We start from the raw sequence: 288,358 nt of genomic DNA, 5'->3' as shown, positions 1-288,358 counted from the left end.
TTTAAGAACATATCTTTTAAAGCATTTTTGATTCAAGCCTGCTCTAAATGCAAAAATAATAAATAGGTCAGATTTTAATGAGCTTCTACAAAGTGAATACCATCGCCAGCACCTGCATCACCATGATAACCAGCATCCAGATCAAGAGAAAGGATGACATTGTTCTCCCGGGACCCCCCATTCTGCTTCCCTTTAGTCCCCACTCCTTGAATAACCAGCACCCTGAGAAGGAGCAGTATTACAGTGAAATTAATTGTGGAGATCTAGGCAAGATCTAGTGTTGAGGGCGGCTGTGATCAGAAAGCTTCTGCATAGACTGTGTAACACAGGGGGATCCTGGCACTAATCATCCTAGAAGGCAGTCTTCGCCTAAGCTGGTGACATGGGATCCACTGAATTCCTGCCTAAAGACACAGGTCATTTGCACCTGTGATATTCGTAGATATTGTAAGCTGCAAAAAGTCCAAGGCGAATAGAACCTGGTGTATGTCGAGTTGTATGTTGTGATGGTCCCTGACCTGTGTCAGTCCTATCATCAATCCTGAACTGCCACCCAAGACTAGTCACCTGTGGAAATGTAGACCATTTCATATCACAGAGTAGCATGTTCAGCTTCTACCGTGGGAAGTATTTAACTTGAGCAGAGACAGAATCAATGTTGGAAATTAAGTTTTCTGAATAAACGACAAAATTAAGATTAGTGAAGAATCTGGAAACAATGGAGAGAAATTTTTAGGAAACCATAGAGTATTCTCACAAGAGACAATACTGAAGGAAAAATATCAGTCTGATGTGTGTCTCTTTCCTCTGCAATTTTTTTTTTTTTGCTTTTATTTGCCAAGCTGCACTCCATTTATAAGTGCTTTGCTTTGATTCAATTAGATTTGACAAGATTGTTATCTTAGGGGTACAGAGAGAGCTGGTTTTGACTCTATAGTGCTGTTGCAGTACAAAGTATAAAGCTTGCTAATAAAAAATATTGGATACAGAGAAAAATGTTATTCCATGTCAGTGCTTCCAGGTTCAGTTGGAAAACAACGTTGATCTTGTTTACATGACTTTGTGTCTGTGTTCACAGTGATAGCATGAGAAAGAGGTATGTGGGGGAAGGGGAATGCAACACACAGGAAGAGATGTTGTGGGGCTCAGGTGAATAAATTTTTATTTTTTTAATTTAATTTTTATTAAAATATAGCTGATTTATAATGTTTCTTCAATTTCTGTTGTACAGCAAAGTGACCCAATCACACACAGTTCCCTATGCTGTAAAGTAGGGCCCCATTGCCCATCCATTCCAAATATAACAGTTTGCATCCACCCAACCCAAACTCCCTTTCCATTCCACCCCCTCCCCCTTCCCCCCTGGCAACCACAAGTCTGCTTTCCTTGGCCATGATCTGTTTCTGCTTTGTACACAGGATCCTCTGTGCCATATTTTAGATTCCATGAGTAAGTGATATCACATGGTATTTGTCTTTTTCTTTCTGGCTTACTTCACTTAGTATGAGAAACCCTAGTTGCATCCATGTTGTGAATTGCATTAGTTTGTCTTTTTTATGGCTGATTAATATCCCATTGTGTGTATGTACTACATCTTCTTAATCCATTCATCTGTCAATGGGTATTTAGGTTGCCTTGGCTATTGTGAATAGTGCTATGATGAACATAGGGGGGCATGTATCTTTTTGAATGAATGTTTTGTCTGGATATATGCCCAGGAATGGGATTGCTGGATCACAGAATAGCTCTATATTTAGTTTTCTGAGGTATGTCCATACTGTTTTCCATGGTGGTCATAAAAATTTACATTCCCACCAACAGTGTGGGAGCATTCTCCTTTCTCCATATCCTCTCCAGCATTAGTTGTTTGTTTACTTGTTAATGATGGCCACACTCTAACTGGTGTGAGGTGGCACCTCATAGTAGTTTTGATTCGCATTTCTCAAATAATTCATGATGTTGAGCATTTTTTCATGTGCCTGTTGGTCATCTGTATGTCTTCTTTGGAGAAATGCCTATTTAGGTCTTCTGCCCATTTTTCAATTGGGTTGTTTTTTTGTTGTTGTTGTGTTGCATGACTTGTTTGAATATTTTGGAGATTAGGTCTTTGTTGCATTGTTTGCAAAGATATTTTCCTATTCCGTGGGTTGTCTTTTCATTGTTTTAATGGTTTCCTTTGCTATACAAAAACCTTTGAGTTTAATTAGATCCCATTGATTTATTTTTGTCTTTATTGTCATTATTCTAGGAGGTGGATCAAATTGTTGCTGTGATTTAGGTCAAAGAGTGTCTGCCTATGTTATCCTCCAGAAGTTTTATACTATTTGGCCTTATATTTAAGTCTTTAGTCCATCATGAGTTTGTTTTTGCCTATGGTGTTAGTGTTCTGATTTTGTTCTTTTACATGTAGTTTTCCAGTTTTCCCAGCACTACTTATTGAAGAGGCCACCTTTCTTCCACTCTATGTTCTTGCTTCCTTTGTCATAGATTAGTTGACCATAGGTGCTTTGGTTTATTTGTGGGCTTTCTATGCTGTTCCATTGATCTATAGTTCTGCTTTCATGCAAATGCCATATTGTTTTGATAACTATTGTCTGAAGTCAAAGAACCTGATTCTTCCATTTCCATTTTTCTTTTTCAATATTACATTGTCTATTCAGGGTCTTTTGTGTTTCATCCAAATTGAAAATGTGATTTAAAAACTTCCAAAAAACAAAAGTTCAGTGCCTGATGGCTATACAGGCAAATTCTATGGAATACTCAGAGAAGAGTTAATGCCTATTCTTCTGAAACCCATCCAAAAAAATGACAGAATATGGAACACTTCCAGACTCATTCTATGAGGCCACCATCACGCTGATAACAAAATCAGGAAAGGATACCACAAAAAAAGAAGAAAATACAGGCCACAATCACTGAAGAACATAGAATAAAAAATCATTAGCAAAATTTTAGCAAACCAAATATAAATATATATTAAAAGGATCATACACGCATGATCAAGTGGGATTTATCCCAGGGATGCAAGGATTCTTCAATCTGCAAATCAATCACTGTGATAAACTAAATCAACAAACTGAAAAATAAAAACCATTTGATCATCTCAATAGATGCAGAAAAATTTTTTCACGAAGTTCAATATCCATTTGTGATAAAACACTGCAGAGCGTGGGCATAGAGGCAATCTACTTTAACATAATAAAGACTATCTATGACAAAATAATTGTTAACATCATTCTCAATGGTGAAAAAACTGAAAACATTTCTACTAAGATCAGGAATAAGAGAAAGATGTACATTTTCACCACTACTATTCGGCATAGTCTGGAAGTCTTAGCCATGGCAAGCAGAGAAGAAAAAATAAATAAATAAAAGGAATCTAAATTGGAAAAGAAGAAGTAGAACTATCACTGTTTGAAGATTAAATGATACTATGCCTAGAAAACACAAAAGACACTACCTGAAAACTGCTAGAACTCATCAGTGAAATTGGCAAATTTGCAGGATACAAAATTAATCACAGAAATCAATTGTATTTCTATATACTAACAATGAAAGATCAGAAAGAGAAATAAGGGAAAATATTCAATACCATGGCATAAAAAAGATGAAAATACCTAGGAAAAACCTACCTAAAGATACAAAAGACTTGTACTCTGAAAACTATAAGATGCTGATGAGAGAAATCAAAGATTACGCAAACAGATGGAAAGATACGCCATGCTCTTGGATTGGAAAAATCAATATTTTCAAAATGACTGTACTATCCAAAGCAATCTGCAGATTCAATACAATCCCTATCAAATTACCAAAGACATTCTTCACAGAACTAGAACAGAGCATTTTAAAATTTGTATGGAAACACAAAAGACCCAGAATAGCCAAAACAGTACTGAAAATGAATAAATTTTTAAACTGTGCATTCTTTACTCTAGGCCATATGCCATAACTTGCATTAAAAAGGTCCTTTCAAATTATTGGAAAAAGTAGTAGGGCATACATTTTTGTACAATATAGTACATGTTATGAGAGTTGACTTTACAGGGTGCAAAAAGGAAGTGTACCTAAAATAGCAGTCAGCCTGAGGTTTTCCTAGAGGAGACAACTCCTGAATTATCAGTCAGGTGAAGAAGAGGTAAAAAGCAGTTCTAGGGGCATGGAGCAGCTGAAGCAAGGGCTCAGACTAATATTATTATTTAAATAATAATAATAATATTTTTTAAATTAAAAATAAATGAATTGATGCAGTCAAGAAACTCTCCGTAAAGTAGTCAGTGCACCAGAAGTTTGGGGGAGTTGAGTTGACCACACAAAGATCTTTAAAACTCTTCACTCCAAGCTGAGGAACATGAATTTTATTCCAGGGCCCCTGTGGAGACTCTTACTGCCACATTGCAGAGATTTCAGGACTTTTCCTTTAATGAGATATCTCCAAAATATATGTGGAGATAGAAATTAAGGAAATTAAGATTTGAGGCAAAGGGAGGAAGGTGACTACCTCTTATCCACTGGTAAGGCAATGGTTTGAGGTTTTATGGTGAAGAGAATAGTTTGATTTTTTTTAAAGAAAAATTTTGGCTGTGCCTCTGGCTTACAGAAGTTCCCGGGGCGAGGGATGGAACCCATGCCACATCAATGACAATACTGGGTTTCTAATCTGCTGAGCCATGCGGGAATTCCAAAAATTTTTAAATATTAATTTAAAGCCTAATTAGGTTTACTTTCTCCAGCAAGTGTTTGCTAAACGTGTTGACCAAAGAAATATGTGTTTATCTTCAATTTCTCTCTCTGTCATTCTGTGTGTTTTCCAAGAACCTCCTATTAGCACAGTTCTTCAGAAAATCTTTGGGCACAACATTAACTCAAAGTTTGTTAATGGCTTAAGTGTAGAAAATATAGGGAAAATCTCCCTGACATTATTAATCTTGGCAATGATTTTCTGGAATTTGATGCCAAAAGCACCCATAACAAAAGCAAAAACAAAGAAGTGGGACTAAAGCACACTGTGCAAATTTCCATACAGCAAAGGAAACAGTCAACAAAATGAAAAGGAAACCCACAGAATGGGCAGAAATATTTGTAACCCATAAAGCTATTAAAGGATTAATATTAAAAATATATAAGGAACTCCTATGACTCAGTAGCAAAAACAAACAAATAAACAAACAAAAACCTCATAAAAAATGGGCTAAAGACCTAAACAGACAAACCCATTTCCAAAGAACACATGCTGATGGCCAATAGGTGTAAGAACAGCTATGTCACATCACCAACAGTCAGGGAAATGCTAACCAAAACCACAATGAGATGTCACATCACACCTATTAGGCTGACTAGTAACCAAAAGACAAGAGATAATAAAGATTGGTAAGGGTGTGGAAAAAAAGGAGCACTGGAATGCTGTAGGTGGAAATGTAATTGGTAAGGCATTGTTGTAAACAGTATAGAAGTTCCTCAGAAAATAAAATTAAATTAAAATAGAACTACTATACACTATCTGGCAACCCCACTTTGGGATATATATCCAAGGGAAATAAAACCAGTATCTCAAAGAGATATCTGTACCCCTACGTTAACTGAAGTATTATCCACTATAGCCAAGATTTGGAAACAAGGTAAATGTATGCTGATGGATGAATTGCTTTTTTTAAAAGGTGGTATACACACACAATGAAATATTCAGTCACATAAAAGGAAATCCTTCCATTTCTTTCATTTGCAACAGCTTGGTTGGACCTTGAGAACATCATTCTAAGTAAAATAAGTTGAAGACAAATACTCTTTGATATCACTTGTATACAGAATCTAAAAAAGCCAAGCCTTCAAAAGCAGAGAGTAGAATGGTGGTTTTCAGGGACTGGAACAAGGGAAGATGCTGGTCAAAGAGTGAAGACCTTCAGTTATAAGATGAGTAAGTTCTGGGGATGCCATGTACAGCATCGTAACTATAGTGAATAGTATTGTATAAGAGTAGATCTTGTGTTCTCACCACACACACAAAAATATACCTATGAGAAATAATGAATGTGCAAATTATCTTGATTGTGGGGATCTTTTTATAGGGTACAAGTGTATCAAATCATGGTATGCCTAAAACATATATAATTTTTATTTGTCAAGTAGACTTCAAGAAAGCTGGGGAAAAAAAAAAAAAAACTTCAGGGATGCTGATACACTAGGGAACCCATGGAATACTAGGGAGTTGAACTTCTAGGCAGAAGGGAATTCATGTGACATCAAACCATGATCACAAAGTGCATGCCCTTGTGGAAAGATCCTGAGTCAGAACCAGACAAGCATTATTTATTAGTACAGCTCAATCACCACCAGCCCTGAGATCTGGGGTGACTCTCTCAAATTCTCTGCTCAAAATTATGGAAAGTGATAGAGAAAATGAAATCTGCATCATTGAGATCCTTTGTATAAGCCTCTAGAAGAGGACTTGGAGCTCTTCCATTATTATGCCTAAATAAAGTAGTAAATGAAGAGCCAGAGATTTGATCTTTCCATTCAAAGTAGGACCTGACTTAAGCCAACACTAGCAATAATTATGAATCTTGCACCAAATGTTTGGAAAGGATATCTGAGAACTGTGAATGATCATGACAGTGTATTTTAAAGTATGTCAAGTCCCCTAATCCAGGGACTTTCTTTTTTGCTGCTTCTGAAAGCAAAGAATCCCTTTGTTTACATGGTGTGATTTGAAGGGCAAAAAGAGCAGCCTGGTTATACAGTGATCTCTACCAATACCAAACTTTTCAACAGGAAACACAACTCTCCTAAATTGGAGATGAGAAAAACAGCTAAAGTTTGTGGAGTATTTATTATGTACTTGAATGGCATCTTCAAACTCTCAACAACTTTATGAGTTGCAGACCACTATCTCCATTAATAAATAAATCCTGAGGAGGTTAAATAAATGACCTATGGCCAACTCATTGGTAAGTAGTGGAATCAGAATTAGAATGGGATTTGATTTACACCCAAAGATAATTCAGACCCAAAGAATTTACACAGGAAAAAAAAAAGGACTAATAATTGCAAAACAAAACAAAACAAAACAAAACAAAACAAAAAACTACTTTAAAATGAAACTAAAAGGTAAAATTAAATGAAATTTAAAAAATGAAATTCCAGACCTTATTCCATTGCTCTGGCACAGAACCCAGTAATCTGAATTTATTAGAAATTCAACAAGCAGGGGACTCAATTAAACCCCCCGACCTCTAAGCCTAAATTGACTAGCAAAGAAATAACCAAGGAAATTTAATATTGTATTTATTTCAGTCATGTTGAGACTGTTGAAGAAATTTCCTTAAGGTATCAGAGTAAGATTTCAAGTAGTCAAGCTTTCAAATAGTTTTTTTCATAGGTATTGTATCTATAGTTTAACTTTTACTTTGAAAAGTCAAGACAAGGTTTTTGACTCTGAGGACATACTATGTTAAAATCTCTCCTGACCCCATTCTAATTTTCTTTCCCTTTTGTTCTTTATATCTTTCTTCACTGATCTTAACACAATTGTTTGTGTGTGTGTAACATATTATATGCATGAAGTATGCTGCTATACTTATATACTTACATATTTGTCATGTACATATAAAACTTCATTTAACTTTTGATCATAAAAAGAATATAAATACATGCAACATGCATCATATAACTCATGAAGACCTCATTAATGTGAAAGCGCAATAGAATCAGATCTATTCCTTTGAGAGTAGTATCGTTTTCATTGAGTAGATGAAGTAAACTACCAGAAGAGGGAAAGACTGAGAAGGTGGGATGGGGAACTGGGAGAGCCTGAATGAAAACTTCTCTCTGTCATACTTTCTCAGAATCAACTTAGCTGATAAGATAGACATTCTCTGTTTAAATGGAATAATTTGTCAACAGCATTCATTCTAATGCATAACTAGAAGCAATACTCTCCAGAGTAGATTGTGTTCTGAAACAATTGGTTCATGTCAGCTGTAGGCAACTCATCTCTATGTCACTCTTATTATTTTTTGCCAAAAGAAGAAAAGAATGGGTAATGTAATCAGCATTCACTTTCCTTGAACTCTTCTTTATTGTCAAGAAATTCCTCTTGCTTGAAGAAATTTTGATTAAAGTATAACAATGTCTCCTTCCCTGTGGTGTTCATGAGCTAGTAAATACTTGTTTTAAATTATGTTTTCTTACAAGTAATTGTTTCTGTGGTACACGTGAGGATACAGGGGTTTGGTTCTTAAGTTCGGATTAATGAAATCTGATTGAATAGGCTTTTTTGTTTTCCAGATAAAGATCAGTACTTGAGTAGGTTTTTTAAATTTCCCCAGTGGTAAAAAATAAAAGAGAATAAATTGTATAAGAATAAAGTCATTATAATTAAAGTATAGAGTCTACCTTTTGTTTTAAAGGCCTTTTGCATGAATAAGAAAGGATTAAGTGACATTACCCATCTGTAAACTCTGCAGATGTTTTGAGCCAGCAAGGGGAAAGGAAAAGATAAATGTTACTTCAATGTGCCAATGCCCTTTGAGTAAGTTCTTGGGTCTTTGATGAAAGATATGGTCTTTTAGCTGGTGGTTTAGGACTTCAGGAGTTTCTCTTAAGGTTATTAGAACAATTATTATGAGGAGAGAAGATAAGAGTTGAAGAAATTTACCTAGAAAACAAAAATGATAGTTATTTGTAAAGGACCAATATGAAAGCCATCAACTAGACATGTTTATTATATATATATATATAAACATATATATATATATGTAGTCTTTTTGTGTTTTTAGGGCAGCACTTGAGGCATATGGAGGTTCCCAGGCTAGGGGTCTAGTCAAAGCTATAGATGCCAGTCACAGCCACAGCCACAGCCACGCCAGATCCAAGCCACATCAGCGACCTATACCACAGCTCTCAGTAATGCTGGATCCTTAACCCACTGAGCAAGGCTAGGGATCAAACCTGTAGCTTCATGGTTCCTAGTCAGATTCATTTCCACTGTACCACGACTGGAACTCCCTAGACATGTTTATCATAAAGTGTAACATTTGTAAAGGAAACAGAAAATTCCTTTGTTGCTTTGAGTTCATTGTGTATCAAATTTACTGTACGCAGATTGGTTAAATACACATACCCAGAATATTTACCAATGACACAGACCTGACTAATTTACATAAAGAAAAAAATGAACATTTATTGAGTGCTTACAATGGGTCATGTATTGTATTAGATGATTTTTAAATACTTTGTTTTATTTACAGTACTCTTGAGTTACAAGTACTATTAATCATACTACCAAGAGATTTTAAGGGACTCAATGCTAACAAGCTAGAAGGTATGAGAACTGAAATTTTGCCCCTTCTCCTTCAGTCTGCTCCCAAAGCCTCATCCCCATTCTGTCAGGCTGGCTGTCACTGAATGAAATCTATATCTTTGCAGTTGTTAAGAAAAAGCATTTACAAGTTTTAAAATAATTATAACTTTACACCATTCAATAAAAACTATTTTTCATTGGTTCAAAATTAACAGAATGCATAAAATTGCTGTCTACAAAATGTTTGACAACATGCGACTTCTGTGATCCTTTACATATTATTAATTTGTTTAGCATTATTTTAATAGTGAATATTTTATAGTAAATTCACTAAATTTTCTTATTAAACGGTTCAGCAATTGTGGAACACGAAGTAGTTTTTTCTTCTTCTCTCAAGATTTATGTCCGGTTCTAGCAAATACCGTGTGAGTCACTGTTTCTTCTGGCCCCCAACACACTAATTGCATTAGTCTCCTAACAGTTTTCAAAATTATAATCAAAGGCATCCAGTCTCTTGTCATGTGGGCTAAGGTTCAGAGCTTCATAGCTCCCCCCTTGATTAGTGACCATTTCTTTTCCACATACTTCTCAGTACAGTTAAAGAAGAGGCCAATCCTGTTTACATTTCTAATGTAATTTAAGCAACTTAAAAAATGAAACATCAAAAACATAAAAATTTATTTCACACAGTTCAATCTTTTTTTCTCCATTTTTAAAAGTTTCATTGAGTGTAGTTGATTGACAATGTTGTAATAATTGTTGCTCCACAACAAAGTGATTCAGTTATACACATACACATCCATTCTTTTTCGGGTTCTTTTCCCATATAGGTTATCACAGAATATTGGGTAGATTTCCTTGCGCTATCAAGCAGGTCCCTGTTGACCAGCCATTCCATATATGGTAGTGTGCATTTGTCAATCCGAAACTCCCAACCCATCAATCTTACCTAGTCACCTTACCAGTTTGTTTAGATGGATGCCACCATTGTATCCCTTCCTTTGTGGAACAAAAAGTAAACATATAGTGGATTTTCCAGAACCACTAATGCAGAGACATATGGAATTCTGAGAGATAAAAGGAGTATGTGTCCCTAAAGCAGAGATCAAAACCAAAACCAGTACACTTATGACATTTCTCAACAGAATTGGAGCTGACAGTAACTAGAAATCTTGGATTTTCAGGGTTCACATTTTTGGGTCCATTATAAAGTGGCTGCTGACACAAATTGAATTCATTCACTCCTTGGGTGGAAGTCATCGGAAAACCTCAGCCCAGAGCTGTGGTGGTTGAAAGGGCTTTTGTAGGTCCTGCTACCAATCCTGAAAATAACTATTGGTGATCACACTAGACTCAGGGAAGTTGAATTTTGAAACTGGTCCTATTCACCTGCACCATCCTTAGCTGGCTAATTGACTCAGTGTTTATTAAGAATCTAGTTTCTGATTTTAATGTATTTCTATGTTTCTTATTTTTTTTTGTATGATGGCTATTGTTAGTTTTTGACACATAGTATTTGTCATTTTTGAAGATGAACACAAAATGCTGGAGTGAGGGCAAATTAGACACACGTCTCAGCCACCATTTTTGCTTACATTTGCTTTTGTTCTGACTCAAGATAACTTCAAAAAGGAGTTGATTGTTCTGAGCTCCTGTGTTGATATGGGTATTAGAACAACTCCAACAATTGAGTTTGGTTCTAAATATGCAGAGCGCCTCAGCAACTCAGATCAGTTGGGTTAGTTTATCCCCCAACCCCTCAAAAAAAATCCTAATTATAAGTTTTTATGAAAAAACCTATTTAAAAGTGACATTTGTAAGCCAACCAAACTAGGATGATTTCCTCCATTAAATACACCCACCCCCCACATATATATATACACATATATATGGAATAATACACTTTATATAGTAAAATGTAAAAAAGTATTTTAACAAAGGAAGGTAGTTCTACAATACAATTACATTATTTTACCACAGTAGAATCACTGAGTATTACAAGGTGGCAATCAGTGAAAAATCAAATACATAAATATATTTAAAAATCATAACCAGTTGTATTGCATACTTGGAATTTACATTGAAATTAGAATGAAATTACTTGGCTAGCTCTTTTATAATGAAGTGGAATGTGGAACACTCAAGTTGTAAATATGCTTATATACAAACATCTATAAAACAATTTTGCAAGTAATATTAGAATGAGGAGTAAAATTGTAGAAACATGGAAAGGAAGTGTTTCTCCATTTTTTATGTCAATTCCCTTAATTGTTGTCATTGCAGTGCTTTTTTTTATCAGGCCTATGTCATCAAAATAGCTTCAATGGGAAATGAATAAATGATATTTAAACTCCAGTGTCAGTTGTTGTTCATGCTGACCAACCCAAGAGTGACTTTCAATTCAGAGAAAGAGTCCATGATCCAAAGAGCATGTACCTGGGAAAGAGCAGACCTTGGTTCCAATCCCATTTTCAACTCTCATTAACTGTGTAACCCAGCACTGAGACATTTAGCTCCCTGACCTGAGGGTCTTCAGCTCCAAAATGACTGCAACAGTGACTTCATAGGATTATTACAAGACTGTAAAGGGGAAAAACTTACCTAAAACAAGCCAAGTCAGAGCCAAACATAAAATTTAAGGCTCAGACTGAACTTGACAATAGGAAGAGGTGGCCATGAAGTGTTGACAGCAAGGGGATATAACCATGGTGGGATCCACAGCCTGAGTGCCCCATACCCGGGCATCAAAAGGGATTTTTTTTGTGTGTTTAATTCATAAAGTTCTTCAGCTTTAAATTTCCATCTCCTATGGGAAATGATATAATCGCTAATCACCAAACATGTTGGCAAAACGCAATTTTTCATCTCTCTCTTTAGGCAAGAAATCTTTCTTTCTTTCCTGTTCCTCCTTCGTGATTAATATGACGTTATTTATTTCTTCCTGTCTTGTAAGATTAGTATATTGTTTATATATAAAATATATTTTATATAATACATATTGTTTATGTACATTATATATATAGTTTTATATATAATTTATATTGTAATTGTATATATTATTTTATATATAACTTATATTGCAATATATAACATATAAATATATAATACCTATATATGCATTTATATATAAATAAATATACAAAGTATAAATATAATACATATTGCTATATATACATAAAATATATTTATTGCAGTCATATCTTAGATGCTTAAGAGATAGGGTTTATATACATCTGCACTGTATCTCTAAAATGCTACACAACAAACCCACACCCTAAACCACTCTAACCCACTCTCATAACAGGCAGTAAAGTCAGTCAGTCCCCAAATATCCAATATATGCTGTCAAAAAAATTGAAACCATTATTTCTTGGTAAAAATATAAGACCAATATATTACTTTCATGAAACCAAGGAGACAGCCTTTCAAACTAGTAATCTATTAGGAAGGATTCACTATTTGGGAGATTTTCCCAATATCTAAGGCCTTCTACCCCTCTGTGTTGGCTCATGTTGTGTCAAAATGTGATAAATGGATCCAGTCCTCAAGAGTAGATTAGTTTCAACAAATTTCATCCAGATAGAAAAAAGAAGCAGAATGTTAATTAATTCACTTATAATAAGACATATTATCATGAAGAACTGTTATCTTTAGTCCTCCTCATCAGTATGTGTTTTCTTCTTTTCTTTCACTACAAGGAATGACTCCCATGTGCAAACTAAGAATAGAGGTTCCCATTATTAATGTTATTGTCTCCCATTATCCCACATCCTTCTGAATCACACAGGACAGGAAAGCAGAACTGCCACCCAGAGTGTTTTGTTGTTCAATTTTTTGTTGAATTATTGCTTTAAGAAGCAAGACCACTCCCTCCCCATTTTTTTTTAAAATCATTTTTGGAGTTGATCTTTATGAACTGTAGCTATTGTGCTTTTTCTTTAAATCACTTGTAAACATCGTTACTGATTGAAGCTACTTTCTTTGCTCATGTAAAAGGAATTCTGTAGGCTTTGGGACCTTGGACTTGACTGCAATAGTAGTGGGAAAGACTTCCCAACCAAGGACTTGGGTACCATGAGGCTGTGGTCTGCTTTTAATTATGTGTTTATGTGTCCCTTCACAACAGGATCTAAAAGTACATACATGTAAACACACACACACATATATGCAACAATGCCTTTGCCATATAGCTGAGAAAATAAAAACTATCAAACATGTAGCATATATTGCAGCAATTTCTAACTCTAGCTAACACCTACCATTTCGAGCATTATGTGATCACACCCATCACTCACCTTGATTCTCAGAATGTCTGTATAGCACGTGCTGATGTTTTCATGTCACAGGTTATATTTCTCTAAATAGTAAAAGAACAGATATCAACTGGGAGGAGAAAGCAATTAGCAATGAACTAAATAAAAGATGACATGTATTGGGCTTCTATTGGCATTCTGCTCTGTGTTCAGGATTCATGGAAAATCTTTATTATAGAGTAGCTTCACTACCTAGGTCAGAGTCAGACACAAGAATGGTAGGCATCCATTCTATAAAGTTCTTACAGATGGGAACTGCAGCCAGGGCATATGGATTTTTTTTTAAATTTTATTGGAGTATAGTTGACTTACAAAATTGTGTTAGTTTCAGGTGTACAGCAAAGTAAATCAGTTATTTTTATATATATATATATATATATATATATATATATATATATATATCTCCATTCTTTTTCAGGTTCTTTTCCCTTATAGGTTGTTCCACAGCATTGAGTATGTTACCCTGTGCTATATAGTAGGTCCTTGCTACCTATCCATTTTATATACCATAGTGTGTATATGTCAATTCCAACCCCCTAATTTATCCCTCCCCCACCACATTTCCCCTTTGGTAAACATAAATTTGGTTTCAAAATCTTTGCATCTGTTTCTGTTTTGTAAGTTTCTTTCTTTCTTTCTTTCTTTCTTTCTTTCTTTCTTTCTTTCTTTCTTTCTTTTTTTTTTCTTTTTTTTTTTTTTTTTGTCTTTTTAGGGCCTCACCCATCACATATGGTAGGCGTTGAATCAGAGCTATAGCCGCTGGCCTACACCACAGCCACAGCAATACCAGATCTGGGCTGAGTCTGAAGACTACACCGCAGCTCACGGTAGTGCTGGATCCTTAACCCACTGAGCAAGGCCAGGGATCAAACCTGCATCCTCATGGGTACTAGACAGGTTCATTTCCACTGAGCCATGATAGGAACTTCTTGTAAGTTCTTTTGTATTATTTATCATTAGATTCCACATATTAGCGATTTCATATGATATTGTCTTTCTCTTTCTGACTTCACTTAATATGATAATTTCTAGGTCTATCCACATCACTGCAAATGGCATATTGCATTATTTTTAAGGCTGGATAATATTCCCTTGAATATGTGTACCATATCTTTATCCTCTGTCAATGGACATTTAGGTTGCTTACATGTCTTGGCTATTGTAAATACTGCTGCAATGAACATTGGGGTGCATATATTTTTTGAATTATAATTTTCTCCAGATGCCTAGGTGTGCAATTCCTAGATCATATAGTAGTTCTATATTTAGTTTTTTAAGGAACCTCCATACTGTTCTGCATAGTGGCTACACCAACTTATATGCCCTAAAGATGTTTCCATTTTGATTGCGATGTGCTCGCTGATTGCATTGAAAGACTGTGTTAGGAGGAGGTAATGGCCTGGGTGTTTTGATGAGTATTTGCATTCAAATCAAATGCTCAGAAAGGAGTTAGGATGATGAAGATGAAATATTTGTGAAGATCTGAGGCCTCTTCCCCATATTCTCCCCTACTGTTGTTCAGTGGATTATTATGGCATCTAAGGATAAATATTGCAAACAAGGACATTCTGAATATGCACTGACTCTAAGCCATGGAGGTAACTCAGAATAACTGGCAGTGTCCAGTTTCTATAGGCAGGGTGGCGCCAGAGCTCCAGATTCTAGAGGGTATACTAGTGGTGTCATCTCTCTTCCTGCTGTTGTGATTTATGGAGCTACCTCTTCAATATCAGGAAACTCTCCTAGGATGAAACTCCTTCTGTATCCCAAATTTTTCTCCCAGTCATGATGTCCAAGTCTTGGCTTAGTTATACTGTGCTTGTCCCCGTCTCTGTCTAATGCATTCTTCTTGCTTGCTTACTCAGAACTTCCCTGAGTTTCCCCCTGGTTGTGGTTCAAACAAGACAGTCATTAATGCCATCATGTAACCATGTGAGAGGGATGCTGTTTCCCCAGGGCTTGTTTTAAGAAATGACAAATGATCTTAAGCAGATGAGCTATAGAAACCCCCCTTTTTTTTCCCCTCACTGAAGAGTCTGGAGATAAACTTCCATTTCAGCAGATTTATTGTTATGGTAGTTTTTCAAACTTCCAAAATGCCCTGACATTTTTCCAGGTTAAACATATTCCTAGGAGAAAATTCTGAACATTCTAGTAAAATTATTAGTACAGCATCTCTAGCAAGCTGATCCCAAGAAACCCTCTATGAAGAGTGTAGTTCTCTATCCAAAACATCGCCTCAACTTTCTGCCTAATTAACAAGTGGACTGTGCCTGTGATTAACATAGAAATTTTCTTAATAGACCTGTTTTCCGGCCTTTGAACATCTCACATTCTATAAAACATCATTCCCTAACTGCAGAAGGGAGTACCAGTGGGAATAGAGAGGAAAAGAAAGGGATTCCTTTATTCTATTTCAGGTATCTTATTCACATTCAAAGCACTTTCTAAAACATTTACTTTCAGAAATCTCCACTTTTTCCTGAGGGGCAGGTAGGTGTTTTTATCCCAATTTTACAGATGAAAAACTTGAAACCCAAGGTTAAGTGACTTGCTTGCGGCAGCACTGGGAGCCAGTGTCAAGATCAGACTCTAACATCAATGTTTGATTGTTCAGACCACTGGACCACGACTCTTTCTAAGTATAACACAAATGTTTGGAAAATGGTTTTAACTGCTCTTAGGAATATAAACATTTAGAACTGTGCTCTGTGTCAGAATAGACTTTCCAAATGCCTGAAAAACATGGAAACAGTGAAGGCAGAATGACGGCTTCTATCTTTAATAGACTCGGTTACTATGATAAAAGATTTTGTAGGTTAAGTCATTCATCATTTATATTTTCATTTGTATTTTAAATTTAAATTATGTTTAATTCAACAAATAGTTAATAACCAATAGCACAAGTATCTGTTAAATTATATGTATACACATACATGTAAATGCTATACATGTATAACACACTTTTGCTGCTATTATTTATGGAAATTATCCAGTGACAGGTTGTCAAGTACATTATTCACTATATTATCAAATATAGTCAGATCTATATTATCTCATTTAAGCATTAAACTACCTTGCATGATACTGTTCCAATTTTATAGTTAAAAGTTTACGAATTACACAGTAAGCCACTTAGTAAGGCAATATTCAGACCAAAGTTGGTGTTGGAAAGAAAAATGGGCTTTTGTATCAGACAAACTTGAGATGCAATTATAGTTCCACAACTTATTAAGTTGCGATGATATTATTTAAACTCTATAAGTTTAAGTTTCCTTGCTTTGAAAATTGAAGTATTAATAAATAACATTGTCCAACAATATAGAGTACTTCTGAGAATTAAGGAAACAAATTTATTTTTAGTCCTAATACTTTTTTTCTAGAAAATTAAGGATTCTCCTCCTAAAAATACCTCCATAGTACTCTAGAAAAGCTTTATTTTTTTTTGCCAAGCCTGTGGCACATGGTTCCCAGGCCAGGGGTCAAATCCACACCACAGTAGCAACCCAACCCACTGCAATGACAACACCAGATACTTAACCCGCTGAGCCACAAGGGAACTCCAGGAGAAGCCATTTAAAAAAAAATCTTAAAATTCAGATGAACAGAGATTAAGCAAGAAGATTTCAGAACAAAGACCTAGTGAAGGCAGAAATCCAGAACAGTAAGTTGAATTCAGCAGTTGTCTTTCACTTTAAGGCATAGAGTTACCAGGTAGACTTGAGTTTTGGCCATCATAGACTCACAGGGAGAAAGATAACAGATGACAAAGTCTAGATCTTATACCAGGTGCCATGTGTAATGGGAAATCCTCTCACATAAAATGGAGATACCCAAGAGTTTTGTCTCATTGAAATAAGGAGCCAAATATATTCCCAGGTGCAAGCGAGCAACGTAGAAAATATAATCTTTTGACAAAGAATGAGGGCTAGAATATGCCTGAAAATTTGAAATATCAACCTGCAGTCTATATTCACAACTTGCATGGCTCAAAAGCTTCCAGGCTAAGAATTTAATTTAATGTAACCTAAGTTAGCAGTGCTTTTTGTGGCTGCTATTCAAAAGGCACATCACTTCATAGCCTGCTCTGATGGCCAGTGGGGGTTGCGTTCACGCATTCACTGAGACAGTAGCAAGAAAAGAAAATATTCTTAATTGATTATCCCTTCATGACTCAGTGTACAGGGTGCAGACAGAAATGCCTATCTCCCTGCTTTCCCCTGATAGAGGTAAATTTGCATCCTTTAAATGATACTGCCTAGTAGTCTGGCTTCCAATGATCCTGAATCCAGGCATTTATTGAGATCCTCCCCTTGGGTATACTGACAGATCTGGGCACACCCTCAACCCTGGGGAACCACTTAAAGTAAAATAGGCCAATAAGACAATCACAAAACCTTGAACGACAATCAAGAGCTGGGGCATAGTTAAATAATAAGTTTCATCTCCTACCTATGGCCACTCTTTATGACTGGAAGAGGTGGCTATTTTATCTAAGGCACAGAAACCAACACACAAAGTCAAGGAAAGTGAAGAAAGAGAGGACTATTTCCAAACAAAAGACTAAGCTAAAACCTCAGAGAAAAAGTTAATGAAGTGGAGATAAGTAATTTGCCAAATAAAGAGTTCAAATAATGTTCCTGCGTTCAGGGGCACAGTGGATGAACCCAGTGAGCGTTTTAATAAAAAGAAAGGAAATATAAGGAAGTACCAAATATAAATCACAGAGCTGAAGAATACAATAACAAAACTGGAAAAATAATAGAGGGATGCAAAACAAAATATATGAAGAGAAAGCAGGAATCAGTGAACTCAAGACAGGGCAACGGAATTTACCCCATCAGAGCAGCAAAAAAGAAAATACATATATATTTTAAAAGATAGTGAAAGTAGCTTAAGGGACTTATGGGAAAACCTCAAGCAGACAAACACATTATAATAGGGTTCCCAGAAAGAAAAGAAAGGGAAAAAGGAGTAGAAAATTAATCAAAGAATAATGGCTAGGAGTTCCTGTCGTGGCTCAGTGGTTAACGAATCTGACTAGGAACCATGAGGTTGCAGGTTCGATTCCTGGCTTTGCTCAATGGGTTAAGGATCCAGCGTTGCCATGAGCTGTGGTGTAGGTTACAGATGCAGCTCGGATCCCACATTGCTGTGGCTGTGGCATAGGCTGGTGGCTGCAGCTCCAATTCGACCCCTAGCCTGGGAACCTCCATATGTCGAAGGAAGCGGCCCTAGAAAAGGCAAAAAGACAAAAAAAAAAAAAAGAAAGAAAGAAAGAAAAAGAATAATGGCTAAAAATGTTCCTATCCTGGGGGGGAGGGCAGAAATCATAATTCTTATCCAGGAAGTCAAGACAATTTCAAACAAGATAAACTCAAACTCAAAGACTCCCACACTAAGACATATTATAATTAAAATGTCAAAAGTTAAATCAAGGAGAGAATCTTAAAAGTAGCAAGAGAAAAGTCATTTGTGTGTACAAAGGAACACCCATAATATTATCAAAATTTTTTCAGCAGAAAGTTTGCAGGTCAAAAGTGAGTAGAACTACATACTCAAAGTGCTGACAGGAAAAAAAATTCCACCCCAAAATACTCCACACAGCAAAAGCGCCCCTCAGAATTGAAAAAGAGGTAGAAAGTTGAGCAGATATGAAAAAAATAAGAGTTCATCAATGTTAAATGGGGCTCCTTAAGTTGAAATGAAACGACATTAATTAGTAACGAGAAAACATATAAAAGTAAAAATCTAAAAAAAATTACTGGTAAAGGTAATTATAAAGTAAAATTCAGCATATTGCAGTTGTGAAGTTGGTGAGTTAATCACTTATAAATACAGTATGAAGTTTAAAAGACAAAAGTAGTAAAAATAACTATAAGTAAAATAATTTTTGATAGGCACACAGATAAAAAATATATAAACTATCAAATCACAGACATAAAACGTGATGAGGAAATAAAATTTTAGGGATATAGAATGCACTCAAACTTAAGTTATTATACATTTAAAATAGACTATTATAAATATATGTTGTTTTATGTAAGCTTTATAGTAAACACAAAGCAAAAGCCTATGACAGCTGCAAAAAGATGAAAAAAAAAAAAGGAATATAAGCATACCATTACAGAAAATCATTAAATCACAAAGAAGGGGAGCAAGAGAGTAAGAAAGAAACAAAGAAATTATAAAATAGCCAGGAACAATTAACAAAACAGCAATAAGTGCATATCTATCAATAATTAATTTAAATATAAATGTACTAAATTCTCTATAGACATGGAGTGGCTCAATGGATAAAAAATACATGATCCATCTCTATGCTGCCTATAAGAGTGTCACCTCAGATGTAAGGACACACACAAACTGAACATAAAGGAATAGAAATAGATATTACATGCAATTGGAAACCAAAGGAAAATTGAGGTAGCCATATTTGTTTCAGATGAAATAGACTTTAAAATAAATACTGTACAAGAGACTAGGAGAGTTATCATATTATTTTAATGGTCAATCCAACAATAGGAGGTGACATTTGTAACTACTTACGTACTCAACATAGAAGTTCTTAAATATATTTTAAAAAAATTAACAGAACTAAAAATAAAAAAAAGACAGCAATATAATAAAACCAGAGAACTTTAGTACCCCACTTTTATCAATGGATAGACCATTCACAAAGAAAATCAAGAAAGAAACATATGTCTTAAACAACACATTAGACCAGGTCTAATTAACAGACATATAGGACTGTCTGTCCCAAAGTAATGGAACACATATTCTTTTTGAGAGCACATGGAACATTTTCCAGGATAGATAATTTATTAGGCCACAAAACAAGTCAATACATTTAAGAAGCTTTTCTTTTCTGGAACCCTCCTGCACTGTTGGTGGGAATGTAAACTGGTACAGCCACTATGGAGAACAGTTTGGAGATACCTTAGAAATCTATACATAGAACTTCCATATGACCCTGCAATCCCACTCTTGGGCATCTATCCGGACAAAACCCTACTTAAAAGAGACACATGCACCCGCATGTTCATTGCAGCACTATTCACAATAGCCAGGACATGGAAACAATCCAAATGTCCATCGACAGATGATTGGATTCGGAAGAGGTGGTATGTATACACAATGGAATACTACTCAGCCATAAAAAAGAATGACATAATGCCATTTGCAGCAACATGGATGGAACTAGAGAATCTCATACGAGTGAAATGAGCCAGAAAGACAAAGACAAATACCATATGATATCACTTATAACTGGAATCTAATATCCAGCACGAATGAACATCTCCTCAGAAAAGAAAATCATGGACTTGGAGAAGAGACTTGTGGCTGCCTGATGGGAGGGGGAGGGAGTGGGAGGGATCGGGAGCTTGGGCTTATCAGACACAACTTAGAATAGATTTACAAGGAGATCCTGCTGAATAGCATTGAGAACTTTGTCTAGATACTCATGTTGCAGCAGAAGAAAGGGTGGGGGAAAAAATGTAATTGTAATGTATACATGTAAGGATAACCTGACCCCCTTGCTGTACAGTGGGAAAATAAAAAAATATATTAAAAAAAGAAGCTTTTCTTTTCTGAAATACAATGATATGAAACTAAATACTAATTGTAAGAAGAAAAGTTGGAAAATTCACAAATATGTGGAAATTAAACAACATGCTAGTGAATAATTAATAAAAAAATTGAAAGAGAAATAAAAAATCTTGAGACAAGTGAAAATGGAAATACTTAATACCAAAACTTAAGGGATGTAGGAAAAGCAGTCCTAAGAGGAAAGTTTATAGTAAAAAATGCATACAACAAAAAAAAGAAAGATCTCAAAAACCTAACTTTACAGTAACCTCAAGAAACTCAAAAGAGGATAAAATAAGCCCAAAGTTATATGACAAAGGCAATAACAAAAATCAAAACAAAAAAGAAAATTAGAGATTAAAATGAAAGTAGAAAAGATCAATAAAAATGAGCTATATTTTTAAATAGACAAAATTCAATATTCTTTAACAATTAAAAACTCTCATAAAAATATGATAAAGGGAATTTACAAAACATCCACAGCTAACAACATACTCAATGGTGAATAATCAAAACTATATTGAAGAGTAAATAAACCTTCATATTTATGGTCAATTAATTTTTGACGAGGATGCCAAGCACATTCAATGAGGAAAGAATAATCTCTTCTTTTAATGGTGCTAGAACAACTGGACATTAATATGAAAAATGATGGAGCTGGACACCCCATTATATAAAACTAAGTCAAAATCAATCAAGAATCTCAATAAAAGAGGTAAAGTTTTAAAACTGTTTGAATTATCCATGGGGTAAAATTTCAAAATGGTTCAAATATTGAAAAACAGTTTGGTGATTCCTTAAAAAGTTAAAATTGGGGTCGAAAGAGAGATTAGCAAGAGCCTGGAGGATTTTTAGGACAATGGATTATTCTGTATGATATTATGACTTGTCATATATTTGTCAAAACCATAGGAAAATGTACAATACCAAGAGTGAACCCTAATTTAAACTGCAGACAAGGAGTGGTAATGAGGTGTCAGAGAGTGTTTATCAGTTCTAGAAATGCATCACTCTAGTGCAGAATACTGATAGTGATGGAAGTTCTGCACATGTGAGTTTATATGGACATTCTCAATTCTTTCTGCTCAATTTTGCTATTCACCTAAAACTGCTATAAAAAGAAAAGTCTATTTTAAAAAGATTGTACATAGAATTACATATGACCCAGTAATCTGCTCCCAGACATATATATCCAAAAGAAATAAAAGCAGGTACTCAAATACCTATACAGAAATATTCACAGTAGCATTATTACCAAGAGCCAAAAGCTGAAAACTTCCAAATTTAGATCAAAACAGGAAATGATAAACAAATTGTGATATGGGAATACAATAAAATATTCAGTTGAAAATGAAGTACTATATATGTTACAAAATGATTGAAATTCAAAAACATTGTGCTAAGTGAAAGAAGGCAGATAGAAAATGTCGTATCATGTATGATTCCAGTTACATGGAATATCTAGGATAAGTTCGTAGAGACAGAAAACAAACTGCTGATTGCCAAGGGCTGGGAAGAGGGTGGAACTGCAGTGAACTTCATACCTATGAAGTTTTTTTAATTTGAGGAGGGGGGTGATGAAAAATATTAGAATGATAAGCAGGTAGTAGTAGCACAACATTGTGAATTTACTTGATGCTGCCAAATTGTACACTATAAAATGGTTAGTTACGTAGATTTTTTACATTAAAAAATAATTCACCATAGGGGTTTCCATGGTAGCTCAATGGTAACGAACCTGACTAGTATCCATGTGGTCTTGGGTTTGATCCCTGGTCTTGCTCAGTGGGCTAAGGATCTGGCATTGCCATGAGCTGTGGTGTAGGTTGCAGATGAACCTCGGATCTGGCATTGCTGTGGCTATAGCATAAGCCGGCTACTGCAGATGCAATTTGACCACTAGCCTGGGAACTTCCATATGCCAAGGTGTTGTGCTAAAAAGACAAATAATAATAGTAATAAATAACTGATTGTAGATGAGTTAGACAAAAAAGCCATGCAGAATGTGAGACGTCTACTAAAGATTAAACTATAGCTTGTAAAATCAGGGCCCTATAAAGGTGGTTTTGTGAATATGTTAGGCATCTAATGATATCTTCTTGTATAGTATATTGTTAACAGTGGCTTATTTAAAGGAAATATTGAAAGCATGGCCTTGTTCTGCTATATTCATGGGTAAAGTCATTGAAAATCATCAAAATGAGGTTCACCTAGAAGTCATTTGCAAATAATTGCTGTGAAACTTAATTCATTTGAAGATAGCCTGATGTCTGAATTAAGTTAAGTATTTCCCTTATAACTTTATGTAAAGTAGACATTTTATAAGTAAAATCCTAATAGCTAATATTAAGATGAATTCTAGTCCAGCTCCATTCAAAACCCTGTGTCATCCACATCATTTTCAAATCATTAAACAGAGGGTCTACAGGCATAGAGATAACAATAATTGTGTGAAATTCAGAAAAATGGTTTTCAATTCCCTCTTTGCTTTTCAAAGTGCAACTAAGGGTCTGGGGATATAACTGAGGAAATTATGGGATTGTTACAGGATTTCATTTAGCACCAAATTCCTTCTTTTTTTCATCTGTAAAAACCCCTTAGGCAATGGTACGATATACCTGTAAAGTTCCTGTATCAATATATTTATCTCTAATAATATTTAGATAATTAAATCAGAAAACTTTTCTTCTTATCTTACAGGTCTGATAGAAAATTAATTCCAAACATTTTCTTGCCTTTCTGGTTCATGTTGAAATTTCAAAAGGAAGAGCAAAACCTATTTTAATTTCCATGGTAGAATATTTGAGTCTAAGTTTAATAAAATTGGGAATGATTTGACATTCACTTGACATTTTCAACTCTCTGTCATTTGTAAAATAGCCCTGATTTGCTTTATATTTTCTATATTGCTAGGTATTCTTAATTTTATGTATTATTTTTGCATTAAATCAGGGAAAATGGTATTATTATTCCCCATTTTATTGATAAGAAAATTAAAGTCTGAAGAAGTTGTGTCCATGATCATACAGGAGGGTTTGCAGGACTGAAAATTCATGCTTTTTAGCCCTGCATCACATAGCCTAATCTGTTGCTAACGTGTATTTTTGAAGATTAAAAAAAAAACATTACTCTGCTGTTGATAAATTTTGTACAGTTGGGAATATAATATTGTTGATATCCATGTAATAGATTATGGATAACGCTTTTCATCTACGAGCCTTATGAAGCAGGCAAGATATGTATATGACTTACTAGTAAAATGGATATGCATAACTCCCCTGCTTCATGTACAGGTCTATAAAATTGTTTGCAAGTTTATCATATGCTGCAAAAATTAATGGTATTGATTATTAATTCAATAAACACCAGAAGGCCATTCAATTTAATTGATAAGTGATAAAATTATTTATTAAACATCCAGTGCCAGCTGAAATGCTAACATTAGTATCAATCTTCAAAGTAATCTTAGAAGGTAAGTATTAGAATATTAATTTTATAGAAACAACAGCTACGAAGAGTTGTTAAGTGCTTTGTTCTAAACAGAGAAATAAACGGAGTAACTGCTAAGAATTCTGTCCATCTGGTCAAAACTCCCAAGCTCCTTCCACAGGCTCCTCTGAAATCAGAACAAATGTTTTTGACTCTATGTCTGTTATAATGTTTCTCTGTGTGACTTATGGAAACTCTTGAAGCCTCAGTTCCCATATCTCTTGGTTTTGGCTAATTCTAAGGCTATTTTTCCATTAATTACCTGTTCAACACAATGTCTAAGTTGCTTGTCTTCCACTGGTAGCAAACCATGCATTAGAGAGGGAGATTCTTGAGACAGAGAAGTTATATACTATACCATTCATTATGCAAATGTGAGATGATCAGGGTCCCTACCAGGACATGACATGTGGAATACGAAAAAGAAATAAATAGAAAATATACTTAGGAAGAAGATAAGAAGAATCAATAAGGTAAGAATTATGTAGGGGATAGAATAAAAATGTTTTCAAGTTAATCACAAGCCATCTTACTGAAGGAACTAAACTTTTTGTTTTTGGCTGCCCGACTGCATATACAGTTCCTCCGGCCAGGGATCAGATCCAAGCTGCAGTTGCAATCGATGCCGTAGCTGTAGCAATGCTGGATACTGGAACCAATTCCGTCAGGCTAAGGATTGAACCTGCAATCCTGGTGCTGCAGAGAGGACACCAATACCATTGCACCACAGCGGGAACTCCAGGAGCTAAGCTTATAGGTGGCAGATCTGAAAGAGCGTGTTAGGATGAGAAGAAACCCCACTTTGAAACATGAAATCTGTCATTTCTAACTTCACAAAACACAAGTTTGTGGGAAAGACATATAAATAGGCAGTTAATGGAATGTGATAATGCTATTTTTTCATAAATGTTGGTTAAAACACTACTGTGTCCCCCTGCATGCCACCTGTCCTTACCTGAGTCTCAGCACAGTCCCTACTCAGTGGCTCACAGGGTCTGTGACCCACATACATCTCTGTTTACAGATGACTGAGCATTCAACCAGACTAGGCCAATCAGATGCTCTTTCCTGGGAGTTTGGCTCTGTTTAAAAACAAAATTCAACCGAGTAAGTTTTGAAGATCTAATTGGCTTTATTTAACAAGTAATGAATTAGGCAGCATCTCTCCTAGCAAGTGAAGTTCCAGAGGGCTTCATAAAGGGAAATACTCTCTGTGGCAGGACAAAGAAGTCATAAACAGAAAGGATTATTTCAAATTAGTTTTCCTCCTTTTTGGGAAAAAAGTGGATCTTATTAGATGGGTAATCTCATCTTACTTTGGGGGATAGGGCCCATGTGACAGATGGCCATATTGGTGCTCAGCAGAAATTTTCACATGTTAGGTTAAGATGACATTCCTAAACAGTGTGGAGGTCCTTCAGAAAACTGACTATAGAACTATCATATGATCCAGCAATCCCACTCCTGGGCATATATCCAAACAAAACTACAATTCAAAAAGATACCTACACCCCTATGTTCATAGCAGCACTATTCACAATAGCCAAGACATGGAAACAAACTAAATATTCACCAAGGGAGGAATGGATGAAGAAGATGTGAAATGTGCTTACAATGGAATACTATTCAGCCACAAAAAAGAACAAAATAATTCCATTTGCACCACCACAGAGGGACCTAGAAATTATCATACTGAGTGAAGTAAGTTAGAAAGAGAAAGACAAATACCACACGATATCACTTGTTTGGGAATCTAAAGTATGGTATGAATGAATTTATCTACAAGACAGAAACAGACTCACAGACATAGATAACAGACTTGTGGTTGCCAAGGAGGAGAGGGGAAGAAGTGGGATGGACTTGGAGTTTAGGGTTCATAGATGCAAACTATTATATTTAGAATAGGTAAACAATGAGGTTCTATTGCATAGCACGGGGACTATATCCATTCACCTGGGATAGACCATGATGGAAAATAATATTAAAAAAGAATGTATATATTTAAAAAATGGAGTTCCTGTCATGGCTCAGTGGTTAACGAATCCAACTAGGAACCATGAGTTTGCGGGTTTGATCCCTGGCCTTGCACAGTGGGTTAAGGATTTGGCGTTGCTGTGAGGCTGTGGTGTATGTAGGTCGGCAGCTGTGGCTCCAATCAGATCCCCTAAACTGGGAACCTCCATGTGCCATGGGTGAGGCCCTAAAAAAGACAAAAAGAAAAAAAGAATATATATATATAATCTGTGTATGACTGAGTCACTTTGCTCTATAGCAGAAATTGGTACAACACAGTAAATCAATTGTACTTTAATAAAAATTTTTTTTTAAATGTTACATTCCTAAGGAAAGTTTTAACTACAGTTAAGTTAGATAGCAAGTCTTGGCTTTGGTACCAGTGACTCCATTTGGGGCCTGTTTTTACTTTCTTTGCAGCATGCAAGACTGCAGAAATCATAGACTAGATATTTACATAACCTGGGGCTGGGGCAGCCTTGTTGGACTGGGGTGTAGAGGTATCTGATTTTCCATGAAGGAAAAAGATGTACAGGGAGAATCAGAGGCAAGAGATTATTTGAATCAGGTCAGGAGGGGAAGATTCAGAGAATGAGAGAAAGAAGTCCTGGTTTCTTCGATCTTTTCTTCTTCTGGGTTTTTGTAGACTCCATTAATCACTCTGCTCTTGATGATCTGTGATAACCCTACTGCTGTCCAATCAATTGTCCCTTCTTGCTTAAACGACATTGAGTGGCTTTCTATTCTTTGCACATGAAGACCTTAAACCAAGACAGTTTTGGAAGGAAAAGTGTTAGGAGGGGTGCTAACAAGAGAAACCAAGGAGTGATAAAAATTCAGCAAAGACAGTCTCTATATAAAGCAACCCGAGTCTAAAACGAGGAGTAACCACTGGGTAACACATTGCCCTATCCATCTTTGATCTCTAGAATCCTGCTTTCTAGAGTGCTGAAAACTTTCATTACATTCAAGGACATCTTGAAGAAAATATTTTACTTTTTCCTCAGACCCTCAATCCCATAAGAATGGGACCCTAATGATGTAAGTTCAATTTAGTAATAAGAGCTCTATGTAAAGTAGAAATATCGATTGTAAATATAAATTATCTTGGAACTGTGATATGTATGGGCAGGTAATATTAAAAGGAAATAGACCATACAGAAAATTGGTTTCCTGATTTAGCATGGACAAGATAGCCAGCATCTGCATGTTCTTACTGGGGCCTCAACAAATCACTGGGAGATTCTGTGGGACCTGCTGAAAATGCTCTGGTCCTGGGTGGCTGCCTGGCTTCCTATAGGAAATTTGTCCTTATGTAATAACATGTTTGGTCATGTGTAGCTATGTGTCTTTTCTACTCAGACACAGCCCAAGCACAGCACCTTCAAACACTTCACAACTCTCACCTCTGTGAGTCATACATGTTCAAATTTCCAGGCTTAGCAGAAATGTTCAGTCAATGCTACAAAAATAAAGTTTAGGGAAAATTGACACTCAGGCAGTGTGAAAAAATATGAATCAAAATAATTAATGGAATATTGTAAATCAAATTTAATTAAATTAAAAAAAATCAATGGAGGGAAAGTCAGCAAATACACATATTGGATCTTACTTTTGCCTCTTCTATTGACATGTGTGGGGGAGAGGGAGGGGAGGTCCCTTGAAGTAACTCCATTGAACAGGATGATACTTTCTTTTTAATTGAAATATAGTTGCTGTACAATTGTATAAGTTACAGGTGTATAGTATAGTGGTTCACGATTTTTTAAAGTTTATGCTCCATTTACAGTTATAAAATACTAGCTATATTCCCCATGTTGTATAATATATCCTTGTAGTTCATCTTATACCTACTAGTTTGTACCTTTTACTCCCCACCCCTATATTGACTCTCCCCTTCTCCCTCTCCCCACTGGTAAACACTAGTTTGTTCTCTATATCTGCGTCTACTTCTTTTTTTTAAAATACACTAGGTTGTTGTATTTTCAGATTCTACTTGTATGTGATATCATACAGTATACGTCTTTCTCTACCTGGCTTATTTCACTTAGTTTAATGCCCACCAAGTCTATCTGTGGTGCTGAAAATGGCAAAACGCCATTTTTTATGGCTGAGTAGTATTCCATTGTGTGTATGTACTACAACTTCTTTATTCATTCATCTGTAGATGGGCACCTAGATATGTGCCCAGATCTTGGCAGTTGTCAACAATGCTGCTATGAACATCGGGGTGCATGTATCTTTTCAAAGTAGTGTTTTTGCTTCTTTTGGATATATATTCATGAGTGGAATTACTGGGTCATATGGTAGTTCTATTTTTGGTTTTTGAGAAAGCTTCCTACTGTTTTCCACAATGGCTGCACCAATTTACATTCCCACCAACAGTATATGGGGGTTCCCTTTTCTCCATGTCTTTGCCAATATTCATTTATGTTCTTTTTAATGATAATGATTCTGACAGGTATGAAGTGATATCTTACTGAGGTTTTGAGGATGATTCTTAACTACAATTTATTTTGCTAATTGGAAATATAATATCAGTCCCTTCTTTCAAGTCAACATCTAAATTCCACTTGGCAACCTGAATTTCTTCAAATTATTACCCAGCTCATCTGTCCCTCAGATGTAAAATGCTTCTCTTACTTAACAACAGTGTATTAGGTCCTCATGGACTTATGGAAGCTCTTTCCCCTTGGACAGTAATTGAGATTGTACAATTTTTTGTATATTCATTTTATGAACTAAAAGATCAAAAGATGCTAGTGGAGAGGTCATTATTATTACTATTATTATTATTATCATTATCATTATTTTGTCTTTTGTCTTTTTAGGGTTGCACCCATGGCATATTGAGTTTCCCAGGCCAGGGGTCGAATCAGATCTGTAGCTGCCAGCCTTCACCACAGCCACAACAAGGCAGGTTCTGAGCCAAGTCTGCGATCTATGCCACAGCTCACCACAAGGTTTTCAGATCTTTAACCTAGTGAGTGAGGCTGAGGATCGAACATCTGTTTTTATGGTTGCTAGCTGAGTTCGTTAAAAACTGAGCCAGGATAGGAACTCCAGAGAGTTCAAAGTTTTACAGCAAACACTTCACTTTAAAATTACTTCAAACTAAACAGTAATGGCAATGTATATTTATCCCATTATTTTCCTAAAGCACATAATATTTTCTTACTTTCCATAAAAACAAAGAAAATAAATATTACCTATGACTCATGATTCTGGCAAGATTCAAAGCTATCAGGTCATCTTGAATGACTATTAAGTCAGTTTTTATCCACTCTACTACTCAAGATGACTTATGCTGAGCTGTGAAGTAAATAAGTCACAGTATGAAATTGTGTGTTGATACGTGCTTGCTCAGCTCTCTTTGATTTAGCTCAAATTCTTATTCATTCTGAGAAGATAGTATGGAGTACAACTTTAAGTTTACTACTCATCTGATTTGAACTAATCTTGAAAATATTATGATGGTTAAAGTTTCAAAGCCAAGGGAGTTGGAGGCTGCTGGCTGCTACCTCCCAAGCCTCCAGGATGCCGCCTGCAAAGTCTGCCGCCAGCGTCCTGCGTGAGGAGTCCTCCGGCCTCCTCCACCACCCACTCTGGTGCCACCCCCTGTGCCCCTAGCGTGCCGCTGAATCCATGCCTGGCCCCGAGAGCCCTTTCCCATGAGGGTGGTGGGCCATGTGTGGTGCATCTGAGCTGGAACCAGAGCGTGTCCTTCTTCAGCTGGTGGGCCTGCTCTGAGGAGCCCTTCACCTTTTATGGGGACATCATCGCTTTCCCTTTGCAGCATTACTGTGGGATCATGTCTGGGCTAGGCTCCCATCCCTGGTGGAAGAAAACCCTTTATTTGACCCAGAACGCTTTGCTGGCCGAAGCTGCATATCTGCTCCACGAACTCCTGGTCATTAAGAAACATCAAGAGATTGACTCCAAAGATGCTATTATTTTGCATCTTTTATAAGACCTAACAATGGTGTCCCCAGTTTATCTCCATGCTGCCTGAAAATGGAAACTTATTTAAGGATGGCTGACTTACCCTATCAGAACTATTTTGGTGGAAAACTCTCTGCTAAAGGGAAAATGCCTTGGATTGAATATTATCATGAAAAATTTCTGGAACAGAATTCATAATTGACTTTCTGGAAGAGAAACTAGGAATGCATTTAAACAAAAGCCTTGGTCCTCATGAAAGAGCCATCTTCAGGGCTGTGACCAAGATGGTGGAAGAGCATTTCTACTGGTGATAAGAAGTGAATCATGGGTCCTAAGCTTTCCACTCTCGAGGCCACTGTTTTTGGACACTTGGCCAAGAAATGTGAACCTTACCTGTGATGAGACCTGAAGGGCTGATAAAGGTTGAGCTGATCAATCTGGCCATGTGCTATGAGAGGATAAGGAGGAAATTTTGGCCTGAGTGGCACCATGATGATAACACCATCTATGAGTCCAGGAGAGAAGCGAAGGCAGCAAAATGCTAACTTCTGAATTTCAGCTTTTATTCAAGGGCCGGAACCTTTGAAGATGAGGGAGCAGAGAACAGTTTTCCAGAACCCCAGATACAGATTTCACTGGATGCTCTCTCTTTGAATCTTACGTGGACTTGGATAACTACACAGACCATGAACAGTGCAAGCGATGTTTGTCCTCGCTGACCCTCTTCCGCTGGAGCTGCCACTCCTTGGGGTCGGTCCAGCTTCCCAGGTAGAAATCCATCTGGGAGGAGATTGTCTTGCTTGGCATAGTTCTCCCAAGCTAGCTAGACTAGAGCAGCCTTATTTCTTTTGTTTTTGTACAAACAAAATGCAGAACCATTCTGATGGCTCCATTGAAAACAAACATGCCAAAAAAAAAAAAAGAAAGAAAGGAAAGAAAATCAGCATGGTTTCTGAAGTCCATTTTTGTGTTCATTAGAAAACTAACATTGTGTTGTAGAGCAGGTGCAAGAGCGGGTCACCCACAGATTGTGGTGACATTGATCCCCTTCAACCTCAGGGTTTAGTTGTGAGATGGATTCTTGAAAATCCTTCCTCCAGCAGGGTTCAAAGTCGAGAGAGGTCATCGGAAGAAATGTAGCACATAAGTGTTCTAAGGTGGCTGCTTGTATTTTATGTGTCTATTGTATGTTGAGATACAAGTCAAATAAAATCCATAGGTATTTAGTGAACACCTGCTATGTGTAAAGAAGTGTGCTAGGTGCAAACCAGTATCAGTTTTATTCTAAGCCCTGCCAGTGACTAGCTGTGTGATTTCAGGCAAGTCCCTTAATTCTTGTGTGCCTCATTTCTCCCACCGGTAAAGTGGGGGTGACAATAGTCTCCACCTACCTCACAGGGGTGTTGTAAGGATTCATATGGTAACATTCAGTGCTTTAAAACCTCTGGGAAGAGGTGTGACATAAACACATTTTACTCTTTAACATGCTCTATGCGTGTGAAGATTGGAGGGCAAAGGAATTCCATCTCCAGTGGCCACGGTCACTCGTCAAAACCAAGCCAATGGAACATACACCATGACACAGTTAGGATTCTGTCGTCATCTTTGTGATCTCCTTGAATGAAAATCTTTTGTTGAAAGAACCTTGGAAATATTTTTACAGATCATCGACAGCTGCAAGCAGTTGTCAGTTCCACTGTATATTTGCAGAGAACTCTTTCTTTCATTGTCTGAACACATGCCAGGACATTGTTCTTTGTTGACTCCAGACTCTTAAGTTGCCTACATTGGCTTTACTAAGGATCCTAGAGTTTTTTTTTTTTTTTAAACCATCATCAAAGACTGTGATTTGCTCGTATACTGAGTTTTCTATATTATTGTGTATACTGCTATTGCTATAACTTTACAAATACAATACTTAAAAAATAACATTTCTATCCATAGTCTTCTTTTTAAAAAATTTTTAAAATCGAAGTAGAGTTGATTTACAATGTTAATCTCTGCTGTACCACAAAGCAATTCAAACATATATATATATGTATATATATTCATATACCCCCCCACACAAGTATTTTGTATATTACTTTTGATTAGAGTTTAACATAGAACATTGAATATAGTTCTCTGTGCTGTATACTAGGACCTTGTTTCCAGTGTTGTTGACCACCGTTATCCTTAATTCCAGAAAAGGTATGGCTCCCCCATCCTAAATCCATCTCTACTTACTTCTGAAAGCCCTTGAATTCAAGGGTATTGATTCATCTCTGTGTTGTAAGTGTTCAACATAGGTTTAACAAAAGTATGATGACAAATAAACATGTGAATGATGGGTTCCCTGGCAGCCCAGTGGGTTAAGGATCCAGCATTGTCACTGTAGCAGCTCGGGTTGCTGCTGTGGTACAGGTTCCATCCCTGGCCCAGGAACTTCCACATGCTGTGGATGTGGCCTAAATAAATAAATGTGTGATTTAAAAGGCATATTTAGGAGGAAAGTCAGAATATTTAAAGGAGAAGTAAAAACTCTGAAAAGAATATAGTGCTGATTTTCAAGGGACAATTATGAGGAAGATAAATGTTTATTATTTGAGTCAGCTATTAGAAAATGGACAATACAACTGTGTTTTTGAAACTGCACAGTTTTTCTTCCTGCCTAGGATGATGGAGAAACAAAAAAGGATTAATATTGGTGGGTGGCTTTCCCGAGCTAAAGAGAATCATGACAATTTTTAAAGATTGTAATCCTAACAAATCAATTAATCAAGCAATCTATTGAATTGTACTGTAGAATAAGATAAACACTAGGTTAAGCATCCATTCCTCGTTTTCAAGATTGTGTATTAGGTAATTGGTAGGTGATGAATGAGGAGGTGGTAATTAATTAGAGGCAGCTTTACCAGATAAGTATGACCAGCTTATGATCGCCACAGGAACCCCATTGCCGATGGCTTTTCTAGCATGAGGTGACTTGTACACAAACAGTCAGCTTTCTCTCTCATGATGTGTGAATCCCAGAGAGGACCACTCACTCTGCTGCACTTATCATGAGCACATTAGCCTTCTGAGGCCAAGACCGTTGCTGCTGGTTAAAGGAAAATAGGCATTGCAGAAGCTTCTAACAGGTTTAATGAAGAGCCATTATTGAGGACAGAGTTATTCTTCATGATTAAAACCACAAATAGTCTTATTGCACTTAATTATACTCCATGAATTGCCATCCATTCATCTAAATCATCTTGCAATTTTTGATTAATTCATTTTCAAAGGGTGGGGTGTAAAATTTGCTCTGCGAATTAACCGAGTGTGGTGTCTGAATTAGGCTAGAGGATTTTCATTTTGCAAACTGTCAGTCTCACATTCAAGGGAGATCACCTCTCAGATCTTCAATTCCTTTGTCTATAGAATATAAATGATAAAAATAACTATCCTTAAAATGTGTTGTGTAGATTAAATGAGATAACATTTGTCAATGCCTAACATTATGACTAGAATATAATAGGCTTTTGATTAATCCATTTTCTGCCCATCCTTTTTCCCACAGCTACCTAGTTATGTCATAATCTCCTCCTTTTGAAACATTCCTTCTATCTTCTGATAATTTTCCTGCTGAAATTCTAGTATTTCTTATTTAAGGTGCATAAATAAAGAACTACAAACTTTTGTATAGCTGAAAACAATTAAAGAGAGCAGCAGGTGAATAATCTGCATTGGAGGTCCAGCTCCGACACTGCATTTATATTCATGTTTAAGTCAATATACTGCCCTACATGGAGATCGAAAATACCTTCTCTTGGTAGCTCTCATTGTGGGTCAGTGGGTTGAGAATTCGACTAGTATCCATAAGGATGTGGGTTCAATCCCTGGCCTTGCTTAGTGGGTTAAGCATCCGGCCTTGCCTTGTAGGTCCTAGATGTGGCTTGGATCCCAGGTTTCTGTGGCTGTGGTGTACGCCAGCAGCTACAGCTCTTATTTGACCCCTAGCCTGGGAATTTCCATGTACCATACGTGCAGCCCTAAAAAGCAAAAGAAAAACAAAAAACAAAAAACAAAAAACCAAAAAAACCTCATCTTCACAAATGTTATTTCATACATGAAATAATATTGTTACCTCCAAACTCTGCAAACTTTAGCAAATGGAAGAAGAGAAGCATGCTTTTTCTGATTCTTAAAACACTCTGTCTCCATTTCCCTCATGTAAATATGTTTGGTTGTGTAACGTAGTAACAATGTCCTTAAAAGTCACCTCACTTGATTTCCTTCATTTTGCAAAGAAGGAAAACCGTAGGAGTAAAATTATTTGCTTAAAGTAATATAATGCCTTTGCTTCAGTGTCTCTGACAACTCCAGAACTCACCTGTCCTGATTCCCAATGCAGTGTTTGTTCCCCACATCAGGCCAGCTCTGCTTTCAGAGTGAAGGACAACGTTCTCAATATTTACAACCCAGAAATCAAGTCTATATTGTTGGAGATTTCAGGCACAAGGATGTTTATTTTACTTTTCTCTCTTTAAAACCATTGTTAAATATTTCATAAGTACAAAGAAGTGTATATAACCTGAATATAAAATTTAAAATATAACAAAACAAATCCATGTAAACATTACCCAGGGTAAGGAATAGCATGTTTCCAACGTATTTAAAACTCCAGCCTCCACATGACTTTAACATCCATTGCATACATAACCACTATCCTGAATTTTATGAATTTTCTTGCTTTCAGGAATTGAATTTTTTTGGCATATTCCTAAATGACATGTTATCTAGTTTTATTTGTATTTTTTTAATTTATGCATAAATGGAATAATACTGTATATGTCTTATTTCAGATTGAATTTTCTACTCAGAGTTGCATTTTAGAAATGTATTCACATTGATACTAGTCACTAAAGTCATTGTTTTTCATATCAGCATTGTAGTCAATTGTTTGAATGTACCATAATTTGTTCAGCTATTTTCTGTAGGTATATGTTTGAGTAGTTTCCAAATTGTGCTATAATAAATAGTGTTGCTGGAAACATTCCTTTGTATATCTCCTTGTTTATTTGCATAATATTTTATATATCAATAGAAAAATTAAAAATTTTAATATACTCTTGAATCATTTGGTCCTTGATATTTTTCTATGAATATATCCATTTCTCCTAGTTTTTATTTTTAATTTTTTTACACATAGTTGTTATTTCTATTTTCCTTCTCCCTCTCAACATTGCCATTCTAAGACTGCTAATATTGTTTATCTATTTTCTGGGTTTTTTTAACTTTCCTTTTCTTAATGTGTTTTTTCCCCATTTATTTACAATAAAATTTTCCTGCATTGATTTCAATCTTTGTTTTATCTCTTCATAAGCTCTGACATGGCAAAATCCCTTAAAGTTAAAAAGTATATTTTCAATATTACTCAGTTCTAATAATTTTCAGGTATCTGTAATAGGTTATATTTAAATGAGTTTTGAACTTTACAAATACGTGGGGAAAATGTAATTTACGTTTAATTATCTTTTACATTGATTGCTTCATTAAATGCATGTGTCTGAGCATATAATCCATTAGATTAAAATATTTTAAAGTTATCAGAATTGCATGTCTTGGAGAGATGTTAATTCTCATCAATTTTATATATTTTATTAAAAAGAACATATATTCTTCATTTGTGGTGACTGTAATATATAATATTTGTTAGATCACGCATGTTAATTGTCTTACTTAAATATTTTGTTTACTAACAGAGGTTTATTGATGTCTTCATCTTTGATTATATGTATGTTTACTTCTGTCTTTTTTGTCTCATATTTGAGGCTATAATACTAAGTGCAGAAAAGTTTAGAATTGCAAAAATTTCCCTTTATCGCTATAAAGTGATGACCCTCTTTTATCTCTTAGTGATTTTTGGTTGACTTATTTTTTATTAATAAACATCTATAGCTACACTATGTTTAAGTGGTTAATACTTCTATAGTATCCAATTTCCCATATTTTTACTCTTAACTTTTGTGGTTCTTTTACATATGTTGCTGTAATCAGCATTGATTTGATCTGCCTTTTTAATTAAGGCTCACAAATTTCTATTTTTGCTTAAAACATTTAACACGCTTACTAAAACGTTGCAAGATAAAAATCACAAATTTTGTCCTACTTTTACCATGTGCTTTTTATTTCTCTTCCTTTTCATTGCATATTTTCATAATTCTATTTTTATTCTGTTAACTTACAAATTATAAACTCAATTTCATTTTAGAAATTAGATATGGTTCACAAAATTCTAAAGTTAATCACCACCTTTTTTTCTCAAACAGTGAAGCATTTTTTTTGTTGTTGTTGTTTCTTTTTTTTGGTCACATCCACAGCATGCAGAAATTCCCCAGCCAGGAATCAAACCTTTGTTACAGCCAGGAATCAAACCTGAGCTGCTGTATTGACCACTGCTGTATCCTTAACCCACTGAGCCACCAGGGAACTCCAAGAGAAGCTTTTATAAATATATTAAATCAAGTTATTCCCTTCTAAATCATATGCCATCATTATATATCTTGATTCTATCAGTTCTTTTCTAATATGTCATTAAATAATTGTATTTGTTCTTTTGTTTATTATTTTTAAACTCATATTTGGAACTCTTTTCTGCTTTTGTTACTTCTTGCACTAAAGATACTTCATTTGGAACATATTCCTTTCCCAAGAGATAAATCTTTTAAACTATACTCATTGTAGCTAATGTCGTGTCATACACCAATTTTAAATTTTCTCAACATGTGTTCTTTTCATATTCATTCTCAAAGTATATCCCCACCATCCTATAGAATTTTAAATTAACAAATTCCTCTATGTTGAATTAAGAGATTATTTTATTCTCTTCTGAGCCCCATGGTTGCCGCTGCTGTTTCTATCATCTTAACCTTAAGTTCCAATTTCTCTTTGTTCTGCTGGTCGCTTTCAATATATTTTTGTCTTTAATGCACTCTGCAGAAATTGGACTTCTAACACTCGAAGATCAGTATTTTATCAGTTTTAGGTATTTCTTAGTTTTCCTTTTTAATTCTAGCGGTTCCTTTTTTTTTTCCCAAGTCAGAATGGAAAATTTTCTTTCTTACTCCTTTGTCATGTACTATCATTATTCTATATTTAATCATTTTATTCAATGTGACACACATAATTTTCTGTGGATCTGAATCTGTAGTTGATTATTTTTGTTAATCCACAATTATAAATTTTTATCTTCCAATTAAATAATTTAATTTTTTTCTCATTTTCTTTGGAATCATGTCCGTGTTTAAAGATAATTCCTTTAAACAAGGTTTAAGTTTGTTTCTCTCAGTTGCCAGGGCTTGACAAATTCATGTCCAGAAGATATTTGGGGTAAAAAAAATAGTGTAAGTATAGCCCTATGCCTCTATACGTCTGTAAATGCAGCTCATAATGAAAACATTCTCAGGGAAGAGTTTTATTTTCTAATATTCCATAAATAACCAAGGCTGAGACAGGCAAGTCATGCTTTGTCCTGTACTTTCTTGTTTCCTATGATTTCCATTGCCTTACTGTATCTCAATCCTACTTCAGAAATATTTTAGTCCAATACATCGAACTATTTTATACCAGAAGTGTGTATCTCTACTTAGCTGTACCATCAGAAACATAAGCCATGTGTAATAGTATTCATCTGCTAGGGTTACAATGACAAAATACTGTGGATTGAGTAGCTTAATCATATAAATTTATTTTCTTACAGTTTTGAGGCTGAAAGTCCAAGATTAAGGTGTCAGGTCTGGTTTCTTATTTTTCTTTCTTTCTTTTTTTTCTTTTTAGGGTTTTATCTGTGGCAAGTGGAAGTTCCCAGCAAGGGCTTGAATAGGAGCTGCAGCTGCCAGCTTATGCCTCAGCCAGTCTGTGACCTATACCACAGCTCACGGCAACACTGGATCCTTAACCCACTGAGCGAGGCTCAGGATTGAACTTGCATCCTCATGGATACTAGTCAGGTTCATTTCTGCTAAGCCACAAGGGAAATTCCAGGTCTTGTTTATTATAAGGCCTCTCTCCTTGCTTGTAGTTGCCACCATCTCACCATGTTCCCACATGTTCTCATGAACGATTCCTCACATGTTCTCACATGTCCTCACAAACTCTCACATGGCCTTTCATCTGTGTCCATGCATCCCTGGTCTCTTCCTCTTCTTGTAAGGACACCATCCCTATTGGATGAGGATCCCACCCTTATGACCTCGTTTAACCTTAATTATTGCTTTAAAGTTCCTATCCCCAAACAAATACAGTTAAATTGGGAGTTACGGTTTAAACAAAATGAATTTTGGCCAAGAAGACACAATACAGTCCATAATTGTAACTAAAATGCTTTTATTGGAGTTCCCTTCATGGCTTAACAGAAACAAATGGTACCCATTAGAATGCAAGTTCGATCCCTGACCTCTATCAGTGGGTTAAGGATCCACTGCTACTGTGAGCTGTGGTGTAGGCTGCAGATGCGGTTCAGATCTGGTGTTGCTGTGGCTGTGGCATAGGCTGGCAACTATAGCTCCAATTAGATCCCTAGCCTGGGAACCTCCATATACCTCGGGTATAGCCCTAAAAAGACAAAATAAATAAATAAAATAAAATGCTTTTATTGGAGTTCTCTTATGGTTAGCAGGTTCAGGATCTGGCATCATCACTGCAGCAGCTCAGATTACTGCATGGTATGGGTGTGATCCTGGACCCAGGAAGTTCTGTATGCCACAGACAGACTCAGCCAAAAAAAAAGGAGATGAGAAAGTCTCTGAAGACAAGGAGAGCCTTTTGCCATTTAATCTGAATCTAATCTTTTGATCAGACTCTCTTGGTTTACCTCTTTCCTAAGCAGCTAATTTTACTTGTGCTTCTGTTACAGGTTGTTTAAATATCAGATACATATTAAAACCAACTTTATCCCTCCCCTCCCCCATCACTAGTCCTGATCTCTCACTAATCCATTAGCAGGCTTGATGGGGCAAGAATCTGCCAATGAAGAAACACTACACAAGCTCTCCTAACACTGAATCAATGATTCTTTTATGTAGCATCAAATAAGTCAACTGTCCCTCACATCAGCTGAAGCATTTGTTTTCTCTTTTTTACTCTCCTTTTGGAAAACTTTGTTCTATATATTCACTCTCATTAACCCTGTGATTTCCAAAAATCTAAAGAATCAAATAGCATATACTCATTTATATCTCATAGCTAATTTCAATTACTATTCGATTTTCAGGTCTGCCTTTTATTACCAAGAAAACAGGAACACAGCTCCATAGCTTCAACTTAACCGTCATGCCCCCCACCACTTACAAGTGGCCACGGATAGATTATTTACTATGTTTAATTTTTTTTTTTTTTTTTTTTTGGCCATGCCTGTGGTATGTGGAAGTTCTGGGGCCCTGGGGCCAAGGAACTGAACCCACATCACAGTAGTGACCAGAGTCACAGGAGTGACAGTGCTGGATCCTTAACCTACTGAGCCACCAGGGAATTCTGGTGTAACTTTGTTTGTACTCATTTAATAAAATACCATATTTGCAATGTAATTTGTAATAGTCAATATACAAAATATCTTACACCAGCTTTACATACATTAATTCTGCGATATATTCTATTATTTTGTTTTATCCATGAGTTTTGTTTTGTTCACAATTGCATCCTCCGTGCCTCCAGGAGTAATTGACACATAGTGTGCATGAAGTGTTTATTTTTAAATAAAAGAATAAATTAGAATGATTTTTAAGCCAGTAATACTCTTTGTTTCTTTTTAAAGCCAAATATGAAGGCTCGCTCCTTCATAAAGACTGCCTCATCAGTTTCATTCTTCATACAACTTAGCATGTCATTGTAGATGCTGTTAGATTGCCCTCTGGTTGATTTTTATCTATAATTCATTTCTACATCCTCAAAATAATTAACTTCTTTAAGGGCAGGGGATATCTATTATATTATACATTTTTTTTTTTTTTTACGGTATATAACATTTAACCAAGGACTGGGTGTGTGGTAGATTCCCAAAAATACCTTGGAAAGCCTTGGCTTTGGTATGAGAATTAAGGGTCATTATGCTGAACATCTGCCTAATGCAAGCATATCATATCAAACTGAATGTCTTTAATCCCAGTCCCATATTCTAGCTGCTTAAATAAATTTGTAAGCAAGAATGATATTTGTCTCCTTAGTTAGGGCTTAAATAGGCATTTCCTTGTTCAGTGATGGTCAGATAAAATTAGGCTCTGGTGACATTGACAGATAAGTTGAAGGATGTCTGGACTGACTATGCATTAACTTGATTTCTTAAAGACCATATATCCTCTCATATCTAGCCTCCATGAGTGGAACTGTAAAAAATAAGAAAGACACAGGATCACCTAAAAGACAAAAGACAGTATATAACATCTTTATTTCAAAATTATCTGAAACCCTCATGTGAACCAGTGTAAGACAGATAGTTTGTTGTTGTCATTGTTTGTTTGTTTGTTTGTTTTTAGGGCCACACCTGCCACATATGGAAGTTCCCAGGCTAGGGGTCAGATCTGAGCAGCAGCTGCCAGCCTACCCCACAGCCACAGCAATGCCAGATCTGGGCCACATCTGTGACCTACCCTGCAGCTCATCATGGCAATGTCAGATCTTTAACCCACTGAGCAAAGCCAGGGATCAAACCCACATCTTCATGGATACTAGTCGAGTTTTCAACCTGCTGAGCCACAGTGGGAAATCCAAGACAGATAGTTTTATCCTTTAAACTGGACATATTATTAATATCACCTGCTCATCTTCCACTCCACTATCTGAACATTTTTGATTTTTCCGAAATCTTTCATCTTAAACATGCAAAGATATGATATGGAGGTTAACACTGCTCCACTCCTGATTGCAAGTAGCCCTTGATCTTTGGAAAAATGGTTTCTCATTGCCCTGGGGAAATGTCTGACATTTCAGGAGATTTTAGAATCCTATTCTGCTATGACATCTCAAAGGCTTACAACTACATATATATTTATCTTATTCTCTGGGAACTTGAACCAAATTCAATATCTCTTTTTACAGATACAAGATATTATTATTACTATTATTGTTATTATTATTATTATTATTATTGGCCACACCCATGGCATATGGAAGTTCCCAGGCTGGGGATTGAATCTGAGTCACAGTTATGACCTGTGCTGCAGCTATAGCAACTCAAGATCCTTTTTTTTTTTTTTTTTTTTTGTCTTTTTGCCTTTTGTAGGGCCACTCCATGGCATATGGAGGTTCCCAGGTTAGGGGTTGGTCCAATAGGAGCTATAGCTGCTGGCCTATGCCACAGTCACAGCAACGCAGGATCCGAGCTGCGTCTGCGACCTACACCACAGCTCACAGCAACAACGGATCCTTAAACTACTGACCAAGGCCAGGGATCGAACCCGCAACCTTACGGTTCCTAACCAGACTCCTTTCCACTGCGCCACGACGGGAACTCCAAAACTTGTGGTTTTAAACAACAGTAATTAATGTATTCTCTCTCACAATTTCTTTGGTAAAAAGCTTGAGAGTGGCTTGGTTAGATAGTTATGGAGTAGCACTTTCTCCTGAAGTTGCAGAGAGATGTCCCCTGCAGCTTCAGTCATCTGAGGTCTGCCTGCGGTTGGTGGATCCACTTCTCAGGTGGTTCATTCACAGGCCTGGCAAGCAATGCTGATTGTTGGCAGGAGGCCGCAGCAGCTCACCCTGTAGGCCGCTTCACGGGGCTGTTTGAGTGTGTTCATGGCATGCAGCTGGCCTCCCTCAGAGTGAGAAACCCAAGAATGCACAGAAAGCCACAGTGCCTGTTGCACCCACCATCACATCCACCAATTCAACAAGGGTGTGAACACAAAGAGCCAAGCATCACCAGAGACTCTTGTGAAGGCTGGTGACCATGAAAAACTGGGTTGAAGAAACTTAATTAGAAACAAGTCAATAAAAACAACAACAACCTGATTCAAATGCCAGTGCATGTTCCTTTATATCATGCTGTCTCACAAAGTTTAGGCATTTAGGCACATTTACATACTTTATAAATATCTTGGATCCCAGAAAATCTTGTGTCAATAGAAGTAAATTTCAGGGGCTGGTTAGTCATGTTAGCTAACATGCAGTGCTCTTGACAATAACATGTTATAAAACGATACTAAAAGAAATTTGAATTTCTTTATCACTTCCAAGATCTGATCCAGAATTAAAAAAAAAATAATTGCTTGCTGGGTCTGGCAGGTTAATGTCTTTACTCCCTCAGATAGCAGCACATGTCACAACTATAGAAAAACTTAGAATTCAGGAAGAGGAGTTCCCACTGTGGCACAACAGAAATGAATCCAACTAGGAACCATGAGGTTGCGGGTTCAATCCCTGGCCTCTCTCAGTAGGTTAAGGATCTGGCGTTGCCGTGAGCTACGGTGTAGGTCACAGACGCGGCTCAGATCTGGTGTTGCTGTGGCTCTGGCATAGGCTGGCAGCTACAGCTCCGATTAGACCCCTACCCTGGGAACCTCCATATGCTGTGAGTGCGGCCCTAAAAAGACAAAAAGACAAAAAAAAAAAAAAAAAAAAAGAATTCAGGAAGAAACACTCTTTTACAAAGCTTATTTTAGCTTGCTTCTCTATTCCAACAGGGTCAGATCTCTTGCTCCTGTGCTCCTTTCTGTAATTTCCTTATGGTAACAGGACAATATGGCAGGATTGAAACCAGGGAAATTGAGGGCAAATAAATTAGATCTCTTTATATTTTTTCTGGCTCATCTAAAAGCGTATTTATAATCATTGGAAATTGTATTATGAAGAGGATAAATGATATGAACACCACCACCACCATTTAATGAGAGTTTAAAAAGTGCTAAGTGCATCGTATGTTTCAATAATTTATCCTCTTGTAAAATATATCTTCTGAATTAGTATTATTACTTTCATAATATGGATGAAGGTCTGCAATCTTAAGGAATTTGGCCAATGCTAGATTCTTGAAATGCCAAGACCAGGATTTCAAAAGCCAGAAACACTCCATAATCTCCAAACGTTTCTCTTAACCATTGTTCATGCCCATAAGGTCAGAGTAATTTTCTAAAGCAATTAACTCATTCTTCTTCATCAGGTAAGCAAAATTCGACCTGGTTCATACAGCCTTCCCAAAGACTAAGATAGTTGACATAAAGGGATTTTCCAGATGGCTGAAACTTGAAGAGTACAAAATTTAAAACATTTTGAATAGAAATCTTTCTCAGACATACTTCACACCTTTCTGCTTCTCGAATGAGTATTTGAAACCCACATAACCTTTTCTTGATAAAGTAGAGATCATTGCAATTTCTATTCTTGCTGTGGGTTGTCATGCATAGCTTTAAGAATAACTAAGCTATTTAAGCTTGCTTATCCCAGTGTTGAGGGGCTCCAGATAACAGTGGCTTGTATATTCTACAGCTGGATACGAACATAGAAAAAAATGTTTGTCTTCCTCTCTTTTTGAATGGCAGCCATCCCTCTTAGCCTCTCCTGTGCAGTACACAGATACCACATAATGAACCAGAGATAATTAATACAAAGGCAACAAAGTTGCTAGTACTGTGCTACTGGCAAGCTGGGTTAGTGCTAGTACATGAATTGATTAACTCTTATTTAATGTCTCAGAGGCCATTCACATTTCCTCCATTGTTCACTGCAGTGTTTTCAACTGTGTTTGAGGCTTAAGCAATCACTGAATAATTTGGCTTATATTGTAGTTAATAATATCACTGTTGGATACCGAAAATACTGAACATGAGACAAATATTAAACATGTTCTGGGCCTTAAAGGGCCTGATTAATTTATCCTCTGAAGAAAGGGAAGTGGAATCATGGTGCCTGCAGGCATCATCTTTCAGGGCTCCACACAAAGCTCTGAATTAGCTAACTAGTATCACAGTCTACATAAGGATTCTCAGGAAGGTGTATAGGACATAGAATCTGGATTCCACCAATGTGATCCCTGATTCCAAAACCTGTGTCCTCATTAATTCACTACTATTCTTTCCATCAGTATGATGGAGTGAGATGTATCAAACAAAAGAAGCAAAAGAAGTACTAAATAGTCTTGATCCCAAAGTGTTATCAGTCATAAAACTCATCAATAATTTAGCAACATTTTAGTGGGAGATAAATGAGTCAGCAAACGTAGGAGAGGCAGCAGATTTAAAAACATAAAAGTGTATATGCAGAGCTGAATCACTTTGCTGTACGCTTGAAACTAATGCAAGGTTGTAAGTTAACTATACTTCAATTTTAAATTCCACTTCTGGTTATTCCAGGATAAAAACGGTAAATCAAGCCACGTATGCAATGTTATGCAATATAATACTGCATATGTGGCTTGAGATAAATATATATACACACACACACACACACACACACACACATATGTATGTGACAAGTACATCTTAGAACAGGAAATTTCACTATATAAAAATGTCACTGACCTATGAGTATTTGTTAAAAAAAAATGTACCAGAGTAAAATATATGTTTTCTATGACTCTGGAGAAGAGGAATTAAGGAATAAAGATGCTCAGAGATGAGGTTAATTAGGAATGGAGTTATGTTACGTCAGGACCAGAACTTTGTAAATGTGTCTAATAAAAGGTTGTCAAGATGAAATAGCTAATGCTGTTATTAATCACAAAGCAAGCATTCACCTACACATTTTGCCTCCTAATCCTTGTCTCAAAGTAAAGAGCAGGGTCAAAGAAGCTCTAGAAAACATGTTTAGATTTCCATGCCCCTATTTTCAAACTAGTGTGAATTAAAAGTAGTCTGTGGAATAGGTTCCTGGTCCTCATCACTTGATGGATTCGAGTTGAGGATGTGGCTGCTGGGAATCTTTTGAGGAGTCAGTGGAGCATGGGCACACATAAGCATTCCCACCCACCCACCCCCCAGCATCTCAGGGCACTATCAGCAGTATTTCTTATTTGCTCTACAGACAGTAGACGCTCTAAACTAGCTAAGATCAAAATGTTAGATGTTACATGGGTGGGATCATTTAGACAAGTCATACTAACCCCTACAAAGATCTTTATTTTTTATGATTTTTATTTTTTTCCTTTATAATTGGTTTAGAGCGTTCTGTCCATTTCTACTGTACAGTCAAAATGATAGTCATTCTAGATGAACGGATTAAGAAGATGTGGTATATATACACAATGGAATACTACTAGCCATAAAAAAGAACAAAACGATCCCATTTGCAGCAACATGGATGGAACTAGAGACTCTCATACTAAGTGAGGCAAGTCAGAAAGAAAAAGAAAAATACCATATGATATCACTTATACCTGGAATATAATACAGGGCACAAATAAACCTTTCCACAGAAAGGAAACTCATGTTCTTGTAGAACAGATTTGTGGTTGCCAAGGGGGAGGTGGAAGGACTGGGAGTCTGGGATTAAAACTATTGCAGTTGGAGTGGATAAGCAATGAGATCCTTCTGTAAAGCACATGGAACATATATCTAGTCACTTGTGATTGAACATGACGGAGGATAAAGTGAGAAAAACATTTTTAGATCCCCTCCAAAGAGACCCCGATTTGTGAATATAGGAAGAAAGTGTTTACAAAAATGGAAAAATTTTCCAGCGAACTGAAACGTAGAGGAACAGAGCCAGTTAAAGCAAATTGTAACTTTTAACTATCTGTTCCTTTTCAACAGCTCAAAACTGGAAATTTACCATTCTCCTTGACGACTTTTTGAAAACCAATCCTTTTTGGGGGAGAGGGGGGCATTTTTCTCTCTTTTTAGGAAAGATTTAGCAGCCAGGATTTTTGGACATTCATATTTGAACATGCGTGAAGTCCATCCTTTAGGAAGTTAGAGCAAATTTTCCTGTTCTGGAAAGAGGAGATTTAACTATTCACCTGACAACAGATCAGATATTGTTGTTTGTTTCAACTGGCTGATCAGGAACAACTGATGAAGAAAAAAAAAAAAAGAAGAAAAAATTCAAGACGATGAGCTCTTCTATAGTTGAATCACGCTATGAAAACTGTTGCCAAAAAAAAAAAAAAGGCATTACGGCAAACAGTAAACTTTTTATTCCAAGGGAGGAAAAGTCTGCCAAAGTCAGGGCATCCACTTATAAAGGCCAAAAAAATCTGACTCATTTTATGGAAGTTTTAAGTCTTTTATTGTGTGTAGGGGGGAAAAGTTAATATTTTAATTTAGAATCACTTTTACAGCTACTGCTAGCATAGATAAAAATTTATAGTTTCACAGCTGTAGAGTTTTTAGATTTAATTAGAGGAACTGTTCCCTTTATGCAACAACTTTCTCATGGAGGTAGGCTGTGCTGATTTGAATTAATGTGCTTTAAATAATTTTTACTGAGTTTCCTGCTGTGAATAGCTAAATAGAAGTTTTGTGGTGCGTGATTTTAAAAGGGGAACTTTTTCTACCCTTGTAACCAAGTTTGGGCTTTTTTTTTTTTTTTTTTCTTTCTGTCCTTAACCACAACAGCTTATAAACAAACACTTTTATAAGGAGAAGTGAGGTCAATTTGACCGTGTTTATTAGTCAGTTCTAGGTTTATTGGAGAAATCTGCTCAGTAACTTGGAAGCTAAAAGAGAAATGTCTTATAAGGCCTTTCCTTTCTAAATTTCATAAATTAACTATTTAAAAAAATTGAAGACACAATTTAGGCTAAATATTGTGAAAGAATCTGGAATTGCATAAGCTTTGTGAAAGAATCTGGAATTGCATAAATTAGAGTCAGAAGAGCATCACGTGAGGTCGTAAAGAATTTAGAATCATATTTGAAAATTCCACTAGCCAAAGAGAAAGTCACTTGAGCCATGGCAGACTTGGAGGGTGACCCCAGATGGTCTGTATTTGAAAACTGGTTAGGGGCAACTTGGACTTCATAGAACAATTAGAATTCACATTTTTCTTTTTGTATTTTTCTTTTTTTTTTTTTAAATTGTATTGCAGTATAGTTGACGTGTAATGTGCTAGTTTCAGGTGTATAGCAAAGTGAATCAACTAATTATACATGTACACATATTCATTCCTTTTCAGATTCTTTTCCTGTATAGGTTATTACACCTTCTTGAGCAGGCTTCCCTGTGCTATATAGTAGGTCTTTTTACTTATTTATTTTATATATTGTGGTGTATATATGTTAATCCCAACCTCCACTGTAATCTTTTGGGAAGGTTTAGTTTCAAAATCATTGCCTGTTTCTGTTTTGTGAATAAGTTCTTTCGTATCATTTTTTGTTAGATTCCACATATTAGTGATCTCACATGATATTTGTCTTTCTCTGTCTGACTTACTTCACATAGTATGATAATCTCTAGGCCTATCCAGTTTGCTGCAAATGCCATTACTTCAGTTTTTTATGGCTAATAATCCATTGTATGCATGTATCACATCTTTTTTTTTTTTCTTTTTTTTTTTTAGGGCTGTGCCTGCAGCATATGGACGTTCCCTGGCAGGGGTCGAATCAAAGCTGCATCTGGGGACTACGCCACAGCCACAGCAACATTGGATCCAAGCCGCATTTGCAATGTATGCTGCAGCTTATAGCAATGCTGGATCTTAAACCCACTGAGCAAGGCCAGGGATCAGACCCACATACTCCCTGAGACAACGTCGGGTCCTTGACCTGCTGAGCCACAACAGGAATTTCTGTACCACATCTACTTCATCCATTCCTCTGTCAACGGACATTCAGGTTGCTCCCATGTCTTGGCTATTGTAAATAGTTTCACAAGGTCAAATTCACGTCTTTCACTGTGAAGGGCATTTAGACAACCATTTGTGTGCAGTTTCTTTTGGTCAAACACTTTACATGTAAGATTGAATTTCAGGCAAACAGTATATTCAGTATATATTTCCATTATGGTTTATCACAGGATATTGAATGTAGTTCCTTGTACTATACAATAGGACCTTGTTGTTTATCTCTTTTATATACAGTAGTTATCTACTAATCCCAAACATGAAATGTATCCCTTTCTCACCCCCCTTTCCCCTTTGGTAAACTTAAGTTTGTTTTCTATGCCTCTGAGTCAGTTTCTGTTTTGTAAATATTTTCATTTATGTCATATTCTATTTTTTTCCATTTTTAAAAGTTTTATTGTAGTATAGTTGATTTATAATGATGTTTTAATTTCTGCTGTACAGCCAAGTGATTCAGTTATGCACATGTACACATCCTTTTTCATATTCTTTTCTATCATGGTTTATCATAGAATATTGAAGATAGCTCCCTGTGCTATAGAGTAGGACCTTATTTTATATATTCTATATATAGTAATTTGCCTCTGCTAATCCCAAACTCTCAATCTATCTCTCCCCAATGGCAACCACAAGTCTGTTCTCTATCTCTATGAGTCTATTTCTGTTTTATAGATAATTTCGTTTGTGTCATATTTTTAGATTCCACATATAAGGGATGTCATAAGGCATTAAATTTTTGGATAATAATTCTCAATAACTTTCTTAAAAAAGAGTGCATTGGAGGTAATTTTGTTATTATTGTTTTAGTTCTTACATGTCAAACTTATGTTTACTGGAATCTCATACTTGATTAACTCTTTACCTGTTCAATACAAACAATTTCCCATGTCCTCTTTCCCCAGAACCTTGAAACCCTTCTACTCTGTCTCTATGAATTTCCCTACTCTAAGTACCTTTTATCAATCATGCAATATTTGTCCTTTTCTAACTGGGTTATTTCACTTAGCAGACTGTCTTCAAGGGTCATCTATACTGTAACGTGTGTCAAATTTTTTTTTTTATTCATTCATCTGTCAATTAGTGCTTAGGTTGGTGATTATAAAAAATACTGTTATAAATATGGCTGTACAAATACCTGTTGAGTCTACTCTTTTAGTCCTTTGGGGGTATATATCCAGAAATGGAGTTGCTGGATTACAGAGTACTCATATATCTAATTTTTTGAAAAACAGCATCCATTTTCCACCATCCAGATTATTCTCCTGAAAGTTATCACAGACATTCACCTTGCCCAAACCAAGAGTTAATACAATGTTCTTCCAGAAATAGTAATGTGCTAGACTAACCTCTAAATTTTGTTTTCTCCATATTTAATGCAACTTTGGACCTTAACCTTAAGAAAATGATACAAGAACACCTGTTGGGGAGTTGATGTTAACTATGAACATACAAAACTGCAAGCATCATGTCTGTGATTAGCGTTGGGCCATAAAAAGAAAATGGGGGAGTTCCCGTCGTGGTGCAGTGGTTAACGAATCCGACTAGGAACCATGAGGTTGTGGGTTCGGTCCCTGCCCTTGCTCAGTGGGTTAACGATCTGGCGTTGCCGTGAGCTGCGGTGTAGGTTGCAGATGCGGCTTGGATCCTGTGTTGCTGTGGCTCTGGCGTAGGCCGGCAGCTACAGCTCCGATTCGACCCCTAGCCTGGGAACCTCCATATGCCGCGGGAGTGGCCCAAGAAATGGCCAAAAAGACAAAAAAAAAAAAAGAAAAAGAAAAAGAAAATGGCAAGTCTATTCATTTGTGTAAATATTACACAAGAACCCATTATTCCAGATAATCTATGTGTTAATGGATACACAGATAAACATTTCTGGAATTTATAGCCCCGAGAAGAAACACATCTAAAAACATCCTCTAATATGGACTTGGGTATTATGTCAAAAGATTATAATTCAGGAAGTATTTAGCACTATCTGGAAGTGAGAGAAAACTTGCTCAAGGTGGTTTTGGACATGGGTCTTGAAGGAAGAGAAATCATTTCCTGGATAGACCAGATGGAAAGAAATCACACATGCATCGGCATAAACTCCAAGTACAGAGAGCTCTTGCTGCACTCAAGTGTGAGACCATACAAATTACCCTGCAAGCTGACACAGGGCAAAGTGACCTTAATCCTCAAGGAGGATTTTTATGATTGTTTTGTGATCTTTAAAAACACTTCATCAAAACCTTGTAAACTCTTTTACTGGTGGTTATAATTGCAGAGGTAAAACTTGTATTTATTTAATACATTAAAATATTGGAAAGATTGAGAACCAAAGTGTTTTATTTCTTTATAAATAGTTCTTGTCTTCTTCTAATCCTACAGTTTAGGATATGGAATAAGAATCTCTACTATGCCTGTGCAAATACTTACTTACTTTCTCTGTTTGTTTAAGCTTCCAGCATTTTATTGTTTGTTCTTTCATTTTGCGGAATAACTGCGAGTGCTTTCAACGTGAAGGTTTGGGGCCCATCACTTTCTTTGCGACATCGTCATTCTTTTTGTCATGACCACTTTCCTCATTTATGTTGATAAGGGCACCTTCACCAAAGTTCTTTAGCTGTATCTATGAAGTCGCAGAAGTGACAGCAGTGTCAACATTTCTGTGGTTTCTATTTCTTCTATAATAAATTTTATGTTTGATTTGGAACCCACTTCCTGCATTCTCTCATTTTGCTTTTTTCATTGGCAGCACTTTCATCGCCCTGGTCAAATTTTCAATGATTTAGTTTTGTAAAACATCATATGAAGTTATCATTGATGGATAAGCAGATTATACAATGACATACTTTTTGGTTCATACGGGCACTGAATAGTACATGGGCAATGACCAATCTCCAAAGACTAGAAGACATGATATGATTAGTCACATCATTGATTGTTATGTGAGGCTGTTATTCACACAGTCATTTCTGGAGTTAAGTGTTACCTGCATAGTTTATACTTCAGGTAATTGCTTCCTGTTAATGTGTTAGGGTGACTGGAATTTGAATTATGTAGCTGTTCTTTAGCTAAACCATGGTTGCTGGAATTTACACACACCAGTGCTATGCAAAGCACGTCTGTAAGAGGAAAGTAATAGATAGGAGGCTAGCGGAGAAGGAAGCAGATGAGGGAGGTGGGGTCAAGGAAGTGCCAGCCCTCCCCTTAGATCTCAGGGTACTGTTATAACCACACTTAGTTATTCTCAGTAACTCTTATTCTTACAAACGGATACTCATCCTCTCATGGACCTCAGAATATCCATTTTACACAATATTTTGAATAGATATTATTTATGCTATGTTGTAACATTTTGTCTGCTGTTAAACTAGCTCCTTTTGGGTTTTTTGTTTGTTTCTTTGTTTGTTTGTTTGTTTTAGGGGCCCTACCTGCAGCATATGAAGGTTCCCAAGCTAGGGGTCCAACCAGCTACAGCTGCCGGCCTACAATACAGCCACACCAACACAAGATCCAAGCTGTGTCTGCGATCTATATCACAGCTCACAGCACTGATGAGGCCAGGGTTCAAACCCACATCCTCATGGATATTAGTTGGGTTCTTAACCTGCTGAGCCACAATGGGAACTCCTCACTTACATTGTTTAGAAATATCTAAAAAGGAAGAAAACTGAAAATAAAGAACACCAAAAAGTAATGGTAAAGTGAATGATACACTATTCACAAACAAGTGTACATTTTGGTTCTTCTTTAGTCATACTTTCTATTTTTCGTATCATTTTTGCTGTGTCTTGATATTTAATAGCTGTGGGGGAGTTTAATTTTATTTATTTTATTTTATTTTTTTTTTGGACTATGGAAGTTCCTGAGCCAGGGGTCAAATCAGAGCTGCAGCTGAGGTTTATGCCACAGCCATGACTACACGAGATCTGAGCCACATCTGTGACCCATGCTGCAGCTTGCAACAATGATGAATCCTTAATCCACTGAGCAAGACTAGGAATTGAACCTATATCCTCACAGAGACAATGTCTGCTTCTTAACATGCTGAGCCACAACAGGAACCCCTAGAGTTGTGTATTCTCAATCTGAATCTTCAGACACATATAGAAAAGGAAAGGATTAAAATGATAACATTTGCCTATCCAATGGCCTAGAAACATTTGCTTCAGCCAGATCATTAAAATTATGAAACAAATGGTGTGTTTTATATTCCCATTCATACCTGTAGTGTCCTGTCATATTTTCTCATCTTAGATTCTTTACTTAACTACTTTTTTCTATTCTCTATATCTGCTTATCTAATGAACATTCATCTTTTGGCATCACTTGAAAGAAGGTGACATCAGCATTTCTCTCTAAATAAATTATAACTGAGAATGGTAAGCAGTATCTTTTTTTTTCCTTTTCCATTTCCTCATCGTGATAGCACTTAAAAGCTATGACTCTGCAAAAACTTTTCAGTGTTGTTTTTTAAGAGTATTTTTCTATTTTTAATAAAATTTTTCTATGGCTATCAAAGACTTTGTTATATGCATTAGTGTATTACTGAAATAGGAACTCACTCTTATAGTTTACAAACTTTTATACAAACGTATCTTTTATTTAAAAAATTTAAATCTTCTTTCCAAGGCTATGTGGTTAGGTAGGGAAATTACTAGGTGATCAAGTGTTTTGGCATTTCCCAGTCCTGAATTTTGTAATTTTTCTCCATTTATTGAAGTAATTACATGACGGGTATTTTGTGTTATTTCCTTTTTCAACCAGCTAGAAAGTTGGTGACATGGATATGACCTCTGTGATGATTCCAAATGCACAACAGACATTAATGGAGAATAACATGGATTCCAAGCACAATGATTTCTCAAGACCTCTGTACTATTTGCTAAGGGAAGCAAGAAGGAGAAATTGGGAATTCTGCCCTGGAAATACTACCATCAAATTAGTATTAGTTTGGTCAGGGTTTTAGTTTGGTCCCATAAACACCAATTTGTCCATAACCCTGCACTAGGGCTTGAGAAAATTCCTGGAGGCTGAAAAGTGAGACCCAAGGAGCTCACAGGGGAGGCAGGACAGCAGACAGAGTGAGAAGTGTAACAAATGGAAGACCAGCTGACTTGTCACACAAAAAAATACCTTTTCCATTTGCAGAGAAACTAGTTTTCTGATTTAGGTGTTTTTCATTACCTTTTTTTTTTTTTTTCTTCAGCTATTCAGGTAAATAGAAACACACAGGGTGAGCTGTTTTGTAGAACATTAGGTTTTGTGGTTTAACTATGTTGTCCTGTGAATTAAAGATTCAGAAGTTCCCACTGTGTCTAAAGCATGTTAAGAACCTGACATAGTGTCCATGAGGATGTGGGTTTGATCCCTGGTTTCGTCCAGTGGGTTAAGGGTCTGGTGTTGCTGTGGCTGCAGTGTAGACCAAAGTTGTATCCCCATTTGACCCCTAACCTTGGAACGTCCACATGCCACAGGTGTTGCTATTTAAAACGAACAAACACACACAAAAAAAAATTGATTCTTTTTTTATTGCTAAGTTTATGTATCCATTCCCCTATTGCTGGATATTTAGGTTGCTTCCAGTTTGGGGCTGAGAACTGCACATAATGACCCTTGACACATAATGATTCTGTCCAAACATCTGCACTAATTGATGAACTGGCTCCAACACAGCTTCTCACAGCATGAGGCAGTGTCCCTAGATCACCCGAGGACCCTCTAAACACCCACCTGGAGAAGTTCAAACCGATGGAGAATTTACCATTGGTTTACTGTTTTCCAACAACCAGTGAGAAAGCCCCCAGACTTCCCTTTCTTAGAGCATTTCTTTTTTTTTTTTTTTTTTTTTTTTTTTTGCTATTTCTTGTGCCGCTCCCACGGCATATGGAGATTCCCAGGCTAGGGGTCTAATCGGAGCTGTAGCCACCGGCCTACATCAGAGCCACAGCAAGGCGGGATCCGAGCCGCGTCTGCAACCTACACCACAACTATAGGCAACGCCGGATCCTTAACCCACTGAGCAAGCACAGGGACTGAACCCGCAACCTCATGGTTCCTAGTCGGATTCGTTAACCACTGCGCCACGATGGGAACTCCTCTTAGAGCATTTCTTAAAAGTCCGAATGCAAATTCTTTTTCTAATTTGCTCTGGCAAGTTCTCTAATTTCCCAGCATAATGGTGAAGAAATGATTTTGGTCCTTCCTCACATGTGACCCAAATCATGCTCTCTACAATTTCAATGACAGTCTTATTTTTCCTAATTAGTGGAATGAATGGACCCTGTCCCTTGTCTTATATCCAATCTCATGGTCAGATAGGAAATTCCTTTCTAGCTCACCTGCTTTCATTTTGTGCTTGGAAAGTTTCATTCCAATAAACAGGCAGCAGACACATCTTAAGTTGTAAATGTTTTAGGTATTTGCTAATTAGAATCCAGGTCATTTTTCCAAGTCATGATTCTTCCAAGGTACCAGAAATCCATGAATAGCAGAGAAAATGACAGAATTTAATTCACCTTTCTTGAGAATTCTTAGTGCCAAAATGCTCAAATTGTTTTTCATGCTGCAATTAAAAAAAAAAAATACTAAGTGATTACTTTTCAGAGTAAAACTGTAAACTGTCCATCCTCAAAAAAATGACTATAAATCTAAAGTTTATCATTGGTAATGTTTTTGCACTAGTTCATATTCATATATTATTTTGAATCTGACTTTTCAGAACTCATTCTGAAAAAAAAGAGAAAATAGAGCAATATTTGAGGGACTTTAAAATTATATTTATCTGAGTGCAGTTTTTATGTTTACTTTTACCACTGTCTGCTTTGTTGGTTCAAGAGAAAACTATGAGTATGAAACCCCATCCCATAGACTGAATAACATACAGAATAAAAGAGGAAATTTGTGGTCAAACATTTAATGTTTCAGAATCACCTGGGATCTTGTTAAAACACAGCAGTTCACCAAGCCCCACCTCTAGAGTTTTTGAAGTTTGGGAACAGACCTAAGAATCTGTGTTTCTAACAGGTTTCCATCTGATGATGCTGGTCTGGGTATGACCCTCTGAGAACTCCTGACAATGACATACTTAGGATGGGTATTCCTAAGTAGGTCTGAGATGCTAAGATATGAAGCTACTGGTGTACTCTGACTTTGGTGTGGTACCCAAAATGTAAAGTAAGTGAAGTCTTACCCATCTGGAAGGGAGACCTATGCTTGTTGGTAACTCCCTTTCTCAGTCAAGAACTATGTAAGAAACTGGAATTGGACTGAGTCTATAAGTAAGTAGTGGGCAGAGGGATATTGGCTTGAAGTTCAGCTGGAGATCTTGGGGGAGGAAGAGGTGTTTGAAGCAAGCCCTGAGACTTGAAATATGACACTCCTTTAGAGTGGGGGTGATAGTAACACATAATCCTTTAAAAATACAGAAAACACTGCCAACACATAAATTTGAGAACTCACTGCCGCAAGAAAATTGACTTGCTAAAGCATAACTTTCCTACATGAATGGCATTTGCAAGAAGGCTTCACTTTCATGGGTGTGTCCTGATTTCTCTTGTGAAGAAGCTATGGTTTGGGGACAGAAGGCAAGTTCCCAAGTCAATATTTCCACTCCTTATTGATTGAGTGGTTTGGGGCAATTTGCTTGATGTCTCCAGTCTTATAATGATAAATGAAAACTCTTTGCACCATATAATGTATAGATTATGGGAATGATCAACCATAGTAAAGGACAGTCATATAGTTTTTAAAGTTCAGATGGAGTTACTAAAACTTGATCCTCTTATCTAGTTGTTTGGTATGGTATGTAGGTATTTTGAAATGCCAGGAGTTACGGTGAGTAGCCATAGCTGCACCCACAGTGTGGGTATTAATTTTTTTCTTACTTCTTAACACTGAGAAGAGAGAAGATTAAGGACAGACATTTTGTAGTTATTTCTCCACATGCCCAATTTTCATAAGGAGTCAATACTACCCTTTAGTTGAGTCATAAAAAGAAAATCAACATGACATTCACAATTTACTAGGCAAGTCAAACTACCTTCCTAGGGGGTTTCTGTAATGAAATACTGTCATTCACTTCATCCCTTTCAAAATCAGATTGAAGTCCTAAGGGAGAATTTCCCTGAAGAATTAGCATTTTTCATGTTGTATGTATGCAAAAAGCAATAATTCTTAACGGGCCAGCAATTTTTTCTTGAGTGTCATAAAAAAGGGAAGAGGGTAAAACTACCATGTTATCAATTGAAATAAACCTGAAGAGTCCCATGTTCAGCATTTTATAATTTACTTTTTCCAAGGTCTATTTACAGTGGTATTCACCTCTCACTGCAAGAAAACTGTTTTTTTCTTTTACTTGTATGGCAGTTACTGCTGCTTCTAATGATTCTCATCTTGTTAATCATGGTTGAAAATATGTGCTTTTTTATTTCCTTTATTTGAGTGAGTTCTATGGTGTCCTGCACATAGTAGGCATTTCACACACACACACACACGCTTAGGATGGGTATATAGGAATACCCATCCTAAGCAAGTCTCGCAACAATATCAAACAGATGAACATTCTTTACTATTTCATTCAGTCTCTTTTGCGAAAGATTCTGATCAAATAAGTTCCCTTCATAGTCTTTAGAGAAGGGAAAACCCTTCAGTTTTTAAAAATCATTGTAATGGATGCTGGGTGTTTCATGTTAACGTGGAGAGGAAGGAAAACAGCTATTTTCTTCTTTTCTGGATTTGTTCACAAATGAGTTTTGAAGAAAATTTGCATTTTTAAAATTTTAGTTAAAGAAAAAAGATATGGCCCCTGCCCTTGAGATGCTTTTAGATATTACAGAATTTCTTGCTTATCCTGAGGCTACACTATTACATTGATAATGTGCCTAGGACAAAAGATACACACACACACACACACACACACACACACACACACACACATGCGCAGAATCCTGGCATTCTGCTGAATGCTACTTTCTATTTTCTGTATGGAAAGGGAACAAAACATGCCTAAAATTCAAATTATGGTTTTCAGGTTTTTTGCAGTTAATTTTTTATGGGGTTTTCTAAACTGAATGGCCATTACTGTTCCTTCACATGCATTCACTCTAACCTTCCCCCCAAACAAGTTCCCAGTCAAAAGCATTACCTCACCTCTGTCCACGTATTCTCATTCCTGCAGTGCCCATTTAAATGCCTTTTCATCTCTAGAATGAGAATTCTCTTCTCCATTTAAATTCCTGCTCATATTTTAGTGGTAAAAATTAAGCCATATAAAAGACTACTCTTTCTCACCCTTCTGCTCTTCCAGACCTGCTCCCCAAAGGCAGCCAGTTTTTTCATTTTTGAACACACAATGAATACCTACTAAGTGCACTGTGTTGGAGGCATTTCTTCCTTCATTTATTCATTTATTCTCAAGTCACAACTACAAGTGAGCCATTGCACAAGGCACTAGTGATTTGAACTTGAAATAAACAAAAGACAGATGTGAGCTAAATTCTGCAGAGCAGTGATTTTCTAGCTGCCTAGGGTGAAGGATGAGATGTCTTCCAGTCAATTTATTATAGGCTGATATCATTATACAATGTACAACTAGAAAATTGAAATTAAAAACAAAAACTACAACCACCTGTGTCATGTGGAAGTTCCCCAGGCCAGGGATTGAATCCATGCCATAGCAGGGACAATGTTGGATCCTTAACTCACTGAGGCATCAGGAATGTCTCATTGCGATTTTTAGATTATAAGGATGACATTTATATTATGCTCTATAATCATAATTAAATTTTCTACACTTTTTTTGTTTGTTACATAAAAAAATCACCATGTGATGATATATTGTTAATTTTATAGAAATCAATTTCGTGATTATGCCAGGTAGATTCTTAAGTTGCACCTTCTCTTTTATAAATCCAATGCACAACCCCTGTGACAATCAGTGCAGACAACTGCAAGTATATTGGACTATCAGGGTCATGGGGAGGGGGGGTTGTTGGTTTGTTTGGTTTTGGCCACACTCTTGACTTATGGAAAATTCCCAGAGGGGTATTGAATCCAAGCTGTAGCTGTGACCTACACTGCAGCTGTGACCTACACTGCAGCTGCAGCAATGCGGATCCTTAACTCACTGCATTGGGCTGCAGATCAAACCTGAACCTCAGCAGGGACCCAGACCACTGCAGAGACAAAGCCAGATCCTTAACTCACTGCACCACAGTGCACAAACTGCTGGACCATCTTTTCACTCAATCAAATACTCAAAATATGATACTACTTGTTTTACTTTATTCAAGCAATAACTTTCTTGTGCCTTTCTTTTGCTCATTTGTTCATTTCCCTTTGGGAATTTTTTGTTTGTTTAACATATTATTTTTCTTTATTCATCATATCACAGATATCTTACAACATTACTTGTTACCTACTGTATTGAAATCATTCCATTTTTTGTCTTGGAAAAATCTTTCATGCAGGCCTCTGAATTTGTATCCTAATTCAGACCAAATAAAGTACTTGCCAGGATTATTGACTTTGGCCATCCTGAGACTCCCTCACAAAATTCTGTGATTATAACCTACTTTTGTGATACTTACTCTTGGTTACCTACATCTTCAGTTATCCTCCTAAAAAAGTATATGAAACAGAAATGTACTGATTCTTTGCAAAGGCAACATTTTGAATAATTTTGCCTCAGAATTTTGTTGGACCCTTTTTGTTGGTGGTTATAGACCGTGGTGGAAGGAATTTTTCACTTACTCTAAATATGATCTTTATACCTTTATTTTTTACTCATAAACTTTAGTAATCACTTATGGATGTTCTTACAAAAGTTAGCTCCAATGTTATCCATAAGACATTTTATAACAAAGTAGTTCTACCATTTTAGAAATGAATTAGGACACTATTGTACTAAAGTTCAGAGCAATATGCCTAACTGTGCATCACTGAAAAATAATTCATTCTCAGAGGTATTCAGCCTTTGTGACCTGTAGGATCATATCACTTCCCAGTTGAGAAAAACTTACTCATATTGATATATGTAGTTGTATATCTATCTATGAATTACTTAAATACATAGTAATTATTATTACTATAAACAATTATTTTCCCTGTATTTTTTGTTATCTACTCCCCCTTTAAATTCATATGCTGGAGTCATTCCCAATCCTAGAATTTCTTTTCTTTTCTCTCATATTCTGCCCTTTTTTTAAAAAACGATTTTTGCAAAGACTATTCCTTGTTGTGTGTGCATTCAAAATCTCTGCTTTTCAATCTCACATTCAGCTAATGTTTTTTGTTTGTTTGAATTTTTTTTTGACTGTGTGACCTCCTGTCTAGGGTTTTTGGTTTTGTTTTGTTTGTTTTTTTTTTTTTTTGTCGTTGTGTTTTTTAATTTTATTGGAGTATAGTTGACATAGAAAGTTGTGTTAAAGATGTATAGCAAGGTAAATCAGTAATACATATGCATATATCCATTCGTTTTCAGATTCTTATCCCATATAGGTTATTACAGGTTTTTGAGTTTAGTTCCCTGTGCTATACATTAGGTCCTTGTTACTTTTTTATTTTATATATAGTAGTATATATATATGTTAATCCCTATCTCCTAATTTATCTCTCCACTCCTGTCCCCTTTGGCAACCATAAATTTGGTTTCCAATATCTTTGCAACTCTTTGTTTTCTAAGTTCTTTTCTTTCATTTTTCATTAGATTCTACATATTAGTGATCTCATATGATATTTATTTATTTTATTTTATTTTATTTTTTCTTTTTGCCTTTTCTTGAGCTGCTCCCGTGGCATATGGAGGTTCCCAGGCTAGGGGTCAAATCAGAGCTGTAGCCACCAGCCTACACCACAGCCACAGCAATGCCGGATGCTTAACCCACTGAGCAAGGCCAGGGATCTAACCCACAACCTCATGGTTCCTAGTTGGATTCATTAACTACTGCGCCGTGACGGGAACTCCTCCTAAGATATTTGTCTTTCTTCAGCAACATGAATGGACCTAGAAATTATCACACTAACTGAAATAAGTCAGTCAGCTAACGTTTTGACAGAGATTTTACTCTGTGCCATGCAGTTCAATGGGTATGGATAAACACATAATATCAGATGTCCACGATGGAATCAGACAGAAAGAACATTTTCACCTCACTAAATCTCCCTTGCAAAGACATGTATTTTAAACTCTTATACTCTCTCAATTTTATCTCTACCCTCTGATACAAGTTTTGTGTCCTGTCTTAGCCTTTTCTCATCAATGACTTCTCTCAAATATAAGTTGAACTTTATCCACTTACATTTTATTTTATTTAATTTTTTTATTGAGGTTGAGTCGACATGAAATATTATATGCTATAGGTGTAAAATATAATGATTCGCAATTTTAAGGTTATACTCCACTTATAGTTATTATAAAATATTTACTATACTCCCCATGTTGTATAATATATCCTTTTAGCTTTATACCGAATATTTCGTATCCTTTAAATATGTCCACTTATACTTTAGAGTGAGAGAATAGACGTCTTAAACCTAGAAATTGTGGATATGGCAGAACACATTGACCTTATGGGCTGACTAACTTTGCATTTGTAGGTATGTATGCAGGGATCATGGAATTGTCAGATAAAGGATGTATCTATTTTGGGATTCTAAAACCCACAGCACCTACTTCAGTTTAGGTAGGATGGATCAGTTACCTCCTCAGATGTAGTGCATTAACAAGCTGGGGCTATTGCTTCAAAACTTTGTTGAAATCTCTCATCTAATGAGAGATGACTTTCTCATTAAATTTCACATACGTGAATTTATAAACTTTCCATTATTGTTCTGTTATTTCAATAGCATCTTGGTATCTATGATATAGTTTTGCCTACAAGGTCTGCCTCGAAATAAGCAAACTAATATTATCTATAGCAATTCATACGATACATAGAGCTCACCATATGTGATCCTGCATTATATATGTCTTTGCTACCTTCTATTTTCTCCATGAATTCAGGAATAAAAGCACTTATAAATTAAGATCCATTGCTGACATATTAAAATACATTAAAATATTATATGTGTGTCATGTAGTGAAGGTAAAAAACACTGTGGGGTTTGTTATCAAGCAACTCTGTGCTATCATCTAGAAGTATACATTTTAATGTGGCATTGCCTTTTAGTTTCAAATAAATAATTTATTTTTAGAATTATCCATCCACATTTTTATATGAGAGTATAATTATGATGAAATGTCAGTTATTAGTCTTATCAGAGTTCCTAGGTACATGATGAGTGATTTTTTTAATGTTTAATTTCTTTTTTATTAAAATATAGTTGATTTACAATGTTCTTCAATTCTTGTTGTGCAGTAAAGTGACCCACTCATACACAGTTCCCTGTGCTGTATGGTAGGACTCACACCTTGTGGTTGCTATGGGGAGGAGCATGGGATGGCCGGGGAATTTGAGGATGAGGGGTTGCAAACTGTTACATTTGGAATGGAGTGATTTGGCGGGGGGGCACACCCAAGGCACATGGAAGTTCCCAGACTAAGGATCGAATCAGAGCTGTGGGATCCAAGCTGTGTCTGCAACCTACACCACAGCTCACAGCAATGCCAGCTCCTTAACCCACTGAGAGAGGTCAGGGATGGAACCCGCATCCTCATGGTTACTAGTCAGATTTTTTTCTCATGTGCCACAAATAGAACTCCAAAGTGATTATTTTTTAATTTATTTTACTGAAGCAGAGTTGGCTTACAGTGTTGTGTTAGTTTCTGGTATACAGCAAAGTGATTCAGTTACACACACACACACACACACACACACACACATATATATATTTTCAAATTCTTTACCATTATGGTTTATTACAGGATATGGAATATAGTTCCCTGTGATGGACAGTAGGACCTTGTTTACATAATGAGTAAATGTAAACTCAAGACTTTCTGTCTGTCCTTCAGTGCTTTTACTATCGTGTCTAAATGTAGATCTCTTTAGAGTTCAGAGAGCTCCTTGGATGTACAGATTGGTTTCTTTTATAAAATGTCAGAATTTTTGGCCATTATAAGGTCAAATACATTCTTGACTTCTTTGCCTTTCTCCTCTCTTTCTGTGCCCTCATTATGCCTATGTGGGTGCACCTGGTGGCTTTTACATTTCTCTGAGGCTCTGTTCATTTTTTAATTTGATTTTCTGTCTGTTCTTCAGATTGCATATTCTCTACCCATCTTCAAATTTGCAGACTCTCCTTCTCCAGCTCAAATCTGCTAGAGACCCCTAGTGAATTTCCCAATTTGGTTATTCTACTTTTCAACTCCAGAATTTCCACTGGGTTCCCTTTGTGATTTCTCTCTCTGTTGCTAGTCGCCTTTTTATGAGACATTGTCACCACTTCATTTAATTCCTCAAATACGGTTTCCTTTAATTCTTTGAATATAGTTGTAAAAGCTGCTTTGACATCCTTGCTAAGTCCTACATTTGACACAATCTAAGGATGTTTCAATTGCACGCATTTTTTTTTCCTGTATATGAATCACACTTTGCTGTTTTTTGCATGTCTCTTTATTTTTGATGAAAACTGGCCATTTTAGATAATGGATTATAGCCATTCTGTATTCTGTATACCACATCCCAGCCCTCACTACCACCCTGCCCCCTTCCCCAAGGGCCTGTTGTTAGTGTTTGCTTAGGAATTTGGCTGGAGCAGTTCAGTGAAGTCCATTTCCCCTACACTGTGTAACTTCGATGTCCCTTCATAGAAGGTACTGTTTGGGCCTGGGCACAGCTCTCTGACCATCAAGGACAGCTATGGTCTTAGTCAAGCTCTCTCTAAGCTCCCAGTTAAGCTATTAGCTGGTATGCTTCTTTTGGTATCACACCCAGCTCTTCCCATTGATAAATAAGAGCTGATTCTTCTCCTGTTTCACACAATAAGCTGGGGGCATAAACTGCCCTGTGACCTAATCCAATTAAAGTGGCAGTTTTGCAGAAGCAAGATGTTGCCAGTATCTGAGACTTTCCTGTAGTCTCAGCAGGGGACTTCTTAGCTGTCTCTTTTCCTAGATCTCTTTTCCTAAGTTTGAGCCTGTTTACTGTATTTTGCTTGTCGCTAATGCTATCGTGGAGCTACTAACTTCCTTTTCTTTGCTTACTGTCAAGATGTTCCTTGCGCATAAACTTTGCAAGCTCTTTTCCAAGTAAAACCTTTTTCCAAGTAAAGCAGTTCTCCCTATAGGCCTCATCCCTAGACAGAATATTTATGCCGTTGACCTTGGTTTGGTCCTTTCATCATGGAACTAACAACATACAAGCAAGCTGAGCAAAGTAAATGGATTCCAAGTATTCTCTACCTGCCATGCCCAGGATATGGCTTCTGCCTCATGAATGGGCTTTGGTAGACAAGAAACTCAGAGCCTCCCGGCACCTCCTACCTGAAATAGGATTATCGTGATGTAGCATATGCCGAGGAGAAGGATGAGAGGCTCTTACTGCTAGGGCCTCCTGGAGTTAAACTGTTTCTTTAAACGAGGTGCTGGGAGAAGAGGGTGCCCATGGTCTTGGCCATGGTCACCTAGAATAGAATTTCCTTCACAGTGAGTTGGGTGCGAGGGTGAGTACAAGAGCAGGTCATGGCTTAACTCTCTCTCTCACACACACACACACACACACACACACACACTCACACACTCACATACATATATTGTTCTTACAAATATTTAGTAGATTTTCTTGACGAAACATTTCTTCATTTTCTATGTGCTCTTAAGAAAGCTTTCAGACTTTTTTATTTTGTACTATCATTTTTAACCAAACAGTTGTTTCACTGAGGAGAGAGTTTTCTGAACTCCTCACATGGCCATTCTGGAGTGAAAAAGTGCTTTTTTTTTTTAATGACCATACCTGTGGCATATGGGAGTTCCTGGGCCAGGGATTGAATGCCAGATCCTTTAACCCACTGTGCTGGGCTGGGGATTGAACTGGCTCCACCTCAGGGACAAGCTGGATCATTAACCTACTGCGCCACAGCAGAAACTCCAAAAAGCACATTTTTGACTGTAGACTTTATTCTAAGGGCAATGAGATTTGGAGGAAAATAAATAAAATAGATGTCTGCAGGTCTTAACAGCCACAAAATGCTTTATAAAGGGCTCAGGACTAGAGCAGGTCTTTGAAGTGCAAGTGAGAGCATGATATACAGACCTGTATGGAGTCCATACATATGAAGCATCATTAAAGCATGGACCGCTGAGCTCCTAAATATTTGTTTTATTGGAAACCTTTTATTTAGTTTATATAAAACATCTGGAATATACCTGGAAGTTATACATGAATATCCTTAGAAATTCCAGGAAGTAATTAGCTATTATTATTTTTCTAGAGTGTGAGCAAAAAGGACATGCCATACTTAAGCAATTAGGAATGAGTAGGGTACATATTTTATTCACATTTGCTGGTTGAAGATGGTTCATTTAAATGAAAAAAACACGTTCACATCTACCCACAGTTATGAGTTTGTGCACCACATGGAGGGCACAAAAGACAGTGGGTCTCTTGGCTGAAAATGAATGCAGATTAATTCATTAACATTTCATGATGAAAGGTCTGAAAGGGGCCCGTAATATTTGCTTTCATTTTGATTGAGGCTCTTAGGGTATAATCACCTATTATTTCAGTTACACAGGTGCCTTCTTGATAGTTTTGTAGTTTGAGTTTCCTATGCTTCCATTTGGCATTATCATCCTCTTTCTCAATTTGATAGACTATCTAGTAGAGATTTCTTTTCTTTGATTATTACCATTAACTTAACACAAGAAAAACGGATTTTTCCTCCTGTCATGGTTTTTCATACATTTCTCTGATAGCTCAGCCATTGACTGTGTGACAGCTGAAGCTGGAAACCTCAGGTGACAATTATCCAGTGATTTGGATTTGGTTTATGTGGCTGAGTCATGGCATCGTCAGAACACTCACTGTGCTTCTCTGAAACCCCTCCCTTAGGCAACCACAGTTATTGATTCCAAAATACTTGCTTCTATGGCTTGAAATCAATAGCTGATTCTTCATCTCAAACTCTGCCTCTGGAATAACTCCTATTGACTATGTTACTGCCTTCACTTGCCTCTATCTTGACAGCCGTAACAATCTTGTCTCATGTAGCTACTTTTGAACACACTGAAAATGGGATAAATAAATGCATTCTTTTTGTAGTCTCTTTGCCTCCTCTCAATAGAATTCTCTATCATGTTCTAACTATTACTTGTCTGAATTGATTGAAACTGTGAGATGGGGCAATTATAACCTCCCAAAGAAAATTGTCTCTAGATACATGACAATTGGAGAAAATGCTTCTTTCCATACTGTAAGACACTGGTGACAGATGGGGCTTTAGGTCCCCATAAATCCCTAATTGATCAGAAGAAAGCTTTAAAACCCAGTGGGTCTTGGAATAGGGCTTGGCCCTGAAAAGAATGAAATAGCACCATACCATACTAAGTGAAGTAAGTCAGACAGAAAAAGACAAATATCATATGAGATCACTTATATGTAGAATCTAATAAAAATGATACAAAGGAATTTATTCACAAAACAGGGGTAGACGCAAAGATTTCAAAACCAAACATGGTGAGCAAAGGTGAAGTTTTGGGGGGAGGAATAAGTTAGGGGGTTGAGACTAACATATGCACACTACTGTATATAAAAAAATAGATAAGTGCAAGACCAACTGTATAGCACAGGGACGTCTACTCAACACTGTAATAACCTATACAGGAAAAGAATAAGAGAGGGTGTGGATGGATGTATATGTATAAGTGATTCATTTTGCTGTACACCTGGAATTATATAACATTGTAAGTCAACTATATTCTAAATAAATAAATAAATCTTCTAATAGGAAACAACAACAACAACCAAAAAAACCCAAAAAACAAACAAACAAAAAAACCCCAAGATGGTCTGAAATATACATTCTGCAATTCCATATTAAAATTCTTTTATATGTCTTGGTGAACTTTTGTCATACCTCAGACAGTGAGGTAAAGGAAATTACTAGATGGGTTATCTCTGTATAGAAACCATATTACTATAAATTAAATTGTCTTCAGGTAATGCTCTTCAATAACTACTTGTCTTTCTACTTCCTACCCTTTCTCTGCCTGCATTTGTACATGGTACCATGATTTCTTCATGTTAGAATGCATGTAACTCCTGCTCAGAGCTTCCCTGGAAAAACCCCACCTAGTTTTTCCAATTTTATGTATGCATTTCCTGATAAAAGGCTCATTATTTCTAGATAACTTGGCAGACTCAGTCTAAAGCTCAGTTCATAGCAACTCTAGAGGACTCCCAAACATAAAGATGTTATGAATATGGAACCAAACCAAGATCACTCTCTTCCTGCAAGCAAGTAAATTTATTTTCCAGTCACTGAAATGGGTTCACTGGTGGAGGGGGATATGTATAAATCTGCAGATGGCCCAGTGAGGCGCTGACTTCCAAAATTTAACCCTAATCCGACAAGCTTCAGGCAACATTTGAGACTGTCAGAAAACAAACCACTAGACTAGACTCTAACAGAATTCCTGAGATTAGCAGACTAGGAGGCCTAGTTTAGGTTGGTTAATAGCCTTTCTATATCAGAGAGGCTTTCAGTCTCCTGCTGGAATCATTCACAATGTGATATAGAAAGGCAGATCTTCTGTCAGACGTAAAATTCATAACCCCCCTTCCCCTACACCCCACCCCTCACATGCAAGAGGAGACAAGCCTCACAGTTAAAGCTCTTCTGTGCTGATGTTTCCTCCTTCTAAAGACTGGTACCTGGAATCATGTCTAATCTCTCTTCTTGGGAACTATCTTAGTCCACTCAGGCTATTATAACAATAATAGAAAACCAAGCAGTTGGTGGCTTAAACAAAGAAATGTATTTCTCCAGTTCAGGAGGCTGGAAGTTCAATATCAAGATACCATCAGTCTTGTTTCTGGTGATATCTTCCTGGCTTGTCGATGACCACTTTGTAGCAAGTCCTCACATGCCCTTTCCTCTGTGCTTGAGTGGAAAGGGGTGTCTCTGGTGTCCCTTCCTCTTCCTATAAGGACACCCATCCCAACGGATAGGACCCCACCCTTAGGACTTTATTTAACCATTTAAAAAATATATTGGAGTAGAATTGGCTTATGATGTTGTATTAGTTTCAAGTGTATAGGAAATTGATTCGGTTATACATATACATATACCAATTTTTTTTCTCAGATTCTTTTCCCATATAGGTTATTACAGAGTACTAAGTAGAGTTCCCTGTGCTATACAATAGGTCCTTGTTGTTTATCTATTTTATGTATAATAGTGTGTATATGTTAATCCCAAACTCTTAATTCATCCCTCCTGACAATGACAATGATTCCATATTTGTTAACCAAAGATTGGTTTTGGAAACTTTGAATCTGTTTCTGTTTTGTGAATGAGATCTTTTGTATCCTTTTTTATTAGATTCAACATATTAGTGATAGCACATGATATTTGTCTTTTTCTGTCTCACTTCACTTAGTATAATAATCTCTAAGTCCATCCATGTTGCTGCAAATGGCATTATTTCATTCTTTTTTACGGCCAAGTAATATTCCATTGTGTGTATGTACCACATCTTCTTTATCCATTCCTCAGTCAATGGATATTTAGGTTGTGTACATGTCTTGGCTACTGTGAATAGTGCTTGACCTCATTTAACCTTAATTAACTCTCTCAAGGCCCTATCTTCAAACATAGTCACATTGGGGTTGGGGCTTCAATATATGGATTTGGGGAGTACAAAATTCCATCTGTAACATGCTCCTTGGCTGCATTTGGAGGATGGCTCACTTCCTAACTTTTCTAGTTTCTAGTCAGGCAGAAAACCACTTAAACCCACTTCCTTTGATTAATCAATGCATTAAATGATCTCTCAAGCCTGTCTTATTTCCCTTCCCCAACTTGTATCTGAGTTATTGCTAGTGCTGAGTAAGCAGATAGAAAAGGACTGGGGGGAGGGGCTCACCAATGAAAAGGACTGGGGGGAGGGGCTCACCAATGAAAAACAATACACATGCTGGGGGGAGGGGCTCACCAATGAAAAATACACATCTGATGAAAGACCATGAACTTCAGACACGTGCAAAAACCTGTTTAGAATCTATAGCTAAACTCAGTTCCACAATTATATTTTAAATCTCTATGTACCAAAATGTCAACTTATTACAAACACATTGCATCAATCACCATTACCTACAGGACCTCTAGGCTTCAACAATGTTATAGAAAGGTCTGCTGACTGAAGGAAGACAGTGTGACGTGACGTGACGCTGCACTTTTTGCTCTGGAGCTACCCAGAGAGCACTACCACACACATCAGTAAGTGCTCAAAAATGGGTATTGATGAGATTGAAGCCTGGTATTAATACACATCTGATGAAAGACCATGAACTTCAGACATGCGCAATGGAAGCAATTACACTGGGACATGTATATTGTACACCTTGATATCTGTTTTTTTCTATCTTCTACTTGTTCTTTTATATTATTATAGAGTTGGTAACAGAGTTTATCACTTGGGATCTTTTTTTATTCTATAATTTTGTTTTTAATCTTCAGTTTTTCATTTGCCTTTAAAATCCTCTAGAGTTCAGTGGTTAGAGATGGAAAATGTTAGTAATAAAAATGCACAATGTTAAAGATGAGAGCAAGTTGATAATTATGCAAATTTGCCTCAAGATATTCTAAAAGAACACTAGACTCATTTATTTGATCAAAGCAATTTTCTATCTCAGGATTACTCCAGTACTACAAAACCTGTGTTGGATAGTGAACATATGGAGATGATTATATCTATTTCTTTAGTGAAAACACAATTATCCAACCTATAATGTGTTATTTTAAAACAAATGCTTATAAATGTTAATCAGAAAATATATACTTTTATGATTTATAAAAAGAATTCAAAAAGTTAAAAAGGAACTTAAAAAACTGAATGCAGTGTTTGCTTGTTGTATTAAAACAATATATAGTTTAACATGACTTTAGGCCTACACAGCAAAATAGCAGCTTATGCTTAAATTTATTTCCAGACAATACACGTGCTTAGAAAAATAACTCAAAGTGTACCTATAATTAAACAGCGTATTTCTTACTTTGCCTTAAAAATATTGAGAATTTAATATAAGCAATTTTTTCAAAAAACTATTAGTAATACATTAAGCTTAAATGTTATTTATTTATTCCTATAGCTCTATGTGACAGACAATATTTCAAATGCTTTAAAATTTAATAAAATGAACCCACTTAATATCATGAGACAGGTACAATTTTATTCCCATGTTACAGATTTAAAAAAGAAAATAAAGTTTATAAAACTTATCCAATTATTTCTGTATCAAGCAGCAGTAGTGATACTGTTAAATCCTTAAGATATTTATAAATATCAATAAAATCAATTTTTAAAAAATATTTATAAATAGAATATACTACAGTGAGGGGTATTGGATTCAAAATTATTAGGAAAAACTGGATTGAAATGATCTCAAATACCCACTTATGCCCAAAAATTTCACTATTTGGGGATTCTCTGAACTTCTCAGCTCCAAGTAAAAAAGTATGGAAAAAAGCCCTCAGATAGGAATCTCTGCTTTCTTCTAGAATGTTAAATTCCAGATGTCAGGCACCCTGCTTGCAAGAATATATTTCTGCCCTTTATTTTCAATAGGCATATATTAAATGTACAAGTACTGTATTTAACTAGAAGGAAGTTTTGAGAATTTCCTATGAGGATAAGGAATAACTGCCACGCTATAGGGAAGTTTAATATAATTTGTGGGCATACAGCATCCATTTCTAAGGAAAGTCCTCACAGCGTAGGTCCAAGAAATTAATAACAATAATAACATGCAAGCACAAAAACACCCATACACAAAAAAATAGAGATAGTACCTACCACTAGAGGACAAAAATTCAAAGTTTAATTTCTCCACTGTCCAGGGAGAGATGATTTTTTCCCAATCTATCATCTAAAATCAAAATGATTCAAAAAATAACAAAATAATGCCATTTGCCACGACATGGATGAACAAGAGATTCTCATGCTAAGTGAAGTCAGTCAGAAAGACAAACACCATATGATATCACTTATATGTGGATTCTAAAATATGGCTTAAATGACCCTATCTACAGAACAGAAACAGAGTCACAGACATAGAGACAGACTTGTGATTGCTAGGAGGGTGGTGGGGGGGAGGGAGTGGGATGGATGGGGAGTTTGGGGTTAATAAATGCAAACTACCACAATTAGAATGGATAAGCAATGAGGTCCTACTGTATAGCGCAGGGAACTATATGCAATCTCTTGGAACGGATATATATATAGTGGATACACACACACACATATATATATATATATTCACACACACACACATTATATATATACTGGGTCATTATGAACAGCAGAAATTGACACAACACTGTCAATCAATCATACTCTAATACCAAAAATAAGTCATTGTTTCTCGAAGAAAAAAAATCATTACCATCATTAGGGTATAACACACTTTTTGTTAGAAGTGGCAAGAATGTACAAGATCAGTGATTAGAGTCTATATTAAATAATTAATATTTACTTATTTTAATGCCATAGCTTTTTTTTTTTTTTGGTGCTTTTTTTTTTCTTTTTTAAGGGCTGCACCCATGGCATATGGAAGTTCCCAGGCTAGGGGTCGAATCAGAGCTACAGCTGCCAAGCTACACCACAGCCACAGCAACATGGGATCCAAGCTGCGCCTGCGACCAACACCACGGCTCACAGTAATGCCAGATCCTTGACCCACTGAGTGAGGCCAGGGATTGAATCCACGTCCTCACAGATCCTAGTTGCGTTTCTTAATGCTGAGCCACAATGGGAACTCCTGCTATACCTTATTTTTTATATAAAAATATTCTAGCAACTAGCTTAGTATTTTTAATAATTTAGTTCTTACTCCTTCCAATTCGCAGGAATGTAGCTGTTGGAAACCATAGAGCTTCACAGTCCTTTGCCAACATACATGAATTTATTTTTTGGTAAATGATGCCATTAGTAATATAAGTTATTATTTAGGAGTTGCTCATAATATGTGAAAGAGAAATTCTAGAAGTCTGATGTTTCTCTAAGGAGTTCAAAGTTAATAACATGGATTTGGCAAAGATAAAACTGACTATAAATTTTTGTTCTGATAAATTCTAGCTGGGTGACATCGGGTAACTTTATTTTACTTATCTCAGTTTCCACACTGAATTCCCATCTGAAATGAGAATTTTTGTGAGATTTTAAAAGAGGTGTATAAAAGTATAAAACCTTTGGCTTAAAATCTGTATGCAGTATGGAGCTCAAGGCTGTGGGCTCTGTGTATATATGGGTCATTTGTGTGTGTGTTCTTATAATAGGTTATGAACAGAAAAAAGAAAAAAATGAGGAAAAACTATGGAGAAGATGACATAGAGCCTGAAAAAGAGATCAACAGATTTCTTTCTATACATAATACATGAAAAATGAGTGTAAATCTACAAATTAAATACAGTTTTAAAAAGAAATAAATGAATTAATGTCCCATAAAGAGAAACAGCAAGAATCTCATCTGTTGTAATTTATGTGTCCTATTCCTTTTTTTATCCTTTCCTTCATCAAAACTCCACAAGTGACATATTATCATTCATGCAAGGAAGGTCTCATTAAAATTTGCAATCAAGAGTAAGGGGCATGTGAGGGATGGGAAGGGGAATGTCAGCATCATAAACACTAAGTCCATAAAAATTATTCAGCTTTGAGTTGTCTGTGGTTTCTTAGTTGGCAGTTGTATTATTATTATTATCATCATCACCATTTTATTCAGTTAGTCAGAATATTTAAGTATGTCTGAGGAATCTATGTTTTTAACAACCCCTCCAATGGATTCACTACAAGTCACCGAAGTGCTACATTTTGAAAAATGATGTAACTCTCATCCAGAAAATAGACCTAAATATCTCTTACGGTATTAGGAAAAACTATTACACAGAGTGTATGTACTTGTTTGGATGGCAGACTCTTTGGGTCACCAGACAGCTTCAAGATGTAATGAAATAAATTCACTGACATGTAAGCTGATTTTATACAACAGAAGACAGTTTAGAAATCCTGAAGCTGAGGGGAAAGGGAGTCCTTGAGGCAGACACAGTAAGATCACCCAGTGACAGAAAATTTTAAGTATTGTAAGTATCTAGTTAAGTGGGAATACTCAGTGCAGGAGCAAACCATCCTGTATAAATTTGGAGTCCTTGAATGTCTTATTCACTATAGAATTGTATAAGAATCCTTTATTTACAAAAAAAATTTATTAACTTTCCAATTTACTGTATTTGCTAAAACTTTCTTGGAAGGACAAAAACTTAAAGGCTGCCTCTACTCTCAAGGTGCTTACAAATTAACAGGTAGAGAAAGTCATCAACAGTTAATTTGAAAATCAAGCTGCTGATTAGCAATACAAGACAACAAGAGAGGGATGTCATAAGGTAGTAAGTGATTAATTGCCCCTTGAATTACATTGACAGTAATTAATAGAGGACTTCAAAGAAGGGAGAAGTTATCTAGTGACCCTGAGCTGTTCCAAGGTGAACCTCTGCCAAGAGTGTCTTGGTTTTCAAAGTAGCCAGAAGGGTAAAGCACTGCAAACCCCTTTTATAAGAGTAAAGAATACCGATACTTTCTTTTTTTGATTTTTTTAAAGTTTTATTGAGGTATAGTTGATTTACAAATTTTTGATAATTTCTACTATATGACAAAGTGATTCAGTTTTACATGTACATTCTCCTTTAGATTCTTTTCCCACATAGATTATCACAGATATTGGGTAGAGTTCCTGTGCTATATAGCATGTCCCCACTGGCCAGTCTTTCCATATACCTGTGCATATGTGCATATGCTAATCCCACACTACCCAATCCACCCCTCCCACACCACCACCTGTTCCCTTTAATAACCATAAGTTTTTCAGAGTCTGAGTTTGTTTCTGTTTTGCAAGTAAGTTCACTTGTATCCTCTTTTTAGTTTATATTTTATCATATATAAGTGATTTAATATGACATTTTTCAATGCCTAACTTCATTTAATATGATAATTTCTAGGTCTATTCATGTTGCTGCAAATGGCATTATTTCATGATTTTTATGGCTGAATAATGTTTATACACACACACACACACACACACACACACACACACACAACGTCTTCTTTATCCATTCACCTGTTGATGGACATTTAGGTTGCTACCACATCTTGGCTATTTTAAATAGTGCTGCCCTGAACATTGAGGTGCATGTGTCTTTTGGAATGATGATTTTCCCTGGATAGATGCCAGGAGTGGGACTGTTGGATCTTATAACTACCATATGTTGATACTTTCTATGTGATTGAAACTGTACTGTGCTATACACATTACCTTATTCATCTATGTACATTTCTTTAATCTTTACACCTTGAGGATTAGATACTAATACCTACTTTATGAATGAGAAAACCAAGATTAATGAAGTGAGTGACTAAGTGATCCAAAGTCGTATAACAACGGAGTACAAGATTTCAATCATGGTTGATGACTACATATCTTGTTCATGTGACATTGCATCAAACTAATATTGGGTATACATGCTTATTTGGGAAAAAACAATCAGGTGAAAGAGGGATTTTACCATACCCATGAGTTTTAACTATAATTGCTTCTAATAACGATGCATTTTGATGCTACTGATTTCAGGAGTTTAAAAGTTTGGATTTTTCTGTCTCTGTATTCTACCCTCTGACTGACTCAAGTGTTTTTGGCCACCAGTTTCACTATTGTAGCAGTTGCCTACGGGCTCTATCTGGTTTTAGCCTTCTTGAGATGCTTGAGAACTACATTCAATTGAGTTAATTTCCCTATGGTGGCATTGTAAACTACATTGTTAAGAGTCCTTGATATGAGAAGCAATAGGGAGATTTACTTAAAAACAGTAGCAAAGACTGGACTGAAGAAAGAAGACATGTTTTTTCTTATTTTCCTTTGTGATTTTATTTAACTCTTAATAATGTAAGAAATATTTAGTTTCTTTATTACTCAAATAAATTTATCACATCTGTAGTTGTATAATGATCATAACAATCTGATTTCACAGGATTTCCATCCCACAGACAAAGCACATCCCCCACCCCAAAAACTGTCTCCTTCACAGACCATGAGTTTTTCAATGTCTGTGAGTCAGCATCTGTCCTGCAAAGAAGTTCACTCTGTCCTTTTTTCAAATTCCACATGTCAGTGAAAGCATTTGATGTTGGTGTCTCTTTGTATGGCTGACTTCACTTACCATGATAATTTCTAGGTCCATCCATGTTGCTAAAAATTCTGGTATTTTGTTACTTTTAATGTCTGAGTAATATTCCATTGTGTATATGTACCACCTCTTCTTGATCCACTCCTCTGTCGATGGACATTTAGGTTGTTTCCATGTCTTAGCTATTGCAAATAGTGTTGCAATGAACATCAGAGTACATGTGTCTTTGCGAGTCATGGTTTTCTCTGGATAGATGCCCAGGAGTGGGATTGCTGGATCAAATGGTAGTTCTATTTTTAGTTTTCTGAGGAATCTCCATACTGTTTTCCACAGTGGTTGCACCAATTTACAATTCCACCAGCAGTGTAATAGGGTTCATTTTTCTCCACACCCTCTCCAGCACTTATTGTTTGTAGACTTTTGGATGATGGCCATTCTGGCTGGTGTAAGGTGATACCTCATCATGGTTTTGATTTGCATTTCTCTAATAATGAGTGACGCTGAACATCTTTTCATATTCCTATTGCCATCTGTATGTCTTCTTTGGAGAACTGTCTGTTTAGATCTTCTTCCCATTTTTGGATGGGGTTGTTTGTTTTTTTGGTATGGAACTGCAGAACGTGTTTATAAATTTTGGAGATTAATCCCTGATCAGTTGATTCATTTGCAAAGATTTTCTCCCATTCTGTGGGTTGTCTTTTCATTTTGTTTAGGGTTTCCTTTGCTGTGCAGAAACTTTGAAGTTTAATTAGGTCCCATTTGTTTATTTTTGTTTTTATTGTCAGTACTCTAAGAGGTGGATCTGAGAAGATGTTGCTATTGTTTATGTCAGAGAGTGTTTGGCCTACGTTTTCCTCTAAGAGTTTTATAGTGTCTGGTCTTATATCTAGGTCCTTAATCCATTTGGAGTTTATTTCTGTGTATGGTGTTAGGGAGTGTTCTGATTTCATTCTTTTCCATGTGGCTGTCCAGTTTTCCCAGCACCACTTATTGAAAAAGCTGTCCTTTCTCCATTGTATAGTCTTGCCTCCTTTGTCATATATGAGTTGGCTGTAGGTGTGTGGGTGAATTCTGGGCTTTCTATCCTGTTCCACTGATCTATATGTCTGTCTTTGTGCCAGTACCATACGGTTTTGATGATTGTTGCTTTGTAGTATAGTCTGAAGTCCAAGAGTCTGATTCATCCAGCTCCATTTTTCTTTTTCAGGATGTCTTTGACTATTCATGGTCTTTTGTGCTTCCAAACAAACTTTAAAATGTTTTCTTCAAGTTCTGTGGAAAATGTCCTTGGTAGTTTGATAGGGATTGCATTGAATCCGTAGATTGCCTTAGGTAGTATAGTCATTTTTATCATATTGACACTTCCAATCCATGAACATGTTATATCTTTCCATCTATTTGTGTCATCTTTGATTTCTTTCATCAGTGTCTTATAGTTTTCAGAGTACAGGTCTTTTGTCTCTTTAGGCAGGTTTACTCCTAGGTATTTTATTCTTTTGGATGCAATGGTAAAAGGGATGGCTTCCCTAATTTCTATTAATTTTGTATCCTGCGACTTTGCCAAATTCATGGATGAGCTCTAACAGTTTTCTGTTAGGGTCTTGAGGATTCTCTAGGTATAGTATCATGTCATCTGCAAATAGTGATAGTTTGACTTCTTCCTTTCCAGTGTGGATTCCTTTTATTTCTTTTGCTTCTCTGATTGCCATGGCTAGGACTTCCAAAACTATGTTGAAGAGTAGTGGCGAGAGTGGACATCCTTGTCTTAGTCCTGATCTCAGCGGGAACTCTTTCAGCTTTTCACCATTGAGAATGATGTTCACCGTGGGTTTGTCATATATGCCTTTATTATGTTGAGGTACGTTCCCACTATGCCCACTTTCTGAAGGGTTTTTATCAGAAATGCGTGTTGGATTTTGTCAAAGGCTGTTTCCGCATCTATTGAGAGGATCATATGGTTTTTATCCTTCCATTTGTTGATGTGGTGTATCACACTGATGGATTTGCAGATATCAAAAAATCCTTGGATGCCTGGGATAAATCCCACTTGATCATGATGTACAATCCTTTTAATGTATTGTTGGATGCGGTTTGCTAGAATTTTGTTGAGGATTTTTGCATTGATGTTCATCAGTGAAATTGGCCTGTAGTTTTCTTTTTTTGTGGTGTCTTTGTCTGGATTTGGTATCAGGTTGATGGTGGCCTCATAGAATGAGTGTGGGAGTATCCCTTCCTCTGCAATTTTTTGCAATAATTTCAGAAGGAGAGGTGTTAGCTCTTCTCTAAATGTTTGATAGAATTTGCCTGTGAAGCCATCTGGTCCTGCACTTTTGATTGTTGGACGTTTTTTAATTACAGTTTCAATTTCAGGTCTTGTGATGGGTCCATTCATCTTTTCTATTTCATCTTGGTTTAGTCTTGGAAGATTGTACTTTTCTAAGAATTTGTCCTTTTCTTCTAGGTTTTCCATTTTATTGGTGTATAGCTGCATACAGTAGTCTCTTAAGATCCTTTGTATTTCTGTGGTGCCCATTATTATTTCTCCTTTTTCATTTCTAATTTTACTGATTTGAGTCCTCTCTCTTTTTTACTTGATAATTCTAGCTAAGGTTTTATCAACTTTGTCGATCTTTTCAAAGAACCAGCTTTTCGTTTCATTGATCTTTTCTTTGGTTTTCTTGGTTTCTATTTCATTTATTTCTGCTCTGATCTTTATGATTTCTTTCCTTCTACTAACTTAGGTCTTGTCTGTTCTTCTCTCTCGAGCTGTTGTCAATGTAAAGTTAACTTGTTTATTTGAGTTTTTTCTTGTTTCCTGAGGTGGGCTTGTATTGCTATAAACTTTCCTCTTAGCATGGCTTTTGCTGCATCCCTTTGGTTTTGGAGTGTCATATCTTTTTTGTCATTTGCTGTTAGGTATTTTTTAAGTTTCTCTTTGATTTCTTCAGTGATCCCTTGGTTGTTTAGTAGCATGTTGTTTAGTCTCCACATGTTTGTGTTTTTTGCAGTTTTTTCTTGTTGTTGATTTCCAGTCATATAGCATTATGGTTGGAAAAGATGCTTAATATGATTTCAATTTTCTTAAAGTTACTGAGGTTGGATTTGTAGCCCAGGATATAATCCATCTTAGGGAATGTTCCATGTGCACTTGAGAAGAACATGTATTCTGTTGCTTTTGGATGGAATGTCCTATACATATCTACTAAGTTCATCTGGTTTAATGCTTCATTCAGGGCCTGTGTTTCCTTATTGATTTTCTGTTTGGTTGATCTGTCCATTGCTATAAATGGGGTGTTAAAGTCCCCCACTATGATTGGGTTATTGTTGATTTCTCCTTTTAAGGTTGTTAGCAGTGGCCTTATATATGGTGGTGAACCTGTGTTGGGTGCGTAGGTATTTAAAATTGATATATCATCTTCTTGGATTGATCCTTTGATCATTATGTAGTGTCCTTCTTTGTCCCTTAAGATATTCTTCAATTTAAAGTCTATTGTGTATGATATGAATATTGCTACTCCAGCTTCCTTTTGATTCCCGTTTGCATGAAATATTTTCTTCCATCCTCTCACTTTCAATTTGTATGTGTCCCTAGAAGTGAAGTGGGTCTCTTTAAGACAGTATATATATGTGTCTTGTTTTTGTATCCATTCAGCCAGTCTATGTCTTTTGGTTGGGGCGTTTAGTCCATTAACATTTAAGGTAATTATTGATATGTATGTTCTTACTGCCATTTTGTTAATTGCTTTGGATTTGTTTTTGTCACTCTTTTTTCTTTCATTCTTCTCTTGTTCTCTCCTCTTCTGGGTTGATGACTATCTTTAGTGTTGTATTTGAGTTTATTTTCTTTGTTTGTATATCAATTGTAGATTTTTGGTTTGCAGTTATTCTGAAGTTTTGATATAAAAGTCTATATGTATATGAGATTGCTTTAAGTTGTTAGTCTCAATTTTGCAAGTTCATCTCCAGTGTCCTGCATTTGTACCAACCTCTTCTCATGGTTTCTGATTTTGATGGTATAATTGTGCATGGATGATTTCATATCTTCACTGTATATATGCCTTTACTTGTGAGCCTTGTCATTTGTGGTATTTTTGTTTCCTGTTGCTGTCTTTTCTTTTCTGCCTAGAGAAGTTCCTTTAGTATTTGTCGTATGGCTGGTTTAGTGTTGCTGAATTTTCTCAGCTTTTGCTTATCTGTGAAGATTTTTATTTCTCCTTCAAATCTGAATGAGAGCCTTGCTAGGTAAAGTAATGTTGGTTGGAGTTTTTTTTCTTTCATCACGTTAAGTATATCATGCCACTCCCTCTGGTCTACAGAGACTCTGCTGAAAAATCTGCTGATAACCTTACTGGGGTTCCCTTTTATGTTACTTGTTTCTTTTCCCTAGCTGCTTTCAAGATTTTCTCTTTATCTTTAATTTTGGCCAGTTTGATTAATATGTGTCTCAGTTTCCTCCTTGGGTTTATTTTATATGGTACTCATTGTTCTTCCTGGATTTGAGTGAGTGATTCCTTCCCCATGTTAGGGAAGTTATCTGCTATTATCTCTTGGAATATTTTTTCTGTCCCCTTCTCTCTCTCTTCTCCTTCTGGCAACCCTTTAATATGGATGTTGTTGCGTTTCACATTGTCCCAGAGTTCTCTGAGACTCTCTTTGTTTGTTTTCAATCTTTTTTCTCTTTTCTGTTTTGCATCTGTAACTTCCACTAATCTGTCTTCCACCTCGCTTATTCGTTCTTCTGCCTCCTGTATTCTGCTGTTAGCTGCTTCTAGTGAATTTTTTATTTCAGTGATTGTATTTTGCACCTCTTCTTGTTTAAGTTTTATATCTTGTATCTCTTTGGCCAGTGTTTCCTGTGAGTTATCCATCTTTGCCTCCAGTTTCTTTCCAATGTCTTGCATCATCTTCAGTACCAACAATCTCAAGTCTTTTTCCTGGAGGCTAAGAATCTCCTCATGGCTTAGCTGTTTTTCTGGGGTTTTTCCTTTCTCCCTTATCTGAGTTATAGTTCTCGGTCTTTTCATTTTTATAGGTTTTTGGTGTGGTGACCTTCTTACAGATAATAGCGTTGGAGCCTCTCTTACTTCTGGTGTCTGCTCCCCTTGTGGCTGAGGTTGGTATGGAGGCTTGCTGTCGGCTTCCTGATGAGAGGGGCTGATTCCTGCCCACTGGTAGGTGGAGCTGATTCTAATCCCTCTGGTGGGTGGGGCTTTGTCTCTGGATGGGATTAGAGGCAGCTGTGTGTCTAAGGGGTCTTTAGGTAGCCTGTTTACTGAGGGGTGGGGCTGTGATCCCACCTGGATTGTTGTTTGCCCTGGGGCTTCTCAGCAGCTGACTGAGGGTTGGGGCCAGATTTCCCCAAAATGGCCCCCTTCAGAGAAAGGCACTGCTGTTGAATATTCCCGAGAGCTTTGCTTTCATTGTCCTTCCCTCACGACAAGCCACATTCACCCCTGTTTTCCCAGGATGTCCTCCAAGAACTGCAGTCAGGTTTGGCCTAGAGTCCTATGGAGACTATGCTTTGCCCTGGGACCCAGTGCATGTGAAAGTCTGTGTGTGCCTTTTAAGAATGGGGTCTCCGTTTCCCCCAGCCCAATGGAGTTCCTGCACACAAGCCCCCCTGGCCTTCAATGCCAGATGCTCCAGGGGATCTTTCTCCTAGTGCCAGATCACCACACATGAGAGTTTGATGTGAGGCTCAGAACTCACACTCCTGTGGGTTAGTCTCTGTGAACCAATTAGTTTCCAGTCTGTGGGGCTTCCCACCTGGAAGGTATGGGGTTTTTTATATCATAAAATTGCCCCTCCTACCTCTTGATGTGTCCTCTTTTTCTTCTGGAGTAGGATACCTCTTTTAAGGTTTCCAGTCCATTTGGTTGAAGAATGCTCAGCCTTTAGTTGTGAATTTTGTTGTTTTTAGGAGAGAAGTTGAGCTTCAGTCCTTCTATTCCTCCATCTTAATCCCATCTCCCCAATTTGGAGTTGGGTCATTCTGGGGTTGAATCATCCCTCTGCAATTATCTTGTTTTGGACTCAAGATAAATTATTTCTCTGAATCTCGGCTTCCTCATCTTTCCATCTTTGTTTTTTGCCATTTCTCCCCTTGCTCACTATGCTATACCACTTTGGTCATCTTTGAGGTTCTTGGAATAGGCCAGTAATTCTCACACTTTAGATCAGAACCCTCTGAAGTGCTTTTGAAAGCACAGGTGGCTCAATAATATTTACTTTTAACAATTCATTTTCCTTAGTGTAAGATATATGAGTATTTTGGTATTGCTAGGAAAACATATTGTGATCAAAAGTTAAAAAAAGTCCTCAAGTTTCATTCATGTTGAAGACATTATGCTAAGTGAAATAAGCAAGTCAGAGGAGGGTAAACACTGCATAATTCAATTATATGAAATTTCTAAAATAGAATCATTACAACAGAAAATAAAATGGTGGGGGGAAGAAAAGGGGAGGTGCTGTTCATTGGCTGGGGTATTTCAGGCATGCAACCTGAAAAGGTTTTTGAGATCTGCAGTATGACATTTATGTATTGTGAAAAATAATGTGCTGTACATCTGAAATTGTATTAAATGGGTAAATCTCGGCCGAAGTACTTTCACCACATTAAGAAAAAGTTAAAAATACATATTCACATCAGAAATGTATTCCCTTCAAGAACATATAAAAGAAATTATGGACAGGATGAGTATTTGAAAACAATACAAGGAGATGAACAGTATTCAAGCTGCTCAATTTATTTTACTTAGACAAATGTTTGTGCCAGTCATGTTTGTGCCCATGATGTCTCTGATTGGAAAAGGGATCAGCTAATCTGAAACACTGATCCAAAAATAAATAAGTAACATAGATAGTTTAGAAATTTAAGGTTTACCTATTTTCTGAAATTTATAGTAAAACACTTCACTACAGACTTCCATTTATAATGTAGAAATCCAGAAGAGAATATTGCTCCTATCCTATCCATTAAAAAAAAATCATCATATTCCTTAAGCCCATTAGAGAATTGAGTTTTCAGGGCAAACCAATTGCACTGAATTCTAAAGAGCTCTAGGTCTATACAAGAAGATATGGGATACCCAACAGTTTCCCATTGATGGAGCACAAGAGAAAGAGATGGTCAGTGCAAAAGCAGGAAAAATAAATCAGCTACAATGTTAATGATTTCCTACAGGTTGAGTAGGGACTGGCATAATAATATAGAATAGCTGAGGACTCCAAATCCAAGGGGTGTCTATACTCACATTTGAACTCTTTTACATAGACCTCCACTGACTATTCAGAAGAAAGTTTGGGGGGGGCAGAGAGATGACTGCTGAGAGACCTCTTTGGTGATTCCTGGAATCCAAATCAAACTACTCCCTGTGTCCTTTTCTTATAGTAAGCAAAAGACTTAAGTTGGTGGAAAGGGGGCAGGACCTTCCAGTCCCCAAGACCCAGGCCAAAATAGATTACTGAAGGAGGAGAAAAAAATCTTTCTGCCACTAGAAGTGGACATGATAAACCCTAATGAGTACATGATTCTACATGAAACAGAGATAAAGTCAACCACCAGTCACTACTGAGTGAATGTCAGGAAACTTTAACTTTAAAATCACTCCTCTCCCTCCAAACTAAGAAGACTTTGGCTGTAACATAGGGGAAGAAACTCTGAAAAATTCTTGCTCCTGCAGTTCAAGATCACAAGACCTCTCCAAGACTTGAAACTGGACCCGTAGAACCAAACAAGAACACTCCCTCTGTACAACTTGAGCAAATTCGTATGCAAACATACATTTGTGCTAGTGCAGGGACAATAATGTGAAGGGAACACCCAGGTGGTGGGCATACAAGGGCAGTCAATAACTGAGGGTGGTACTACAGATCTCAAAAAAAAAAAAAAAAAAAGGTGTGGTATATATATACAAACTGGAATACTACTTAGCCACAATAAAGAATGGAATAATGCCATCTGCAGCAACATGGATGGACCTAGAGATTATCATACTAAGTGAAGTAAATCAGACAAAGAAAGACAAATGCTGTATGATATCACTTATATGTGGAATCTAAACTATAACACCTATCTACAAAACAGAAACAGATTCATGGATAAGGAGAATAGACTTGTGGTTGTCAAGGTGAGGTGGGGGAGAGTAGGAGGTTGGTGTTAGCAGATGTAAGTTATTACATACAGAGGGAATAAACAACAAAGTCCTACTGTATAGCACAGGGAACTATACTCAATGTCCTATGATAAATCATAATAGAAAAGAATATATAAAAAGACTATATATATAACTGAATCACTTTTCTGTACAGCAGAAATTAACACAACAATGTAAATCAACTATACTTTAACAAAAAGAAATTTTTTTAAAAGAAGATATAGGTCCCACTCTAAGCATCAATACCTGCAGCCCAACCCTGGAGATGTTTGCAATCTGTGGTACCATGAAGGTAAACACAGCAACAAATCCCAAAGCCAGCTAAAATACCAACTAAAGAGATTCAATTCCCTACATAGAGAGAAGATGGATGATAAAATTATCTACATCAGTCTTTACTATTCTTTGAAACACAATATCCAGAATTCCATAAATGTGATAAGAAAAAAAAGAAGAGGAAACAAAACAGACTCAGAGAAACCATAATAAGATCTTGAAAACACATATGATAGGAGTTCCAGCTGTGGTGCAATGGGTTAAGAATCCAACTGCAGTAGCTCAGGTCTCTGTGGAGGTGGTGGTTCAATCCCCAACCCATTGCAGTGGGTTAAAGGATCAGGCATTGTCACAGCTGTAGCTCAGATTCAATCCCCGGACCAGAAACTTCCGCAAGCCATGGGTGCAGTCATAAAAAGACACACACACACACACACACACACACAAACGCACACACATATGACAAGTGTTAAAGGATCTAACATGAGGAGAGATCAGCAAACATGGAGACAGATCGTGTCTGTCACTGAACTTGCAGTATACAAAACCAATGGCTGCGTTTTTGAAAATAAGTGCTGGATTGCGCCATCCTAGATGTTCAGTGGCAGAGACCTTGGAGAAGGTCTCTGAGAGGATGGGGTAGAGGGTAGTAGAGGACAGAGATGAGCACACAGATAGGGCTATCTGGTGTTACTGTATTATTGCAAGAACAGCAACAATGAAACAGGAGGTGTCAGATGGCCTGAGTACAGCACTTTGCTGTGGCCTTTTTTTTTGCACTCCTGGCAAATGGAAGTTCCCTGGCCAGAGATTGATTCTCAATGGCAACTGTGACCTATGCTGCAGATGTGGCAACACTGTATCCTTTTTTTTTTTTTAAACACTGTATCCTCTAATGCTTGGATTGAACCTGCACCTCTGCTACTGCAGTTGTCAGGGTTTTACTCTCTGAGCCACAGAAGGAACTCCTGTTGCTGTGTTTTTGAAGGAATTCTCTTGGTTTTCTCTCTTGTGGAAAATTGTGATATCTTTGACTAAACAAATACCCAGATGGATTTTGGTTTATTGTCTTCCTGGGAGCTCAAATGCACAGTCTGTTTCTTCTGATCTTCAGCTGCCTGTTTATTTGTTTGTTTAAAGTCACATACAACTTAATGAAAATAAAAATACACAACTTCAGAACCTTGGAAAACTGTTGCCAGGATGTTCAGTTCTTTTGCTATTCTGTTTTTGTTTTTCTATGGCCAGATGCCTGGCATATAGAAATTCCCCTTTGACTAGGGGTGGAATCCGAACTACATCTGCAGACCTATGCCACAGCCACAGCAATGCCAGATCCAAGTTGCAACTGTAACCTGTGCCACAGCTTGCAGCAAGGCTGGATCCTTAACCCACTGAGTGAGGCCAGGGATCAAACCTGCATCCTCATGGATACTATGTCAGGTTCTTTACCCAGGGAGCCACAACGAGAACTCCAAGGTATTTAATTTAAAATGTAAAATCTACATGCTCATTACAATAAAGAGAAAGGCTGATACTTGCTTTACTTTTCAAAAATTTCCCATCTCTCTTTTCAGGGCTAACATTAACCCTGAGAAGCCATAAGGTAGCGTGGCTTGCCATGAAGGATGATTAGAGTTTTCAGCTGGGATAGTCTCAGAATGGGTCTGTAAACCCATTTCATATTTATTTCACAGCTCTTTTTAAATTTTTTTTATTACTCAAATGAATTTATCACATCTGTAGTTGTATAATGATCATAACAATCTGATTTCACAAGATTTCCATCCCACAGCCCAAGCACATCCCCCCACCCCCCAAACTGTCTCCTCTGGAGACCATAAGTTTTTCAATGTCTGTGAGCTCTTAAGCATATAGTTGGAATAAATACAGCCAGCACCTAGCAGAATCCTTACATTGGCTTAACTCATAAGGAAGGTGTACCTAAATTCATGTGAGCTAAGCATAAGCCTATAGATCTCTGGCAACCTACAGAGGAATGAAATGAAAGCAAAATTACATCATTGGGGAAATTAGGGGGGGGGGGGAGATTGATGTGAAGAGAGTGGTAATTTCCAAAGACTAACTATGGATGGTCTTATAACTAGAAACTTCAGGGATCTATGTATAACATAATTTCATAGTGCAGTAAAGTACTATGGAAAAGGATTTTCTAGCCCAATCCCCAGACTGTTAATTATAAGAAACTCAATGGAAAATTTTCGCAGAGACTGGACCCAAATTCATAGTTACTGATTTTACGTCACTGAGACATGAATTAGAGCAAAGTATTTTATGGTGCAGTCCTCACTAGCTCCATTTTACAGACCAGCATAGTAGACTCAGATCACAGGTCTAGTAAGGCAGGCAGGCAGGTGGGATTCAAGATCTGCGCTTTACCCTTATGTCATATAGGCAGCTCTTGGCAATATGAGACAAAACAAAACATTTGCCCTTTTTTCCTCTCAATCTTGTATTCTTACAGTCAGGGTAGAGGGGGAAATGACAGTCTACTTCTCTTCAGATTCAGTGTTATAAGTTAACCCTCTTGTGAGTGGGTCTGCGTGGAATCTTTTAGCTGGATTTCTCCAAGTGTAAATGTGAATGGGTGGACTCTTGTTTTGCCAGTATGTCTGCGTGTGTGTTTGGGTGGTGGCATCAGGACGGCTGACAGGTCTTAAGGGAGGAAGGAGAGGGCAAACAATAACAAGCATTCATAATAGCCACCATGACAGCTGACATTTATTGAACACTTCCCATGCGCAAGAGGAGACAACATCACTTCCTCTTCATTCTCTTTAGTCCTAGGTTTCAGTACTTAGAAACTCACAGAAGAGAAGAGCTATAAGAAAATTTGCAACTCTAATGGTGTTTTAACAGTACTCAGAGAAAGTAATTGTTGCATTAATTCAGAGTAAATGTAAAAGGAGGCTTTCCACAAGACCAGAGTAGAGGATTCACATTTGTAGTTATCTTTACCTAATAAAGTCCCACTTGTCCTGGCTGAATGTTTCTATTAAATAATTGCAGAGAATAAAATGACAGCAATGCCTCTCTTTCCTTCACCTGTGCTAGAGAAAGGGGATTAGTAGGAAACAATGCCTGGAATCATTCAGCTCCTGTTTGATGTAGCAATTTGCCCCCTGCAATGGATTGCTATGTAGAGTTAGCTATGATAATCTTTTTTTTTTTTTTCCTCCTTTGTATTGTTAAATGCTGAAGGCATCTCTGCCTCATTTCCCTAGAGCTAAAGAAAGCCCTCCTTCCTTGTATCTCCTCTTTGAAACCAGTGAGAGTTCTGTGAAAAAGAAAAAGAACATGAGTTTGGGCTCAGGGAAAAACTGTCCTCTCAGTGGTTTAGTAATAAAGTCGATGGTTTGGCCGGGGCGGGGGGGGGAATCCCATGAGGCAGATCCATATGTGAAAAAGTCCTCCCAGAATGAATGTAAACCATTCTGGAAATGTTCCACGTGTTGATTTAGAGGGACCTCATTTTGTCTTTATTTTAATGTAAAATATATATTTAGCATTATCTAGTAGATAAGCAAAATAAAATATGACAGAAATAAAATTCTCAACACTTGAAGATAGAAAAATTATTATTGATAAAAAAGAATATATTTTATTTTTTTATTAAAAATTAGTTTCTTTTTATGGGCATACTTGTGGCATCTGAAAGTTCCTGGCCTAGGAATTGAATCAGATCTTCAGCTGCAGGCCTACAACACAGCCACAGCAACACTGTACCTGCAAATTACCCCACACCTTACAGCAATTGCCAGATCTTTAACCCACTGAGCAAGGCCAGGGAATGAACCTGCATCCTCACACAGACAACTTTAGGGCCTTAACTCACTGAGTCACAGTGGGAACTCAAATAAAAAATGAATTTAGCAAAAAACTCAAATTCATTCCAGTTGTAGAACTTGCTTTTGTTGGTGGATGTTGGTTGATCATAGACATTGATCAACCCATTTTTAACTGTGTTTACCCTTAGAAGCCTTTCTGGTTTTCTAGTACCCGCTTCCAGAATCTTTTCCTCAATTTTCAATAAAGAGAAAATTTTACACAGCTTGGCCCATAAACAGGAGTTGGAGGATCTTCTTCTCTAGAATGTAGGTAGATTTGTAGTTCAAATGGTAATATCCACTTATAAAGACTTACTTAAAATAAGTAAGGTAATGATATTCTTGGTGAATATTCAAATTAAAAGATTAATCGCATTTAATTCCATGTCATGATGGCTAATTTTATATTTTATACTTCAGGGTGCCCAAATATTTGTTCGAGCATTATTCTGGATGTTTCTGGATGAGACCACCATTCCACTCAATGCACGGAGAAAGGAGACTGCCCACCCTACTGTTAGCGAGCCTTCTCCAAAATAGGAAGCCCTGAGTAGAACGAGAAGGCTGAGTAAGGAAAACCTCTACACCTGAATACCTTCTCTGGGAAGTCAGTCATTTCATGGCTTTGCACTGGAAATGAAACACAGGGTCAGTCCTGTTAGGTTGGGTCTCCACCTGCTGGCTTTGGACTGGAGCCGTGCTCTAAGCCCTCCCCATGCTCGACCTTGGGACTGCAAATCCTAGGATGTCTCAGTTTCCAGAATCATGAGAGTCAAATTTATATTATATATATATATACATACATATATACACACACACACATAATATAAATTGTTTAGTATTTACAACATAGTATGGCACATGTGCAGTGTATTTTATACACATATGTATGTGAGCTGCTGTGGCTCAGCAATAATGAACCCAACTAATAATGATAAGGCTGCGGGTTCAATCTCTGGCCTGCTCAGTGGGTTCAGGATCCAGCATTGAGTCAGCTGTGATGTAGGTCACAGACGTGGTTCAGATCCTGCATTTCTGTGGCTGAGGCATGGGCTGGAAGCTTCAGCTACAATTCGACCCCTAGCCTGGGGACTTCCATATGCCATGGGTGCAGCTCTAAAAAGAAAACAATAAATAAATAAATACACCAGTGCATATTATGTAACTATGTTTTGCATAAGTGTATTACAATATTCTTTTGACTTGTACTCACACTGAAAAACATTTTTTTCTCCCACATGAACATCCACTCTACGCTGGCTATTTGTTTTGGAGTAGCTGATGGCCATTCTCCTGTCTCCCACTGACCCACTTTCCCTCTGATACTTCTCAATGTGCCCACAACCCCAAATGACTTTTGGTTACGTTCTGAAAGTAAAGGGCCTGATTTTGAAAAATATATACATGTGAATAATTATATATAATTGATACTGTTTCTCAGGAGAACCTTCATATCTGTGTTGATTTGCTGAAAAAATAAAATACAGGTGTTTAAGGGTATACTGATATTTATTTACACACATTCATATATGCCATCTATTATGCACACTGCAATAAATATTTAAAATCATATCATATATTATCTATAGAGGACACAGCAGTAGAGAAGTGAAAAGGTATTAAAAGGTGATGACTCAAAAGTCATCAGAAGTTACAACAAAAGTAGAGAAGGAACACGTGCTTTGGAAAGTCATGGTTGTGGACTCCATTTTCATTGAAGATTTGCTGGTGATTAGAACCTAAGTATATTGTTGGAAGGCTGGGCAGGATGTGCAGTCATTTCTTACAATCCTATGTCAGAGTAGGCAATTTAAAGGAATCCAAGCTGTTGGATGATGCCAGCATTGGGAAACTGAAGAGTGGAAAGTCTTGGGTGATCAACATTGGCCACCATTTTCCTTAGGTGATAGGATCAAGGTGGGAACCCACAGAAGGAAGAAGTTATGCACAAGAGAAGCACCCACTGAGGTCAGAATAAGGCTTTGATTCCAGAGGAAACCAAGATAACCTGAGAGGTTTTCATAACCTAATTATGCTGCCTGGCAAGAAGGCCAGTCCCAATGCCTGGAGTCCATGCTTGATTAATTGGGAGAATATTCAACAACTGCATATTCACTAGATTCCTGATGTGGCCAATTCCAGGTCGTGATTTGGCTCCTAATTATTATCTTTTTCAGAAGAAATCTTCTTTCCTTCGAGTTAGAATTGACCGTTTATTCTTATTTTCATTTAACACGAATTAAAATTTTATTTATGATATATATCTTAAATTCACATTTATAGATGTTATAATGTATAATACTATATGTTGTAACAGCATGTATTTATTCTATTACATGTCTCATGACTCTCACTCTAGAAATGTTTTATTTATTTATTTTTGTGGGGGCCACACACACCCACAACATATAGAAGTTGCTGGGCCTGGAATCAAATCTGAGCCACAGCTGCAATCTATGTTACAGCTGTGGCAATGCTGGACCCTTAACCCACAGGCATGGGATTGATCCCATGCCACCTGTGAGCATTTTTAACCACCTCCAGATGCAATGCTGGATCTGGAAATATTTTATTTTTATTTTGCCTTTTTTTCCTTAATCTTTCCTATAGTTTACTCTAAGTCACAAAAAAACTAAAGTTATTTTATATATATATATATATACACATTATATATGTGTGTGTGTATATAAATATATATATAATCTTTACCCTAGCAATATGCTTCTACTATTTTATTTCACCCAAGAGGTTCATGAATGATTTAATAAAATATAGGTTGATGGACCCTACCTCTAGAGTTTCTGATCCCATAGGTCTAGGATGAAGGGGCTGTGAAATACACATTTCTGACAATTTCCCATGACATCTCAATGACCACTCATTGAGAATTGCTGACCTATCATGATACCTAACAATCGGTAAAGCCAAATTTAAATTCCTTATAAATGAGTAGAGAAAAGATAATCCCCCAAAAAACATTCTTTGGAGCTAAGCTAAAAAACCAAGGTCAGCTGTATTCTTGAGTCGAGAGCCTTTGAACATTATTTGGAGAAGCTTGATTAGAACAGGGTGAGGAAGGGAAAAGTGGTTAAGGGGTAAAGCAGTCACTGATAATATTTTTGTATGATTTGATTATTTATTACAGTAACACCTCAGATTTGTGCTGCACGCTTTTACCAGTGAATAAGCAACTATTTTTTTTTGCAGCATCCACTCTAAGTGACTAGCAATGCACCTGCTGCAGGTAATGGCTAATTTTCTACTAGTCAGATAGCTTTGGCGTTGTTTGTTTTGCCTAACTCCCCCTGCACCTTCTAACATTGCATCCTCTGATTCTATACCATTGCAAATAAGAATGATCATATTGTTTACATCTTGATTAATACAGTGGTTGTAATGTATAAGAAATTAAGAGTATTTTTAACAGACTCTGATTTATGCATTTAGCTAGAGCATTAAACAGGAAAAAAAAAAAGGAATTCACATGGTAAGGCATCACTGTGGAAATAGCAAGAGAAAAAAATAAAATAGCTAGGTAAGAGAAATTGCTTCTGAGAGTGAGATTAACATAGTGAGATGGGGTAAGGAATGTGACAGCTCATCAGAAGACATTTTACAGGTGTGTTTTGTAAACAGGTGCATGCATTGTTTCGAATATACAAGTACAAAAAGATACAACCAACACTTTGGACATATATAAATATTTATGCCAGTTTTCATCTACTTGAGAGGATTCCATGATCACTTTTTTGATGGAAAAATTGATTGATGTTTTACTTACCACATATTTAACATTTAATCTCTTTATGTCATCATTTTATTTCCAATGATGGAAATCTTTTAAGATTTCTATCTTGCAAACTTTTTGGAAATATTTATTAATACCAAAAGTCTAAACAATAGAACAATGAATATCTATTTACCTTTAACCTAGATTCATGATTTTAAATCTGTCACCACCACATTTAATTTTCTCCCCCCTCTATTCACACATAATTTTCATGCAAGCATGTGCGTGCATATGTGTGTGAAGTGTTTCCTTGTTTCAGATATTACATTTTACCTTTTATACTTCTGCATATGCCTTTTAAGATTAACTTCCGATGTAACCACACTAACTTCATCATTCCGTTAACATTTCAATTAAATTCTATTATCACCAAATATAAATTTCACATTCACATTTCCTCATCTACTCTGAAAGTGGCTTTCATTGTCTTCTTTTTTAAATTCAGGATTCAATAAAGGATTATATATGATATTTGATTATTGCCTCTAATCTCTTTAGATCTAGAATATTCCCCTGGCTTCTTCTCATAATAGAACTGTTTTGAGGTTTCAAAGCCCATTTTTCTGTGTAATCACTCATATTCAGCATTTGTCAGACTATTTACTCATGATCATTTTCACATTAAACATCTCTTGGGAAGAAAACTATATAGAATATACAGAGGACACTTTTTTTTGCATGGTGTCAGGAGACATGATTTAGCTTTTCCCAAGATTGGCAATGCTAAATTTGATCAATTAGTTAAGCTGGTAAACATCAGACACTTCCATTTTAAAGGCATGTTTTACTTTCAGAAGTATAATTTGCAAGCGGTTTATGGGATGATATTTTGAGATAATACAATTGTCTTATTCCCCGACTAGTTTCACCAAATGATTTTGCATGCATAATGACTTTTGCCTCAGTCTTACTTCAAAGGTCACAAAATGATGGTTTTCTTATTACAACATATTTTCCTTTTTAGGCATGAGCTCATTGGTCTCTGAACACCCATTTGCTTTCTAGCCACATGAGATGCTTCAACCTGATATTATATTTTTTCCTGCCCTAGACTGAAAATAAGCTACTTTTGTAATGCAATGATTCAGTTAACTTTTAGAAGGAAATTGTATTTAGAACAAATATTTGTGTTAGATGAAAATGCTAATGTTTCTTTAGATAGAGTTAGGAAAAATATGTATTTATTTTCATAGTTATAAATATTTGAGTTCATGTAGGCACTTCTAATTCAGATTTTTCTATTGAAAGATTTTTCCTTTTTGCACTTTTTAATTTCCTCTTACAGAGGAAATCTTGGTTCCTACTAACCTTAATATATTTACCTATTTATTTCATATTACAATGTTCATAAAATAATTTCAAAATTATAATACCAGTATCACTTCTAGAAACAAATCCATTAATTAAACTTTAGATTTAATTGTTGTTATGTTTGTTCTTAGCATATATCTCACCAGTGATAGGAAATCATTTTGCCATTTCAAAAATTTAGTTGAGAGGAAGTTTTCACCTCAAAGAGGTAGAGAGAGTGAGCAAAAGTATCGCTCTCACCTTTACAATAAGAAAAAAGCTGGGCCAAATGTAAATCAATTCTCTTTCTGAAATCTATCTGAAAAGAAGTTTGAAGGGTAAACAACTCAAATGAAATCTGAAGAGAGAAAGCAAACTGCAGAAAGATACAGTACCCAAGGATTTGCTTGATTGGGCAGATGATGCCAGATTATGCAAACTAATAAGGAGATTCAGCTAGAATTTTTTTTTTGAGAAGTTCCTGGGCCAGGGATCGAACAAGTACCAGAGCAGTGACCTGAACCACAGCAGTGAAAACACCAGATCCTTAACCCATGGAATTCCTAAACTAGAGTTTTTTAATAATTTACTAAAGTCCAATTATTGGCACACATTGAGCCTATGGATGTAGAGGAATCTGACTCTCTTGTAGGCTTTCCTCACAGGGAAAATTGGTAAGAATTTTGAGAAAGATTCTTTCACGATGATGACTCAGAGTGGACTCCAGCCCAGATCAATCTTGTTTCTTATCTGTGAAATGAAAACCTTACACTTCAGAGGAAAGGAAACATGAAAATTTCAGCTTTGGGATATGGTAGAAACCCACTGGTGTTGAGGGATAGTGAATAAGGAAAGAAAAAATTAACAAAACCTCTATCCCTAAAGGAGAAGCTGGAATATAAGCTGTCCAACTGAGGGGGGTAGGGGTAGGAGCATGGTTGAATGCCACAACTCTATAGTGTCCCATTGCCAGCCTCATTTTAAGACTTAGTCAAAATAGTGAAAACTGATTCCCTGTGCCACACCACCAGGCTGGCAAGAAGTAAAGGGAATAGCAAGAAAACTTGAAGAAGAGCAATAGGCTGACTCTATTGAAGAATCAATACAAGAGAAAAAACCAAGCAAAGCACAGATGCTCAAAGGCAAGAAGGAAGAAAACTGATAAATAATTATCTGAATTCTCTGACAAAATAGTCTGAAAACTAACACAAGATATCATGAGCATAAAACACAAGCAGACTGTGAAGCTTGTGGAGCTCTTTGGATGTTATCAACATCAAATTTTATACTCAGCTGAATTGATTATATTAATCTAAATCCCATACCAAAAGCCTGGGAGAAAGGAAGGCTTGCTTAACTTCAACTACAGTGGTATTTAGTGTTCTGTACGGCATGCCTAGCTTTTTAATACTTTTTAAACATAGGTGAAAAAGCAAGAGGATAAAACAGAGTATGAAGAAATAATGCCATCATCAGAACAAAATGAAAATATAAATTTATAATACGGATAGAAATTTTAAGAAAGAATTTTTTAAAAATCTAAGATGTGATGGTCCCTGATGGAGCTATCAGTAGAATCAATATAGCTACGAAAAGTTATTGAACTTAAAGGACAGCCTGTAGAAAGCACCCAACCCCAAAAGGGAAGTAGCAGAGGTGGCAAGCAGCATACAAGAGCTATATAAACCATTATAAAATCCACATAGTCAGAATCTCCCCTAAAAGAAAAGAAAATGGAACAGAAGAAATTTTTAAGAAATTATTCTTCAAAATTTTCCAAAATTAATGCAGATTCTAAACCATAAATTGAAACCATTAATAGAACACAAGCAAGATAAACTTGCTTTTTTTTTTTCTGCATGGATATATCATGTTCAAATTTCTAAGAAACGAAAAATTCTTGAAATACGATGAAGTTGGATTCATTCTCTACAATGGAATGGAATAAGAATTACAAGTGAGGAGTTCCTGTCTTGGCTCAGTAGTAACAAACCTGACTGGTGGACGTGAGGACATGGGTTCAATCCCTGGCCTCTTGCAGTGGGTTAAGTATCCAGCATTGCAGTGAACTGCGGTGTAGGTCACAGACATGGCTCAAATCTGGCATGGCTGTGGCAGACGTGGCTCAAATCTGGCATGGCTGTGGCAGACATGGCTCAAATCTGGCATGGCTCAAATCTGGCATGGCTGTGGCATTGGGTGGCAGCTACAGCTCCAATTAGACCCCTAGCATGGGAACTTCTATATGATGTGGGTGTAGCCTTAAAAAAAAAGTTATAATTGATTTTCAGTCATAATTCATGCAAGCAAGAAGAAAGTCTTAAAGAATTAAGTGCTGAAGAAAAAACATAGTGTCACTCCAGAATCATATATTCAAGGAAGATAGTCTTTAAAAAAATAAATGAAATGGATTTCCCTTTGTTTTGTCTTTAGCTCTTTTTTTTTTTAAGGGCTGCATCCATGGCATATGGAGGTTCTCAGGCTAGGGGTCCAATTGGAACTATAGCCACCAGCCTACACCAGGGCCACAGCAACGCAGGATTCAAGCTGTGTCTGTGACCTACACCACAGCTCACGGCAACACTGAATCCTTAACCTGCAGAGCAGGGCCAGGGATTGAACCTACGTCTTCATGGATGCCAGTCAGGTTCGTTAACCGCTGAACTCCTGGAATTCCCTTTGTGACTCAACAGGTTAAGAACCCAGCATGATGTCTGTGAGAATGCTGGTTTGATCCGTGACCTCGCTCAGTGAGTTAAGGATCCCACATTGCCCCAAGTTGTGGCATAGGTCACAGAAGTGGCTCAGATCTGGTGTTTCTGTAGTTGTGGTGTAGCCAGCAGCTGCAGCTCCAGTTTGACTCATGGCCTGGGACCAAAATAGGAAAAAAAAGGTTTTATAGGACCAAAAAAAATCTGAGGAAACCCGCTGCCACCAGACTATTCTACAAAGAATACTTAAGGAAGCTGAACAAGGAGAAGGAATATAGACCAGAAATATGGATGCATACAGTGGAATGGAATGAAGAGAACATACTGATAAAGAGGTCAGTTCTTCAAGAGTATATGACAACACTAGGTTGTTGTCCATACCTAACAATAGAGCTTCATATGTGAGACCTGTGATAGATCTGAAAGGTGAAGTAGACATGTGCACAGCACAGGTGGAGGTTTCTATACCCTCCCACTATAGCTAATAGAACAAATAGGGAGAAATGAGGTAGGTTATAGAGACCTAGGCAAAACCATCAGTGAATTGGACCAACTGTCATAGATAGAACACTCAACAAGTAACAGAAAAACATACAGTCTTCTTACATGTAATATTGACCCAAATAGCTGACATTGTGAGCCAGAAAACAAATTTCAGCAAACTTGAAAGGAATTAAATCATTCAAATTAATTTAAAGTCCATAACAGAATTAAAATATAAACCATAACAGAAACATTTCTGGAAAATCCCCAAATAGTTGGAAATTAACTTCATTTCAAAATATCTCATAGGTCAAAGAGAATCTCTTAAGGGAAATAGAATTTAGTTTGAACTAAACAACATTTAAATTTTTAAATGATTTTTATTTTTTCCATTATAGTTGGTTTACAGTGTTCTGTCAATTTCTGCTGTATAGCATAGTGACCCAGACACACATACATATATACATTCTTTAATAAGAAATGTACCATATTTATGGGATAGAAGATACCATATTGTTAAAATGTCTTTTATCCTCAATTTGATCTAGAGGAATAGTAGACTACTATTCAAATTCCTACTTTTGTGGATTTTAACAACTAACTTTAAAATATACACAGAGACAGAGAAACTAGAATAGTCAAATAATTCTATAGAAAAAACAAATGTTTTGGACTCATACTACCTTCCATAAATCTTAATATGAAGCTACCATAATTAAGACTATGGTTTTGGTGAAATATTAGATCCATAGATAAACTAGAATAGAATTATGAACACAAAATTCAACTCACAAAAATAGTGAACAGATTTATGACAAAGGTACAAAGATGATAGAGAAAATATTCTATTTTTAACAACAATTACCAGAATAATTGAACATCTATATGCAACAAGTGAATAAATAAAACAAAAATCTTTGTCTTATATCTCATCTCTTATACAACACTTAACTCATAATTAATCATAGACATAAATGCAAAACATGCAGCTATAAAAAGTCTAAAGAAATTATGAGATAAATGACCTTGAATTTAACAAGTTATTACAACAAAACTTTATCCATATGTGAAAAAAATGATAAGCTGGATGAATCAAACTTAGGAATTTTTCTCTTTAAAATATATTGTTATGATTGAAAATCCACAGCCTAGGAGAAAATATTTGCAAATTATATACCTTAAATGAGATATTATCTAGAATATTTTTTAAAATACCTAAATCCCAACAATAAAAAAGTAAATAACCTGCTAAAAAATGGTAAAATTTTCTGAACAAACACATCTACACAATTAAATTTTGTAGAAAATAGCTATGTTAATTGATTCTCAGCATTATTTGTCATTAGGGAAATGCAAATTTAAACCACAACAGAATGTCATAGATACCTATTAAAGTGGCAAAAACAAAGGAAAATAACAACAAACACCGACAACCTCAAATGCTGCTGAGGATGCAGAGCAACATAAACTCTTATTCATTTCTGGGTCCAGTGAAAAATGTCATGTTCATTTTAGAAAATAATTTGGCAATTATTTATAAAGTTATATTTACACTTATCATAGAACCTATCAATACCACCTCTACATTTTTATCCATAAAGCCATCTGCACACCAAGACCTATACAAACACATTTATAACATTATTTATTCATAATGACCCGAAACAGGAAACAGCCTAGATGATTTTCAACAGCCAAGTCTATAAACAAGCTGTAGTATATCCATGCAATGAAGGACCGGTCAGCAATATAAAAAGAACACAGTACTCATTTTTATTAATCTACATGGATATGTCATAAATATATTTGATAAGTGAAAGAACAAGCCCTAAAGGCTATTTATTGAGAGATTCCTTTTATCTGATGTTCTGGAAAGGTACGGAAACATGGATCAGTAACAGAAACATGGATCCATTGCTGCCAAGGGTCAGGGAACTGGAAAGAGATTTTAACAAAGAGACCACAGAAAGATATTTAGTATGACTAAACGATTTGTATGATAGCATGGTGGTAGATAGAGGACTCTGTGCATTTTTAAAACTCACAAAAGGGTGGACTTTACTGTATGTAAGTTTTAGGGGATCAGTCAGGATGTTGCAGAACCCCAGGATGAAGTGCAAACTGTGGCAAACGAATCTTTTCTTCGGATGTGTGTGGCACACCCACTCCCAAGGAGGTAAGTAAAAGGAAGCTGTCTTGGTAACTTAGAAAAGTGTGTTTTGACTGTATTCTGGAAAATCAACAAGAAACACAGCTTATAGAAACTCCTTGCTTAGCTGATAACTGTTTCTCACAGGAATATGGGTTAGCAATTTTGAAAACTCTTTGCATGTTCATTAGAACTGATCAAAGCAGCAAAGCAATGATGGTAAAGGGAGCGAGGTACATTACTATGTAGATAGTATAAATAAACAAGGGAGGAGGAGGCTAGAATAAATCCTTGGTACTGGATTAGAATAATATGGCACAAATGAACCTATTTATAGAAGAGAAGCAGACTCACAGACATAGAAAACAGACTTGTGGTTGTCAAGGGCTCAGGGTGGGGAGGAAGGGGGATGCATGGGGAGTTTGGGGTTAGTAGATGCAAACTATTAATTTTAAATGGATAGACAGCAAGATCCTATTGTATAGAACAGGGAACTCTATCCACTCTCTTGGGATAGAACATGATGGAAAAGAATATAAAAAAGAATATGTATGTGGGTTTGACTGGGTCACTATTCTATACAGCAGAAATTGGCACAACATTGTAAGTCAACTATGCTCTAATTTAAAAAAAAATTAAAGAAATCCGTATGCACACATATAGAGAGAGAAATAGGTATAGATGTGTCTACATACATACTGTATGTAGGCACAATGACCCATGATCTTTCTGCTGAGATGGTCTAGAAACAGAGACAACACAGTAACAGTGAGCAAAACCTGGGGCAAGGATTTGGTTTCTCAACACTATTTACCAATAAGGAACTGAACTTATCAGAGAAATGGCTAACTCTAGCAACAGAGCAAGGAAAATATGAGTCTGACACATCATCTAGTTCTAGAATGCAACGAGGGAAAAAAATAGAGGCATGCCCGACAGTGGAACAATTTGAGTTACAATATAAATAATGATAGAATTATAATGAATTATAATTGAAATAACAAGTATCAGGGAGTTCATCCTGATATAAATGGTAGCATAAATAAATCAATGAATGGGGAGAAGGAATGCATCCCCTGCAGAAAATGTCCAATTTATAAATGTGAAAGGAGTGAGGGAAATGGAAATTCATGTGATTACTGCTGCAGGCCAAATGCACTGATGGATGCTGTAAAAAGTGTGGAAAACTTTATGCTGAAGAAAAAAGCTATTTTAATAGAATCCAAATATCCCCTCACATTATCTATTAATTGATGTGTGGATTTTAATGGGCATCCTGTTTGGTGCCATCCCTCTAAAAGGTGCAGTTTAATTCCCCCACCTTGAATATGGGCTGGAGTGTATCTCACTTGTAACTGCCTTTGCAATAGAAAAATGATAATAATTTTCAATAGAAAAACTTGGCGGTATCCACATTAATTGAATGGTCGATGTTAACATCAACAGAATTAATTCATACCGAGATCAAATACCCAACTGATATAGTGAGATGGGCACTTCATACATGTGAAGCTCTTCCTCCAAATCCATATTACCAGTTTAATCATGACCTTAGACAAATCAAACTGAGGGATAATGTAAAAAATGGCTGACCAGCACCTTTCAAAACTAACAAGAATCTGAAAAAGAGTGGATGTGTGTACATGTATAGCTTAATCACTTTGCAGCAGAAATTATCACAACATTGTAGATCAACTCTGCTACAATAAACTTCAAAAAATGAAAAGAAAAAAAAAAAAAAACCTGGCAAGGTCATGCATGAAAGACAGAGAAAAACCAAGAAACTGGCATGCATTAACCTTGTAATATAGAGTCGTGGAGACCAGCTGAGAGGAATATCATTAATAGGATGCTATGGAAATGTGGCCTAAGTAGAAAAACCTGTTAAAATTAAATAAATGTTCATACTGTCCTGACAATGTTACTGTCACAGTTTTTGTAAGTATAGCATCCTTATATGAGTTAACCCTGGTGAAAGGGGGTGGGGAGGAAGAATAAGTATGATCTTTGTAACTTTTCTGTAAATCTAAAATGATTTGAAAATTAAATGTTCAAAACAATCGGCAAGAATGGTCGGATTACTTTTTGTAGTTATCTTTTTCATATACCTAGGTGTTCCATTTTTATCTTCATAATTTTTTTATTTTCAAAATTGTAAGTGTGTATATGCTTCAAAACTCAAAACTACAGGAGTTCCCATCGTGACTCAGTGGTTAACGAGTCCAACTAGGAATCATGAGGTTGTGGGTTCCATCCCTAGCCTTGCTCAGTTGGATTAAGGATCTGGTGTTGCTGTGAGCTTCTGTGGTGTAGGTCGCAGAAGTGGCTCGGATCCCCACTTTGCTGTGGCTCTGGTGTAGGCCGGTGGCTATGGCTCGAATTGGACCACTAGCCTGGGAACCTCCATATACTGCGGGAGCAGCCCAAGAAATGGCAAAAAGAAAAAAAAAAAAACTCAAAACTATAAAAATGATATAAATCTTATGTCTAGTTCTCTTTTCTTTACCCTATTCCTCTCTGTCCCTCCGTGTAATAATTTTTAATTTATGGTTGATCCTTCAAGTGTTACTTATTTTTCCTTTTTTTTTTTTTTGTCTTTTTGCATTTCTTGGGTCACTACCACGGCATATGGAGGTTCCCAGGCCAGGGTTTGAACTGGAGCTGTAGCCGCCGACTTATGCCAGAGCTACAGCAATGCCAGATCTGAGCCGCATTTGCAACCTACACCACAGCTCAGGGCAATGCCGGATGCTTAACCCACTAAGCAAGACCAGAGATCAAACCTGCAACCTCATGGTTCCTAGTCGGATTCGTTAACCACCAAGCCACGACAGGAACTCCTTATTTTTCTTTTAATTACTGTTTAGTTTTCTGGTATTTTGGTATTTAGAAAAATCTAATTTCATCATTTAATTTTTAATTTTATATGACAAACTTTTATAAAAAAAGTTTCCCTTGGTCTTAAGATGGGTTAAAAATATAATATTCCATGAATTCTTGCATGTTTAAAATTGTTTTTGCAACTTGGATGATTTAAATCAGTTTGCCTGGATATGACATGTATTTTTAATTAACTTCATTTCTTATTCATCTTTTCACCCCCTTTTTTAGTGTCCCTCCTACAGGCATATCACAACATGGCACAATGCAGAACAGGCACTTTCTTCTTGAAAATCATTGAACTAATTGCCTTTTTTTTTTTTTTCATTTTGTTGTAGTTAATCATGTCCTGCAGGATGAATCTCATGTTGTTGCATAAAAGCTTTTCATTATGCCAGAGTTATTATGGATGACCAGGATGGGGGTGGGCACTGTACCATGTGTCCATCGTTCTGCCTCTTGCATTTTGATTTTTGTTTCCTTCTTCCTTCCCATTTTGCTACATTCTTGCTTTCTAAACGTATATAGTCCCTTTGTTCCATCCTTACTTTTTCCTCCCAAATTCCCAGTTTAGAAGTTTATCTCACCATTATTTTTCTTGTGAATTATAATGTTCAAAATACATTCCTGTTTGATTAAACAATATAAGTTGTCCTATAAATATTTACTGTAGAAATCAAGTGAAGTGCAATGAATTATCTAATCAATCAAAAGATTCTTTAATAAAATAAAGTGAACAACATGGTAAATCAACTATACTTGAATAAAAAAATTTAAAAAATAATCAAGTTAAGAAAAGGTGATGGTGAAGCCACTGACTTCTGCTTTTAATGCCAATATGTCTTCCAGAAATCCACTATAGAGCATCTTACACTTGTTAGCAGGAATCAAAATTTTAATTTTTAATTAGTTGACGCATATGTATTTATCTAGTCATTGAGAATTTTATTTTGATCTCTTAATATGTTTCAGAGCCAAGGGATATGGCAGTGAACAAAAGTAAAACAAAAACAAAAAACAAAAAACAAAATAATAAACCTAACTTTGTAGAGGGAAACAACACAGGTCAAGAATGGTACCAGGTAAAGTCAGCATTAAGCAGAACATTTTAGAAATACAAATGATGTATTAGCTTCCCAATGAAAACTCCTACTAAAAAAAAAAAAAGAAAAAAAGAAAAAAAGAGAAGTTCCTGTTGTAGCTGAGTAGTATTGAACCCCACTAATATCCAGGAAGACACGGGTTATATCCCTGGCTTCTCTCCGTGGGTTAAGGATCCAGCATTGCTGTGAGCTCTGGTACAGGTCACAGATGCAGCTTGGATCCTGTGTTGTTGTGGCTGTGGTGTAGACCAGCAGGTGCAGCTACGATTCGACCCCTAGCCTGGGAACTTCCATATGCTGTGGGTGCGGCCCTAAAAAGCAAAGGAAGGAAGGAAGGAAAGAAGAAAGGAGCAGAGGAGAAAGCTCTGAAGTGAACTGGGTCCTTCAGCAAGGGTGTGTGTGAAGAAAATGGATACTCGATATTACCAGCCCTCAAGCAGGGCTGTGCATCATGAAACTTCACACGCACTGTCTGGACAATAAAAGTATATAAGAACCTCTCTTTGGAGTTCCCGTCCTGGTGCAGTGGTTAACAAATCCGACTGGGAACCATGAGGTTGCGGGTTCGGTCCCTGCCTTTGCTCAGTGGGTTAATGATCAGGCGTTGCTGTGAGCTGTGGTGTAGGTTGCAGACGCGGCTCGGATCCCACATTGCTGTGGCTCTGGCGTAGGCCGGTGGCTGCAGCTCCGATTTGACCCCTAGCCTGGGAACTCCATATACCACGGAAGCGGCCCAAGAAATAGCAAAAAAAAGACCAAAAAAAAAAAAAAACCTCTCTTTGCACATTGTCTCATATCTTAATTGGTAAGTCAACATACTTTATAAGAAAGAGCCCCTTAAATCTAATATCCATATATATAACATGTGTTGTATATATATTCTTTATAACACATTGTATATGAATATAATGCATGTACATAAAATATGTATGTATGAAATGTCTATATATTTTTTTTATTTTTAAATAATAGCAGTTTCATAGAAAGTTACAAAGATAGTACAGAGTAGTTTCCTGACCCTCCATCTCATTCCTCCCAAGGGTTACATCTTGCCTAATTGTAGTACAGTATCAAATCCAGGATTGATTTTGATGGATTATATGTTTGTCTTTTTTTTTTTTTTTTTTTTTGTCTTTTTGCTATTTCTTGGGCCGCTCCCATGGCATATGGAGGTTCCCAGGCTAGGGGTCTAATCGGAGCTGTAGCTACTGGCCTACGTCAGAGCCACAGCAACGTGGGATCCGAGCCGCGTCTGCAACCTACACCACAGCTCACGGCAACGCCGGATCCTTAACCCACTGAGCAAGGGCAGGGACCGAACCCGCAACCTCATGGTTCCTAGTCGGATTCGTTAACCACTGCGCCACGAAGGGAACTCCTGTTTGTCTTTTTATTACAGGTGTCTATTCATGTACAACCACCTCACTATGTCAGGGTATATAACATTCCATTAACACAAGTTTCCCTCACACTGTCTTTTGATTGTCATACACATAGCCCTTCCCCAACATCTCATAAATCTTGGCAACTACTAATCTCTTTTCTATTTCTGTCATTTTGTTGTTTCAAGAACCTTATGTAAATGGAATCATACAGTGTATGACCATGTTGAGACTGACTTTGCTTCACTCAACACTAAGCCTTTGGAGATTCTTTCAAGTTGACTGACAGGTCAACAGTTAAGTCCATTTCATTTCTAAGTAGAATTCCATGGTATCCCAGTTGTTTAACCATTCACTTGCTGGTTGTTTCCAGCTTTGGCTACTCCAAACAAACCTGCTATGTACAATCATGTATAGGTTTTGAGTGGACATAAGATCTCATTTCTCTGGGATAATTTTCCAGTAAAACAATTGCTAAGTCACATGTTATGAATAAGTTGAATTTTTTTTAAGGAAATGCCAAACTCTTTTCCAGAATGGAGGTACTATTTCACATGTCCACCAACACTGTATAAGAAATCCAGTTTCTCTGCATCCTTTCCAGCATTTGGTATATACACTGTTTCCAATTTTATGTGTTCTACTAGGGGTACAGTTGTATTGTGGTGTAAACTTGCCATTCTCTAACAGTGATGAGCATCTTTTCTTGTGCTTATTGACCATCTATAAATCCTCTTCAATGAAATGTCATTGAATGGTTTTTCCCATTTCTAATTGGATTATGTTTTTAATTTTGATGAAGTCAGATGTCTATGTTTTCATTAATGGATTGTGGTTTCCATGCAATTTCTAGAAACTCTTCATCAGGTCCTAAGTTCAGAATATTTTCTCCTATGTTATCTCCTGAAAGTTTTATACTTTTACAATTTTACATTTAAATCTACAGTCCACCCTGAGGGGTTTTTTATTATTAATTTTGAGATTTACATTGAAGTTGAATTCTTTACTATGAATCTTCATTGCTCTAGAAAAATTTGTTGAGAAATCTTTTCCTCTTTGTCAAAAATCAATTGGTCATATGTGTGTGGATCTGTTTCTTAATTCTCTATTCTCCTCAATCAATCTATCTGCCTATCCCATTGTGAATACCACATAGTCTTCACTTCTGAAGCTGTGAAATAATCTTCAAATAACTGTTATTCTACTTTTTCAGAATGTTGGCTATTCTTACTCCTTTGACTTTCCATAAAAATTTTAGAACAAACTGTCCTATACCCCCCCAAAAAAAAACCTTGCTCAGATTTTGATAGTAATTGTGTTAAACCTGCATAACAATTTGCCGAGTTGATATCCTTACAAAGCTGAGCCCTTCAATCCATGGTACATCTCAGTATTTATTTAGGTCCATTTGGAGACGTAGTGTATCTTATCATTTAGATCCTTTTTACTTCCTTCATCAGCATGTTATTTTTATTTTACAAGTCCTGTACCTATTTCATTGGCTTTAAACCTCTAGGTTTTTTTTTTTTTTTTTTTTTTTTTGGTCTTTGGGGATTTGGGGTTTGTTGTTATTGTTTGGCTTTTTGTTTTTGGAAAGGAAAGTTTGCTTTATTTCTGAGGCCAGCAACTGGGGATGGGGACATGGCATACTCATGTCCAAAGGCCAGCTTCCCCAACTGACAACCAATGGGCAAGAGCTTTAAAAGGGTAGTGTTGGGGGTGTACTGGTAAAGAGAGGGGGCTACTTGCAGGAAAAGCATGGTCAGTTCTGACATCACTGTGATCAGTCATGAGGTGGTCTGATCAGTGTCATCGTTATTGCTGTTGTTTGTTGGTTGTACAACTATAAATATAATAAAATTCATTGAATTATTTTTTAAAATCTGCTTTGTTTTTGTTTTTCAGTGGTTGTAAATGAATTCATTTTTATTTTTGGATCCCATATATTTATTGCTAGCATGTAGAAATGCAATTAATTTGTGTGTGTCTTGCTGGACTCCATTATTAACAGTTGAGATTTTGTGGGAGGTGGGGGTTGAAATTGATTTCTTAGGGATTTCTTTTTTTTTCTTTTTTTCTTTTTTGCTTAGGGCTGCACCTTCTGCATATGGAAATTTCCAGGCTAGGGGATGAAACAGAGCTGTAGCTGCAGCTGCCAGCCTATACCAACAGCCACAGCAAAACTGGGTCCGAGCCACATCTATGTCCTAAGCTGCACCAGCAATACTGAATCCTTAACACACTGAGTGGGGTCAGGGATAGAATTCACATCCTCATGGTTTCTAGTCAGGCACTTAACCCTCTGAGACACAGTGGGAACTCCCTTTAGGGATTCTCAGGTAGATTAAATTTCCATCTAGGTAGCCTCAGCCCAGTGAGGAGGGGCAGAGATGCTTCTTTTCTCTTCTGCATGTGGCCTCCACTAAGACCATGGAGAAGGTAGCATTGGTCTCACTAAGACTGAAAAGAAATAAACACGTGAGGCTCCATAGGACCTCCTCTGACATCCCCCCAGATAGATAGTCAGGGAAGAGGCTTCTTGTTCCCTGGGTGGAGGGAACAAGAAGGGTTCCCTTATGGCATCTGAGCAGAACTTCCTCTGACAACTCCTGGGTGATGAGAGTGCTCTTATGACATCACCCTGATGACATCACCCTGACCCTGAGTTCTGGACAACTTATGCAATGTTGGGTTTCCCCTTAGGTTTTGCTGGTGTCATTGAGAGTAGGGCCTCTGCTTTATTCTGTGGAGTTTGGCTGGAATAGAGTTAGTCAGAAATAACTCCAAATGTTTCTGTTCTGCAAGGCTGCCCTTTTCTTGGTCTTTTAGCAGAGAAAGTAGGCTTTTCTTGTTGTTTGTTTTTAATTTATTTTTTATAAATCTGTGCCCTTTGATATTTCTGGGTTGCTGGCTTCACGGTCTGGGATTTATGAGACAGAAAGAAAACCCAGGAAACTTACTACCTTGCCTTCCCCTCAGTTACCAATATCCTTAGCCAGGCTGTCTGTTTTCTTTATGATTTAGCATCATTTTATTTTACACACACACACACATATATATATATATATATATATATCTCCACATCTATGGCATGTGGGAGTTCCTGGGCCAGGGATTGAACCAGAGCCACAGCTATGACTTCAGCCACTGCAGTAATAGCACTGCGCCACAGGAGAACTCCTAGCATCTTTATATGTTTGTTTTATATATAATAGCCAAGATTTTCAGTTGCATTCATTAAGAGAAATAGCCCCAAAAAAGTCTAAAACATCTTACCAGAATAGAAGTCTTTCTAATATATCTTTAACCAAACTCTCTCTATATATAGAGAGAGGTCCACAAAAATATTTGCCTGGAGCCCCAAATGACTGAAGGATGGGCCCCTCCAGAACTGTGTAACATCGCTGTATCCAGCAGCCAGATGGGCCAGAAGAAACTGTGTTTTTCACAAAGTATAATGCTACCCCAATTAGAACCAGAGCTCTCTTAGTAAGCACTGAGAGAAAATGGGTATTTAATAGGCAACATGCTGTGTCTACTACAAATTCCTATTGTTTAACAACTTACTTGAAAATAGTTAAGTACTCTAGGAAGCCCCAGTGAGCTTTCAGTTAAAATTTTTTAAATGTATATATATTTGTGGGAACATACACATATATAAAACTGGTTAATGCCATGTTGTGATGTGGAAGAAACCAAACTAAAATGTTGGAAAAGTCCAGAGACCAAATGTATTTGTCTTATAACGGAAAGAATGACAGGGATGATCTGAGTTTCAGAGTCTAGGTGACCTCAAGGGAGAGTTCATGCGTTCTGTGCAAAGATAACAGATGACTTTGCTATGCAGCAGAAACTATCGCAGCCTTGTAAATTAACTACACTTCAATAAAACAACAACAACAACAAAAATCAATGAAATCCTGCTGTATAGCACTGGGAACTATGTCCAGTCACTTATGATGGAGCATGATAATGTGAGATAAAAGAATGTATACATGTATGTGTAACTGGGTCACTTTGCTGTATGGTAGAAAATTGACAGAACACTGTAAACCAGCTATAATGGAAAAAATAAAAATCATTATAAATGAAAAAAAAAAGTAACAGATGCAGATCCCTGGGGTTTATGGGCCTAAGAAATCCCCTCTTCCCTTAGGTGTAGAATAGTCATAAAGGAAGCAGCGAATGCCATTCTGGGACAGCAAACTAAGGGGGAAATTAAAGGAATGTTAGAAAATACTGGAAAATTGGAAGACATTTGATAAACATTTTTGGTATGTGTGTGGATCAATGCATATATCTGACACCTTAGGAAGTTTCAGAAATTCACCAAGGGTTTTGGAAGGGTGACAGTAATAAATTGAAAGTTTTGCTGACCGATGGATCTTTAAAAGGAGTTCCTTCACTAAATGATACTAACCACTAATCAGGTTGCTTTAAAATTAATTAGGCTTTATTGAATGACTCTATACATTTTAAATAAAAATACTCTGTTTATAACCTTTTTCAATATTATGCTTTCACTGTTATTAAATTTCTAAATAGACGTAACATTAAAAGTTGAAAGTATTTTAAAGATTTACATTGAAAATCTTTTATTTCTGTACCCCAGTATCTCAGTGCCTTTCCTCGAGGGTAAATATTGTTTATGCTTTTTTAATATATCTTTCCAATAATAACCATACAAGTGTCCATGAGTGTAGTTCATTTTACTCCAGTGGCAGCATAATCAGCATACAATCATTTGTATTGCTAAAGCTTCGTGGCAATATATCTTGGAAATTTTTCTTGCCACCACATCAATGAGGCCTCATTTTTTAAAACTTATTTTATATATTTTTTTCATATTCAAGTAAAACTTTATGAAGGTAGTATGAGACAACATACATAAGGACATGACCTTTCTTTTCTACTTTCACATTCAGTTGCATATGTTATATTAATGTCTCTACAACTATTGTATTATAATTCAATATCCTGATTATAATGTGGTTAGATCACATTTTTTCACTAGAATGTCTTCCCACTTGGTTTTTTGAAACTTGGTATTGTGTTTTCATCACAATTCATTTCCCTAGCATCTGATATAATATTGGAATAAAATAATGACATCAACTGTCACTTATTGAATATCATGCATGAAACATGGAGATGTTTCAAACATGACTTTCTAAGTGTTATTTTATATAAATACCAAGCAAAGCTAATAAAGAGGAAATTTATCATCCTATTTTTACAGGTGATGAAAACAAGGTAAACAGAAGTCAAATCACTCTTTTACAAGTGATGAGAATTTATGTCTGTTGTACCTCTTTCCTTTGAAATTAAATCCTAAATCCTGATCTCTCTGGAATTTCACTGTTTGAATTTTTACATTATTTAAAAAACAAGTTAATAAAATGTTGAAGGGCCAGAAACAATTTCTATAAAATCATGAAAACTCCATGTAAACATGTCCTTTTCTCATCTGCATTTTTAGTAAATATAATTTTCTTTTCTTTCTTTCTTTCTTTCTTTCTTTTTTTTTTGTTTTTTTTTTGTTTGTTTGTTTGTTTTTAGGGCCACACCCACAGCACATGGACGTTCCCAGGCTAGGGGTCAAATTGGAGCTATAGCTGTCGGCCTACACCACAGCCACAGCAACACAGGATCCAAGCCATGTCTGCAACCTACATCATGGCTCACAGCAAAGCCAGATTTCCAACCCACTGAGTGAGGCCAAGGATCAAATCTGCCTCCTTATGGATACTAGTCTGATTCATTTCTCCTGTACCACAATGGGAACTCCAGTGAATATAATTTTAAAAATAACTGTTCTAAATATAATAGTGGTAAAATTTGCTCAGGAAATGCAAGGAGGAATTTTTTTCTATAGATTCACATAATATCCAGTTTAATCTGGTTCCTAGTAGTTCACAAAAGATGTTCCCTTTCCCCACATAGTACATTTCAATTAAAATTTGATATTTTTCACTAAATTTACATAAAGCTTGTATATTTCATTTACTGCACAAATCCAAATCCTTGTACATAATCAAATATATCATATACCCTATTTTACAGTTTTTCATATTGTCATCACTCACCTTATCATCACAGAAAAAATACATGAAATTATGTTCCTTTTAGCCAATTATGCCCTCTCTAGCCTAGCTCTCCTGCTAAGCAACTGGACAAGATTCAAAAAATAAACTATCTGAAGATGGTGGAAGAGTAGGGGGACACGCTCACCCTCTCCCACAAACACAACAACAACAAAAAACATATCTACAGGTTAAACGACTCACACAGAACATCAATCAATCACTGGCAGAAGAATCTAAACTCCAATAACGGCAAGAATCTTGTGACATAACTGGGTAAAACAAGAGAGAAGAGGAGAGTGAGAGAAGGTGAATCCGAACTGGACCAGCGCTCCCGAAAGGGAACTGTGGAGGAGAAAGGGATCCTGCACCCTGGAAAGTCACCTACTTGATGGAAAGATCAACTGAATCAGAGGAATCTCCATATGCAGAGAAGAGTGCAGCAGTAAGTCAGAGTTCTGAAAAGCACAGCAAGAACCGAACAGATCATCTGAACTACTGGCACAGTCACCAAAAATTGAGACGCTTGGGTGGGGGCTGGGCACCGAGACCTTGGCTCCAGAGTTTAGTCCCTGGGACTGGGCTGGGATGGGCAGTGCAGAGACTGCTTGGGGGGTCTGTCAGGTTTGACGGGGCAGAGACTGCCTGGGAGACTAGAAAGCAGAGCATCGTTGGGGGAGGGAGCAATATGCTAAGGGCTGGGAAGTGGAAAGCCACATCAGAGGGAACCTGGGAGAAAAGCTGGACAAGGCACCAGTGTTGGGGAGGGGAGAGAAGAAGGGGTGGGCCCTCATAGATTACTCCCCACACCACAGCGAGATCACTGGCCTGCCAGCTATCAGAAAGCTGTGCTTCCCAGTGCATCCCCCCTCCCCTACCCCTCATGCACACGCTGGACCTGGGGCTGCCTGCATCCCAGAGGGCTGGCTTCAACAATTGACAGAAGCCTATCACCACAGGGGCTTTCCCTGCCCTGGTCTGCTTGCCCTCTGGAGGAGCTACACCCCCACAGAGCAGCACCAAACACCGCCAGCCCCCAGGAAAAGGCCTGCAGCCTAGAAAAGCTAGAACAAGCTCAGCCTGGGCGTGAAAAATCTGCCTACATTCTCAGGCAGTCCTTCCAAGTCATGCTGCCCTGGGGAAGAGCCTCTTGGGTTCTCAGCAGCCCAGCTAACTGCTCCAGCCCTCGAGGGGTGCTGCACTCCTGAGGAACAGCTGCCCAGCACCACCAGCCCCCTGCAAGAGCCCCACAGCCCAAAAACACCAGAGCAAGCTCTGCCTGGCCGAGTGAAATCTGCCTCCATCTCAGTGCAGACCTCCCAGTCCTGTCTTCCCTCAGGAAGTCCTCCTGTGCTTCAGAGAGACCCTGTCAGCCCCGTCCACCCTCTGGAAAAGCCATGCTGCCTCAAAGAAGACTGACCAACAACACCAACTCTCGGGAAACATTCCACAGCAGTGCCAAGGCAAACGCTGCCTGGCCACGGAGAGTACAACTCCACCAGGAAAAAGAAAACAACAAGCAAGATGAAGAAGCTGAGAAACCACCCCCAGTTAAATCAACAGGAGAACTCACCTAAAGCAGTCAACAATGAAACAGATCTCTGCAGTCTGACAGACCTGGAGTTCAAAAGAGAAATAGTGAAGATACTTAAGGAATTAAGAGAAGATATGAACAGTAATGCAGACCCCTCAGAAAAGAACTAGAAAATATAAGGAGGAGCCAAGAAAAACTAGAAAATTCATTCGCAGAGATACAAACTGAACTAAGGACAGTAAAAACAAGAATGAATAATGCAGAAGAATGAATCAGTGATGTGGAAGATAGAATAATGAAAATCACCCAATCAGGTCAGCAGACAGAAAACCAAATGAAAAAACATGAAAGCAATATAAGACACCTATGGGATAATATAAAGCAGGCCAATATGCACATAATAGGAATTCCAGAAGGATTAGAAAAAGATAAGGGGATGGAAAATATATTTGAAGAAATTGTCACTGGAAACTTTCCAAATCTAAAGGATACTGAGTTCAAGACACAGGAAGCACAGAGGGCCCCAAACAAGTTGAACCCAAATAGACCTACACTAAGACATATTATAATAAAAATGGCAAAAGTTAGTGATAAAGAGAGAATCCTAAAGGCAGCAAGATAAAAGCAGAATTTTACCTATAAGGGAACCCCAGAAGGTTATCAGCTGATTTCTCTACAGAAACTCTACAGGCCAGGAGGAAATGGCAAGAGATATTTAAAGTGCTCAAAGGAAAAAATATGCAACCTAGAATACTCTATCCAGCAAGAATATCATTTAAAATAGAAGGGGAAATAAAATTTTTTTCCAACAAACAAAAGCTAAAAGAATACACCAATACAAAACCCAGGCTAAAAGAAACATTGAAAGGGCTTCTCTAAACCAAAAAGAAAAGAAGGAAAGAAAGGGAGGAAAAAGAAAGAAAAAAAGAGAGAGGAAGAACCAGGATTGAGGAAACCCCAATCAGAGAGCAGTCACTCCAATAAGCCAGTATATAGATTTAATCATGAACACGTTTCAAACAAAATAAAATTAAAAAGAAAATAAAAAGTCATCAAAATCATAAAATGCGGGCAAGAGAAGTAAGGAAGTAAATAGACCCTTTTTGTTTGTTTGTTTGTTTCTCTTCTTAATTTTAATATAGCAATGAAGTGTTTGAACGTACATGACCATCAGGCTAAAACACACAATTATAGGAAGGGGTTAGCATAATTAAAAAACAGGGCAACCACAAGCCAAAACCAAACATTGCATTTGCAAAAAATGAAAAAAAAAAAAAAAAAAAAAAAAAACACTCAAGCAGGAAAAAAAAAAAAAAAAAACAGACAAGGGCTTAATCTCCAGAATATATAAGCAACTTATACAACTTGACAGCAAAAAAACCAATCAACCAATGGAAAAATGGGCAAAAGACCTGAATAGACTCTTCTCCAAGGAAGATATATGGATGGCCAACAAACACATGAAAAAATGCTCAACATCAAATCAAAACTACCACGTGATACCACCTCACACCAGTCAGAATGGCCATCATTAATAAGTCCACAAATAACAAGTGCTGGAGGGGCTGTGGAGAAAAGGGAACCCTTCTGCACTGTTGGTGGGAATGTAAACTGGTACAGCCACTATGGAGAACAGTTTGGAGGTACCTTAGAAACCTATGCATAGAACTTCCATATGACCCCTCAATCCCACTCTTGAGCATCTATCTGGACAAAACTCTACTTAAAAGAGACACATGCACCTGCATGTTCATTGCAGCACTATTCACAATAGCCAGGACGTGGAAACAACCCAAATGTCCATCACCAGAAGAGTGGATTAGGAAGGTGTGGTATATATACACAATGGAATACTACTCAGCCATAAAAAAGAATGACATAATGCCATTTGCAGCAACATGGATGGAACTAGAGAATCTCATACTGAGTGAAATGAGTTAGAAAGACAAATACCATATGATATAACTTATAACTGGAATCTAATATCCAGCACAAATGAACATCTCCACAGAAAAGTAAATCATGGACTTGGAGAATAGTCTTGTGGCTGCCCGACGGGAGAGGGAGGGAGTGGGAGGAATCGGGAGCTTGGGGTTATCAGATACAACTTGGATTAGATTTACAAGGAGATCCTGCTGAGTAGCATTGAGAACTATGTCTAGATACTCATATTGCAACAGAACAAAGGGTGGGGAAAAAATGTATACATGTAAGAATAACTTGATCCCCATGCTGTACAGCGGGAAAAAAATTAAATTAAATTAAATTAAAAAAATAAAATAAAATAAACTATCTGAGGATTCTTAAAAGTAAGTTGTAGGTAAGAATTGGAAATCAGAGAATCAACCTGAATATGGGTAAAGACCTCATCTTTTTTGTTTGTTTCTTTTGCAACATTGCTTTGAGGGTAATCTCTAGCCATGAGGTTACATAGCAGTGGACATGCTGTCAGCTCAGGCTCCAATTGAAATCCCATCTTTATATCCACAGGAATAAGGAAAAGGAGACTGCCTGTTCCAAAGAGGGCAGGCGGTATCCATATTTGTTTTCTATCTTTACTCTTATGCCATTTCCAAGGGAGAGGCTCAACCAAGAAGCTCCATGATTTAGATGTGAAATATTTGGGTAACTATAAAGACTGTTCATTTCTTAAGTTCATTAAATATATGCATAAATATTTTTAAAAATTACCACATTGTCAGTATGTTTTTGCTATATAGAGATGCAATGTTATTTGACAACTGAAAAATAAGGGAGTGTGGTGCTGGTGAAGAGTCTTAGATGTTTTTGAGACCTCTAAATTTAATGTGAAGTACTAAAATATTACATCGAGTAGAATGTAAAAGACTAGGTGTATGTATGTTGTAATCCCTAAAGCAACTACTGAAGAAGCAATACAAAGAAATATTGTACAAAACTAGTATATAAATTAACATGAACTGCTAAAACTTATGTAGATAATCAAATATAAAGAGGGAACAGAGGAACAAAAAAAAGAGCGCACAGATAGAAAATGTATAATAAAATGGTAGATCTAAAGACAATGATATAAATAATTGCTTAAAAGTAAATGATCTAGGGAGTTTCCTTGTAGCACAGTGGGTTAAGGATTTGGATTTGGAATTGTCACAGCTGCAACTTGTAATGGTATATAAATGTAATGATATATAAAAATATATACCATATAAACAATAATTGAAAGAAAAATGGAATGACTATGTTAATATTAGAAATAGTGGGCTTCAAAACAATAAATATTACCAAGGATAACAAGAGACATTAAATGATGATAAAGAGAGTTCCCATTGTGGCTCAGTGGTAAAGAATCTGACCAACATCCATGAGGTTGCAGGTTTGAACTCTGGACTCACTCAGTTGGTTAAGGATCTGACGTTGCTGTGAGCTGTGGTGCAGGTTGCTAATGCAGCTCAGATCTGGCATTCCTGCGGCTGTGGCTGTGGCTGTGGCCAGCAGCTGTAGCTCCTATTTGACCCCAAGAATGGGAACTGCCATATGCTGCAGGTGCAGCCATAAAAAGAAAAAAAAAAAAAAGACTCTTGAAAAATAGCCATACCACCAAAATAATATATAAAAAGAAGTCATGACTTTGGGCCAGATGACTTACTAAGTATACACAGAGGTCTTTCCAACACTACCACACTGAGATGCTGAATAAATAAAAATGATGAAAATGATTACATCATCAAGCTTGAAAGATAAGCAGGAAAAATCTTCCCAAACTGGAGAATAAAAGAGAATTAATGACTGCAAAAGTATCACTTGATACTGACCATGCTCAAGATATTGCCAGGCTACATACTAAACCCAGGGAAGGAGGGTGGTGCCCAAGTGCTGGGACAGGAGGCTCTGGTGGACCACACAAAATGAGGCAGCTATACCTAGGTGCTTCTTAGAATCAGAAGCCTCAAAAGGATATTCATTTCTCATAGAATAGAAAATCCTCAGGAGTTCCCATTGTGGTGCAGTGGAAATGAATCCAGCTAGTATCCATGAGGATGTGGGTTCAATCCCTGGACTCACTCACTTGGTTAAGGATCCAGCATTGCTTTGAGCTGTGGTGTAGATCACAGATGTGGCTCGGATCCCATGTTGCTGTGGCTATGGCGTAAGTGGGCAGCTGAAGCTATCATTTGACCCTAGCCAGGGAACTTCCATCTTGCCACAGGTGCAGCCCTAAAAAGAAAAAGAAAAAAAAAAGGAAATCCTCAATTCAATGCCAGGGAAATGTGAGAAATCTTGACACTTTTTTTCTTTCTTTTTTTTTTTTTCTTTTGGTCTTTTTGTCTTTTTGAGGGCCACACCCGTGGCATATACAGGTTCCCAGGCTAGGGGTCTAATTGGAACTGTAGCTGCCAGCCTATACCACAGGCACAGCAACGCCAGATCCGAGCTATGTCTGCAACCTATACCACAGCTCAAGGCAACACCAGATCCTTAACCCACTGGGAGAGGCCAGGGATCAAACCCGCAACCTCATGGTTCCCAGTCAGATTCATTTCCGATGTGCCACGACAGGAAATCCTTGACACTTTTCTACACATTGTGTAGAAAAATAAAATGTTACCAATGAGTAACTGGAAACCCAAGCATTTCTTCATTAAGGTTTGTAAGTTAAATAGAGAATGATTTTATTATGCAAGAATCTCCAAGCCTCCAAATTAAATGCAAACTAATCCTGGATTGTTACAATCTCTGGAGGTTTGAGTTGGTATAAACTTAAAACTGCTTTATAATAAGATGTTCATTCTCCAGGATTTGCAAGGCTCCACAGAATGATCAAATTCCAGTGAAGTAAGTTAGCAATAAAAATAAAATTATAAATGAAAATGTAATTTATTTGAAAGAATTAGTAGTCACGATAAACAGAATTAATGCACCAAGAATGGGAAATAATGAAATCATTTGGAGGAGGATAAAAAGTCATTGCTTAAATGATTAAATAGGTAAAAGAATAAAATAGCGTGCGTAATGAGGAATGGGATGATATAAGAAAGAAAAGTTTAATTGAAAATGAATCAACTAGAACAATTTCAAAATGAAAATTTATCCTTTGAATATATAAAACTTGCTTTAAATGGGATAATCACTGATTACACTCAGCTGAAGAGAGAATTCAAGAATTGACTAATTGATTCAAAGAAACTTGCAGATAGCTAAAGAAATGAAAATTATGAGAAAGTGGGTTAAGAGACATGAAGAATGGAAGCAGCAGGGCCAACATAATCAGAGTTTCAGAGAGAGTTTAATGAGAATGAAATAAAATAAATGCAATATTAAAGAGTTCAAGCCTAGGGATAACCCAGAATTTTTAAAAAAGAGATAAACATTCACATTAAAGATATACACCATATCCAAGGCAAAATAAATGAAATTAAATGCATACCTAAACATATCCCACTAAAATTACAGAGCATTGTAGACAAAGACAAAATATTAAAATAAAATTGTCAGATTCCACATTCTGGTCTAACACATAAAGTCTTTAGAAGACCATAATTTCCATACTCAAACAAGAAAAAAAAATCTGAAAAACTTAATATCAACATTGCTGAAATTTTTCAGAGAATTGAGGTAACAGGGCAAACCCCCACCCCATCCCTAAGCCTGGAAAGACAGAACAGAGAATCACGGCTTTCTGGAAGCAGAACCTGTTGCTGGCACATGGTAGGAACACCTAAATGGTAATTTACTAATTTCTGGAGATTAAGCATGGACTACTTGGAAAGATTAAAAACTCCTGGAAGGCAGTCTTAAAAGGACCCCTACACAATTCTGAATTTTACCTTCAGCAGCCCTGTCAGGTCCTCAGGTAGAAGATCAGAGAAAAATCCTTTCCTGCTTCCAGCTGTAGGAGGGAGATATAGATATAAATATAGATATAGATATAGATACAGATACAGATATAGATAGATATAACTACATACAAAACACTCAGTTCTTAACAAATGCCTTACTTCAGAGGAAATTATTTTCCCAGAGCCTACCTGACTTGAAAGAATGGACATACCCAACTGCGTCACTTCTACCTTTCCTCTCTCAGTTGAGGATGGAGGGAAGGAATCTAAGAACCATCTGTGCAAGTCACAGCCCGTGGATCAAAGTCTAGGAGTAAAAAATACTTCTCCATGCATGAATTATGTTCACATCAAAAGGACACCTATATAATAACATGGCATCAACTACAAGCCTCAGATCTTACTTTCAAGAATCTCTAGAGATGCCCAAAGACAGCAGTAGAGACACAAAAAAGGACATAAGGAAGAACATTAGAGAAGAAATAATAGTAAAATAAAATCTCTTACTTTTCTTATCCTTTATTAAAGATAAGCTTTGTTCAACTAGTAAAGCAACAATGTATTTGAAGATTATAGCCTGCAGATAAATTAAGTGATTGACAGCAATGTAAAGGATGGGGGCGGGGATTGAGAATACCATAAGGTGGATGGATGCTCCATCTGCAGAGTGACATGGTGTTATTTGAAACTGATTTTAGATGATTAGTTGTAAATGTACAATGTCAAATCCAGGCCAACCACTAAATATATTTTCTAAAAGAGTAATTTATGTAGAGGAAAGGGGGGAATATCGAATTATATAAAATCATCAGTGTGTCCCAGGGGGACCTGGGTTGGGTGTCAGCCCACTGGAGAGTAAAGCCAGAAGCCCACAGGGATGTCTGTGTGACCTAAGGTGGCCCAGACCTGGTGACAGTCCACTGATAGGCAGGCGAGCCCAAGTTCTAATACCCTAGGTGGGGTCGGGGGGGGGGTCCAGAATGCCTCCTGCCAGTACTGGTGTCATCACAGTAGAACAAGCTCCCCCACATGGCTGCCTCCAGCATCTCTACTCCAGGGAGTACAGTTTCCTCCTTCTTCTTTAGAAGACTCTCCAGGGCCAGCAGGTGGATCTGAATCAGTCTCCTTTCAAATGACTGCTTGTGCCCTGAGTCCTGGAGCATCTGTGTGTGCCCTTGAGGAATAAAGTATTTCCCAGACTCGCAGACATAGAGGACAGACTTGTGGTTGCCAAGGGGGAGAGGGAGGGAGTGGGATGGATAGGGAGTTTGGGATTAGGAATTATATCCAATCTCTTGGGATAGAACATCATGGGAGAAATATAAGGAAGGGAATGTATATATATATATGCATAACTGGGTTACTTTGCTACATAGCAGAAATTGACAGAACATTGTAAATCAACTACACTTATTTTAAAAAAAAATTTTTAAACATTTCATGAGAACAATAGGAAAAAAAGAATGAAATGTTTCCTATCACCCTCCTGTTCTCCCATACACAAGTCTCACTGGCCTTTAAACCAGATGTTCCAGGGGCTTGTCATCTTTGTGCCAGACCCCCAGGGTTTGGAAGCCCGATGTTGGGCTTGGACAATTTATTCCTTGGGGAGGACTCTGAGATTGTAATGTTCCTTCTGTTTGTGGTTCGCCAATCCAGTATGGTGGGTCCTGAGTAGACCATGTCTCCACCCCTTTTACATGGCTCGTTTTGGTTCCTTCTTTATGTCTTTAGCTGTGGAAAATGTTTTTAGTTCTCTGCTGGTCTAGGTTGTTTAGTTCTCTGCTGGTCTGGGTAGTTGCTCTGTACAGGGTTGTAATTTTTTGTGTTTGAAGGAGGAGGTGAGCATTGAGACTTCTGACTGCCATTTAGGTGACCTCTCGCCAAAATTCTACATTTTTTCTTTTTGTCTTTTTTAGGGCTTTATGTAATTATGGCATATGGAAGTTCCCAGGCTAGGGATTGAATTGGAGCTGGAGCTGAAGCTGCAGGCCTACACCACAGCCACAGTAACACTGGATCCAAGCCACATCTGTGACCTACACCACAGCTCAAAGCAATGCCGGATCCTTAACACTCTGACCAAGGCCAGGGATTGAACCTTCATCCTCATGGATACTAGTTGGTTCTTAAACCACTGAGCCACAACTGAAATACTATATTTTACTAAAGTATACTTCAAGAGCAAGTCTAAACAAAGGTGTATTCTGACAAGACCTTTCCAGTTTTCCACACGTAAACCGTTCTTGAGAGAATTGCTAGAGTATATTTTAATCAGAAATAACATTAAACTCAGAAATCAGAAGCAAGGTTCAAGCAGTAATGTTTCAGAATATTAGAAACTTTCTAAATAAAAAATTTCATTGTCTCCAGCTTATTTTATCAATATAATAGCAAAAGTCATTCTTGTTTTGTCCTTTCAGAGTAACAAAAACCAATTTAATTACCTAAAAAATAACAACCCAAAATTTCATACTTCTAGAATAAGGTAGACTTTGTATATGTGAATATAAAAAACTGGACAAAGTAGTTTTCAATTTCCTATATCATTAGATACTACCAAGTTTATATTAAACTCCTGTGCAGTATAGAAAGTATTCAGGGGATTTTATTTGAGGCATTTTATAAATACCAGCAATGGTGTCTCCCCTTGAGATAAATTCCAGTCGCATTTGATTTAATCCATAACAGGAAGATAGTTAAAGGGCAGAATATCATTCAAACATGTGTGTTCTTTCATTTATAGTGTCGTATCACACCTGCATTTTTGTCCCTATTGGATAAAGATGACAGACTCGACAAGGGCCGCCATTGTCCAGGCAAGCTAACAATAGCAGTCTAATAAAGCCAATTGGGCAGTGTGATGATGCATTTCCTTTGGCACAACAGAAGGTTTTTCAGGGATAAACAGAAGACAAATGTAAAGAGGCTTCCTTACAGATGTGCTTGCATATGGATTAAGCAACACTTATTTAAAATACTTTCATTTTTGGGAGTTCCCGTCGTGGCGCAGTGGTTAACGAATCCGACTAGGAACCATGAGGTTGCAGGTTCAGTCCCTGCCCTTGCTCAGTGGGTCAACGATCCGGCGTTGCGGTGAGCTGTGGTGTAGGTCGCAGACGCGGCTCGGATCCCGTGTTGCTGTGGCTCTGGCATAGGCTGGCAGCTACAGCTCCGATTAGACCCCTAGCCTGGGAAACTCCATATGCCGCGGGAGCGGGCCAAGATATAGCAAAAAGACAACAACAACAAAAAAAAATACTTTCATTACTGGAGTTCCTGTCGTGGCGTAGCAGAAACAAGTCTGACTAGGAGCCATGAGATTGCAGGTTTGATTCCTGACCTTACTCAGTGGGTTAAGGATCCGGCATTGACATGAGCTGTGGTGTAAGTCGCAGATGCAGTTCAGATCTGGCATTGCTGTGGCTGTGGCGTAGGCCGGCGGCTACAGTTCCAATTAGACCCCTAGCCTGGTAACCTTCATACGCTGTGGTGTGGCCCTCAGAAGACAAAAAGACAAAAAAATTTTTTTTTCATTATTATCTAGAACAACAATTTCATTGCTCTGCAGCCATGAGGATATCTTGGAAGGGGAAAAAACGTGAAAGTCTCTAACACAGTTTGCAATCCCCTCCTTCACTTCCCTAATGAAGATACAATCGCAGGTACCCTGATAAATATCTATTTTTTAGGGATTACTTCAAAATCAATTGTGGTCTGAAATTGTCATATGCTCATGGACCAGAGGTTTTTTTTTTTTTATTTTGTTTTTATTTTAACTTATTTTATTTTTTAACTTATTTTAAGCCAATTTGGCCACTATTCAGACAAATTAAAAAATTTATCTCCAACTTTTGAATGAGGCCATTATATATTATCTTTTAAAGGACTGGGGGCAAAAAATCAGAAACAAAGACATGAAGGGGAAAAAGTAAGAAGGAAAAAGTGCAAGGGTAGGTTCAAAAGGCAATTGTTTGGGGACAAGTTTAGTTCTGGCTCCACTGTGAACTCAGTAAGGGTCTCAGGCAATTTATTTTAAAATGTTCCTCTTCAGTCTTCTTATGCTTCATGAATGACTAGTTAAAGCTTTGTTAGCCATTTCATAGGATAGGTTGAGAGTCCAATTAGTAATCAAAAAAAAAAAAAAGCTAGATGTCATAATCTAACCTTTTGTCAAGGATTCTTGTGTTTTATTTTAAATATTTTGAAGAAGGCTAGAAAACAGGAAATCACAGCCGTGAATCTAGTAATCTGGAGGGAATTCACAAACACTTTAAAAAGAGCTTCTAGCTATGTTTATATCATCTTCTCAATTTAGAGATTGGCTTCCCAAATATTTTTTGAAACAAATTCTTCCATGGCTCTCTTAGACATTTTAACACCTCATATATATTGGAATATAAAATTTCCTCTTCTTAGACCTTCCCCTTAAATTATAGGTAAGTTGTAGAAATCTTCCCTAGTCTTGCTGATTCTTCTCAACATCTTCCGAACCCACCACCTTTTGGAAGCCCAGGGCCATAGCATGCAACAATCTCACTCTAGGGACAGTTGCAACAAGCAGAATCTAGATTACAGAAATTCTGAGCTTGTTTCCATGAGAATGTCCTTGCCTCTTACTCAATTATGCAGAACCAGTCCTTTTAGTTCATCATAATATATTCTAGGAGTTCCCGTTGTGGCACAGAAGAAACGAATCCAGTAGGAATCATGAGGTTTTGGGTTCGATCCCTGGCCTCACTCAGTGGGTTAAGGACCTGACATTTACGTGAGCTGTAGTGTAGGTCACAGACGAGGCTCAGATCTTGCACTGCTGTGGCTGTGGCATAGGTGAGCAGCTATAGCTCCGACTGGACCCCTAGCCTGAGAACCTCCATTTGCCACAGGTGCAGCCCTAAAAAGCAGAAAAAAAAAAATATATATATATATGTATACATATATGTGTGTGTATATATATACACACTTTAAACACATGCAAATAAATATATTAATTAGTGTTAAAGGTCTAATGCAGTCTTACTTCTCTTCCACACCACCGTCCCACACACACTCTCACTCTTTCTTGAATAGGATTTATACAATCCTACAATTGCAATGCATGAAAGGATACCAAACAAATATCATTAAGTTTTAATCCTTCATTAACAAATGAGGCTTGGAGATGTTCCCTGACTTTTAAAAGTTACCCAGCTAATAAGTAGAACTACCAGAAAAGTACACTGAACTAAAACCATAATTTCCCTGAAATATTTCATAGTTTTAAACTTTTTTCCAGCCTTATTGAGGTATAATTGACTAATAAAAGAAAATATTACTGTTATGATCCATCAGAAAGACATGGAATGTTTTTCTTCTACATTTAGTTTTGCCTAAAAAGAATTCCTTTAGACTGAATAATGAACATTCTAGACCTCCTAGAAGACTCCTTCAGTCTTGAAATGGCCTATTTCAATATTTTGACTGGTCTGATGCTAAGAAGATTGCTAGATCTCCAAAGAGCAGTGAAGAATTTATCTCATTCTCTTGTTTTCCAGACATATCCCTCTCTCTGATTTCTTAGATGCTTAGATGACAGCCACTCAATGAACACACAGATAGATGAGTGATTAATTAGTTATAGAAACTGTTCCCCAGGGTGAATTAGGCAGCTATGGAAACTGAACTAGACAGAAACCATGATGAATGCCAGACATTACAAATAAACATCATTTCTTTTTCCTAGCTGATAAACCTTAAAATTTTCCACAGGGAAAAGAGAAAGTACAAAAATTAAACATAATAAAATCCTTAAGAATGTAAATTTATAAGAAGACAAGTGTTATCTTAAAATTATGCTTATTAACTCCATCTTTTTTCTCTCATATCTATTTACATGTCTTTAGAGAGATGACAAAATCCTATAGCTGCTGGGTATTATGTGGTCTTCACATGGAAGGGTTTAGTTTGTTAAATATCAGTTTTAATTCACTGATGGAAACAAAGATTCAGGCATTAACAGGTCAAATGAGATCCATCCAGACCCGCTTGAAGCTGTGGTTGACCAGATAAGTGGATCTTTTATAAAATCATCATTTGGGGAGATTTTTAAATCACTATTCATTGCATTTCAAAGATACATCCACACCAGTGTGTGGCAATTAAGGCCCACCCCTCAAATCATATTGGTTCATATTTGACCTGATTATATCACCCAAGATCTACTTGGGGAAAAGGTGCTAAAATCAATGTCAACTTGGTGGGATGATTACAAAACTCCATTATTTATTCTAAAGACATATATTGCAGTTATGACTTACATATTTGTTATAAGTCTGCCAGCCAAGGAGTTAATAAAACCCAGGACTACTATGTACCAGTTCTAAACCCTCTCCATACTAGCCAAAAGACAAATACATGTTGTACCTAAAAGGTGAGTTTCAGAAAATATTGGATTTATAGGAGAATATTATCAAAAATCTCACCTGAGTAAATTTTTCAATGTTTTACAAGTGCTTATTTATTCATTCAAATTAAGACCCCATTAATAGATAATATTTATGAGATCTTTAAGGATAAATGTGATAGATCTGAAACCAGAAACACATGTGATATTTTTTCTATGGATCATCATTACTAAGCCAATATTTGCACTGAAGAAAAATTTGTTGAAATAAACAGGGCCTAGATTTTCTAAATAATTTTACTTTAGTGAAGAACCATAATACATTGTAGTTAAGAAATATACACTTTATCCATTCTAAATGTAATAGTTTGCATCTACAAAGGCCCTACTGTATAATACAGGGAACTATATTCAGTCTTCTGGGATAAATCATAATATGAGAAGAGGAATATATACATATAATTGGGTCACTTTGCTGTAGAGCAAAAATTGACTTTAACATTGTAAATCAACTATACTTTGACAAAAAATAAATTTAAATAAAAAATAGTAAAAACGAAACCCCCAAAACAAGCAAACAAAAAGAAATATAGTCTTTAAAAACCTGACCTCATTAATAGACATGTTTTTCATAAATCCTTCATAGTAGGCAGATGGGTGCATACTTTTAAATGTTTATATATATATATATATATATATATATATATATATATATGACAGTCTTTACTTTCAAGCCTTATGCAATGGGGTCAGGAGATATGTTTTGCAAGCTAGATAAGATATTTGCCAAATGAGGAAGAAATAAAATAATTAACTTTAAAAAGCAGCAATGAGCGTGCACTCCTGGCTGGAACCCTCAGGTTACAATTGAAATGAGTATTAAGAAATGAAGGGAAATCAGAGACTATTCTGTAAACAAAATTCCCAACTCTATTTCAAACTTATTCATTTATAAATATGAATGCTTAAAAATAACTATTCAATTAAAAATGGTGCATAGAAATTCACACACTGCTCTGTATATACAAACACATTCAATTACACCTGTGAAGTGTGGAAAAGTAATAACATTCCATAGCTTTCCTCCGAATACACACTTGTTTTTCTGTGAAGAATTCTCCGAATGAATGTAAATAAATGAAACTTTCCTCCATCTGTTAATCTGACCATTCATGATAAAAGGGGAAGAACAGAAAATTAAGTTCTATAAAACTAGTTCCACAGAATTTCTGTTGTATTTCCCATTTCAGTGAGCGGCTGACAGTATCCTCAGCCAGCTTCTCTATGAGCTATGACATTAATCTAAACACCTGCATTTTTCATACTTAAGTTAAATGACAGACCTAATTTTGAAAATAATTATTAATGAACAGAGAAAAATTCATTTATCTATTTCAAAAGCTAACAATTTTTAAAAAGGTAAAGTGTATGGATGCTGTCTTTTCTACTGCCCTTATATTTGATTCTTACCCTGTATTTACCTAATAAGGAAGAGGTACTGATTTAGCACATGAACTCCTGGCTCCTAGATCGTGGAGAAGGTGGCTGATAACAAACGTGCAGACACCACCAATGGTCCAGCCTCAATTAGAGCACCAGATGGGGCTGAACTGCAGATAAAGCATCTTGGATGTAGAAGCTCTAACAGCCCCTAATAAGACACACTAACACATTCAATTTGGTGTCCCTATTATTCATACATACCACATGAGTTAGCTATGCATGTTCTGGGAATAAGGTAAGGTCAACACATGAGCCCTGTGGACTTTGCTTTTACCAAAAATGTGTAAACTTTAGAGGGAAATGTGTGTGTTCCACTGTTCTGTCTTTACCACACTCATAACAACTAAGAGGATAAATTGTACTTGTCACATTCATGCAAAATAATATACACGAATATATACTTATACAAATACATGTGTGTGTACATAGGTAGATGTAGATACAGTCAGATATATAGATATACGGGGGAGGGGGAAGGAGGGAGGACGGAGAGAGGGAGAGGAAGAGGAAGGGAGAAAGTGGGGAAGGAGGAAAAGAGTGAGGGGGGACAGAGGGAGGCACAGGGAGGGAGAGAGAAAAGGAGGGAGAGAAGGAGAGCAAGCAGGAGCCTCAGCCCAAAGTAGCATCGCAGCATCACCAGCTATTGTGATGCAGTGTCTAATGCAGTTTCACCATCTCACCTGTGAATGATGACAGTCTCATTCCCTGGCCCCAGCTGCCCTCAAACCTAGGCTTCAAACAAACTGAATAGCAAACAGTTTCTGAAAGTGAGAAGCTTTGCACGTATTCTTGTTTTGGTACAGAATAGCTTTTATAGGAAGAGTAGTCAGAGCAGAAGGAGGAGGAGAGTTCATAAACCTTTCCACACCCTCCCTGCTTCTCTTGAATCACTGCGGCTCTAATCCCTTTTTTGTTGTTGTTGTTTGTTTTATTTTGTCTTTTATGTCCAAGGCATATGAAGGTTCCCAGTCTAGGGATCCAACCGGAGCTACAGCCACCGGCCTACACCACAGCTACAGCAATGCCGGATCCTTAACCCGCTAATCAAGGCCAGGGATCGAACATGCATCCTCATGAGGAAACTAGTCAGATTTGTTTCCTCTGAAGTACTGCTCTAATCTTTAGATTACACTAAGATATAGGTTTTAATTTTGCTAACTGTTATTCTCAACCAGAAGTAGTTCAACATCCCTAAAGAAGCATTTGAAAACTCAAAGATATCTTATTGACTGAGCCAATAAGTGAGAAATGCTCCTGCCATTTGGTTAAAAAAAAAAAAAAAAAAAAAAAAAAGCCAAGTTGCTAAATTCAGTGCAGTGTCCTGCATAATGGAGAACTGCCCCACCCAGAATGTGGATGCTATGTCTCTGAAAACCCCTAAAGAATTGAGAGAGGCCATTCCTTACAGAAGGACCAGAATCTATCAGACCTCTCTGGGGCTAATACATCAAACTTGTGATTTTTCCTGGTAAACTTTAGCTCCTGGCATACAGGAGACATTCAAAAAATGCTTGCAGAATGGAGTAAATGAGGGAATTTTCTGGCTACTTTCTCTTCCCCTTCCCTGACCCCTTCATTGTATTAGGTGTCCCTACACTGTTCTCTGCAGGGGCTAAGTGCTTACCCCGAAATACTATATTTTTTAGGGAATTCCTGCCATGGCTCAGCAGAAACAAATCTGATGAGCATCAGTGAGGATGTAGGTCCCATCCCTGGCCTCACTCAGTGGGTTAAATATCTGGCACTGCTGTGGCTGTGGTGTAAGGCCAGCAGCTCCAGCTCTGATTCAACCCCTAGCCTGGGAACTTTCACATGCCATGGGTGCAGATATATATATATATGTGTGTGTGTGTGTGTGTGTGTGTGTGTATTTGGTAGGTACACCTAGCATTTTAAGGTGGTGCAAAGAGTCATGTCAGAAATATCAATCAATCAATCATTCATTTCCACATCAAAGGAAGATCTATTTAGGAAGGTATTTACTTTGTATCTTACACTCATAAGTGTTTATTCAGCACTAATTGTGAGACAGGCATTTTTTTTGTAGGTATCCTAGAAAAATCAATGAGAAAACAGACACCATGTGAGATTGGTTTGTAGGTGTGTTTTTTTGACTCCTGGGCACCTTGATGAGCCAAAATCACCTCCAAACACATCAGAGCTTCACCACACAATGAAATCTCTATTTTCCAGGCTTGGGGTAGATGCTCACATCATCTTGTGCTCCTCCTCTCACAGGATTTGATATTAAGCCATTTTCAGTGGAACTTCATCACTAGATTTCTGCATCTGGTAAAATTCATCTCTGCTTCTTTTTGTGCTAAACCACTACTTCAAACAGTGGGAGAATCATGAGATTTTTAACCATCTGCCTGGGCCAAGGGGAGAGCTAGACTTGGTTCCATCTTGGGTAATTGACTGCTACTGTGTTGAAGAAAACTTCCCATCTGTGAGGTCAATATATACTTAGTATCCCATTAACGACTTAACTAAACTGGATTTTGCTCAACAGACTTTTCAGAACTTTCCCTAGTTTTGAAAGGAATAATTGGATGCCACGGGGATTTTGAGATTTTTGGATTAGTAGACATTCGAGCTTGCAACCTCGTTTTCTGATGTTGTCTTTAAAACACAGAATTTCAAGCCAGACTTAGTTGTGTATTGATTCTGATGTTGGCCTTGTGACCTTGCACATGCAATTCAATGAGTCTCTGCTTTTTATGTATAAAAAGGAAAATGACCACTTTGTCAAATGAATAAGGCTGGAGAGAGTTCCCAGCTTTGTGTCGTATTAATCTCTGATATGCCTCTTTACTCTTTTCTATTGGGACAAAATTAATAGGTAGCATTATTTATATAACTTTCAGGTGTACAATATTATAAACTGACATTTGTATACACTATAAATTGCAACTTTACTCTTAAGACTGATTGAGTCACAGCAATAGCTATGATATCCCTTGAAACACTAAAATACGTATCATTAGTACTTACTGCTATGGCTCAGAGGGTTAAAGACCCAACTCGTATCCATGAGGATGTGGGTTAGATCCCTGGCCTCACTCAGTGGGTTAGGGATTGGGTGCTGCCGACAGCAGCAACATAGATCACAGATGTAGCTTGGATCCTGCATGGCTGTGGCTATGGCATTGGCCAGCAGCTGCAGCTCTGATTTGATCTCTAGCCTGGGAACTTACATATGCTGCAGGTGTGGCCCTAAAAAAATAAATAAAATACATATCATTAGAAAGCTGTATCTATATTACATTTAGGCTACTGTGGAATAAGTTATGATTAACCACCTAAGAATCAAATCTCTTTCTATAACTTTGCTTTTATGAAATACTGTACTATCAGTTTCTTATACACCATTAAAATAGAATATGGCCATTAAGTGGTTATTTTCCTGACCATTAGAAATCGTACCTACTAGGATATGACTGTTAAAGTATCCTAGTATCTGAGTTAACATCTCCTTCACGAAAAGTGTTGGTGACCATGATTTCTACAAAGGGTTTGCAGATTCTGGTAGAGTGACTAGGCTTGAAGTATGGTCCTTTTTACTAGTAGCCCTGTGATGCTGACCAAGGCACTAATCTTTCCGTGTCTAAACTAAGTAATGACAGTAAGTAGCTACATCACAGTTTGTTGTTAAGAACTAAACATAGAGTGTTTAGAAGAGTATCTGACATGGAGAGAATGTTCGTTTCCAAGAACACCTCAATTTGCAGTCCTTCTGCAAAGGTTTCAGAATGACCCACAAATGAATCTTGGAAATCTATAATCCTACAGCCTTTACTCTGCCCTACTGTGATTTAATTTGAACGAGGTGCAAGCAACCATCAGCGAAAGTAAAGAACGTATGTTTCATCCATGTGTTTCACAATCTAATGAAAGCATGGTATTTTAGGCACATAACACAGTGCTTTATCAATAAGAACTACACATTAAAAAAGAAAAGAAAAGAAAAAGAATAGAAAACCAATTTCCTCGTTTTCTTCCCATAGTTTCCCACAAGACTGGCATGGCTTCATTTTTTGGTCCATTTTCTATTACTCATTTTTTACCAAGTCTGAAGTAGATATTGATATATACCCAGCTTGTTTAAGCAATCAAGCAGAGTTAAGAAATGAAGAAAATGCCTTTGTGCAACAGCGTTGGTAGATTGCGCTGACGGCCCGCCAACACCCAGCTGTTTCCAGGAGATAGAATTTCCTCCACCTACTTGCTCATTCTCAGTCTTCCCAACAACATCAACAAAAAAGGGAGGGGCATGGACTCTGGGGAATAAACAGCCTGAACAGATGTGGAGGGATTCCTCCAGCAATAGATCCTGTTTTAACTCTGTTTTTGCCTTGGTTGCATTTCAGGATTCAAGATCCGGAAGTTCTTAGGACATACTTTTTTTTTTTTAATTTAGCTCATTAAGAAATTGATACTGTATAACTTCTCCTTCTCACAACGCCTGGCTGATGAGTAGTGGAGTGGGCTGAGCACAAAACTCTCTGACAAGACTATCTGGTATATATTCAAGCTCAGAATAGAAGAGCTGCATGATTGATTTCCACCAGAAATTGATATGGTGGAGCAGTGGGTTGATTTGCTGTAATGAAGTCAAATAAAACATTTGTGATTTAGGTAGGCAGGCCTGGTGAGGGAGAAAACTAGTTTGGAGAGATTTAATTGCTGTGGGGGTTGAGCGAGAGAAAAGACATAAACAGGTGTCCCACTGGCTTAAAGAAAGTTTTAAGTGATGCTGTGTTTACTGCCTGGTTTGGAGGAATAAAAAAGAGTGGATCTCATAGGTTAATATATCAGCTGCCTATCCTACCCCTTTCATCATCGCCTTTTGTGCATAAGTTCCGTGTTAGAGATCATTGAAATGGGCAAGGAGAACATCAAGTTCACTAGTGGAGACTGCTCTAGTTTGCAAATGATAGCACCCCAACTTGAACTAGCATAAGCCAAAGGGAGATTTACCAGCTCATTGGCTCCATGCTCAACATCTTACTGTGGCCCTTCTTAATCCATTTCTGCCTTTTTCTATCTGCTTTGTTCTCAGAATTCTAACCCATATGAATTAGACCAATGGGATCCCTTGTTCTTTGGCATCTTGTTTTGGCACAGGCAGATTACAAAGATGAGGAGATGAGGCAAGGGTAGTCTTTCTTGTTGCATCACCTGGTTTTGGCTACAGTTCTCAATCAAAGGTTAGAGTTATTGTCATAAAACCTTCTCTATAAAAATGGAGTTCCCGTCGTGGCCCAGCGGAAATGAATCTGACTAGGAACCATGAGGTTGCAGGTTCGACCCCTGGCCTTGCTCAGTGGATTAAGGATCTGGTGTTGCTGTGAGCTGTGGTGTAGGTCGCAGACACAGCTCGGATCTGGGGTTGCTGTGGCTGTGGTGTAGACCGGCAGCTGTAGCTCTGATTCAAACCCTAGCTTGGGAACCTCCATATGCCACAGGTGTGGCCCTGAAAAGACAAAAGACAAAATAAATAAATAAATAAATAAATAAATAAATAAATAAATAAAAATGTCCCTTTACCTTCTGACTTCTGTTCATCTTTCCCTCCTCTTGCTCCTGGAGGCTTAGGGGAGGTGACAGTAGTCCACTCTTACTGTTATGCCGTGTGTTTTCCCTGCTCTCATCTTGGTAAATAGCCTCTGGATTAAAATTTCCTCAATGACCCAGCTTGAAGGAAGCATGCCTCACTCACCTGTTTGGATTTGGTTTGATCAGCATCATCTTGATTGTTGTAAATACAGTGTTTTTTGGGTTTTTTGGGGGTTTTTTTTTTGTTTTTTTTTACTGTAGTTCATTTACAATACTGTGTCAATTTCTGCTGTACGGCAAGGTAACCTAGCCAAATATGTGTGTGTGTGTGTGTGTGTGTGTAATATATTATTTTTCTCATATTATCTCCCATCATGTTCTATCACAAGAGATTGGATATAGTTCTCTGTGCTATACAGTGTTTTAAGTGCAGTTAATCTTCAGTTCCAAGGTTAGTTTGCTCTAATTTCCTTGAGGCTACTTCTTGGGACAGTGCAGGATGGAGCAGCTTATATCATGGCCACAGCATGATCATTGTATAGTTTTTTCCCAAATGGTGGGCATTTCAGTATCTGCAAAACATCTCAAAGTCTATGTCTCAGAATATTATCTATAGACCTTGAGAAGGAACTAAAGGTCCTTGACTTTGTTTAAAAGCTAATTTTTTATTATTTTGTCTTGCTTGATTCTTTTCCTTTGCATAGGCATTGTCTCATTCTCTGATTAAATTTATTCTTTGGAACCAGGGGAAGGCCTAGGAGGCTAAATTTTTTCTATAAACAAGAAGCAGGTGGAGGACATGGGGGTTCTTTCCCAGGAAGTCCCCATAGGGTCCTGCTCGGTTACAATCTCATTAGCCATATCTATTTATAAGATTTCAGAAATACCTGGTATCCTCCTCATAGCCTCAGTTTTTTCTATGCCTTTGTCCAGGCCTCTGTGCCCCTGTTTCTGGCATCATTGCTTATTAAGTCTTAGCTATCTTCTCTGGGCTGGATCAAGTCCAAACTTTTCCCCGTAACTCAACATTATAGTGTTTTCTCTTGCTAAAGCCTTTACCTGCTATCTGGGTTAGCAAATTTCCACAAATATTAGGCTTTGAACTTGGTATCTTTTTATTTAGGGGTATACCTCAAGCAGATGGAAGTTCCCAGGCTAGGGGTCAAATTGGAGCTGTAGGTGCCAGCCTGCACAACAGCCAGAGCAACACCAGATCCAAGTCACATCTGCGACCTACACCACAGCTCCCGGCAACGCTGGATCCTTAACCCATTGAGTGAGGCCAGAGATTGAACCTGAATCCTCATGGATACATGTCAGGATACTAACCCACTGTGCCACAATGGGAACTCCAGAACTTTTTATATATTTATTTTTATCCCTCAACCTAGATTTTTAGATCTTTGAGTAGAAAACTAATCATTTGTATTTTTCTCATATTGTACTTTCTCAGTATGTATCATGTATACATATCCATGATCAATCAGTATTTACTGATGTGACTTGGAGAATGGCTGCATGGGACACAAAACAAGCAGACAAAAATTCTGCACAGGAGCCTAGTCTGTGCACAGCCTCAGAGTGCCTTGTTTTTTTGAACCTCAGATCCATGTTTAGTGAAAAGCCTTGGCCAGGGCTTCTGTTGCCGGCTCTGCTGAGACTGTCATGTTACTACACCATAAGAATCACCCACTCCCCCTTTCCTCCAGAGGATGGTTTCTCCTGCTCCCTTCTTCTGCAAGCATCTGATGCAAGCACTTCCATTCTCATCCTCAGCTGGCGACCTCATTCCTATTTCCAATCAGAAGCAACCTGAAGAAATTCCACAAGCCCTCACAAGCCCACATCCCTGATTTCCCCGAGGAAATTTCCCAAAGCTACACCCTAGGATGACTTCTCCTGACCCCAGCAAGGCAGCAGCCTCAGCAGTTGCAGAAATAGGGCAGCTCTGGCTTCTCTCTCCTCTGTAGTCAGATGAATCAGGGGACTCCCATAAAACTGTGGCCTCGGAATTTGACTTTTTGGAACCTCTGGAGGGGCTGATAACGCAGCCTAAAAGGATGGGAAAATCAGTCATTTGGACACAAACCTTGTCAGGTGGAACACAGGAGGTGTGTAGACCCAGTAGACACATCCTTACGGCTTGCTTTCCTTAAAGGGCTGTTTCTAGTCACAGTCTGGAAGCTGCACCATGGAATCAAGCAAAGCTTTGTTTTCTCTGGAGACTGCACACCCAAATGATTTGCAAACCACTTTGTGGTTGCCATCTTCCCTTGCCCTGACCTGCTTCCCCGCTTTTCCTCCTCTTGCCTTCCTGGGACTGCAGTGCTCTCAAAACCATCAGTGTGAAGGACACGCCTCAAGCTCTGTTTTCCAGGAATCCTTGCTCTACAACTTTCTAGCTGATTAGCAGCATTAGTGAGACATGAAACGGAAGAACTGAAAGACATAACTTTAAGAAAGAATTAACAGCACCTCGGGTTGTTTCATGCCTTTATAGAATTTAATATTTGCAGGACCTCCCTAAGAGGCTATTTTCTTTCACAGATGAAGAGAATAGGTCTCTGAGAATTAAAGGGATTTCCTTGGCATGTGCCCACTATTGTATATGGAATCGTTGGTTCTCAAGGACCTGCTATAGAGCACAGGGAACTTTACCCAATATTCCAATAACCTGTACATGAAAAAAAAAATCTAAAAAATAATGGAGGTGTGTTTAGGTATAGACGAGTCACTTTGCTGTACAGCAGAAACAATGCCAATGTTGTCAATCAACTATACTTCAATAAAACTTTATAAATGTGGGGGAAAGGGGAGCCAGCATTAACTGGTTACATAGTAAATAAATAAAAAATCATAATCATCTCTATCACCTCAGAACTATCTAATCTGACTCTCTGGGCTGGGATCAGGCATCTGCATTCCTCCAGGGTCCCCAGCTGACTCTGTGCACAACACAACTCGAGACCCTCTGGACTTGAGATTCTCATCTCCACAAAGCCAATAAGAGAGAAAATTGGAAGTCAGTCATTGGTCACTAGGTTTAACCAGGGGATCCAATTGTCTTTACTTACTCTGTATTCAAAAAATGCTCACCTAAGGAGTTCCCATTGTAGTGCAGCGGAAATGAAACTGACTAGTATCATGAGGATTTGGGTTCAATCCCTGGCCTCATTCAGTGGGTTGGGGATCCCGAGTTGCTGCGGCTGTGGTATAGGCTGGAAGCTCCAATTTGACCCCTAGCCCGGGAACCTCCATATGCATCAAGTGCGGCCCTAAAAAGCAAAAAAATATAAAATAAAACCTCACCTAAGTACCTAAGTGATCCTCTAAATACCTCACCTAAGTAACTTCTCAGCCTAAGTACTTCAAGACCCTCCACCCAATAAACACCATTCTCTTAAAAAAACAAAGTACCAAGATTTGACTCCAAAACTCACTAATGCTTGACAATGCTTCCAAGACTGAATAGACGAAACTTTATCTGATCACTCACATATCACAGGTGGCATTTGGGAGCATGTGGCTCTCACATTCTCCAGTGATGCAGGGCTCCCAGGTGAATGTCTTTGCTAGAAGATTATGGAGCAGCTCAGGCCACTCTACACAGCCTTATGTGCTCAAGGACCTTTCAGCAGTTGGGGTGGGTAGCCTGACATTCTCCTCATGCCCCTATAGCCCTCTCAATTTGGGTCCCAGTCTCACAAGCTGGCTAATTTTGTGCTTTGTACATGGCTTAAAGGCTTGAAACAATCAGGATCTAAGCAGGTATACAACACAAGCATCATCTTCCTCTTCTCCAGATAGTTAAAAAATCTCTAAATTGTCACAGGCACATTTAGCCCTTTATGACAGCCCTCTGGGGAAGGTTACTTGAGAGGCTTCCCAGCAGCTACTTCAGAGGCTAAAACCCTTTCCCGTCAGTTTTTTCCTACAGTTGAAACTGAATTTCTGTGACAATCAAAACTCATTTCTCCTCGGCATCTCTGCTGGGACACAACGTCAACTCGCGAAGGATGCTAATAGATTATCTGGCAGATGCATTTCAAAGACACCAATAGTAATAGACTTATAATTTAATAATCAGACCAAGAAGAGATAAGTACTTGAAGCAATAGCTTGTGAAAAGCTGCTAATTGGAACTAGTGCCCCAGAAGGCATTCAGCAAAATGGAAAATATGCCATATTGAGTATTGGGAGAGAAAGGGGAGAGACAAGGGAAATATGGCTACAAATAACAAGGGTTCATAACTGGCCTGTACTCTCTGGGGCTGACACAGACCACAGAGGACAAATAAACTATGCAAAATCCCTGTATTATGTAGACACAGAAATAACATGAGAAAAGCCTCTTCCCGTCAAGCCCCCTGTAAAGCACTTCATAACGATTGCTCTCAGTGATCCGTAATGGAGAAAGAACAAGGGAAATTAGCTCCATGGCAAATTTGGGGTCAATCTGTCCCTTCTGTGACATATCCCACTCCATCCATGAGATGACTATGGAAGGCACTGCTGTCTTCTTGGGCAGGTAGTGTTTTGTTTTCTTCCTTTAAAGCAGAGCCTTAATTGTTTTCAAGCACTGGGGGGAGAAGGTATATGTTTCAGGTGAGGCTGTATCCATCTTCAGCCCAGGAGCCAAGTTTGGATTCCTCTAATATAACCATGGCCATTCTACCTTCCCAGATAGTGAAAGGATTCAGGATGGACTTGAGGTGAAGTCTGGGCCAATAAGACAAATAATTAAGTCCTGGGAGTTCCCATTGATGCTCAGTGGGTTAAGAACCTGACTAGTATCCATGAGGATGCGAATTCGATCCCTGGCCACACTCAGGGTCCAGCACTACAGCAAGCTGCCGTATAGGTCATAGATGGCTGTGGTGTAGGCCAGCAGCTGTAGGTCCAATACACCCCCTAGCCTGGGAACTTCCATATGCCACAGGGGTGGCTCTAAAAATTAAAAAAAGTCAGGTCCCCTAGAAATCTTTCTATCCCTCTTAAAAGCCAGTTGTGGTTGAGGAAGACATTTTTTTCCTTATCTTGTCCCTGGACTTGGTTTCATGAGTCTGTGATGCCATCATACAACCATGGGAACCTAAAACTGACAACCACACCACCAACCTGAGTAGGCAGGGTGAAACTATAGGACCACACTCGCCAGTGTATGAGTTAACTACCCTGGAAACCACCAGACCTCCAAATTGAAATGAGAACTGCATTAAATATTGAGTCTCTGAAACGTGGTGTGGCAAAGAGAGTGAATGGAAAAAAGTAGCTATTTTTTTCTTTCCCTATTTCTTTCCTTCTTGCCTGCCTTCCTGCTTCCCTACCTTCTTTCTGTTCATCCTTTTAGTGGTGGGGAAGTGGCAGAGCAAGGAATACAAGTATTCTGCATCAGCTCATTCAGTCCAGAATATGTTTCATAAGAAAAGGGTAAGAAAGAAATATGATGATAATATCTGAAGCAGAAAAAAAAAAAAAAGAGGGGTTTATGTAGAAGTTTCCACTGCGGCGCAATGGATTGGTGGTGTCTCTTGCAGCACTGGGAGGGAGGCAGGTTCAATCCCCAGCTGGGTAGAGTGGGTTAAAGTATACAGCATTTCTGCAGCTGTGGTATAGGATGCAACTGTGGCTCAGATCTGATCCCTGGCCCTAGAACTCCACATGCCAAGAAGCAGCCAAAAAGGAAGAAAAAAATTTTTGGCATTCTCATTGTAGCACAGTGGAAACTAGTATCCAACTAGTATCGATGATGATGCGAGTTTGACCCCTGACCTTGCTCAGTGGGTTGAGGATCCAGCATTGCGGTGAGCTGTGGTGTAGGTCGCAGATCAGGCTAGGATCACATGTTGCTGTGGCTGTGGTGTAGGCTGGAAGCTGCTGCTCCAATTGGACCCCTAGCCTGGGAACTTCCATATGCCTCAGGTGTGGCCCTGAAACACACACACACACACACACAAAAAAAAAAAAAAAAAAAAAAAAAACAAGAAAAGTTAGACATAGCTGAGTAGCAATGAAGTAGAAATAAGCATCTTGCTGAAGAGAGCTCCTTTTACGAGGGGTTTATGTTTGCTGACACGGGGAACATGAGGAGCTGTGAAGAACACATGGAAGCACACTCAAAGAGATGGAAATATGATGCACTTACGAATCAATTTATTAGAAGGAGAAAACATGAGGGAGAAAAAGAACCAACCTAGGAGAAAGGAGTGGTGGACCTTTGTCCTATTTCTCTCATAAAAATCATAAACCCTGACAGAGCTCTGCCCTGCACATGGTAATAATAAGCCATGTTCTGTTCATCCTCTAAATATCATTGTTAAAATAAAAGAATGGGAAAATGCTTTGAAAACATGAAAAAAATTCTCATCTCAATTATAACATGAAAAAATATATTATGACAAAATAGATTCCATTTATAGGATTCATCACATTTGATATATTCTTTTTTTTTTTTTTTTTTTTTGTCTTTTTGTTGTTGTTGTTGTTGCTATTTCTTGGGCCGCTCCCGCGGCATATGGAGATTCCCAGGCTAGGGGTTGAATCGGAGCTGTAGCCACCAGCCTACGCCAGAGACACAGCAACGCGGGATCCGAGCCGCGTCTGCAACCTACACCACAGCTCAGGGCAACGCCGGATCGTTAACCCACTGAGCAAGGGCAGGGACCCAACCGGCAACCTCATGGTTCCTATTCGGATTCGTTAACTACTGCGCCACGACGGGAACTCCTGGTATATTCTTCAAAGAAACTATGTAGATGTCATTTTCTGAGGAATCTGAGGCTCAAAGAAATTCTAACTTGCCTAAACGTACACAGCTTATCAATGGGAGAACTATTTCCAACACACAATATCATATACGCACAAACTTAGTAGAGATATCTTTTTTCTTTTATCTCTTCCTTCCATTTACATTGGGCTTGTCCTAAATTGCTATCTATTGTTTCCATTCACAGTAGGGTAGAGACTGACCCGAAGAGTTTAGGTCAAACCATCCTCAATAAATTCAAGAGTGGTGGACCCGATGGAAGTTAATCAGAGCCAACAAGTGTTTTACTCCTTTATTGCTTCAGAGCAGTGAGAGAGTACACCATTCAAACCCACTGAGCACGTTACTGTGCTCAGCTAGATGAGTGTGGTCTTATGGCTGAGCTCCTCCCTACTTTGCAGGAGTGCAAGTCTCTTCCTTGTTAATCTTATGATATGGAAAGCAGTTCATTTGTATGGAAATAGCTGCATTGGGAAGATGTGTTCGTCATTCAGAATGAAACACAGATTTCTGATTAAAAGCCAAATCATTCTTTGAAAAGGTCGAAAATGATGACTTCCAATGAAATTATTTCAGCTCTATTTTATGTGGGTCACTGATGAAGTGCCCTGCCAAAATATGATCTGGTTCTCTGGTGTGTCTATGCGATTGCAAATTTTAAAGTCTCCTTGCACTTAAAAGTTTTAAAAGTAGTTACACATTGAATGCCCAGATATGTTTTGCATGCACATATTTTGTGTTTTATGAGGAAAAAGAAATTGCATATTAAATTATGATCACAAACTATCCATGCTATAAATCAGGGTCTGGTGGGCATTACATAATTACCTAGCAGAGCTGAAAGTCAGCTATTTTACAATCCAGCATTTCTTCTCAAAATAGATGGGTACATATCTATGAAAATGAGTATATACAATCCTAAAAAATATGTGTATAAGAGGTGTATGGAAATAACATTCATAACTAAGAAATAGAAACAACCAAACATTAATAGTAAATAAGGATGAGTCTGACAGTTATGATAATATGCAAATAAGTTAAACATAAAAGAGGGTGTATGATTTTATTTACATAAAGTTTAAGGACAGACAAACTTTAGCTATAAGGATAGAAGTTAGAAAGTGTTTGTCGGAGTCTTTGGAAATACTCAATGGTCGGGGTTATGAGAGAACGTGTGCTGCCAGAAATCTTCCATTTATCCATCTCTGTACTACATATATCTGTAAAAATTCACCACACTGTACACTCAGCATCAGTTCATGTCACTGTATTAACTGGATACCTAATAAAAATAATTCAATCAAGCTCCTGGTTTCTTTTCTTTCTTTCTTTCTTTTTTCTTTCTCTTTCTTTCTTTCTCTCTCTCTTTTTCTTTCTTTCTTTTTTTTTCTTTCTCTCTTCCTTCTTTCTTTATTTCTTTATTCACTTGAGGCTATAGAAGTTCCTGGGCCAGAGAATGAATCAGAGCTGGCAACTGCCATCCTATGCCACAGCCACGGCAACACCAGATCCAAGCCATGTCCACAACCTATGCTGCAGTTTAGAACAATGCCAAATCCTTAACTCTCTGAGTGAAGCCAGGGATGGAAGCCATATCCTTTCAAAGACGACCCTATGTTCTTAACTGCTGAGCCACAATGGGAACTCCACAATTTTATATTTAAAAGAAAAAATTTCACAGGTGTTTTAGATCTTTTAAAAAGCTTGTGAATAGGTAATCCTCAATGGTCTAGTTTGTTTCCCAGGACTAGTTCTGCAGTGTCTAGTTCTGCAGTGACTAGTTCTGCAGGAACTATTAGAACAGGAGTTTCCAGCTTCCTAAAAAATTACACTAGATGGCCAGCAGTAAATGTGAATCCAATTTTTATGCAGATTTATAATAATGAGCTCTTTTTACATTTCACACCAATAGTTGCCCCATTAAAAGAAAATATACATTTCACCATTCTCTTTATTAGAAAAATACCATCAAGATTTTGTTTGTTTGTTTGTTTAGTTAATATAGGTCTCCTTTATCTGGAATAGGTTTATAATCTAAAATTATCCTCCAACAGTAATGATGATTAAAATAAGACTATTTAGGTATAATGAATGTTGTTTTGTGGGTCTTATTTTCTTAATTTCACAGAAAGAAAAACATGCATACATTATGACTTCACTTATGGAAACACTGACTTTTATTTTGTTCTTTATTTTGTATTCTTGGTTGTCATGCACAGAGTGCAAGGAGATCTATGAATCAAACTCTGTTTCACAGTTTTTGTTTTTTTCCCCTCCCCCCTTGGGGTAATGTGCTATGCTTTGAGGGATAATGGTTTTATTTAGGAAGCTATTTTTAAATTACTGCATTCCTTTAATTTTTTACTAATGTCTTTAACTGTATTTTAATGATTTCTGATTTCCAGATAACGATACTCATTCTCCCAGATGAGAAAACTCCAGTTTTAGCCAAATATTTTATTCATTCATCCTTTCTTATTGCATTATCTTTTAATTTAGAAAATTTTCCTCTTTAAGGGCACTGGCTCTTGATTGTGTAAGGACTGTTCTAGTCAAGTTAGCTTACTTGAGGGAGTGTGTGCAAATCAGGTCAAGTTTTGAGGTTCCATACCTGAAGAAGAAATAGACATTACCATAAGTCAGGTGAGCTGTCCTGTAAACACTTCGAAGAAACCCAAGGACTTAGGCGTCTGCATCTTTCATCTATAAATGAATGGAGAGATAGATAGATAGATAGATAGATAGATAGATAGATAGATGATAGATAAATGATAGATAGATAGATAGATAGATAGGCAGATAGATAAAATTAAATGACTTAGTTGGCCTGACTGTAAATACAATATTTTTCAGAATTTCCACAGCATCGATACCATGGCATTCATTGAAATATGTATGTATTATACACTCTTCATCTCACCATTCCAAAGCAAAATCTCAAATTAAGAGCCTAAAATATGAAAGGCACCATATACAGGGCTTAACATGTAGGAACAAATCTGACACAGTAATATATATGTAATTTATAGCTAATTGAGGGAGGGGGCTGTGTATGACGATGCTTGAATCAAGAATTAGCATTTAGAGCGCAGAGAAAAAAGTGTGTGCAAGAGATGACAGAAAGAAGAAAGTGAATAACTTTATAGGAATACTTATGTGGAAATGAGGGGAAGCTTTTTGGGAAAATCAAAGTCTTGATAACAGAAGACCTTCCCATTTCTCTACTTATCCTTCTCTTCCTTCTTTGCCTTCTATCCTCGTAGAATAAGCATCTTGTCTTCTCCCCACATTCTAAAGAATGTCTCTTCCTTCCTAAATCCATGCATTCTTTCTACATCCACTGTCTGTCTTTACATATGCTGTTTTTTGATTCATTCAGAAAATCTCCATTCTTTCATACCTTTGAAGGAAAAACTGTAGTGAAACACTTTCTTGTTTCCATCTTGACTCTATTCCTTTTATCAAATTTTATTGAGGTATAGTTGATTTATAATGTTGTGTTAATTTCTGCGACATGACAAAGTAATTCTGTTTTATATATATATATTATTTTATTATATATACATATATATTTTTTATCATATTATTTTCCATTATGGTTTATCACATGATATTGAATGTAGTTCCCTGTGCTATGCATTAAAACTTTGTTGTTTATCTGACCTACACATATAGTTCATTTCTTCTAATCCTCTAGTCCTTCCTCTAATCCTTCCTCTAATCCCTCCCTCCCTGCACCCACATCCCCCTTGGCAACCACAGGTCTATTTTCTGTATATCTTTGAGTCTCTTTCTGTTATGTTGATATGTTCATTTGTGTCTTATTTTAGATTCCACATATAAATGATAGCATATGATATTTTTCTTTGTCTTTATGACTTCATTTAATACGACAATCTCTAGGCCCATCCATGTTATTGCAAATGACATTATTTCATTCATTTTTATGGCTGAATAATATTCCGTATCACATCTTTATCCATTTATCTGTCATTGGACATTTGATTGCTTCCAGTCTTGCCTATGGTAAACAGTGCTGCTATGAACATAGAGGAGCATGCATATTTTAGAATTATAATTTTGTCTGGATATATGCTTAGGAGTGAAATTGCTGGATCATATGTCAACTCTATTTTTAGTTTTTTGAGGAACCTCAATAATAATTCCTTCCTTACTCAAGATGCTGAAATGTGCCTGTCTACTCAATTTATTTGTCTTCACCTTCTCCTTACTTATTCATTCACAGTAGTACAGAAGTGGCTTTTACTAAGGTCACCAATAAGTTTTATTTTCTTTTTTTAATAATGGTTTCAATTTTTTCCATTATAGCTGGTTTACAGTGTTCTGTCAATTTTCTACTATACAGCAAGGTGACCAAGTTACACATACATGTATACATTCTTTTTTTCACATTATCATGCTCCATCATAAGTAACTAGACATAGTTCCCAAAATTATTATAAGCAGGATCTCATAATAAGTTTTATTTTCAAAATATTTTGAGACATTTCTGCATTTTCCAACCTCTCTGGTGCTTTGCCAATGCTGAATCATCTCTGTTCCTTAAGCTTTTGTGCCAAGACCCACTCTTGGATTTTCTCCCAAGTCACAGAGAAATTTCTCTCATTTTCTCCTAATGGTTTTTCTTTTTGTTTCTTCCTAAACATGAATGAAACACTTTATTTTTAACCTTCTCAATCTGTACATTCTCAACCTAAACTACTATCCCTTTAATTAACAAAACTTGTCTTCATCCTAAATCTTGCCACTGATTTCAAGACTTAACTTTGAAAAAAAGAAAAGAAAAGGAAAAAAAAGGAGTAGGTAAATCCCAAATTCTAGCCACCTCTCCAAACCACATTTCTTTGTGAGCATCTGCATATAGGTATATGTAATTAAATGTTTTTTTTTCAGGTTAAAAAAAAGAGACAACTTTGGAAAATGCTTTTGAAACACATACACACCACACATTTGATGGAGGGATGTTGTTAGGTTTTAAAAGATAAGAACCTGGCAAATGGACCAGCAACAGACATATAGATAAGCATATACTTACAAGTATAATATACTTAGCAGAGGAACAGCATATAGAAATGGAGTCAGGCCCTGAAACATGAAATAACATACCACATTTTGGGGTGGAGAACCAGTTTGATTCTTAATGTAAAAAAAATAATAATAATGGAAAGAAAAAAATCATGAAGATAAGGAGAATAAAATTAAAATTAAAACAAAATGATACAAAACAAAATGTGTATGGCATCCTCAGGGGTTGTTTAGTTTTATTTCTTTTTGTCCTGTAGTAGACAGAGCATATAAATGCAGAGCATGGGAAAGAAAATAACTCTAATCTGCTCTGGTAGTTATGTGGACTGCTAGGTGAGGTGTGTAATAGATGGGATTAAGACAAGTGTGAGGGAGCCCAGAAACAGGTGGGAGGTGCTTTGCCTCCAGTGCCATTATTTCTGTCTTCTCCCCTGTGAGGACCATGGTGTGTCTTCTTTTATATCTCTCCACCCAAGGCTCACCCCGTATCAGGTTTCAATCTCAGGAGTAGAGAAAGGGTCTCTGAACTTATGGATAGTATACCCTGTCAGTAAAGCAAATCAGAAAACACAACTTTAGAGTATCGTGATGGAGTCATATTTATTAATGTATTATATGCATGTCCTATTGCATTAACATGCAATAAACCTTGCAAAACATGCACAAGAGAAATTCTAAAAATTATGAAATAAAGCTGAAATTCAATGTTTTAAACTGATTAATGTCTTTTATTTCAAACATCCTTTTAGCTTGAATAGATGTGTGTGTATATACATTCTTTTCACGTAGATAAGATCACTTCATGTATATGTGACACATATATACACATATATATGATGGTTTATTTTTAGTTTTTGTTTTTGTCTTTTTGTCTTTTTAGGGCCGCACCCATGGCATATGGAGGTTCCAGGGCTAGGAGTCTAATCAGAGCTGTAGCCGCTGGCCTACACCACAGCCACAGCACAGCTCACGGCAACACCAGATCCTTAACCCACTGAGTGAGGCCAGGGATAGAACCCACAACCTCATCGTTCCTAGTTGGAATCATTTCCCCTGCACCATTATGGGAACTCCAGTTATTTTTTAAAATATTAGTCTAACATCTTTGATATGGCATTTAAAAAGCTGTTTGTTGTTGTTATTGTTGTTGTTGTTTTAGCCCTCAGCAGTACCTGCGGTATATGTAAGTTCCCAAGCTAGGGGTCAAATCAGAGCTGAAGCTGTTAGTCTATACCACAGCCACAGCAACACTGGTCTGAGCCATGTCTGTGACCTATGCCACAGTTTGTGGCAATGCTGGATCTTTAACCCACTGAGCAAGGCCAGAGATCAAACCCATATCATCAGGGTTTGACATCAAACTATGTCATGTTCTCAACCTGCTGAGCCAAAATTGGAACTCCAAAGGGCTGGTTATAAGTTGAATTTATATTGATACTGTTATTAATGATTGTTAGACATTTAAAAAAAAATGTCTATCAAGAAACGATTTGTACAATACCCACTTAGGTGAAGTTCTTACTAACAGTGCTTATGGATTCATATCCATAATTCAAGTAGATTTTATGACTTTAAATATTTTTGCTGATGTTATTCTTATATGTGAATAGATCCTCATTTTTCGAATCTCTGTTCCAGGTGAAGAATTCACATTAGAATTGAAAGTGTCAGCCCTGCCAATTTTCATTTTTAGTTTAGTGTGTTGGTTTAGTTCATTAATATTATTTTTAATTTATAGTTTCCTTGCAAGTGTCTTTTGAAATTACATGTCTGTTTTGTAAGAGTTATTTTAGTTGAAATTAGATTCTATTCTTTGTAAATTCATTTAGCCACACAAAAGCTGCAATAAGTTGCAATATTCTAGAAGTAGATACCTGAATGAGGACACCATTCTGAATCCTTTTGGTCTTCTGACCAATAGACCCCAGACAAAATGAGGGGTTTAAAAGTATGATTTCAAAGAAGCTTAAAAGTTCTCCTACACATACAAAATAAACATTTGTGAAAGATGTTATTCAAGTCTAATTAATGACAAAAACAGGAGAAGGGAACTGTGACTCAAGGAAGAGTTAAGGAGGTTTTTATAGGCAATTGAATCAAGAATGTTAGAATAAAAGGTCTGTTGGCTACAGGTTCTACAGCATGATAAACCATACCCTTTAGGATTATTTTCTGGCCTGAGATTTGTATTTCCATTAGAAAGAAAAGTTGGCAAATTAACATGCAATTTCACTAAGTCTGAGACCTCGAATAAAAAACATAGTGATTTGAACAAAGTGCATTACAGTAGATGGTAATTTTTAGGAACTTGTACCTTAGGTTGATCACCTTTAGTCCAATTTTTAAGTTATAAATTCTTTTTCTTAACACTTTGTAATATGTTATTTTCAACACTGTTTACAGCAAGGAGAAAAATGCATGAACAAAGCTGCCCTAACCCAAGAGAGCAATGCACAGTTTGGCATAATCAGAGCCACTGAGGATAAGTATTCTATTTCCCTCAGGGCTATTATCTGAAACAGCATGATCACAAAAGATATCTTATAGCATGTATTATTGAGATGGCAGAGAATGAAATGCAATGAACAACTTTTTTTATCATATACATCATAAGATTTGACTGTGTGCCCACTGAGAGCAAAGAGCTGTCTTATGTACAGAAATCTAAGGACAAAGGACAAAAAAAAAAAATCATAGCTCCCTGGAAGATACTGTGGGAAGCATAGGAAAGAAAATTTGAGGCAATGTACAGAATTATGATGTTCAGATTTCTACTGTTTTATCAACAATTTATTGTGAATCATTTTTGTGTTTGGAAATCAGATATTAATCTGTGTCCTTAACATGTATCCTTACTAATGTTATTTATATTGAGAGAGAGAGAGATGCTATAAGGGATAGATGTAAGATCACAGTGGTCTGCAATAAGGATACATCTCCCTGGGCTTGTGTTAAGCTGTAAATGCTGTAAATGCTGAAAAATTAGAAAACATTTTCCAGGTGGATAAGCTGAAGAAAGGCATGTCAATCAAACCTGGTGGCATAGACAGGTGGGACTGTAAAAAGCATTGTGAGTTTGGGGAGATGGATGTGGTTCCAAGTGTAAGACGGAGCACGAGGGAAAAGGCAGCTGGAAATCACAGAGAACAGACTAAAAAGGGCCTTCTGAATCATACAAACTATGTTGTACTTTATCAATGACAAACCTACCCTACACACTGCAGGCCTTGGTCAGGAAGAATGGAAAAGCAAAACCACCACTTCCATTGGAATTGCTGGTAGATTTCTATTACCATGGCCCGACTGATCTTTGAAGTATAGGTTCCTGCCAATGTTATTAACTTGGCTCTTTCTACATTCCCATCAATTATTTTCAGTAATGACCTTCATCACTGTTATAAATGAATGGGCAGGTTATACGCTGAGCTCAAGATTTATTCATTTTGTACCCGTAATAGTTGAAAATAGGGGTTACATGCTACTAAGGGGTTGCTGTGGGACAAGGTGGAACAGTGGTTTTAAAAAGGTGGTTCATACTTCTCTTCTAGCAGTCAGTTTCTTCAATAATGAAGTGTAGGTTGGGAAGGGTAAGAGAGAACACCATTCCAAGCCATCCAATTTTCCCTTAAGAGTTAAGCTCTATGGAGCTCCTTGGTGGGTCAGCAGGTTAAGGATTCTTCATTGTCACTGCTGTGGCCTGAGTTGTTGCTGTGGCTCAGATTTGATCCGTGGCCCGGCCAATAAATAAATAAATAAAAGAGTTAAGATCTAACAAAGGGAAAGTGCTAGCTCAGAGTAATAACAGGCCCTAACCTAATGGATAACAGCACTATAGCTAAAAGCAAAACCATTAAGAAAGGGAAACAGGGAGTTCTCTTGTGGCTCAGTAGTAATGAACACACTAGTATTCAAGAGGATGTGGGTTCAATCCCTGGCCTTGTTCAGTGGTTAAGGATCCAGTGTTGCCATGAGCTGTGTTTTAGGTTGCAGACACAGCTCAGATCCCTAGTTGCTATGGCTGTGGTGTAGGCCAGCAGCTGTAACCCCAATTCAGCCCTAGACTGGGAACCTCTATATATTGTGGGTGTGGCCAGAAAGAAGCAACAAGCAAGCAAGCAAGCAAGCAAGAAGAGAGAAAGAAAGAAAGAAAGAAAGAAAGAAAGAAAGAAAGAAAGAAAGAAAGAAAGAAAGAAAGAGAGAGAGAAAGAAAGAAAGAGAGAAAGAAAGAGAGGAAGAGAGAAAGAAAGAAAGAAAGAAGAGAGAAAGAAAGAAAGAGAGAGAAAGAAAGAAAGAGGAAGAGAGAAAGAAAGAGAAAGAAAGACAGAAAGAGAGGAAGAAAGAGAGGAAGAGAGAAAGAAAGAGAAAGAAAGAAAGAGAAAGAAAGAAAAGAGAGAGAAAGAGAAAGAAAGAAAGAGAGAAAGAAAGAGAGAAAGAAAGAGAGAAAGAAAGAAAGAAAGAACGAAAGAAAGAACGAAAGAAAGGAAAAGAAAGAAAGAAGAAGGAAGGAAGGAAGAAAGGGAGAAGGGAAGAAAGAAAAGAGCAAAAAGAAAGCGGTACGGGGGAAGTAAATCTTTAATAACCAAGTTCTTCTCCAAGGATTTTCCAGGAGAGGTGAGATTCCCCACTGTGAGTAGAAGTGTCAGGGCTTCAGAACCAAAAGGAGGCACACATTTTAAACATATATCCATTAGCTTTCATCCTGAAGCCTGTTACCCATCCATCACCTTTGCGTTATGATGGGATTTCTCAACTCTTTCTTCACCTGGAAAGGGAAAGAATGATCCCAAAGAGAGACTCTTTAATTCCCACAACAGCTACATTTCTAATGTAAAAGGGACAGAAGTGGTAGACTGAGCTTAAACCTCAAGCCCCATGAATCCACCATAGTGAAACTGACTCCCTCTTGCTACATCAACACAGCCATGTCTTGCTCCTTAGTGAAAACTAGACTCCTCTTGGCGAATGAACCACATGAAATTTGTGGTGAATGGTCTTGGTAGCAGGCTTTACCTCAAAGACTATATATACGTTTCCCTCGCATTTCAGGAGCAATTAATTATGTCTGTGTTCATTGTGTCACATGTTTGATTTGAGGAACAAGTATATTGAAAAGTAACACAGAAATGAAGTATCACTCCCACTGGTTTTCCTTTTTTTTCCCCCCTCTTATTTTTATGGCTATACCCACAGGGTATAGAAGCTCCTGGGCTAGGGGTAGAATCAGAGCTATAGCTGAGGCCTACACCACAGCCATGGCAAAGCGGATCTGAGCCACATCTGTGACCTATACTAACACCAGATCCTTAACCCACTGAGCACGGCCAGGAATAGAACCTGCATCCTCATGGACACTAGGTCTGCTTCTTAATCCACTGAGCCACAATGGGAACTCCCCCACTAGTTTTAAAATTTCACTTAAGATGTTATAATTAGTGCATGCCAACATCTAAACCATTATTATTCACAATTTAAAGGAATTAATGATTAATTCTATTACTCTAATAAATATTTGCCCATTAAAGAAGTTTTCTACAAACCTAAATACTAAAATATAAAAGAAATACATCTATTCTGCAGTTTTAATCACCATATTAGAGGGTTGATGTGAGAAAAGTACATTACATGATCAGATATGAATATGGTTTATTTAAGTTTAATCCACCAGGTTCCATGAAATATTGGGAATCCTTCAATTTTACCAAAAAAATATGCCTTTTAGAAAACTTTGTAAATAGCAGAAACACATTCCATTATTATTACTTTTGAAATTCTTAAGAAAAATTTAAAAATAAGATAGTGATGAATAGAAGGACGCTCTTTAAGTATTATATGGCAGTACTGCCTAGTAAGCTGAATAAAAAATTCTTTCTTTAGGAGAATATCCTTGGGTTTGATTGTGTAATTTACTATATGATTAGAGCTCAGGGTTGTGAAGTTGCAGGTTAACTAACAAATTTTTTTCCGTAGTAAAGGTAAGATCCAAATTATAATTTTATTGCTTTTTATGGGATTAACCAGTTTTACTGTAACATTCTTTTTCTTTTTGTCATTTTTTTAATACTACAAATCTTCAGTTCCTCCTCAAATGCTCTTGAAAATAGCTCTATCCTTTTTCACTTCACAGATGATTTAAGTAAATCTTTGACCTGTACATTTTTTGGTGTTGTTAAAAATCATATTTCTAATTTTTTTTAGGGCCATACCCGTGGCATATGGAAATTCCTGGGCTAAGGGTCCAATCAGAGCTGCGGCTGCAGGCCTATACCACAGCTACAGCAACACTGGATCCAAGCCATATCTGTGACCTCTGCCACAGCTTGCAGCAAGGCCAGATCCTTAACCCACTGAACGAGGCCAGGGATCAAACCCACATCCTCTTGAACACTATGTGAGGTCCAGAGAAGCCACAACAAAAACTCCTAAATTTTTTAAAATTGTGAATTAATGTATGTAAAAGAGTCATCACAGTGTTTGGAACTCAAAAATGTCAGCTATTAATATCACTCTTTTGGCAGTATAATTTGGTAGTTAAAGATGTAGATTTTGGGGTGAGCAATATTAGATTAAACAAAAAATTTGTATCATATTAATTATATGAACTTAGACAGATCTCTTATCCTCTCCAAATACCCATGACTATTTATGACACACCATGTTAATAACTACATTCTTTGCTCTAATCTAAGGACTAAATCACATAAAGCATTTTAAAGTTCATGGCAAAAGTCTGACGTCGACCCACCAGTACTCAATAATCATTGGCTACTCTTATTCAAATAAAAGAAACTTGTTCTTGGAATGTGGATTCAAAAAACAATGCCCAAGATGTACTGTGCAGTCCCAGGTTTGCAAGAGGGTGAAAGAGCCCAAAGCACCCACTTATACATCTATTGCTGTAACAACTAAAGCAAAATTGCTTGTGTTTTACTGGAGGATTCTCCCATCAACTCTCAGGGAAATTGGTAAAGAAACATTTCCCATTTCCTTAATGTGTGAATTGCTGAAATGGATTTTCTTAAGTGAAAGATTTCAACTCCTAAATCCTTTTAAGTGTGTCCTAGTTCCCAGAAGACAAGTTGGAAATTGCTGCCAGGCACCAGACACACATTTCAGAGTGCAATATTCAGTGAACCCTTCAGAATCTGCTTAATAATGAACCCTTGTGTGTTGACATGAGGCTAATATAGGTTAAATATTGATTATAGTCTTGCTGAAATATGAACTTTTTCTGTATAACCAAGTGTCCTCAAGTAAGAAATGTGGACTGCCTGCCTGGACCAATTAGCAGGTGCATGAATTTCACTTGTCCTATTAACTCCCAGAGTTAAAGTTAATATTAATAAAAGGATTGGAGATGCTCATTGAAGTCTCTCTCTCTCTCTCTTTTTTTCTCTGCCCTTGTGGCCCTTGTGAAAAGCAAGAAAAGAATGAGAAGCCAAGGGCCAATAGCCAGGCCTATGATTAACTGGTGACAAACATTTACAAGAGCCATGCTAATTAAGGAGGCTCAAATAAATAGTGTTTGACCCACACTACAAAAAGTCAGAGCCACGAAGAGGGCAGGGTGAAGAGAGGAAGAGCAACCTCATCATGATGCCATTGCCATGCTTGGAGAATTCTTAAACCTCAAATGATTTTCATTTACCACCCAGCAGGTTCCCAGGCTTCCTTCTCTCACTGGCGGCTGGCGTGTGTGCAAGAAATGCTAACTCTACTGTTACCCTTACACAAGAGCAGTGAGGGAGGTAGCCTGCCACCAAACATGTGTACATGTGTGGGAGGGAAATCACGTGATATTGAAGATGTTTCAGTGAAGACAGTGCTATGATAGAATTTTTTTTAAGTGAATGAGAAGTTGAAGGAAACAGGCTTCGTTTTACACTGCTGCACTGTCACATATGCTCATTGTAACCTTGGCTAACTCTTTAAACTCTCCAGGCTCAGTCTTCTCATGTGTAAAATATGAATAAAACTATCAAAACTTACAGGGATGCTGTGAAGTCTAAGCAAGAGTAAGAGTATTGAGATGATCCTGCAAAATAATGGATGTGAAAGCAGTTTCTTACGCTTAGTATACAGCTAATTGATGTTAGTTTCCTTCATTATAATCTGTGTCACTTCCCCCGACCATTAATCTTAATTAATGCACATTGCTGGTCCTTAGTGATTAGTATAAACCTTACTGCAGTCTTTTGTTGAATATGTTCTCCTTGAAAGAGGTTTTCCAAGATATTTGGTAATCTAAGATATCTAATTTCACCCTCCTTGAGAGACTCTCAACAAGGATATATTTCAGAAGGCACTATATGTTGATGACAATCTTGACTTGTCTAGAACAGAAATGTTTCTAGAAGCATCACCATCAAGTCTTCTTTATAACAGTTGTAGTTTCCCAAACCTGTAGCCTCAGATGCATATATTTTTGCACTTAAGGATAATTTGTAAGCTGAGTGTTATAGAAAGAATTTGGAATCTAAGTGGAGAACACAGGTGGAGAATTCCACATCATGCAAATTGCCTGGTTCTAGGTGAACACAAAGAGAGTTTGGCTGAACCTTCTAGTGGATTTCTGCTTGGTAATTCAATAAAGGAAGGTTTGTGGCCAAATTTGGGGAAGAATTTTTCTACCACCCTCGAATGTCCTTCATCTCCTTTGGTTGCGCCACCAATGAATCCTGGTGCATTTATCTTGAATCAGTTCTGAAAGTGTCATTCTCTATTATTTCCAAAACTCTCTGTCCTAAACTAGATGTCTTTGTCTGCTAAATTCAGGATGAGCCCCTAATCCTGCCTCTGACATTTTAGTAGTCATCATCTGCAAAGATGCATTCTTTCCAATTTAGCACTACTTATTATATGCATTGACTAGGTTTGAGGAAATATTCTGGGTGAAATAAACCATAGAGAAAAAGACAAATACTTTACAATCTCACTTATATTGCTGATCATATGGCAGTACTATTTTTAATTTTTTTTTTTTTGGTCTTTTTGCCTTTTCTAGGGCTGCTCTCGTGGCATATGGAGGTTCCCAAGCTAGGGGTCAAATCGGAGCTACAGCTGCACCACTATGCCAGAGCCACAGCCACGCAGGATCTGAGCCACATCTGCGACCGGATCCTTAACCCACTGAGCAAGGCCAGGAATTGAACCCAAAACCTCATCGTTCCTAGTCAGATTCATTAACCACTGAGCCACAATGGGAACTCCTATTTTTAAATTTTTGAAGAACCTCCATACTGTTTTCCACACTGGCTGAACCAATGCGTATTGAAACAACAGTGAACAAGAGTTTCTTTGACAACACATCCTTGCTGAAACTTATTATAGCTAGCGTTTTTGATAATAGACAATCTAAAAAATGTGGGCGATATCTTGTGGTTTTGATTTGAATTTTCCTGATGATGAGTGACGTTATATTGAGCATATTTTTATGTGTGGTGGTCATCCTTACGTCTTTCTTAGAAAAAAAAGTCTATTCAGATCTTTTGCCCATTTTTTAAATGGATTTTTTGGTTTGTGTGTTTTCTTCGCTGTTAAGTTGTAAGTTTTTTTTTTTTTTGCTGTTGAGTTCTTTATATAATTTGGATATTAACACCTTAACAGATATATGACTTGCAAATATTTTCTGCCACTCACTAGGTTGCCTTTTCATTTCATTGATGGTTTTATTTAAGGTGAGGAAGCTTTTTAGCTTGATGTGATCTTGCTTGTTTATTTTTGTTTTGTTGCCTTTGTTTTTGGTGTCAAATTCACACACAAATCATCATGGAGACCAGTGTCAAGGAACTTATTGCATATGTTTTCTTCTAGGAGTTTTAGTATTCCAAGTCTTACATTTAGCTATTTTTTTAATTGTTATTTCCCCAATACAATTTTTTTTCTACTGTACAGCATGGTGACTCAGTTACACATACATGTATACGTTTTTTTTTCTCACGTTTTCATGCTCCATCATAAGTGACTAGACATAGTTCCCACAGCAGGATCTTACTGCTAATCCATTCCAAAAGCAATAGTTTGCATCTATTAACCCCAAGCTCCCAATCCACCCTACTCCCTCCCCCTCCCCCTTGGCAACCACAAGTCTATTCTTAAATTATTTTGAATTATTTTTTGTGTATAGTATAAGATAGTGGTCCAGCCTCATCATTTTGCATGTGGCTATCCAGTTTTTTCAATAGCATTTTCTGAAGAGAGTGTTTTTTTCCCACTGTATAATCTTGGCTTCTTTGTCATAAATTAAGTGACTGTTTATATGTGGGTTTATTTCTGGAGTTAGTGTTTCGTTCCACTAACCTATGTCATGCCAAAAACGAACTGCTTTGATCATGGATAGTTTCGTAAGAGTTGGAAATCAGGGACCATGATGCCTCCAGCTCTGTTCTTTCTCAAGATTGCTTTGGCTGTTTGGGGTCTTTTGAGGTTCCACACAAATTTTAAATTTCTTTGTTTTAGTTCTGTGAAAAATGTCACTGGAATTTTTATAGAGATTGCACTGAATCTATAGATTGCTTTTGATAGTGTGGACATTTTAACAATGTTAATAATTCCAATGAATGAGCACATAATGTTTTTCCACACATCTGCCATTATCACTGCAGAAGCACTGGTCATAGCTGTGGCTCAGGTTCAGTCACTGGCCTAGGAACTTCCACATGCTGTGGATGTAGCTGAAAAAAAGAAAAAAGAATGAGAATCTTGATTTTTCTGTTGGTCACTGTTGTAAGGACTGAGGAAAATTCTATTTCAAGTCACTCACATTTAAAGAAAAGGAAATTCCCCCCTACTTGTCCATTTTCCTAAATTAGAGTCTTGGGTTACTCTCAATTGTTAAGCCCATATTGACATGTCTGCATTTCTGTGTTCACACTACTGAACTGAGCAATGCTACTGGCAATACAGAGTAGGGCAGCATGTTCCCTCTCAAGTTCTTGGGAAGAGGAAAATACACATAGAAGGAAGATACACTTAGGTGAGGGTTTCTAAAAGAGACAGAGGCTTTACATGGGCAAAGAATGTATTTTCCCACTAGAGGACTTATGTCATCAAAGATGTCTTGGCAGCATCTAAGAAACATCGTGAAAGTGAATGATGTAAGAAGGACTCTGGGAGAGAGAAGGGCAAACAGAAGCTCAGAGGATGGAAAGAGCAACAGTGAAGAACCCCTAATATGGAGCCAGAGTGAATGTGTGGAGTTGGGTAGAGAAGACAAGTAACTATAGGTCTTGGCAAAATCTGTTTATTCAAAACAATGGTTCTGGATCTTAGAGCGGAAAAGACAGAATAAAAGCAATAATAGAAATATGAGGTCGTCTAAGTATGGTAAAATAGTGCACAGCCTCCTTTCCATTGGTTTCCTTTAACAATGCATGTACTGTAATAAGTAGCTACTTCTCCACTCATGCAATTGGTTATTGACATCCAACCAGGGAAAACACAATTATCTTTTCTTCTATGAACACAAATTCACAAAGAGAGATATTTACTAACACCTGCATTCTGAAATTCAACTGTTCAAGAACAATTATAATTATTATTGTTATTTTGCATTTATATGGCTGTATTTTATTTACAAGAGTTTTGTAATTGTGTTTGCATGTGTGTTTTTATTTGGTTTCTCTTTCTGCAGCCCTGTGAAGTGTGTCAAGGTTATTGGCCTTATTGTGGAGATTAAACATCTGAGACAATTAAGATTTGAAGGGAGTTTCAATTTATTTTTGGCTTTGGAAGAACAGTTCACAGGTAACAAGAGGTCCATTTAAGGTGCAAAGGATGGGTTTACAGAAGATAGCAATAAAAGAAAAACAAATACATTTTGCTTCCAGTAAATTAAGATAAGCCCCATTTCATATTAAAAGCATTTTTAGACTCTGAAGCTTCTTTTTTCATTAATCACTAGAATATAATGCACCTGCTTAGACCCAAGGCTTTTGATTCTAGGATCCTAGAATTCTAATATTTCTGTTTATTAGCTGTGTGGTTCTGGTAAATTCCTTAATCTTATTGAGTTTCCAAGTATAAAGCATAAATAACAATGTGTTCTTAATTGGCTTTTCATGAATATTAATATCTTGTTTAGGCACAATATCTAACAGGTGTAGAAATATTATAAGGAAAGAATGAATAACATTCATCTTTAACACAATTGTCATCATTATCAAATACTTATTAAGTATTCAGCTTTAGTGTCTTCATAAGAATAACATAATAGCATAGCAATTATGCACTAAAATACAGAATTTTTTAAAGATTGTATGATATTATCTTATCTAAATAGTTGTCTTAGCAATGTCTATCTATATAATTGCCTCACTTTTAAAACCTAATTTATCAAAATTTTAGACCACGATTCAATACTATTCACCAAATTACACAAATATGTGCAAAAAACACAAGAAAATTTACTGAACTATGATATCTGAAAATGAGTTTTTAAAAATGTCAGATATTCAGAGTTTCCACTGTGACACAGTGGGTCAAGGATCCGGCATTGTTTCTATGGCAGCACAGGTTCAATCCCTGGCCCAGGGCACTGGGTTAAGGATCCAGGATTGTTACAGCTGTGGTATGGATTGTGGTTTGCAGCTGCTGCTCAGATTTGATTCCTAGTCCAGAAACTTCCATATGCCAAGGGTGTGGCCATTAAAAAAAAAAAAAGTCAAATATCCCAATTTTAGGAAAATGATACTGTTAAATAGCTAATTCCCAGAAGAAATGAAATTATCAATCATCTGTATGGTTCATGGAAAATAAGACTACAGATTGAGGGTTTAAGCATAAGATTTTGTCATGGGTATGAACTGTACTATAAGGGGAAGCGGATGATGATCAGTTACTATGTTATCCCATGATGACATCAAAAGGTTTCTTTGATACCTGGAGACAATCTCCATTATTTACCCAAACTGTAATGGTCAGCATGAGAAGAGCATTTCAGACCACTTGGAGGAAATGATACCTCAGTGTACTACAGAAGGTTTAACAGACCTCACTCCTGGTCGGCCACCTAGATCCATATCTCTAAACACATTCTGTACAGCCAAACATTCAGAGGACAGAAAACAACACTGCCCATAACCATGCCTGAAGCAAAACTAGAAGACACAGAAGCCTACAAACTTTAATTCACTTAAAAATCTGAAATGTCTAGAGTCAGGGCTGGAATTTTCCAGAGGAAAGCTGAGATGAGCCTACCCTGAAAAAGGAAGGTGCCGTGGGGTCTGGGAGGTGGTCCTGATCTCGATAACCTCTGACAAAGTCCTTTGAGTGGGAAGATAATTGAAAATAGCTCTGAGAACTGATGGGTCAGAGCACCATCTACTGTGGCTTCGAAAGTTGAGGACGGACAAGGGCCTCTGGGAGGCAGAACTTCTGGGGAAAGGGGTGCAAACTAAATGAGAAAGCTGTGTCTATGGGCTTGGCAGGATAGAGAAAGAAGGAAGCAAAGAAGTACAAATGAAAGAATCTACAAAAAATAAAAAGTAAAATATCTGAGCCTATATCCATTAAAAAGAAGAAGAAAAATCCACAAGCCACTTATTTCTCAAAAAAAAAAAAAAATCAAGTAAACTATACTTCACAGTTTCAACAAAGAGGATGGAAAATACTAAGAAAAATCATGTCAACTCATGTTTACAAATTCTTATAAATACATTGAATGTGGCTAATCCAAAACACTGATGAAGGTAAACCAAAAAAGACAAGGAAAATAAAGACCAAAGTTTTCAGTGATGAAAATACTACCTCCAAATACCAACCACAAACTGTCCAAGAACATAATAAAATAGAAATCACATGCTATTAAACAGGTAATTGAAGATATTAAAGAATTCCAAATTTGTAAATTAAAAAATCAGAATAGAAGGTAATGTAAAAAGAAGGAAGGAATGTAAAATAAAATAGAAGAAAATGTAAAATAAAAGTTGATGGAACTAAGGAAAATTAAAGAGAAGGACTAAGTCATCTGAGACATGAAGGCTGAATTACAAGTGCTAAACAGAAAATAGTTTTGACTGAAAGTAGAGAGAGGATAAAAGAAAATCAATTACAGGGAGTAATAAAAGGAAAGTAAAAGAGAAAAATAGGCACACACACATATATACATACAAAGAAAGAAAAAAAACAGCAAAACAGCAAATATGTGGAACTATCATTACAAATTATTTTATAAAAATAAACTCTTTGGAAACAGAGAGGGGAATGCAGATTTACCTATTAAAGGGGTTTGCATGAAAGACTGGACCTAGACTGGTCAACTATAAAACATGTCTTAGTAGAATTAATAGTTGTCAAGTATATTTAAATATGGAGAACTCCACACAAAAAGAACAAGTTACATGCAAATAAAAAAAAAAATGTAATAGCAGATTTTGCAAGAGTATCGTAGAAAGCAAGAAAGCAGCAGAAATACCTTCAGTGTTCCATTGTGGTGCACTGGGATCAGGATCTGGGGTTCTCACTGCCATGGCATGGGTTGGATCCCCAGCCCAGGAACTTCCACATGCCATAGGCATGGCCAAAAAATTGTTTTTAAAGATTTTTAAAAAGAAACTCAAAGAAATGTGTGAGGCAAAGAGATCATGGATCTAGAGACAGAATAATATGTCACAAATTCTTTCCCTAGTCATTATTCCTACAAAAAAATTAACTATTCTGTTGATATCTAGCCCCAGAGATTAATTTTGCTTTTTCAAATTTTACATAAATGCAAACATATAGAATGTGACTTTTCATTTCTGGCTTCTTTTGCTCAACCCCTTGTTTGTGGGATTCATTCATGGTTTTTTTTGGTAGCAATGACTTATTTAGTTTAATTTGCTGTAAAATCACAGTTGTGTGATAACATGATAATTGATTGTTCATGCTATTGTTTATGAATATTTAGGTAGTTCCAAGTTTGGGGATATTATAAACAGAGCTATCTTTCTGATGAAAATGAGTAACCATTTTTTTTCCGGGCTATACTTAAGGTGGAAATGCTGAGTCACAGGAGATCCTGCCAAAGCATTTTCAGCAGGAGTTTGATAAATGTGTACTTCCACCAGGGGTGCATGAGAGTCCTGCTTGCCATCACTCTGCATCTTTCATCTTTCCTTTGGGCTCATTTTGGAATTGTACCAGAGATACCTCCTCCAAGTGCTAGTCTCCTTTAAGACTAAGGACACTGAGCATCTTTTCATGTGTTTGTTATTTTGAGTTCCTCCTTTTGAAGTAGCTCTTTGCAACTTTTACTCACTTTCTTTTTTTATTAAATTTATTTTTATTAGAATATAGTTGACTTACAGTACAATTTCTAATGTACAGCATAATGACACAGTCATACACACATATATACCATAATAAAAAATAAATTTATTCTCCAAGTCCATAGGGGAGGGAGTGGGATGGATTGGGAGTTTGGGGGTGGTAGATGCAGACTATTGCATTTGGAATGGATTAGCAATGAGATCCTGCTGTGTAGCACTGAGAATTATGTCTAGTCACTTATGATGGAACATGATAATGTGAGAAAAAAGAATGTATACATGTATGTGTAACTGGGTCTCCCTACCGTATAGTAGAAAATTGACAGAACACTGTAAACCAGCTATAATGGAAAAAAAAAAAAAAAAAAAAAAAAAAAAACACTATATAAAAAATAAATAAATAAATTTAATTTAAAAATTCTTTATATATTTTGAATATTAATCCCTTGTTACCTAAATTATTTCAAGAATTTTTTCCCATTCCATAAAATGCCTTTTTAATATTTCTATTTTTGGCCATACCTGTGGCATGTGGAAGTTCCCAGGAAAGGAATCAAACCTGCACCACAGCAGAGACAACACAGGATTCTTAACACACTACACCACCAGGGACTTCCCCATAAGATGCCTTTTCACTTTGCTGATGGTTTCCATTTCTATGAAGAATGCTTTGAGTTTGATGCAGTCATGCTTACTATTTTTTGCTTGTGTTGCCTTTACTTTTGTTGTAAAATCCAAAAAAATCATTGCCAAGAACAATATTAGGAAACTTACCCCCTGTTTTTTCTTCTAGGAGATTTATGGTTTCAGATTTTAAATTTAAGTTTTTAATTGATCTTGAGTTGATCTGTGTGTGTTGTGTAAGATAGGAGTGCAGTTTCATCCTTTTGCATGAGCTGTCCAGTTTTCCTAATACTGTATTTTGAAGAGACTATTGATTCTCCGGTGTACATTCTTGGCTCCGTTGCCATAAATTAATTGACCATATATACCAAATAAATAAGATTATAAATGGTGAAGGAGACACAACTACTGATAGCATAAATACAAAGGACTGTAAGGGATTAATCTGAAAACTTGTATACCAATGAATTAGACAACATAGAAGAAATGGATAAATTCCTAGAAACATACAACCTACCAAGACTGACTCATGAAGAATGAAAATATTCTTAAAAATCAATTACTAGTAAGGAAATCAAATCAGTGATCAAAAGCCACTCAATGTTCTTCCCAAAGGAAGTCTAGGCTGAGAAGGCATCAGTGGTGAATTCCACCAAACAGTTAAAGAGGAACTAATACCTATTCTTATACTCTTTCAACAAAGAGAAGAGAAGAAATTCTTCCAAACTCATTTTACAAGGCCAGTATTACCATGATACCAAAGCCAGACACCACAAGAAAAGAAAATTACCAGGTGAATATCCCTGATAAACAAAGATAAAACAATCGATAACAAACATTAGCAAACTAAATTCAATAATACAGTCAACAGATTGTACATCTTGATAGAGTGAGGTTTATTCTAAGGAATGCAAGGAGATTTCAACATCCACAAACCAATCAGTGTGATGTAGCTGGTTAAACAAAGGAAGGATGAACATTAAATGATCAACTCAATAGATGCAGAAAAATCATTTATCTTCTTGTGATAAACAAGCTCAACAAATTAGGTATAGGAGAAACGTACTGCAACATAATCAAAGCCACAGATGACAAACCCACACCTAGTATCATACTCAATAGTGAAAACCTAAAAGTTGTTCCTCCAAGATTAGGAACAAGTTGAAGGTTTTCCCTCTCATCAACTGTATTCAATATAACACTAGTAATCTCAGCCAGAGAAATTAGGGGAAAAAAAAAAAAAGACATGCAAATGGGAAAAAAAAAAGAGGTAATATTGTTTCTTTTTGCACATGATATGATAGTATATAGAGAAAACATGAAAGACTCCACCAAAAAGCTGTTAGAACTAATCAGTGAGTTGAATAAAGTTGCAGGGTACAATGTCAATGTACAGAATTCTGTTACATCTCTACACTCTAACGATCAACTATCAGAAAGAGAAATTAAGAAAGTAATCTCATTTACAAGTGCATCAAAAAGAATAGTATGCCTACGAATAAGCTTAACCAAGGTGTTGAAAGCCTTGCCACCAAAAACCATTAGGACGTTGATGAACAAAATTAAGGAAGACACAAATAAGTGGAAAGATAGTCTGTGTTTATAGATTTGAAGAAATAATGTTGTTAAAATGTCCATACTACTCCAAGCGATGTACAAATTCAGTGCCATCCCTATCAAAATTTTATTGATGTTTTTCACAGAAACAAAACAAGTGCTTTTAAATGTGTACATAATCCCAAAGACCCTGAACAACTACACAAATTCTGAGAAAGAAGAGCAAATCTGAAGGCCATTACTCTTCCTAATTTCAAACTGTAATTCTTAAAGGAATTCTGATATTACACCTACTTGTAATGTGTAGGCTTCCAGATCCTCTGATTAAAATGTTTATTGGAGTTCCCGTCATGGCTCAGTGGTTAACAAATCCGACTAAGAACCATGAGGTTGCAGGTTCGATCCCTGGCGTTGCTCAGTGGGTTAAGGATCCGGCATTGCAGAGAGCTGTGGTGTAGGTTGCAGACACTGAAGGATCCCGGGTTGCTGTGGCTCTGGTGCAGGCTTGGCAGCTACAGCTCTGATTCGACCCCTAGCCTGGGAACCTCCATATGCCACAGGTGCAGCCCTAGAAAAAGGAAAAAAAAAAAAGTTTATTATTTCTTCCAAGAGACAGAAACATGAAATTACATATGGGAAGCACATAATAGTATGCTTGTAAAGAAGATGTTAAATACATGTTAGTTTATTCATATTTCTCTTCACATGTTACTGTGTAAAATATGCACCCATGACTGAATGATGCATTTTGAATCACCTTATAAAGTATATGTCTTTTTGACATAGTTTCATCTTTACAAAAATGTTATTTTAAGTAATGAATTCAATGGGTTGGAAATTCAGCTGGGTTTCTAAAATCATTTAAGGAAAAAGTTCAAACATTAGCATGGATAATGGAAAACTGCTTTTCCTAGTTAGGATTTTGTCAGTGTAATACATTTCTGTTTGCTGACCACAGTCTACAGAAAGTCAATATTCCACCTCGAAGTAAATTATAGCATTTAAGACTCATCAGGAGTTCCCGTCGTGGCGCAGTGGTTAACGAATCCGACTAGGAACCATGAGGTTGCGGGTTCGGTCCCTGCCCTTGCTCAGTGGGTTAACGATCCGGCGTTGCCGTGAGCTGTGGTGTAGGTTGCAGACGCGGCTCGGATCCTGCGTTGCTGTGGCTCTGGCGTAGGCCAGTGGCTACAGCTCCGATTAGACCCCTAGCCTGGGGACCTCCATATGCCGCGGGAGCGGCCCAAAGAAATAGCAAAAAGACAAAAAAAAAAAAAAAAAAAAAAAAAAAAAAGACTCATCAAAGATACTCAGTTGGGGCATATATTAGTAAATACAATTAAAAACATAGATAAAATAATAACTGTACTTTTGATTCTTTGAACCACTAAAAGGATTAATTAATTGAATCATGCTACTTTTAAAAATAGAGAATAAGATCAGTTTAGGTATGGTGATGACAGGAATCAACAGAAACACATAATCACCAATATTATACAGAAAAAATATTCAAAAAATAAAAAAGAGAAAGCTATTCTATTTTGGGAGAAATGATGGGCTGTCTGTTAATTTTGATGTCAAATTTGATATTACGGAAATTACTATGAGATAAGCAAGTAGTACTATATGCCAGTTCTGTCACATAGGATCACTGCAATATTGAACATAATATTAGAAGGCACATATTTTTACAATCATTTTATTTATAAGGAAACTAAAACTTAAGGAAGTTAATTAACTTGCCAAGTTCACACAGATTGGAAGTGACAGAGAAAAATTGCAGCAGCATTTGACTGTCTCCAGTGTTTTCTCCATTCTCCCTCACTATCATTTATTCCTGAAATTCTGAAAAGAGAGAAAATCTTTGTCTTTCAATCTGAAAATGAATTGTGCTTACATGAAATTATTATTTTAAAAAATAAATAGAATGGTTGTTTACACTAAGGGTGAGTAGACACACCTTTTCTTATCCTCCCCATGAAGTAATTAAAAACCTCAACACTGCATAAAACAATTACAAGATTGTGAAATCAGAGATGAGAAAACACATGGAGAGTGCAGGAAAAGCCTGGAATTCCACCCCTCCTTCTCTCATGTATGGGGGATGGGGTGCTCTCAGAGGAGGTCTATCCAGGTCTAGACAGGCTGTGTTTCTTTTGTGAAGATGTTAAGTAATCGAAGGAAATAATTATCATATTTGCACCTGAACCCATTTTATTCGATATCACTATGACAATTGAGAGCAAATTGCGATGGCAGGCCCTTCTTAAACATAATTACATAAAAAAGTTCCATCCAAAATCAATTAATGTTGGCTATCATATTCAATTTTACAGAAACCCAGGGCTCAGAAAAACATGTATCCAAACTACACAGAGGGTAAATTTAGTGGAAGGGACAGGCAATGTCTTCTTGCATACTCATATTTATGGTTAGAGTGTAGAAAGGTTGTAAAGATTTTAAGATTGCTCATGGAATATTAGAACAATGCAATCATTAATTATCACTATGTATATAGGTTTGTGTGTTTGTGTGTGATTGATTAATAATTGCAGCAAGGTATTTTAGCCAAGATTTACATTGATGCATGGATATGTGTTCATGCATTTACATTGTTGCCATATATACTTGTTGGTTGGCATATTAACATTAAATTGAGAGATGCATGGTTACATATTTGTGATATGAAGAATTTTTTTAACATAGTAATGCCTAAATATAGCATGTGTATTTTGAGAAATTGATATTCTTTCTCTCAGTACCAAATTGAATGCTGACAAAACAAGGAATAATTTTCCATTGGTAACACAAGCACAGAAAATAAAGAAATCGTGTTAACAATATCAGATAAAAAAAAAGACATGGCATGAAAATGCAAAAGAAAGAAATAATATATGCACCAAAGACCAAATCTAAATGCATATACAGTGTTTATACATGTATGTGTGTTAATTAGATCAGAGATGAAAAGACATAATTCTAGGATTTCAAATTCCTCTTCACTAAATTAAAGCTTTTTTTTTTTCTTTTTTTTTTTTTTTTTTGTCTTTTTTAGGAAGCAGCCAAGGTTTATGGAAGTTCCCAGGCTAGGGGTTGAATCGGAGCTAGAGCTGCTGGCCTACACTACAACCACAGCAATGCTAGGTCCAAGCCACAGCTCATGCAACGCCAGATCCTTAACCCACTGAGCAAGGCCAGGGATCAAATCCGTGTCCTCATGGATATGAGTCAGATTCGTTTCCACTCAGCCATGATGGGACTCCAACTTTTCTAATAGTCTAATTCTTTGCCATTTACTGTAACACCACGACAACTTTTTTCTATTTACATTTTGAATGGTTGAATCTATACCATTAATTATTATTTCTCTGAATCTAATCATCTGTTTCTAGTTAGTTGAAAAGTTATGTATTCTTAATATAAATAATAAGTTTTTGCTGATAAAATCAGCAAATGAAGACTTCCGCCTTTATACTCTAACTCTTTAAATGGAAATTTGGGAGGCTAAGATAATTGTTTAATTGGGGTTTTGTTGTAATGTTTCTTATAACAATATCAAATCAAATATTATTTGATTGAGGAGAATGAGGCATGGCATATATATTATCTTTCTTTCTGAGTTTTAAAAGCCACAGAGGGCATTTTTCTTCCATCTTCATTGATTTTTAGTTTAGCACACATCTCTGTATCCAGTCTCTTAGAGTTTTCAGCCATGGTACATAGTTATGGGGTCATCATCCTTAAACCTTGTCTTCAGATTGACAGTCTCATGCCTAAAGGTCCCCAGTGTTTCTACTGCCAAATAAATAAATAAATAAATAAATGTTAACCTAGAAAAGAGTAAAGAATTCCATTTACCTGACACTTCATTAGCTAATGTGAAGGAAACTTTTCTTAAACCATAGTTTCACATTATGTTTTTAAAAATACTCATTGCCAAAACTGAAAGTAGAAATTTTTCCTAACATTACTATGGTTCTAAATTTTACTTGGACTGGAATTCAAGCTTTAATTCATTCAAACAAGAAATCTTCCATAAGACTTTTGTCTCAATTTTTAATAGTCTTTGCCTTACCCATTCTGTCATTTCTCTTTGCATATTTATTGCAGTAATAGTTGAAACCTACATTGAATTATGTCTATTAGTATATATCATTTCTCTCTTTTATGTTATTCAACATTGGGAGGCAGGGATAATGTAGGAGCCATTGAGATAATTTTTCAAAGATGTGGTAGGCAAGGCAAACATCTTTCATTCTGCCTTATCTGGCTCAATTCCAAGCCCAAAGCATACCACAGAGACCTCAGATAATTCTAGCTCATTCCTTCTCAGGAAAAGTAAGGAATTCCTATTTGGCAGGAAGTTTATTACATTAACTCTAGTGAAAGAAAAGCAAGCAAAATAACACAAATCTTCCAACAAAAGAAATGTAGGTTGGAAAGAGACCAGGCTAAGAAAACCTGGTTGTTGTAACTTGTAAGTGGTAGGACACCACTGGCCTCAATGGCAGACAAAAAGATTTGTCCAAAAGGTGGTTATCAAATTCATTGTCCTTTCTTCAGCTTGCTCAGACACACTTCAAGCAAATTAAAGTGGCTGCAGATTCTGTGCAACTTGGAGTCAAGTAAAACCATCTAATCGTGATTGAGAGACATTAAATAGCAATATATCACCTAAGGAGTAGTTTTCTGTGAAATCTTGTTGATAATTTGAAATGCTGGTTTGAATACTATTGTGTTGAACATTGTGATGGTTAAGATCTTGTGTGACTAGATGATCTGCCCCAAAACATCTCACTGAGTAAGGATTCTATTGCTTCTCAAAAAATTTAAATGGTGAGTTATTTTGTGGTGCAGTGGGTTAAAGATCCAGCATTGTCACTTCAGCGGCTTGGGTTGCTGCTATGGCATGGGTTCGATCCTTGGCCCAGGAATTTCTGCATGCCACCAACCGGGCCAAAAAAAAAAAAAAAAAAAAAAAACTAATTGGAATTAATACTTAAATTTCCAGTTTATCCGGCCAAGTATCTTTTTCTCCCAACTTGCCATTTAAAACTATGAAAATATTTATGCACTGCTACAGAAATTGTACAAACATAAGGATTTTTCATCTATTAGCTGTATGTCCCAAATTAGTATATCACTTTTTGCTTTTTGAACTGCTTTTAATCCCTACAGTTTCTTTTTTTTATTTATATAATTTTTTAAATTTTCCCACTGTACAGCAAGGGGGTCAGGTTATCCTTACATGTATACATTACAATTACATTTTTTCCCCCCACCCTTTCTTCAGTTGCAACCTGAGTATCTAGACAAAGTTCTCAATGCTAATCCCTATAGTTTCTCATGATGGACACAGAAATTTTGAGCTAATTATTTTAGGAATGCAAGTTACTATCTTTTTACAAATAAAAAAAATAAATGTCAGTCTATTGCCAATAACAAGTATCGATAAATCTATTTTCTCATTTCTACATTAAATCTTTCATTCAGCCATTTTAAAATAAAATTTTGAAATAAAAAACTTTAATAATATTCCTAAATCTTACACCATTCTTTTGAAAATTTGTGTTTATTTAAATTTTCTTTATATGTTGAAAAGGCAGAATCGAGTGTTATATAAAATCATGTCACTTTTTATTACACCATAATATAATGACAAAAGTTTCTAACTCTCAAAATAAAAAAAAAAGCACCAAGAATTCAAATTAAGAATAAGATAGAATAAAGCATTCATGCTCTAATGCATTTATCTCCAATGAATCAAAACACTTACCAGCATCTTGGGAAATAGCAAAGTTCTTATCAAGTAAGGGGCTGTATTTTCAGGATTCTTTATCACTAATCCAAGATAAGTAAATGTCTTTGAAATTCTCCCATATGAGACTGTCCTGATGGACTGATTTTATGAACACTAAACGAAAATGAAATATTTGTAGGTTTACTGCTGACCAGTAACCATTCCACACTTTATTTTATAAAACTTTTCTCATTTGCTAAATGAACATAATAAGTACCCTTTAAGTTATAATAGCACACTTTCAAAATGGTAGAAAGTGCGCTATTATACTGGAGAAAACAAGAAAAGCTTTGCAAAATGGCACTCACAGTTTGGCAACATATTTAAGTGGTTTTTGCTGATAATTTTATAATTCACCAAGATCTCCACCATCAACTAAAAAAAAAATACTTGCTTTGGAACCATGTCAGTTAGAAGTGACTTGCCTTTCAAGGTTTTGTGGCAGGTTTGTTGGTTTAGATTTCAATATTTTCCTATTTTTAAATTCATCTGTAAAAACTAACAAAAACTAAAATTAAGAAAATAATTCCAAGTTATAATGCTGAATATTTTATAATAAAAATATTGTGATAATGAAAATAAAAGTTGCTATACTTATCGTATCTGTACAGTTAACAACCCTTATCACGGTATTTGTTTGGTGTGTCTTAATTTACCCTGACAGCTCAGCATAAATGACATTTTCTCTGAGTAAAGGATCTTATTGTTATGCTGAGGGCTAAATATCAGAACAGCTGACATGAGGCATTTGAAATCTGCTCTGAAAGGTAAATGACTCATGAAAGCAACAAAATAAAGAGAGCACTAAACTCTGCCTAAGTAACTTTGACCACCCATCAAATACAAAATTAGTCCTAGTATATTCATTATGTAAAAAGCCTGTTTTTCTCAATTTATGCCAGCCTGGAGTAAAACTAGTGTCACAAGAACAGATTTTTGAAAAGTAGTTTTATAACCAAAATAAGAACTTTGGAACAAACAACTCTTAAGAAGTAATAGGAAAAGGAAGATCTCTAAAAACTGGACAGAAGTTATAAGCAATTCATTCATAAAAGAGTAATGTAAGTGGCCCATAAACATATGTAAATCATTTTTTAATTTAATTGATAATTATATAAATAACAATAAAGTGAAATGTGCTCATAATGCAAGGATGTCATCAGAATTTCACTGAGAGTTCTGGAAAATAACAAATGTTATCTAGGGTGGCATTTAGAAAACATGAATCGAAAGTTTGAAATGTGTACAATCTGTGACTTAATAATTACATTTGTATATTTATTATAAGGAAAAATCATAGATGTGCAGAAAGACATTTAACATCATAAATATACTTTCCTAAGATAATGACTATTTGAAAAAGCAGAGAATTGGTTATATAAATTATGGTGTATACATATTATTAGATTGTTAAGCTTGCATGCAAGGAATATTTATTGACATGTTGAAATGTATTGCTAACATGTATTAGAACAAAAGACCACTGATATCATATACAGTATAGTTTATGATAATGGAGTTAATGAGGTTTGTGGGAGGGGCTATAGGATAAGTCAGTTCTAGGTTTGAAAAGCAAAACATTATATTGTCCTAAAAATTTCAGAGACTTAAGTATACACTTCTTATTTTAGAACAGTTATAAATTTATAAGAAAATTACAAAGATAGTAATTACAAATACAGATCATACCCAGTTTCTCATATTTACTAACAAAATAGTAAGATGTATTAGTTACAACTAACTAATTAATATTGATATATTATTATTGACTTAAGTCCAGACTTTATTCAGATTTTGTAGTCTTTATCTAAAGTTATTTTTTTTTTTTGTCCCTGTGCCAAGATCCCATCCTGGATACCAACTTACATTTAATTGTCATGTCTCCTTAAGCTCCCCTTCTATAGCAGATTTTTAAATATTCCTTTTTTGTGGGGGGGGGTGAGCTTTTTTTTTTTTGGCTATGTCTGTGGCATGTGAAAGTTTTCCTGGTCCAGGGACTGCTGAACCTGTGAAGAAGCAACCTGAGCCACAGCAGCAAAGATGCCATATCCTTAACTGCTAGGCCACCAGGGAACTCTGGGCATGACAGTTTTAAGGCATTTTTGTCAGGTATTTTGTAGAACGTACTTGAATTTGGATTTGTTTGATGTTTTTCTCATGATTAGACTGGGATTATGGGTGTGAGCAGGAAGGTCACAGAGGTAAAGTGCCATTTTCATCACATCCCATCAAGGGTACCATCTATGTGATTTATGAGGGTTCATGCTGACCTTGACATCTGGCTAAGGCAGTACCTGTCAAGCCCTATAAAGCCCTTGTTTTCTCCCTTTCCTCTCCATGCTCTGGAAGGAAGTCACTATATGAAGCCTGTGCTCAAAGAGTGAGGGCTATGTCTCGTCTCCCCTATTTATTCATTTAATCACTTACATTAGTATGTACTCCTGTATTTATCTTATACTTTGAATTATTACATAATAAAACATTATTTATTATATTGTTCAAACTGATCCAGGTTTGGCTTTAGTTATCTCCTGTGGACTTTGACATGTCCCTAGGAACACAGCCCTTTATTTTCACTTCTTTGCTTTATCCCAAGAACTTGAAGCTGTGATCATCAATGTGTTTCCTATCTCAGTCTTGGAATCAAGCATTTCCCATTACCCCAAGGAGGCTTGGTTCTTGGTTCTTTTCATTGGAGAATGGTATTTGACACCAAGACCTGGGTGCAAGGAGTGTTTCTTACCACTGAAGTTTCCTTGCTTCTAGCTTAGAGCTGACAGAACAAAGAAATATGTGTTTGTGTGTCCTAACTCATCAATATAGTCTATAAGTATATATATTCATCTTTATTTTATGAGCCATAATTTCATTTGATAGTTCCAATGCTAATCCATTACCATATTTATCATTCTAGCTTCTTCTCCTTGCTTACCTGTATGCTTCAATTCCAACAGTGAGAAACCTGTCTCCCTCCATTGTGTCCATGTACCTACCCGCTCAGTCCCAGTTTACAGGTACAGTGGTACCACAATACTGGCCTGCATCTTCATGACAAATGGCTTCATCAACCAGGTTAAGGAGCTAGGTACAGTTTTGTTTGATTTTAGGCTTACAAACCCCTTTCCTCTCTAGTCATTTAGGTGCCTAATTACTTAGTGACTACCGCCCCTACAGTGAGGTTGTTTCAACACCTGTGGTATGGTTAGAATGTTTTGTCAAATTCTGCATTTCATCCTGGAGACCTCCTAGAGATGTATATTTAAATTTGTTTACATTAAGATTCTCTGTGCTGTAAAGTTCTATGAATTTTGAATAACGCGTAGTGTCATGGATCTACAACTACCATAGTATATAGAATACTTTTGCCACCCAACAAAATCACCTATCTTTCATCTGTTCAATCTTCCACCCAAAGGCATAGAAACAAGTGAGTTTTTTTATCATCTCTATAGTTTTGCCTTTTCCAGAATATCATAACCATATGGGATTTCTGAAAATCAAATTGATCAAAGTATTGGTCCCTCCCAAGACTGCAGACCCCAGAGGTTTCTTAATCTTGATGTGGTCCTTGTGCAATCCCCAACAACTTGCCAAAAATGCCATTAAAATATTCTTATTAGTTTATGAATCCAGCAGCTTCTTTCCTGGTAAGGAGAGCTCCATTCTGACACTCTGGATTTGCCTTGCCTTCCAGATTTGCCCTAAAACTTCAGTTTTCTCATGGTTACAAGCATCATTACTGATTTTTAATTTGTTCAACTTTACCATGTTGTGAGGATGGGAGTGGAGACCTTCAAGTTTTTACATGTTGGAATTAAAACCAGAGTTTTCAGGAACTTTTTCAACATTTAAGTAATACTGTCAAGTGAGCGATATAGATTTGGAACTCTATGATGAGATCTGGATTATTGACGTTTGGGTACCCTTGGTCTTGGGTGGTAATTAAAACTAGTGGCATGGATAAGATTGCCCAGGGGGAGGAATATTAAAATAGGAACCAGGACCAAGTCTGACAAGTGTCAACATTTAGTGGCAAGTAGAAGATGAACCAGCAGAGGTTCTGGAATATCTAGAGTGTTAAGAGCAAACACAGGACAGTGTGGTAACAACAAAGAGTGTTTCCACCTGAGACCAATCAGATGAGGAATAAAGAATACTGATTAGTATCATAGTGGGTTGTTGATACATTGTAATCATTTTAGTAATGTGTGATGCTGGCTAGTTATAAATGGTTAGTGGATCACTGAGGAAGAGTAAATTATGAAAATATTGAAATAGAATGCATTTTAAAGATTGGAGTTAATTTATATATTTAAATTTGTCAGAAAGGACATAGTTGAGAAATAAAGATTTAATAAAATGGAAGAGAAAAATTGTAATTAGTCATTTAGATTCTGCCGATCAAAGTATTTATGAGATTAGACCTGTGACATCACAGTCGATAAAGGACAAATACATATAGCAAGAATAGCCCAAGAGAAATTCCTGTCATAGCTCAGCAGTAATGAACCAACTAGTATCCATGAGGATGCAGGTTCGATCCCAGGACTTCAGTGGGTTAAGGACCTGGAGTTGCTGTGGCTGTGGTGTAGGTTGCAGACACGGCTTGGATCCTACATTGCTGTGGCTGTGGTGTAGGTGGGCAGCTACAAGCTCCAATTAGACCCCATGCCTGGGAACTTCCAAATGTTGAGGGTGTGGCCCTAAAAAGACAAAAAAATTTAAAAAAAGAATAGCCTAAGATATTAGTGAAGATTATTTCCGGTTGTTGGGATTACCTGATTTTTATCTTGAGCTCTTTTCCCCCAAATCATCTTGCACTGATCATATGTTAGTTCATAGGTAGAAGGAAAACATTGACAAAAACAACAACAAAATTTGTAACAACAACCAAGGCTCATGTCTAGCTTTTCTGACTTGAATTCACATGAATAATAGACACAGTTCCGACTTTCATGTAGTTTGCCCCCTAGGAGAGGAAATAAGTGAAGAATATATAAAATCTTAATGTAGGGAAATAGGTATTTATTGAGGTTTGAATTTGTAGCTATGATAAGAGCCTGGTTATTCAAATAAAAGAGCTTTTAGCATAAAATGAGTGTCTTACCCTTAACAAAAATATTAGAATGACTTATTTTGAGAGTTGTTATGCTGGTGAAACTGCTTCTTTTTATGGATGTCCAAGGAATGAGGCTGTCCTTGCCCTTCCATTTTATATTGTTTGGCTCCTCTGCCGTTTCAAGGTTGATATTGCCTAACAAGAGGGCCAACAAGAATCTAAGCACTCTGAAGAAACTCTTATGTTTATTCATTATTTAATGAGTTGATGGCTGCAGAATCCAGGTCTTATTCAATGTCCCATATTCACATAGTCATTCACTCATAAGCTCTGACTGCCTACTCTTTTTTCTCTATCAATTCAAGTTTTGGTATTTATAGCTTACTCCAAAGAAAAAACAATGAGATCCTGAGGTGTGATTTTTCTTTTATTGACAGACATGAATAAATGCATTCTTGTCATAGACAATGCTTTTAGTGAACACAGTTTTAACTGAAAACAAAACAAATTTTAAAAAAATAATGACAACTTTGGGGAGTTCCCGTCATCGTGGAGCAGCAGAAACGAATCCAACTGGGAACCATGAGGTTGCAGATTTGACCCCTGGCCTCGCTCAGTGGGTTAAGGATCCAGCGCTGCCGTGAGCTGTGGTGTAGGTCACAGATGCAGCTCTGATCCCACATTGCTATGGCTGTGGCATAGGCAGGCAGCAACAGCTCCTATTAGACCCCTAGCCTGGGAACCACCATATGCCACAGGTGTGGCCCTGAAAAGACAAAAATAAAATAAAATAAAATAACTTTGGCAGTCTTCCTTTCATTCTTTTTTTTTTTTTTTTATTTTCCCACTGTACAGCAAGGGGGTCAGGTTATACTTACATGTATACATTGCCGTTACAGTTTTTCCCCCACCCTTTCTTCTGTTGCAACATGAGTATCTAGACAAAGTTCTCAATGCTACTCAGCAGGATCTCCTTGTAAATCTATTCTAAGTTGTATCTGATAAGCCCAAGTTCCCTATCCCGATCCCTCCCACTCCCTCCCCCTCCCATCAGGCAACCACAAGTCTCTTCTCCAAGTCCATGATTTTCTTTTCTGAGGAGATGTTCATTTGTGCTGGATATTAGATTCCAGTTATAAGTGATATCATATGGTATTTGTCTTTGTCTTTCTGGCTCATTTCACTCAGGATGAGATTCTCTAGTTCCATCCATGTTGCTGCAAATGGCATTATGTCATTCTTTTTTATGGCTGAGTAGTATTCCATTGTGTATATATACCACATATTCCGAATCCAATCATCTGTCGATGGACATTTGGATTGTTTCCATGTCCTGGCTATTGTGAATAGTGCTGCAATGAACATGCGGGTGCATGTGTCTCTTTTAAGTAGAGCTTTGTCCGGATAGATGCCCAAGAGTGGGATTGCAGGGTCATATGGAAGTTCTATGTATAGATTTCTAAGGTACCTCCAAACTGTTCTCCATAGTGGCTGTACCAGTTTACATTCCCACCAGCAGTGCAGGAGGGTTCCCTTTTCTCCACAGCCCCTCCAGCACTTGTTATTTGTGGATTTACTAATGATGGCCATTCTGACTGGTGTGAGGTGGTATCTCATGGTAGTTTTGATTTGCATTTCTCTACTAATCAGCGATGTTGAGCATTTTTTCATGTGTTTGTTGGCCATCTGTATATGTTCTTTGGAGAAATGTCTATTCAGGTCTTTTGCCCATTTTTCCATTGATTGATTGGTTTTTTTGCTGTTGAGTTGTATAAGTTGCTTATATATTCTAGAGATTAAGCCCTTGTCGGTTGCATCATTTGAAACTATTTTCTCCCATTCTGTAAGTTGTCTTTTTGTTTTCTTTTGGGTTTCCTTTGCTGTGCAAAAGCTTTTCAGTTTGATGAGGTCCCATGGGTTTATTTTTGCTCTAATTTCTCTTGCTTTGGGAGACTGACCTGAGAAAATATTCATGATGTTGATGTCAGAGAGTGTTTTGCCTATGTTTTCTTCTAGGAGTTTGATGGTGTCCTGTCGTATATTTAAGTCTTTCAGCCATTTTGAGTTTTATTTTTGTGCATGGTGTGAGGGTGTGTTCTAGTTTCATTGCTTTGCATGCAGCTGTCCAGGTTTCCCAGCACTGCTTGCTGAATAGACTTTCTTTTTCCCATTTGATGTTCTTGCCTCCCTTGTCAAAGATTAATTGACCATAGGTGTCAGGGTTTATTTCCGGGTTCTCTATTCTGTTCCATTGGTCTGTCTGTCTGTTTTGATACCAGTACCACACTGTTTTGATGACTGTGGCCTTGTAGTATTTCTTGAAGTCTGGGAGAGTGATGCCTCCTGCTTGGTTTTTGTTTCTCAGGATTGCTTTGGCGATTCTGGGTCTTTTGTTGTTCCATATAAATGTTTGGATTGTTTGTTCTAGTTCTGTGAAAAATGTCATGGGTAATTTGATAGGGATTGCATTGAATCTGTAGATTGCTTTGGGTAGTATGGCCATTTTCACAATATTGATTTTCCCAATCCAGGAACATGGAATATCTTTCCATTTCTTTACATCTTCTTTGATTTCTTTGATTAAAGTTTTATAGTTCTCGGCATATAGGTCCTTTACCTCCTTGGTCAGGTGTATTCCGAGGTATTTGATTTTGTGAGGTGCAATTTTAAAAGGTATTGTATTTTTGTATTCCTTTTCTAATGTTTCATTGCTGGTATACAGAAATGCAACTGACTTCTGAATGTTAATCTTAGTTTGCTTAATTTGAATATTTACTAAGATAGTAAATTATACATAATAGCCCAACAAAGATGTCTTATATTTCCCTCATTTTTGGACTTAGTTATGCTTATAATAACTGCATTTTTTTCACTTTCTTATTTACATACATGTTCCAGCTACACTTTAATTGGTAGTAATGAGTACTGGAATGTAGACAGATATTTTTCAAGCATGACTATGTTGCATCGGCAGCAAAAAAAAGGGTACTTCCACGTGACTTTGTTGACAGGACCTATGTGAAAATTTGAAAAGACTTATGATTTGATCAAAATCCTTTCAATATGACCTCTCCTTTGCAAAATTACCAACTTCCTGACCTGGTATGGAGATTCTCTGTAATTTGAAAAGAAATTTCCACCTTAACCCTATTTATCACCATTCCCTTTCATATGATACTAACACCAAATGGAACTCAATCTCAGGCGCAGTAGGAATTATCACACATATTGTGATAATATGTTACAACTGATCCAATTTTACTGCTTTAATCAAAGAAGGCTTGAATCTCAAGACTCAAGTCATGGCAGTCTCCTCTGCAAAATAACATGTACACAGAATGACGCTGCAGTGGGAAGCTCAAACCACTTTAATAATCAGTCCCATCTTCATTTAATTCACTGTTAAGTGTCTCTGTTAAATAACATTGCCTCTCTGGTGCTCATCAAGATCTTGGATGATTAAAAAGCATTTGGATAATATCTATAATAAAATTAAGCTCACTGAATGATGTCTATACCACTGAGTGCTGGGGACCAAATGAGACAAAAGTTCCAACTGCCAAATTAAGTAGAGTCAGTTAAAAGAAATTAAAAATGTGTTTCCCCAGAGATGCAGAAGATACACTTTATTGTCTTTTTCTTTTTCTTTGTCATCTCTGAAGATGGATGCTGACAGCTGTTTGTGAACAAGCATTGAAAGGTGTCTTTGGAGCAGAAAAGTAGAGAACAAATCCGAATACAATATATATTCCTTTTTGTCTTATTAAGAATCAACCCCCAAGATGTCTGAACTAAAGTTGACTAAATAATTTTTTTGTTTGTATGCTTCACTTAGCTGCAAAAAAAGAAAAAATAGATTTTTTTAACCATGAGGGCATTCATATTATTGAAATAAAAATATTGAATAAATACATTTAATTACACTAGGTCCTCTATTTCAAAAAGATAGACATTAATTTTACCTGGAATGACTCTAGAAGGCAAAATAAACCTTTAGCCTAATAATTTACAAAATTCAACCAAGGACTTTTTGGTGGGATCAGAGTTTAAATCAAGTCAAGCATATTGTGCTTCCTCAGGAATCCAGTTCCTCTTCAGAAATCCTGCAGTCCCACTCCCAGGTATATATCTGGAGAAAATTCGAATTGGGAAAGACATATGCACCCCAATGTTTGTAGCAGCACTCTTTACAATAGACAAGACATGGAAGCCACCTAAATGTTCATCAGCAGATGAATGGATAAAGATATGCTACATGGGAATTCCCATTGTGGCTCAGCAGGTTAAGAACCCAACTAGCATGCATGAGGATTCAGGTTAGATCCCTGGCCTTGCTCAGTGGGTCAAAGGATCAGGTGTTGCTATGAACTCGGTGTAAGTCACAGATACAGTTCGGATCTGGCATTCCCGTGGCTGTGGCTGTGGTGTGGGCTGGCAGCTTCAGCTCTAATTCCACCCCTAGCCAGGGATCTAAAAAGGAAAACATAAAGAAAAAAAAATGTGGTACATATATATATACAATAGAATATTACTCAGCCATAAAAAAGAATGAAATAATACCATTTGCAGCAAAATGGATTATCATATGAAGTGAAGTAAGTTAGACAAAGACAAATACCATATGAGATCACTTACATGTGGAATCTATTACAAATGATACAAAAGAACCTATAAAACAGAAAAAACTCACAGATTTCAAAATCTAACTTATGATTTTCAAACGGGAAGCTGTGGGGCACAAGGGTGGGGTGCAGTAAATTAGGAGGTTTTGGATTAACACAAACATACTATTATATATAAAATAGATAACTAACAAGGACCTATTGTATAGCATAGGGAAATCTACTCAATATTCTATAATAACCATATGGAAAATAATCTGAAAAACGATGAATATATGTATATGTACACCTCTAACTAATACAACATTATAATTCAGTTATACTCCATAATATTTTTAAAAAAGTAATGCAATAAAAAGATGACATCTAAATCATAAAAAAAAAACCTGATAATAATGCAAGTCTCGAAGAGATGCCAGGAAATTCTTCATTGATTAATAATATAGTGCCCCGGGATCTGGAAGTGGGGAGAGCAGAATTCTGAAGCAAGGCATCTTAAAGTTTATGAGGACATTCATTTTAGAGAGGGTCACTTGCATGGTGACTGGTCATGGAAGTGTCACACAACAAACGTATTTGACATCCTCGCAAGAGCACAAACTTGAAGTTCACCATGTGCCTATTTTTCTGTAGGTTTAATGTTACATATTGGTTAATACCGAAGGCAATCAAATCCCAGCATGACCATAGACTATCTTTCTACACACAGTGTCACCTGTAGAATGCCTAAACTCTCTGAACTTCACTATTTTCATTTATGGGGGGATAAAAAGGAGAAGAAAGCCTCCCCCATGGAGCTATTGTGTAAATGAGCTAAGATCCTAATGTATCCAGGATGCTCCCTGAGTAGGCTCTTGACAGGACTGCTTTTTCCATCCCCTTCTTTTGTTTTCCCTTTCATTTGCTTTTTATCTTCCCCATTATGATTTAAATGAAGATAAAATTATCCTCTTCACAGAATTTCTATGATCATGAAAAAAAGTCAAAGATTGCACATGATACTGCTTTCTAGTGTAAGTTATACTCTAAAAAAATAGTGAACCAACCCTATTATTAAACAGTCAGTGCATGTGGATAAGAGAACTAAATCAACTCAAATATTCTATTTCAAGCCTTGGAGCAGAATTGTTTAAAACACTTCATGAGTGTGTATTTAGTAAATATCCACATATTTCATTTTTATTAATCTCCACTCAATCTCTTGTCATCCAAACCAAAGTCCATCTGCCCCCAATTGTTGAGGAAACTAAAGCAATAGCTATTGCAATTTCCTCTGGCCTCTTCATTGCCTCCTGCAACTGAGCTTGTGAGATAAATTTCACTTTAGCATATCTGCTTACCAGGACTTGCCCAAAATATTTTCCACACTGGCATTCCACAGTATCAATATTTTTATTTTTAGCATTTTTTAAATGCCAGTATTTCTGAAGGAAATAGGAATTTAAAGGATAGAAATTTTTTTCTTGATATGAATTCATTTATTCCAAACAGGGAGGTTCATTTGAAATAGATGCTTTTAATGCAGAGAAGAGAGGTTTGTAACATAGTCCCTGACATGTATGTGCAACTCGAACTTATATACAATGTGATATATGCATGTATGTAAATACTGTTAATTGGCACTTGCCATCTGCCTCTACATGGATTGAATCATGAGCCACTGCAGCTGCGAACACTCGACATCCTCTGAAAGGCCAGGGTGGAGACTAGGAGTGAGGCACTCTGTGCTCTGGGAAAACTGGAAGAACAAGTCTTCAGCTAGTTAGATATTTTCAGGAGAAGATTTTATGAGCCCAATTCTTACATCTCCTCATATCTTGGAAAGCAGTAAAACCCTTCATGGTGATGTATTCTCCTCATGACTAGCAGAAAAATTCTGCTAACTCTTGGTTGCATGGACCTACCCCTTCACCAAAATCACATATATTCTTCCCTATTTCTTTGAAATGGTTTCTCAGAGCTCTCTGAAATGTTGCCTCCTGGGCTATGGTCCTGATTTTGCCCCAAATAAAACTTAACTCACTTGGAGTTCCCATTGTGGCCCAGCAGGTTAAGATCCCAACATTGTCTCTGTGAGGATGCAGGTTTCAAACCCTAGCCTCACTCAGTGGGTTAAGGATCCAGCATTGCCAAAAGCTGTGGTATAGGTGGCAGACACAGCTTGGAATCTGGTGTTGCTGTGGCTGTGGCATAGGCCTGCAACTGCAGCTCTGATTGGACTCCTAGCCTAAGAACTTCCATATACTGTAGGTATGGATGTAAAAAGAAAAAAAAAATTAACTCACAACTCTCACCTTGTGAAAACATATATATTTGACTAAAAATAAATGAAATATACAGACATACACATATATATGTATATTATATATGTGTATTATTATATAATGTATATAATACATACATTATATATTAAGCACAATATCTGTTTATTATCATAAGTATGTGGGAGATCATTTGTCTAAGGACACACAATAAGTGATAAGCAAACAGACGGTAGTTTCCATCTCAGTTCTATTTGGCTACAAAACTTGGGCTTGGCATATAAAAAAATTTTTTTTTAAGAAATCTCTCCATAGTTTTGATTCTTGATACATGTAACTTTTGGTTTTTTTTGAGAAAGTGAAAGATCAGGTATTTAAAAACACTCCTCCCGAGTTTTAAAGCAAGAGGAAGGGAGCAGGTCACAGAAGTATATTATTTCCAGATGCTGTTAGTAATCTCACAACTTGAAGATGTTTGCTTTGAAATGCCTCGGCACTGCATGATAAGCTACATAAGACCAACAAAATATTTTTATTGAATGTTTCCTTTAAGTGAAACTTTATGTTCACACATCCAAGCTGTCTCTCTTTGTGGATCTTCAAATATTTATGAGCCACACAGTATCTTCTTTTATTTTAAAAAAAGAAGAGAAAATTCAAGTGGTACTCAGTACACAGCTGGACAGATACAGCCAAGGAGATCCCAAGTAGGCCCAAGAAGATGATGATTCCAGCTAATGCATGTTGTCAATAAAAAGGTTTATGATAGTCACTAAGTCTAGTGTTTTCCTAATAGGTCTTATTAAATTTTAACTACATGTTGGTAAACATTTTTTACCTAAACATAAAAAGCATTGAGACAATGGAACAGAAAAGAAATGAGCCAATTTACTAGCATTATTTTCTAAAAAATGCTAACTGGGTCAGTTCTGTGATTTTTTTTTATTTTAGTTCTAGATTTAGACTTTGATGTGCAGTGCAAGGTATATGGAGATGCAACGAAACAGAAACCCCCAAAATCCAGACTTGGGTTTTATACAGGCCTTAGTTTAAATCCAGTCTCCTGCATTTAAGTGAGTATTCTCTAAGTTTCGGTTTCCCCATCAGCAACTCCATATAGCATTGCAGTTAAAATTAAATGGAGGAGTTCCCTTTGTGGCTCAATGGGTTAAAAACCTGACATAGTGTCCGTAAAGAAGTGGGTTCTATCCCTGGACTTTGTTTCCTTTAAGATGATTTTATAGGAGTGACAAACTTAGCCTTCCCAGGGATTCCCTCACCCCAGACCTGTGAATCTATAAGGTTTTCAATTTCTGGGGAAAAAATTGGGGCTGGATTGAAGTGGGTTGCTAATATATTCTCCCCTTCGAAAGTTTTTGGATCCACATTTGTATAATTTCTGAGAGCATCTACCTATGAGGACTGAAATCGGGCTGGATTTTCATCTTGGCCTTAAGTGATCTCTTTAACCTTATCATAGTTAACAGGTTTAACTATGCATCATTTCATTCCTCCATTAAGGCAAAGGACCATGTAATCCCTGCTAATGATGCCAGGCTGACCTGGCTGACAGTTCCGACTGGGATCCATCAGAGGCCCTCCTGTCTTGTCCGCAGTGTGCTAATGAGTGGGGCCACGTGTATTCCATCAGCATATGTTTGAGCCTGTGCCCTATTATGGGTCTTATTCCCAGTGATGAAGCAATGGGAAAGGAAAATATTTAGGTCCTTCTATGTAAAATCAAAGGCGAGAGTTCCTGGAATTCTTCAGTGAACCAGCAAGGGTCCTCTGAAAATCTGCCTAAGTGGGTGAGGCACTTGTTGAGGTTGGACAAAGGAAAAGGGCTATGGACTCTAGTGTTTCCCTGAGGCTCACCAACTACTTGTTGAAGGGAGCAGAAAAGCTCTGGCTTCACTTTTGGTAGGAAGGGTAAGGAAATTTATAGGATGGGAGAGGCTGAAGGTGGTGAAGGAGTGAAGGGGCTTAGGTCTTCTGTCTTGGGCTCCTGTTCCTCCAGGGGTGCCACTCTAGCAGGATTTTTTTTTCTTTCCTTTTTTTTTTTGTCTTCTTGTCTCTTTAGGGCCTCACCTACAGCATATGGAGGTTCCCAGGCTAGGGGGCGAACTGGAGCTGTAGCCGCAGGCCTACGCAGCAGCCACAGCAACACACGATCCGAGCCCTGTCTGTGACCTAAATTACAGTTGATGGCAACGCCGGATCCTTAACCCACTGAGCGAGGCCAGGGGTCAAACCCACATCCCTATGGATGCTAGTTGAGTTCATTAACTGCTGAGCCACGACGGAAACTCCGGATTTTATATAGCCTGAATGGGTCCCAGCCGGCAAGGTTCCCTAACATAGGACTTGCATAGGTCCAGGTTCTTCCTTAGGGCCATAAAAGCCAGAACCGAAGGAATTTCTGTCCATTTTCCTTGCCTTTTGCAAAAAATATCTAGCTGTAGGATGGCATTATAGTTGAAGCTTCCATATTCTGGGCAGACCTCATCATCCTCAAGTTTATATCAGGGTCAGGCTGTGTTACAAAAGATAAAAAGCTTTTCTCTCATTTTAAAGAATCTAGAGGAAGCTTGTCCCAGTGACTAAGAATGCACCCGAGGAGTGAGTCCTTGGGGATGGCATTGTTCCTTCAGGGAGAGGCTACTCCTGTGACAGAGAGGAGCACTAGCTTTAGGAGGTCTGGTGAGGGCTTCCTGAGACAGGACTGGTTCCAGGTGCCCTGTCCACCTAGTCTGGTCCATCCTAGCCACAGTGGGGGTCAGCTACTTCCCCATGTGGCAGCCCTTGGGGTCTGTGTCCTATCCTGGCATCCATGGAACCTAGGGTGTGTGACCTTCCTGACAGCTCCTCTATGGATTCTATGGCCAGTGATTAACCCCTGTGTTCTGGGGTATATTCCCTGGAATATGCATCCTCATAATTCTAGGACCAATTTAGGTTCCAGGGTGTTTGTTTTTTTTTTTCTCCTTTCATTTTTTTCAAAGTTTTATTAAAGTACAGTTGCTTTACAAGGTTGTGATACTTTCTGCTGTACAACAAAGTGATTCAGTTATACATGTACACACATTCGTTCTTTTTCAGATTCTTTTCCCACATACACCATCACAGAATATTGGGTAGAGTTCTCTGTGCCATACAGTAGGTGTCCCCCCATCCCCCACCCCAGGCCAATCAGTTATTTTCTTTACATGGTGTTAAGTTGCTGAAAATAGGTACCAGACATTAAGGGCGTTGGTTTGTGAAAGGCCCCTCTTTTCCCCTCCCTTCCTCCGTGCCTCTCCCTCCATCTCTTCCCATCCCTCCCCCCAACCAGCAGGCACTGGTGCTCCACACAGGGAGCAGTGAGGGCTGCGGTGATCCAAGGCAGAGGCACCTTACTGCACTTAGAGGGATGGACCGCCCAGGAGGCCCTGGGGGGGGGGGGGTCGCTGCCAATCATGTCGTCCCAGGAGAGCAGGCAGACGCTGGTCAAAGCTGGGGGCGGGTGTTGGGGCGTGGCCACGTGCGTGACCCCACGCAAGTCGGCAGCAGGCTACCGCCCGGGGAGGAAAGGACAGTGGAAACGGTAGTGAACCTTGAGGGGCCAGGCCAGGTACCGGGCAGCACATACGCAGTCCCCCAGCACCCTGGGTCCGAACTGCTTGGCGCAGGACCATTCACCCTCCTGAAACTCATACGCTGCAGGGATCCATGCCCAGGAGCTTCAGAAGGAACCAGGCCATTGCTAAGTAAGCCTGCATTTTGTATTTCCACACAATAGAACCTGATGGCAGTTACCTAAATGGCAGGTAAGGCCAGGCAGGAGGCACAGCTCCTGTGTTTGGTCCAGAGCAGGCAGTGAGGATGCCTGAAAACTTTCCGTGACTTTTTCTGTACAGGTATAACAGTGAGAAGTGCCGGACTTAGTGGTGAGGTTGGAAATGCTTGGCAGATTTCTTTTGTCTACTGCAGGTGGAGTAAGGCAAAGAAGGTAAGAGTGGAAAGATAGAGTGAGATAGGGATGGATAAAGAAAGCCAAAGAGAGAGACAATAATGGCGGCAGTCAGGCAGCGCCTCTCAAAGGCAAGGGAGGTGAAAACCTGAGGTTTATTGAATTGCCCAGGTGACTCCCGTAAAGATGGTACTGAGGCAGAATAATAATTGAGGTAGTTAAGTAACAGAGACTCAGTTATTATCTTCTTGCAGACAGGATTCAGAGAAAAGACAGGGAGGAGGTTAAGAAAGCAAAGTGAGGACTGATTTAAGCTCTAAGAACCCTCTCCAGGTACTGCTCTGGCAAGTGGGTTGTGTGGGGTGTAGAAATGAAGGAGAGGAGGATTCATTGGGAAAGGAGAGGTTTGGGGATTGTATTTCCTGATTTTCGTCCCAACTCCACCTTCCCAACGGTAGGAGGGATTTTTGTCCTTCTTTAGGGGAGTGTCCTGGCCTTGGTGCATAATGGGAAATTCTTATCTACGAGGCTAATTTTTTTGTAATGAGGGCATAATGAGCAACAGGTTACATTCTGATGCTGGAGATCCATGCCTTTTTCTACCTTTCTTTGCCTCTAGGACGCTTAACACCCTAAGATGTGTGGTTTCCTGCCACCTGGCCCCTCTCTCCTCACCCCTTCTCTGCTCATACCTAGCTATCTGTCTGCTGTAACACTTTTATAGTGTCATCTTTGATGGTTAATATGACTGAAAACCTATGATTTGATTATTGTTGGGTAACCGTACCTTTTAGAGCTGGTTTATATTTACATTCTGACAACAGTTCATAAGCAGGCTTTAAGTTGTTACTACTCTTATCTAAGTATTCATCATGAGAATATATATTTTACTTAATCTTGAGTCTATTAATACATTCTCCATCCATTCCAACTTTAGAGAACTGTGTTTTTATAAAATCTGTTGATTAATTTAAGGTGACGTGCTCTTTGATGTTAAAGGTGCTTCTTCACAATGAATTTTGAAAGATTGAGTTAACTGCCTACAGTATGTCAAGTATTATTTTAACTCTGAGAACTGTGGAAATCTTGGTGCATAAAGACTATATCCAGACTTCTGCACTGATTGATGATCAAACTCTAGCCTGCCTTCTAGAAGCATAAGGTTGTGTCCCTCCCCCTCCAACCTGCTTATACGTGTCTGCTCAAGAAAGTTCACCACTGCCAGGACAATTTGCTCTCTGTTCTAGCTAATGCTGGATGATAGGCCCCTGACCTCTCTTTTTTAGAGTAATTGGTAAAAAGGGCTTACAATTATGAATACACATACGTATCTCTTACAATTCAGGAGTATCTCTTTCCAGGTCCTAAAATTCATTCTTTTGAAAAATAATCATCAGAAAAGAAAGGGCCTTCTGTCCCCCAGTCTCTGTAGGGGTAGGATTTTAACTTCCAGGACTGCCAGCTGGCAGACAACAGCTGACCTAAACACATTTACTCTAACTAACCATTTGCAGTTTTTCATTTCCCTGATTTCACCTCTCCTGCTTTCCCTTCCTCCTATTTCTTCATTTTTTTGTATGGAAATGCTCAGTCATCTCTGAGCCAATCAGAATGGTGCTCAGTTCTTTCCTGGACTGTTCCCAGGTACTGAATAGAACCTATTTTTAACCGCCTTAATTAATGAATGGCTTTCTTTATATTTGACAACTCAGCATTCAAAATGATTTCTGATGGAAGTTATCCCCATTCCACAGATGAACAAGCAGAGGCTCAAAGGAATTAACTACCCCAAGATCACTCTATCTAGATTTTGGCAGACCTGAGGTTTGAACCTAGATTCGTTTGGTTCTAAATTATGTCTTTTTAAAATATTTTTTATCTGCAATAATAGTCATTAATGTGTATCTTAAAGTGGCAGTGGAAAAGATTTATCTTCATTCCACCTATGCCCTTGCTTAGTAACTGTCTGAAATACCTAAGATATATAAGACCTCCTCTCAGACATGATAAATGCAAACTAAAATAAACAGTCATTGACTTTAAATAAGAGTCTGGATTCTGTCTAGGAGTAAACAAGCCAACAGTTACCAGGAAGTGTTTTCAATTATTTCAACTGAGGAAATTTAAAAATTAGATTTGACAAATCTTGGAATTAAAAGTAAGAAACATCAGAAAAGAGCCATTAGAAATTTGGACTTGCTTTACAAATTAAAATTTATTCGGAACTTAGGGCATTTATCATTTCTAGTCAAACTGAGTTTACTGGCTCTAGTCAATCTGTGACTTTGACCTCGTAGCCTAAACCAGTTTTCATTCCTTGTTCTGTGCTGGTCTCAGACTATCGGTAACCAGTGTCGTGGTTCTTGTAATTGGAAGATGTGCTTTAGAAATAACCACTAGGAAACACTGAAAAAAAAAATTAGGTTTATTATTTTCAAGACCTGAAACTTCTACAGCATGACGGGGGCCTGTAGACTTAGAAAAACTGCATGTTGTAAAAGCTATGAGTTGAGTTTATTCACTGTCTTCCTGAGGACCGTAGCCCTGGAGACAGCCTCTCAGGCAGCCCTGAGAAACTGTTCTATAGACAGAAGGGAAGAAGAGGTCAGTATATAAGTGATTTTGGTGAAGGGGGTACCTGAAGCTAAGCACACATCTTGGTAGAAGGTTACTGCTGGTGACAAGAAACAGCTTAGTTAATGCTTTTAGTGCTTTTCTAAGCATGGGAAGATGCAAGAATCCAGGTTCATAAAAACATTCTCCTAAAAATAGCTAACTATCTGAAGGTCTGTTCTGCCATCTTTCTCAGAGCACTGAGTGTGTGCCTCCTGATCTCCACCTTGAACTCCTTTCAGGGTAAGTTAAAGGCCAGGGACTATAGTGGCTAATGACTCAGTCCCTGTAGAGCAAGTGACATCTTCAGTTGTCAGGCTACACAGCAAGGTTGCTGGTAGAGAAAGAGTGCAGAGCCTGGGGTTCGGTTTTTATTGGAGTTGAGACCTAGGGCTTCCAGGGTTCATTTGCCTTGATTTTAAAACATAAGAGCAGCAGTTTAAAGCTTTGGGGGGGGGGAAGTAGCCCAAATGGTGTGTTATTGAAATCAACCAAGATCTTAAACAAAGGAGCCTCACTGGGGGGAGGTGCTCTCACTGTTTATCTAGTTGTTTGGGGGCAATGTCTTAATGGAGATCACCATCACGAAAGTGACACCTCTTTGAAATGGATACTAAGGCAATCAAAGCTCAAGTCAGGCACTTGCATACAAAACTCACACACACACACACACAGAGCTTACACTACACTTTTGTCATCTTCCAACTGTTTAAATAGGCTTAGCACATTTTTCATCAATCAAAAATAATCTTAGAAAAGTGTCACTCATTTATTCCTTAAGGTGACTAAATCACCTTACTTATCTGAGCTTCTCTTCCCTGTAAAATCTTACTCTAAACGTTTCCTGCAATTTATAAGAAAGGGTGGGTAACACCTATCCTCAGAATTTCATCCATCATTAGAAGTAGGAGAGAATGGGGTAGGTAAAGGGTGAGAGATTAAAAAGAAACAACAAGGTATAGCCTAGAGACTCTGGGAGCAATAGGCATGTTTCTGTCTTAATGTTCTTGAAATCAAATCCAAGTCTTGCATAATCCCATCCGCCTCTCAGTGGTATAGAACTGTCAGTTGAAATTATAGGGGTGGAGCTGTATTTGCCATTTGAAAGCAACCTCAAATCAGAATATCTAGAACCCTCCTTCAAGAGTCCACTGTTTCCATCCTGTGATGCCAATGAAACATCACCCCAATATTAAATAATGCAATAGGGACAGCCAGCTCTGATGGTTTTGGCATTCATCACAAATCTGTCACCATGAACTGCCTCAGACTTAGGAACAGATAACTCAGTCCCATCTGGCTCCATTTTCCTTCACTGCAGAAAAAATACAATTAACCTCATTCTGATTGTTTTACCTGTAATGATAAAAGCACTCTACACATTATGATTCTGAAACATGTGTTTAATTACTTAATTAGAGGATGGAAAACTGCAGTAGTTAGTTAACAGCAAGGCAAAGAGAGAAAAAAACAGGAAAGACAAGGATGTTTAGTGAAATAGCCCCACGTTTGAATGAGATGGTTTAGTGTGATCATTTAATGTCAAGCAATTAGCTTACTTACATGAGAGAGAACTGAAAAATTAATTCTAGTTCAAATAGTGGCTAAAAAAACCTTCCTGGAATTTTAAAGAATGGACAAATGATGTATGGCTTATCTGAAATATCAGGTGCAATGTCAGGCACTCTAACCCTTTAGGAAGAAAGTATCCAAGATAAATAAACGTAATGTACGATATGAGAAGGAAGTAATAATCTAACACAGAAATACAAAATACTTTACAATTTAGTGATAGTTAATTTACAGAGGTATTTTGTGTCATGTATGAAACTTGTAAATAAGTGTTACTCCCTCTAGAAGGTATGGAAACATTTGCCACTCTGAGCACGGCTGGGACAACAAATAATCATATTACCTAGAGCTGGAAGGAGATACAAGCTCTTAAGCTCTACCTTAAGTACTCAATCAAGTCTGAATTTTAACAAGATGCGTTATATACATATTGACATATAAGCAGCATGTGGGCTTATCCCCTCTGCACACTTTTTTCTTGCAAAAAGATGTAAATATTGCAAAATAGTTAAATTATTAACACTTCTGCACTATGACATGACATATATCACATAGCATGGCATTCATGACTTTTCTTCTCAGTGGGATCTATCTTTACCATCAAAACAACACTTACTCATTTTTTTCACTATAGAGGAAAAGCAAATGCTATTGCATAAAAATCGCTATAATTGAATGTTTATAGACCAGATAGCTCAAATTAGATGAAAAGATATGAGAAAGAAAAAAAGTGTTCTCTTAAAGTAACTCATTTAACAACTTCTTTCTTAACATGATTTTGGATTTAATTTTTTCCAGTTCATATGAGTCTTTTAGTAACTCTTCATCATGGGCTTGAGTAATAATAAGCTCTTGGGCTTTATTTTTCAAGGAATCATTCCCATTCTTGAATGATAGCTTAGCTGGGTATATTTTCCTCAGCAGTTTAGAGATATTTTCTTATTATCTATGGAGTACACTAGAGCTGTGGAAGTAGTAACATATTTATTGTACTTGGTATGGAAATACATCTTTCCCCCTTTTTAAACAATGTAAAAACTTTTCAGCATTATTTTTTAAACAGTGTATTCAGTTTCACAGTTAGCTTTTTAATTAATCCTGAAGAATTCTGTTGTTTTTTGATCAAATATTACTTTTAGTATGTAATAATATGTAATCTTCCCTTTTTTCTGCTAGGATTTATTTTAAAGTTGAAAATTTCATGCTGTCTTCCACATGTTTTAACTTATTTATGACGGTTTGCATCCCTTTAATTCTTAGAATTGCATTTTGGGCTTTAATTTTTTCCAGCTTATATGAGTCTTTTAGTAACTCTTTCAGCATGGGCTTGATTAATCAGATCCCTTTAATTCTTAGAATTATATTTGGGGCTAATTTTCTCATATTTAGTTTAAAGTTTACTAATTCAGGGTTCTAGCTGTGACAGTTTCCCTCATAGCTTCAATAATACTCATCAGTTATTCAATAAGAGACAGTTAATGATGCACAATTTATATTGTAGACCCTGTGCTAGGTACTGGAGACAACACAAAAAATAAATAAAATGCTTACCTCTTGAAACTAGAGTCTAATGGGAAATAGAAATGAGGTCAATAAATTTATGATTTCAAAAAATCATAGTTTCCATGAAGACCATATGACACCATGATAGAATAATGGGATGTGTTGGAGGTAGGGATGATCCTACTTATTATTTAGTTAGAAAGTTAGTGAAACTGTTCTTTGGTGTGAAGTATACAATGAGAACAGTGAAGAAAAGAGAGCTAGATAGTAGAAAGTAAAGAAATGTTATTGTATGTATATTAACAAGTATGCCTCTCTGATAATATTTAGTCAGTGTGCGTGACCCTGAATCATGTGTTCTTTGTCTTGCCCTTAGTGATAACATAGAGGTAGTTCAGTGCTCTAGCCATCATTGTGCAGCTGCGTTAGGCAGAAACCGAGGAGCTTTCTCCGGCTGTCACTCTTTGAGAGGATGGCGGATAAGTGACTGATCTTGAGTTTCATCATGACTGGAAGCCCAACTCCAGACCATGAATTGTCACAGATCAAAATGTTCAGATGGGCCACAAGCAGTAAAAAGTGGGGTACAATAGAAACAGCCTAAAGGAAGGTTTTTCCTAAATTCTTGGTATAGTGTATAGAGCTTCTAACAAAGATTCCTGCACAAAGTATCAATACTTAGATTAATATAAATTGACAAAATATTTATGAAAAGAAGACACAAAACTGAAGTGTGATTATTCACCTAGAGGTCTCTGGAAAAATTAGTTCAACATCACCTACATAACAAGCCATTGGGTTTTCACATGGATGCTGGGGTATCAAGGAATTTGCAAAGTTAGGGGAAGAAAAGTGCAAATAGAATGACTGATTTTGTGCAAGAAGAAGTTACTACTTTTCTAATAGCAGCCTTAACTCTGTTTCTGTTATTAACTAGTGATATTTTGTTATTGAGCCACCATAGGAAACATGGTCCTTAATTATTCAGCAGTCCTAGGGGATAGCTCTAATGCTAGGATAAAAATAAACTTCTATACTGAATCCAGCAGAAAAGAGAAACATATCATACCTTTATTTCATTTGTGTGTTGCAAAATATGCCTGGGAAATGATCTAAAGAAAGAGTATAATAATCAAAACCTTGCTGCAGGGTGACTTTCCATGAAGTGACAAATTAACTTTAATGTATCACAGGCCATTGTACTAAGGTTTAAAAGTGAGAGTGCCACAGAGGACTGGATTCTATTTTTTTGGTTTGTCAGAAGGGTATTTCTTAGCATAGGTTCTAAATGAGAATTCAATGTTAAGTGACACATGTGCAGATTCTACCCCCCAGAATCCCAAGGAGAATCACATTTCCACTTATTGCCTGTTGCTGTCTTTCATCATAAGGAAGTCAGTGTGTCAAATTATTCAAGGCAGAAAGTGGTGACTCTACTATAAAACCTTTGCAGTAAAGATAGACTGTGTAGTCACATAATTGCCCTGAATCGTGTTTCTTCTCCAGCCAAGATGTACAGAACTGGACAACATGGACCTCAAGTCAGAGAAATTAAGTTCTAGTTTTCTTTCTTTCTTTTTCAAGTTTTATTGAAGTATAGTTAATTTACAAGGCTGTGATGATTTCTGTTGTACAACAAAGTGACCCAGTCATACATATACACATATCCATTCTTTCTGATTCTTTTCCCACATAAATGATCAAGAAATACTGGTTAGAGTTCCATGTGCTATACAGCAGGTTCCCTTTGGCCAGTCATTCCATTTACCTCAGTGTGCATATGCCAATCCCAAAGCCCCAGTCCATCCTCCCACCCTCATCCCCTTTGGTAACCATGAGTTTTTCAAAGTCTGTGAGTCTGTTTCTGTTCTGCAAATAAGTTCATTTGTATCCTTTAGTTTTAGATTCTACATATAGATGATATCACATGATGTTTGTTTTTCACTGTCTAACTTAGTGTGATAATTTCTAGATCTATCCATGTTGCTGCAAATGGCATTATTTCATTCTTCTTATGGCTGAGTAATATTCCATTGGATATATGTACCACATCTTCTTTATCTATTGCTCTGTTGACAGACATTTAGGTTGTTTCCATGTCTTGGTTATTATGCATCATGCTGCAATACATTGGGGGGCGCATATCTTTTTGAATTATGGTTTTCTCTGGATAGATGCCTAGGAGTGGGATTGCTGGATCATATGGTAGTTTTTTTTTTTTTTTTGTCTTTTTGCCTATTCTTGAGCCGCTCCTGCGGCATATGGAGGTTCCCAGGCTAGGGGGCCAATTGGAGCTGTAGCCACCGGCCTACACCAGAGCCACAGCAATGCCAGATCCAAGCTGCGTCTGTGACCCACACCACAGCTCACGGCAACGCTGGATCTTTAACCACTGAGCAAGGCCAGGGATGGAACCCGCAACCTCATGGTTCCTAGTCGGATTCGTTAACCACTGTGCCATGACGGGAACTCCTACTGAGATATTTTGTATTTTTTAAAGTAATTTTTGAAATTCAGTGTATATTTCACACTTAACAGTACATCTTGCTTCAGACTAGCCACATTTCAGGTGGTTCTTAACCACCTATACCTCCCAGCCACTATATTAGATAGCCTAGCTTTGGAGAGGTCTTCAGTTCTCCATGTCTTAGTCATAAATGACATGGAAAAACCTAACAGTGCAGAAACTTCCAGAGATGAATTGGCTGAATAATCAGAACACCAGTAAAATAAAACATAGAGCTAGAGTTATTTGATGAGCAAACTTATTTATGGAATAAACCTCACATTGTAACATGGGAATGGGAACAGACAGATTGGGATTGGCAGTTGACATTGAGACAAATTAAGAAAATGAAAAATTTCAGTAGAAAGCGCAAGCCTCATTTTGCGGAGCACAATGGAAGGCGGTAGGGGCATTTAACATTTAGAGAAAAAATAATTATGAAAAATAACACCTATCTTCCAATAATGGTTGGGAGGACTGCTGCAGAGAAAAGTTAAGCTTTTCCTAGATTACCTAAAGAGACAGATTTAAGCCCCAAATGTGGCCATTTATTTGTACATTAAGTAACTCAACATGCATACTCTATTGAGCATCTGCTATATGATCTCAATATGCTGACTGCTGGGATGCAGAGCTATGAATAATAAAAAGTAGACAGTTTTGAAAAATGGAATAGCTAAAGTAGGTAATTTTCATTGTACAAGTTGCTTCAAAATGGACTGAAGGGTGACTTGGTAAGTAGGACTGCAGAATTTTCAGTATCATGTAAAACTGTCATACAAGAGCATCCTTACTGCTGGTAACAGTGGATTGGTTCATTTCCAACCAATTATGCAGGCTGGTGGTTGGGGCCAGGTCCGGGCCCTAGTGGTCTAAAGGGAGGACACCAAATGGCCCAGGCCAGCACCAGTGTCCTCCTGGGGTAGAACAGGCTCCCTCAAAAGGTTGCTGCCAGCAGCTCTGACCCCAAGGGGAAAATCCTCTGGGTCTCCTGCCTCTCCAGGATGCCACACAAGATCCGTAGGTGGGTCTGACCCAGGCTTCTTTGAAATCACAGCCTCTGCTTTACATTTCGGAGTGTGAGATTTTGTGTGTGCCCTTTAAGAAGGCAGCCTCTGTTATCTCCAGCCCTCTGGCTGTCCCATAGGCAAGCCCTGCTGGTTCTGCAGCTTGCCCCTGACCCTGTGCAGGGCCCCTGGGCTGGAGAGCTCCATGTGGGACTTGACCCCCTCGTTCCTTGGGGAGAACTTCTACGACTGTGAGACCCTCCTGTTCGTGGGTCCCCACCTGGTAGTGCAATTTTAACATTTCTGCTCCTCCTACTTGTTTCCTTGTGGTTCCTTCTTTATGTCATTAGTTGTGGAAAACCTTTCCCACTTGCCCTCAGATCCTTTTTCTCCATAGTTCCTCTTTAATAGTAATTCTGTTGAGCCCATGGGAGGAGGTGAGGTCAGGGTCTTCCTACTCCGCCATCTTCCCCGCTCTTTCAACACTGTGATTATTTATTTATTTCGGTAGAATTTAGTTGATTTAGTGTTGTGTCAATTTCTGCTCTGCAGCATAGTGACCCAGTCATATATATATATTTATATATACACACACATATTCCAGTACTTTAAATATTTCATTCAACTCTGCTCATGTATGCATGATTTTTCTTGGAAGTGTACTGTAATTTTTATCCTTGATCCTTTACTAGAAATATTTGATTTTTTTTTTTTGTTTTTACCTTTCAGAGCTTATTCTTTTGTATTACTTTCCAGTCATTTGAATAAGTTCGGCCTAAATGTGTATAAGGTTTTCTAGTCTTTCTCTGTGCTTTTGTTGCTTGTGTTCTCTGAGCTTTCTTGTAGCTGATTCTGGAAAATTTTTGACCATTTTTACTTCAGACATTCTTTCTAGTCCCTCTGTCTGTTTCCCTTCTGATATTCTACATCCCATATGTTACACCTTTTGAAATTTGTTATTCGGTTGATTTGGCTTTCATTTTTTTTTTCCCCTTTGTATTTTAGGATAGGAAATCTCTGTTGATTGTCTTTGTGCTCACTGATTCCATCCTCAGTTGCATTAAGTTTTCTATTGAGCCCATTGCGAGCATTGTCAGTGTGGGCTTGTGTGAGTGTGTCTGTTTAACTTCTAGCATTTTCACAATCCTTCTTGGAGTTTCTGTATCTCTGCTTCCATGTCCATCTGTTTTTGTACATCATTTCCATTAAAGCCCTTAGCACATTAACTATAGTTATTTTAAATACCCTAGCTCATAATTTCATCACCTGTGTCATATCCTAGTCCGGATCTTCTGCTTTTTTTTTTTTCCCTCTACAGACTATATTTATTGCCTTTTTGCATGCCTTATAATTTTTTTTCTTTTTTTTTCTTTTTTTTTTTTTTTTTTTTTTTGCCATTTCTTGGGCCGCTCCTGCAGCATATGGAGGTTCCCAGGCTAGGGGTCAAATTGGAGCTGTAGCCACCAGCCTACGCCAGAGCCACAGCAACACAGGATCCGAGCTGCGTCTGCAACCTGCATCACAGCTCACAGCAACGCCTGATCCTTAACCCACTGAGCAAAGCCAGGGATCGAACCTGCAACCTCGTGGTTCCTAGTCAGATTTGTTAACCACTGAGCCACAGTGGGAACACCAGTGCCTTATAATTTTTGTTGTTGTTGAAAGTGAACAACTTTTATTAGGTTCTTAGAATTGACATAGATAAGGTTTTAGTGTGAAGATTCATGTGAACTGGCTAAAGCTGGGCTATATTTTCTGTTTTATTTAGCTCTGAACATAAGAGGCTTTCGATTTCCCTCGTAGACTTGATTATGTCTCCCGTCTTAACTTGGGGCTTTCCCAAGTATTTCTCAGAGTATGAGTCTTAAGCTTTTTTTTTCCCTAGCTGCACCCCATCTTTATGGAGGGCACCTGAACCTTGTAGCTGTGGTGATGTGGAAGGCTGCCACGCTATACTCCTTGATTAAGTATCAGTCCTAGACCTTGATGACGATGTCCCTCCCTCCTTAAGTGAAACAGGCAGGCTAAAAAAGGATGGAGAAGAAAGAATGTTCTCCTTCTGGCTGACTTAAAGCTTGCAGTCTTTTGCCTTAGAGTATAGACTTTTGTTATGTAGAAAGCTCTGGGTGTCTTTCACAGTGAGTATTTTACCTCTGCCCTGTAATGGAGCCATAGAAGGTCTTCAGATCTTCATCAAGAGAACCAGGTTCCTGGAGTTTCCATTGTGGCTCAACAGGTTATGAATCTGACTAGTACCTATGAGGATGTGGGTTCGATCCCTGGCCTCACTCAGTGAGTTAAAGATCCAGTGCTGCCATGAGCTGTGGTGTAGATCACAGACACAGCTTAGATCCCGCTTTGCTGTGGCTGTGATGTAGGCTGGCAGCTGCATCTCTGATTTGACCCCTAGCCTGGGAACTTCCATAAGCCACAGGTGTAGCCCTAAAAAAAAAAATAAAATAAAATAAAAAGAGTGAGAGAGAAAGAGAGAACAGGTTCCTGGAGATAAAGCCATGAAATATAGTGATTGCACTTGCAAATCAACCCCCACCTCCACCCCAGTTGTTTCTCTCTCTCATGCTCACACTCTCTCAGTTTCCAGCAATTCATCAAAATTGCCATTTAAATCTTGCTACTAAATTAGGCCCCCAGTGACTTCTATTCCAGGTAAGCAGATCTCAGTGTTTGTGTCCCTCTGGATGTGCCTGTCTTTTTAGATTTGGGTAGTAGTTTTCTTTTTGGGTTGATGGTTTTCCTGGCGACAGTAGTTCTCCTGTGGGCCAAAGAGAAATCATTCATTTCCAGCTGGACCAGCTTTTCCTTGTTATGAGAATGACAACTCCTAAGCTCTTTCCATGTTGCAAATAAATTTAGAGGTCCTAACCAAACTTTTAAAATACTAGTGTTTTACATTCTACCCTACCTCACCCTCTTCCATCCATCATCTGCAACAGATAATATTTATTGGTTTTATGAGTAATAGACCCAAATTTTTCCAAGGGCGCAACTAGTCTCTTTTACTTTCTTTTCCATTTCTGGTTCTTTAAAAGAACTATGATTATCCCTCAAATATTCTTGCAGCTTTTGGCATTTTGAAGTCACTCTTATTAAACAGTGGTGCCTTTTTCAAGACATTGTATAGACCACAGTATGTTTATACCACACTGGACTTTCTCATTAATTCTTCCTTATTTCACCTATATGAACTGTTTTGAATACCTTGGAGTACATTTTCCCTCAAAACATTTATGTTTTGAATTGACTGATGTGTACTGTTTAATAGATTTTAATAATCTGATGACATTAGGCAATACTTTTTGTCTTTCTATTTTTTTTTTTTTTTTTTTTGCCACCCTGGTGCATATGGAATCAGATCTGAGCTACAGTTGCGACCCAGCTGTGGCAACACTGGATCCTTTAACCCACTGTCCCAGGCCGGGGGTCAAACCCTTATCCTGGTGCTGCAGAAATGTTGCCGATTCCATTGCACCACAGCAGGAACACCAAAAGGCAATATTCTTCAACACTCTAGTTATAGAATAAGATTCATGAGTTATCCCTGGGTCCAACTAGGGAAGGGACTTATATATTCCTTAATTTTATAGAATTATAAAATTACTTTCCAGAGAGTCTCCAAATAGTTAATGAATAGCTATGTTGTTTACACCCTTGAGTAAAGAGTTATTCTTTCTCGTTTGGAGGCTGCCTTCTTCAGTCATGTCTACAAACTTGAGAAGGATAGGCCCAAAGTCCAAATACATACACAAGGGAGATAAAGGCAGGGAGAAGCTCTCTACCTAGATATGAGGTTAGTCTAATTAGTACCGGTCCTCAAGGGGTGGGGAATGTGGTGGCCTGGTCATCCTTCCATCCCCTAGCCAGTAATTGGCAGCCCTCCGTAAAAATTTACATTTTTATCCTCTCTGGTATCTTTTCATCCGAAGCAGGTCCTATTTGGAATATCTGCCATGAGCAGGATGAGCCCTTTTTTCTGAGATCTTTGCTTTTATCTCTGAAACGGACCAAGAGGTTCAAAATATTCTAAAAGGACCAAGCCTTTTGGAAATTGATTAGACTCAAAACTGGGCCAATAAATTTTCTATTGCCTAGAACCCTGAACTGGAAATTTACCCATCTTATTTTTTTTTAAATTAATGACTAATATGATGGTAATATAAGTGTTTCCAAGTTTGGCGATGCAGGGACACAGAAATAACAAGGATAGGTGTTCAGCAGGCAGAAATTGAAGGATGGATCAGACACTCAGAGGTAGAAATGAGAGATAAGAGAAAGACTACAGTTAGACAGAGACAGAGACAGAGCAGGACAGACAGGTTGTGATTGCTACCAGAAACTGGGTCCTAGTTTGAGTTTCCAGCAAGGCCCTGATGTACTTAGTCTTTACAGTCCAGGGGGCCACCTTCTCTGTATAATGCAACTCCCTTTTTCCTTAAGCTCATTGCCTGTTATTGCCTATTATTCGTGATCAAGGAAATCTTGATTAAGAATCTGCCTCCTGGTGTTCACGTTAGGGCTCAGTGGGTTATGAACCTGACTAGCATCCATGAGGATATGGGTTCAATCCCTGGCCTTACTCAGTGGGTTAAGGATCCGGCATTGCTGTTAGTTGTGGTGTAGGTCACAGACATGGTTTAGTTATGGCATTGCTGTGGCTGTGGTGTAGGCTGGCAACTGCAGCAGCAATTCAACTCCTATGTTGGGAATCTCTGTGTGCTGCAGGTTCAGCCCTAAAAGAAAAATCAAAACCAAAAAAACAAACTACCTCCTCATGTATCCTCTACATTATCCTCTGTGACATGTACCCTGTTGATATTCATGCATGTGCCCAGGTAGGGCCAGTGGAGGAACAAGTAGCTGTCCCAGAATGAGGCATCCCAACCATGTTGATGTGTAAAAAAGTTCTTCACTCAAAATGACATTTATGATTTCAGGGCTGACAGTTTCTGCTTTGCTCCTGAAATAGTTAGACCGTAAATATTTGATACAGTTCCTAGGCAGTGAGCTTTTAAGGACTCCTTCTCCCCCATTTTAGAAGAGCTAGACTTCTAACCCAGCAAACTAATTATTCATAGCAAATGTTAGATGTATAATCTATACTCTCCCAGAGGACATATTTCTTTAACAGAAGGAGAATATAAAATATATCTTTGACTCATATTATTCAAACAGAATAACAAGATAGGTGCCATAGGACGGTATCGGGAGATTTTTCCAATCTGTGTAAGATTTGTTAAGTTCACCATGAACCATGCTCTGTTCACACCAATGAGTCTGTGAGCTCCTTTCGTTTCGGAGAGGATCTTCACATTTTCCTTGCAAAATGAATCTCTTCGAAGGACTTTTTTTAGGCAGTCAAAGATGGCAGAGTTCTAAAAATGTATGTCATTCAACATGGCCTCCTGTCTGATGCTTCTCTGGCCTTATTCCTCTGAGACGCCACCTTTTCTCCATTAGATTTTAAGTGTCTTTTCTTTTTCTCCTTGATAACTAGTTTCAGCAATTTTAGCATGTAAGTACCTAAATGCATAGATTTTGTTTTCTCCCTCAAAGCTAGGTAATTGTTCTAAGCATTGATATCTTCTTAGGGATTTAGATCTGAAAGCTTAGTATTTCTCCTGACAGTTTTCCATAGAAGTCTAGAGTAACAGTTGAAGGAAGATTCCATTAGGCTTGGAGGTGCTTTCTTTTCTATCCTGATTTTTCTTTCTTTCCATATTTATGGAGATGTTTTTAAAATCTATTTCTAAGAGGGGAGTTCCCATCGTGGCTCAGGGGAAACAAATCTGACCAGCATCCATGAGGATACAGGTTCGATCCCTGGCCTTGTTCAGTGGGTTAAGGATCCGGCATTGCTTTGAGCTCTGGTGTAGGTCACCGATGCAGCTCGGATCTGGCATTGCTGTGGCTGTGGTGTAGGCCAGAGGCTACAGCTCTGAATCGACCCCTAGCCTGGAAACTTCCATATGCCGCACTGTGGCCCTAAAAAGGCAAAAAAAAAAAAGAAAAAAATCTATTTCCAAGAAAGAAAGTCAGAAGACTTTGAGGTCTTTGTACTTGAAGAGATTTTTTTATGTAACATTTTAAAAATTTTTTGGAGGGTGTTTCAAATTGTAAGGACTTTCACATATACTTTAGCGCTAACTAGGAGGGAATGTGATTTTACCCTTAGGAAAAGAGGTATTTCTTTCTTTCTTTTTTTTTTTTTTTTTTTTTTTTTTTTTTTTGTCTTTTTGCCTTTTCTAGGGCCGCTTCCTCGGCATATGGAGGTTCCCAGGCTAGGGGTCAAATCGAAGCTGTAGCCACTGGCCTATGCCAGGGCCACAGCAACGCGGGATCTGAGCCGCGTCTGTGACCTCCACCACAGCTCATAGCAGTGCTGGATCCTTAACCCACTGAGCAAGGGCAGGGATCAAACCCGCAACCTCATGGTTCCTAGTCGGATTCGTTAACTGCTGCGCCACGACGGGAACTCCAAGTGGTATTTCTGAATAAATGTATTTTCTGGCATTCTGGGAGAGGCATGCCATAAATTTCTAATAATAGGTTCTTTGACACCTGAACTTCCTAACTACATATTTATTTTTTGGAGGTAAATACATTGAGGAGTCTTTTATTCAAATAAAAAAATCATTATCTCCTGAGGGAGATAGCACCTAATCTCTCAATAGAGGTTAAAAACTAATCATGTAGAGCAAGGTTCCGGTGGGGGGGGGGGGGTGGGAGGCACAGTGCCTGGAGAAACATCATGGTAAAACCTAGGAGAGCACCAAGGACAAGGTGATAAGGTCTTCCTAACTCATACCTGGCTGATAGCACGTCAAGGCTCAAGCCAGCTAAGCATTTCAGCATCTCCACCTTTGAGGAGAAGGTGGTCCTGACTGTCCACATGCTAACCACTCAGTCATTTCCTCAGTTCAACACACGGACATTTTCTAGATCCAGATATATTGAAGGGGTTCATGTCATGTCACTTTGGCATATTGAATATTTTGGCTTAAGGGCACTTGAGAAGGGGCAGATGCAAGAAGGGCACCCTGATCTTCCTTTATATTCCTGGAAGCAGGAGATAGAATTCCTGTATGAAAAGTGTCCTCCCTGACCCAGAAGGAAAGCAGCATTCATTCATTGTCAAGGACACGTGGAGTTGGCAACATTCATTGTCAAGGATGGGAAGTGGACAACATTCATCTTCAAGTACAGGAAGTTGAGACCAAAGGAATTCTATACAAGGAGACCTTGTTACAATAATATGTATCTTTTACCTCTTCACATAGTTGCCTTACTTTTCCATAGTATCTTTTCTCTGTTCAACCCACTGCAAAACTGTATAGGTTTCATTATTTTCTTGAGTCTTCATTTCCTTATGAGGGCTCCTGAGTCAGGTAAATAATATATATTTGTATGTTTTCCCTCCTCTTACATTGTCTTGAATCAGTTTAATTCTCAGTCCTAGCCAAAAAATTCTAAGAGGACAAAGGTTAAAATTTCACCTCTCCAATATGAGTGCATTTAGGTTGGATACATGGATTTACCTGTTTTGCTCTTAAATGATGCTGTTCTAAATAAACATAATAAATATGAATTTATGACTATTAAATAAAATTTAACATATAAAATAGATTGAAGAAAGTTCGTTTTCAAACTCACCTATAATCTTATGGCTCAAAATCAGAATAGAACAATTCCTTCTGGACTGTTTCTGCTAGCTAATGTCCTGTTACATGTATAAGCAAAGTCCTGATTTTTCATGTGTAATTATATTCAGGCAGTGCCCAATGACCAGATAATTGCAAGAATAACATTTGTTTTCCTTTTTTTTTTTCTTTTTGACTTTTGTATTTTTATGGCCGCACCAACAGCGAATGGAGGTTCCCAGGCTAGGGGTCGAATTGGAGCTACAGCTGCCAGCCTACGCCACAGCCACAGCAACACCAGATCTGAGCCACATCTGCGACCTATACCACAGCTCATGGCAACTCTGGATAATTAACCCACTGAGCGAGGCCAGGGATTGAACCTGCAACCTCATGTTCCTAGTTGGATTCATTTCGTTTCCGCTGCGCCATGATGGGAACTCCCCAGGGATAACATTTCTAATACATGTGTATGGTTTTATTAAGTGAAATCACCATAGTTTCCGATGGCCCTCTTGCTAAAATTTTAGATTATTTCCAGTAATTTTGTCTTAAAAGAAAATTGACCTTATATGAATATTATACTTTTCATGAAATTTCCGCTTGACATATTCCTTCAAATAGAATTACTGTGTAAAAAAGAAAGAACATATATATAGCATTTGGTAAATTTTGTCTAATTGCCTTCCCCAAATTGTGGACAATTTTATCCTTTGTCCCCTATTAACAGATATTATGCCAAAGAAACTTTGGGTAACTATGATTTTTTGAGAGTCTTTTAAAAAACATGGATGGACAAAGTTTTATTTTCATTTGCATCTTTCTATTTGTATATTTTCTTTATGAATCATCAGTTTCTGTCTTTGCTCCTTTAGCACTCTCTAAACTAGAATTTAGAGGTTTTATTAAAATCCCTGATATGAATATTAAAGTATCTACCATGCAGAATAGTGAGACCTTTACCAAGGAACACAGTCAAGAGACATAGGGGGAAACTTGCAGAGCAAAATGCGGTCATATGTATGTTGGTACAGTGGCCCACTGCATCCTAGAGCACTGACCAGAGTTCTAGAAAGATTTCAAAGCAGAATTTAGGGGAGAAACCACAAACATTGGGAAGCAAAGCTTCTAGTATATACGGTAATGTATGATGGGACATCAGTCATTTCTAAGCTGTGATCAGTACTGACATGGCTGTAGCCCTTCATCCCAGCTTCATTGTCGATTTAAGGCCATAATTGTTTTCTGTGTATTTTTGTGCAAGACCAGCTTCTTTTTTTTTTGTCTTTTGTCTTTTTGTTGTTGTTGTTGTTGTTGTTGCTATTTCTTGGGCCGCTCCCGCGGCATATGGAGGTTCCCAGGCCAGGGGTTGAATCGGAGCTGTAGCCACCGGCCTACGCCAGAGCCACAGCAACGCGGGATCTGAGCCGAGTCTGCAACCTACACCACAGCTCACGGCAACGCCAGATCGTTGACCCACTGAGCAAGGGCAGGGACCGAACCCACAACCTCATGGTTCCTAGTCGGATTCATTAACCACTGCGCCACGACGGGAACTCCCAGGCCAGCTTCTTTGCAGAAGATACATTATGCAAGATATAATGAAGAGTTAATCATATCTCCCCGTAATCCAATTGTACCTTTATTATTACTATTATTTGTACCTTTATCATTGACTGTTCAAATTGCTTGTGGTAGGTAGTTTATCCTTTGTTCCTCAGTTTATCTTGGTGATATTGACATGAGAACTTCCTAAATACTTAGTACACAAAATTTTTTATGCAGCTTCATTAGAAAATGTGTATGAAGTTAGCCACGTTTTTTAGAAAAATATGGTATCTTTCTTCAGACCATAATGAAATGCATTCTAGAGTGATTCTATTTCTGATGGTTTAACATGCATATCATCTCTGTCAGTGAATTCCAATATATAAGGGTGGGCACCTGAAGACCATGACCAAAACTTGGTTACCTGTGGGAATATGGGTGATTGATTGAGGCTGACCCAATTAGATGCTTTCGTCTTAGAATTTGGAATGCAGGGTGAGGGGAGATGGAGTCTGTGAATCCCTGGTGGTGTTATATCATGGGTTTAGTCTAAAGGGATTAGGACCAAGGACTCCGATACCTTTCTTTATTCCTTTCTTCCTAGTTTTGTTTGTTCATCTCCTCCTTTGAGACCTATACTCACCCACCTTGTTACTCATTATATTTTCCTTTTCTCTTAAAGCTGGCTTTGTAAGTCAACTATACTCCAATAAAATTAAAAGAAAAATCAAAACATTAAGGACAACCAATCATAAACAGCCAGGTAATTTTTAAGCTATAGCTAGTCCATGATTTCCTGATTTTGCTTCTGCCTTTTCTCTATAAAAGTCTCTTCCCAGCTTCTGTTGGTGGAGCACTTCTAACCACCTCAGGATTGGTGCTGCCTGATTCAAATCAGTGTTGCTCAAATAAAATCTTAGAATTAAAAAATAAATAAAAGCTGGCCTGAGTCAGAGCCAGAATCATTTGCATATAAAAGGAGGATAATTATTGTGTATATTGCTACTCATTTCGTTAATAATACCAGGCTCCTTAAAGGACATAGGAAAGCGAATATGTCTACATTGTTCACTTTTGATGTCTCCTTTGAAAAATTTACTTCATTTATTGAATTCTTACTTAGAAGACCCTGTGCTGAATATTTTCCTTTATCTTTTTCCATTTTTAAAACTTTTTTTAATCTAAGAATTATTTGTGCCTTAGATGAGGGAACTGAGACTTGAAGATTTTAAATGTGGAGTTACTGTTCAAACACATATGAAATTATAGTCCAGGCTGCTTAATACCTAAATCAACTTTTTTTTTTTCATGGCATCACTACACTTTCACTTTTCAGGCTTCAATAGAAATAAAAATAGATAGAGTAACCTTGTCAAAGCCCTTAGATTATAGATATTTTATGTTGTATACCCAGAAAGCAGACACCAAGGTAGAGAATAGCCTGCAGACATTTCTTAGGAATTGCTTTTAGAAGATATACCTGAGTGAATTGAAGGATATAGGACTGAGCAGAAGGAAGAGTAGAAGAACATTACAGACAAAATCAAAACATCAGCAGATTCTAGCTGGGAGCCCAGATGCGGGCATGGCCTTTTGTATCTGTCCCAGCTTGAGGCCAGGAGGAGGAGGGCTTCATAACCCTATATCAACCTGACACTGGGTACAGGTTGTTGATGGGGGAGGGCATGGTCTTAGCTGAGGAAGCTTTTGTAAACTGAGGAAAACCCTGTCTGGGAGGCATACTGTGGGATTCACTGTCATTCATGGCTTGTGCCTTTTGGATTCATTTCTTCAAATAATAAACTTGGGGAACAACTGCAGAACTCTGGCTGGGGCCTTTTTGTTGAGGATACAAAAAAGCAAAATTAACTGGATGGATTATATACTTTGTCATGGGTGGAAATATGTTCCACCAAAATTCATACATTGAAGCCCTAGTGTCTCTTAATGTAATCCTGTTAATAGATAAGGACTTTATTTTTAATATATCTTGAATTTAATAGTACTTTTACTTTTGTCCCACATAATATACATATATTAGAATGTGATTCAGTTTTATTTTCTTCAGATGGGCAGCCCCAGGCATATTGAAATATCAATACATGGTTGAGTCAGCCTTAAAAAGGAGTAAATAGTCCTCGTGGGTTAGTCCTTGACCTCATATGTTGCAAATTATTTGTTCGCTTGAGTAATTTGTCATATCTTCTCATACATTATTATATGTCACCATCACATATTTAGAACTCTTCATAATGCACAAAGAACTCTGTATCCCTGGTATCAGCTGGTCATTACAATAAATTTTGGAAGCTAGGCACAGCAAGTGTTTTTAATCCCAGCTGTGTCTTGACTTCCTATGTAACTTGGGGAAGTTATTATTATTTTTTTTATTACTCCAATGAATTTATCACATCTGTAGTTGTATAATGATCATAACAATCTGATTTCACAGGATTTCCATCCCACAGCCCAAGCACATCTCCCCACCCCCCCCGAACTGTCTCCTCCGGAGACCATAAGTTTTTCAATGTCTGTGAGTCAGCATCTGTTCTGCAAAGAAGTTCATGGAAACAACCTAAATGTCCATCAACAGAGGAGTGGATCAAGAAGATGTGGTACATATACACAATGGAATATTATTCAGCCATTAAAAAGAACGAAATACTGGCATTTTTAGCAACATGGATGGACCTAGAAACTATCATGCTAAGTGAAGTCAGCCATACAATGAGACACCAACATCAAATGCTTTCACTGACATGTGGAATCTGAAAGGCAAGAGATAAGGACTTTAAAGATGTGATTAAGTTAAGATGGGGCCTTAACCCAATGTGATTGGTCCCTTATAAGAAGAGAGAAGCACCAGTGATGTATACACACATAGGAAAAAGACCACGTGCGGACACAAAGAGAAGGTAGCTATCTGCAGGCAAGGAGTCATCAAGAGAAACCAAATCAACTGACACTTTTACCATGGACTTAAAGCTTCCAGAACTATGAGAACATTAACTTCTATTGTTTAAGCTACCCATTCTTTGATATTTTATTGCATCCCTAATACACTAATACAGACCACTTAGTTGAAGCTTTTATTACAGTCACACTTGATATTCACTGTCTGCAGATATACTGCAGATTCTAGTTGCTTTTCATGTTTGGCTGGTCACACTGCTGAGGTGAGGGGCTGACTTGGTAGGGTAATTAGCATGCCCTGACCAATATAATCTCTTTTAACTACTAAACCCTGGTAACTTAGAGTGTTAACAAGAATTGTAAAAGTCCAGGTTTAATGTCACACATACAGTTCAAGAAGTATCTGCATTTCCTCAGAGTTGTATGATCATTTTTTTTTTTCTTTTTAGGGCCACACCTACGGCATATGGAGGTTCCTAGGCTAGGGGTCTAATTGGAACTACAGCTGCCAGCCTGCACCACAACCACACCAATGCTAGATCTGAGCTGCATCTGCAACCTACTCAACAGCTCACGACAATGCTGGATCCTTAACCCACTGAGTGAGACCAGGGTTCGAACGCACAACCTCATGGTTCCTAGTTGGATTCATTAACCACAGAGCCACGATGGGAACTCCTGATCATGGTTTTTAAAAGCAAAACTGAAAAGTCATAATGTAACTGCTAATTCCCATGAATGAATCTAGGGGTATATATGTTATTTTTAAATGAAATAACAAAAATAGGATATATAATCCATTGGCTCCCATTATAACTAGTTATTTAGCCATTAAATGGTGAGTTGACAATTCATTGAGAGAGAGAGAGATGGATGTTGGGTGTGGAATATTTTTAATTTTATTAAAAGGTGGCTAATGGATAAAAACATAATTACATGATTGCCCTTTCTATACAAGGTCATTGAACATGTATGTTGAACATTCTACTTTTGAGTTGGGTAATTGTGAATAACTCACTTTAGCTTTGTTGAACCTAAGTTCTATATGATTGTATTGTTTCACAAAGAGAAGCAGTAATAGTGTATATCCTAAAAGAGGAAAGAACTTTGATTAATATACAAGTAATTTTCTTTGTGAAGTTAAAATTAATATAAGATATTTAAGCAGCTCATGTAAAATACCAATTAAAATGAGAGAAAAAAATGAAAGAGAAGAGCAGGACCTAGAACAGTTTTGACAAAGATTCATTACAAAGAGTATCAACCTCTGTACACGGAACAAATACTCTGCAGGTATATAGTAATAAGGAACATGTAGGATGGGGTCATTGGTTAATACTAAAAGTGAGTAACTAGATCATACAATTGGGCAAAATATCTCTAGTAGTAGCTAAATGCTTGTTAGTACAGATAGAGTTAAAATTAGTACCTCTTTTGATTTATTTCACATATATTTTATGTATCCATATGCGTTCCAAAAACTGTGAGCTTGGGGTGCTGTAATGAAAAAAGACAAGGTCACTGTATCAGTGGAATGATAAGGTAGCATTGGATTCCAGTGAGTAAATTTTTTAAAGCATAGTAGCTTGATTTTTTGGACCCAAACCAATGCACGGGTAGTTGAAGCTAGCCTGTAGGAAAAGGCTACAGGCATAAAGAATAAAATAGCACTTATCATGATCAGCTGATGAGTGTATTTTAGAGCTTTTAAAAAAATTGAATACAACTCCAATTGGAGTATTTAACTGTTTACAAAAGTGAATTGAGTTAAATGTGCAGCAGTCTACATAAACCTTTATGCATTTCTGTGAGATTCTTAGACAAAAATCTGCTTGTCAGATCCTCATGTCTTTAGAAATTCAAAAAGCTCCCTACACCATATAAATGAGTCCTGGGGTTTAGAAAGACAGAATGTCTGCTCCACTGCCCCCCCTAAGGAGTAAGGAGCTCTACTTGCAGGCCTGATGGGAACTTTTTTTTTTTTTTTTTTTTTGCTATTTCTTTGGGCCGCTCCCTCGGCATATGGAGATTCCCAGGCTAGGGGTTGAATCGGAGCTGTAGCCACCGGCCTACGCCAGAGCCACAGCAACACGGGATCTGAGCCGCGTCTGCAACCTACACCACAGCTCACGGCAATGTCGGATCGTTAACCCACTGAGCAAGGGCAGGGACCGAACCCGCAACCTCATGGTTCCTAGTCGGATTCGTTAACCACTGCGCCACAACGGGAACTCCCTGATGGGAACTTAACTATGATGTGTAGGCAGGTCTGCTCCAGCCCATTCTGCTTTGCCTGCTCTTTTGTCATTGGCATTTCTCACAGTCCCATCCACACCCTCATTCTTACTATTTACTCAGTCCCTTAGCTTGTATCATCCGTTATTTGTTTTAACTCCTGTATATTTGATGATCAAAATTCTCCATCTCAGGTCTCTCTTCGGAGCTCCAGACACTTGTACAGATATCTATTCTCAGGTTCTTCATATGCTTTTAAAATCAGCAAGTCAAACAATGATCTTGTCATTCTTTTTTTTCCACCCACCTGCAGCATATGGAAGTTCCTGGGCTAGGGGTCAAATCAGAGCCACAGCTGTGACCTGCACCACAGCCACAGCAACACTGGATCGTATATCTGCTCATCTGTGACCTATGCCACAGCTAGCAGCAATGTCAGATCCTTAGCCCCTGGAGCAAGATCAAGGATCACACCTGCATCCTCACAGAGACAACATTGGGTTCTTAACCTGCTAAGCCGCAGTGGTAACTCCAGTCTTGTTATTCTTTACCCCACTTTCCCAAATCTGATCTTCCTTCTAGCTTCTCTTAACAATTCTCACTCTGTGGAAGAATAGCCTCTTGACACTAGGCTGCAAGATGGTACATACCCCAGATGTAAAATGACTTCTCTAACTGGAAAAAAAAAATAATTTCCCTGTCACAAAACAATTAAAAACAGATATCCCTGGACAAATGGCAACCTTCCTTCTTGTGGTTACTCGTGGACCCAAGTTTCATTCAACCATGTGAATGATCCCTTTGCATTATCTGCATCCAGCTAGTAGTGTAGAGGAAGCATAGCCTCCTGGAAGGGGCTTGCATCACTTTTCCTTATCTGTAATTATCAAGAATTAGAGGAGTTCCCATCATGGTGCAGCAGAAACAAATCTGGCTAGGAACCATGAGGTTGCAAGTTCGATACGTGGCCTCACTCAGTGGGTTAAGGATCTGGCGTTGTCGTGAGCTGTCCGTGTAGGTTGAAGACTCGGGCCGGATCTGGCATTGCTGTGGCTCTGGTGTAGGCCGGCAGCTGTAGCTCCAATTAGACCCCTAGCCTGGGAACCTCCATATGCTGCAGGTGAGGCCCTAAAAAGACAAAAGACTAAAAAAAAAAAAAAAAGAATTAGGCACCTCTTCTGTTCATTCACAGCTGTATGTTTCAAAGCTTTCAGGGTTATGGTCATTGTCTTCTGTACTTTTAGCCTCCTCAAGCATGCAAACGGAGATTAAAAATTGTACCACATTTTATGCACACATAGGCCTAGCACAATATATAGAAGGCAGTGTTGAAATCCTTGGATGTATTAATAAATATGTAGCTATTTTTCCATTTGATTATTGGTTCTGAAAATGTAATTTGAGGAGTTCCCTGGTGGCTCAGTGGGTTAAGGATTCTGCATTGTCCCTGCTGTGGCTCGGGTTGCTGCAATGCCATGGGCTTGATTCCTGGCCCAGGAACTTCCGGATACTGTGGACACAGCCAAAAAAATAAAAAATAAAACTTTAATTTGAGTATGTGCTCTATACGGATAGTGGCTTAGAAGCTAGGGATGCATTAATGTAGAAGACTACACTACTCTTTCTCCTTTCTCATGAGACATATGTTAAAGCAGAAGACGAGAAATACAAATATAAATGTGTGTCATATGGTAACGTCACACATAAGGTAGGGAAGATAGAATGGCAAGACAGGAATGTTTTGTTGTATTAAGTTTTCACAGACGGTCTCATCGAAAGTGTCGCATTTGAATAAATACTGTCTAAAGGGCAGTGAGCCTTGAGGACATCATAGAAGAGAACATTCTCTGTAGAGAGAACAGCAAGCAGATGTGAAGGTCCTTGGGAAGATGCAACTGCTGGTGCCTCAGAGCAGAATGAAGTAGGTAGAAAATATGTAAAAATGAGACCAGAAAAGTAGTTGGGATCCGTATCAATCTTATGGGCCAGGGCAAAAGCATTTCAGTCTGAATTAGATAACAATATATCAATGCATTTGAGCAGAGGAGTAAATTGACCACACAAATTATAGACAGGTAAAGGCGGAAGGAGAAAGACCAATGAAAAGGCTCTTGTAGTAAGAATGATGAAAGCTTATTGTGGCTTAAATCAGGGTGTAGCAATAGAGGAAATAATACAGTCACATGCTAGATAGATTTTGGAAGTAGAGCCAAGGAGGCTTGCCAGAGGACTGGAAACCAATTGTGGCTGTGATGTGAAAGGAAAAGAAAGGAGTCAGTGCTAGCTCCAATATTTAGGCTTGACAATGCAGTCATTGATGTAGTTCACCAAATGTTCCTGGCTGCCTTTGAACCAGTAGAACATTTCCCTTTTTCTTGATAAATGAGAATGTATTCCATGCCCCACTGCTCTTGGTTATGGTCACATGATTTTCCTTGGCCACTGAAATGTGACATTTGTCACCTTGTACTTGCGTCTCTAACTGGCAGCATACGAACTGAATCACAAAATACTCTTTTGCTCCCTGCCAGAACTGGTGATGTCATAGATACTGGTTACTTTGTCAGCCTGGTTTCTGAAGTAAGGACACAGTGGAACAGGCTCCAAGCCTACCCTACAGTTAACGTGGCGTGAAAGAAAAAACAACTTGTTTTTTTTATCCACTGAAATTCTGGGGACTATTTGTTCTTGCAGCATATCCTAGAATACATGTGATTAATAGATTTGGGAAGCTGGAAAGATGGAATTTCTGTTTACTAAAGATTGAACTAAGTGGGGGGAAGAATTAGGACTTTCATTAGAAAGGTTCAGTTGTAACTGAATATGCCAGAAATTCAAGTAACAAAAGCCTGTAAAAACATAGGCTTTGGGTAGAGGACTTGCCTGTAGATTAAATTTGGAATTTATCAGGATTGAATATTTACATGTATAAAATGACATAACTAAATGATTGGGTGTAAGATAAGAATAGAGATTCTAAGGATTAAGCCTGTGGCATGTTAAAATTTGGAAGTCAGAAAGATAAGGAGAAAGCAGAAATGATGACTGAAAAGGAATTACCAATAATGCAGAGTGGATGGTGTCTTAGCAGTTAAGACACTTGTTAAAATGGAGAAAATGATCAACTATACTAAATGCTGATGAGAGCTTAAATGACAGAATTGAACCATTGGTTTTAGCAATGTGGAGATCAGAAATGTTGTCCATGGAGTGGCCAGGAAAGCACCTGTTGAAGTGATTTCTAGGGAGATTGGAAGAAGAGGGATTGGAGATTTGATTCATAGGTACTTTGAGGAAACAATTTGCTCAAAATGTTATCTGAAAAATGGGAGCACTGAGATTAAATGTAACTAAAGAAAACATTTATTTATGGATTTTTAGATTTAAAAAATTATTGGATTGTAGTTGACTTACAGTGTTTTGTCGTTTTAGGTGTATAGCAAAATGAAACATATGTATATGAAGTGAATGTAATGTTATGTTGTTTAGCTGTACAACAAAATGAATCATATATATATATATATATACATTCCTTTTCAGATTCTTTTTCTATATAGATTATTACATAGTATTGAGCAGATTTCCCTGTGCTTTGCAGTGAGTCCTTCTGACTTATCTATTTTGTATATAGGAGTGTGTCTGTGTTAATCCCAACCTCCTAATTTATCCCTCTTTCCAACACTTCCCCTTGATAACCATGCAAAAGCCAAGTCATGGAAGCAATCTAAGTGTCTAACGAAAGAGGAATGGATAAGGAATATGTGGTACATATAGACAGTGGAATACTGCTCAGCCATAAAAAGAGAGTGTTTTTATGATGAAGCCTATTATAGCATATGAAGCAGTTGTCAATGATTTAGCAGCAAGATAAATATTGATGTTGCAGGAGAGAGGGGACAATTGTGGGAATAATGTCACCCAGTAGATGAAAAGGGTTACTATACAAGTAGAAATTTTGGCTTATTTTAGCACATGGACACTGCATCGCATAAGTCAAAAAAGTTCAGGAAAGTGATTCTAGGTGTAGCTATGATATCTCGGAGGAAATGTAACCCATTAGAGGGACAGAGGCTGGTAGTTTGGTATGATAATGGTGAGTCTGTGTGGATGTTCTTTTCTGATTGCTTCTCTTTCTCAGTTAAAATGGGAAGCAATATAATCAGCTTAAATGGGGATGTTGGAGATTCGGGTGAGAAGATGTGAGAGTTATCTAAAAAGGTGGGTGCACAAAAGGATAAAGGAAATAAAATCAGAATGTCCGGCAGAATTTGGCAGTGGGTGATCATGAATTCAAATCAGTGTGGTCGTCAGAGTCATATATTTTATTTTTAATGCATATTCAGCAATATGGTACAGATACTGAGTTGAGAGAATAATAAATGAGGCCAGCATTGGTACATTAGCATATATTGTGAAGAGCAGAAGGAAGGGTCTGGAGAGCAAATGCAGGAAAGTGATGAAGTCTGACTTGACGAAGCTTTAGGAACAGAGAGGCCTAAAGCTATGGAAGACTGCAAATTAGTGGGGTCCTTGGATTGCTAGTTTGAGATGGATGAATGAATTGTTTGGTGCGTGGTATTATTGGCAGTGAAGAAAATATTTAGTTGTTGATAATCTGACAGTTGGAGGAAAGATAGTAGTCACTGTTTATGACAATTTTTCTTCCTCTTATTTTTCCTGTTGATAATGAAATGGCAGATAATTTTGGTGATAGTGAAACATAAGCACAGACTTGCTCAGCAAGCACAAACCCTTGCTGAAGAGGGAAATATTACTAGTGTTAAATATGTCATGATTGTTCAGCCCTTGTAGTTAAAAGCACTTATGGGCTATTTGCCTTCACAATCCCTCAATTCAGTTCTCATTTTGTGAAAGTGATTGCTGTTGGTAACAGAAAAGAAAGCCCTAGGGGATAGGGGAAGAAAATAATCTTTTTCATGCCTATTTAATTCTAGGCTCTATATGTTTTAAAAAGGAATAAACCAATACACACAAAACAGCTATTTAAATTAATGAGCCCTGCCAACTATGGTCTAAATACTTGTAACTAAATATACCTTATTTTATTCATAAAAACTAGAAAATAATTGTACCCAGAAATCCTTAAAAATAAATTGCTTATTTCCAACTTGCATATAATTTCCTCTTGAATCTTATTTAAACTGTGAAATGTTTCTATATTTGTATAAATATATATATATATATATAAATATATAAACATTTTTCACAGAAAAGTGTTCTAAAAGAAGACAAATTCCAATATGGCAAGTATTTTTCTATTTAATGAGAAATTGGAGCAAAAACTGAACTATGAAACTGAGTGAAATATAAATGAATGAATTCAATGCGTGGACAATTAAGCTCACTTTTTTGTTTGTTTTTCTCTCATGAAAAATAATTTAAGTGAACTTGTAAATGGAAACCATACTATACAGTGAAAAAAGGAAATGGACCTGGGTAAAATTGTGTCTTCAAACATTTATTATGGTATAATTCTCTAAGCCTTAATTTTATGATTTATGAAATTAGAAAATCTCTCTTTCTTCCTCTTTCTGGCAGAGCTCAATTTTATAGAGAATAATAAATATCTTCTGGTATATTTTTACTTAATATTAAATAATGTTTCAACAAGGCTTTAAAAATATCCAATATTTAACTTACTCTCTATTGATTAAGCCAGCAGTTAATATACTAACTCTGAAACATTTTGCTAAAAGTTTCAATGTTCAAATAATCTTAAGAAAGTGAGAAGTTTTATTTCTATTATTTTTTTAAAAATTTTTTTCTATGTATATTATATGTCAAATAAATATAATCTTTAAAAGATTATAGCTTGGTAAGTTTTCTCATAATCAAAATGTCCATGTAGTCAGCAATTAGAGCATCCAGAAGTCTTTTCCCAAAAGACACCCCCTCCCACTCTGCACAGTAAAATAACCATATAATAATGATGCAGATTAATTTGTCTGTTCTTGAAATTTATATAAATGGAATCATATCATTATATGCAAATTTATATATTTGGATTCTTTTTTTGCCTCAATACTTTGTTTGTGAATCTCAGCCATGTTCTTGCATAGAATGTATTTTTCTATTCTTTCAATTCATAGTATTTCCTTGGATACAAATACCAAACATTATTTATCCTTTTTGGTATTGTTGGAGATTTGGGTGATTACAAATTATTAGGTATTAGTGGTTTCTGTTGTGGCTCAAGGGGTTAAGAACCTGACATGGTGTCCATGAGGATGCAGGTTCAGTCCCTGGTCTTACTTGGTGGGTTAAGGGTCCAGTATTGCTGCAAGTTGTGATTTAGGTCACAAATGTGGCTCAGATCCAGTGTTGCTGTGGCTGTGGTGTAGGCCTCAGCTGCATCTCTGATTCAACCTGGGAACTTCTGTGAGCTATGTGCGACCCTAAAAAGAAAAACAGATGATTAGGTATTAAATCTTATCACTCACATTTAGATCTACTATTGTTTCAGTCACTTTATTCAGAGGTACTCTCTAACTTTGGTTTTTTTGGGACTCCAGTCCCCTTTGATATCAGCAATCTCAGTTTTATTGTTGCTTACATAATGGGGTTCATAGCAGAGTGGTTGTGTCTTATGTTTTAAACTCGATTTTATGAGAATGTTCCTAGAGTATTGCCAAAGCTCAGACATCTTGTTTAGACTCATTAAAGTCACATTATTAAGGAGTTCCCTGGTGGCCTAGTGGGTTAAGAATCCAGTGTTGTGGCTACTGTGGCTTAGGTCACTGCTATGGCTTGGGTTTGATCTCTGGCCTAGGAACTTCTACATGCCATGGGTACAACCAAAAATAAAAATCACATTATTAAAATTATTATTAACCAGAATACCAACGTTGTGAAGTCTAGATGCCATTCTTGAAATGAGACATGTATAAATGATTAAATATTCATTTATTTATTTAAAATATTAAACCAGTCCATAATCCTGAGATATATCCCATAGGCAATATCCTTTTACTTAAAGTTGCTATATTCTTGAGAAGTTTTCCAAGCACATTGCCATCTGAGTAAGATATTTTATTGGCTCAGTTGAATTGTGTTTACCAGCTTGATTACCCTAATTATCATAGTCTGAGACAGGTTTCACATGGAAGTGAATTATTTTTATTTTTTTAAGTGACATAGAGGCAAGTGACACAAAAAAGCAGGGATCTGGGTGGCATAAAGTGGGGAAGGACATAAGGCAGTGGTTACATTAATGGGCTGGTCCTGCTGTAGCCAGCTAGAACTTGATTCATCACCAGTGTGGAAGGAACCCTTGAGTTGTCCATGCCAGGGAAGGAAGCTTCCAATGTTTCCTATTCTCAAATGGTTAAAGATTGCTCCATGTGGAATCCCCACATGTGTCCTTGCATGTCGACACTATGTGAGATTGGGTGAGGAAGCTTCTGGCAAGCAGCATCAGATGCGTACTGAGCAGAAGAGTGATGCAGCATCCCTGAGGTGATGCATTTCCTGGTGGTACCCATGCACACTAACTTGTAACAACAACGCTGTGGAGAAGAGGCTATGAGAGCACACAATTGGCATCTTATTCTGTAGTGTATATAAGCACTATTTAGATCCTTCTGTCTTACATAGAACCCAGTCTATGCCAGAAACTTCAAGGTGGTAGCCAACCAGCAAATCTACAAAAAAAATAACTTAGAGGGGAGAGAGAACAAGCTTCAGTTCCTTCTGATCTAACAGGTTCAAGTCAGTCATTGGTTTTCATTATTTCCCTTCACCACAAGCCAGTCTACATTTCCTTCACAATCAGTTGGGACATCAACAGATCTAGTTTGGTAGCCCAATGGTATGCCCCAGATCTTATCCCCAGGGGATGGGGAGTCATGAATTGTTTCACCCTTTGCAGCCTGTGGTTGTTGCACTTGTCTGTTTGTAGTCCTCTCTAGGCAAGAAATGTCAAGAGATTAATGCCCAGAGTTATATATTGGCTCTACTGTTTTCTACCTTGTAACAGCCTTAGCTCTTTAAGTTACTTAGGGCCAATTACTCTCTCCACATCTTAACTCCTTTCTTTGATTTGTAGTCCCTTGCCATGGGCAAATAACTAGATGATAGTTACAACTTTGGGTTCAGGGAGCTCTGACTGTGTCCTCCAATGAAAGAGGCCCTTGTTCGGAAACAAGTACTTGTAATTTGGTATAGCCTATGTTATCAGTACAGAATGCATGTGTTCTGCAAGGGTTGTGGAAATGATGATGTCTTGTTTGCAGCCTTTGGTTGGCCCCGGTAAAAATATATTTGGATGCAGCTACATATACAGGTTGTCGGTACAATGCAAATATTACATCTAATAGGATAGCACCCTAAATTTCAAGAAGGTACACCAAGTAAGTGCTTTAAGCTTTTTTAAACTAAACATTTAATCATTCTGTTAGTCTAGTTGTTTTCAGTGATATGGGAGCTGAACAGACACAGTGGTCCCTGTGGCCACGTACCTATAGTTCCACCCCTTTGCTAAAAAGCCAGTTCTTGGGCTGGGACTATTTCATTTGAGATACCATGTCCTTACACTGAACAGTTCCTAAGCCTTTAGCTGTTTGTAGTAGCAGATTCACTGCAAACAGCGTAGATAACTCCACATCAAAAGTCTATGTCACTTCTGATAAGGAAAGTTGCACTGGCCCTTCAGAATGTCTGGCTGGGTTCCTAAGTAGATGGTGAAGTAATGAGGGCTCGATTTTGATCTCTGCTATTGGTACATTGGTGAGCATTAAAGACAATAGCTCAAGTAGCTTTAGTGAAAAGATTATCTTTGGGGCTAATGTTCTAGGTTGAAAAGCATGGTATTAGAGAGTTTATTTGCTGTATGAATTGATAATTATCACCAGGTAAGATATTCCGCTTGTTCATAACCCATCATATTTAAGAGTTCATAAGGACTAAGTAGTTCATGTACATCAAGCTTTGTTTTCCCTTGCATTAAGTAGAATATTACCATTTCAAGTGGAATAATAGTGTCTAAGTGAATTTTTCCTAAAATAGCAAAACAAAGTATTAAATCTGAAGGTTTGCTTTTAGAGTATATTTTTAAAAAGTTCCTTGCTTACATAAACTGAAGAAAAAGGGTTCAATGAAAGTTCTAGATGAGAATGTGAAAGAAATCCATACTTTTAAAAGTAAGTTTCATAGAATCTGGATATAGTGTACTATAACAGAAAAGGTTATTCTTATTCCAGACATTGAGAGATCATTAGCCTTTAGGATACACAAAATGCCAAGAGGCTGATCAAAGCAAACTTAAATAAGTTATTGAGTATGACCATGGATAGATGATATCAAGAGGAGGTAGTTCCAAATAGAAAGGAAAATAAAAAATATTTTTCACTAAAGTATGCCCTTCGTGTTAGAAAAAATACCTTCATGTGTTGACAAAGGGTGACTTTGACTGATGAATTCTGCCATGGTTTATACGTCATTGCCTACGTGTGTCATTAGCTACACGCCAAATTGGAGTCTTCACTCTATTGACTCTTCTTTTCCAAATACAGTGGTGGATTTGTATCATTGGTGACTGCTGTTTCTTTGAAAGGCAATTTGCTAAGAGCGAGAAAATGATAGATTGTGTTTGTGTCTCATCTGTCTCAAAATCAATCATTAATTTCTGTTTTCTTATTTTTATTTGGTTTTAAAAGAGTAAGCCCAATATATATTTTATATATTTACATATTTCATATACTTGTACATTTCAAGTGTATCCACTCTAACCTAATTTTCTGTTTTGTTTTTTCAGGGCTGCACCTGCGGCATATGGAAATTCCCGGGCTAGGGGTTGAATCGGAGCTGCAGCTGCCGGCCTGGCCTATACCACAGCCATAGCAACACCAGATCTTTAACCCACTGAGTGGGGCCATGGATCGAACCCTTATCCTCATGGATATTAGTTGGGTTCATAACCCACTGCGCCACAATTGGAACTCCAGCTATAAACTTATTCATGCGGGGATTTCTTAATTGAGTATCTGCAGTATGCTGGGATGCTGTGCAAGATGTCAGTGAACAAGACAAAGACACGGTAATTAGGATATAAAATGTGACCAGTGCCACAGTAGGAGCAATAAATGAGAACTATAGAGCAGGGTAAAGGATACATGGATTTTGAGTGAATAAAGAGAGCTGCAATTTTAGGTAGTTAAATCAGAGTCTTATCTGGCAGGAGGTGATATGTGAGTGACGACTGGAAGAGTTATGAAACTCACCCTCTTGCAAGCAGAGAGATGAACTTACAGAAAGATTCTGAGGCAGAATCATGTTTGATGTATTTGAGAAACATGGCAGGCAAAAGACCCAAAGGGAATAGCAGGAAGTGAGTGAAGGGAAAATTATTGGGGTAGTAATGCAAAAAGAAAAACTCACTTCAGTAATTAAATACATTTGGAAAGAACTCCCATCAGGTGCTCTTCTTGGAGATGTGTGAAGTTGTTGATGAAGTCACTGCTGTAGTGAGAAATGTATTTTTTTTCTTCTGTACATGAGATAATAAGCACTAATTATCTTAGGAGTTTTTCCCATCTTTCCCTGGCTCTCCATCGTCATCTCCAGCTGCACTTCTCACTGTTTTCTGAAGACAGTACAGTCTTTATCTGGTTCCTGAATCATTTTGGATGCTAAGCAGATGAACTGTGTCAAGAGAAGTTATATGCTAGCAGCAGAGAAGAAGCCAGAAGAAAGTGGCTTGGGGGATCCTCAGTACTTCATTCCTTCTTAGACCCCTGGTCCACAGCAATAGATGTTGTGAGATTCTAGGTTGTTGATAGCAAGTTTCCTTTCCTACAGTAAGATCTCTATTCCCTGGTAATGAAGGAGATAATGCTCACAGATTTCTGTGAACTTGTACACATAAACCCTCTCCCAAATCATCCTAGAGATGATGGTAATGTAAGTTTCAAAGCTAACAAAGAAAGGCTAGGAAAGTATAGAAAAAGCACTCATGGACCAAAGGGAAGCATATATGCTAGCATTATGACCCTGAATTCTTCTGTTGTATTACTGATGTTTTATGGGAGACGTAAGAAATCACTGTGGCAAGATAAACACAAGTGGAAACTGTTAGTAAGCCATTAAATCATACAATCTCAAACCACTACCATTTGAGAATGAAAAGGTGAACAACAGGATTAACCACAGAGTAAATATTAAATGGCTTCAAGAGACTTATCAAAAATCCATCCCTAAGAGAATGGTGGGAATTCTGAGGAACTAAGCGGGTGATGTACCCGGGAGACCCTGCAGGCATAATCAGAAGTGTCTCTGCTCAGTCAGAGCAGAGACGTGCATGCCATGCAGCAAGAACATATTTCAAGACTCAAAATATCAATAGTAGTTCAGGAATTGCGAGCTCTTAGGTAGATAAAGTGAAGGGTTTCGGGGAAGAAGAGTGTGCAAGGTTAGTTTATATAGAGCTTTACTGTTGTGGCTACACAATTACAACCACAGAGCATGCTTTAAAATATTGCTTTTGACTGGAAATAGGTTGTATTTATTTAGACTTGGGTGGCACATTGATTTGTTTTAAAAAGCTCTCCAGGTAATTCTATTATTCATCCAGTAATGAGAATTATTGGACTGGAACGGAACACCATGACCATATCTGAAAAGCCCTGTGTGCTCAATTCAGAATTTTGAACTAAAAAGCTCTAGGGAAGCCTTGAAAAGCTTTAGTTGGGTTAATTCTTATTTTACTGTGAAGGTTCAATGGTAATAGCTTTAGCCTATTTACAAGAGGACAGCAGGAGAAATAATGAAAGTCCTAAGTAGACATCCCCCACCCCCATTGCTGGAAATACAGAAGAAGGAAGCTAAGAAGAAATTGTCATTCAAAGTGGATTTGCCAAGAACCCCTGGAGCTTGGAAGTGTGTTTAGTGAGTGGTTCTTAATTCAAAGAGTATATAAATAGTCATTGCACAAGTAATTAAAATGTACTGAAATCTCACAGCTCAAAATAAAAAATTTTATGGTGTTCTCAAATTTTACAGTAATCTGAGAACTTTCTTTTCTTTTCAAGAGCAGTTTTAGGTTCACAGCAATATTGAGTGGCAGGTATGGAGATTTCTCCTAGTCCTACTGCACACATATGCAGCCTCCCCCGTAATCAACATCCCCCACCAGAATGTACATTTGTTACAAGGGATGAATTTATAATGACACATACTTATCACCCATAGTCCACAGTTTACATTAGAAGTTGCTCTTTGTGTTGTACCTTCTGTGGATTTGGACAAATGGATAGTATCTATCAAAGTATCATGTGGAATAGATTTCCTAATCTAAAAGTGCTCTCTTGTTCCTCCTATTCATATCTGCCCCCACCCTTCTCCTGGCAGCAGCTGATCTTTTTGCTCTCCATGTGGTTTTGCCTTTTCTGGAATGTCATATAGGTGGAAGTATATGGTATATAGCCTTTTCAGATTGGCTTCTTTCACTTATTTATGTGCATTCGTTTCCTGCATGTCTTTTCATGGCTTTGTACCTCATTTTTTTTTTTTTTTTTTTTTTTTGGTGTGGAGTAATGTTCCTTTGTCCAGAGGTAGCAAAGTTCACTTATTTATTCACCTTCAGAAGGGCACCTGAGTTGATTCAAAGTTTTAACAATTATGAATGAAGCTGCTGTAAACATCTGTGTGCAGCTTTTTGTGTGACATGTTTTTAATTTGTGATAGTAAAACCGAGAGCTATGACTGCTGGATCTTATGGTAAGGGTATGTTTAATTTAGTAAGAAATTGACAGACTGTCTTCCAAAGTGACTGAACCATTTTGCACAGCCATCAGCAGTGGATGACAGTTCTGTTGCTTCACATCCTCATCAGCATTTAGTTGCAGTGTTGTGAATTCTGACCACTCTTAATAGGTGTATAGTGATACCCCATTGTTGTTCTAATGTCCTGATGACATATGATACAGGGCGTCTTTTTATATTCATGCTTGCCATCTGTATATGTTTTCTGCTGAGATATTTGTTATGGTCTTTGTCTTGATTTTAATCAGGTTGCTTATTTTCTTATTGTTGAATTTTAAGAGTTCTTTGTGGTTTTTTTGTATAACAGTTCTTTATCAAATATATCCTTGGCAACTTTTTTTTTTTTTTTCTGGCTTGTAGTTTGTCTTCTCATTTTCTTGATTATTTTTCACAAGGCAATAAAATTTTATTTTTTATTTTTGTCTTTTCCCTTTTTAGGGCTGCACCCATGGCATATGGAGGTTCCCAGGCCTAGGGTCTAATTGGAGCTGTAGGTGCTGGCCTATGCCATATCTACAGCAACACCAGATCTGAGCCATGTCTGTGACTTACACCACAGCTCTTGGCAAGGCTGTATCCTTAACCCACTGAGCGAGGCTAGGGATCGAACCTGCAACATCGTGATTCATAGTCAGATTTGTTTCCATTGCACCACAACGGGAACTCCAACACAAAGTAATTAAATAATTTAATGAAGGTAAATTCATCAATTCTTTCATGAATTGTGTTTTTGCTGTTTTATTTTAAAGGTCATCACCCAACTCAAAATCATCTAGATTTTGTCCTGTGTTATCTTCTAGGATTTTTAGTTTGTGTTTTGCATTTAAGTCATTGATCCATTTTGAATTAATTTTTGTGAAGGGGGTAAATCTATGTCTAACTTCATTGTTTTTGTATACTTGTTCAGCCACTATTTTCTGAAGAGCCTTTTTTTTTTTTTTTTTTTTAAAGTCTCTTTTTTTTTTTGTCTTTTTTTTTTTTGCCTTTTCTTGGGCCCTCCGGCAGCATATGGAGATTCCCAGGCTAGGGGTCTAATCCGAGCTGTAGCCACCGGCCTACTCCAGAGCCACAGCAACACGGGATCTGAGCCGTGTCTGCGACCTACACCACAGCTCACGGCAATGCCGGATCGTTAATCCACTGAGCAAGGCCAGGTATTGAACCCGCAACCTCATGGTCCCTAGTCGGGTTCATTAACCACTGAGCCACGACGGGAACTCCTGAAGAGACTTCTTTTATCTATTTACAATAGTCTTGGTCACTGGTCTTTGCTTCTTTGTCAAAGATAAGTTTGATTATATTCATGAGAATCTGCTTCTAAGCTCTCTATTCCTTGTTTTCGAGACTTTCTCCAGCTCTACACAGTCTTGGTGACTGTCTATAGTAATTTTTGAAGTCCAGTAGTGTCAGTTCAACTTCATTCTTCTTTTTACTATTATTGATTATTATGGGTATTTTGCCTCTCCGTATAAACATTGTAATCTTTAATGGGATTTTGTTTGGGACTGCAATTAATTTATAGAGTTGAGAAAACTGGTACCTTGACAGTATTGAGTTATGTTATCCAGAAACGTAAAATACTTCTTCATTCATGTAGTTCTTTGATTTCATTCATCAAAGTTTTATAATTTTCCTCATATAGACATTTTAATGTAACCTGGGCATTTTTCATGACATTACCGATAAGTTGTCATACTGAAAGAAATATTTATTAAATGTCAATCATGCTAAAGGATGAATAGAAAAGAGAATAAAATATTTTATCTTAGCTGTAGAAATTTATATCATCAAATCTTTGTCATGCAAAGGGGAATCAAAGAATGAAAATCTAAAAGTGTAGGAAAGACACATCATAGTGGTGTATAAGGGGGTTAATCAAAAAATAATTATACTTTCTTTCTGTACATTGCAAAGGCAACCCTTTATTTATTTGCCAACTTTTAAATATTGCATTTGTTTATGGTTTATTTTTTCTTTCTAAATATGTATCCACTTACATGATTTTTTTTTTTTTCCTTAAAGAGAGCTCTTAAAACAGTATAGGCTCATCCCTAGCAAGAATTTGAAGTACCCTACTGAGCAGGAGGGATCTCTGAGGCCAGAAGACTGTATTTGGAGGAATCACTCAAACTTTATCAGTGAAATAAAATAATGATTCAGCCTATAATGCATGTGTCTATTTGGACACTCTTCACTCCATGTTAAACCAATTATTACATAGTTAACTAAACTTTCTGTACAAACAGGCTTTCTATACTAATTCTGTAAAGACAGTGAGGCTATATAGGGGTTGGACCACTGCAATGCACACTATCAAAACTTTAAGTCCAGGATTAGCTTTAGCCTGGGCATGGCATTAGCCACAGGCCATGCCTTATCCTGACTCTACAGACTCATTCAAAACCTCAGTCTATCTAAAAATAATCATAGACTCTTCTTTTAAATCTGTATTTTGCAAGGTGAAACCTAAAGGGTAATTATAATTAGAAATCTAAAAGTAGCCAAGATTATCTATTAAATAATTAAAAAGACTTTGATAAGAGACATTCTATACCTTTGGCATTTTTTCATCATTTTTTTCCAAACTCATAGAAATTAACCCCTCTTTAGTGATACATCAGTTGAGTCAAATACTTGATTTACTCAATTCACGTTTAGTTTTCTCTTTTTTTGTAATTTATTCATTGTGTGAGAAACTAAATAATTGAAAAGCATTAGACATGAAAGTTGGTTGACTGAAACGCTATATATTAAGAATAAAGAATAGCAGGGCAGTTAATAGCTATAGCTAGAAACAGCTATTTGGAAATTAACTAATTAAAGATTTAATTTGCATGTCACTAGAAAAGAGTGTTTCCATTTTAAGTAATTATATATCCTTGAATTTGAAATTAATGTGAAGAAACTAAATGGTTAATTTGAATTTGAACAATTAAAATTATATGCATGAGATAAATAAGAAATATAATCAGACATGGTTTTGAATTGAAAATTATTATATTACATGTTCGAATACTAAATCAGATATAATCTATTGACCTATAATACTATATATGTTATGTAATAATAAGTGGTAGTAAATGTAATAGCAACTTGGTAGTTAAACTGTTATTAAGCATAATGTTAGCATTAACAGTTTCATGTCCCAAATCTCTAAATATTTTAGAAACTGAAGAATATCAGTTAGTCAATATCAATTTAAATGAGAATATGTAAAGAATTGAATGCCACATTGTGTTGAAATTCTTAATTTTTAGAAATAATTTATGCACTCATGTAACTGATTTTCTACCTCATAAAGAGACTTTCAAACAGACATACTTGTGGTTTAATAACAATATTCAATAGGACAAAATTGCAAATGAAAGGGACAGAATCTGAGGCTCTCCCTTCACCAGTGACCCAATTATACAGGACATCCCATTGATTATAAGCATGCATTTTGGAGTCAGATTGACAAGAGGTTTGTTTTCCAATAGTACTACATACCTTATTTGTCATTTAGTGTCTGAAAGTTTTATGTTAACTGTGAAATGGGAGCAATGATAGTATTTTTCCTATGAGTTGTCCATGTTCATCTTACTTATCATTTTAAGATGAGTAATAAAGTAATGAGACCATACCTACATTGGCTACTGCTGTTTTCTTTTTTCTTCTTCCTCTCTCTCTTCCTCTTCCTTTATTGCTACTATTATATATTTATTCTATTCTCTTTCTGATCTTTGAAATCCAAAATCTATTCACTTCTACTTGTCACCTTTAAAGGATTTTCTGTTCTGTTTCAAATCGTAATAATTGTCCAGATTAGTTACATTTCCTTCTGATACATTTCCTTTCTCTCCCATATCCCAAACTCTAGGTTGCCATATCAATCCCCTAACCATTTATGTGTGCCCTTCATTTGGAATAACATCCATGGTTTCCTTTAACAAAATACTGAGTTTTCCTGAGGAGCCTAAACTCAGTGAATTCTAAACATGAAATGTTTTATTTACATATTTTTAAATTTCTTTTAAAAAGAATGCTGCAGTCTTGTTTGATTATGTCTTCCCTATGGCTAGAAGCGTGACTCCATGATACTCATATTGATTCGATAACTAGTAATTTTTTGTCAGAGTTGTTCTGGTAAACAAAAACTTATTAGTCTTAGAACTCTCTTCTTTAACACTGTGAAGACTTTGCAGGCTGCTAGATGATGTTCTTAGTGAAGGGGAACACAGGGCAGAAATTAAAATGTTGGTTCCAGGAATGTATTAAGATCATCTTTCAGTAATATTTCCTATTACTATAATTATTTCAACAGATATGCTTCTGAGGGTGTTGAGAGATAGGCACTTTAAAGCATTTTTATAGGAAGAAACCAAGTCAAGTGTATACATTTCTATAAGTCCTTGAACTTAGGGGCAGCCACATGCTACATTTCTAACACATGGGGCTTCTCTTCTCAAATGACAAATGCTGGTGATAAAGATTCTCTACTTACCAAACTCCTCAGAGCCATCATCTCAACTGTACCTCAACTTTGACTAATTAAAACTGCAGACTCTTCATACAAATGATTTTGTCCACCCCTTTCTCCCCTCTTCCCCCCAGTAAAGGACTTGATTAGCCCAGTTCTTCAGAGCTTAAAGCCACATCTCTAGGATGAGAACTCCACAACCTTTAGTGCCTATCTGGGAAAGCTCAAGCCTGCCAAAAGAATGTTCTGGGTTTTGTTTGTTTTGTTGTTGTTTTTCTAGCCAACCCCTGAAAAGAGGCCCTTGTTTCTCAGTCTCTGTGGAAGGGTAAGAGCCTCACTTTAAAAAGCACCAGACAAGGTGTTGCTGTCATTTATGTCAGAGAGTGTTTGGCCTATGTTTTCCTCTAAGAGTTTTATAGTGTCTGGTCTTATATCTAGGTCTTTAATCCATTTGGAGTTTATTTTTGTGTATGGTGTTAGGGAGTGCTCTGATTCTTTTCCATGTGGCTGTCCAGTTTTCCCAGCACCACTTATTGAACAAGCTGTCTTTTCTCCATTGTATATTCTTGCCTCCTTTGTCATAGATGAGTTGGCTGTAGGTGCGTGGATTTAATTCTGGGCTTTCTATCCTGTTTTCCTGATCTATATTTCTGTCTTTGTGCTAGTACCATACAGTTTTTATGATTGTTGCTTTGTGGTATAGTCTGAAGTCCAGGAGCCTGATTCTTCCAGCTCCATTTTTCTTTTTCAGGATGTCTCTGGCTATTCTGGATCTTTTGTGCTTCCAAACAAACTTTAAAATACTGTGTTTGAGTTTTGTGAAAAATGTCCTTGTTCATTTGATAGGGATTGCATTGAATCTGTAGATTGCCTTGGGTAGTATAGTCATTTTGATCATATTAACTCTTCCAATCCACGAGCATGGTATATCTTTCCATCAATTTGTGTCATCTTTGATTTCTTTCATCAGTGTCTTATAGTTTTCAGAGTACAGGTCTTTTGTCTCTTTAGGTAGGTCTACTCCTAGGTATTTTATTCTTTTGGATGTGATGGTAAACGGGATGGCTTCCCTAATTTCTTTTTCTGCTCTCTCATTGTTAGTGTATAGAAATGCTGATAATTTCTGTGTATTAATTTTGTATCCTGCAACTTTGCCAAATTCATGGATGAGCTCCAACAGTTTCCTGGTAGAGTCTTGAGGATTTTCTAGGTATAGTATCATGTCATCTGCAAATAGTGATAGTTTTACTTCTTCCTTTCCAATTTGGATTCCTTTTTATCTCTTTTACTTCTCTGATTGCCATGGCTAGGACTTCCAAAACTATGTTGAAGAATAGTGGTGAGAGTGGACATCCTTGTCTTGTTCCTGATGTCAGCAGGAATTCTTTCAGCTTTTCACCATTGAGAATGATGTTCGCTGTGGGTTTGTCATATATGGCCTTTATTATGTTGAGATAGGTTCTCTCTATGCCCACTTTCTGAAGGGTTTGTATGAGAAATGGGTGTTGGATTTTGTCAAAGGTTTTTTCTGTGTCTATTGAGAGGATCATATGGTTTTTATTCTTCTGTTTGTTAATGTGTATCACACTGATGGACTTGCGGGTATTGAAGAACCCTTGCATTCCTGGGATAAATCCCACTTGATCATGATGTACAATCCCTTTAATGTATTGTTGGATGCGGTTTACTAGTGTTTTGTTGAGGATGTTTGCATTGCTGTTCATCAGTGAAATTGGCCTGTAGTTTTCTTTTTTTGTGGTCTTTTTCTGGTTTTGGTATCAGGGTGATGGTGGCCTCATAGAATGAGTTTGGAAGTATCCCTTCCTCTGCAATTTTTTGCAACAGTTTCAGAAGGAGAGGTGTTAGTTCTTCTCTAAATGTTTGATAGACTTTGCCATTGAAGCCATCTGGTCCTGGACTTTTGTTTGTTGGAAGGGATTAATCTCCAAAATTTATAAACACCTTCCACAGCTCCATACCAAAAAAAACAAACCACCCCATCCAAAAATGGGCAGAAGATCCAAACAGACAGTTCTCCAAAGAAGACATACAGATGGAAAAAAGAACATTAAAAGATGTTCAGCATCACTCATTATTAGAGAAATGCAAATCAAAACCACTCTGAGGTACCACCTTACACCAGCCAGAATGGCCATCATCAAAAAGTCTACAAACAGTAAGTGCTGGAGAGCGTGTGGAGAAAAAGGTGCCCTATTACACCGTTGGTGGGATTGTAAATTGATGCAACCACTGTGGAAAACAGTATGGAGATTTCTCAGAAAACTAAAAGTAGAACTACCATTTGATCCAGCCATCCCACTCCTTGGCATCTATCCAGAGAAAGCCACGACTCTCAAAGACACACGTACTCCAATGTTCATTGCAGCACTATTTGCAATAGCCAAGACATGGAAACAACCTAAATGTCCATCGACAGAGGAGTTATCACAAAACATAATTTGCTATGTCTTATATAGTCTTATATGTATTGGTTTTGAATATGGTTACCTATGATATATAATAGGTTCTTATACTTTATCTGTTTTATGCACAGTAATATATATACATTAACCCCAAAATTCTAAGTTCTCTCTCCCTCCCATCTTCACTATCTTTGGTAACCATTCGTTTGTTTTCTACGTTTGTGAGTCTATTTCTGTTTTGTAAACAAGTTCATTTATATTGTTTTGAAGATTCCATATATAAGTATCATAAATTCCATATTCTATTTCTCTTTCCTTTTTATGACTTACTTCACTTAGTATAATAATCTCTAGTTTCGTCCATGTTGTTGCAATTGGCAATTTTTCATTCCTTTTTGTGGCTGAATAATATTCCATTGTGTGTATGTACCACATCTTTATTCATTCCTCTGTTGTTATACATTTAGGTTGCTTCTATGTCTTGGCTGTTTTAAATGGTGCTGCTATGAATAGTGGGACGCACATATCTCTTCTGATTAGAGCTTTTTCCAGATACATGCCCAGGCATGGGGTTGAAGGATCATATGGTAGTCTATTTTTAGTTTGTTTAAGCAACCTCCATACACTCTTCCATGTTGATTATATCAATTTATATTCCCACAACAGTTAGGAGGGTTCCCTTTTCTCCACACCCTCTCCAGAATTTGTTCTTTATAGACTTTTTGATGATGGCCATTCTGACGGGTGTGAAGTGGTATCTTAGTATAGTTTTGTATAGATAATGACTTTTATTTTTTCCATTATAGCTGTTTTACAGTGTTCTGTCAATTTTCTACTGTGTAGCATGGTGACCCAGTTACACATACATGTATACATTCTTTCTTCTCACATTATCATTCTCCATCATAAGTGACTAAACATAGTACCCAATGCTACACAGCAGGATCTCATTAGTATAGTTTTGATTTGCATTTCTCTAATAGTTAGTGATATTGAGCATAATATCAATATCACTATTCATATGCCTGTTCCAATTACAGCATCTTACTACATCGTGTTCCTAAAATCCCTAAGGAAACTGTAGGAATTGAATTAAACTACCTAAAAGTATTCCTCCAATTCTGAAACTCTTAATCATTAATCATAAACATTCTGATACTAAGAACTTTTGTCAAGAGTATCATTTGCATCATTGTTAAATATCATGCTAATAATAAATACTTCTAGTTACTTGTCCCTGCCTTCTAGAAACTTGCAAATTTAGTTGATATTCATAACAGACAAATTTTCATCAGCCAAAATATACCTGTAATATCAGAGACATTTAAAACCTAAATATGTGTTTAGCTTAATTATTCTGTTATCATCCCCATTACCTCATGACTTAATTAAGTTCCATTGAGTGTGATGATCTGTTACAAGTCATACAATTAGTTCTGCATATACTGCACTTGACTTCAGGGCATTTATACGTGAAGATAGACCCTAAAGCCTAAATATGGGCAGGGTCCAGTGGACCATATGTCAAATCAAACAAAACTACGGATGGAATCTGGTTTTCAAGTATTAGCTAATGTGTGTGTTTACTTATTTTAGCCCTTGTAGTATCTTTACTTTTTCATTGCCTCAGAACTCACTCTGTGGGCTATGGAAATTTGGATAAGTCAACTTTGTAATACATATTTTGGAAGAATTCCTGCCAGGAAGATTAGGATACATCAAGATTGGAAACAGAGACTCCCCCTTCCCAATGAAGGTGTCAGGCAGAGAGGAAGAAATGCAGAAGGAATGAAGGGAGTAGAAATATGAGTAGCAATTTAGATAAAAGGGTCCCAGAAAAACCTGATTTAGATTTTTAGTGGTCTTGGCAATTTAAAAAAATGGTGGTTGGAGTTCCCGTCGTGGTGCAGTGGTTAACGAATCCGACTAGGAACCATGAGGTTGCGGGTTCGGTCCCTGCCCTTGCTCGGTGGGTTAACGATCCGGCATTGCTGTGAGCTGTGGTGTAGGTTGCAGACGCGGCTCGGATCCCGCGTTGCTGTGGCTCTGGTGTAGGCCGGTGGCTACAGCTCCGATTCAACCCCTAGCCTGGGAACCGCCATGTGCCGCGGGAGCGGCCCAAGAAATAGCAACAACAACAACAACAACAACAACAACAACAACAACAACAACAAAAAAGACAAAAAAAAATGGTGGAACACTTAGGTACACATAATTCAAAACAGAAGAACAGCATAAATCCTGAGAATAAATAAGGAACTCAAGTAAAATTTTAACTTGCCCATGATTACTATTTCAAACTAGTCAATCATTTGTGAATTAAAAGTCAAATAATTTCCCACTATTATTTGTATATTTAAGCATTAGTTAATTTATTTGTGCCCTCACTTTAGTGGTGACTGAACCACCCCTTCACTGGTTGATGCTTATAGGAGTCATTCATGCCACTCCTCAGTTAGAGCTTAGTGGAAGCAAGGAGGCTCCAGGAGAACAGGCTGACCCCAGAGTTGTGGAAGACTCAGCCAGGACTTGCCAGCATGAGAATTTGAACTAAGATCTCCCTGACCCTGAATCCCACACTTGTCCATCTTTCTGCTGTCAAAGTAACTGTACCAATAGTTCATGACGAAGGACAATTTAGAAATATAAAGTTTCTTTTTAGAGAAGGAAAAATGAGAAAAGCAGATGTTACAGTCTTATGTCTGAAGCCACAAGGGAGAAAAGTTAGGGTGAAAAAATGTGAAAGATCTTAGCACCTCATATCCCAGGAACTACTGTGGTAAGCTTGCTCAGCATTTCCCAAAATATCCTTCAGTGTCAGCTGTCCTTTCAGAGTGTGCCAACCCATGGTGAACATGATTGGAACATATTTCACAGTATACAAGCTCATCCCATCTTAGCAATTTCCAGTGAATTGCAAATGTAGTTGATTCTTGAGCAACCTGGGTTTCAATTTCATGTGTCCGCTTAGAGATGGATCCCCCCCTCCCACCAATAAATACCTATTATGCTACAACACAATCTGTGTTTTTTTGAATCCCTGGATTAGGAAGCTTGGAGAGGGAGGACTGAATATAAATTTATATGCAGACCTACTCTCTGCGGGGTCTGAGCCCTTAATCCCACATGGCTCAAGGGTCTACTGGATAATGCCCTGAGCTAACATATTGTGAAGAAATCTACTTTGCTTAACTTATAGCCTTTCAAAACTATTTGATCAATCATGGGACATTTTGTTCTTTAGGATGACTTTATGCATATTACAGAACTAGTGCATCATGGAACACAATTTGGAAAATACAACATAAGTTTACTTTTCTAATGTTATTTCTAGGTTACCAGAATCAAGTTGAGTAGAATATGTTATATGGTGGGGAGATAGTTCAGAAAAACAAACAAACAAACAAACCATGGTTAGAGTGCAAATGATGGAAAAATAAAAGTATTAATTTTCAATCCAAAGAGAAAGAAGGTAAATTTTGAAAATAATGAAATATAATGGCTAAAAGGTAACCCACTATAATTGGCATTTTAAAAAACTGTTAGCATTTCATGTTTAGCATATGCTCTAAAATAAATTTGCCTTGAGTGAGATAATTAGAATGTTTTGTATGGTAATATTATTTTCCAGCACTTCAGATTGTTCAGGGTAATTTATATTTCCCTTTCATTTCTATTTATGTGGTTGAATTGCTTGCTGGTGGTAGATTGCCCTTTTGCTGGATTTGAAAATGTAAGTCACTAGTCACAGTTAGATTGTACCTATTCAACTGGCATCAACACAACTAGTGGGTAGATAATTTCTGATTAATGAAAGTTTCTTTAGTACTTTAATATGCCTTCCAAAATTGCTAGTTATCTAAAACTCTGAACAGCTAAAAATCAAAGCAATTTATTTAAGAACATTGAGTATTTCTTTTAGGATCCAGAAGTTGTCTTGGTACCTTTCAGTGGTTTAGATTTATACATATAAATAAATGATAAGTTTACATTGCCCATGTGTGAAGTTTAATAATAAAAATGTTGGGCAGAGTACAAGCTAGTCATCTAAAGGTACCATTTCTTCCCATTATATCCTGTACTCTTATTTTAAGTTACTTTCCTTAGTTATGAATTGCTCTCATCTGGCCAATTTCTGATCCATGGGATTTTTTTATTAAAACAAATTATATAATCATTAGCTGCATAAATAAACATACCTTTAGCAATTTTTTTAATGAAAAGAAAAATATAACTCATCAATTACATAAATGAACATTTAATAATGTTTAGAAGACTAGGTAGTCAAATAGTAATTCAGTTGTGGAGATTTTAGTACTGTTCAGGATTAAAGCTCTATTTTAAAAGGTGAGAACTACTGTCTATTTAGCTTTTAAATAATTATTTATGAAACATTTGTAATATGCATTAAGTATGTGGGCAATGAATCTGAATACCTGTGCATTGCCTTTTGGATGTTCAGTTAGTGCCTATAAACAAATCACTGCGGTAGGTTAAGGAATAAAGAAACCAATACGAAGAAATAAAAAGACCAGGATTCTACACTGAAAGAAAGTAAACACTAGTGGAATAAAGTGAAATATACATAAATATTACCAAAAAGAAAAAAAAATTAAGGTAAGTATAATAATAATGCTAATAAAAACAATCTGTGTGTTCCACATAGGTGTGTTCCACATAGGTGTATTCGTTTTTCTCCTAGGAAACCTATACGTGTTAACTCTTTTATTTTTCCAACAGTACTGTGATTTAGGTAAAATTTTTATCTCCATCTTACAAAGGAGAAAACTAAGCTACAAAGCAGTTACATAACTTGTTTATGGTCAGCAAAGCAGCCAGGTTCAAACCCCAAGAAGCAATTCTTCAGAGCCTACACAGCTGATGACCTTGTGACATGATAGGCCTGCCCTTATCCCTGAGGGATACATTCCAAGACCCTGCTGTAGTTGCCTGAAACTATGAAGAGTACCAAACTCTATATACACTATGTCTTTTCCTATACATATATACCTATGGTCAAGTTTACAGTAGGAATGAATGATAAAAACAGAACAAGTATAAAAGTTATGTGAAGGTGGTCTCTCTCTCTCTCTCCTCAAAGTGTCTTATTGTACAAACTTCATATGTTTTCCCTCTTATTTAAGCACTTGTCACTCATTATGGCCATAATTTTTCTACTTTGAGGTATGGCGACAAAGCACTTCTTTTTTTTCCACAATTTCAAAAATAGAATTTTTTCCTAACATAGATCACAGCAACCTCAGCATACATTTTTTTTTCCATTCCTTATAAGACAAGAACTCTCCCCTTTTCACATAAAAACAGCGTTTCTATAAAACTCTCTTTGGTATGTCTGAACTGCCTGTTACTACTCCTGCACTTTGGGGCCATTATTAAGTAAAATAAGGGTTTATCTGGTAACCAGGAAGGCTAGCAAGTGACACATGGGTGAGACACACTGGTCAAAGGGATGGGTCACTTTCCAGGTGGGATGGAGTTGGATGGCATGGAATTTCATCCCCGTTACTCAGAATGGTGTGCAATTTAAAACTTACGAATTGAGGAGTTCCTGTTGTGGGCCAGTGGTAATGAACCCAACTAATATCCATGGGGTTGCAAGTTTGATCCCTGGCCTTGCTCAGTGGGTTAAAGATCCAGTGTTGCCATGAGCTGTGGTGTGTGTCGCAGATGCAGCTCGGATCTGGTGTTCCTGCGGCTGTGGTGCAGGGCCAGCAGCTGCAGCTCTGAATGGACCCCTAGCCTGGGAACCTCCATATACTGAAGGTGTGGCCCTAAAAAGCAAAAACCAAACAAACCCAACAAAAAAAAACCTTATGAATTGTTTATTTCTGGAATTTACCATTTAATCTTTTGAAACTGTAGTTGACTGAGGGTAACTGAAACCTCAGAAGAGCAAAACAAAGAATAAAGGAGGGGACTACTATATTACAACTGGAAATGTGAATGGAGAATGATTTTCTCAAAAAAAAAAAAACACCAGTTGGCTTTAGTCTTCTTACAGGGCATTTACACTAGTAAATATAGTTAATTTCAGGGGCTTTTTTTTTGTAAACTCAAAAGCTTTTTTGATCAGCCTGACAGAATGAATCTGTTTTTAGGGACATTTCACATTCATTTAGTTCATAAACTGATGCAAAAACACCAGATAACAATCATTTACGTGAGACAGTGTATCAAAGAACTAAAACATTGACCATGGATACCCTTTCTGTAAGTGTATCTATGTTAGTTGGCAGACAGATTATGATCAGAAGACTGGTGAGACACAAAAGCAGATTGAGAGAAATCAGTTGACACTGAGAACATTGAGGGCGTTGGGACTGATGTCCAGGTTATGTATTCATATTCCAGCGTAAGGGCCATTAAAAATAAAATGAATGCGTGGGTTTGCAACCTATTATGTCATCTACCTCAATCAGAGATCAGATGGGAATGTCTTAATGAATACATTGTTTCTGGGTGTATGTATGTATAATATAAGAAATACTATTTTTTTGGGAAAATGTAGGATAGTTTAAATAAGAAAATTTAAACTACCATATAGCCTGGAGAATTTCTTTTACCATATGCATATTCTGTTTACTTTTTTTAAAATATGAAGTCAAAATAAACACTTAATGCAGCACAAAAAAAAGTAGCCTTCAACATTTCTCATTTAACAAAACTGTATCATTTATTAATTGTGATGGTATGCTATTTAATTATGTATTTCCCTGGTTTTAAACATTTAGATTATATCCTTTTCGCTGCTCTAAGACATGCTCTAATAAGCATTACTCTAAATAAATATTCATCTGAATTTTTACTTAGGTTGTCATCTTAAATGTAGCATTGAGGGACAAAAAATTTGTGATTATTTTAAGAACTTTGCTATGATTTACTATATATTAACTTCAGTCAGCATTGCCTTATTAACACACACATAATATAATACATATGTAGGCATATATACCTATATCTATATACATATATATACACATACATTAATTATATATATACATGTATACACACATATACATATTACACACATATATATATTTCTAGGAACAACTTGTATCCAGTGTATGTTTCTCTTTATATTTCTGTAGATTCTAGTAAGGTTAATCATTTTGTCTTTATGTGTATATTAGATATTTCTATTCTTTGAAATGTATTCTTATATGTTGTTTATTGAAGTCAATTTGCATGAACTCTATACATTAAGAATTAGCTTTTTCTCAGATTTTTTTATGTATTTCCTCTAGCATAGGGTTTGCTTTTCAGTTTGTCTTATGATGAAGACTGATATGCTTCCCAAAGAACTTCATTATCTAGGCAAGAAGATTTAAGTAGATAAGGTTTCAGAAGCTAGATTATGCTTTATTTCACAAAGTACTAAACTCTGTCATCCAGATCTTAAAAGTAATAGGATAGTGGTGAAGAGAAAGATCAATATAGCTTGAAGACTTCATGCAGTGGATGTGAAATTCCATTTTTATTTTCAACATATATTTATAGACTGGCAACTATGTGTTCAGCACCATCTGGATACTGGAAATGTAGGCTGGTAATTAAATAAGAAAACCAATGACAGTTCTCAAGAAATACATAGTTTATCTGAGGAGACAAAGTTTAAACAAGTGAAAGTAAGATATATGGCAGTTAGATTTAATAGATACTGTTCTGGTACATGAACTTTAAGTATAGAAAGAATTTGATACAATAAAAAGGAGAAATAGGGCAATTTGTATTAAGTAAATAACCCAAGCCTATGTAGACATCATCGTGATGGGATTTTTAGCAATGAGGAGTCTTTCAGCCAACAGTAGAGAATACAAGGAACATGACTTTACGTTTAAGAAAAAAAGGCTTAATTTGAAGGGCATAAATTATCAGATCAAAGGCTTTAGACTTTGTTCTGTAACTATTCAGAATATCAAATATTTTTCAAAACAATGTTGGATGTAGAAATTGAGACCTTTCTTATCACATTATTTTATTTTTGGCTTTTCCTTTTTTATTAGGGTATAGTTGATTTGTAGTATCATATCAGTTTCAGGTGTAGAACATAATGATTCAAAATATTTATAGATATTACCTCATTTAAAGTTATTATAAATTATTGGTTACCTTCTCTGTGCTGTACAATATATATCTTATTTTTTGCATAGTAAATTATACTTTTTAATCCTCTACCACTATCTTAACCCACCCCTCTTTCCCTCTAACCACTAGTTTGTCCTCTATATCGTGTGTTGGTTTCTGGTTTGTTATATTCATTTGTTTTATTTTTTAGATTCCACATATAAGTATAATCATACAAAATTTGTTGTTCTATGACTTATTTACTAAGCATAAATCCTTCCAGGTCCAACTATGTTGTTGTCAGTGGAAAAATTTCATTGCTTTTTAAAGCTGAGAAGTATTCCATCATATACATATATATTTTATGTGATGTATGTATATAAATGACATCATCTTCTTTATTGATTCACCTGCTGAGGGATATTTGGTTGCTTCCATATCTTTGCTATTACAAATAATGTTGCTCTGAACATTGGGGAACATATATATTTTTAAACTAGTATTTTCATTTTCTCCTGATATATATCCAGCAGTGGAAGTGCTGGATCACATGGTAGTTCTGTTTTTAATTTTTTGGGTTTTATTTGTTTGTATGTTTGTTTGTTTTGGCTGCATCTGTGACATACAGAATTTCCTAGGCCTGGGATTGATGCAGTGACAATGCTGGATCCTTAGCCCAATGAGCCATGAGGGAACTCCTATTTTTAGTTTTTTAAAGAACCTCCATAATGTTTTCCACAGATGCTCAAACAATTTACATTCCCACCAACAGTGAGGGAAGATTTCCTTTTCACTACATCTTTGTGACTTGTCTTTTTGACACTAGCCATTCTGAAAAGTGTAAGATGTACTCATTGTGATTTTGATTTTGATTTCCCTGATGATTAGGAATGTTGAGCATCTTTTCATGTGCTTTTTGGTATTCTGTATGTCTTCTTTGAAAAAAAAAGGTTTATTCAGTCCTTCTGCCCATTTTTAAAATTTTTAAATTTTGAATTATATCAATTATTAATATACGTTGGATATTAACCCTTTATTAGTCACATGATTTGCAAATATTTTCTCCTATTTAGTAAGTTTTGTTTTCAGTTTATCTGTAACTACCATGCAAAACTTTTATGATTAATTAGGTCTCATTCATTTATTTTTGCTTTTGCTTCCTTTGCCTAAGAGTCAAATTTTCCCCTTATACCTCCTGCCAAATACTGCTACAACTTATGTCAAAGCATATTCAGCCTGTGTTTTCTTCTAGGAATTTTATTATTTCCAGTTTTACATTTAATTCTAAACCATTTTGAGGGTTTGTGTGTGTTTGTGTGTGTGATGTGAGAAAATGTTCTAATTTCATCATTTTACATGTAGCTGTCTGGTTTCCTCAGCACCAATTTTGAAGAGACTATCTTTTCCCTATTTTATATTTTTTCCTTCTTTGCTGTAGATGAATTGATGATATGTGTGTGTGTTTATCTCTGGGCTCATTGTTTTGTTCCATTGATTGATGTAGTTTTTTTGTGTGTTAGTGCCATACTGTTTTTACTACTGTAGCTTTGCAATATAGTCTGCAGTCAGGAATCATATTACTTTAACCTTTGTTCTTTTTTTTCTCAAGATTGTTTTTGATAGTTGGGATTTTTTTCTCTTTCCATATAAATTTTAGGATTGTTTTCTCTAGTTATGTGAAAACTGTCATTGGCATTTTGATAGGAATTGCATTAAATCTGTAGATTTCTTTGCCGAGTAGGGAAATTTTGACAATATTATATTTCTTTCTGATAAACACATATGGAATATCTTTCCATTTTGTTGTGTCATCTTGGAATTTAACAATATATTAAATAGATCAAACTTCACGAGCAAGTTAATTTTATTTCAGAGATGCGCGTATGGTTCAATAGGTGCAACTCAATCAATGTGATACACCATATTAACAAAACAAAGGCTAAAAATAACATGCAGAAAAATTATTTGACAAAATTTAACTCCATACATGTTAAAACTTCTCATCAAAGTTTATATAGAAGGGACACATTTCGATATAATAAAGCCCATTTAGGAAAAACCCACAGCTAACATTATATTCAGGGGTAAAAACCTGCTAGATTTTACTCTAAAATCAGGTGCAAGTAAAGGATGCCCACTCTCACAACTTCTGTTTAAAGTACTGGAAGTCTTAGTCACACCAATCAGTCAAAGTAAATAAAATCCATCTAAACTAGAAGAGAAGAAGTAAACTTATCACTGTTTACAGACGACTACTTGCAGATTTCAATACTGTATATTGAAGGGCCTAAAATCTCCCAAACTAAAAACTATTAGAATAAATAAACTCGGTAAAGTTGTAGGATATTTATTTTAATCCTTTACTATCTAATTTCTAGACATTTGTTGGTTTAGAAGCCACTGGAATGAATGCAGCCATTTAGCTACAAACAATCTATTCATAATCCTACAGGATTAATATTTTTGAATTGGCTTCAGAAGATAGAGTTGCCATATGACCATTATTTGGTTAAACTATTTATTCACCCCCCAAAACATGCAGCTACTACAGGGGCTATATACATGCACACTGTACATATTTGCATACTTTATATTTTATGATCTATATAACAAGCTATATTTATAAACTATTAGTATTTAATATCAAATTTAGGGGGTGTGATTATTAAGGAAGATATCTGCACTTCCAGGAATGCTTTCATTGAAAATTTAGAGAGCGATTGTGTGTGAAGCTCTGTCCTAGGCACAATGTTGAATTGCTTATTAATAAGACATAACTGTCCCTCATTATGTTACTCTTTGGTAGTTGTGTATCTAATTTAAAATAATTATGAATTTTTCCCTTTTAGAAAAAAAAGAGGTGCTAAATCTAGTTGTAACTTTCAGCCAGTTTTGTGGAAATACTACATTCTCTTTTACTGCTAGACAAAGCATCCCAGTTAAAGGAGGTCAGGCCAGCGGTTGAGGAACAGCTATTATTTGTCCTATTCCATTCGTTGTATATGTTATCTTATTCAGTTCTGCCAAGAAACTATAAAGTCGTCACTGTCATAGTTATTTTTGTATGTGTGAAAACTATGTATTAAAGATGCTGTACTTAATCTAGTTTATCCTGCTGCTGTCTACTCTGCAGTTCTATTCAAGATCTGTGTGAGTCCAAAAGTAGAGTAATTTTTATAGTCTAGTATGATGGGTAAAGGTGAAGTTATTAAAACTAGAGTTTCCATTTTTTAAACCAAGTTTGAAATTTGACATCATGTTAAATATCTGGAATTGGTGATTATGTCATTGTTCCCAGCTTTCTGCTTACACCTAGATTAAAACATGAATCATTTTATTTCCTGACCCCTGCTAAATCATTTTATTACTTCCCCATAGTCCTAGGACAAAGGCTAGGATAAAATAATGGTTTAAAATGTCCCAGAGGGTTTTTACCCTTATCACTCTGTAGTCTCAGTTTTCTTATGCCCCCATTTATACACTAAGGTCCAGTGTAAAAAAAAAGTTCAGATTTTCTCATTTTCTTGCACTTGCCCTGTTCTTTGCCCATTTGCAACAATATCTACAATGCTCTTATTTTTGCTGAGGAAGCTCTTACCTTTACCAAGTTACCTCTTAACTGACCACTCAGTCTCTGCTCGCTCAACTGTTACTTAGGCCTGTATCTTTTTCTGAATCCCTAAGGCTGGGTTATATATTCTCTATACAGGCTTTTATAGCACACTGTACTTTCCTTTCAACTAATCTTATTATACTGCACTGTGATTATTAATTTTTTTGTTTTGTTTTACCTGCTTAATTCTTTGTTCCACGAGACCAACTCAAGCAGATTCTGGTTTCTGATTTCTATGTATACTTATAGAATGAATACTTTCTTAAATTAATAGCACCAAATAATTTGTTTCAATAAGAACCATCTGAGCTCCAAGTTTCTTAATAAAATAGGAAATAGCAATGATTTCTATTCTAAAGGTATGATTGTAATAGAAGACTTATAGGCAATTTCAGTTGTACAGTTCTACAAATTTTTAATTTTAATTTATTGTGCAATAACGTGTAATATTTCAAATGAATGCTGCATATTTATATATATATTAAAATGCTAAGACATTGTGCTGTGTGTATACACACACACACACACACACACACACATGTATTTTAATTGTATGATATAAATCTGTAATGTTTAAGGGGTAGACACTCTTATTTAGATTGAGTAGTTATCTCAATCTCTACTTGTCCTCGTTACATTGTGTTAATTTGGGGTATTTGTTGGCCTGAATGGACCCCAAAAAATCAATTTTACAAAGAGGAAGCCAGGCATATAAATTTTACAGAAACGAAAATGGGTTTCTTTCTTATTTAATCAAGGGTGGTGCTGTTAGTGATTGAAAGAGGAGGAACTTGGCTTGCTGGAGACCACTTGCTATTTCATTAAGAAAAGTCAGTTCCAAAATGTAATGTTTCTCAAAAGATATTCCTGTGCTAAGTCAATGATTATTTAGGAGGCAAGTGAATTTATTTCAAATTTCTAATGAGTAGAGGGGATTTCCCTAATTAACAGGATTACACAAGGAATATAAAAAAAAGTTAATGTAGTCTGCCATTAATCAACTAATTTCAATACAAGTCGCTGAGTCATTGATTCTTGGTCCTCATTGTGCAGGTCTCCAACATTGATGAACTGTAGTGAACTAAACTTCTAATTTACAGCATCTACTCTAGAATTCATGACTTTCAGCTCTACCGGAGCAAGCCTACTGTTCCAATTGAAGGAACTATTTTTAGTTTGTAAAATACATTAATGTCACAACCACTCCATGATACACACAGGGTATAAATTAAAACAGGATATAAGAACATTTAGATGAAAAACATTGTGCTATTTCTTTTTCTTTGTTGGAGCATTTATTTTAGTATAATATTCTAATACTAAATAAAATGTATCTGGTCAAAGCAGAATAAATATGATGAAAATGAATTAAAATATTCTTAATTGCTGGAACTATTTACTCATTTTGAGTACCTGTGCTGCTTTCTTTTTAAACTTCTCAAATCTTCACAATCTCTATAGAATAGGAAAAATAACAGTAATAATATTAAATTCCGGTGAGAATTAAATAAGATAATGAAGGTATTTAGCTCAATGATTTGCTCATTGTGAGCTCCTAGAACATGCTGGTTACAAAAATTAAGCTTAAATATCACAATTGGTATTATTAATATTAACATTGTTCTTTTGATAGAATTGACCATTTAGCATTTTTATCCATGGTGTTGCAAATTAGTCATTAAATAAATGGACAAAACTCAATCCTTGGGAATCCTACTCTGACTTCTCTTATTGCCCAAGGGTAAGTATAATTTCAAAGTCTGCACCTTTTTTTTTTTTTTAACTTCGACTTGTAATCATATCTCCCCCAGTTTAGCTGTAGTTTATTTCATCGCAACAGTGACAACTCAATTTTCATCTGTATACATTGCTAATTAACTTCATCTTCTTGCTACATAAGAAGCCCCTGAGCCCTGAGTCACATTTGGTGCTTCCTTAATGAAAAATTTTATAACCATTGTTGTCTGGGGGGTGATAAGATTCTTCTCTCGGTATCATATAACATAGTTAGATATAGAAAAATAGGAAAAGGAAAGATTAAAGGACAGGAAATGGAATAGATAGGAGAAGATTGATAGACACAGCAAGTAATTTTAGAACATTTTGAAAGACTGATTCCCAAAACATTCGAGCATGAAAATCATCTAGTGTGTTTCTTAAAACAGTAATACCTCATAATTCCTGAACCATTCCAGTGAATCATAATTTCTCTGAGAGCACCTCGGAAATGTTTAAATCCATGACTGTTTGTATTCTGTTCTCTCTTGTTTGGAAAAATCCTCTCCAGCCTGAACTTCGTCACAAACATTTGACCACTAAATGTCTGTTGATTGAATGAACCATTCTGCTATGGGGCACGGACATACCTCATTGGCATAACATATTTGTAGGTATTAAGTAGGAATTATTGGGGAAGGAGTTATAGACCCAGGCATAGAAGATGATGCACTATTCCATGAGTTCTCAAGTTGTAGAATTGTGGTTAAGTCAGAAATAGAGGCTGCTGTCACCTGAAATGAACTTCTTAGAGGACTCTGCCTCCAAAATTCTACATATTTATATATGAAGGGAAAAGTGAGTTAATTCCTAGGCAACTTTGGAACATCTGGAGCTTCCTTGTTGTGAAAGTAGATTATTTAGAAAGAGAAGAGTCTTCTATAATGAGCCAACTCTTGTTTTGACCTCAAATTAGTAACTTTGTGCTACCTTATGAGATGGGGGGATAAACTGCATTTCCACACTCAGTTTCCTCCCCTCATGAACTGTGATCATTTCAAGTGTGGACTGCTCCCTGTCTGTGTACCACTCTGCTTTCTTCTGAGTGTGTTCTCTGGAATTGATTTAGGCTAAACTGCAGGTAAAGTAAGTCTGAGAGGTTACTTTTAAATATTTAGAAGAAAGAAGTGTGATAGAAAATTAAGCACTGTAAAACCAGTGCCTACCACCTTTGTGGCCACTACTCAGTGTTCAGACAGCATCTTGTCCCATGTACTCCATTCCATTCTCATTCCATTTTGTCTCTTCTGCCTGTCGTCCACCAACTAGATTGTATGCATATAGGAGTGAGCATTTGCCTTTCCACTAGATTATGAATGCCTTGAAGGTTGGGACAATATAAAAAGTAACTTTTAAAATCTGGGTATGTGTATATGTATGACTGGATCACTTTGATGTATGACAGAAATTATCACAACCTTGTAAATTAACTGTACTTCAATAAAACTTAGGGAAAAAAATCTCTAGAAAAGAAAAAAAAAATGAAGGAAATAAATTTAAGCACTAGATCTGCCAGTGAGAGCTTTTCTAGAATACTTCAAAGCATTATAACCAATTAGCTTCCTAAGCCTAGGCACATAGTGATGTTGTTTTACTTTGTTTTCTGCAAAAATGACATATGTGTGTGTATTGCTTCGCCTCTGTTCTTTGTAAATGAAAGTTAAAATAATCCCTGAATTTGTAATTCTTAGGCGAAGCAGCTTGCAGCCAAGATATGCATCTGAAGAGAAGCAAGCCAGCAAGCTATTTGAGATTTGTGGTTGTTTCCTCAGCTTCTCAGACTATTCCCAAACACTTAAAACATTTTAATCTTGTAATTTTTCTGCAGATTAACACCGAGAAATATTTTTTCTCCACCACAATATACTAGCTTTGGAGCGTTTTATTTAATCTCATTGAACTGTTGACTAAAATTTCAAAAGGGAGTAATATTACAGGGCTCTTGGTAATTTTCTGGTTGTTACCCGAGATAATATTTTAAAGCATTTAATGTATTTTATGAAGTACATTAATAATAAGCATTGAAGAAATAGTAGATGTTACCAGTATATTTAGGACAAATGAAAAGCATTAGAGTTTAGAAAGATAAGGGAGCCACCTGAGAGCAAACTGAAATGAAGAAAACACATCTCAAAAGACATTAATTACACATCAGTGTGTAGGTAAATATTATAGCACTTCACAAGCAAATGACAGCAATTTGGATTTAGCCAGTCCATTCCATGGATAAACCTGGATGGTGGAATTGGTGGTTGAGATATTAAAAATGTGATAAGTGGAGCTGAAAGGAAAAGAGGGAAGTGCTGTGCACTAATGAGAAAAGAGAGAGTTGGATAAGTCAATAGAAATATCTGTTACTTTAAAAGTAAGTATTTTATTGCATTGAAAAGCCTGACCATTGTAGGAATCCTTTGAAAATGTTGATGGTGCCTCACAATCTTAGAAACTGCTTCCTCTAACCCTAAGACACCATGTTACAATGAAAATATATCACATATTAAGATGGCAGCTGTTCCACATCTAAGCTATATACCTTTTTCTACGAAATTAAAAAAAACATATCTTTGAGTATCAGCTTCTACATCTGTGAAATGAAAATAATAGTGCCTTCCTATTGGATCATTCTTCTTCAAATAAAATACAATACTCCATTGAAAAGACATGCCACATATTTGATAATTAACAAAACAGATGAAGATCTCTGGGCTAAAGGAACTCCTTACTTTGTCTTTAAGATGGAAGTTACCTTCAAGCTCCCCCAAAGGGAAGTCCCTTTTCCTTTGCTGGCTTGTTTTGATGAATGGCTAGCCAGGTGAGCTAAACCAGAGCATTGGTGGTTACTGAATTGCAGCATCACCATAGTTCCTGAAGGTAGTCCAGGAAAGCAGTATTCTCTGCAGTATTGACCTCTCATCTTGGGTCATATTCTGCCTGCCCAAGATAAATTTTGTGAAAATAATGTAAATGTTGATGACTTTCTTTTGTCGCAGATATTTGCCCAAATTTATCATTAGGAAGAAAATAGTCTTCTTTCTTTACAACGGTTTTCTCTTTTCATGTCAGTGGTCTTTCATTCTGCTTATCACCTGGCCACATTTGAGAATGCCACAAATTCTCAACCAAAATGACTGTTTTTCAATTTCTTGCTACATTAGCAGAAGCTTAGTTGCTATTCATAAATCAGCACATGGCTTATTGATGTAAGGTTCTTTGGTAGCAATTGATGGTCACTACTGCTAGTGTGTATTTTTTTTTTTACTGGTCAAAATCACTGCCATGGATGTGCGGTTTTCAGGTGAGACCTGCGCATCTGAAATTTTAATTAGGAAAGGAATGAGGGACTCATCTAAAAATATTGTGCCTAAGTTAGAAGATGATTCAAAATTAAGTGAGAATTCAGAAAAGCAGAATTTGTTTTCATTAAGAAACATAATGTAAGGGAGAAAAATAAACTGTGTTTTTTGGTAGGGGTAGAGAAAGCAAGGGTTTTGAGTGTTTTTTCCACCCCACATGAATATATGACCTTGCTGCTTTTATGAATTGGGAAAATTATTTTATGTAATTTCTACCCTACTTTACTCACTTGATAATAGATCTTGCACATTTTCTCAATGTTATTAAATATTTCTCAATAATATCCCTTTGAGGACCTACCTGGTATTTGTCATGTAGAGTACTTAATTAAGCCTGTTGGACACCTAGATTGCTACAGAATGTTCGCTGCAAATTAGATGTCATAAATTATTTTTAGAAATATTTATTGAAATCCAAGAAAATGCCGGATTTAAAGAGTGTATGATTTTACTTCTATTAGCAGTGGGTATTTCGCTTCCTATTCATGGATTTCTGGGAAGAACTGACAGAATCAGTAATAGTTTTTCATGGGGCAAGATGTTGGGATCTGCCATCCTTTTAAAATTTTTCACAAGCCATCGGGCCTTCTTGAAAGTCATTTCTACTAGCATGTTATTTTTCTTATTAAAATCCAAACAACTTATGAGAGAGTAGTGCAAAACTCTTAACCAGTTAAATATAAATATGGACAGTATGGTTAGGGGAAAAAAGAAGGCCTGATATAAACTGAGATAAAGCAGCCAGGAACATGTCCCTGCAGTGGGGAATTTTGGACAGTCAATAGAGGGAAACCTAAAAATTAGCCCAGGCAAGATGATTAACCCAGAGCCTATCCAGTGGCATTTCACCTTCCTGTCTATGCAGCCTACAGACCACTTTGGCCCTGGAATTTAGATTTGTGTTGTCAGACTCGCTTTATAATCGTGAATTCTGCATGTTGCTTCTGAACAAACTTAGCAAGAGCTTGCGGGGAATATTTTGTAAAAGTTATATTATGTTTTAATGATTGCCAAGGGTTATAAGAAAGAAGTATGCTTTCCCTTTTCAGAAGAAAAAATAACACTGACGTTTAACATGATTTATCTTCACATAAAACCACGAAACCTGCTTTTTGGATTAGGAAATACAATAACTCAGCTGAACCCTGGCACAAGAGATGTTCCCCTGTGGAATCCCCTTCTGTTTCAGGCTGAGTAAGTAAAAGAATTGGAAAAGGGTTGACATATTTAATGCATGCAAAACTGTACAGATAATATATTTTTAATAAGCCTCTGTCTTTCCTGTCACTTTTTACAATAATGGTGCTATATTGCCTTCATTTCAAAACAGGAATGTGGTAGAACTGATTGTATTCAATTTATTATACATGTATTTTTTATTTTGTCAAAGCACCCTTTTATAGGTATCAAATCCAACAAGCATAAAAACACCTCAGAGGGATAAAAGGAAAGGAAAAGTATAATTGAGTCACTGAGCCAGGGTCTCAGATCATATTCAACTACAAAATAGTAGTAACTGAGCAGTATCGACCTGACCTTTGACTTCAAAAAGCTTTCCCTTTCAAAATCTAGTTTCCTAATCTCTACAAATTAGGTTAATAGGAAAGGCAAAGTCTGTGTGAAAAGTTCAGATTTTTAGAGTATGTTTACTTTGCTATATCAAGTAATCATTAAAATCCCTAACAATTGAGCTTCTGTCACTTATTTATGAATTTTGTGGTTTTTTTTAATCAGAGGATTTGGGTAAGCCAACATAAAATGGAAAAAAATCAATTAAAATAAATTGGGTACAAAATGAGAGAATATGAATCCTTTTTTGGAATGTGGAAATAGAAGTCTAACACAATGATATCCAGGCTCTGTAGAAATTTACAGGTTTTCAAACTGAATCATAAATTTCACTGATATGTAGGAGGTTGAAGAAAAATATGAAAATAGTGAGCTATAAGACACACAGGTTCCAAAAGAAAATCCATAACAGACTTCTCCAGAGACTAGATATTTTCTTGGCTTTTTAATATAGAGTGTAAGAAGGAAAGATAATTTTCACTCTACCCTTCGGAGCTCTTAACTGAGACCCCCTCGTTTTTTGTTTTTTGTTTAAACAACCACAGGAATATTTACTTGATTAGGATTTCTGCATTCTTTTTTTTATTGTTATTTCCCCCACACAATTTTTTTTCCCCCACTTTACAGCATGGGGACCCAGGTACACATACATGTGTACATACATTTTTCTCCCATTATCATGCTCCATCATAAGTAGCAAGACATAGTTCTCAGTGCTGCACAGCAGGATCTCATTGCTAATCCATTCCAAAAGCAAGAGGTTTGCATCTGTTAACCTCAAGCTCCCAATCCATCCTCTCCCCACCACCCTTGGCAACTACAAGTCCATGATTTTCTTTTCTGTGGAAATGTTCATTTGTGCTGTACATTAGATTCCAGTTATAAGTGATATCATATGGTATTTGTCTTTCTGACTTGCTTCACTCAGCATGAGAGTCTCTAGTTCCATCCATGTTACTGCAAATGGCATTATTTCATTCCTTTTTATGGCTGAGTAGTAAGTATGCCATTGTGTATATACACCACATCTTCATAATCCCATTGTCTGTTGATGGACATTTGAGTTGATTCCATGTCTTGGCTATTGTGAATAGAGCTGCAGTGAACATGCAGGTGCATGTGTCTTTTTCAAGGAAAGTTTTGTCCGATTATATGCCCAAGAGTGGGATTGCTGGGTCATATAGTAGATCTATGTATCTATTTCTAAGGTACCTCCATGCTGTTCTCCACAGTGGTTGTACCAGCTTACATTCCCACCAACAGTGCAGGAGGGCTCCCTTTTCTCCAGAACCCCTCCAGCATTTGTACTTTGTGGACTTACTAATGATGGCCATTCTGACTGGTGGGAGGTGGTATCTCATAGTAGTTTTGATTTGCATTTCTCTAATAATCAGGGATGTTGAGCATTGTTTCAAGTGCTTGTTGGCCATCTGTATATCTTCCTTGGAGAACAGTCTGTTCAGGTCTTTTGCCCATTTTTCCATTGGGTTGTCGGCTTTTTTGGCTGTTGAGTTGTAGAAGTTGCTTGTATATTTTAGAGATTAAGCCCCAGTCAGTTACATCATTTGAAACTATTTTCTCCCCTTCTGTAAATTGTCTTTTTGTTTTCTTTTTGGTTTCCTTTGCTGTGCAAAAGCTTGTCAGGTTGTTTAGGTCCCATTGGTTTATTTTTGCTTTTATTTCTGTTGCTTTGGAAGACTGACCTGAGAAAATATTTGTAAGGTTGATGTCAGAGAATGTTTTGTTTATATTCTCTTCCAGGAGTTTGTTGGTGTCTTGTCTTATATTTAAGTCTTTCAGCCATTTTGAGTTTATTTTCATGCATGGTGTGAGGGTGTGTTTAGTTTCATTGATGTGCATGCAACTGTCCAGGTTTCCCAGTAATTCTTGCTGAATAGACTGTCTTTTTCCTATTTTCTTGCCTCCTTTGTCAAAGATTAATTGACCATAGGTGTCTGGGTTTATTTCTGGGTTCTCTATTCTGTTCCATAGGTCTGTCTTTCTGTTTTGGTACCAGTACCACACTGTCTTGATGACTGTGGCTTTGTAATGTTGCTTGAGGTCTGGAAGAGTTATTGGTTTTTGTTTTTCAGAATTGTTTTGGCAATTCTGGGTCTTTTGTGGTTCCACATAAATGTTTGGATTGTTTGTTCTAGTTCTGTGAAAAATGTTATGGGTAATTTGATAGGGATTGCATTGAATCTACAGATTGCTTTGGTAGTATAAGATTAACATTTAGAAATCGGTCACATTTCTGTGTACCAACAATTAAACTTTAGAAAAGGAATACAAAAACATAATACCTTTTAAAATTGCACCCCCAAAAATCAAATACTTTGGAATACACCTGTCCAAGGAGGAAAAGGACCTATATGCCAAGAACTATAAAACATTAATCAAGGAAATTAAAAAAGATGTAAAGAAATGGAAAGATATTTCATGCTTCTGGATTGGAAATGTTAATACTGTAAAAATGGCCATAAGACCCCCTTGTAATAAAATACAGATAAATAAGAGAAAAACATTAATGTCATCTATAACATACATACAGATGGGAGATACCCAGGAAAACTGAAAAATACCCCAATGGTCCAAGTCACTTTCTTAAATACCAAATGCAGCTAAAAACAAAAGGAAGATGCTGGGGTATGGGGAAGATGGTTATGAGAGGTTAGTAGGAAAAGCACAGTAAATGAGGGTGAAGCTGTTATGTAGATTAAATTATTGCCTTCTCCATTGGTAAGACTTTCTTGTGATTTAGAGCCCCCCCTTTCCTGGTAGGAAGAGTGAAACATCTTTAAAAATGGAGATTTATCCTATGATGCACATTTTCCTTACAAAGGGTACCTCCTACTATTTTCACAGCTTCTCTTCTGAGTGTAGTTTCTCAAAAATAACCAACTTAAAATAATCCTTCTGACACAGAGGCATATTTGGGAGTGGCCCCTTCTGTTACCCTTCACTAGTTATTTCCCTCATTTTGGTCTTTCTACAGCAGACACTGAGTGACTTTCTAAAGAATTAGAATGAAATATTTCATTTCACTCCCAATATTCAACATAAGATAAAAGAAAAAAAAATTTCCTCTTACAACTAAGGGAGAGTTGACTAAATGCTCCTGGTGAAGAGAATTTTGGATGATTCAATAATAAGCACTGATAATGCAAAAGAACACCAGTAACCTTTAAGCAAAATAAGTAAGCTTTACTCTGGAGAGGAAAAGTGGTATTATTGAATACTGTTGCTAAAACTTGGCCTCTGTCCACCGGTGCCAAATAGAAATGCGGAGACAGAGTTTTGGGTGAAGGAGAAAAAAAAAATAGCTTCTATTGCTTTGCCAGGCAAAGGAGGCCACAGCAGGCTAATGCCTTAAAGACAGTCCCCTCCCCTGGAAAGAATTGAGGAAAGTTTTACAGGAAAAAGGAGAAAAACAGGTTTTCAGATAGGAATTAGGATTGGAGCACACATATATTCTTCTCCTCTGGGGTAATCTTAGTCATCAAAGCTGGAGTCAGGAGATCTTGACATTATCATGAGGATGGGTCCTTTGGGTTATTGCCTAGAGTAACAGTACTTGTGAAAAAGGCTTATTGATCAGAGATTAGAACAAACTAGGAAAGTTCCTGAAAAGCATCATGTGCTAATAATCTTTAACCCACAGGCAATTGTGCTCAGGATGCCTAATCATTGCTTTACAGGAGATTGAGTTTAGGGTGCAGTTAAACCAGGGAGAAGTACAAGAAGGGCTCCAAGCTGTTCAGTTTTAAAGTATTCATTTCTTTTTTTTTTTTTTTTTGTCTTTTTAGGGCCACACCTGCGGCATATGGAGGCTATAGCCATCGGCCTATGCCACAGCCACAGCAACGCCAGATCCAAGCTGCGTCTGCAGTCTATACAACAGCTCACGGCAACATTGGATACTTAACCCACTGAGCAAGGCCAGGGATCGAACACACAACCTCATGGTTCCCGGTCAGGTTTGTTTCTGCTGCGCCACGATGGGAACTCCTAAAGTATTCATTTCTAAAAGAAGCAAAAGGAATATAACCTCTCTCTTTGGTGTATATAAGATGCCTACGTCATTACGTGTATCCCTTGAGAGGGAATCAGGACCCTGCCCCAAGGCTGTGCTATTGTTTCTCAATTGTTCCTTCCTTCCCTGATTAGCAGCTGTCTGAACTTTTTCCTTAGAATTCAGGGAAGGCCAAGGATGCTGAATGAGGCCCATTTCCTGAAAGCAAGTAATGGGGGATGCAGGCTTTTGTGCCCAGGAGCCCCACAGGGCATTGCTCATTTACAAGTATAAAATTAATAAGCAAAGAGGCCATTCAGCAGAGGTGGCTTTGATGCTTTGACAGCCTTTGTAAGCAAACCAAAATCTAAGCCTATGAATGCCTCAAGGTCACAATACTGAAGCCTATGGACAACCAATCACAAACATCCAACTATACTTTAAGCTGTAACTAATCAATAATTTTCTCACTTTGCTTCTGTCTTTTGGTTATAAAAATCTCTCCCCAAGTTGGTGGGGGCACTGCTCACCATTCTGGTTTAATACTGCTAGATTCAAATCAGTTTTTGTTCAAAAATATGTTAATTTAAATGGGCCTCTTTATACCTCTTAACATAAACCACGTCATATTCTTGCCAAAACCAGAATTGGTACCTATCTCTCAAGTCTCATTGTTCCTATGAACTGCAAACAACTTGGTTTCTTGCCTGCATTTGTTATAGAGTAATTGAATGACCTAGGGTAAGCCATGATCTTAGTGGAGATCCTACATATAAAGTTATGTTTTAAATGTTGGAAAATGCTAAAGCAATAGTATGCATTGGTTCCTGGTATATTGCTAGTGAAGGTTCCTGATATGCGACAAATAGTGACTCTAAATAGCTGTTGAGAGAATGAGAGAGTACTTCTGTTGTGGCTCTGTGGGTTTAAGAGCCTGACACAGTGTCCGTGAGCATGTGAGATCAATCCCTGGCCTCACTCAGTGGGTTAAGGATCTGGCATTGCCATAGGTGCAGTGTAGGTAGGTCTCAGAATCAGCTCAGATCTGGTGTTGCTGTGGCTGTGGTGTAGGTTGGTAGATGCAGCTCTGATTTGACAACTAGCCTGAGAACTTCCATATGCCACAGTTGCAGCCATTAAAAAAAAAAAAAAAAAAAAAAAAAGAGTGTTACCAAACTCAGGTTCAGCTGCTTGCCACTCAAAAGCCAATAATTCCAGAGATGAATGTCAGAAAGGAGAGGTGCTTTATACAGAAACACTGCCATCTGGGGAGAAGGTGGACGCATTTCCCAAGACCAACTTCTGAGATTCTACTTGGCCATGACTGTTTTTAAAGGGGAAGAATCTCAGGGGAAGAATCTCAGTGACTTATCAAGACAGGTGGCAAGGGTCTGCAGCATCCTTCTCCATGGCAGGCAGACTGGCTGATTCCCTTCACATATTCTCTTGCCCACGTGGTCTGCCTGCAGGATTGATAAGGGGGCTCTTGAGGGTGGAGAGCTAGTCATTCTTTAACTACTTAACTCTTCATTCTTACTCCTTTTAATCTAGAAAAAGAGTCTATGGATTAGGTCAGGTGTGGTGTACATTCAATAGAGCACAAGTCAGGAGTTAGGTTAAATTGCTTAGTGATCTCATGCCTGTAATTAGGTTCTTTAAAAGTCAGAGGGGACAGAAATGGGCAAACAGGAAAGGGCCAAAGGAGCTGCTTTCAGGAGCCATACATATTTCTTTAAAAAAAATTTTTATTTTATTTTATTTAATTTTTTAATTTTTTAATTTATTATTTTTTAAATTTTTTATTATTGTATTTATTTTATTACTCAAATGAATTTATCACATCTATAGTTGTATAATAAATATAGATATGTACTAACAGTTCACTGAAGGTATTAACAAAATTGAATCATATAGTTTACTTTGATGAGATTATCAAAGTTAGAGTAATTGATGGCACATTATAAGAATTTCTTATACTCCTTTTATATATTGGTGTGATTCACCTAATTATTTGGTGAGCTATCTGAGGTCTGGACATTTGCTTCTTAAATCTCAAAAATATTAGCATGTCCAATAACACCATTAAAAAGAGTTTGATCAAGTTGATCCCTTGATCTGACCTGATGTGTATTTTCTCATTTTTCTTGAAGTTTTTTCTTGTATTTGGTTGTACCATAGAAATTGCCTCAGTCCCAATCACATGAAGATTTTTATGTGAAATTTACCATATGGAACACTAAAAAGAAAATTAGTCCTCTTGCCCTTACAGAATGAGTTCATATTTAACTTCTGTGCTGTAGATAGAAATTCAGTTTTATGAACCAGTTAAAGGAGAAAGTGCATGGTGTGCTTTTTGCAGCACTTAGATATTGATATACGATTTTTTTCTTTTCCCAAGGCTAAGGAGAGGAAGCCACAGCAATACGACTTTTAAAATGTGAGTGAAACTCTCATTTGAAACCTTTCCACTACATAACTTCAGTCAATTGGCCTGACTTAAAGAGAGACAGGCTGTAGGTTAAAATAGGAGCCAAGGACTAAAACTCTTCTAATAACATTCAGGTTGAGGCGGACTGTCACATAAACTGCCTTGTATTTCAGAGTTCTCCTTATGTAACCTTCACACTGGTTAGTCTTGCGATGCCTCCATTATGATCAGACCCTAGAGCTCTGGGCACAAGGGGGAATCTTCCCAGGCCACACTCTTGTGTAAAGTTCACCCAGTGGAGACAGCCAAAGCTTGCCAGGTTTGTTCATTGTCCAACACCATTATCCTTTCAAAGAGTAAATGTGATTTAGCAGCTCTTTGGCTCAGAATGTCAGAGTTTTTAATGAGTATACTTGATTTTCACTGCTTAATATGAAAAGTTACACAAATATGCTAGTCCTTACATAATCTTTCTCTCTTGCTTTGTATGTCAAAACAATTATTATTAAGTACCTGCTATAGTCTTTGCATTATGCTAAGTACTAAGGAAAAATTATATTTGCATATATTGTGTATATCATATATATTTGATTTACATGTGTTTATTTATATATTTTAAATATTTATTTATTTATTAGTAGTAACTGCCAGTTGATTAATTAACAATGACATGCATTACATTGGACATTACACACTACTAGACACTGAGGGAGGTATTTAGAATACCACTGTAAACAGTGCAGACATGGGTAAGATGCCTACCGTCTAGTGGAGAGCAGACAAATAAACAGTTGCAATGCAGTGTGGAGAAGGAAGAATGGACATAGAGGCAATAACCAGTCCCATAAACTTTGAAAAGTAGGTAGAAGAACTTTTTCGTTTGTTTTTTAGGGCCTCAGGTGTGGCATATGGAGGTTCCCAGGCTGGGGGGCAAATCCAAGCTGCAGCTGCCAGCCTACACCACAGCCACAGCAGTGTGGGATCCAAGCCATGTCTGTGACCTACACTGCAGCTCATGGAAACGCTGGATCTTTAACCCACTGAGTGAGGCCAGGGATCTAACCCACATCCTCATGGATACTAGTTGGATTTGTTTCTGCTGCACCACAACAGGAACTCAGAAGAACTTTATATGTTTGGGGAGCAGAAAATATTCCATGTATCTGAGAATCTGAACTCCTCTAATTTGGATTACCCTTGCTTCAAAAGCTATTACTCATTATGTAAATAATTATTTTTTATTATTGATTATTTTTTATTATTTATTATATTTCCCCCTCTTCTGGGAAATACACTTCCTGTTCTTTTAGGGGCAATTCTGGACTTGACTCTGATGATTTGATGCACATTTTCTTATGAGACATTCAGGGAGTCCCCTGGTGGCTTGGTGGGTTAAGGATCCAACATCGTCACTACTGTGGCTCAGGTCACTGCCTTGGCTTGGGAACTTCTGCATGCTATTAGTGCAGCCAAAAAAAAAAAAAAAGACATCCTGAAACTATTGATTCAAAGCTTGGCAAATAGTCAGAATCCTTCTATAAGTCTTTTTAGAAGGAACAGAGATAGCCAATGTCTTTCTAATGATACAGACCGTGGGGATAAAGACCTGAACTCTGGGAGACCTTGCTTGCTGGCAAAGTAGGTCTATAAAGTAACAAATTAGACACAACAGGCGAGAAGAATCAGGGATAAAGGCTATACAAACTGGTCTGGGGAAATTTAGAGCCTGAGCCAATTTATTCCTAGGGCCAAAGTGCATTCTTTCCCTTTTCAAGGTTTGACTGTTCAAACCCTCTTTGAATTTTATGAAAAAGTAAATGCCTGGTTGAACCACAAGCTAATTCACATTGTATTCCTAGCAAAAAATTCTAGATTACACACCAGCACTTTTTGTTTTCTTCTTTACAACACAATCCTCAAGGTAAAACCCTTAATAGACACTCTATATTTGTTGTTCATGCTATTGATATTAATATGTAATGTTATGACAAGAAGGACTGTATGATTCCCATACTTTATTAAAATTATTCTTTGGAAAAAATCTGTGTGACTATTTATTACTTCATCTCCTTGCATTTTGCAGATACAGGTTATTCCATGTTTTTATTACTAAGACAGATCCATTTGCTTCTCCATCATCGTTCCAGATCTGACTTCTGGTAAATTACCAAGGGATGAGGAATTGGTACACACATAGAAACTTATAGGTTCTTTCTCTGCGTATTTATGTCCTCCTCCTTATAAGAAGAGAAATAGATAATTAATTGGTTAGAATTAACCAATTAATATGGCATACAACAATCTAGGGTAAGTTCAGTGCTTTAAAAACATAGTGCATGCATGATTGGTTTCAGTTGACTGAGGTTGGACATGATACTGCTATGACAACAGCCCATATTTTATAATACTCAAGTGCAAAGTAAGGGATATAAGAATTAGGTTCTCCTTAAAGAATGAAGACAGATTTATCTACAGTAAACTTGTGTCTTTTGGATTCCACCCTAGTTTTTGTATTTCTTTGAAAACATTATTAAATAATAACTGCTCATTTTCCTGCCTCACATCTCAGACTCTGTCATACTTTCTCTATGTATTCATCTATTTTAGGCTCTTCAAATAAGTGGAATCATGTAATATTTGTCTTTTGTGTCAGGCTTATTTCAGTTAGCATGATGTTTTCAAGGTTTATCAGGTTGTAGACTGTATTTGTTTCCTTTTTAAAGCTACATAATATTTTACTATATGTACATTTATATACACACACATTTTCCTTATTCAGTCTTTTGATGGATGTTCAGTTTGTTTCCAACATTTGCCTGTTACAAATCATGTTGATAAGGAACATTGATGTACGGTTACCCTGCTATCTTGCTCTCAATTCTTTTGCATATATACCTAGAAGTAGAAATAACAGTTTGTATGGCAACTCTATGTTGAATTTTTTTAAGAAACTGCTATATTGTTTTCCGCAGTGGCTGCACCCATTTTATTTTCTTGCTGGTCATGCTTTAGGTTTCTAATTCTTCCACATACTCTTCAGTATTTGTTACTTTCTTTTTGTTTTATTTGTTTTGTCCTGGTAAATAAGAGCCATTCTAATAATGTGAAGTAATATCTCACTGTGGTTTCGACTTACATACTTTAATAACTCTTGATGTTGGTCACTTTTTATGGGCTTATTATACACGTTTACTTTTGATTAAATCACTATTATCAATTTTTCTTTTGTTGCTTGTGCTTCTAGAGTCATATTCAATAAGCCTTAGCCAAAGTCAATGTCATAAACATCCTATAATTTCTTCTAAGAATTTTTTTAAAGTGTTTTAGCTCTTTGTGTCTTACAATTTTTTTTTGTCTTTCTGTCTTTTTGCCTCTTCTAGGGCCGCTCCCACAGCATATGGAGGTTCCCAAGCTAGGGGTCTAATCGGAGCTGAAGCTGCCAGCCTATGCCAGAGCCACAGCAAGGCGGGATCTGAGCCGCGTCTGCAACCTACACCACAGCTCACAGCAACACTGGATCCTCAACCCACTGAGTGAGGCCAGAGATCAGACCAGCAATCTCATGGTTCCTAGTGGGATTTCTTAACCACTGAGCCATGACGGGAACTCCTCTTTTACAATTTTAAATTTATTATTGTAGCTTGGTAGTAAGTTCTGAAATCAGGAAATTTGAGTCCTCCATGTTTGTTCTCCTTTTTCAAGATTGCTTTGGCAACTTGGTGTCCCTTGAGATTCCATGTGAATGTAAAGTGGATTTTTTCTATCTGAAAAAATATCATGGGATTTTGAGAGGGAGTACATGAAATCATTAAATCTACACATCTCTTTGGATAATATTGTCATCTTAATAATATCAAGTCCTCATATATATATACATATTATATATATTCTTCATATATATATATATACACACACATATATATATATATATATATATATATATATATATATATTTAGTTTTCAGTGTAGAAGTCTTTCAACTCTTGATTTGAATTAATTCCCAAGTAGATTATTATGTTCAATGCTATTGTAAATGAAAGTTTTCTTTTCAGGTTTTTCGTTGTTAGTGTGCTACTAATTGTGTGTTGATTCTATATTCTGAAATTTTGCTGAATTAGTTTTTTATCTCTAGCTGTTCTTTTGTGAGTGGGATATTTAGGAAGAAATAAACTTTTCTCTGCTTATATCATTTTCTAATGTCATCTGTGAGCAAAGATTATTTTGTATGCCTTTTATTTCTTTTTCTTGGCCTAATTTTTCTCTCTAGCATTTCCAATACCATGGAAGCTGGCATCATTGTTTTCTGGTCTTATAGGGAAGTGTTTCAATTTTTCAACACTGTGTTTGATGTTGGTTGTGGATTTTCCATGTATAGTCTTTATTATGGAGAGAAGTTTACTTTATTCTTAATTTATTGAGTATTTTTATCAAGAAAGAATGTTGATTTCTAACTAAAGAATTTTTATGCATCAATTCAGATGGTCATGACTTTTTTTTTCTTTCTAATGTAGTATTTTACACAGATTGGTTTCACATATTGACCTATCCTTATTTTTAAAGAATCAGTCCAACTTGGTCGTATTGTATAATCCTTTTAACGTGTTGATGAATTTTGTTTGCTAGTATTTAGCTGGGGATTTTGCATCAATGTTTGTAAGGAATCTTGATTAGTAGTTTTCTCTTTTGGCAGTGTGTTTGGTTTGATATTATTTTAATAATGGTATTATAAAACAAGGTAGGAAGTTTTCCTTCCTCTTTAATTTTTTTTTTTTTTTTTTTTTTGGTAAGAATTTGAAAAAGAAAAGTGTTAATTCTACTTTAAATGTTTGGTAGAATTTACCAGTGAAGTCATCTGATTCTGAAGTTTTCTTATTTGGAAGATTTTTGAATATGGTTAAATACTATTGTTAGTTTGTAAGACTGCTCAGATTTTCAGTTTTTCAAGAGCAGCCTTTGTAGATTTAATTTTTCTCTAGGATTTTTCTCCATGTTGTCTAGGTATCATAAGTTGTGTACAAATACTCTGTTATAATAACTATTATCAGAAACTCTTCCATTTCTATAAAACTAGTAGGAAAGTTCCTACTTTCACTTCTTATTTTAGTAATTTCAGTCTTCTTTCTTTTTTCATTGTTTATCTAGCCATATGCTTGCTAATTGTATTGATCTTTTCATGGAACCAGCTTTGGTACTTCGGTTTCACTAATGATTTTGTATTACCTCTTTAATTAATCTTGGCTTTAATCATTATTAATTCCTTCTTGAAGGTTTAAAGTTAGGTTGCTGGTTTGAGAAATGTCTTTGCTAATGTAGGCATATATAGCTGTATGTCTTCGTCTTACTTTTGTTTTCACTGTGCTCCATTAGTTTGGTAGGTTATTTTTCCTTCTTTTTCTTTTAATTTAAAAATTTTTTTTCTTAAGGTACATTTTCTAAATTTACTTGTGATGTCACCTTTGACCTGTTGGTTTCTCAAGTATATGTTGTTTAACATGCACATTTTTGTAAATTTAAAGAAAATTGCTCTTTTATTGATTTCTAGCTTCATGCCATTGTAATCAGAAATTATACGTATTTTTCATAACTTTCTTTTATTATATTTTTTTGGTCTTTTGTCTCTTTTAGGGCCACATCCGCAGCATGTGGAGGTTCTCAGGCTAGGGGGTCTAATCAGAGCTGTAGGTGCCCACCAACACCAGATCCACACAGCACCAGATCAAAGCCATGTCTGCAAACTACACCACAGCTCACGGCAATGCTGGATCCTTAATCCACCTAGCAAGGTCAGGGATCAAACCTGCGTCCACATGGATGCTAGTGGGGTTTGATAACTGCTGAGCCATGAGGGGAACTCCCATAACTTTATTCTTTCATGCTTTAAGTCAGGTTTGTTAGACTAAAATATTTTCTATCCTAGAGAATATTCCATGTGAACTTTAGAAGAATGTGTATTTTGTATTATTCTTGGGTAGATTTTTTTTTTTGTTAGGTTTAATTAGCTTACAGTGTTGATCAAGTCCTATATTTCTCTACTGATTGTCTGCTTGATTATTCTAACCTTTATTGAAAGTGTTGATGTGAAGTTTCCAATTATTAATTATAAAACTGCAGTTCTCTCTCCAATTCTGTCAGTGTTTGCTTTATATATTTGTGGGTTTCAGATGTTGGTGTCTGTAGATTTATAACTATTAGATCTTTTTGATGAATAAACTTTTTAACAATATAAAATGTGCTTTATCTCTTATATTTGTTTTTAAGATAGTCTATTTTGCTTGTTATTAGTATAGCCAATCCAACTATCTTTTGTTACTATTTTTATGGACTTTTTCCATTCTTGCAGCTTCAACCTGTGTGTGTCCTTAGATGTTAAGTGAGTTATTTTATTTTCTTGTGGACAGCAGACAGCCCTCTGTTGGGACTTTTTTTTTTTGCCTTTTTTTTTGAAGTCCTTTTTTTTTTTAAAATTATGGTGATTTCCAATGTTCTGTCAATTTCTCCTGTACAGCAAAGTGGTCAGTTATATATATTTTTTTTCTCATATTATTTTCTATTCTGTTCTTCCACGAGTGAGTGGATATAGTTCCCTGTGCTATACAGCAAGATCTCATTGCTTAGCCATTCTAAATATAGTAGTTTGCATCTGCTAACCCCAAACTTCCAGTCTATCCCACTCCCTCCCCCTCAGCAACCACAAATCTGTTCTCTATGTTCATGAATTTCTTTCTGTTCTGTAGATAGGTTCATTTTTGCCATATTTTAGATTCCACATATAAGTGATGTCATATAGTATTTAGCTTTCTCTTTCTGACTTACTTCACTTAGCATGAGGGTCTCTACTTACATCCATGTTGCTGCAGATGACATTTTTTTTTTTTTTAATGGCTAAGTTGTGTATATGTACCATATCTTAATCCATTCATCTGTCAATGGACATTTAGGTTTTTTCCACGTTTTGACTATTGTGAGCAGTGCTGCAATGAACATAGGGGTGCATGTATCTTTTTCAGTGAAAGTTTTGTCGTGTATATACCCAGGAGTGGGATTTCTAGATCACAAAGTAGTTCTATATTTAGTTTTCTGATGAACCTCCATACTGTTTTTCATAGTGGTGGTACCAATTTACATTCCCACCAATAGTGCAGGAGGGTACCTTTTTCTCTACACCCTCTCCAGCATTTGTTTTTTGTAGACTTATTAATGATGACCATTTTGACTGGTGTGAAGTGGTACCTCATTGTAGTTTTGATTTTCATTTCTCTGATAATTGGTGATGCTGAGCATTTTTTCATGTGCCTGTTGGCCATCTGTATATATTCTTTAGAGAAATGACTATTCAGGTCTTCTGCCCATTTTTCAGTTGGGGTTTTGTTTTGTTTTGTTTTTTCTCTTGATTGTGTGTGTGTGTGTGTGTGTGTGATTATCACTAGGCTAACCTATGTCATTGTAAAGTTATAACAATCTGTCTTAAATGGATATCACTTTCATTTCAGCTGCACTGTCTCCTTTATAGCTCTTCCCTTCCGTTTTATGTTACTGATGTCACAAATTATATCTACATGTTACATGCTTGTTAACATTAGCCTGCTACTATTTTTGTGCATTTTTCTTGTTTTGTTTATATTTAGTTTAGCTGATTTCCTTTAGCTCTTTGTCTGTGTTTCACTTTAGTTCTTTGGGAATACTGACAATGTTTTTTTCTTTTTTAAGTCTTTGTCTAGTAAGGACAGATTCTATCAACCTAAATATTTCCTTTGAATTAGTCATGCATTCCTGCATATTTGTACACCGTGTAATTTTTTTGAAAATTGGACATTTGATAATTATAAAGTGATATGTCTGGAAACCATATCCCCTCTTCTTCACTGTTTGCTGTTTTTTTTTTTAATTAATTGCTGAGGTTGTAGTAGTCTATTTACTTAAGACTTTTCCAATCTATCTTTAAAAAGCTATTTTGTATTAGAGGTATTCCCTGTGTTTTTCCTGCTTATGTTCCAACATATGCAAACCAGAGACAAGTCCTTCAGTCCTTTAGGTAGCCCTCAAACAGTTTAGAACAGAGATATGCAGTATTTTGCAAACAGTATCAGTGATTTTTCCCTCCTGTCTGAGAAAGAATGCTAGGAAGCAGGTTGCCACTGTTCAAGACCAAGACTGCCACTCTGCCAGGAAGTGGTGGCAGAGTTAAATAAAAATTCCACAAATATGAAATCATTGTAAAGATTTTTTTTTTTTTTTTTTTTTTTTTGCCTTTTGTCTTTCTAGGGCCACACCTACAGCACATGGAGGTTCCCAGGCTAGGGGTCTAATCAAAGCTGTAGCCACTGGCCTACACCACAGCCATAGTAAGGCAGGATCCGAGCCATGTCTGCAACCTACACCACAGCTCATGGCATGTTGGATCCTTAACCCACTGAGCAAGGCCAGGGGTTGAACCTGCAACCTCATGGTTCCTAGGTGGATTCATTAACCACTGAGCTACGATGGGCACTCTAAGATTTTTTTTTCTTCACTGAGTTTTTGCTTGGTGGCTGTAATCCTTTATTGTTTTCTAGAGTTTCTACAAAATTGGTTCAGATAGCTTCTGTTTTTTCAGTTGTTTCTGTCAAGGCAGAAAAGATTGGAGATTCTGAGTCTCCATTTTGCTCAAATTAATATAAATCACAAAGAAAAACAAACAAATAAAAGAAGGGTAAGGACGAAGAAGAAAAGAATGGTGGCGTTCCTTGGGGGCCTACTGGTTAAGAATCCAGCATTGTCACTGGTGTGGCATGGGTTTAATCTCTTGCTTGGGAACTTGCACATGACAGGGGTGCAACCAAAAATTAATTATCAAAAAAATAAAAGAGGAATGGGAGGAAAGGAGAAGATTAGGAAGAGGAGTAGGAAGACTAACAAACAGTAGCTAGATTATTCAAAATAAAAATATATCTTTTTAATTTATTTCCCATAAATTTATTCAAATTGGTGAATCACAGATTTTTCAGAGTAATGCTATTAAGCACCAATTATTAACAAGTAACTATAATCTAAATGTGTCCATTACCTCAGCCCATCATATGAAAATCATTATGGTCTTTTTGCCAATTTTATTGGAATTAAGTCAGGAGAATGACACAAATACCTTTGATATCTCTCCAAATTTTATTACTTGGTCAATGGGGCCAATTTAGGAAACATTAACACAAAGTCATAAATTAATTCGTCACATTAACAAATTAATCAAGTATAAAAAATGCCTTACAAAAGAAGCTTTTCGTAATAATTGATGTTGAGAAACAATTTTCCCCTAAAAATGTGCCAGTCCTCTCATATTTCACACCATCAAGACTTTAAGGGCTGAAACTAATAATACAAATGAACATTTATGCCCCACGTGCACAAAATAAAGGTTTGGCACATGTGAAAGCTTATGATTTGGAGTTACTGATCCCCATCTGTCCATTAATATCAATTCAAATTCTGACCTGTATGTTCTTTTACATTGCTTAAACCACAATTTCATAAGCCATTCCCAAATGTCTTCTATTTCCTGAATTGCTTTTGAGTTTTGAGTTAGATTTTATATCTATGAAATACACTGAGGTGCAAAGGGTCTATCAGAATTCCTTATTATAGAAGAATTGCAGGCTAGAGTCAAAGTTAACTTATCCACCTCTCACACTTTAGAAAATTGTCTTATATCAAACCTGGGAAAAGGGTATGCAAACTGCATTTCCTCCAACTCCTAATATTTCCTCTTAACCATCAGATTAAGATTCATAAAGAAGGCCTTTAAAGATGATGCTAAGTCAGTCTATAATAAACTGGTTGGTGTGTGGCTTTAGTTGTCTCCTGTTGCAAAAGTCAGTAGAATTCCAGGTCCCATCTAACTCTGTGTTTTTGTCTCAGAGTCTTCACATGATGTATTTTGATCAGTTGAATTCACCATTAAATATACTAGTCTTGCTTAGGTTCCTAGGAATTTTCAGCCAAGCTGACTTAAAATACATGACCAGGTGGTGAACTGCTTTCTTATTCTCTTTCCCTGATAATGAGGATTTCTACACGGACATTTATGCTCCATGGGGAAGCAATGTTTACAATGTGGCCTTTAAGAAATATCAAGTATGCTTTTATTCATTACAAATCATATATATATATATATATATATACACACACACACACACACACACACAAACACACATAATATATGCATACATATGTGTATACATATGTGCTAATATGTATATATACACTTCATTTCTATGTATATTTAGTACATTTAGTATGTATTAGTATGTATTTAGTATATATATGAATATATATGTAATTTACTCATGAAAAATAAACTTCTTAAAGAGTATGGTATAAATATATACATATATCTTTTTATATGCATACATACATATATATGTATGCAGGTTGTATGTATTTGTGAATGCATATATACTGTGTATATGTGTGTATGTATGTGTTTGTGTGCATGCATCTGTCACTCCCAAAAAAACCTCTCTTTATAGTGTAGCACTCAGGGAAACATGCTCCACAAATTCAACTTGTATATTTGGCAGATTAAACTTGACATTATTATAAAAAGAAAAGTAAAAATATACAAACAAACACACATATATATGTATAGACATATATACATGTACACACAATATTCAAACATATGTACTTACATATATTGTATTATATATACTCAAAAGTTTTGTTTGTTGTTTGACAGATCCTTACTGCGGTTTTGTTAACGTTCATGAAGTTTTGTGTTTCTAAATCATACTGTTAACCAATTGTGAGTCAGGTACAGCAATTGCATTATAGTATGATTAAAGAGCCACAATGCTTCATGAATGATATATGATGGAATCAATGATAGTCAAAGGAGGAGTGGTACCATAAACCCAGAGACGGACCTATGGATGAGATGGAATAATGAAAAGAGAAGGTGAAGCTTAGTCAAATCTTTTTTTTTTTTTTTGTCTTTTGTCCTTTTTAGGGCCACACCAGCAGCATATGGAGGGTCCCAGGCTAGGGGTCTAATTGGAGCTGTGGCTTTGCCTATGCCACAGCCACAGCTATGCCAGATTGAAGCCGCTTCTGTGACCTACACCACAGCTCATGGCAATACTGGATCCTTAACCCACTGAGCAAGACCAGGGTTTGAACCCGCAACCTCATGGTTCCCAGTCAGATTCATTTCTGCTGTGCGAAGATGGGAACTCCTGCTTAGTCAAGTCTTAAGGTGAGAGAAGGGTTTTAGGTAAAAGGTTTGCATGGTATCAAGGCAGACAGAATGCTCAGAGAGCAATGAAATGAATCATTCCTCTGGAGTGGATGGTTGATAGATGAGAGACACACAGTGATGAAGGTAGGGAGAAGCCAACCTCTATCCCTTAGAACTTTTTCTGTTAGAAGAATTCAAGTTATTTTTCAGTTAGAGTCATGATTAGATTAACAGAATGTGGGTGTTAATATAACGTTATCACTTGCAAAGAAAATTTCTGTAAAATACTGTATTTCAGATTTATGTAAATAAGTCTATCAAAAGATAGGTGTGTATATATGTCTTTGAAATTTTACCGTTTCCTTGTAACTTTAATTATTATTGGGACAAGGCTATTCTGAAGGCCTAACTTTGAAAAGGTGTGAAAATAACATAGAGTGATTTTCTCTAGTTGAAATATTGTGGGTTTTTATTTTTTAAGTTAGGTTTAAAATTTCCAGGAGTTAAGAAAAATTTAAAAATGAACTTATAGGACTAAAATCATGCTCAAGTCCTTGCTCCAATAAAAGAACCTCATGCATTAATATCATAAGCACAATATTGGCTTTACAAATGGATATCTTACGTTCACTTCATTGCAGGTACAGTAAGCAGAGGAGACACAGTCTCACTTGGGCTTTTGTGGATGATAAGTCAGCAGGGGCTAGGTTCCCCTTTTTTCAGAGTAAAGGACTTCCCCCAAGACCAGTTTCCTTCATTCTTGAGGGGATTCTTGAATATTTCCATGGATTATAAGGTCTTCAGTTTCAGAGAGTGGATTATAGGTGGTGCTCATCAAGAGCAGGACAACCCAATAGCATGCATGACCTCTCTGGTTACTCTTGAAGAAGGTAGTTTCTCAGGGAGAGTCCTTCTACTGGGGCGAAATCCACACAATGTCCAGAGTGTGTTCCTGGATTCTGCTCAGCTCTGCATGAAGAAATATGAGAGTGTGAAGTAAACAGGGCATTTAGGCAAGAAAAAGAAATAAAAGGAATACAAATTGGAAAAGAAGATGTGAAACCATCTCTATTTGCAGATGGTATGATCTTATATATAGTAAGTCCTACAGAACAACTAAAAAATCTGTGAGAACTAGTAAATGAATTCAACAGAGTTTGAGGATACTAGATCTATATTTTAAAATCAGTTGTATTCCTATACACTTGCAATTAATAATTTAAAAATGGAATGAATAAAACAAGTTAATTTGCCATACCATTAAAAAGAATAAAATACTCAGGAATACATTTAACAAAGGAAACTTAAATGCATGCTCTGAAAGCCATGGAAATCTATTAAAAGAAATTAAAATTGTATAAATAAATGGAAAATGTCCATGTTCATGGAGCAGAGACATCATATTGTTAAGAAAACAGTACTCCCCAATTCATCTACTATTTCAAAGCAATGACTATCAGAATTTTAGGTGATTTCTTTTTACAATTATCAAACTGATTCTAAAATTTGTATAGAATTGTAAAAGACATGAACAGACACAATAACCTTAAAGTGAACAAAGTTGCAAATCTTAAAAATTTACACTTCCCAATTTCAAAACATAGTGCAAAGCAGTGGTAATCAAGACAGTATGGTACAAGGGGAGTTTCCAACGTGGCACAGTGGTTAACGAATCCCACTAGGAACCATGAGGTTGACGGTTTGATCCCTGGCCTTGCTCAGTGGGTTAAGGATCAGGCGTTGCTGTGAGCTGTGTAGGTCACAGATGTGGCTCAGATCCCACGTTGCTGTGGCTCTGGTGTTAGGCTGGCAGCTACAGCTCTAATTAGACCCCTAGCCTGGGAACCTCCATGTGCCGCGGGAGTGGCTCTAGAAAAGGCAAAAAGGCAAAAAGACAAAAGCAAAACAAAACAAAACAGACAGTATGGTACAGACATAGTGATCAATGTAATACAATTAATAGTCCAGAAATAAACCCATTCATCTGTGGTCTACTGATTTTTAATGAAGGTGTCAGGCACTATTCAATGGGAAAGAATAGTCTTTTCAACAAATAATGCTGAAATAACTGGCTATCCACATATGAAAGAATAAAGTTTGCCCTTATCTCATACTATATAAAAATACCCCTTAGGATATCTAAAATTTTTAAAGGGAGAGGGCTCAAATCAATAAAATTAGAAATGAAAAAGAAAAGTTACAACTGACTTCACAGAAATACAAAGGATCATTAGATACTGCTATAAGCAACTGTATGTCAATAAATGGACAACCTAGAAGAAATGGACAGATTCTTACAAAGGCCCAGCCTTCCAAAACTGAACCAGGAAGAAATATAAAATATGAATAGACCTGTCATAAACACTGAAATTGAAACTGTGATAAAAACTTCCAGAAAACAAAATTCCATGACCTGCTGGCTTCACAGGTAAATTATATCAAACATTTAGAGAAGAGTTAACACCTATTCTGAAACTCTTACAAAAAAATATAGTAGAGGAAGGAATACTCCCAACTTCATTCTATGAGACCACCATCACCCTGATACCAAAACCAGACAAAGATCCCACAAAAAAGAAAATTACAGGCCAATAATGCTGATGACTATGGATGCAAAAATCCTTAGCAAAATATTAGCAAACTGAATCCAACTGTATATTAAAAGAATCATATGCCATGATCAAGTGGGATTCTTCAATATCTGCAAATCAATCAGTGTGATAGACCACATTAACAAACTGAAGAATAAAAACCATATGGTCATCTCAATAGATGTAAGAACAGCTTTTGACAAAATTCAACATCTATTTCTGATAAACTCTCCAGAAAGTGGGCATGGAGGGAACCTACCTCAACGTAGTAAAAGCCGTAGATTTCAAACCCACCGTTAACATTCTCAGTGGTGAAAAACTGAAAAGCATTTCCTCTAAGATCAGAAACAAGGATGTCCACATTCACCAGCATTATTCAACATGGTTTTGGAAATCCTAGTCAGGGCAATCAGAGAAGAAAAAGAAATAAAAGGAATCCAAATTGGAAAAGAAGAAATAAAGCTATCACTTTGCAGATGACATGATAAATTTTTTTTTTTAAAGTGAAAGAAAGTGTTGGGAAAGATACAGGGAAATCAGAGCCCTCAAGCACTGCTTATGGATATGTCAAGTGGTATAGCCACTTTGGAAAACATTCTGGTAGTTCATCAAGTGATTAAAAGGCATTACTGTAAGACCCAAGCAATCTTACTCATAGGGATACCCCCAATAGAAATAAAAACATATGTTCACATGCACTTTTACACGAATGTGAATAGCATTATAATCCATAATACTCAAAAGGTGGAAATGTCCAAATGTCCACCGACTGATGAATGGATAAACAGTATGGTATATATGTTCAATGGAATATACTTCAATGAGAAAATGAATAAAGTACTGATACATGTCACAACTTGGATAACCCTTGAAGCCATATTCTTAGTGAAAAAAGCCAGTCGCAAAAGACCAGATGTTATACAATTCGATTTATATTAAGTGTCCAGAATAGGAGAATTTATAGAAACAGAAAGTAGATTAGTGGTTTTAGGGCTGTGGTGGGTGAGGTATTAGGGGGTGAGGTTCTTTTTTTTGGCCATGCCCACAGCATATGGAAGTTCCCAGGGCCCTGGTTAAAATGAACCTATGCCACAGCAGCAACCCAAGCCCCTGCATTGACAATGCTGGATTCTTAACCTGCTGTACCACGGGAGAATTCCTGGGGTTCTTTTTGATGTAATGAAAATTGACTGTAGTAATGGTTGTACATATATATTTTATATATATGAATATACTAAATATCAGTTTCTACATTTCACATGAATGAATTTTATGTCCAAATGTATGAAATGTAAACTTTATTTTTGTAAAATATGAGGGTCATTTGACTTTCTGTTTTGCCATGCTGGCTTTCTGAATTTCCCCTTTTCTCAATAAAGCCCAATTGTTCAGTCACACCTTGTGGAACTGTGAATACAATTCATCCATAAAGAGGAGGAAATACTGTCATTTCGAGCACTTTCATTTTCTTCTAGAAACTTTTTTAACATTTGAAGATTTAATTTGCACTGCATATTTTACATCCTAAAATAGCTAATCTCTCTGAGAACCGTTTTAAGTGCTTTTCATTTATTATCCCATTTTATTCCCTAATAACTCAGTGATAAATGTGCTACTTTCACTTCTCTTTTATGAAACAGAGTAACCAAGTACTAAGTACTGAGACCTCAGACAGAGCCAGGTTTCAATCCTAGGTATGCTGATGTCAGAGAGCTAAGTATCAACTGTTTGGCACCCCACCTCTAATGTAGAATCCCATGTCTATGGAAGAGTTGACTCTGACTCTTCAGATGGTCTGCACTGATTTCTTTTACCAGGATCCCTACATAACTAGACCTGTACAGTTTCTAAATTCTTAATGCTTATTATTTCTTCTCAGTATACCTGCTCAAATGTTAATGTTAGTTAGGTTTTGTTGTGGTTTTTTTTTTCTTTTTTTCTCTGAATGTTTCTACAGGGATCATTTTATGAGTTATGCAATTTTGCTCTTTAAAAGCAATCGAGCAGAGTGTTGTGATAACAATCTCCAGAGTCATATTAGCTTAGTTCAGACTCTGCTTTCAACCCTTCCAAACTGTTTCATCATGGGGAAAATCACTTCGCTTTCTTTGTAAATCGGTTAAGTCAGGTGGAAAACATGATTCCAATTTTTGTTAGCTCCTGGACTTAGTGGGTAATTAAATTATATGGTTCCTGTAAAGCAAGAAGAATAATGGCTGGCATGTGATAAGCATTCAGTAAACAATAACTATTATTCTTACTATTAATATCATTGTTACTGTATTCCTGAGTTCTGTTCTGGAACTCTGGCAGAAGCTTTAGAAACAGACACTGGGTTTCAAAGATTGAGCCCTGGTGATGGATTGAGTATATCGTCAGTCCAATTATATCTAATAGAGGAACCAGTGAAAAATGTGCCTTGGGAATATAACACACATCAATCTCTGCACTGTTCTATTCCAAGTGACCAGGGGAGCTTAGCTGTCCTCCTCTCCTCTGGGTGTTAAGTATTACACTTGCTATTTGTCCCTATGATACACCAAGGACAATGCTGCTTTGTTGTAGGGTATAATCAGGCAAGACATTTCACTTCATGTCAACCTGAGATTGAGAGAGGGCATCATTAAGGACTACATTCCTCTCTTTTTTAAAGATAACATTTTTTTTTTTTGTCTTTTTTTTTAGCCGCATCCACAGCATATGGAGGTTCCCAGGCTAGGGGTCTAATTAGAGCGGTAGCTGCCAGCCTACGCCACAGCCACAGCAACTCCAGATCTGAGCCAAGTCTGTGACCTACACCAAAGCTCATGGCAACACCGGATCCTTAACCCACTGAACAAGGCCAGGGGTTGAACCCTCAACCTCATGGTTACCAGTCGAGTTTGTTAACCACTGAGTCACGACAGGAACTCACTGAAATAACTTTTAGTTTTCAGATCATTATAGACTCACATGGAGTTGTAAGGAATAATTTAGAGAGACGCTGTGTAGCCTTTACCTAATTTCTCTTCATTTTAACATCTTGCAAAACTATAGTGTAATATTACAAACTAGGTAAGGCTACTTACTGTTAAGACTCTGAACAGTTCCATCACCACGAGGATGACTGATACTGACCTTTTACAGCCAAACTCACTACCCTCTTTGTTCTTGACCTGGCAAATGGTATCTGTTTAGCAGTTCTATAGTTTCGTTAATAAGGGAATTATGTATAAATGAAATCAAACAGTAGGTGACCTCCAGGATTTATTTATTTTACTCAGCATCATTCATCCAACTTGTTATGTGTTACTGTTCATTACTTTTTTTTTTTTTTTTTTTTTTTTTTTTTTTTTTTTTTTGTGGAGCCCCACCTGTGGCATATGGAAGTTCCCCAGCTAAGGGTCAGCTCAGAGCTGCAGCTGATGGCCTACACCATAGCCATGGCAATGCAGAATCTGAGCTGCATCTGTGATCTACACCACAGTTCGTGCCAATGCCAGATCTTTACCCACTGAGCAAGGCCAGGGATGGAACCCACATCCTCATGGATACTAGTTAGGTCCATTACTGCTAAGTCGTGATGGGAATTCCTGTTACATCACTTTTTTTTTTTTTTCGCTGAGTACTTGTTATATAATATGCATGTCACAGCTGGTGTAACAATTCTCCCATTGACGTATATGTGGGTTGGTTCCAGGTTTTGGCTGCTAAAAATCAAACTATTATAAACATTTACATAGAGGTTTTTGTGTTTATAAAATTTCATTTTTCTGGAAAATATATGAAGAAGTGCAGTGGGTGCGTCGTTTGGTAATTAAAGCAACCGACAAATTTATATCTTTCCCAGCAATGAGACAGGGTTCCTGTTGCTACACATCCTCACCAGTGTGTGTTCCTATCCTTTTGGGGGAGTGTAGCCATTCTAATAAGTGTGTAGTAGTATCTCATTATTGTTTTAAATTGAAATTCCCTAATTACATATGATGATGAGAATCTTTGGACACTTGTCATCTGTGCATCTTCTTTGTTAAGATGTCTATCCACATCTTTTGCCCTTTCTTTGAAAATTGAGTTATTTCCTGATTGTAGAGTTTTAAGACTTTGTGTATTTGGATAGAAACCCTTTATCAGAGAAGGGTTTTGCAAATACATTCTCTCCTCCTCTTTTGACTTTTCAACTGACAGAACAGTTTCTTTCACAGACCATTTCATTTTAATGAAGTTCAATTTTTTTTTCATGGATTATACTTTGGCATTTTTCTTAAAGTTCATGGCCAAACTCCAGGTCATCTAAGATTTTCAGCTGTGTTATCCTCTTGGTACTTTATTCATTTTGTGTTTTATGTTTAGGTCTGTGATCCCTTTTGAGTTATGTTTGTGAAAGGAGCAAAGTTTTCATTTAGATATTTTTACTTTTATGTTAATGTACAATTATTCCAGTACCATCTGGTTGTTAGAATCTGTGGGGTACCACTAGATTAAAACAAAGTGTTATCTCCAGAAAAAGAAAAAAGAAATGGGTGTGCCTCCTATACATTTCTCTGGGATTCACTCCATTAGCCAAAAAGGTCCTCAGCTTAATCTCACCTAGATATTTTGGCTTCTGATTAAACACCTGAGAGAATCTAGGAGTCATATGCTTAATTTCCTCAAATAACATTTTGTTTGAATGAATACTCTTAACATCAAGGTCTTTTGTGAGGTTATCAGCAAAGGTTTGTCTAACCATATCTTTGGCTTTTTCTCTAGAACAGCTTTCCTAACCAGGAATCTTTAGTATAATGTCTTTTGTGATATGATAGACTGAGAAATCCCAAATCATCAATTTCTGATTTCATTTTACTTAACAGTTTTTTCTCTATCTTTCCTCTCACATTTTACTATAAGCAGCAAGAAAAAAAATTAGGCTGCACCATTTTGCCGGGAAATCTCAGCTGAATGTGCAATTACACCTTCTACAATTCTGCCCAGCTTTCTAATACTAGATAGCAAGAATCAGCTTTTATCCAATTTCTAACAAAATTGTTCTTCATTTTCTTTTGAGCACTCACTAGCAATGCCTTAAATGTACATATTACAAATAATCTATTCATTACGATTTCAGCATTCTCTAAGGTAGTATATGCTTTATCTACCGTTCTTCTCAATTTTTTTTTTTTTCCTCAAGCCCTTTCCAGCAGAAGCTTGAACATTCATATTTTTACTAACATTTGTTCGGGTCTGTTTAAGCTTTTTCTATTATGTTTCTCAAAAATTTTCCAACCTCTTCCCACTGCCAAATTCTGAAGCCATACCTACATGTTTGGCATCTGTTATAAGATCTTTGTACTTCAGTTAGAAAAATCTGTATTAGAAATCTACCAAGCAAATCAGCACACATCATGACTTAAAACAATATAAATGTAGATTGTACAGTTTAAGTCAGAGGTTTTACACTGGCCTCACTAGGCAACAGTCAAGTTGTATAAGGCTGTGGTCCTTTACAAAGGCTTTAGGGGAAAATCCGTTTCCTTTTTTTTTTTTTTTTTTTTTTTTTTTTGGTTTCTATGTTGTTTCAGTATCCTGAGACTACTTACACTCTTTGGCTATGGCTCCTTCTCCACCTTCATTAGCAGCTTCATGCTGAGACTTTCTCATCTGCCATCTGTCTGACTCTCTTATGCCTTCCAGTTTGATTTTTAAAGACCTTTGTGATTGCAAGGGGCTCACCTCGATAATTCAGGAAAAGCTCTCTAATTTAAGATCAGTTGAGTAAGTAAAGACAAGCAATCTTACTTATATCTTCAGCCTTGAGTGGCTCTTTCCTGTGGAGACTAACCTATGTGTATATTTCCAGGATTAGGATGTTGACCTCTTTGGGGCCATTAACATGCTTACCACAAATACTGAAGATAACAGTGTGCAAATTTGCTAAATAATTCTTAGCTTCCCAAAAGGTGTGCAGAATCTAGAAAGTTTAGGGCTATGTGAACTCAAGAGCTACAGGTGAAAGTGGCGTATGTTTTCTAAGACCTTACATGTCTGCTGGGCTGGGACTCTGCTTAACCAGTCTGGAAAATGTGCCTATTGTTCTACCAAGCTGCAAACGTTGATAACATTTATTAACCCCAAACTCAACAACTGAGCAAATCCCTTCCAGAGGTTTCAGCTTCTTGTCTTTCTCTCCTTTGGCACTAAGTTTCCATTAGCTAGATTAGTTTCATTTTAAGCAATCACCTTAAAAAAAAAATCTCTGTAAAATAAAAGGAGTTTGATTTGAATTACTTTCTCCCAAGGTCTTAGAAAAGAGATTTTGGGCTTATCAGACACAACCTAGAATAGATTTATAAGGAGATCCTGCTGAATAGCATTGAGAACTATGTCTAGATACTCATGTCGCAACAGAAGAAAGGGTGGGGGAAAAAACTGTAACTGCAATGTATACATCTAAGGATGACCTGACCCCCTTGCTGTACAGTGGGAAAATAATAAAAAAAAAAAAGAAAAGAAAAGAGATTTTGGTATCCATCTAGAGTTTTATGCAAACCTTAAGTTTACATAAATTCAATTTGATTAAAATCAAATTGTGCAAACCAAACAAAGTGCATCTGTTGGTTGAATTTAGACTGTAGACCATATCATGTCTACCTTGAAAACACGCAAAAGTTTAAGCAGCTTTTGAAAGGACCACAAGGGAGGCAGCAGTCTTGTAAGCTGGTATGATTTTTGTGATGTGTGATGATAGTTTCATTCAGATGTTTTACTCTTCTTAAATTCCAATGGCCATGAAGATGAGAAATAGATACATAGTATTATGTGACGATTTTCTAAAATTTTAATTTATTTTCAAATTAAGGAAGCTAGAAAAAAGTAGATTTTTTTCAGCTTCTTTTTATAGAGTTCCCATTCCCCAGCTATGCTGACTTTTCTTGGGGCATCTCGGGGTAGATCAGAGATAAAATGTAAGGCAGGAGTTACACTAATTACTAAACTTATGTTCTTTCTTCCCAGTTCCCATTGCCTGAAAATGATTACATTTTATTATAGATATTATTGCAAACAACTTTTAACTCACTAACAATTTTTTTCTTTTTACGTATAAATATCTTGCCAATCTAATAAGGGAATAGAAACCCCATGTTATGGTAATGGATGAGAAATCTTGAGCTAATCAATGAAAATATGATCTTTTCTGAAACACATAGATAATGATAGACAATGGAATGGTATTGTATTGAATTTTCTCTTGTTCTGTAGATTATTAGAACAAGGCTCACTAAAAAGGTAGAGTCTCGTTACAGTTATCAAAATTGTATGCTTTGATTTCTTTTGATACTTTTCTGGTAAAATTAGGAGCTGTTATTGCAAAAACATACTTACAGAAATATACTTTGAACAGATGATTCTCTGTTTAGTGTGGCTTTCTACACATTATCTTTTTGTTTTCGCCACTCCAAAGTAATTTTTCATTACTGAACTCAGACTGTTACTTCAGCCAGGTCAGTTCAGATCAACTCTTAGGTAGTCTCTAAATTAAATTTCTGGTAAAACATTTTACTGTTACACTTTCCAGAAATTGTCTCCACCTAACTCCTAAATGGTTCTCCCATGGAGAACGCTGCTAATTACATGGGGAAGGGTGGCTCATGACTGTTGATCAAGCAGAGTGCTAACCCCAACTCCACCACTTCCCAGCCTGTTACTCTCTGTAGAAAGGCTTGCACGTAAAATGGAGGTGAAAATTACACCTCCCAGGTTTATTTAAATATTGACTAGATTATTACATGAGGGGCATCTTTAAAGTGCCCGCCTGGAACCTGGCTTAAAGCAGTTTCTCAAAAAATGTAAGTTTCTCCTCTCTTTCTCTCTCCCTCTAACACTGAACTCTAGATTTAGCTCTTTCCAGGTGTAATGCCTGGCTAATATTTCTCTTTGATCATTGCCTAGTTTAATATTGTCTTATTAGATTATATACCCCTTCTAGTTATGGTTTTGCGTGTCCTTTGATGTATCCTCTGAGCAGGTTTTGGGTTTTATATCTCTTGCTGTCTGAACTTTAGGCTGGAAAGTGATGCATTTGATGGCTGTGAATTATGAAGAGAGCTTGCAAAATCAGGAAGCTAACTCATTTGACCTCATTTATATTCTTAAGAACAATGTTTGGAGTTCCCGTCATGACTCAGTGGAAACAAATCTGACTAACATCCATGAGCATGTAGGTTCGATCCCTGGCCTCGCTCAGTGGGTTAAGGATACTGCGTTGCTGTGAGCTATGGTGTAGGTTTCAGATGTGGCTCAGCTCTGGCATTGCTGTGGCTGTGGTGTAGGCCTACGGCTACAGCTTTGATTGGACCCCAGGCCTGGGAATCTCCATATGCCACAAGTGGTGCCCTAAACAGACAAAGACAACAAACAAACAAATAAACAAACAAACAAACAAACAAAAAACAATGTTCAGTAACTCTAAGTAAAGAAAAAAAATGTATATCCCTTCTTACTTGGGAGAGGATAAATTCGCAGTATACATTACTATTTACCTTCTACACCCATGTATAATAAGGAACATTTATAAACTGAGAAAACAATTTCCTTGGTCTCAGTGGTCATAACACTCTTCAGTTGACTGTGATTGTTTATCTATTCTGAGATTTCTGCATATTTGCTTCTGCTTACTTTTGTAGTCTTCCCAAATAACAATAACAATAGTAATGATTTGCATTTAAGAGAAAACACAGGCTGGTCAACAAAACTCCTTTCCATCACCCTTTTTTTTTCTTTGAAATAGATGTTATTTTCTCCAGTTTTGTAGAGAGAACTGAGACTTCAAATAGTGAAATAAAATTGGCAAAGGTCGGAAGCTAGAACATAGCAGAGGTAGTCTTTCCATTCAAATCTATTTGGATCCAAAGCCATACCCTTCTCACTAGCAAACTCAAGTTCTCCCCCTTGAGTTCACCTTTTTTCTAGAATCCAAGCCCCCTGTTTGTGCCTCCCTGTTTAAAATAAGCTTTTACTTATATCGTTATTATATGCCAGATATGTGCTATTTAAATAAACTTCTAGATTATTCCTCTGTAGTCTTGTCTTATGCTTTTGCTGCCCATGTTTCAGCTCATGAAGCAAAAGCTCGTGGGAACAACCACAAAATATGATTCTAAGAGAGCAGTGGCAGTGGGTGGTTGTAACAGCTCAGATATATAGCCCCACTGCTAGGGAATTGCTGTTTGACTGCCAGTCACACATTGCAACAGATTTTAGTTAAATCAAGCTCTGACATGATTGGAACAAATACCAAATGAAACATCTGCCAAAACAGAAATTGTGTCAAACTCCTAAACAAGGAAGGATGTCTCAAATGGTCTAACATCTGAACAAGAGTAAAACTAGTTTTAGAAAATTTTGCAAAATGGTCAATGGATTTTTTCAGTGCCATGGGATATTTTTTCTATTCTTTTGAATTCTTGTCTATGAATTGTTTTCCAAAATGTACAAGTGAGAAATAAGTTGAAATATCACAATTCAGGGTAAGATTCAATTCAATTTAATTTAATGGGTATGGAGTGTCATTCAAGAAATGGAACCCACCTGCTAGGCATCTGGAATGCATTCTGCATCAGTTGTGTCTTAATAGTGTTATACTGCTAGATGAAAAGGGAGGCCCACACATGTCCAAATGCCAGATGAGTTACTGAGCTTTCCCATTTTATCTTAATGTTTGTGATGATACAGACAGATCCCACAATAGCAAAAGTCAAATGGCCCTCATTTGGCCTTCCTGAACATCTTTATTTGTGGATATAGTGCATTTTGACTGGGTTGTACAATTGGAAAGCTGTATCACAGGGTAAGAAGTTCATAAAGATTGGCTGTGGTGCTTATTGCCCTTAGGCCAGCCTTTCTCTTGGTTGCATGATGCTTTTCAAAAGTCTAGATGTAAGATGCAGACACGGCAATGTCTAGAGAGGAAAGGGGGCCTGTGCTCTCCTTCAGTCACTATTTTTATGTCATCCTGGATCACTTGGCCATCTATAACCAGGCACTAGTAGTGGAAATGGCATTACTCAGTTTGTATTAGATTAAGCATTGAAGGTTAGTCAATGACATGAGGAATAAACCACCATGACTGTCACGGTCACGTGGGAACTGAACCTCATCTGTGTCCTTGGAATCACCACTGTGAGATGTAAGAAGTAATAGAGGACAAAAATCTGAAAGTAGCAGTCATGTTGATTACAACAACAAGAACAATGATAACAAATGCTCTGAGCAAAGCATTTCTTCAGATTGATTGATTAAAGTAGATTTCCTAAGCAGTTAGTTAGGAAGAAGGTTAGAAATCAATCACTATAGACTTTTCTTTTAACTAAATATATTTGGTTTGTATTTTATCATCTGTGACTTTGAACAAGGTGATTAATCATTTACGCCTCAGTTTCCTCATTTGAAAATGAGAGCCTTGATAGTAATTGTTCTAAGTATGTCCTAGTCATTTACAAGATGATATGGTAGTCAAATGAGCCATTATTTTGAATTTGGTGAGCTTTATTTTTTATTTTTCTTTATTATAGTTGATTTACAATGTTGTGCTATACACCACAGAGTGTTTTGCCTGTGTTCTCCTCCAGGAGTTTGCTGATGTCATGTTTTATGTTTAAATCTGTAAGCCATTTTGAGTTTATTTTTGTGTATAGTGTGCAGGTGTGTTCTAGTTTAATTTATTTACATGAAGTTATTGTTGTTCTGTTTTTCCAGTATCACTTGCTGAAAAGACTGTCTTTTTCCCATTTTGTGTCTTGCCTCCTTTGTCAAGCTGTAGGTGTTTGGGTTTATTTCTAGATTCTCTGATCTATTCCATTGATCCGTTATGTCTGTTTTTGTACCAATACCACACTGTTTTGATTACTTAACTTTGCAATATTGTCTGAATTCAATGACCTTTTATCAAGTTCTTCCTATATAAAAGAATATAAAAATGCATAATTTATACTTTGTCACAGTATTATTATTTTAATTATATCAACTTTTTTGAATGCCATAATCAGTTCAGTTTTAAGAATCCAACTATAAAAATGAATATATGGACACATACATTGTTTTTGCTGCTCTTTTATTTATGTCTGGATTCTTCCCAAAATAGTCTCAATATCCCCAAACATACAAAAACGAAAAGAAAAAGTAAAAACAAGAGAAAAAAAGACCATCAAACAAGACCCTGTATTAAAATAAACTTTAAAGTTTTCTCCTCTTTTGACTTCTTTTTTCACTTGTGATTTCCCTCTGAGCACAGTTCTACTTCCTTGACTGAAAATTTTCAGAATCAGAAGCCAATGTTTATGATTCTTTTTATGGACTCCAGAGGTTACACAGAGCATATTAAGTTCTGAACTTTTTGGACAAATCACCACTGCTGTTATTGTGAAGGTTTTCTTTTTATGAGGAGAATTTAACAGCTCATAAATTTCTCCTGCAGTAACATTCATGTACTTTGTTGAGCAAGGCTAATGCTCGGAGACTACTCAAACTGAATGACTATTTACCCACAGCTTTAGTGAGCACACTTTACTTTCCCAGCATAACGTTATCTGAATGGCTTCAGGGTGTGAACATAATATGCCTATTGCTCTGTATACTGCTAAGTCATAATAGGAAAATTGCAAAGGAAGAGAGGGAAACTGGCTGTAAAGAATTAGATCTTTGCATTCTTTGAGTAAGTACTACTGACCACTCTTTAGGGCATGGCTGATCCAACATCACCTGATCAGAGACTTCAACTCTGACCAGGCTTCTATCCCTAAGAGTATTGGCAGTACTCACACCTTCATGTAAAAATGGTGGTGTCAACTCAGTGCAGAGCTCCACTGCCTATAAACTTTATATCACCAAAAGAAGTTCATAATTTATTTCATGAAATATCTCAAAATGTTTTCTCTCTTCCTCTACTCATTGTCATTGAAATACCATCTCCCAACATTCACTCTAGACCCAGTGTCCCTGCTCCTGAACCTATGTTGCATAAGGGCACACAGGTCTTCAATCATGTATCACCATCTTCTTCATGATCATTTGCATGGATCATTCTCTCAGCTAATCGTGATGTAGGGACTTCACCATGAGCATTCACTGCCCCAGCCCTGAGTGATAGGTATTATTACTCCATTTCTCAGATTACTAAATAAAGGCTCAATGAAAGATAGTAACTTCCCCAAAATCACACAGATGAAAGCTGGCAGAGCCAAAATTAAAACCCAGGTCAGTGTCTCATTCTTAGCCATATCACTGAGAATGGTACATTGAAATTGAAAAGGCAAATGTACGTCTTTTAGAGAAGCTCTGGGGATGGAATATAACCACAATATCTGCATAGCATTCAAAACTGATTCGGGGTCTCTTCTTAACAATTCCCATGGGGGATAATTTTTGTTTATATCAATCACAAAGGATAAATTGAGGAACCATAAATGGATGCTCAAAATTGGTCAATATACTTTATGTATATACATTGATATATTTGCTGTATGATCTTTCACTGTTACTCCATCTGGCACATGGTGTGAGCACAGTAAACGTGAGCTAATTAAAAATGATTATTGGAGAGTTCCCATTGTGGCCTAGCAGGTTAAGAACCCTGTGTTGTCTCTGTGAGAATGAGGATGGGAGTTCGATTCTTGCCTTTGCTCAGTGGATTAAGGATCCAGCATTGCCACAAGCTGCAGTGTAGGTCACAGATGCTGCTTGGATTTGGTCTTGCTATGTTTGTGTTGTAGGCTGGCAGTTGCAACTCTTAGTTGCAACTCAGTTGCAATTCGACACTTAGCCCAGGAACTTCTATATGCTACAAGTGTGGCCCTGAAAAGAAAAAAAAAAAAGGCAATTGGTAAATTTCTTAACCAGAGTTATGTAAGCTACTTCATTATGATATATTAGGTTGTAGTTAAAATTTGGTGCCCCCTTTAACCTTCCACATTGATCAGTATGCATATAAGATCACATGATATCATAAAATTGCTGAGAATTTTGCATAATTGGTGTTAAGTTGTTCAAAGTTTTTTTTGTGCATAATTCAGAAAATCTTCTCTTGGTGAATCACTTCCAAATTGCAAATACACAAACGTAAGAAAAGCAGTGTATTTTGGAATGATGAGGTTCTCAGTTATTATTTTCCAAGATGAATTTATTTAGAACACAAGCAGGAAAAGATGTTCCATGAATAATGTTTTTTATAAGATGTTTAAGAAATCCTACATAAAATATTCTTATCTTGTATATTCACAATGAGGATATACTATGAGCCCTGAGAAATCTAACTAAGAAAGTTGTTTTTATTTTAGCCATAGTTTCTAAAATGTATTTAACGACAGAATATTTTTGTAGTTCCAGTGAATATTGTTTCATTTTTCTCGTATGCCTTTAACATTCCATAATGCACATTTTAGGAAGTGTTTTTCTATGCATTTCTTTAAACATGAATGCCAACTCCAAATGTGTACCTTCTGTGAAATATAGAAACAGTAGAACAGAATGTGTTGAAGCCATTCAAAATAAAAAAAAATACTTTATCTTGAAAACGCTTCTTCATTTTTCAAATGTAACTTCACTTATAATCTCCTTCTAGCTTTGTCAATTATATTTTAGCTGCAATATCTATGGTTGAATTTTCATCCTAGCATCACAGAGTCTTGGTATTTTACTGCTTATTTCTATGAAATCTGATTTATTTTTCCTGTTCAATGCCACCTTTTCAATTAAAAGCATGAGATGTCATTCAGAGTCATTTGTTATATGTCTTCTTCAACTTACCATGCCTTACCCATCTTATTTTTAATTATTCTCCAATAAATTTATTCCAGATTATATTGATGTGAAGTAATCCAATAATATCACTTCCAAAGAACTTATTCTTGAATAAATATATAGTAGTGTTTCAATGGAAGATTCAAGGTATCCATGTTTCTGCTCAATAAAGGTATATCTTCACCTTAGACTCAATAAGGGGTGTGTGTGTGTGCGCATGTGCATTGCATGTGCACGTGCTTGTGTTTGTGTATGTAGGCTGAAACGTCCCAAATTGTTCAATTTGTAAGAGCTATTGGTATAGTTCCAGTCTGAGTTCAAAGCCCTAAGAACTAGGTGAAACAGTGGTGTGAGTTCTAGTGTAAAAGCCAGCAGGGTTGTGATCCAAGAAGTATCAATGTTTCAGTCAGGGTCCCATAGCCAGAAAAGACCAAGGTCTAGCTCACCTGCTCAGGTACATGGCACCCCTTCTGAGTTTTTAAATCCCCAGAGCACAGCAGGAGGTGCTACACCCAGGAGGCCTGTTAGTTAACCTTCATGACTGTGACATCTGATTAAACATCTATTTGAGACTGACTGGAATCCCTTCCAGAGCCTTCAAAGGGTGTGGCCATCCTCACATTCTCTGTGCTGCACTCTAGAGCACCAGTGTCTATTGCCAGGGTACTCAGCACATCACATTGCCTTTTAAACTTCAGAGTAAAATAATTTCCCCAAATTATATTGTAGGCAGAGAACCAAGTTCATATCAGACTAGGGAGGGAAGAATTCTGTTGGCCAGAGAGGGTGATATTGTAGCAGGAAGGGGGACTCTTCCAGAGCCTGAGCCGAGCATGGGCTCTTATCTGACACTTGGAAATGGAAATGAATTGTCAGAAGAGACACATGTGCTGATAAAGCAAGAGACTGTATTGGGAAGGGGAGCCCAGGTGGAGAGCAGCAGGATGAGGAGACCCAGGCAAACAGCTCTGCCACATGGCTCTCAGCCTCAGGTTTTATGGGAATGGAGTTAGTTTCCAAGTTGTCTCTGGCTGATTGTCTTGGTCTGGATCAAGATCCTTCTTGGTGGTGTGTGCATCTCTCAAGCCAAGATGTATTCCAGCACCAGGGACCCTGGGAGGTTGTTGTGTTCTCCCTCCTACTGGCCCCTCCCACTTCCTCCAGGTTAGTCTTCAGGGCAGCACCCTCCCTGGTCCTCATCAGGGCCTCCTGCTGTGATACAGCTCATGAAAGAGGCTGTTAATGTGCCTTCCAAGGTGGTGATTTCAGTCAATGGTCCCCTAACAAGACTAGTTAAGCACCATCTTTGGAAAATGCCACTAGTATCATTCTCCGATCTCAGAGACACGGAAATGGTGAATACACCAATGGATAGATGTAAGGTAGGGATTGCACCTTCTTCCTTTTAATATACCTGCCTCTTAAAACAGAGCCTGCTTACAGGGCTTTCTTAGCGTGAGCATATAAAGCAAACACATGTCAACTGTTAAGTGAATGAATAAATGATTGTAAAATTAAGTGAATAAACAGATGAAATAAAACTCATGACCGTTGGTTCCATATTTTTACTTTCTTCCTCAGAATATTCTAACTTCCTGTGTTTTGTGTTGAGCTTATGCATTGGACCCAGTGGCTTAATTCACCCTACAAGATGATGAATATTTATATTTCTAAATATTTCCATTGTAAGTTCAGTGTGATTAAGTATATACTTGTTCTTGATGCCATATTACTAATTTTCATGTTGAGGAATTTATTATGGTCAAATTAGTGTAAGTAAATTATTCACAAGCTGATGTAGATTTCAAGTTGAAATGTTTATTATTCATATTAAAATTATGAATAATGTTCACAGGTAGTCTTATTTCTTCAGAGGGTTATTCTTAGTTTCCTTCTTTTGAGTCTTGGTTTGATAAAATGGTAATGAGTCATTTGACAGGCAAAATGAATGTTTGTCATGGTATAATATTCAAAGCAGTTACCAAAAATTAGTCACTGATCCATTTTCTCCTCAAAAGTCCATGAAAACTTTCCTAGTTGTCTGATTTATATCAATCTTCACTGTCCCTCAAAGTTTGTTTCTTTTAAAATGTCTGTATCACTAATTCCATGGTTCACATGTCTGTTGGTGGCTATATTAATGTTCTATTTTATCTTGTTAAAGAAGAGTCATCTTTCAAAAATCCCATTTATATGCATTCAGCAAAGAGTGGTTTATATAACATTAATTATATCATTTAATAGCATTTACAAGGCACCAGGCTTTCACCTAGATTCCATGGATACTGTGGTGAAAATGGGATTCCAACACTGAAATCATTAGCTTACAGTCTAGTGTACTATAATTTCTCAACTAATTTGTATATAATGGTAAATTGAGATTCTTAGTTGTTGGAAAACCTTCACTCTATTAAAACTAAATATGTGTCTGTGTTCTTTAGGGAAAAAAAATGCCCCCATGGGGAAATATGAAATCACTTTTCTTTCTAGAAGCTTTTCCTCAAAAGAGGCTTTTACCTCATTACAGGTGTACCGACAGTATGATTAGCATACTAATAATCTGAGTTGTATCTATGGAAGGGAGTGTTCATATTTGGGAGTGTGTGCGGGCAGGGCAATGTGGAAGGAGGCTCAAATACTCCTGTTCTCTCAACAATGTGGGAGCCAACCAAGGGTCCCAAAACCCTGGGGAGGAAGGATGGTTTATAGCCTTAATTTTGTTGGCAAAACTTAGCCTCTGTCCACTGGTGCTGAATAGAAATTTGGAGACAGAATTTTGGGTGAAGGAGAAAAAGATAGCTTTTATTGCTTTGCCAGGCAAAGGAGGCCACAGCAGGCTAATGCCTTAAAGAATGTGTCCTCTTTGGGAGAAGAATTGGGGGGAGTTTTGTAGTAAAGGGAGAAGAAGAGGTTTTCAGATAGGAATCATCATTGGGACAAACATGCAGTTTTCTTGCTTTGGGGGTATCTTAGTCATCACAGTTGGAGTCAGGAGATCTTGACATATCATGAGGATGGTCCTCTGGGTTATTGCCTAGAGTAACAGTACTTGTGAAAAGGGCATATTGATCAGAGATTAGAACAAACTAGGAAAGTTCCTGAAAAACATCCTGTGCCAATAATAATCTTTAACCCACAGGCAATTGTGCTCAGGATGCCTAATCTTTGCTTTACAGGAGATTGAGTTTAGGGTGCAGTAAGCCAGGGAGAAGCACAAGGAAGGGCTCCAGGCTGTTCAGTATTAAAGTATTCATTTCTAAAAGAAGCATAAGGAATATAGCTTTTCTCTTGAGCATATAAAATGCCTACGTCGTTTTGTGTATCCCTTGAGAGGGCATCAGGATCCTGTCCCAAGGCTGTACTATTGTTTCTTGACTGTTCCTCCCTAGTCTCTGCATCCCTTTCCTTCTCTGATCAGCAACTGGCTGAACCTGTCTCTTGGAATTCAGAGAATGTCATGGAAGCTGAAAGAGGCCCATTTCCTAAGAAGGAGAATTGGGGGACGAAGCTTTTGTGCGCAGGAGCCCCAAAGGCCCCTGCTCAGTTTCAACATCACAGGCTCTATGGGGGTGAAACTGTGGGTAGTAAATTTAGCATTTAGCTGGGCCAGAGTCAATAATGTATAAGAGGAGGAATCTAGGTTTCTGTCATTGGTCATCTTTCATGCAAGTCCCCAAGGTGGGAATTTGGCAGTGCTGGGATCTAGAAAATTAGTTGGACAGTCTGAATCTGGGGTCATAGCAGCTGTAGTTACACAAACCAGTGAGTATGCTGGAGACATGAGCTATTTCCAAACAGCAGCATAAAGTAACTTCTGTGTTGCTCATATGTACACTTTCCAGTTTTCTTGGGGGTGTACCAACTTGTTTGTTTTCTCATCTCTGCATGCAATAGCACCCACCTATCTTAAACTTGTAGGAGTGTCTTTTGAAAATTCTACGCAGAGGATCACAAGGGATTCCAAAAATCTCACAGATAAAGAGATAAAAAAGAAATGGTGATCTCATATAGAAAGGTTATTTGAGAAATATGTTCTGAAATCAGTAAATCAAATGAAGTTCATGTAAACAAGATTGTATAGTGTACACCTGTACTTGTATAGGTAGCAAGATTTACACCTGTACTTACATAGATAGCAAGATATAGATAGCAAGATTTCATTTTTTGTAAATAAAAATACTTCAGTGTCACAGTCAAGAAATTTGTTCAGCAACCTGCCCAGTGGCTATATGTATATATTTGGAAAATAAAAGACTAATCTCTCTGTCTGGGGTGTAACCTTGTTGGAAATGTAAGATGTTCTCTGTACAACACAATGTTGGTTCTCTTACCCTAATTAAATTTTACTATGCTACCTTTTAAAGCTTATCAGAAGCCATTTTAGAGAGCCACATCTCATAATGTATTGAGATTGACGAATGAATCATCTTTTGTTTCAAAAATTCTGACAAATGTAAACAACCATCAATGAATGTTGAGTAATTTTTTTTTTTTTGGTTGCTCTTGAGGCATGTGGAAGTTCCTGGACCAGGGATTGAACCCATACCCTGCATGCCTAAACCACCACAGTGGCAATGCTTGATCCTTAACCTACTGATCCACAAGGGAATTCCTTTGTAGGGTAATTTGAAAGCTGCTAAGAAGTAACCCCCTGTTTCAATAGTTCTTTGTTCTAGTGTCTAAAGTAACTTTTTTTAATGCATTCCCCTTTGCCTCTAATTTTTTTTCAGTTGCTGAGAATTAACCATACCAGCTGTTATCCATCACTAATTTTGAGAGGTTAATATTGAATGTAATAGACACTCCAGAGTAGAGGATACAAAGGACAGAGGATAGGCTACATGAAAGAGTGGACAGCAAAGGAAATCTTCACACAGGTTTAAACTGGTCTTGGGACTGGCTCTGCTGCAGCTCTCTGTAGGTATAGGATGGAGTGGCAGAATATGGAATAGGGGAGTATTTCTTCTTGTCCCTTTGAATAACCTTGGCATATTTTAAGTTGGCAGTCCTGAGAATCCAGCTCAATGATTTGACATGTGATGACATTGTATTTAATTCCGTGGAGGTGCTGGTTTTTGAATTTTTTCCCTACATTGATCTCTCTGTCATTTAATTAAAGAAAAATCTTCATTTGCAAAGCAAGAAATGAACAAGTCCAGCTTTGGGACTTCTACTTTGTCTACTTAATGAAGTCTTATCTGAATTTGAATTTTAAATATTTTCTTTCTCCATCAGACTGATTTTCAAATATATGTTTTTTCATTATCTTTGAAGATAACTAAAATGTAATGATCCAATATTATGTAAAACTATATTTGGGGGTTAATGATGACTTTCAGAATGAGTTTAATTCAAAAACCCAAAGGAAAGCTAGTTTTTAAATGATTTATATTTTTCTTTTGTGCTTCCTAGGTTATTTAAAATTAAAAAGATTATTTTCTTTTTGTCTCTGCTCCCAATGGCCGAAAGAAAAGATTACTATATTATTAATGAACCCTAGTTAGTTTATAAATAAATGAAGCACTGCCTCCTCTAATTATAATGTTAAACTTCCACACTCTACACAATGTCCATGATTACTTAACGTAAAGTGGTAGAAATAACAGTATTTTGGAACTGAAGACAGCATTTTAAATTCTGTCTTCACCACATTTTTTGTCCTTAGGCAACACAGTTAGTTCAAGGAATCACTACATTTAGCAGATTTTCAGTCTCCTCCTATATAAATAGGGATGCATATCTACCTCTTAAGGTTTCTATGAGGATTAAATGATGTTACACATAAGTGGTTTTGTAGATAGAAAACATGAATTGACAATAAAAATTAACAGTTGTGCAAATTTATTAGCAGTCAGGGGAAACAAAAATTACATGCACATTTTTAAAAGAATATCAATAGTAGTAAAAAAGGAACTATGGCTATATACATATAGGAGGAACATCAGTCTGGGTCAACTAAGGAGAAAAATTAGAAAGCAATTTGAACAAGGAAAAATTAATATAAACAATTATTTATAACAAGGAGTTGAAGTGACAAGCCATTGTCTAATAGTAGAAAGAACCCTAATAAAGAACAGTCTTACCCCTAGGACTGCCAGTTTGGAAACATTTGCCTGGCCTGAGATCCAATTCTTGTTGGGGAGAGGATAGCAGAATAGTTAGGGGGCTCCCATGCCACAGAACCTTACTGAAATCTGCCTCTTGGGACTTGCTGGAACGTTGCCCTCCACATCTTCAGGGAGGAGTGTTCTCAACAAAGTTACTCACTAGAGGTAATCTACCAGGAAACAACAAGGAGAAGCTATTGGTTTGTTGCTGTCAACCTCCAGGAAATACAGGATATAAGGCCTAGAGAGGCTGTGCCTGCTGCAGAAGCCAGGCTGTGGGACATCTGTGTGTACTGCTGCATTCTGTCCAGAGAGATGCACTGGAGCCAGGAATCAAAATCCATTCTTCCTGCAGTGTCTTTCTAGGATCACATACTGACAACACTTAACTCTGTGCCAGCCGGCTAAGAACAAAAAGAATGAAGGGTCCATATTCATCTATACAGAGCAGACAAAAAGGGTGATTGTGGAACTGAGAGGAAATAACTCAGTAATTACCAGGCTTGTGAACATCTTTGAGCAGAAAATATGCACACCGTGGTGCATAACTGTAATCATTTTCATCTATGTAAATGCATTCACATAAATTTAAATGCAAGATTCATACATACATGTGATTAAAAATGAAGGAAAGCAGACCTAAAATTCAGGTTTCCAAGAGGAGATGGATATATTTGAGGACAGGTTTAAAGGGCTTCCAAGTAGTAGGTGGTGATGAGAGATGATGAGATGTCATGAGATGTGAACTGACATTCCTTGTAAAACCTCAAGGGTTCAAAACATATATTGACATCAATAAGAAGAGATTAAAATGGAGGCATAAATCACAGAATACAGTCTTAGGTGAAAGTGTTTGAAAGTTTATAACAGCTTTTGATCTCCTTTTACTGTCCCTTTGAAAGAACACCCAGAGACAACCTCTTGACTCCAAGGAATGCCATCAGATAGATATTTTCCAGAAATAGTGACCTGGAGGTGCTTTGGCTTCAAGGACATCACTTACAGATTCAGAGTGACAGGAAGGAGCTGTGAGATGAACCAGGAGAGTGAATGAGAGTTTGCATATACATTAGTACCAGCAAGAGTGTCCATGGTCTGGCTTCCACATTGTCGCAGCCTGGTGTCCTCCATCCTTCTTGGATAATAGTTTCACATAATTCTTCCCTAGAAAAGTTAATGTTTAGGAGAAAAGTTGTATGTTAACAGTGCCAGATACAAGGACAACAACCAGACCAATTACATAAAACCGAGACCTGCCTGTCAATAAACCCTAATCCAAGAAAACTGAGTTTGCAACAGCATTAGTTTTTAATGTCAAGAGCTAATAAAATATGAGTAGGAGCTGGTGAGAGAAGGATAAAAACAAAGATATGCAAAAATGGAAAGCTATGAAATTGAGATGATTTTTGAAAAATCCTTGTATCAGTCTCAGATGTTGTTATGATATTGCTCCTTAAAACAAAATATATAACACCAAAAAATTGAAGGATCTTAAGAAAAAGAAAAAAAATCCAAGTATATTAATGACTTCTAGGGCATTGAAAACATGATAGCAAGATAAAATAAAGACAGAAATGTACTCTACGCTAAACAGAGTATCTAAGAAGGCATAATAAAATGATAATAAAAGGGAAATATGAAGAAAGTAAGTAAAACTCTTCAAAAACTAATCCAAAAGTTACATTGTTCAACTAAAAAATCTTCCAAAATGAGGGATTGGAGAAAATAGATAATTATTAACAAATCATTTTTCTCAAAGGTGATCACACTGTCTCCATTCTCACAATATGACCTGGACACTGCTCCATACAGAATTAAGACCCCTATTTTTCCATATCATAAGGATGATTATTACCTTATAAATAATAGAAAGTGGCAGAAGTGACATCTGGTGATTTCTCAGATTAGGTCAGAAGCAGCAGTGCAGCCTCTTCTTTGTTCACAGAGACCCATAGTCTTGCACCCATGAGCCCCGTTGTAAAAGACAAGAAATGTGACTCTTTTTGAAGCTGCTACACTGTGGCGTTTTAGTCATAGGAAAACAAGGAAGATGCCACATGGAGGTGCTCCCTTTGGCAATCCTAGTGCATAAATCTTCCCAACCCAGGTGAGGTTGTAATTGACCAACAGTTCTTCCCTTTTTGCTTGGCCTCAGGTGGTTGTAATTGCTACAGACTCTGATTCTTGACAACAAAACTTCAAAATTTCATTTTCCCAGCTCTTCCTTATTTATCTGTAGATGACTATATTACTTCATTGATAACCATATTACTTGTAGTGGCTCTAATCCAACCCAGACAGGTAAAATACCCCTTTTTAAGATTTAAGAGAATTCATTGGTTTTAAGAATATTCTTGGTTATTAAAATTGTCATCTTTGGGAATTCTCCTTGTGGCTCATCAGATTAAGAATCCAAGTAGTATGCATGAGGATGCTGGTTTGATCCCTGGCCTCATTCAGTGGGTTAAGGATCCACCACAAGCCTGGAGTGTATTCACAGATGCAGCCCAGATCTGGTGTGGCTGTGGCTGTGGTTGTGGCCAGCAGCTGCAGCTCCGATTCGACCCCTAGCTGGGAACTTCCATATGCCACAGGTGCGGCTCTAAAAAAAGGAAAAAAAAAATTGTCATCACTAATTTGTGAGAAAATTTCAAATTATTTTCCTGCATCTAAGTTCATTGTATTCTATTTTTCTCTTTAGTATGTTAATGTAATTAATCATACTGATTGACTTCAGAAAGCGAAACCCTTCTTGTTTTGTTGGAATAAACCTCAATTATCATGATATAGTATGCTTTTTATGTGTTGCTGTATTTAGTTTGATAAGATTATAAGATTTTTGCATCTGTATTTAGGAAGTTAATATCATTTTCCTTTTTTATAATTTTTATTAGATTTTTTTGTATCTGTGCCAAAGTAACTACAAAATAAGATGATAATCATTCTCTCTTTTTTTCATTCTCCAGATAAAAATGTGTATTCTGGGTGTTAATTTGGTTTTAATCCTTGAAAAATTTACTAATGAAAGCATTTGTATTCAAATTTTTAACTATAGATTTTAATCAAAAATGTAAGAGATTTGCAGCTATTCAAATATTTTATTTCTTCTGGAGTCAGCTTTAGTAAGTTTTACTTTTCTAAGAATTCATCTATTTAATCTACATTGCAAAATTTATGGACAGAATTATTTAAAAAGACATATTATCTGTTTATACACACTTAAAGAATTTTGAGTGAGATCTACATCTTTTTATTCTTAATATTGGTAATGTGTGTTCTCTCTGTTTTTCTTTCTCTCCCTCCCCCTCCCCCTCCCTTTCTCTCTGTTTTGTAAGAAACCTCATGATAATTTATCAATTTTATAAAGCTTTTCAAATCAGTTTTTGATATTATTGATCTTTTCTATGCTTTAATTAGTTTCTGCTCTTATCTGGGTTTTTTCCTTCCCTCTACTTTCTTTAGTTCGCTCTGCATTTTTTAACTTCTTTGACGAGATATTTAGATCTCTCGTTAAAACTTCATTTATAAGATGTTTATTTGGATTATAAAATTTTCTTTGATAACAGTTTTAGTTTTATCCCACAGATTGGTGTATTTTATTGTTGAATTTCTAATGTGTTCTCATTTACAGGGTGAGTATTCCCCCAATTCATGTAAAAATGTATTTCTTTAATGCCAAATGAGTAAAACAATAACTTTTACTAAATAGTAAAATAGCCATGTTTGGAATGATGTTATAATAAAAATAATAGATAATATCATATACTGTTCATTACACTGTTCTATATATATTACATACATTAGTTTATGTAATCCCACAACATCTGTGCAAATTGATAAATATTAAAAATAGAAAATGTAAAGATAATTCAATCAACTGATCTAACAGTTGGTGAAAATATTTTATATTTAAACCTGAATTTGGAAGTATCTAATTGGGCTTATTTTACATAAGACTCGCTATGATGTTGGAAGAAGTAATTATGCAAAATTTAGACGTTTTTCTTTAATACAATAGACTTTCTCAGAGTTCCCTGTAGTGCAGTAGGTTAAGGATACAACACTGTCTCTGCTGTGGCTTGTGTCACTGCTGTGGTGTGGTTTTGATCCCTGACCTGGAAACTTTCACATGATGTGGGCATAGCCAAAAAAGAAAAGAAAGGAGTAGCTCTCAGGAAGATGCTTGGTGAAAATTTTGTGTTACCTAGCCATTGTTCTCTAGTCAGATTCTTAAATTTCTACTTACCCTATTTAAACATTTTTCCCTTGAGTGATTAGTATTTTGAGGTGTCTGATGATGTTTAATTGATAGAAAATATATTCACTTGCCTAAATAATTTACTCTCCCATGGTCTTGGTCTACTTGAGAAACTATAAGCTGGTTTTTTTTTTTTTAAAGTTATTTCTAGTTTTATTTTCATTTTTAGAGTTTGCCTTCCTTTGCTTCTCTGGGAAAAGTTTTCTGCATCCACTCACCCCAGATAGATTTGTGTGTTCACAGTCTCTGTGGTATTTAACAGTTTTTCCTTGTGGGTTTATTTAAAAGTTTGCATATTATGATCATAGGTCTGAAACTTCCTAATTCTACCTCACCCATCATCTTCATCTTTTAACTATCTTCTTGAGGGTTTTTAACTGAATCAATAATAGCTATATATAAAGCACAGAATCATATTATTAGCAGTTTTCAGGTTTCCCAATAATTCTTAATGCAGAATTTGATAAAAGTTGGGTTGGGGCGTTACATTTGAATTCTTTGCTTTGATGTGTCGTCATCCTCCTGTCCAGTCTTTATTTAATTTAAATGTTGAGGTTTGCCATCCTGGGCCTGTCAAAGTTTGGGTAGGAAATGGAGGTGAGACTGGCTGGTAGATGAGCAGATATGCAGGGAAGGCCCTGGATGGAGGTTAGCTGCCCAGATCCAGGCATAGAAGAAAAGAGTGGGCATAGGTGACAGCAACCTGGCTGCTAGGGATTATGCTACATGGTTCTTTGGCTGAGCTGGGGTCCTCTCCTCCAGGGGGTGGGGAGGAGACAGTTGGAGGAAGGTGGATGGATACATAGTAAAGAATAGATCTTGTTTATGAGTGGATCAGATACCTTCCTCCTCCACTTTAAGCAGGTATTTTGTATGTGTTTGCGATAACTTTGTAACTAACACAGAAGCCTCAGCCCCAGAGCATATTGTACACTCATTTGTTTAAGTGCTCATTTCCCCAAGGGAACATTGACTTTCACATGAACATTTTTCTTTCTCCCTCCCTCCCTCTCTCTCTCTTTCTCTCTCTCTCTTTCCCTTTCTTTCTTTCTTTCTTTCTTTCTTTCTTTCTCTCTTTCTCTCTTTCTCTCTCTCCCCCTCCCTCCCTTCTTCCCTCCCTCTTTCTCTCTTTCCTTCCTCCCTCCCTCCTTCCCTCTTTCTCTCTTTCCTTCTTCCTTCCTTCCTTCCCTGTTTTTAGACCGCACCTGCAATATATGGAAGTTCCCAGGCCTAGTGGTTGAGTCACAGCTGTAGCTGCAGGCCTACACCACAGCCACAGCAGTGCTGGATCCAACCACATCGGTGACCTACATTGCAGCTCACAGCAATGCTGGATCCTTAACCCACTAAGTGAGGCCAGGGGTAACAGTACCTGCATCTTCACATGTACTAGTTGGGTTCTTAACCCACTGAGCCACAACAGAAACTCTTCTTTCTTACATTATAAAGTCTTAAGATCATTCCATGAAAACAGATGTATCAAAAGAATATATATAATACATATTCAAAGAACCCTTCCACAAATTATGCATTTTTTTGTTGTTGTTTTAAAAATAAAAGTCATGTTCACTTTACCTTCTTATTTGGTCACAGTTTGTCAAGGTTTTCATTAGCAATCATAAGAACCTTTACAAGTTTATTTTATTAGTACCCTTTAATTTAAGGCTACCATTAGTTCATACAGTAAATAATCATCACATAATAACCCTGTGTTAGACCCTGTTGTAGATGCCAAACTGAACAGTCATGGGAAATGATGACTCTGCCCTCACAGAGCTGCTTTTTTAGAAGAAGAAAGATAGTAAATAAGTAATCAAAAATTAAATGAATCA

At 36.9% G+C, this 288,358-nt stretch overlaps 1 pseudogene; it reads left to right on the top strand.

Moving 5' to 3' along the window:
- The first annotated feature begins 14,958 nt into the window (after nucleotides 1-14,958).
- On the top strand, nucleotides 14,959-30,953 carry LOC100622288 (failed axon connections homolog pseudogene; annotated as a pseudogene).
- Nucleotides 30,954-288,358: the final 257,405 nt, after the last annotated feature.

Source organism: Sus scrofa, chromosome 15, assembly GCF_054392235.1.
Source record: "Sus scrofa isolate SSC_HxYL_T2T_F1_AM1 chromosome 15, Sscrofa_HxYL_maternal_Yorkshire_Landrace_v2.0, whole genome shotgun sequence".
In the NCBI taxonomy this organism is placed as follows: domain Eukaryota; kingdom Metazoa; phylum Chordata; class Mammalia; order Artiodactyla; family Suidae; genus Sus; species Sus scrofa.
This window is presented reverse-complemented; position numbering and strand designations above follow the sequence as displayed.